Below are 285059 nucleotides of genomic sequence, written 5' to 3' on the forward strand. Positions count from 1 at the left end.
TTTTCCCTTTTTTCTTTTTTTTTGGTGAGGAAGATTGTCCCTGAGCTAACATCTGTGCCTATCTTCCTCTACTTTGCACATGGGACGCTGTCACAGCATGGCTTGATGAGTGGTAAATAAGTCCCTTCCTGGGACCCAAACTCGTGGACTCCAGGCTGCCGAAGCAGAGCGCACAAACCCAACCGCTATGCCACTGGGACTGCCCCATGATTTTCCTTTTTATTATCTATATTTAAAACATTTTCCACAAATGTGAACATAAATAGCAACTAATTGATTATTGAAATAGTTTAAAATCTTAAGGCCGGTTTTCAGTCTCTGCAAGACCTTACCACCTTTTCCTTCTACTTACTTCTAACTCTACGTACCTAATAAATAACTCTTCTTACTTTTGCACCCTTTAAGTCCATTCCTAGCTCCGTGCCTTTACTCACACTTTCCCAACACCTTCTATTAACTCTACCTGTTCCACAAGGCCTCCCCTGATTCACTCCAGCCCGTGATGCCGTTTTACGTCCATTTCTTCTATGTATCATTTAATTGACATTATCAGTTCTTCCCATACCCTACATCATTTCAAAGAGATACATGTAAAATACGACTTTGCTATGAGTCTCTCAACTTTCTAGGATATTTGGATCAGCAGTAGAACTGTTTTCAACACAAGAATGGTGTTAGACCAATTCAAGATGAAATTGTACCCCCCTCCAAATTATTTACAATAATATCTGAGCTGCATCTGCTGTTTCAATCTCTAACAAAGGGTCTTTTTTACAGGACAGCAGCAATGAGGAAAGAAAAGGAAAGAAACAGAAGCTGGCTCCGATGCACTCATACCACCATCCATAAATGATCTTTCCATGAGGACACAGCCGATAAGGAGAGAAGGAAAGACAAAAAGCATTCTTGACTTAGGAATGGAATAGCAGCTCCTCCTCTGGGTCTGATTCAGTTACTCAGAATGGCTTTCTTATGGCTGTGCCTCTTGTGAATTATGAGTCTCTCTCTCTCTCCCCCCACCAGGCTTCATATTAAAGACAAGACGCAGCTGCCAGGGCCTCCAGAGATTTCCCAGCAGTCTACTATGGTGAAATAAAATATCATGTTATGCTGGAAAACTAGCCAGTCCTTTCTTCACATGGGCTGTGCTATCTCATGGCCAGGATAAAGGATCCCAGGCCTGGACACTCACTGCTTCTCTTAAGATTTGTGGCGTGATCTTCTAGACTGTTATCAATCTTTTTGTGTTCCCGCTTCCCAGTATGCTATTGATAATTATCTTCTTAAAGAGATTTTATATGTTTGTATGATACATGTATACTCCGCCTTCTTGAAATAGCGTCCTGAAGGAGGGCATTCGGTTACCATTAGAGCAACTATTTCACTTCCAAAGAGAGAGAGGTTCTGTGGCCCTGTTGCCACAGATGATTTGAGACTTTGACAGGCCTGTGATCTTCCCTATTTGCATCTTTTGTGTCATTACTACCAGAAGGATTGCATTATATAAATGGGCTGAGGTTTATACATAATGATTGGTTGAACTGCTTCTGATGTTGCAATCTCAGCTTTATCTGCCCCAGAGGAAAGTGGAGCCAGCTAAAATAGGTCTGTAACCCTGTATGGAGATTTGGAGTATACTAGTGAAATGGTGGGAAGGTATCAAATTAGAGACTATCTCTAGTTAAAACAGTTTAAACCATATTAGAGACTGAGGCTGAAAGTAAACATGATGCCGCATCCTCACATCCTGATTTCAATCTTTATATAATAGGATAGGTTTCAAATCCCAACAAAGGCTTGGGTGAGCCTATAGCAAAGAAGAAGGAAGCATGTGAGAAATTACTGAGTTCTTGCTGATGACAGTAGCCCCCCAAGTGTCGACAGACAGCCATCTCTACACATTCCTTTCTCCCTCTCCCGTTTCACCCTAGTTATTAGCCAGCAAATAGGATAAATGAAGTTCCCCCTTCCTACTGGATATACTTTGTGTTCAGAAGTCTTTACTGGACTATAATCATCATATGCTAAGAAACGAATTTCTTTCTGACCTTTCTGTGGGGTGTACATGGGAGAATAGGTAAGGATCCAATTAGTGATAGGAATGTTAATTTATATATGCAATCAGAAAATAGGTCCATTTGGGAGTACACAAGTAAAATCTGAAAGTAGTTGATTTACCAACTGAGGGGCAAAGGTGGAGTCTTAGTTATTTTTCTATCTCTTTTGTGATAGGTGCTCAATAAGTATAGTTGGGTTAAATTATTAAATTGAAAACAATCATGCCCATTTTGAAGAATAATCTGAAAGGAAATTATCAAATGCAATGAATATATAAACTATACCTGGAAACACTTCTCTGCTTTTCAATTGTGAGGTTAAGACGCTTTCCAAGTGTAACTCATGAGTTTTTACAAGTTGTAACAGTCCCTGAAGGAATGAAAGTAACAATCACCGTCATTCCATTTTACAGACGTGAGAACTGAAGAACAAGGCACTGTCCAGCATGAGTCAATGAGTCAGAGTCAGAATAGAATGATGTGGGGGCCGGCCCCATGGCTTAGCCGTTAAGTGCGCGCTCTCAGCTATTGGCGGCCCGGGTTTGGATCCCGGGCACACACCGACGCACTGCTTGTCTGGCCATGCTGAGGCGGCATCCCACATACAGCAACTAAGAAAGATGTGCAACTATGCCATAAAACTACCTACTGGGGCTTTGGGGAGAAAAAGGGAAAAAAAGGTGGAGGATTGGCGATAGATGTTAGCTCAGGGCCAGTCTTCCTCAGCGAAAAAAAGAAAAGAAGAGGATTGGCATGGATGTTAGCTCAGGGCTGATCTTCACAAAAAAAAAAAAAAAAAGAATAGAATGATGTGAAACTGGGACAGAGGGAGCAGAAGTGCAGCCCAGAATCTCTTTTGGGGCTCCTTTTCCATCTCCTTGCCTCCTCGGACTATCTAACAATCTGGGAAGCCCTGGCATTGCACTCTGGTACAAGAGGAGAGACTTCCCTCTGCCCACCAGATGGGCAGAACAAGGCCACAATCCCTGGACTCAATTAGGGCAGGGACTCTGTTTAGTTCCCTACCGCATGCTCAGCTCCACCCTACACGCCCCAATGCCTACCTCACTCAGCCCTTGGCTTGGCCCTAGTGAACTCCGGTCAAATAAAAGAATGAATGAATGAATGCCTTGTGACTCCCATTTTGGCATTTGAACTAAACCAATATTTCTTTTTTTTTTTTTTTTGGTGAGGAAGATCGGCCCTGAGCTAACATCTGCCAATCCTCCTCTTTTTTTGCTGAGGAAGACTGGCCCTGGGCTAACACCCATGCCCATCTTCCTCCACTTTATATGGGACGCTGCCACAGCATGGCTTGACAAGCAATGCGTCGGTTCGCACCTGGGATCTGAACCGGCGAACCCCGGACCCCCGCAGCGGAGCACGCGCACTTAATCGCTTGTGCCACCGAGCCGGCCCCTAAATCAATATTTCTTAAAATGGTACAGTCAGCCCTTTTAGAAAAGAAAAAAAAGCCCCCTAGCATCACTTATCTGCAATTGTTCCTGCAAAAACAGCAATAAGAATCTCTCCAGATTGACAAGGGACCATAGGCATTTGGTTCTAGTGATGCTCCTTTCTAATAAAACAAATACCTAAGTAAGTAAATAAACACAAACACCATATATGAGGAAGGGTCTTCAGTATGTTATGAAATGAGAAAGTTATAAAACAGTACATCCACTGGGCTACGTGCTTTTAAATGCGTTATCTCACTTGATCCTCACAACAACCTTCTGAGGTGGCTGTTCTTTTTTCTTCCTTTGTATAAGAACTGAGGACTTAGAGAAGTCCCTCAAGGAAACCGAGACTTAAGGAAGTTAAGTAACTTGCCCAGAATCACACAGCTTGAAAATGAGGATTTACGACCAAGTCTGTTTGAACCTAGAGCCTGGCATCTTACTGCCTCTCTCTGGTTCTTGCTCTCACTCTGGCTTCCTGACTCCCCTCCTCCTTCTCTTCCTTCACTTGTCTCTCAATTTCTGTATCTCTCTGTTTCTCTCCTCTCTCTCTCCTACCAGTTATGTTCATCTTTGCATAGCTTTCTTCACATTCTCTAAGGGGTCCACGATTTAGAAAAGTTTCATTGCTAGAGAGCCTTGCCAGTCCCAGATTCAAAGGCCGAGCAGGGTGTCTGATATTCCAGCCACCAGGCCCCTGCCTAAGGTCACTGCCCAGCTGCTGAGCACTTCCCAGACTCGCAGACTCTGCTGGGGCCATCCTTGCATTTTGTCACTTGGATTTGAAAATGGCAATTATTAACTTTAAAAACAGTGTTTAGAAATTGCTGCCCCTTAGATTTTGTCGACTAGTTAGTATAAACATGTGCTATCAATATAAACAATTTGCATCAGAGATTTGCTTGGGTTCTTCTGTAGAAACACTCTTCATGCTCCAGAAATTGTGCGGATCAAAGGATTATCCAAGTAGCAGTTGCACCTCTGCCTTTGATTCATCACATATATACATACATCTAAGAGCTAGCATTCTGAGTAATGACTGTACAAAACACATGCTAAGTGGTTTACATTTACATACACTGTCTTATTTAACCAAGGCTTATGGGGTTAAACAATAGCTCAATTGTCACTAGTACATAGCAGAGCCAGCTCTCTAATACAAGTGGGCCTCACATCAGGGCCTTAGCTCTCAACTCTTCTGCTCTCAGTGAGAAGCACCGGGCCATCCTTGTGGAAGCAAAGATGAAAACAGCCCAGCAAGGAACTTAGAATCCAGTAGCAAAGACTTTTAAAAGTTTCACAAATATAATAATAAAGAGCAGAATACAACCTAATATTACCCTCTCTGTCCAACAGATAGGAGTGGTAATGATTTCTTAAAAAGAGCAAATCTTTAATTTATGTGTGATGCTTTTTAAAAGAGCTTGGAGAAAAGAGGAAAGCGCAGAGCATACTCTGAGATGGGCAGCATTCCAAACATCACAATTACTTCTGTGGAAAAGCAGAGCTAAGACTGAGAGGGTAAAAGTCCAGAAAGTCAGTGACCGGGGTAGGTTTAAAACTTGTTTTGTGCTTCTGGAGATAAAGGAGTCAGAAGGGCCAAGGAAAGATTCAAGTTAAAGACCCACATGGCAGTCACCTCCTGGTGCTGGTGGGGCAACTGAGAACCAAGAATTAACCACTAACACTGGAGGGCCCTTGAAGGCCAAGACCTTTCCCTGGTTTATTTAGTTTTGTGATAAATCATTTACTTAATACACTGTCGTTCTTAGGATAGTACACGCTGTATTAATTTACAACCATTATCGGGTTGAGAGAGAAAACACCAAGTTTGTATACAAAAGAAAAACTCTCCCAAATTGTTTTCTTTAGATACACGCCTGTGTGTGGGAAATCAGTGCCAGACTCATTTTTGAAGGGTTGTCTAAAGTCCAACAGTTTTTTTTTTTTTTTTTTGAGGAAGATCAGCCCTGAGCTAACATCCATGCTAATCCTCTTCTTTTTGCTGAGGAAGACCGGCTCTGAGCTAACATCTATTGCCAATCCTCCTCCCTTTTTTTCCCCAAAACCCCAGGAGATAGTTGTACATCATAGTTGCACATCCTGCTAGTTGCTGTATGTGGGACGTGGCCTCAGCATGGCCAGAGAAGTGGTGCGTCGGTGCGCGCCCGGGATCCGAACCACGGCCGCCAGTAGCAGAGTGCGCGCACTTAACCGCTAAGCCACGGGGCTGGCCCTCCAAGTTTTTAAATGACTCCAAACCTCAGTCAAATTGGCAATGTAGTGGTCTTCCCCACCGAAATTCTACTTTTCGTAAATGTCTATCCATTTTGACTTTAAAATATATTCAAAAGTTTCTTAAGAATGCAGAGCTAGCAAGTTCAGTAGCTTGGTGGGAGAGTTGTAAGAACTTGACCCTATTTAATATAAGTTCATCAAAAACTCTGTTCAATATGAAGACATTTACTCTGCTAATTCATTTTCTGCCTGCAATCATATCTCTTCATTGGGGTGCTGCATGGAATGGTAAAAAAGTTATAATGCAACAATTTCTCAGAAAAGAAGTTTGTTTGTACTACATTTGCCCTTTAAGGGTTATCTGATTGCAATTATCATTCTCCAAAAAATCTTGCTAGAACTTGTAAAGTTCTGACAGAAATTGGTATGAGCAGTCAGGCAATGGCAAGTACAAGAAGGAAAAAACAGCAAGTTCTGATTCTGAAAAGTATTTATATACATTCCAGCACATTCCAAACACATAAAGAATAAACTTAGCAGGGAAAGACATTCCATGCCCAAAACTGAATCTTCAAAACTGAGATCTGACTAAGAGAAACACTTCGTGTTACTACTACACATAGAGAAACAGCAGAAATTATAGGCCCAAATGAAGTGTTCATGGAAGATTCGTGAGAGAGAAGGGCAAACACACACCAAGTAGATACTTCTCATAAGGACATGCTTTGCAATTTGAGCATTTTTGAGCTTGCAATGGAATTTTAAAGCCATCCAGAAACAACAGATGTTTGAACCCAAATGATCCAACTTCTTGATGCCAAAATTAGGGCTCTGAAGAGGAACGTCAGGGTTGTAACATATGAAGAACAACTTCAGTGAGTCTTTTCCAGGCTAACAGTTGAGAGAGATTTATTCTGTAGCTTGCTGACCCGTCCTTTTATCTGTGCTCATTTATATTCTAAGCGATAAAAATTTCTGTCAAATGGAAATATTAATAACTAACGTTAAGTCTCTTTTCTAGGTCTGACTTCAATCTCCTCTCTCCCCTTTGAGCATTCTATCTCTAAATTGAATTATGTAACCAGGAGGAGGACCCTTCTGAACATTATTTATGCCCAAACTTTTACATATGAAAACAAATAACAGGTTATGATTGAACATACACAGCACAGAATTGTCTAGCTAATTCAATAGTTGTAAGCAGCAAGCCAGATATTTCAAGCAGGCAGACAAAAACCAGCCAACACCAACTCCTACCAACAATAAATAAGCAAACTCCACTTTGCAAGCTACTTTTGTTCCAGATTAAAGAGGTAACAGATAAATGCCAAATCTCTGCTTTACTTGGTTTAAAGGATATATCAAGGTTGTCGTTTAATTCTAAAACTAGGGTGTTGTTTTTTCATTAGTTTGTCAGATTAACTTCCCTCCCTCTGTCTCTGTGTTAAACAAATGAATGCAACTTAGGCAAAGATCACTTTATTCATTTTTTAAAGAAACTTCTTGTACACCTCATTTGGCAAATAAACTTCCCAGCAAGATAGCAAGTTTTATTGATTTCCAGGAGGATGTTAGCATAAAGATGTTTCTTATTTCAGCCGCACAAATACTGTAAAATAGCGCCTGTGAGGAGAAAGTGACAGTATGGTCATGTTCTAAAAGGGAGCAAAGAGCTCAAACTGTAACTGCAATTTAAAAATAGCATAGCAGCCATGGCGATAATTTAGCTCCACAGCATGCAAGCGTGGTATGAACAGGAAATGGGAGTACATCTTCTGAGCCTGATAAGATTTTCTAATGTAAGACATATGCTCTGTTTCTTAGCTGGAGAGCTAGGCCTAGCCAGAAAGAAGAAAAGCATATATGTTTATCTTTAACCCAAAGATCAAACTTATCGACCTTGGAAAATTTTTTGAATTACTATTGAATTAAGTGACGAAGTTGAAAAATGTGCAGCATAGATTCAAATGTGAAAAAATACCTTTACTAGAAAAATAAAAATGTGAAGTAACTTCCAGAGGAAAATTAACTAAGTGAGCTATGTATCTCAAGCCTGTGGGATCTCAGGGCAGCCTCTGCAGGGCAGAGCCACTCCTTAGAGAAATCAGTGCTAAACAAGGGGACATTCCTGACAAAAGAACCCATTGTCTGTAAAAGGTCAAAGTTAAATTCATTAAGGATTGTATGTTTTAAGAACATTCTACAATATCAGTAATCATTCATAATTCTACTTACGAAAAATAGAAATGTGACAAAATTCCCTTGAGATTCCTCTTATATTCCAGGAAGGAACTGATGGTTTATACATTTCCAGGTTAGCATTTTAGAGAAAGTATAAGATAGAGCAATATGGCTCAGCAGTGGACACATGACAATACATCAAAGTACAGACAGACTAATCATATCACCCAATTTCATAGTCCACATTAGGGACAATGAAAAGGAGCTGATGCCAGCGCCTATCATCAAAATACAAAATTGGATTTATTATCCTTTGACGTGGATCATAGTAAAGAAAACCTGTAATATCTGGAAAAGAAACCAAAAAAGTAGTTTAGTTTCTAGGCTCTATTCCTTTACAAACAGAGGGCTAGGGAGATTTCCCTGGTTATTCAGAATAAAAAAAAAATTCACTCATTCAACTCATATTTATTAAGTGCCTTTACGCATGAGGCACTCCTATAACTGCCAGGGATATAGCAGTGGGAAAGACAGACAAGGAGCCTGCATTCTAGTAGAAGTCAGTAAATAAATACATAAACAAGAGACCTTCAAGGGTAATTAGTGTTATTAAGGGAATGAAAGGGTGATGTGTAGACAAAAACAGAATAGATGGGGACCATTTTAAATAGGATGTCAAGGAAAGGCTTGCTTGAGCTGAGACCTGAATAATGAGAGGAAGCCAAATGGGTAAATATACAAGAGAATATTCTAGGGGTAGAGGCAAGAGCTAGTGCTAAAGGCCTTGAAGTTGGAACAAGCTTGACTTCTTCAAGGAAAAAAAAAATTCAGTGAGGTCAGAACATGATGATTGATGGGGAGAGGGGAAGAGATGAGGTTGGGGAGGTAGTGAGAGGCCAGATCATACGGGACCTGTTGTGCCTAGGTAAGAGTTTTGGGATTTCTTTTAAAGAACAATGAAAAGTCAGTGGAGAATTTTATGCGACTGATCTGATTTTTTTGTTATAAAATATTTCAGGCATCCAAGAACATACAGATAGCAATAAGATGAGTACTTTAAGAAATTAGATTCAGTTGAAATCCCCATGGTACCCTTCTTGATCCTATTCTGCTGCCTCTTTAAAGGTAACCTCTATTCTGAATTTTATGTTTATAATTCCCATGCGTGTTTTTGTGCTTTTACCACACACACATGCTCATATGTATTCATAAACGATATATACAACAATGCCTTGCGTGGTTTTCTTTATTGAGATATAATTGACATTGTGTGTTTTTAAACTTTATATGAGTGGTACCATACTGTACATATTCCTCGCAGCTTGCTTTTTCCCTCTCTATAATATTTTTTTGAGATTTATCCATGCTGATATAGGGAGTTCTTATTCATTAATTTTTAACAACTGCTTAGTATTCTTCTATATTAAAATACCACAATTTATTCATTCTTTGGTTGATGGGCGTTTATGTTGTGTTCAATGTTTTTGTTCATAGCTCCCTGGGTAGGCAATGGAATGTGGAGAGACAAGCATGGAAACACAAACACCAGTTGGAAGACTCTTCAGAGAGCCAGTGGTGGCTAGGACAAGGGTAACAGCACCTGAGGTGAAGAGCAATGGAGAAATTTAACATATATTTTGGAGATGCAGCTGCTTGGACTTGCAGATGGATTTGATAGGGAGGAGGGGTTGCTGAGAGAAGGTGAGAAATCAAGGATGACTCCTAACTTTTGGCCTTGAACTTTAAAAGGTACTATGTGATGTGATATTTTAATTTCTTAAAGTTACTAAGAATCTTATCTGTACTTTTGTCTCCTATAGTGCCTTACAATATACAATATTAGGTACTCCATAAAATTATGTTGAATGAATAAATGATTGAATGAATACTAGAATTTACAATTAGTTCTCTATGGTACATTGGGACTATATTGAGATTTAGTTACATAACAATCCCAAGTATTTTCAGATGAAATGAAATGATGCTAGTTTTCGTTAAAATAATTGAGGGGGGAATATATGTGTCTGGGGGTTATTAATAAGACAAAATTGGCTCTATGTTGAACATTTTTGAAGCTGAGTGATGGGCATATGGGGGTTGCATTTTTGGGAATGTTTGAAAATTACCATGATAAAAAGTTAAAAAAGACATAAGAGGGGCCGGCCCTATGGCCTAGTGGTTAAGTTCTGTGTGATCCACATTGGCAGCCCGGGTTTGGTTCCTGGGGGTGGACCTACACCACTCATTAGTGGCCATGCTGTGGCAGCGACCCACATACAAAATAGAGGAAGACTGGCACAGATGTTAGCTCAGGGCTTATCTTCCTCAAGCAAAAAGAGAAAGATTGGCAACGGATGTTAGCTCAGGGAGAGTCTTCCTCAGCAAAAAAAAATAAAAAGAGAGAGATAAGAAAAAAATTTAGCTATCTTCCCATCAAGATGAGAACTGCTCCAATATGGCTATTCAAATAAACATCCCAATAATAACCACTCCAAGTAACTAGGTTGTCAGAGAATTCAGGAAGTCCAGCCAAAGTTCTTAACCTCTTGGGGTTCACACACTCCTTAGAGAATTTGATGAAACATGTGGACATTTTTCCCAGGAAAAAAAATACACATATACACAATTTTGCATAATGTATCAGGGTGTTTTTTTATCCTTTTTGAAGCTAGTGTCATAGACCAGGTTAGGAAATCCAGATAGATTCAGTTAAAGACTTCCTTGAAGTTCTGACTACGAGTTCTCAGTAATTTGTTAATACGGAATTTTGTCACATTTGTTTTCTACTGTTCTCCTTTCCACAGTTAGTGCTTACATTCCTATCTAGAGTTTGCAGCCAGATGATTGAGGTTTGAGTCTTGTCTTTGTCACTGTTAAGCTATATGATCTTGGAAAGTCACTTAACCTTTCCAAGCCTCAGCTATTTTATCTGTAAGTTTGAAATAGTAATACACCAAGTGTAATTGATCATAAAAATGAGCTAATATAATTGAAAGTCCTTTGTAAGATTTAAAGAGCACTGTAAATTAGTGGTAAAATTTTATACTTATTATGTGCCAAGAACTCTTCTAAACACTTTACATGCTATTAACCTCATTTTTACACATGAAGAAACTGAGACACAGAGAACTTAAGTAACTTGCCTAATGTCACACAGCTAGGAAGCTAGAATTTGAGCCTAGCCAATCTAACTCTAAAGTGTATGCTGTTAATCTTTATGCTGTGAATTACCCACCTTAAATATAACACCCCTCCATGGTCCTATGATATAATGTTGTGATCATCTGATGAGTACCACCAACCTAGCACTGAGAGGAAAACTGTAATTGAAGCAGCAGCCAAATTAAAAAAAATAAAAAGAAAAAATTATGCCACTTTCATCTATGTTTAACGCTGTCTTATTATTTTTTAATTTTTTTAATTAAAGTTTTATTTTTAAATTAAAATTTTATGTTTTTAAAATTTTTTCTATGTTTAATATTTATACTGGAAGATTTTATTTTATTTTATTTAAGTCTTTTTTTGGAGAAGTGGTGGAGCATCTTGTGATGCCAAAAAAGTCAGGAAGCGCTCAAAAAACAATGGCAACATGTCAAAAAGGCGTTAGGGCCAACCAGAAAGAGCTCCCAGTGGCCAAAGCTGAAACAATCTGAGCAAGAAATAAACAACAATAGCATTGGACGATAATCCATAGAATAAAATAAATGTCCATGAACCATACTGATATTAACAAATAATTAATTAAAAAATAAATGAGGGAGAAGAGACAGTCTATCTGACATAAAAATTCCAATCAATAAATGTAGAAGAAATGAGGAAAATAGAAAACTGAAAACCGGAAACCACAGTAATATTTGTTGCAGGCAAGATCCATCACTAGATGCTAAAATCAGTGGAACAGACACAGGATATTTTCATAATCTCAAAGTGTCTCCCCTAAAATATTTTTTAATTATAAAGGTAAAAATAGCTGGCAAATAGCACCTTAACTCTTGGATTATGATGTCCTGAGAAGGGCACATCACTTCTGTGTATTCTGGTCAACAATGCATAAATTCAATTTAATCATGAGAAAACAGCAGATATAACAAAACTGAAGCACATTTTACGAAAACCGTACTCTTTAAAAGTGTCAGTCATGAAAGACAAGGAGAGACTGAGGAACGGTCCACATTGTTAGAGACTAAGGAGACCTGAGAATTAAATGCAATGTTAGATCCCGGACGGGATCATAGAACAGGACGTTAGGGATATACAGGGTAATCCAAAAAAAAGTCTGTAGATTACTTAATAATAGTATGATACCAATATTAATTTCTTAGTTTTGACCATTATACTAGGGTCGGGAGAAGCAGGGTGAAGGGTACACAGGTACTCTCTGTTCTATTTTTGTAACTTTTCTATAAGTCTAAAATTATTTCAAAATAAAAGTTGAAAACAAAACGTAAGCCCTGATCCTGCATTGTTGTAAACAATTGTTTAAACAAGCTATTCCAATATTTCTCCAAACTCAGTCGTTTGAATATCAGTTTCAGGATATTTGCCAATGTAATCAACGTTTACTGATTTCTCATACTATTTTACAGAGGAGGAAATTGAGGCACAATGAAGTAAGTAACTAACTCAAGCTCACAGAACTAACAGGCGAAAGAACCAGGATTCATCCTTAGGCAGTTTGATGCAGAGTCCGTCTTAACTTCTTCTCTATGCTTCCTCCCTCCTATACCCAATACAGCTGTCACCTGTATCATTAATTATTTACTAGCTTCTTTAAAATTGACCCTTTTATTTTAAACTTAAAAAACAATAATTAGACAAAATAATAAGCTATGTTATATGGTTCTCAGGAGAGGGATTTTTGTTTTATCCACAAATAAAGTGATTCATTGAATAGTGCCTAGCACATGGAACATACTCAATAAACGTTTATTGAATGAATTAAAACTTACATCACAACTGTAAATGGAAAGCCAGGATCATTTGCCATAAATAGAAGTAATCTTCAAAATAAATACAATGAAAATAATGTAGTATTATTGAATGCTGTTGCTTTCTGAATGCTCTGAACCTGAGGCCCAATATCTCTATATTTAAAAAGTAATGCAAGTTTTAGGAGACATAAAAAAGGATACCAGTTACAAACAGACTTTCTCTTTGATTTAATCAGAAGGATTCTTCAAAGAGAATAATTTTCTGAGTAAATCAATTTTGTTTAAAGTCATATCAGAATGCCACCTAAAATCATCATACAAATGATCAAGGTAAGGTGCCATTTTGGGGAGAAGATGGCCTTATTCTAAAGGACAAATTGAGTCAAGGCTCATGTAAGATTAGACAGCTCAGTCTCTCTCAATCTTCCTCACTCCCTAAAAGTCTTCTCCTCTCTTCTGTAATCTTCTACCTCCTCTTGCGTACCTCTCATTCCTGTCTCCAATCCCCTGTGGAATTATTTGCAGTCTCCATAGCACTTCTTTGTGCATACCTCTTTAACAGCACTTAAAACATAAATTCATAATTATTTTTTTCCAAGTCTGTCTCCCTCACTTAAATTATAATTATATAGGACCTCAGGGACTGTCACAGCATGTTTATATACCCCAGAGCTGTTGCCAGTATCTAAAAAGACAGTAGGCCCATAATAAATTGTTAAGTTATTAAATTAAGGAAATTATAGAAGTTAGAGGAAAAGAAAGAACTGTGCAATTTTCTCCCATCCTTGAAGTGGTAATTTTGTCATCACCTGTGTTTAAAAAGCTTACTCTTGAGATCATTCATAAGATCTTCCCAAACACACGTGAGGGTTCTCCATGAAGATGAAAAAAGTAGATAGCAATTCCTTCCTTCAAAATCTTAGAATTATTTTACTTCCTAGAGCAATTATAATATGTCACTCTTCCTTTGAAGAATAAATGCTAAAATCTAGATGGATGCCTCCGTTGTAGACATTACTGCCACATTTTTGTGGCTTGCTGGTAAAGTGGGAATAGTACTGAAGTCACTTTTCTATACCTGGGTCATGATCTCTGCTCTCCACAAAATGGAGGATGGACTAATACAGCTCCTAGCTGACAACAGGTAGAAAAGGTACTGGATGGCAAAGGAAACACGCTACAGAGCAACATTCTTGCTAGAAGCCAGAAATGTAACCTTCCTTGGACGTCTCTTGACATGGTTAATAGCAGTTTCTTAGGAATATGTAATTATGTCCAGATAGAAACCAACCTATTAACAACAATTGCATCGGAAAACAGGAGGTGCTTGGCAAGCATCCCTGAGATATTGAGCTGAAATAATCTCTACCTTATGAGATTATTATACCAAATTCAGTAGCTTTCATATACTACATGAAAAAAAATTCTTAGGCAATATAATGGAAGAAAAGAATCTGTTTAAAATAAGCAATAATATATATTAAATACTTCATCCTCATTCATAATAAATGTTATTAAAACTTGAAAAGCACACTGAGATACCAATTTTCTCCTATCAAACAGGCAAAAATCCAAAAGTTTTACATCACACTCCGTTGACAAAGCTCTCAGGAAATGGGCACTCTCACACATATGGTATGTGGAAGTCTTATGAAAGGCAATTTGGCAATAGTGTCAAAATTTATAAATGTATTTACCCTTTAACCTACCAATGCCATTTCTGGGAATTTATCCTTTGTACTGACAACATGTGAAGTAGCTGATTCACATTTAACTCATTGCAGCATTGTTTGTAATAGCAAACAACTGGGGGAAAAATTCAAGCATTCATCAAAAGAATTTTTTGTACAAAATATATTAGTGCAAAAATAAATTATATAAATCTCAATTGAGAGATGTTTTACAAAATATCTGACCAGTACTCCTCAAAACTATCAAGGTCAATAAACCAAGAAAAGTCTAGGAAACTGTCATAGCCAAGAGGAGCCTAAGGAGACATGATGACTAAGTGTAATATGATTTCCTGGAACAGAAAATAGTAAAACTAAGGAAATCTGAACAAAATATAGACTTTAGTTAATAATAATGTATCCATATTGGTTCAATAATTGTAACAAGTGTACCATGCTAAAGTCAAATGTTAATAATAGGGGAAAACTGTATATGGGAATTCATTGTGCCATCTTCACAATTTTTTTTGTAAATGTAAAATTTTTAAGAAATGAAAGTTATTAATAAAAATAAATTGTAGGATACCCATGTAATGGAATAATTTTATGCAACATTCAAGAAAGAATAAGGAAGCTCTCTCTGGACTGATAAGGAAAGATCTGCAAGGTGGTTAGGTGAAAAAAGCAGTTGCATAAGAACTTGTATTCACCTAAAAAAAACCCGGCACGCACACACAAGTACCTAATATAGTGGTCATCTGTCAGGGGTGGAGTAGGAAAATCAGGGTAAATGGATAATAGGATGGGAAGAAAAAAAAAAAAAAATATATATATATATATATATATACACTCACACACACACACAAACACACACATATAATAACTATGTGAATGGAATACCTATTTAACTAATTTTGTTAACTCCTGCCTATAGGACCCTCTATGAATAAGCAATGAGATGGGCCCCTGGGTAAAATGTGATTGTTTTTAAAAAACAATCCCCTTCCCCAAATAATGAATCTTTCTACCTTCTGCATCTCGATAGATTCATTAAAAAAATAAGTACAAATGAAAACCCAACTGATTTGAGCCTGCCAAACTTGTATGAACCAAAACTCCTAAATGACTTTGCCTAAAAGATCATGCTACCCTTTCATAGTATCCTCAGTTTCTCTTTCTATAAAGTGATGGTAGGCCTAAGCAAAATTTTATGTTTTGAAAAACTCTTATTTTTGATTGAAAGAGAGATAATTTATGGATAGGATAAAAGAGGGGTGAGTGGAGAATGGTAGATCCATAAAGAACTCTTTGAGATAAAGAGCAAGCTAGGAAAGTTTGTTATTTTCAAAAAAGAACAAAGTCAAGTTCTGTTCTACCCTTAGTAAGATATTCCCTCACTGACTATTTCAACAGTAGATATACAAGAGAGACAAAATAATTTGAAATTGGGAATTTTTCATGTTTTTAAAAACCTAGTGATTTGAAGAGTAAGATTTATTTTGCTTTTACTTCAAAGAACTGTTAGAAACACAATTCAAGTAGAAAGGCATTTAATTATATGAGCATCACAATGATATTATCTTCAAATTAGGCCCACTTCCTAACATATGAGGGCGCCCAGGTCAAAAGTACATATTGAGGTCAATATCCCATATATCTAAATATTTTAAAGTTATAAATCAAGCTAACAAATTGTTAAATAAATATTTAAATTCTTCTACCTTGACATCTTCACAACCTAAAAGATTAGGTTTGAATTTAGGTTTTTCAGACTCTTCAGAATTCTAAAAAAAAAATAGCAGAAAGGAGGAGAAAAGCTGGCCCCTAGCCCCCAGCCCATGACCTACCCATCCGTGTGAAGATAGAGGTAGGGAAGAAGCCATGGAAGTTGCTTGGACCCTGCGAGCTGGAAATTCGTCTGTCCAGATTACCCCAAATGTGGTCTGGTAGAGGCACATAGGCTCTGAGTGGGCATGTCCCCTTGGCAACACAGACACTTCATCCCATGGGGAGGGGCAGGGCCAAAGGAAATCAAGAGTAGGGCCCTGAAAAGTTTGGGGCCCAGTGTCAGGGACTTTTCTCATCCTGGTCTAAGGATGCTACTGCTTCAGAGACTTCTTAGCGATTAGTCAGCAGATGTCGGAACAGAGAGTACAGCTTGCATTCTTCTGGGTCCTTTGGAATATCACTTTGAAATAAAGATTTTTATTATGATGATATTAATTGACAGAAAAAAATCAAAACATGTAATTATTTGTCTTTGGGCATCATGCAACATTGGGATTTTCTGAAATTCATGGTCATATATAAAATGAAGTGAGTTGGTTGATTTTTATTATTATTTAGTTCAATCTTTACATAGTGTGTGATTCAAAAGATAATCTCTAGAGAGAAGGAATGGGGGTAAGGAGAATGGAGGACAATTTTACTCTTCATTTGGTTCTGTTCTTAACTGTTGGATTTTTTATTTATATCATGTAGATATTTTGCATTTACATGGAAACAGCAAAAAAACTTAAAGATCTTCTAATAGTTCCCTAAGCAAATATGGAAGTTTGAATGTTGAATTTAATTGTCAGGCATAGGTCTTTTGGTCCCCAGAAGAAGCATTGCCAACACAACATATTCGGTAATGTGATAAATACAGAAACTCTATTTTTTCTTAATGGCAACATTCACATTTGAAGCAAGCTGTCAGTAGCAAACAGCTTTGCTTGAGTTGCCTGGTTTAGCAGATGTCTTTGTTAGGAATGTGACAATTATCACCATTATTTATTTCACTGAATATCAAGTGGTACAGAGGGAAGCCAAGTCCTCATCAATAGTGCACATGGTTAATTACATCATGCTAGCTCCTCACATGCCTTATTCTTTGTTACTTGCTCTTGAAATTATCATAAAAAGATGTATCTGACTGACTTAAAACTAAATGCAGTTCAAAGTTAATATCAGCTGTCACACAAAACTATGTAGACTACATAAGAAAAAAGAAATTATTTTTTCCAGCTACTTTATTTGCTATACAATATTATTTACCAAACGCTTACTCTGTACCAGATAATGCATAAGCACTTTACACACACTATCTCTTTTAATTATAATCAGTAACTCTCCCTGATATTTGCATATATTCTGTCACCTGCACTGTGCCTTCCTTCTAACGTGTTATTATTTGCTATATTAGCCAATGACTTGTTTTGATATGATGAATATCATGAATTTTTGTCCATTGAATAATTCCTATTATCAAAGTTCTATTACGAATGAAAAATTTGTATTACAATAAAGACCAAATCATTGAGTAAAACAAGATAAAAATCTTGCTTCCCAAAATCAGCTAAATTTTATTCTTAATTGTATAAATTAAATCAAGGGAACTCTTGCTATAGAATTCAACAATTCAATAAACAATGAAGCACTTACTATGGCAGTGCTTCAATTCATTGGATACAAAAATGAATTACTGTCCCTCTCTTCTAAATATATGAAAAAGAGAAACAAATAATTGGATGGCAAGACAGATTCTGGTAAATTCTGTGTTCTAGATATCAACCAAGAATTTAATAACATGGAAAGGTTCTTGTTCTGACTTTGGTGTGGGGAGAGAGAATTTTGGGGGAGAATGATTTGAATTGGGCTTTGAAGATCAGATAAACTTGCAAAAGCTGATCTGGAAGGAAGGGCACCTGACAGAGACAATAGTTCAAGAAAAGGCAAGTGAGCACAAGGCCTATTTGGAGGACTTGCCATAGACCAGGCTGCAAGAGTTGAGTGGGAGATAAGGCTAGAGTGATGAATTTGGACCAAATCATGGAGGGCTTTGACTACAGAAGACAATGGGTAGGAAAGGAAGGTCTTTAAGCTCGAAGTGACATGCCCAGATCTGAACCTTTGGAAGATGACTCCAGCAGTAGTGTTAGAAAAGCTAAAATTTAAGGTACATATTGGTGAGGAAAGACAATTAAATCAGCCAAAGAATGAGATAGAGTTTTTTTAAATGCAAAAGCACGTAACATGTGAATAGCAGGGTTGACTTGCTATTATTCTACTATACGGAGGAAAAACAAACTGAAAGAAGGGAGACCATTTAGGTGGCTATGCAGGGGTCCAGGCAAGAGTTAATGAGTTTCTGAAGAAGGGTAGTGAACAGAAGAGACATTGATTTGAATGATAATGGTGGAAGGAGACCCCACTGGATTTTTTAGCCAAGATCAAAAACACAAGAGTGAAAAGTGATGAGTTTAATTTAGATTAGAGTTTAAGGTATCTGCAATACATCACCATATAGTTAGGAACAGGGTCTGATTAGGGGAAGACAGATGAGGGCTAAAGTATGGGGCTGGAAGTCATTCTCATAAAGGGGATAGCTAGATCGATCGAGCTCTAAAATAGGACGAGATTACCAAGGATTGTCAAGATTTAAAACAGAGAGGGCTGAACACTGAATCTTCAGAAAGCTTATATTTAAGGGCTTGTTTTAAGGGAGGGAAGTAAAGGAACCCGGGAAGGAAACCAAACAGAAGCAGTCCATGAGGCAGCAGAGCTAGAAGAATGTAACACAGGCTCCCGTGGAGATGAGAGTTCTAATAAGGAGAGAGCGGTCAATTCTGTTTTCAGCAGAATTTGAGCAGAAGGTCTATGAAGAGGTTTTTGGTTTTAGGACTTTCCGCAGGCTGATGGTGCTGAAGATCAAGAGGGAGAAGAAGCCAAGGTGGATGAAGTTTGTGGATGAAGAGGAAGGAGAGAGACAGAAACACCATGAACAGAAATTAGAATCAAGGAAGAGCATTAGGCCAGGAGAGAAGAGGTTTGTAGGTTTCAAGGGAGAGACGAAAAGGGAGGGAGGCCAAGAAAATGGAAGGGAAGTAGATGAAGGGGAGAAAATGGAAGGGGAGCAAAGTCAAGAAGGACACAGGCGGGGAGGAGAGAAAAGGATAGATGGAAACACTGGCTTTAGAAGGAAATCAGGAAGATTCTTCAAAAACTAGAAGGAAGATAAGGGAATGAGTGATAATTTGGACAAAATGAAATTTATATAGTATTCGTATCAGATGACCTCCAGCTTCTTGTAAAGTAGGTAGCAAAAGAGGGTGCAGGTAGGTGTAGAAATTTAATGGGAGTACAGAAGATTGGAAGAACAGCTATGTGTATTGTATTTCATTTATTATTATTTTTTTAAGGATGTTCTTTCTTTTTTTTTTTTTTTGAGGAAGATCAGCCCTGAGCTAACATTCACGCCAATCCTCCTCTTTTTGCTGAGGAAGACCCGCCCTGAGCTAACATCTATTGCCAATCCTTCTCCTTTTTTTTTCTCCCCTTTTTCTCCCCAAAGCCCCAGTAGATAGTTGTATGTCATAGTTGCACATCCTTCTAGTTGCTGTGTGTGGGATGCTGCCTCAGCATGGCCGGACAAGTGGTGCATCGGTGTGTGCCTGGGATCCGAACCCGGGCCGCCAGTAGCAGAGCACGCACTTAACCGCTAACCATGGGGCCAGCCCTATGTGTATTTTAAGAGTGAATTGATAAGAGGTGAGAAAAGGAATTCCCAGTGTTGTTATTCCCAGAAAAATTGGAAGGAATATATTTTAGGGCATCCAATCCACCTACTTATGCTACTTTCTCCAGAAATGTTCAGCCACCTAGAAAAGAGAGCAGAAGAGAGAGATAGCTGTCTTAACCAGGGCTGGAGATTGGCAGGTCAGGTGTGCCAGAAGATCAGTGAGTTAGGAGTCATTGGAATGCAAGTGTGAACACAGTGGGACAAAATGTCCCTGAGATTCGTGAGGTGCCTTGGGATCTCCTGAGAGGCCAGGAAGGCTGGCAGATGGAGAAAGGGCAAAGGGCGTGGGTCTGAAAGTGTGAAGAGTGGGTCAGAAGGAGTGAGGTAATAGGAGAGATAGACAGATAGGTAGTGGTCAGAGGCAATTTTTCATGTTTGAGAGTCTCAGATGTGGAGACATTGTAAATGTTGGTGAAAACTAAGGTGTGGCTACGCTGAAGAAGATCTGAGGTAGAATGGGTCACAGAGATCAAGGTAAGGACCTGATAAGGGGGAGAGTTAGAAAGATTATCAACACGGATTTTGAATTCTAAAGAATACACTGGTTATAACTGAGATTTTTTTATATGACAAAAACCACATTAATGTGGCTTTAAAACATATGAGCAGCTAGAAAAATATTTGGAAAGAAGACACTCAACGTTATTCTTTCAACAAATATGTATTGATCCGTGTGCTTAACGTGAAACTATATGCAATAAGCATGATATGGTGGATTTCTCTTAAAAAATGGCATAATTAATTTTAAGATTTTACTTCCCACTGTCAAAGAGTACAACTGAGCACCTGATAACCTTGTACTAAAAGTAGAAAATACAAACTAGTTACTTGAAAGGAAAAAAAAAAGGTAGGAGAGCTAAACCCAGTAACATCATCATATACTTAAATAAATGGTTGAACCAAGTTAATAACAGTGATGCCCAAGAAATGGCTCGTATTCAACGTGAAGCTGCTAATCACTCCTTAATGTTTTGCCTTAGAATATAAACTTTCACACTCAGAGACTTTCTACAGCCAATGAACCCAAACCTGCAGCCTGTCTCACCAAATCTCCCTCCGGATTGTCATAAGACTGGCTTGGCAGTGGCACATTTGGAGCCATTGAATGCAAGGACCACAGCAAACTGGGCTCACTGGTCCTTTGTACCCCAGATGGGGACACAACCACAATTTTCTAAGGTTCTAAAAATAAATAAGTTGTTTTTTTTAGAGACAAGTACAGTGACTCTATTATATATACTCATTAGGAGATTGTGCAGAGTTTGGGATGTTGTAATCATCCAACTCAAAGAGGAATTGTTAGCTAGATGTTGAAAAATATATGTAAATGGGCTCTGGGAGTACATGCTATCTCTAAATCTTCCCAAAGAATGTGGACCTAGTCCTACAACATGTATTTACACACTGGTTTCAAACAATCTTTAAAATAAACTCAGAAGCCCTATTTTGCATCACACGGGTTAGCCCAATATAGACAAAATGTTGATAATTGTTGAAGTTGTGTGATGGTTATGAGGATTTATTATACTCTTCTCCCTACTTTGAATATGTTTGAAATTTTCCATAATAAAAGGTAAAAAGAAAAAAAAAAGAGAGATGTCTCTTTATTGTGCTTGTATAGCTAGAAGTAATGAGACCTCTTTCTTGCTTCTTTCCTTCCTGCTGACACACACTGTAACCTTTGAGAAGTTGCTTACCCTGGTTTCCTTTTCTCCAGAACAAATTAGAGTGTACTGAGGCTAAGATTTGGATGGTATAACGTCATTATTATTTCCCATATTCCTTCCGCTTCGTAAAACTCTTCCATGTGCTGTCATTTCATTTACCTCCACGGAACTTCTGTACTTACAGGCGTACTCTCAAACAGTTGCCCTCCCAAAATCCATCCCCCCAAAAACAGGCTTTCATCACTCATAAACCAATCTTTATTGAACAACTAGTATGTGCCATTATTTTAATGTTATTTTTAATTTCCATGGCCAAATATCTTTCTAAGAAAAAAATAGCACCCAACAGAAAGCCTTCATTTGCTCAATAAATATTTATTAAGCACCCATTATCTGCAAAGTAGATGCCAAGACCTTGGTTACACAGCATACTGGAAACTTCTGCATGGAAGCAATAATGGGTGAAGACCAGTGAGGTGGCCCTTGCAGTGAGAGAAGAGGAGCTTTTAAAAAATGCAGCTCCCTGGGCTCTGCACACAGAGGGGTTTAGGTCTGGGGTGGTCCCAAGAAGGGTTGAGAACCACCGGGCTAAACCACCAGTCTAAGGGGGACCAGAGCAGGCCATCTAGTCTGGGTGGAGGTGGCACTGCCATGCCTGGAGCATAGTTGGTGGGTGTAAGACAGGCAGGATACGTGTTTGAAGCTGCATCCTGATGTGGAAAAGGCTGTGAAAGCAGGGTGCAAGCCTAGAGAAAGCATTCGGCAGGACTGGGGCAAGCAGTCAGGACTCAGAGCTGACTGGGCTTAGGTTCAAGGCTGGGCTGTGGTCCTGGTGGAGTTCTCAGCAGGGACCCAGAAAGGACTGATTGTATGCTGGGTCCCCTTTGTGTAGCAAGCACTGTGCAAAGCTCTTTACTTACATAATCTCATTTCATCCTCATGACAGCCCTGTGGGACAGGTTGATTTGCCCAAGGGCAGACGGCCAGCAAGTGGATGAGTTGTATTTGAACCTACTTCTACTCTCACTGCAAAGCCTATACTCTTTCCGTCCCTCCATGGTGCCTACAGGAACTGGGGCAAAGACTTTTCAGTTTCACCCAGGGGAGATAGCTAGGAAGACCATTTGAGTATAAGGGGCTCTGCTCACATGAGGCATCAGGCAGCTAACTATTTCCACACTCCACTCACTAGAGGGTAAAATAAACTCCCAGTGACTCCTGACTGACAGGGTTCTCATTACTCCCAACATTATGTCCCAGGCAACATAGTGAAATCGGCAAGTTTGTCTTTGTGCCCCCAGCCTCCCCAATCCTGTTTCTTCTCGAATCCTTGAGGAGGGGCCTACTGTCCTCACGCTCTTTCCCTCCATTCACACCAAGTACTACATGTCTGATGACAGATGAAAGCATTCTGCTTTTGGGACCTACTGCTTTGGAACAAAGAGCAGGCACTTAGAGGAATGAAGTTGATATCAGAGGCAGGAGCTAGGAAGGATTTGGAAGATACGCTGAATTCCCTGAAATCACACTCGTAGATGGGCTGTAGCACATTCGAATTGATCCTATTGCTATCTGAAGAGAAATGATAAATTTCAGGAGATGCGATGGTGAAGAGTCTTGCTGCTTCAGAGATTCTCTTGAAGTACTTTTCACGCCACTGTACCAGCCTATGTCTACAAAGTTCTCATTTTCACAGAAAACAATACGTATATGTGTGCTTCTCACAGAGACGGTAATCAGTGGGCATCATCCATCAAGGCTTCTTTCTTTTGATAACTGAAGTTACAGACCCAGACACTGCTTTATTAGTATTCCAAATACCAGTACTGCCCTACCCTACAATAAACAAGAGTGGCTCTCCTGGTACTCCCCCTCCTCCCCGCTCCCCAATCATCATTCAATGAGAGCCCAAGATCATAGAATTTTCTTTTACTTATCAAAATCACTTATAATTTCAAAATCGTTCAAGCAAATACTTCTGATTAGGGGATATGAAATGTGGATAGATAGATAGGTAGGTAGATAGATTTAGACTTAGATTTAGAGGTGGTAGTTTATTTGCTGAGAGACTACAGTAATGACCTGTGTATGTGATTCTAAGATAACATCAAGCTGGATGACAATTTTCTGCATCCTGTATACACAATAGAAGAAAGTAATTTTACAAGGCAGTATGATAAAGTAGACAAAAGTCTTGGCTTTGTTGCTAATCAACTGTGCAACTTTTGCAAACTACTTGACTTCTCTGAGCCTTGTTTTCTGCCATGATAAAATCAAAGTAGTAAAACTTGCCTTGAGAAGTTTTCTTGAGGATTGGGTGTAATATATGTGAATTGCCTAACAACGCCTGGGATATAGGGACTCAAAAATATTTGTTGGGGCCGGCCCCATGGCTTAGCGGTTAAGTGCGCGTGCTCTGCTGCTGGCGGCCCGGGTTCGGATCCCGGGCGTGCACCGACGCACTGCTTCTCTGGCCATGCTGGGCCCGCGTCCCACATACAGCAACTAGAAGGCTGTGCAACTATGACATACAACTATCTACTGGGGCTTTGGGGGAAAAAAATAAATAAATTAAAAAAAAAAATTTGTTGAATGAACAAGTAGTAGATGCTCAATAAAAGTAGTTTCTATTATTTATTACAGTGTTACAAACTTTATAGGCTTTAAACTTTTCCCCATGTACCTCAGGGAATACTTAAAAAATTAATGGTTTCATTTTTTATTACAAAAGCAAACACATCTGTTGCAAAAATTCCAGTTCCATAAGTGTTCAAATAAAAAGTGAAAAGCCCTACTCCAAAATTCACACCTTAGAGGTAACCGCTCTTACACTTCCATATATATCCTTTCGGACTTTTTCTAGGCTTATACAAATATATGATACAGTTTCTAAACATGAGTTTGTACTATACAGAGTGTTCTGTACTTTGAGTTTTTGACATAATATCTTGAACATCTTTCTAAGCCTAGTATTCTATTTGTATAGTTAGATTGTAATTTATAATACAAATCTTCTATGAACGGACAATTCGGTTATTTACTAAGTTTTGCTGTTTCAACCAGTGCTGCAATGGACAGCCTAGGTAAATATCATTTTGGCATATATGCTAGTTATTTTTCCAAGACAAATTTCTAGAAGAGGAATAGCCAAGTCAAAGGATACACATATTAACTAGACTCTGCCAACTTGCAAGGAGAGTGTTATGGGCTGAATTGTGTCCCCTCAAAATTCATATGTTGAAGCCCTAACCCCCAGTACCTCAGAATGTGACTGTATTTGGAGACAGGGCCTTTAAAGGGGGTGATTAAGTTAAAGTTAGGCCATTGAGGGGGGGCCTAATCCAATCTAACTGGTATCCTTAGAGGAAAAGGAAATTTGGACACACAAAGAGACATCAGGATGTGCATGCACAGAGGAAAGACCATGTGAAGACACAGAGATAAGGCAGCCATCTGCAAGCCAAGGAGAGAGATCTGAGGAGAAACCAAACTTGCTGACACCTTGGTCTTGGACTTTTAGCCTCAGAACCATGAGAAAATAAATTTCTATTGTTTAAGCCACCCAGGCTGTGGTATTTTGTTACGGCAGCCCTTGCAAACTAATACAGAGGAGTTATTCTTAAAGCCTTGTGGCCCTTCTGCTTTGAGCTGAGGTCCATGTGGCATGAGCAAGCTGTTCTAGCCACTTGGGCCCTATTTTCTTGATTCCATGCTCTCTCTGTCCCTTCCTTCATTGTCTTACTTTCCTTGCTTGTTGCAGTTTATTTAATAAGGGATGTTTATTACAAACCTTGGAGAATTTCAAAGATCTTTGGATGTTTGTGAACAATTTGTTTTTTGATGTACCTCCTTCTGGTGTGGCATTGAGATAACAGGAAGAAGTTATTAAAGTATTTTCCCAATGAATTATCCTCTATTTTCATTTTATAAACTATGAAACAACGAGAAGAAAATTTTTCCAGCATAATTTCTCTCACATTTCTTCCACTGACTGATAGGAGTAAATAGCTCACCTTTGTAGATTATTTTAAATTCATTAGATAAATCTTTAGATGAAGATAATTAAATCACACTAGATCAACCTAGCGGCTGGGTAGAGTTAACTTACCCCTTAAAACTGCGTTTTAACACATTCCCTCTCCCTGCCCACCCCTCCTCCCTCAGCCTTCATACACCTGATGAGTGTGCTTCTGTGAGAAAAACGTAGGAAGGAAACTTGAAATTACTTGAGGATCTACATTCTGCTCCACAGCCATCCTCAGTAACCTTCACATATTTGACATTCTTTGGATTTCCTGAAGAAGAGTGACTCACCCAGAATTATGAAGCCACAGTGGCTGGAATAATTGGTCTCAAGGTCTCCTAATATTTCTTCCTTCCTTCAGCAATTCCTTTTACTTGTAAAGTGAAAGACTGCTTTGCTGGAGACTGCTGTGCATTGGTGACAAAAGGAGAGGAAGAGGGAGAGTATCTGCCAGTGATTGAAACGAGAGTTTTACTGTTGTGATCTCTTCCTGCCCTTCTCTGGTTTCTCTTCAGAGTTCACTTTGGTTGCTTACGTACCATAGGTTTGGGAAGGCTTGTGCTTACATTTTCCCAACAAGTTAGTGTATCTTGGGAAGCTGCGAGTCAGGCCTACCTCTTATCTAGAAGTGATCAGGAGGGAGGGAGAAGGGCGAGAAGCAGCTAGGCTGAAACAAGAGAAGTAAGGGTGGACCTGCTCTCTTTGCTCAACCTTGCCAATGGCGGGATCAGCTGATTGACTGTCAAAGATGCCAAAAAAAAGAAAAAAACAACCCACAAACACAGAAGTCTCACAGTGATGCTAAAAAAACAGAGAAATCTCTGTTAATTGAAATCTGGGGCAAGTTGTATAGGAAAGGGTTTTTTCCCGGACCTTTTTCTTAATGTGTTTGCATGTGTGTGCAACAGAAGTTGGGGATAAATTAAGGAGGAAATATAAAGACAATATAATAAACTCTTCCTATTTGCAATACTCAAATTCCACTTTTTTTGCCCTTTTTGGTGTTGCTCTTTCTACTCTATTCAGTTTCCTAAGCCATGTATAAACCCTAAAAGGAGATGCAATTATTTCCAAAAAATATTTGGGTGCCTGCTATGTGCAAGGCATTATGCTAGGTTTGCACAAGATGAAAAAATAGCTAGGATTTAGTCTATCTTCAGGGTCTGCAGTCTCATGGCAAAAGTAATTCATGGCCATTTTTGCTCACAGATTTGCAAAAATAGCTAAACTTCACAAGAGAAAGCATCTTAATTGTCTAGTGCTCATTGATAGCATCTACATGTCACTGACATTTAGCTCAAACAAAAAACATATTTTGAAATAATAAGCAATTAAATGAAAACTTTTACCAGAAACAAAAATTTCAGAAGAGTTTGCTTGCTTGTGTGTCAAAAATCTTAAAAGGGAAAGCGAGAGTTACACCCATGCCATATGTGAATTATAGGGCTATAGAGTGATATAATATCATCTGCAACACTTCTGCTTCATTTAAATTCAAATTCTAACATTTATAGTTTCAATAGTTGGTACTGTAGCCTTATACCTGACATCAATAAAATAATATTTGAAGATGTTCTTGAATTTGGTAGGTAGCTGATAGAGAGTAATAAGGTCTCCTCCAACTCCTAAGATATTAGATTTTATTAGGACACAAATGTAGACTTTTGGAATAATAACTCCAGAAGAAAATATCTACAGTTCAATGCTAGTGTTTAATACCATATTGCTCCCATTTTGGATGACAAAGGTGGCCATTATTTTGGTTTCGTAAAATCTGTTTATAGCGGTTGATTGGCAAGATGTTATCATTTACTGCCAAATTTTTGGAAGCAAATCAAGGAAAAAAGAGTATCAACTGAAACCATAAATAAATCTCAATCATGGTTCCTTCCATGAAATGGATCACATCAAGGGTAAGAATCACAAACACCATCATTTGCTCTTTTATTTTTTATCAAACATTTAAGTATCTCCCTAAAATAGGATCTAATCAATGTCAAATAATTAGAGGTATAGTATAAGAAAGAGTCTATAAGTTGTTGAGAGCCTCACAAAGGAAGGGAGTAATGACATACTATTTTAACTATTACTAAGCATTTGTCCTTCACCAGTCAGTCTCCACGGTAATCCAATGCAATTGCTTCATGTAAAGCAAGCACATTAGTCTGGCACAGGCATTTGCTTCCTCTCTGAATTTCCTGTTTTACTGGATATGAGGTCTCTGAGGAGCACCTTCAGGAAATAGTCACTCACTCAGAGGTCTGCTAGGAAGAATGGTTTGGAGAGGGTATGTTCCTACTGCTTGCTAAAATGATAGCCTTGTTTTGATCTAACACGTTCCACCTACATAAACTTACTTAAGTTCAACTGAATTCACTTTCAGTAGCCTCTTATATAGCAGGAGGCATTCAATCATTGCCAAAGTCAATATATTAAGACCGGTTGTTGAAGGCAGCTGGTTTCCCATAAAACCATGTGTCCCTATTTCCTATTTCAGTCAGTTTATGATTCAGTGGTAGGAAACGCCAAAGGGAGTTGGCAACAATGGCCTCTTACACTTATAATAGATTTTCTTTTATGTACTTTGGATTTTTCTCCAGTATTGTGCTCAGTGGTATTTTTACTTTGTAATCAGATTGGATGGCTCTACAACAAGGTGCTGATTCGAAAGAAAACCTCGAGGTAAATGGCTTCCTCCCTTCACTCAGTCCCAGAGGCAACTGTGCTACAAGACTGTTACCAGAGACAAGGAGTCCTTAGAGGGAAGTGAGGCTGTCATCTGTATGAGAATTAAGTTTCCAGGAGAGGCCTGGAATTTGAAAATTCCTTGAGCCTCCAGTGATAAGTTGAGATAAACCGGGCCTCCCGGGGCAGTCTGGACTCCGACATCCTATTTCTGCACTGCTTTCTCCCCTATTCCCTCCTTGGCTGGTGGGAAAAGCAAAAACCCCTCCTTCTAAGGTAAAGAATTTAAGAACGAGAGTTATTTGCTGTCAAGTGACTTTTTGTTCATTTGTTGTATAACCTTGCAAGTGTCACTTGACTTCCTGTACTGTATAGATTCTTAATCCATAAAAGGGCATGTCAATATCTATTCCATTTCATTTGCAGAACATTAACACTGTCAATTATTTTAGTTAGATTTTTTGATCTCAACAAAACTTTCCTCTAATAACTATGCTATTTAATCATGAATTTAACACTAGAATGCACTATTAGCTTTCAACTATTTAAAAGTGAAATACAAAAATATTTAAACCATATTTACCTTGATTCCCTGTGTTTGTATTTCATGACACTTAAAAGAGATTGTGTGAATGGTAGAATATTTCTCTTGAGAAATATCTTGAATTATGAGGTTTCATATTCTAAATTTGATGAAAATATACTCACACATCAATTCATATGAAACTAAATTAGCTTCAGCTTTGTGAATAAGTTATGTATCTTTAATTTTCACAAGAAAACAAGTTTTAGCTTATTAGTGCCTCTTTATTTTTCACATCATTTCTCAGTCCTCTTCCACTGTCCTTCACAAGAGGACTAAAAAGTACTCAAGGGCTTTTTGGATATTTGGATCTTACTGTTAACAGGGAAACATTGCAGATTGCCTAACCCACTTCATAAAATACACATCTGAAATCTCAAGCTCCACTCCTACCACCCAACCTGACCATGTCTGCTAAGTTTTGGCAATGTAGAAAACAAGACAGACTTGTTCTATGAGAAGCGCCATCTCATTTATACTGTCACGTTCCGAGTTAGCCCTCAAGGAAAACCTTCACATAGACCTAATACCATTCACATGTCCTTCTTCTTACATTAAAGGTAAAAGTACTTGAAAATTGTAAAAACCATCTTACCCTCTTACCAGACCAAATGTCTAGCAAATGAGGATAGGATTCAGGGCAACAGAGGAACAAATCACTTCATCTGAAGTCTTGTGTATTGGAAAAGCATGAGGTCTTTAAACTTTGTCTCAGGTTCTTACAAATTCTGAGACCTCAAGTAAATCACTTTTTTGAACGTGGTTTCCTTATTTAAAAAATGAGGGCAATATCTATTTCGCAAAATTGTTATATGGGTTAGATATGAAATCTAATGAAATGGCTGACTATAAAAATTCTCATCTTCGAATCAGCCATCAGATTATTATAGGTAGTCTTAGTTCTGTACCAAAGCTAGAACATTGGTCCATAATTATCACAGACAATTAGCAAAACAACGGTATTTGTATAACACACCATAGTTTACAAAGCACATTCACCTAAAGAATACTTTCGCTTATGTATATTCAGATATTAAGCCTGGGTATTTTTTTTTGCCTATACAGATATTAATTCTGGGCATTTGTGGGGAAGCTTTGATTAAGAAACATTAAGCAGCTCTGTGCCAGAGTTTTGGCAAACTGACATTTATTAATTATTTAACACATACACATTGAACACATAATACGTGCTAGTGCAGCAATTCTCAAACGTTTGGGCTCAGGATCCGATCACATTCTTACAAATTATTGAGGACCCCAAAGAGTTTTTATGTGGAATCTATCTATTGATACTTACTGCATTAGAAGTTAAAACTGAGAAAATTAAAAATATTATTTATTCATTAAAAATAATAAATCCATTACAGTTATAAATATTTTTATGAAAATAACGGTATCTTCCAAAACAAAAACAAATTAATTTGAAGAGTGCCATTGTTTTACATTTTACTTTTTTTTTTTGTGAGGAAAATCAGCCCTGAGCTAACATCCATGCTAATCCTCCTCTCTCTCTCTCTCTCTTTTTTTTTTTTGCTGAAGAAGACTGGCCCTGGGCTAACATCTGTGCCCATCTTCCTCCACTTTATATAGGACGCTGCCACAGCATGGCCTGACAAGTGGTGCATCGGTGCTTGCCCGGGGTTCCGCACCCAGGCCACCAGCAGCAGAGCGTGCGCACTTAACCGCTACGCCACGGGGCTGGCCCCCATTGTTTTACATTTTAGCAAATCCCTTTAATGTCTGGCTTAAAATTAGATAGCTGGATTATTTATGTATTTTTGCATTCAATCTGTTGCAGTTATCACACTTCACGTAGTCTCTGGAAAACTCCACTACATGCTTGTAAGAGAATGAGAATGAAAAAGGTAAAAAAATTCTTGGTATTATAATTAAAATAATTTTGAGCTCATGGATCCCCTAGCATCTCGGACACCTCTGCCAAGGGTTCCCCATTCCACACATTAACCACTGTGTTAGTGCCTGTTACCCAGTTATGACTCAAGAAATATTTGCTGAATGAGATAATGAATACCATACCCTGTCCTAGGTGCTGGGGGTACACAGGTGAACAAGACAAGAGTCCATGCCCTTAAGAAGCTTAGACTCTATGGAAGAGACAAGTATTGACACAAGTGTATTATTAGTACCATCATAGGAGTAAATACAAGATACCATGGGGGGTAAGAGGGTACCTTGCCCAATTTTGGGAGATTAAGGAAGGCTTTTAGAGAAAATGATGGCTAAGCTGAGAGTTAAAGGAGAAAGCCAGGTAAGGGATGCAAGTGTAAAAAGGAGAGTGAAGTGTCCCAGACAGAGGGAGCAGCAAGGCTTGCTCGAGTTTAGCTAGAGAGCAAGGCATGGTAGATTGGTCAGAAATGAGGAAATGTATCATGTAAGTTTCCTGAGAGAAAGTTTGAAGACTTTAAACAAGGGACTGACATAGTTAAAATTGAGAAAGGTCAACCTGAGTACAATGTGAAGAATGAGTTGGAGTGAGTAGAACAAGGCACCAGACAGAGAGGCTATTGCAGACAGCTGAGGCAGGAGAGAATATTGGTCTAGCTAGAATACTAGGAGTGGAGATGGAGAGAAATGGAGAGATGAGAGATCTATGAGAAAGAAAAACCGACAGGACTTTCTGATGGCCGTAGGAGGTAAGAGAGGGGGAGGGGCTAAGTATAATACTCGTATTCCTGCCTTAGGCAACTGGGTTGGATGATGATACTATTTAGAGATTGGGAACATTAAAACAAGTATAACAAAAATGAGGAGTTTAATTTGGGATATATTGTCTTGAGATATCTTCGAACATCAGAACATATATTTTGAAGGCATCAAGTATGCAGATTTGTAGTAAGGAGAGAGAACTAGACTAGAAATTTATATTTAGGAGACATTAGTATATATATGGTCACTGAAGCCATGGAAGTGAATGAGGATCACCAAAGGAGGTATAAAAAGTGAGATACGAATAAACTGACTAGGACACAACTCTGAGGTAAATGGACATTTAAGTGACAGGCAGAAGATGAAGGTCCTGGAAGGTAAAATAAAGAAGCCAGAGATCTATGAGGAAAATTATGACAGTGTAGTTTCACAAATTAAGGGATGTAAATATAGCAGGCCATGGTCACTAGTATCAAATGCTGCAGAGAGGTCAAGTAAAATAAGAAAAAGGGTCCACTGGACTGAACAAAGAGGTTGTTAAGTGACTTTGTTGAGAATTTCAGTGGAGTGGTAGGGACAGAACCCAGAAGCTTACTGAATAAATAATCCACTGAATGAAGTTCCTAGAAAGGCAGGAGGAGACAGAAGCCAGAGAACAGGCACAAAGAGATAGAATACAGAGAACATGTAGAAATATGTATCCTAGATTGCGGGGGACACCTGATCCACTGTGATGTTTGAAAGGATGGGTGTGGATGCAGGTAGCCTAATGAATGTGGAGGCAGGAATCTGTTGGAGTTCCTCTCTGACGAGTTCTATTTTTTGCTGAGAATAAATGAGGGAGATGGTTTGAAAACAATGAACAAAATCAGAAGTGGCTGTTGTGGAAAAGAGAGCTAACAGAGAAACAAGCTTTGCTTGGTAAAGTTGAAGGCCCATTTGAGGTTGGACACTGTAAAGATGAAGTGGAAGCAATCTACATGGTCTATCCAGAATTTCAGATGTTTTTTTTTAAAAACCTGTTTCTGAATCAGAAGGTTAAGGTCTAGACTATATTTTATTAGCAAATATAATACTGCAGACAGTGCAGTAGAGATTATAAAATGAATACAATAATTCTCTCTCTCCACCTCCCCAACATATAATTTATAACATGCACGTGTGCGCGCACACACACATTATATAACACTGACTATTAGAACTCCTTATGGAGAAAGTTCCATAGTGTGTCATTATCTCATTGCCTGTAATCCTCCACGTAATTTTCAATGGGAAGTAGTGAGGCTTAGGCAAAGAACTTATTAATATTGTTTATATTAAGGATTTATTCATTTTCAGAGTGCAAAATAACAAAATTCACCTCTTTCATATCCATTAAGAGATCCCCGTCAAAGAAATATATCAGTAGAGATGGGAGATTTTCTTCTTTATAGACTATTAGATTATATTAAACAATAACAGTATTCAGGATAACTTCATATTTTAAAATGATCTGTATGTAGGTAACATTTATTGAGAATTTACTATGGACTGGGCACATTTAACTCAAAAAATTTCTGTTAGTTAAGTATTATTCCTATTTATAGATGAGGAAACTGGATCACAGAAAGGTTAAGTAACTTGTCCTTGGGCGTATAGCTAGTAAATAGTAGAGCTGGGATTTGAACCCAGGCAATCTGACTCGAGAGGCCATACGTTTAAACTCCCTGCTACATTGCCTTTTTCAAAGTAGAAATTTAATGAAATTTCCCAAAGTGCGTGCTCATTTGAAGATTCAGAAATTTAACACAGTGATTGGTTGGACAGATGAGTTGTAACAGACTTTATGAGCAGTTCAGCACAAATGGAGATTTAGGAAACTAGAGTAAGTATCAAGACAAAAAATAAGCTGTTTCCTTAGATAAAATTTCCTTCACTAAAAAACATTACTTGGATACATTTCAAGTATACCGAAGAGTATAGAAAATAATTACAATTTAACACCCTTCACCTAGCCTTAAGGTTTTGCCACATTTTCTGCAGATTATTTTTGGTGGAAAATAAAACATTACAGATACAAGGGAACCCTCCCTATTACATTCCCTTCTCTTCCTCTCTGGAGGTAACCACTATTCTGAATTTGGTATTTATCGTTTCCTTTATGATTTTCACAGTTTGATCTCACAGTTTCTTATTTTTAAACTTTCATTTATGGTATACCATACGCATCTTCTGCAACTTGTTTTTTTTTTCTTCTCAATATTATGTTAATGAATTCGATCTATATTAATATTAGTAGCTTTAGTTAATTTCCATTGTTCAGTATTCTGTGTATGTCAATTTGTCCAATAATGTTACTTATTCATCTATTCTCCTATACCTGGACATGTAAATTGTTTCACTAATATAAGCAATGCTGCTATGAACATTCTTGCGTGCGCTCATGATAATTATATATATTTATATATAAAATTCCTTAACGTCAAGTTTAACAGAAAAGATAATATAAGCGCAGGAACTATACAACGAAGACAGCCATTAGTTTTCAAGAAAGGTACAAAAGACCATAGGTTGTTCTGATCAAAGTGTAGCTACTTTCACCAGAAAGCATTTGGAGAAAGGCTCCAGTGACACAGTTCTAGCCCTTTATTACTTCTTTAACTGTTACCCAATAGTTTTACGTTGTGTCCATTCATTTCCTCAACTAGAGTATGAGCTCCACGGGGACTGAACTGGTCACCAACAAGGTGAGCCAATACAAGCGTGACCGTGGAGAGTTCGCAGTGGAAGCTGCAGCAGCCGACCCCTTGGCTGTGTCAGGCCACGAGAAAGTGACAGCGCGAGGGGAATGTTGGGGCAACCAGGGCCTATTCTCACTTTCCACCCCGAGAGTCAAGGAAGTTGAGGAAACGGGGATGGATGGGGCCACAGTCATCTGCCTCGAAGTGTCTCTTCACTTGCACTCACAATGCTGCCAGGTCAGAAGCTAGGAGCCGAGGCGTGGACGCGGCCCCCGCCCAGAGTGCATCCCAGTCTGGCGTTTTCCAGCGGCGCCTCTTTCCCTTACGCCAATTCCGTAAGGAGGCGCTAAGGCCACACGGGCGGCTCCCGCAGCTCCAAAACCTAACGTGAAATTGCGCGGGGCTGCACTGACGGCGGCCATCTTTAATTCGGGCAAACCCCACCCTCGTGCCCCACCGGCCACTCCCTCTCAGCGTCTCCAGGCTTTTCACCGACAAACGTAACGCGCTTTAACCTTAGAGGCAGTGTTGAAGAAACATGCACAGAGGCCTGACTATTCATGACCCCGGAGGTGCCAAATCCCGCCAAATTAAACATGGCGGCTAAACCCGAGCAGCAAAAGAGTGCTCACACCAATGAAGTCATGCTCGAAGAGGAGCAAGGCGGCGGGGCAGGGAGGGAGTAATCTCGCGAGATCGAAGCCAGCCTCTTCTCGGTCCGGAAGCCTCGTCTGAGGGGGCGGGGGGCGGAGGAGAGAGCGGGAGTCGGGAGAGAGCCAGTGGAGGAGTCTGCCTGCTGTCGCCTGCGTAAGCAGGGCAGCGACGCCGGGCGGCTACGCCGCGGAATTGGCGTAGGCGGCTTTGGAGAATCGGCGGGCTGCGCTGCGCCCAGGCTGGTCGCGGAGGGGGGAGGGGATGTCGGTCAGTGCGAGATCCGCTGCTGCTGAGGAGAGGAGCGTCAACAGCAGCACCATGGGTGAGTCTCAGCTTTGGGCCGCCGCGACTCGGGTCGGCGGGTCCGGACGCAGGGGGGCTCTGCGGCCGCCGGACCGAGCGGGAGGAACGCCTTGAGGCGAGGCGGGGGGCAGGGGCGAGGGGAGGTGGGGTGGGGGCGACGGCGGGCCCGGGGCGCGGCGGCGGGCCCGGGGGGAGGGGAGGCGGCGGCGGTGACAGTTTGAATTGAATGTGAGGAGAGCCGAGGCGGCGGCATTTCCTGTGCCGCGGCGGGCGGGCCCGAGGAGCGGAGAGACCTGAGCCGCGGCCTCCGCCGCCGCGCCGGAGCGGGGTCGTCTTTGCCCGGCCCCCGGCTCCCGCGGCCCTGCTTCCTCGGTCGGCGGCCGCAGCCCCCGCGGCAGAGCTCCCCTCGTGGGGGAGTGGGCCTGGCCGGGAGGGTGGGGATGTGTGTGCGCGCCCGGGTGAGGGTGCTGTGTGGGCCGGCCCCGGGAGGGCGGCGGCGGGGAGGGAGGAAGAAGGATGCACCAGGCTGAAGCTGCGGTGGAGGCGGCGGCGGCTGCAGCGGCTCCAGCCACCGCGTCGCCTCCTGGCTCCCCCTCCCCGCCTCTCGGAGTTTCCCTTCCCCAGCCGCGACCCCGAGGGCCGGTGGATGGTGGGCGAGGCTGCCGTACGGAGGATAAGGAGCCTGGTTTGGGCTTAATTTTTAGGAAAAAGGAGAAAGAGAACATCTGGGAAGGGCGCCCTCCCGAGGAGTGGAAAGGGTGGGAAGGGTCGCTGGAAAAGGGAGGGAGTTGGAGATACGGTCTGGTGATGTTTAAGGAAATTAATTTTTGAAAATATTTAAGTATTCTCAGTTATTCTCTTAAGAAGCCCTTTCATTTCCTTTCCTCCCCCACATATTGGAAAAAGAACAGGCCATTTCATTCACATTTTCCACTCCTGAGTTCCATTTCATACTGTGTGTATAGTAGAAAATAAGCGTCTGAGATTTTTCTAACACATTTCCATTTGCTAAGTTACATTTTGAGAGTACGCTGTTTCAAATCTGGGTTTTTGTAGTGTAGGGAAAGAATTTGTGACGTCTAAGTGTTTGCTTAGTTACTGAAAAAACTTATTCCTGCAAGTTTATTGTTCGAGTTCAACTTGAACTCTGATTTCTTTTGCTTTGTTATTTTGATGAAATGGAAAAACATCTTCCTGAGTGCCCTTGAGAATCTGAATGAGCAGATAACATAGAATCAGGAGCATTTGACTTGTTTCACATGTTTATGTACATACAGGTGATGAGTATATCAGTTCCCCCGCCCCCCGAGTTTATAAGCAATTTGAGGAGGGAACTTTTTAGGCATTAAGTGTACAGGTATGGGTGAAACTTATGGAATCCTGATAGACTGGAAGGATGGTCCCTTAGCACGATATAAACAATTATTAAGCCAGTTACTGATGCTTGGATCCCTTATTCCTTCAAATAGCAAGGGAAGGAGCAAGGGGGGAGGGCAGGAAACAATCTTTCATCCCACCCAGCTGTTCAGTGGGTGGGGCTAGAGGAGACAGGGTTGAGAGGAGCTTTGAAATAAATGTGGAAGCTGCATAGATGGTTTGTATGGTCATTCTGTGATGGGACAGCATGATGGAGCCAGGTTCTCTTAATACAGTTACTAAAAATGTCACGTGCACTCTTAGGCTTACAGAATTGAAGTTCATAACTGATAATAGAAATTTATTTTGTGTTTACATCAAGTAGATTTTAATTTACAGAAAGAATATTATATTTTTGTAATTTAGTTAAGAATTTTTGGTTTCAGTTTTGATTTGGAGATAAGGTATTCAATACATAACTACATGAAAGGTAGTGTTATCAATAGATTATGTTTCAGAAGTTTGTTAGAAAAATTAGTTGTTTGGATTTGTGCATTTTCCCTTAGAAATACTCTTAAATAAGTCCATGCCAGAACTTTTGAGCTAGTCTGAGACAAGGTAGGATTCCTGACAGACTTTAGAGCAATTGTAGAGGGTTAACAAGGACAACAACACAAACATCTCCCCCCCTCAAAAAAAACAGAAACAAAAACAAAAACGCTTGGAGAGGAGGAGGAGTTAGATTGTGGTTTCCAAGGTCTCAATAATGCGGGGTGGTCAGATGACCAGACCAGTCTGAGTGAAGATAGTGGTAGAGCAGGTTGGCTTCCAACTTCTTATAATTTGATGGTATACATATTCACTAAAGACTTTTCTGGGTTTTACCAATAGAGTGTTGTTACCTGACCAAATTATCAGCTGAGAACCATGTTTCATATTTTGAGCTAATAAGCTATCTTCAGTTTTTCGTTAGAGGTTGAAAATTTTTATTGTAACGTTTATGCATTTTACTAAATTTTGAGAAAGTTTTTTGTATGTTCTTTCTGTACTAAGTTTGGACTGTAAATAACAAAATTTATTGTGCAATGAAACTGATGTAGAAAAAATGTGTTTTTGAGAAGAATTTTAAGGTAGCATGATTATGGGTTAGGCTTGCCAGATGATAGCATACTGTTAAATGTAGACTGTTGATCTCTTCACCAGTGTTTTGCAGACTGCAAGTTGAGATCTATTAGTGGGTCTTGAAATAAATTTTGTGGATTTCTGCTAATACTTTTTAAAAAGTAGGAAAGAAATAGAAAATATTAATATATTGCATTTAGTATGAATTTTTTTGGGGGGAAATTTTGTTTTTAAAGTATTGTGTATTGGATTGGGATATAACATTTCTTTTTTATTAAGGATTATGGTTAAAAAAGTTTATAAAAACACTTGGGGGACATGTGATATGGATGGGTCAAGTCAAAGTTCTTTAAATCTTATGGTAGAGGTTGGAGGTCTTGGTGTGAGAAGGGAAGACTTTAAATGCTGTTAAGTCCATGTCGCTTTTTCTTGTTTTGAATTCATTTATTCTGTACTCCATATAGCTAGTCTGGTTAGAGAGGTCTGGGGCATACTTCTGCTTGGAGGAGATCATTTCCCAAAACCAGGTAGAAATCAGGGTGGGTCCCAAAAGAAGATAGTATCATTCAGTGACTCTGCTCTAGGCCTGGAGGAGAAATGTTTTTTTTTTTTTTTTTTGTCTTGTCCTTTTGCATCATCAGAGATCAAGAGAGCCAAGTTTTGAGCATGAACCTGGGGAAAAGGGGCCAAGGAGGCAGCTTGGTTTGCTTTCAGTGTTGAAGGCCTTAGGCTAGACACACAAAAAGTCCTTGTGATTCCTACGTGGTGCAGTCTACCCAGCTCTCCAGAGGTCGGGATTACACATAGGTGTTTAAGTTCAAAGTGTTAGTGATAACAGAGAAATATAGTATAATGATTAAGAATATGAGCTTTGGTGTCAGACAGACTTGGCTGTCTGACAAATCCTGGCTTTGCCATTTACTAGATGTGTCAGTCAAGATAGGTTAGGTTAGTGCTTCTCAAACTGATGAAGGACCCTTCCTTCTCCCTCCCTCCCTCTTCTTTCTTTCTCTTTCCAATCCACTGTTGACTGATACCATTGTAAAATACAAAGTACTGCAAAATTCTAAAAAATCAAGGTGAAATATGGCAAAATACATGCCCTAATTTTTTATTAGATCCAATAGACATAAAAGTAGTCTGCTATAAAAATTTCCATTTTTATGCTCTCAATTTCTGTACTTCTCTGATATAAACTGGTAAAGAGTTCAGACTGGCTCAATGGTCCACAGACCACACTTTGAATAGCACTGGGTTAGATCATGCTGCAGTAACAAATAGCCCTAAAAATTCTAGTAGAGGTAGTTAAAGATGAGGTCTTGCCTGTCAATCTAAAGTTTGTGTACTTTGCTTTAGGCAAGTGTTTCTTACCTTCAAAATACTTTGAAGGTTGAGGAGAGTAAGTAAGTACCCCTGAGGTTGAGGAGTAAAGTCTGAAGCTGTTCCTGCTTCCATTATTTTGAAATTTTTAAAAAAAATCTTAGGTACTCATGTGACATATGCATTTTATATTTGTTTGCTTTATATACAATATAAAGATGACCCACTCCTGCTTCCTCCCCAATCTGGAAGTAAAAATGGACTCTCCTGAAGATGTAACATGTTAACTCTGTTATTTTGTTTATTTCTGGGGCCACAACTGTACTTTTGGTAGCTTCATTTGAGAGATGAGGCTCCAAATCAGAGTGTCTCAAACTCGGCACTATTGCAATTTGGAATTTTTATAATTCTTTGAGGGGCTGTCCTGTGCGTTGTACGTTTACCAGCATCTTTGGCATCTAACCACTAGATGCCAGTAGCACTCCCCTTCCCCAGTTGTAATAATAAAAAAAAATGTCTGCAGACATTGCTAAGTGTCACCTGGCAGGGAGAATCACCCCAGATTGAGAACCACTGTACTAGGTGGTGGAGAGCCATTGAAGGATCATAGAAGATGGAGAAGAAAGATGTCTTTGTTAACCATCTGGTCCATAAGTCTTCCTCCTAGAACTCCTACCGTTTGATACTTAGCATTTCCCAAACTTGGGAATCAGAATCACCTAGGTAGCTTTTTTTTGTGTGTGAGTTTATCATTTAATTCATGAATTTTTGAAAAACGTGATCAGTAATTACTGGACATACAACATTATGCTAGGTCAGTGTTTTCCAAAGTATAAATGATAACCTCATGCATGAGAGTCAACCCAGGGCCCCTTGTTAAAAATGCAGGTTAACTGGTTCCCACCACAGACCCAGTGATTTGCAGACTCTGAGGGGGCCCAGGAATCTGCATTTCCAAATGTTTTCCAAATTATTGCAAAGTAACTTTATTGAGGTATAGTTTTCATACAATAAAATGCACGTATTTTAAGTGTTTAGTTCAATGAAGATTGACATACACCATGTAGCTTTTATTCCAATCAAGATACAGAACGTTTTCATCACCTCTGAGTTTCTTGTGCCCCTATGCAATTATCGCCCTACTGCTCCAGGTAACTGCTGATCTGATTTCTAATATCCATAGATTAGTTTTCTTTTTTTTTAAACAGCTTTATTGAGATATAATCCATATACAGTTGACTCATGTAAAGTGGTTTTTCTTAGTAGCTTTTTCAAGTTTTCCCCCCTTAACTTCTTTGTTGTGAAAGATTTGAAATGTGAGGGAAACATGAAACAATAGTAAAATGATCACCTTGCTACTTTTAGAAGGATAACAGATTCTAGTAGTCTTCCAGAGTTTGATAAACAGTAGGCTTGGGATTGAGCTCTGAATGTTTTTTGGAAAAATCAAAACCATTTTTTTCCAGTTTTACTTTCTTTGTAAAATATATTTGAAATACTCTCACAGTGGCAGTTGGAGATTATTGTAAACTTCATTAATGTAACGAATATTTGACTCCCAACAAGTGTTGGACACTGCAAAACAGTAGCAATCAAGAAAGCTATGGCCCCTGGCCTTATGGATGTTACATAGTGTTTGTATTATGATTTCTGAAAATACTTATTTATTTTGGGGGGAGTTAATATATTTGTGAAATAGGTAATACAGTCACTTGGTTCAAAATTCAAAAGGTTAAAAAGAGATGTGTGGTGAAATCTTCCTATTCCTATCCCCAAGTCACCCAGTTTCCTACTCCTTAGGCAATCTATTTAACAGTTTCTTATATGTGCTTTTGGAGATGATTTTTGCGTATACAAGCAAAAAATGTATATCCCTCCTGCCCCCACCCATAGTAGCATCACGCACACATTCTTCCTCACCTTTTAATTTTTCCCACTTAGTGTATCTTAGATTATTCCATATCAGTACATGAAGAGCATTCTTACTCTTTTATACAACTGCATAATTCCATCATATGGATAGGCTGTGATTTGTTTAACGTGTTCTGATAGACATTCATTTTCAGTATTTTGCTGTTATAAACCATGATATGATGAGTAACTTGGGACACTGATCATTTCTCATGTGTTAGTATCTCAGAGCTTTTGGACACTTCGATACAAGACATTATCAGTTAAAGTGGTAGTATTGATATTAAGTCATTACTAGCTTAGGACTTCAACACTCAGGTTTATTCATTTAACAGATATATGTCTTGTGCCTGCTATATGCTGGGCACTGGGGAAACTGAGTTAAAAGCTGTGACAGTAGAAATAGAAGACATAGTGATTAAGAGTTTAGGTTCTGGAGTCGGACCTGGATTCACATCCTTAAAGCTTAACTGAACCTTGGGCAAGTAACAAAACTTTTCCGTTTCCATCTCTGTAAAGTGAGAATCATAAAGTTATTGGAGAATTAAATGAGATAATACATGGCAAGTCCTTAGCCTGGCATATAACAAGCACTTAGATGTTAGTTTAAACAGAAGAGTTAGACTATATGGCAATTGACTATTTACTTTTCTGCCTCCGTTTATAAGTTTCTTAAAGTTAAGGACTGTGTTTTGTTCACTTTTGTATTCCCAACCTGGCATTTATGATTTAAAGGTATGTAGAGTATACAGTGAGAGTACAGAGCAGGATACCTTTTCCAAACTGGAAAAGGTGAATCTTTAAAGGTGGGTAGGAGTGATTAGCCAGAGGAAGAAGAGGAAGGATGCTTATTTTAGGCTGAGAAATCATGGTGATGTAGGTTCTGAGTCTAGAGAGGTAAGCAGAGATTTGATCTGCTGTGCTGAGAATTTTTAAAAAATCTTTATTGAAGGATTTTAAAAGGGAAGAATGGTAACCATGAGCACCTGGATGATTATTCCAGTAGAGTTAGATAGAGCACCAAGCTAGGGCCAGTGAATTGAGGGATGTTAATATAGCCAGTCCTAACTAAAAGAGGAAGGACAGAACTAGGGCAATGGCAAAGCGGGTGAAGTATAGGGGATGGTTGTGAGGTATTTGGTATGTGAGGGGATGTAGGTGGTAAGTAATGAATTCAGAATATCTGAACTTTTTGACTTGAGTGAATGGGTGATAAGTAGGTACCGTTTCTTGAGATAGGTAATTTAAAACATGAAATTGAGAGGCCTGGAGATATCTAAGTGAGCATGTCTGGTAAAGTCTCAATACTAGGAGAGACATCTAGGATGGAAAATAAACATTTTAATATTATTGTAAATTATTCATTTGTGCTTAGAATTTTTATGTTTAGTAATTGAATCTGCCATATTAAACAAAAGCTATACTCTAGTTTGGTCAGTAAATTTGTTAGTACTGTTTTTTAAGGCTTGGTATTTGTAGTTTGGTGAGCAGAATTAAAAGAAATTGGAATAAAGTGATTTGTGTGAAACTTCAAAGTTGGAGGGACTGAGGTCACCATTTTTTGAGTAGTACTGAAATGTTTACTTATTTAAAATTTCTACTGGTACATTTCACAACAGTAGCTGTTTCAAACTAAGGGTCACGCTAATGTTTCTTTACACAAATGACATTTTGTATTCTTATATATTCAAATTGTTCATTCAGATTGTAATCAGAGTTCTTTCTTTTTGAGGAAGATTTTGGTATATATTGTCAATCAATTTTAGAGAATACTGTAAATATTTTGAGTGAGATCATTATTTGTGTAAAAGGAGGCAAAGTCTTCATAGTAATTTTATCTTAGTGCTTTGTGTTTATACTGTTACTAAAATACCCAAGGTACCACCTCATTTGTGGTACCTTGACATCTGGGATGTGAGGTGATCTAAACAAGGAAAATTTTTTCAGTAACTAGTATACCTTCAAGCATCAACATTTTAAACCATTTTTAATTTTAAAAAGTTTAATAGATATACTTAGTTCCTTTTATGATTAATTTAAACAAATTAACCAGGAGGAAAAAAAACCATTAAATTATTTCAATCACTGAAGGTTAATTTGTGTTCTTTCTTAATTACATATATTTTTTTCATGGTTGTAATTAGTGGTCTATTAGTGGTTAGTGGTTCTTAACCCTGGTCAGGCATTAGAAACACTTCTAGTGCTTAACAAACTTGGAAACTCATTAATTCACTAGGTGTGAGATGAGGTTCAGAAATTTGCGTTTTAGGTATTTTAGGTAATTCTGATGAACAGCCAGGGTTGATAACCTCAGGTGTGAATTCTATATTTTGAGGTGCAGTATATGTAAAAGTACTCTGTAATACAGAACCAGTGTTGATATTCTAATTTACCTAGCCATTTTATTATTTTGAGACATTTCATAGTTTCCCTATTTTAGAATTATAAGTAGTATTTTAAAGAGTATCTTTAAACACACTTCTTCCCCAGTTATTTTCCTAGGGTATTTGTTAGTTTGGTATCTGAAACTTGTCTTAATTTACATTTCTTATATTACTGGAGAGAGATATTTATTATGTATAAACTGATTAGCTTCCCTGCTTTCAGTAGAATATCATGAATTTGTTAAAATCACCATCAGTGATTGGAGTGTTTGGTTTTGTGCTGTGACTTACAATATGGGACTATTAAGTAATGCAATATGAGAGTCATTTTTGTTTTTTAACTATACATAGCTTTTCACATTTTTCTGCTCTCATGGATGTACCTACTTTCTTCTTTCCTTGAATTTTGTAGCTATCCAGTTTGCTGTTATAAATTTTTGTATTTTATTGCTCAGTTTTTATTTCCTGGTTCATTTCTTTATTGAAGGCCTGCTATCTGTTAAGCACTGAGTTAAGATTTCCATTTCTGGTTCCCAGCTGTATTCTGTATAATTGATAAGCTGAGTGAAAGGGAAATAAATTTAAGTAGAAATCATTCTTGTTCTATGGATGTATAAAATAGTGTGCAAATAGAAAAGAACCTCAAAAACCAAAACATGTAATCATTGTATAATTTGCAAAGGCCATTGATGCTTAGAGGACAACTTGTAGTCTGTTGGTTTTTTCGTTGCTGAGAAGGGTGAATCGAGTAGTTAACATTTCTCTAGTTTGTTTGGAGACATGAGAACTTGGCACAAAAGGATGAAATTAGTGATCCTAGATAGAACTATAGTCAGGCCTGCCTTAGGTTTTGTATAGAAGATAAAAGTTGGTCTAATACAGAACAACTAGGAATTACTTTATGAGATGATTAATTCAGCTGTGAGCCAGAAAGATAAGTAGAATGACTTAGCTGGCAAGTGGACCCAGCAGATACTTAAGTTTGTGTTGGACCATGGTACTGTGCTGTTAGAAGGATAAATACATGGTTGTAGTTCCTTTTTTTTCTTTTTTGAAATTTTGGAATAATTTTAGACTTGCTGAAAAGTTGCAGCCCCTATCTTATTGAACGTTAAATATTTGGTCAACATGGAGGAAGTGCAGAAATAATAGCACAGACATGCAAATACAACATGTTATATGAAATAAATACACCATTGACATTAGTACTGGTCAGGAGAAAGCAAATAAGGGAGAAGTTTTATGCTTGATGGAAACATCTTTTAGTTGACTCTGTGTTGGAAGTTTTTGGGTAGGGCTGAGAGATTCCATTGTTTTTTAATTGAAGGATGGGTGTTCTAAGTATAGTCAGTCACTAGTGGATTCCGTTTAACAAATTAGAATCTAACCAAGATAAACAAAGGAGTTTCTTTCCTATCAAGTAGTTTCCTCATTGGTCTTATTGCTTCCAGTCTCTTCCCACTTTATTTAATTCTTTGTAAGATTATTGTACCAAAAACACTACTTTCATAAAATAATTGACCTATTGTAGAACTTTAAATATCTTTCTGTTATTTATGGTGTAGGCTTCTAAGGTTCTTGTTAAAAATACTGTTTTCGGGGCCTACCTCCAAGATTCTAATGCTGTACTTCTAGGCTGGGACCCCAGTATCTGTTTTCATCAAGCTGCCTGGATTCTTCTGATTACAGCCACATTTAGGAATCACTTATCTGCAAGATGAAAGCCCAGAGGCTTTAATAATAGCTGTTGTCTATTACACAACCGCTATAACTGTCATTTATTGAACTTATTGTACATGAAGTGCTAAATATTTCATATGTACCTTCCAATAACTTCATAAAGATGCTATCCCAATCTGAGGCTCAGAAAGATTATATAACTTACCCACCAGAGGGTAGCTCTAAGTTATAGCAAATATTGGAATTCAGAATTCTAGCTATTCATATACTGCTTTGTAATTCTTTCATATGTTCTTTCCTTAAAAACTTAGGCAGACATTTTAGGGCCTCCTTGGTTTGGCTTTTTCCTTATACTCAGATCAAATCATGTTTTGCATTCTTGCTTCTACTTATGCTGCTTTTACCTACCTTGAAGTCTCATCATCCATTAAGGAAAGCCTAGCTCAAAACTACTCACTATGGGAAACTTTTCCCAACTGTCTGAGTCTGATTCTTTTGAACTTTGAGTTCAAGTTCCCTTACCTAGAACTGTTAAGACTACTCTTTTAGTACGTAACAACACTGTCAATTTTTTATGTGTTATCAGTTAGTTATTGTTTATATTTAATATTATAAAAATTGTTGGTGGGATAGTATTGCAGTGGGTGGCATGCTTTTTGAGCTCCCCACTGATTTCTAGCTTCATTGTATATAGTACTGATCTTGAGTAAAATGTTGTCTTTATAATGAAATATAAGTTGAAGACCTTGGTTCTGGATAAAATTAGAATTTGCGGTTTTGAGGTATCAAATTATTTTGGTTATTTCAGTAGTTCACCAAGGCACGCTTTTCAAATCTTTGGTTGTAGAGTAAATTTATAAACATACAGAAACATTTATCATAATTTATTAATAATTTCAACAGTAATTTAATTCGGTTTGCAATACAATTTTTTAAAAGTACTTTCTTAGGACCTGTATTAGTCTGCTAGGGCTGCCATAACAGAATATCACAGATTGGGTGGTTTTAACCACAGATTATTTTCTCACAGTTCTGGAGGCTGGAAGTCCAAGATTAAGGGACCAGCAGGCTTGGTTTCTGGTGAGGGCTCTTCCTGGCTTGTGGACAGCTGCTTTCTCAATGTGTCCTCACATCGCCTTTCCTCTGTGCATGCGTGGAGGGAAAGATATCTCTAGTGTCTCTTCCTCTTCTTGAAAGGACACCAGTTCCATGTGATTGGGCCCCCACTCTTATGACCTTTTTTTTTTTTTTTTTGTGAGGAAGATCAGCCCTGAGCTAACATCCGTGCCAATCCTCCTCTTTTTGCTGAGGAAGGCTGGCCCTGAGCTAACATCCGTGCCCATTTTCCTCCACTTTGTGTGGGACACCACCACAGCATGGCCTGACAAGCGGTCAGGTGCGTGCCCGGGATCCGAACCCAAGCTGCCAGCAGTGGAGCGCGCGCACTTCTTAACGCTACACCATGGGGCCGGCCGTCTTATGACCTCCTTTACCCTTAATTACCTCCTTAAAGGCCCTGTCTTGAAATAACAGTGACATTAGGGGTTAAGGCTTCAACATGATTTTTTGGGGGACACAATTCAGTCCATAACAGGAATCAAATTTCTATTTTCCTATATGGTGTTGTAATGTAGGTAAGCTATAGAAAACTTTTTTAGAAACAGGTAATGAATACTTTATTTTTACTTATATTTCTTTTTATCAGACAATGCTAAGATTGAATATCAGTCAAACATTTTTTTTTTTTTTTTTTTTTTTTTTTTTTGTGAGGAGATCAGCCCTGAGCTAACATCCGCCAATCCTCCTCTTTTTTTGCTGAGGAAGACGGCCCTGGGCTAACATCGGTGCCTATCTTCCTCCACTTTACATGGGACGCCGCCACAGCATGGCTTACCAAGCAGTACTTCGGTGCGCGCCCGGGGTCCGAACCAGCGAACCCCGGGCCGCCGCAGCAGAGCGCGCGCACTTAACCGCTTGCGCCACCGGGCCGGCCCCCAGTCAAACATTTTGAGTCATGAGATTCGACATTCTGACAAATGGCTTTGATGTTGTTAAGAAGCAAATTTTTTTTTTGAGATACATATTACATACTGGAAATAACCTGAATTCTTTGACAGAACTGCTATGTTGTGTTCAGAATGAATGCTACAGTAAAATACGGAGTGATATGTAAGTCATGAGTGCACAAGGCATAGTAGTGACTGATTAAAATGGAATAAAGTTAATCATTTTACAATTTTAAGTATGTTCTTCATATTCTTTTCTAATTTTTCTGATATTTTTGCAAGATCTCAGGATCGGAAAATGTATTGTCATTTAATCTAATTATGCAAACGGTGCTCATGTTCCCCCTGCAGTGTACCTTTCAAGTGGCTGTCCAACCCTGCCCTGTCCAGTGCTGTAGCCACGAGCAAGTATGGCTGATGAGCACTTGAAACGTGGCTGGTTTGAGTTGAGATTTGGTATAAGGGTGAAATATGCAGAGAATTTTGAAAGGACTTACTTTGAAAAACAAAAAATAACTTACTAGTTTTTATATTGATTGCATGTTGAAATAATGTTTTGGGTATATTGAGTTGATGAAAATATATTATTATAATTAATTTTACTTGTTTCTTTTTGCTTTTTTAATGTGGCTACTAGAAAATTTAATATTACATATGTGGTTTGTATTATATTTCTGATGGACAGAGGTGGTCTAACCTGTGTTTGAAATTCACTGCCTTCTGAGGAAGCACATTTCATCTTTGAATAGCTCTCTCTCAATTTTTTTCTTCCTATTTTGGGATATATCTGAAGTCTGTCTTTGGTATTTGTATTCAGAAGTTCTCATTTACTCCTTGAGACCAAAAAGATGAGTCTAATTTTTCTTTTTAATGTTATTATATAATAGTTTGAAGACAACTCTGAGTCTTTTATAGAGACTTTTAGTCTTTCCATTTCTTTTACAAGGTTTATATGGCAGGGGGTTATATCCCTCCAGCCATCCAGTTACTGCCCTCTAAACTTTGTTCATTTGGTACATATCCCTGCTGACACCAGGAACTGGATATCTTGTGATCTTAAAATTACAGATCAGAATACATCAATCTGGGCCGGCCCCGTGGCTTAGCGGTTAAGTGTGAGCACTCCGCTACTGGCGGCCCGGGTTTGTATCCCGGGCGCGCTCCAATGCACCACTTCTCTGGCCATGCTGAGGCCGTGTCCCACATACAGCAACTAGAAGGATGTGCAACTATGACATACAACTATCTACTGGGGCTTTGGGGAAAAAAAGGAGGAGGATTGGCAATAGATGTTAGCTCAGAGCCGGTCTTCCTCAGCAAAAAGAGGAGGATTAGCATGGATGTTAGCTCAGGGCTGATCTTCCTCACAAAAAAAAAAAAAAAGCACTGGAAAAAAAATAAAAGAATACATCAGTCTTTTGTCTTGTTCTACATGCTATATAAGTCTGTTATTGAGGCCTAAAATTAAATTACCTTTTAGGGTAACTTTATTTACTTATTGTCCTACTGACTTTCGGAGTGTAATGTCAACTGAGATGTCTCTACCTTTTCCTCTTGTTCTGCTATTGTTTTATCTTCCTTTTTCAACACTTTTTTTTTATTAGAAGAATTTGTTGATTGGGTGAAATGTGTCCCACCACCTCCTCCTTATTTTTGCAGTGCTATTGTATATTTCGGATCTTAACTGAAACTTTGTCTTTCAGATTTTGGTTTGGAGGTGGGGAAAAAGGACATGGTTTGAATGCACATTTTTCCATATTAAATTTCGCTTGGATTCTGAGTGTGTCATATGAAGTTATTTGGTAACTTTCTCAGCTTTTATCATCTGCAGGTTTGACAGGCGTCTCTTTTATGTTTTCGTCAAAGTATTGACTAATGTTATCTGGGCTTAGTTAAGGATGGATCCTTGTGGTGTATAATTCTGAAGTTGACATACAACTAACCAGCTATTAATTCATCTTATTTTATTAGTATTCAGGCCTTTAATTCTCTACCTTGCCCATATTCACATCATGATTAAAATCTTGTCAGAATTATCTCCCATTATTTCTTCCTTTGCAATCTAATGAACTTGTCAGAAATGGGAAATAAGGAACATCTGACTTATTGATTAAAAAGAAAACCCTTACTGACTTGTGGTGAACAAGACTTCATTTTCTTTCTGTTATTCTTTTTTTTTTTTTTTAGTGGAAATGCTTCAGGTTCCTTATTAATAACTTGGAAAATAGAAAATAATATAAAACTGAATTACCTTCAAGTTCAGTTAGCAAAAGACAACCGGTGTTAAAATTTGGAAATATTTTCTTTTTGGCTTTTTTCTTGTAAACTTTTTAAAAAGCTGTAATGATGGTGCCACGTGATTACATTTCCCTTGGCTTAAATACTTAGGCTAGGTCATAGGTAGGTGTGTGTTTAACTTTTTAAGAAATTGCCAAACTATTTTCCACCATAGTTGTGACATTTTACATTTTCATCAACAGTGTATAAGAATTCTAATTGCTTCACATAATTACCAACACTTGGGATGGTCACTGTTATTAATTTTAGCCATTTTAGTAGAATTGTAGAATACCTCATCATGATTTTAATTTGCATTTTCCTAATGACTGATGATGTTGAGGATCTTATCATGGCTTATTTGCCATCCATATGTCTTTAGTTGTTTGTTGAAATCTTTGGTCCATTTTTGAGTTGGGATATTTGTCTTATTGAATTGTGTATTTTAGATACTAGTCCTTTGTTAAACTGTGCAAATAACTTAATCTCATCATACTTTTATTCACTGTCAATAATTCTCCCGTCACAATTATTACTATGCTGTTTGCCTTAATAGTGATTTTCTGTTTCCATTATTCTACATTTTTTAAAATTAAATTTAATTTTAGTGTTATTATATTCTTTGCTGAGGAAGATTCACCCTGAGCTAACATCTGTTGCCAGTCTTCCTCTATTTTGTGTGTGGGCTGCTGCTACAGCATGGCCACTGACAGTAGTGTAGGTCCATGCCTGGAAACTGAACCCAGGCTGTGGAAGCGGAGCGCACTGAACTTAACCACTAGGCCACTGGGGCTGGCCCTATTCTACATTTTTTATTTGTAATTCTTTTCTAAGGAAGAGCTGTTCTGTTTCATGTATTCATTCATTCAGGTATTTATTAATATTGGTATTGACACATGAATATTAATTTTATCATTGTTTTATTGCCCAGATTGTCCTGGATTTTACCATTGGGAGCTCTTTCAAGTTGGCTCCTATTCATCCTTTCAGCATGCCTCATCATTTTTTTGGAATACTTCCTTACTTTCTGGTTCATTTTGTATTTTTCCTCCCTAAGCCCTGGAATCAATCATTTCTCCAAGGAGACCTGGTTCCTTTTATTTGAGAATAGTATTTGGAAACCAAGATCTGAGCACTAGAAGTGCTTATTGCTGTGGGGTGTCATTTTTTCTAGGTGTTTTAAGCAGATAGATCTAGGAAACTAGACATTTATATACATTCACACATCTATATTTATTTCTGTATGTATCTACTTGTATGTAAATATATATGTATATGTATGTTAAAAACCATGAATTCATACTGATACACCAGTTCCATTCCACTAACACAAGCTTCAGTCTAGCCTTACTCTTTTTCTTGTTTGTAACTCCTTTCCCCAACAGTAAAAAACCTGGCTCATCCACAATTTATTTACATATTTGTTCCATTCTGGTGTACATGTAAATGTAGTTTCAGAATTGCTGTTATAAATATGTTTACTTACTAGAGTGCAGTATTTGTATATACTTCTTTTTGTCTTTATTTTTATACTATACAGTCAAAATACTGTTTTCTAAAGTTACTTATGTTCTTTTCTTCTCCACCATGTTTAGTGTGGTTATGTTACTCGTTTGAAATACAGTTAGTTTCTGGGGCCGGCCCCATGGCTTAGCGTTTAAGTGCGCACACTCCGTTGCTGGCGGCCTGGGTTTGGATCCTTGGCGTGCACCAACGCACCACTTGTCAGGCCATGCTGTGGGCGGCATCCCACATAAAGTGGAGGAAGATGGGCACGGGTGTTAGCTCAGGGCCAGTCTTTCTCAGCAAAAAGAGGAGGATTGGCATGGATATTAGCTCAGGGCTGATCTTCCTCACAAAAAAAAAAAAAGAAAGAAAAGAAAAGAAATACAGTTAGTTTCATTTGTTACTGTTTTTAATCCATTTTGAGTTCTTCTCCCGTCCTGGCTGATTTTGGTTATTTTTTTATTGGGATATGTGAAACATTTCTATGGTGTTAATAGTCAGTTCTATAAAACAGTATGTCCAGAAGTGTCCCTCCCACCTCTCATCTCTTTTTACCCTAGTCTCATTCCCCCTTTTTGCCACTTTCCTACTCATCCATATGGGTAACCATCTCATTAGTTTCTGGGTTAGCTTTTAGTTTCTTCCTTTCTTTTTGCACAAATGAGAAGATACATGTAAGAAAGGAGATACAAAAATTATATATGAAAGGTACTATATAATAGACACTACATACTTGATTTTATGACGGCTTTATTGAGATATAGTTGACATGCCATAAAATTCACCCCTTTAGAGTGTACAGTTCTGTCATTGTTAGTATGTTCACAGAGTTGTGCAACCATCCCCACTAAGTTTAGGACATTTTCATCAGCCCAGAAAGAAACCCTGTACCTATTAGCAATTACTCCCATTCCTTCCTCTTCCCAGGTCCTGGCAACCACTAATCTACTTTTCATTTCATAGATTTGCCTATTCTGGGCACTTCGTATGAATGAAATCATACAATATTTGGTCTTTTGCAACTAGCTTCTTTCACTTAGCATGATGTTTTCAAGGTTCATCCATGTTGTAGCATGTATCAGTACTTCATTCCTTTTTATTACTGAATAATATTCCATTGTGTAGATAATACCACGTTTTGTTTATCCATTCATCAGTTGATGGACATTTGCGTTGTTTCTATTTTTTGGCTTTTATGAATAATGCTACTGTGAACATTTAAGTACGAGTCTTTGTGTAGACTTGTACTTTCAGTTCTCTTGGATATTTACCTAGGAATGAAATTCTGAATCATAGAGTAACTTTATGTTTAATTTTCTGAGGAACTACTAAACTTTGACAAAGGAGCTGTAGCATTTTACATTCTCACCAGCAGTGTGTGAGGGTTCCAGTTTCTCCACATCGGTATCCACACTTGTTATTGTGTCTTTTTTGTTTTAACTATCCTAGTGAGTGAGGTGGTATCATTGTGGTTTTAATTTGCATTTCTCTAATGGCTAATGATGTTGAGTATCTTTTCATGTACTTTTGGCAACTTGTATATCTGCTTTGGAGGAATGTCTGTTAAAGTGCTTGGCCCAATTTTTTATCAGGTAGTCTTTTTATTGTTCAATTGTAGCAATTCTTTATGTATTCTGGATACAAGTCTTTTATGAGATAGATGATTTGCAAATATTTTCTACCGTTCCAAGGGTTGTCTTTTCACTTTCTTGACAGTGTTCTGTGAAGCACAGATTTTTAATTTTGATGAAGTCTAATTTATCTTTTTAATATATGCTTGTGCTTTTGGTGTCATATTTAAGAAATGATTCCTAATTCAAGGTCATGAAGATTTACACCTGTTTTCTTGTAAGAGTTTTTTAGTTTTAGATGTTAAAGTTAGGTTGTTGATCCATTTTGAGTTAATTTTTATATATGGTGTGAGGTAGGTATCTAATTTTATTCTCTTATATGTGAATATCCAGTTATCCCAGCACCTTTTGTTGAAAAGACTGTTCTTTCTCCATTAAGTTGTCTTGGCAACCTTCTAGAATAACAGTTGACCTTAAACACAGGGTTTATATCTGGATTGCGAGTTGTATTTCATTGATTTTTATGTCTATCCTTATGCCTGTACCACACTGTTTTAGTGACTATAACTTTGTAAGTAAATTTTGAAACTAGGAAGTGTGAGTCCTCCAACTTTGTTCTATTTCAAGGTTGTTTTGGCTATCCTGGGTCTCTTGAATTTCCAAATGAATTAGGGGGTTAGTTTGTCAGTTTCTGCAAAGAAGCCAACTAGGATTTTGATAGGCACGGCCTTTAATTTGTAGATTAATTTGGGGTGTATTGCCATCTGAACAAAATTGCCTTCCAATCCATGAACACAGGATAGCTTTTACTTAGGTCTTTAATTTCTTTGAACAGTGTTTTATAACTTTCAGTGTACAATATTTGTACTTCTTTTGTTAAATTTCTTCCTAAGTATTTTATTCTCTTTCATGCTATTACAAGGAATTTTCTTGATTTCATTTTGGATTGTTTTTGCTAGGGTATGGAAATGTAATTGGTTTTTGTATATTGATCTTGTTTTCTGCAGTTTTATTCTCATGGGTTGTTTTAGTGGATTTGCTAAGATATTGTGTTTATAAGATTATGTCATCTATGAATAGAGATAGTTTTACTTTTTCCTTTCTAATTTGGATGGCTTTTTTTTTTTTTCTTGCCAAATGGCTTGGCTAGAACCTCCAGAACAATGTTGAGTAGAAGTGGCAAGAGTAGACGTCCTTGTTTTGTTCCTGAAGAGTGAAAACATTCAGTCTTGCACTGCTAAGTATGATGTTAGCTGTGGGTTTTTCTTAGATGTGCTTTATGAGATTGAGGAAGTTCTCTTCTGTACCTAGTTTGTTCAGTGTTTTTATCATGAAGGGGTGTTGGATTTTTGTCAGGTGCTTTTTCTGTGTCTGTTGAGATGATCATATGGTGTTTTTGCTTTATTTAGTTAATATGGTGTACTATGTTGGTTAATTTTCATATATAGAACCAATGTATGCATTTCTGGGATAAATCCCACAGGTCCTGGTGTATAATCCTTTTTATATTGCTGGATTCAGTTTGCCAGTATTTTGTTGATGGTTTTTGCATCTGTGTAAAGGACATTGGTGTGTTGTTTTCTTTTTATGTGTTTGTCTGGTTTGGTATCAGTAAAACTGGTCTTATAAAATGAGTTGGACAGTGTTTCTTTCTCTTCTATGTCTTGGAATAGTTTGTGAAGGATTGGGCAGTCGTTAAACATTTGGTAGAATTCACCAGTGAGGCCATCTGGGCTTGGTCTTTTCTTTGTGGGAAGATTTTTGATTACTCACTTAATCTCTTCATTTGTTATAGGACTATTCAAATTTTCTGCTTCTTCTTGAGCCAGGTTAGGTAGTTTGTGTCTTTCTAGGAATTTTTGCACTTCCTTTAGGTTATCTAATTTGTTTGCATACAGTTGTTCATAGGTTTCCTTATAATCTTTTTTGTTTCTGTAAGGTTGGTAGTGATTTGCCCTCTTTCGTGTCTGATTTTAGTAATTTGAGTGTTCTCTGTTTTTTCCTTGGTTAGTCTAGCTAAGGTTTGTCAATGTTTTTGATTTTTTTCAATGAACCAACTTATGGTTTTGTTGTTTTTCTCTATTGTGTTTGTTACGTACCTCATTTATTTCTGCTTTAATCTTCATTATTTTGTTATTTCTGTTTGCTTTGTGTTTAGTTTGCTCTTTTTCTAGTTCTTGAGGTGGAAGTTAAGTAATTGATTTGAGATCTTTGTTCTCTTTTTAACATAGTCATTTACAACTATAACTTTTGCTCTAAGCACTGAGTTAGCTACATTCAATAAGTTTTGATATGTTGTGTTTTCTTTTTTGTTCACCTTAAAGTATCTTCCAGTTTCCTTTGTGATTTCTTCTTTGACCCATTAAGAGTGTAGAGTTTAACTTGCACAGATGTGTGAATTTTCCAAATTTCTTTCTGTTATTCATTTATAATTTCATTCTTTTGTAGATGAACATCCACGAAAGATTATTTCAGGCCTTTAAAATTGAGACTTGTTTTGTGGTCTAATGTATGGTTTGTCCTGGAGAACATTCCATATGTGCTTGAGAAGAGTACATTTTGCTGTTGTCAGGTGGAGTGTTACACAGATATGTTAGGTCTAATTGGTATATGTATTGTTCAGGTCTTCTATTTCCTTGTTTATCTTCTGTCTAGTTAGTTGTTTTACCCATTTTTAAAAGTGAGGTATTGAAGTCCAGCTATTATTGTTGAATTGTCTTACGTTTCCCTTCCATTCTGTCAGTCTTTGCAAATGTTTGGGCTCTGTTGTTAGGGGAAAATAGGTTTGTAATTGTTATTCTTTTTGATGTATTGATGTTTTCGTCAGTATAAAACATCCTTTTTTGTCTGTGGTAACAATTTTTGTCTTAAAGTCTGTGTTGTAGCCATTCCAACTCTCTTTTTGTTGCTTTTTCTGTCCTTTTTCTTTCAAGTTGGTTGTTGTGTCTGTGATTCTAAAAAGTATCTCTTGTGAACTCTGTATAGTTGGACCATGTTTTTTTTTAATCCATTCCTCCAGTTTTTGCCTTTTATTTTGGAATGTTTAATCCTGTTACGTTTAAACTAAGTACAGTCATGCACCGCATAAAATGGTTTAGACAACAATGGACTGCATATATGAGGGTGGTCCCATAAGATTAGTACCATATAGCCTAGGTGTGTGGTAGGCTATTCCACCTAGATTTGTGTAAGTACACTCTCATGTTCACATAGCGACGAAATTGCCTAGTGACGCATCTCTCAGAACATAGTCTCTTAGGTGACACATGACTGTACTGAAAAGTGAGATTTACATCTGTCATTCTGCTGTTTGTTTTCTATATATCCTATCTCAACAGAGTCTCTGGCTCTGTTCATTTTTTCTTTTTTCTTTTTTGTTCCTGTATTCCTGAATTACTTCCTTTTTTAATTGTTGCTAAATAGGTATTTTGTAACATACCATTTTAATTCCCTGGTTTTTTCCTGGGTTTTTTTGGAATTTTTTTCTATGTTCTTTTGAGATTGTGTGTGTGTGTGGGGGGAGGGGGTGTTGCCCTGGGGATTACAGTTCATATCTTAGTCTATAACATTGTAATTTGGTTTATTACCACTTAGTTTCATTCATTATAATACAATAATTTTGTTTCTGTGTACCTTCATTTTCTCTTATCTCCTTTGTGTTATTAGTGTCATACAAATTACATCTTTATACGTTATAAGCCTGTCAACACAATTTTATAATTACTGCTTCATGAAGTTGTCCTTTAAATCAAGTAGAAGAAGAAAAGAGTTGCAAACAAAAATTGTATTTATATTATCTTTTATTTTTACTTGTTATGTTTACCAGTGATATTCATATCTTCTTGTGGATTTGGATTACTGTCTAAGGTCCTTCCCTTTCAGCTTGAATGACTTCTTTTAGTATTTCTCGTAGGGCAGATATGCTTGTGAGGAATTCTCTCAGTTTTTGTTTATTGGAGAATGTCTGAAGTTCACCTTCATTTTTGAAATATGGCCTTTGATAGATGTTGAATTCTTGATTGACAGTCTTTTTCTTTTAACATCTTGAATATGTCATCCCTCTAGTTTCTGGCCTCTGTGATTTCTGATGGGATGTTAAGAGAGTCCCCTGTATGTGGTTATTTGACTCGCTTGCTGCTTTCATGATTCTTTGTCTCTGGTTTTTGGCAGTTTAATTATGATGTATCTAGGTGTGGATTTCTTTGATTTCATCTGGTTTAGAGTTTGCTGAGCTTTTGATGTGTAGACAAAGTTTTTCTTAAAATTTGCTATTGTTTCTTCAAACATACTTTTTGTGCCTTCCTCCCTCTATCCCCCTCTTCTGTCTCCTTTCCTCCCTGTCTCTTTCCCTCCACTACTTCAGGGACTCCCATTATGTATATGTTGGGATGCTTGATTTTATTCTGCAGTCTCTGGCTCTGTTTGTTTTTTCTCATGTTCTTTTTTGTTTCTTTTTCTTAGACTAGTTAATGTTATTTGACCTGTCTTCAAGTTTGCTGATTCTTTCTTCTATCAGCTCAGATCTGTTGAGCTTCTCTGGGTGAAGTTTCATTTTAGTTATTGTACTTTTCAACTTGAGAATTTTTGATTCTTTTTAATAACTTCTGTCTCTGTATTGATAGTCTCTATTTGATGAACATTGTTTTCATACTTTGCTTTATTTTTTAGGCATGATTTCCTTTAGTTCTTTGAACATACTTAAAGTAGCAGATTTAAAGTCTTTGCCTAATGTCTGGGTTTTCTCAGGGATAGTTTCTGTTGATTGCTTTTTTCCCCTGAATGTGGGACATACTTTCTTTTTTTTTTTCATGTCTCATAATTTTTTGTTGAAAACTGGACATTTTAAGTAATACAGCAAGTCTGGTCAGATTTTCCCCCACCCACACCACCAGGGTTTATTGTTGCTGTTTATTGTTTCTTTAGTGACTGTTTTGAGACTAATTAGGCAAAGTCTGTTTGCTTTGCCATGTGTCATCACTGAAGTCTCTGTTTGGTTATCTTAGTGGTTATTTGTGGGGTCTTCCAGGGAACCACCAGACAGGTCAAATAATGATAGTTCTTTGGAAATGGGTCTCTGAAGGAGCCTGTTCTTCCTCCTTCATTTGCTGACAGGCTGCTGATTTTTGTCATGATTGCGTGTTGTTGGTTTTCAAGGCTACTGTGGAGCTGGGGAGGGGCAGTGAGAATGGGCAAGTTAAAATGCAACAAGAGCTGCTGTTTTTACTGAGATTCAGCCCTTTTCTTGAATAAGTGCTCTTTGGATTGCTGCAGGCCTTTTGCTAATTTCCACATTCTGAGGAAGTTGATTTTGACAATTTTGCCAGTTTTCTCATTGCTTTTAAGGAAGGAGAGAATTTTCTGAGGTCTTGACTTTGCTAGTTTCTTTAATGTCACTCCAGTCTATATCCTTTTAGGGATGTAGACGCAGGAGATTATTTAAAGGTATATAATACTGTGCCAACTGTCTAATAATAGTTTTTGCATTCAATATATTGTTATCTGTCATGTCTGTTTTTCTAAAACTTTACTTTTAATGGCTGCATGATATTTTAACATATGGGAGTCCTATATTAAAATATTTGTTTTGCTGGTTTTTGGAACTTGAAAAACTTTTATAGTTTTTCACTATTATTAGCAATGCTTTGTTGAATGTTTTTTTATCTAAATCTTGTATATTACCAAGATTATAAATTTGTGGAAGTGGAATTTGTTGTCTGAGAGCATGAAAACTTAAGCTTTTGGTTTGCGTGGCCAAATTGCTTTTCAGGGAAGTGGATTAAGTTTCTATTCCACCAAGCATGTGGGAGAGTGCCTATTTTCCCACATCCTCACCCAGTACTGGATACTGCTATTCATTTCAATTTGCGGTCTCCAGTATATCTTTTGACAATGATGAAAATGTCCTAAATCTATGAAATGTTCCATATCTATAGCTAGTATGGTGCCACTAACCACTTGTTGCTCTTGAGCACTTGAAATGTGACTCGTCATAAATGTGCTATGTTTCAAAGATTATTGCTAAATAAAAGAATGCAGAATAACATAAAATGAATCATAATTTTTTATATTGATTGCATATTGAAATGATAATATTGTATATGCATTGGATTAAATAAAATGTACTATTGAAGTTAATTTTACCTGTTTACTCTTACTTCCTTAATGTTTTAGAATATTTACAATGACATATGTGATTCACCTTATATTATCAGACAGCACTGGTCTAGACCCTAGACCATTCTCCCTTTTAAAAAAAAACCTGCTTCTTTAAAGGTTATGCTATTTAACAACAGTATTTTCTCATCCTTCTTAAATTTGTCGGTTACCACATCCCTGTTTTCTCCTTATTCATTAAAGATGGCACTGAACACTCAGTTTTCCTTTCCTCCACAAGCTCTATCATCATTCTGGGGTGTTTTCAGTGTCCATGTGTATAATTCATTCAATAATTGAGCGTCACAGTTTCTGGATTGTGCTTGAGCCATCATTTTAATGGTCCCATGTGGTTATCATTTGGAAATTACGTTCCACCTCTAAAATCTTAATTGTATGGCCTGTTCTAACTACAACTTCACATTGTTTTAGCTGTCTCACTTCCTTACTTCCTATGTTTCATCCTTGACCCTCTCCATTTTTGTTCACTGAATCACTTCAACTGTACTTGTTAGCTCCCTTGATCCCTTGTACTTTTGTGCACCCTTTTTGCAAAATGACAGTTTCAAATGAATCCTACAGCCTGTTGGTTTATACTCAAGTTACGAATTGCTGCTGGAGAAAAAGATCCCATTGCTTCAGGGATACATTTACACAGATTTGTGGTCTTCAGCCTTAACTAGTGGACAGAATTACTTGGCTGCCTGCTGTGGATTCCTAGCTTTTCTCCCTGTTCTTGTGGTTGCTGATTCAAATCTTTACTTCTCAAAATTGTCTAGTTCTCTCCTCCCCTTTCTGGATTAACAGGTGATTTTATCTCTGGTGCTTAGAGAAAATTCCATTCTTCACTTCAGATCATTATCTATATCCTAACCTACCTTTCTTTCTTTAGCCATTTGTCTTCTTGATCTTTTCTGTTAGCATTTCAACAAGTGCCGCTATCTCCTTTATATTTAATTCTTAAAACCCTCCCTTGATCTTGTGTTATCCTCTAGCTTCTACCTTATTGCTCTTCTCTTCACAGATAAGCGTTAAGCGATCTGAAAGAATTGTTTACTCTCACTGCCTTCACTGCTTATTTACTTCCAATCTGTCTTCTTCGCCTTTTTCCCTGCTCTGACAATGGTCCCTGATAATAAATAGTTCCTTCTGTATCTTGATATTAACCACTCCAGAGCATTTGGTGCAATCGACCACTTCTTGAAGGAGGCCACTACAATTGACCTCCTTGAACTGCTTCTGTGAACTACTTTCTTCATTCTTCTTCACTCTCACCTTTTCCTAGGTTTGTGTAGGAGATGGTTGAGGTGGGATGTTGGTATTGGCTTGGCCTGCTTCCTACTTTGTATACCTTATTTGGATTTATACCCATGGACTTCATACCATTTAAATGCTGATGACTTAAATGTTAATATCTGTTTAACCTAGACATTTCTAGAACTTTTAACTTTTATATATGCAGCTGCCTACTAGACATTTGTCTCCCAAAAGTCCAGTTAGCACCCTAGACTCAGATGAGTCCTGCTTTTAATGATTGGTACCACCGTTAATCTGGTTGCTCAAACCTAAATTCAGAAATCTGAATCTTACCACCCGCAATACAAGTTAGAGACCTGTTAGTTCATTTCGTTAATATCTAAGCCAGTGCTGTCCAATAGAAATTAATACAAGCTGTATATGTAATTTAAACTTTTCTAGTAGCCACATTTAAAAAGTAAAAAAACGGGCTGGCCTGGTGGCATAGCGGTTGGGTTCGCACGCTCTGCTTCAGCGGCCCGGGATTCATGGATTTGGATCCTGGGCACAGACCTACTCACTGCTTATCAAGTCAAGCTGTGGTGGCATCCCATATAAAGTAGAGGAAGGTGGGCACAGATGTTAGCCCAGGGCCAGTCTTCCTCAGTAAAAAAAGAGAAAGATTGGCAACAGATGTTAGCTCAGGGCTAATCTGCCTCAAAAAAAAAAAAATGTAAAAAGAAATGTGAAATTAACTTTAATATTATATTTTATATAATCCAATATATCTAAAATTTTATTTCAACATGCAGTCAATATAAAAATTAAAATTTTTTTCCATTCCTTTTTTTTCCAACGAGTCTTCAAAATCTGGTGTGTATTTTACAATTATAGCACATATCAGTTCAGACTAGCTAAATTTCAAGTGCTCGATAGCCACGTACAGCTAGTGGCTACCTTAATGGACAATAGAGTTCTAACTTACATTTCTCTTCATCTCTACTTCTTCTGTCTTGGTTCAAGTCCTGATTTCTTCCCTGGGCTCCTGCAGCAGCTCTTGGGATTGCTACCGTTCTCTCCTCCAGTTTATCCTCAGTATTCTTGTTCGTAGTAATTTTCTAAAATATGGGTGTGACTCTGCATATGAATGAATGTGATTATGCATTGTTTTACTTTAAATCCTTTAATGTTCTCCATAAGCTTTCAAGATGAAGTCTAATCTAAGTTCCTTAGCCTAGCTAACAAAGTCCTTTATGATCTGGCTTTTGCTTAACCTTCCTATGCTGCCATAGCTCCTAGATCCTGAAAATGAGTTGTATTGAACGGTTTGTAGTTCCGGTAAAAAAAACATGCTCTCCTCTTGCTTTTGGGCCTTTGCAACTAGCCTGCCTGAGACCCATATTCTCTAGCACCTACCCACATTTCTCATCAGACTAAGGCCTACTAGTTCTTCAGGATCTGAAGGATCTGACACCAGGATAGGATGAAGCACCCTTCCTTTTTGTTCTCATAGCTATCCTTCTGTGCTTGTCTACATTATAGTATTTATTGCTGTTATTAAAATTGCCTTCTAAGTTACCTGACCTTAGATTCTTAGTTTCATAAGCAGGGACTTTGTTTTTATTAGCTTTTACATTCTTAATCAGTAGTACATACATTATAAGGGTCCAATAACTATGTTGAATGAATGAGAGAGTATGATCAGTAAGTCTATAAATAGATGTCTGAATTTCAGGTTCAGAACAAAGGGAAAAACCTATGTAAATTTTAAGTTATCTCCTTCTTACTTGTGTTAATAGAATTAAATATTAAAATCTTTTAAACAGATTAACCAAGAATCCAGAATAGGATTAAGAAAATAAAAGTTGGTTCCTTCAGTACACAATTGCTCATCTCAGTAAAAAGGAAGGAGCTAGGGGCATGTAAACTAAGACAGTGAATGTTTAAAAACATTTGGGGGAGGGGACATCAAAGATAACATTTAGGATATGCCTATGTAATCTTATAACATTTTAGTGTTCTTGTCATATTGAATCTAAAATCTAGATATTTTTATACCAGTTATATTTAAAACATTTAAATGGTGAAGTTCTTTAACTTTTCCCTTGGGTTATGTAAGAGATGGTAGAAATTTGACTAAGCAAGTGCTAGACAGTTAGATATTAGGCTTTTTGTTAAGAATACTGAAGAATAGACAAGGAAATTTATGTGTTAGTATTTTTTTCTTTTGGAGTGTGTAGTTGTTTTTTGTATTTAGAATTACCTAAACTTTAGGGGAAAGAAATTTAATTATTTTTATCGGCGCATAAAACAGTATACCTAAACAACATAAAACAGTATACCTAAAAAAACCAGTATACCTGTTTTAAAATCCAAAACAGATTGAACTTGAAGTTATTTAGGAAAGACCAAATGTTTTATCTTTGAAATTTAAAGTTATTGATGTAAACTTTGGATCCTTGTAACCTGATTTTTTTTTTAATTGCAGTTATTAAGGGGAGAAATAGAATTCTGGTCATATTAGGGTAATTTGGAGCTGAACATCTCATTTTGTAAAGAATGGGGGAGGTTGAAGGTTTGTAATAGATCCTGTCAGGAATATGTTTTAATTTTCCTCAAATTATGATTTTTTGTCAGGTTTCCAGTCTGTTACAACTCCCTTTGATCAATTTTGTTGTTGTTACTGAAAAGCTATTTAGCAGTTTTCAAAATAAGTTGTTGCTTTTCTCTTTGGGAAATTTATTAAAGCAAATATTAATATTCAAACCTTTAAAAATAATGGGATTTCAGATGCCAAGATTTGGGTAACTTTATTCTTTGGAATAGAAATAAATGGCAAGAGAATATAAAGAATTCTTAAGGGTTCCAATAATCTGTTGGAACCTGTTTGAAGCATCTTGTTCTTCGAATATAATTAATTTCTAGAAATAAAGTTAAATAAGTTAAACACTGAAATTACTGGATATTGTATTTAAGTTGACTTTTCACAGGCAGTGAAACAACAAGCAATGGATTGTAGTTTTTCTTAAATACGAATTTTGACGTAGAGATTTGGCATAGTAACTAAAAAATTTTGTAAATATATGTTTTAGAAAAGATTTAATAATGATTTCTTCTTGTATAACTGATATTTGAAATCAGGTAATACTCTTAGACCTAAAGGTATTTTGGTAGAAGCCTGGGTGAATATACTTTTATCTATAGTTACATGCTTCTAAATGTCACAGTTATATCACGCATATCTAAAAATAATATTTCTTTATCCAGAAAATGTATTTCACACTGGCACTGTGAACATTTTATTTGTGCAGAAAAAGAATCAGGGGGTGGTTAAGTCTTCTGGATTACAGACTGTGGTTGATTTTAGAATTTGGAGTAAGGAAAGATTCTTTGTGTGTGTGTGTGTGTGTGTGTGTGTGTGTGTGTGTGTGTGTGTGTGTGTGAGAGAGGAAGATCAGCCCTGAGCTAACATCTATGCCAATCCTCTTCTTTTTGCTGAGGAAGACCGGCCCTAAGCTAACATCTATTGCCAATCCTCCTCCTTTTTTTTACCTTTTTCTCCTCAAAGCCCCAGTAGATAGTTGTATGTCATAGTTGCACATCCTTCAAATTGCTGTGTGTGGGACACCGGCTCAGCATTGCCAGACAAGCGGTGTGCCGGTGCACGCCCGGGATCCGAACCTGGGCCGCCAGTTGCGGAGCGTGTGCACCCAACCGCTAAGCCACGGGGCCGGCCCCAGGAAAGATTCTTATGAAATGTGAAAGGTCTATGTGTTTTTAGTCAACCAATGTTACATTATTAGTATATTCTATAAGTCTGTCTTTTGTCTTTGGACACAGTTTCTTGCTCAGAAGAAATTTTCCTGAAAGTATGTTTTAGTCATTCAGCTTTTTAAAATAGCTCCTGTGTATTAGCACTTTGCTAGGAATATGGAGATGTGTATGATATGGTTCTCTCTCTCTGGGAAATCAGTCATATGGGAGAACTGACAAGTAACATGTTTAATTTTTAAATAATTTAATTTAAAAGGTAAAATTATTTAAAATTTTATCATAGTTATATGCAAAAAATTGTCTCCTCTCAACCTAGTCACTCTTCTTCCTCACTACTGAGGAAGTTACTGAGACTGCTCTTATCCAAAGTTACCGGTAACCTTATTTCCAAATTTTCTGGTCACCTCTTTGGTATTTCATTTGACCTTTCAGTAGCATTTAACACGGTTGAGTGACCTTGAACCAGTCCTCGTTTTCCTTCTTCACTGCCTAATCTTTCTCACTCTTTATCTGCTTAACATCTCAATGTTGGAATGCTCCAGGCAGGACTCTGTCTAGACCCCCTTTTATCTATAGTCTCTCCTTGGGAATCCAGTCCTCTCCCAATACTATATATATGCTTATGATTCCTAAATTTATATTTTCAGCACCCTCAACCCTGGAATTTCTGGATTCATGTATTTAACTGCCTGCTGGACATCTCCTCTTGAATATATAATAGACATCCTAAACTTAACATGTTCAAAGCTGGTTTTGATTTTGGTGATTTTGGCCTTCACTGCCCAATCTTTTCCTTCCCTATTGTTCCCTATTTCCCTAAGAGATATCACTAGCCATTGAGTTGTTCAAGCCAAAAACCTAGGAGTTATCTTTGATCTCTTTTTCCTTCACCAGTCACATCAAATTCATCAGCAATGTCCTGACAATTCTACCTTCAAAACATATTCTGCGTCCTTCTTATGTCTCCTTGCCTCCACACCATCTAAATTCAGTAGTATATCCTTGCTTTCTTGGACTATGGCAGTAGGCTCCTTTACTAGTTTTCTTATTTCCACTTCTTCTTTTAGCACTGAGAGCTATCTTTAAAACACAAATCAGGTCAGGTCAGTCGCCTGTGCAAAACCCTCCAGTGGCTTCCCATCATGCTTAAAATAACATCCAAATTTCTTACTTTGACTGGGTCCTGCATGACCTGCCCCTCCTTGCCTTCCTGACCTCGTTTTCTGTCACTTATCTCCTGGTCCACTACCTCACTTTATTGTAGTTCATGTACCTTCTTTTTGTGGGGAAAGTTCATCCCCACTTTAGTGCCCACTTCTTTGCCTAGAATACTTTTCTTCTTTTTCTTAATTCAAGCCCCAAATTGTACTATATGCCAAAAACTACTCTAGGAGTTGAGGATAAAGCAGTGAATAAGACACAGGGGCAGACTCAGGCATTTTTCTTATGCCGTTTGTCTGGTGGGTTCCTTGACTATGCGACCTAAAATATTTTCTCTGAAACTTCAAGTTTTTCAGAAGGCTTTTTCTTTTTTGATGCCACAATTTATGTAATTCACTTAATATCTGCCTTGATGGAGCTTACATTCTAGTTAGAGCTGGGATGGGGTGGAGATCACAGTAAACAAAATGAGTAAAATGTACGTTAGATGATGTTAAGTGCTAAGGAGAAAAGCATACATAAGGCAGCAAAGTGCTGAGGTGAGGAAGTGGGGTTGTAATTTTAGAAAGGGTCGTCAGGGCAGGCCTCTCTGTGAAGGTGACATTTGAATCATCATCATCATCATCATCATCATCATCTGTTCCAAGTTGTGATATAATTCATAGATTTGTATCAATGTAGAATAAAGATGTACACTTTTTACATTTTGTCCAAGGGTAGTCTGTTTTCTTCTCTCTGCTTCATTAGTTGCCTTTCAGTCTTCACAGCTCGCATTTACTTCATCTTTCGGTTTGTTACTGCTTGCCATCTTTAGCTTCCTTCCCTTTCCTGTATCCACAAGTGTGCATTTCTTCCAATTCTGAACTTTAGTTTAATTTAATAGAATTTGAAACACAGCACTGTATAAAGATTTTAGCTAAAACATTTGTTTTTATCTGATCTGGGCTATCTTAATCTAGTGACCAGCAAAGCAAAATTGTATGAAATTTCCTTTTTTTTCTTTTGGGGATTTAAACTTGGTCTCTGTGTACCTTCCTGAAACTTCATACTTTACAGCTTTTCCACCATTTCTTGTAAGACTTCAGATGCAGGGCATAGTAGTTGGCCTTTATGAAAAGATAGGAGATCTTTTGTTCTATATTTCATCAGGAGAGCTGCTGAAAATGGATTAAAACTCACTGGGCTTTATATCCCACAAAAAAGTATTCTTTTGATATGTAGGAAAAAAGCCCTAAATTTGTTTGTAATTTTGCTCTTATTTGTTGAGTTACATGTAAGTAACTTTCATTTTTCCCTCTATCTTTTTACTATGTTCCAATGAATTTGCCTCTCCTGTTTGGACTGAATGTCACGTACAATTCTTGGAATTCCTCGTTTACTGTTCCTCTGTGGATCTGTTCTCTTGGAATCTGGAACACTGGAATGATGGAAATGTGTTCTTTACAAAGTAGCTGTGAGTATACTAGATAATTTATACAGACTTTTTTTCAGTCTGTGTTAACTTAAATTTAACTTACAGTTGGATGAAATATGAGCCAAGGAAGCCTTGAATTGAATACGTATTTTTAGCTCTAGATGTAATAGGCTTTCAAGTATTTTATTTTAAAATACTATATTCTGATCAGTATCCTTATTAGTATATTTAAAATTAGCTTTTCAATTTAATTGGCTTACCTTCTCAACATTTGGCTTAAGAATTAGTTTATATGAATGAAAACACAGGGTAAAAGGTTATGGATGGAATATTTAGTTACTTATGTGATACTAGTGCGGAATGCAGATTGCTGTTCTTTGTTACATCCAGATGTATTGAATTAATGCTTTGATCTCATATGAATTTTTATTTAATGAGGATTTAAATGTGGCAAAAACTTTTAAGAGAAGTGTGTACCTCTTAGGAATATTTTGCCATTATAGTTTAGTGATGAATAAGACCTACCTCTAAGTAAAATAAACCAGTTAAGACTCTACTCACTCAGGTGGTCTAAACTATGGACAGTTTTTCTCACCAATGGGTAAGTTAAAAATGAGACTTATTTACTACACCGATTTAGCAGTAGGTTTCTTTGAATTACTTAGGAAACTATTGTTGAGGTCGTCAAAGAAACAAAAACCATACAGAAGACTGAATTATAATTTACGTTAAAATCTGAATAAATCTGATGTCCCTGATCATGGAGGCAGCAATATCATGTGAAACCTTAAGTGACATAATTAGACCTGGTATAACAGCATAAAAGATAACTGTTTACTCATTGACATTGATCATGAGAGCCTTCAAGAATTTATGAAAAACTTGCTTTTAAACTCAACATTTTGATTTCGTTTCATGAATAAGAAGACAGATTTCAAGAAACTCATACCTGTAGTAATTAATCAGTGTGAGCAAAAGGGATAATTAAAAGAGTTCTTAATATAATTTTAAGAGGATTTGAATTTTTTTGTTGTGTTGATTTTTTTAGTTGATTGGTCAGAATCTTATAGTTACTAACTTGCTATAAATTGAAGTCTTTGCTCTGAGGCAGGTTTCTTTTTATTTTATACTCTTGGGTTTTTATAATTGACTATTTATTGTCAGTCAACTCATGCTCAATTCATTTTGTCTGTTGCCACAGTTAACTAATACTTTTCCTTGGTAACACCATAAAATCAGTTTGATTTGCCACAAGTAATAGTTTGTGTAGTTTACTAAAATAGGGTAATGAAGGGAATTTGAAATATGTGACAGAAGAGTTTTGTTGATTATAAGTAACTTGGCCCTTTTTGCTTTCCTCAGCAACAGAAGAACCTTGAAGGCTATGTGGGGTTTGCAAATCTCCCAAATCAAGTATACCGAAAATCAGTGAAGAGAGGGTTTGAATTCACACTTATGGTTGTGGGTAAGACATGATTTCTCACTAAAATTGAATTTTGATCTAAGTTTTAAACTATTAATCAACTGAATGAATTTAAGAAATAATAGCCCAAATATCTGCAAAGATCATATATTTTCTCTTATTCTGCAAATAACATTTTTAAATTTAACTTGATGGCTTAATGGTATTTATGTATTTCCTTGCCTCTTTTTTTTTAAGATGGCACAATTTTGGACACTAAGTAAAAGTTGAGAAGCGGTGGGAGGTGGTGGTGGAATAGAATACTCTTCAATTGATAATGCTACAAAAAGAAACAGCATCTGGTGGTTACTTTGTACTCCAGGATAATTTTATTCTCTGGTTTATATACTACAGTGGAGTCATATCACATGAATCTTTAACTTAAGCATATGTGTTCTGAATTTGAAAAAGAAGGATAGGGTAGAGGATCAAAATTCATTCATTGAGTATAAGCCCTGGAGTGAGTGAAATGTGACTCTCCCTGTTCTCTAATTCAGTCTCATTTTTCCTATGTGTTTTATCCCATGAATGTCTTACCCTGCCTGTAGTCCATTTTAAGAGATTGTCAAGGGTTATTTTGACTGTAGGTTGGTAGCATCATCATTATATATGAAGAAACACTTTACCATATATGAGATTAGTATTCTCAAATGACAGTTTTAATCTTAAATGATTTTATAATATTTTCACTTCATGTAGGCTGACTTTAGAACCTAAATCCTAAGTATAATGTAACTTTGTTGTATTTCTTTATATTTTTAAAAAAAGGCAGGATAGTGGATTGACTGTCCTTGACAAAATTGAGTTGTGTCGACAAAGAAAGTTGAGTATGTATGTAGTGTGCATCAGATTTGCTAATTACATTCAACTCCTGGTATTTTTATTTTGGTGTTGAATTAGATTAATTGAATTAGCTGTGAAATACTCCTTCATTGAAGGGAAGAATATTTTATCAGTTGACCAGAATATTTTAGCTAATGGTTAGTTTGTGGCTTTTTGGAACTATCTGCATGTAATAGTTCACATAGTTAAAACATTGTACAAAGTCTGCAAACTTGATACTTAGTAGAGTTGGTTAACTTGCCTGTCTCTGGTTGAGTAGAAATACCTAGCTTGCATATTGCTGCCGTGGAGCAGAGGTGGACCTAGATAGATGGATTAAACATGCAGAACATACCTTTCTTCTTGGTAATATGTTTATTATATGTGAAGAAATACTACATCTTACCTTTACATATGTAATGTTAGTGATCTTAAATGACAAACTGTAGACAAATATAAGATCATTTTTTAATTTGTGAGAAAACTTCATAGGTCCATTAAGAAAACTATAACAATTTTCAAAAAATTTTTGATATTAAAATTTTAGTGTAAAGAATAACTTCTTGAACATATACTTAGTAGAATAATCTGGAGACCAAGGCCAGATACTTGGTTTAAAAATCTCTGTGACCTTTTTCCAGATGAAAAAAACTTTAATAGTCATCTGATCTTGATTTTTAGAGGAAGTATGCAATTTCTGAATGTATCTTATTTATCAGTTTTCCTGGTCAGTACTTTTGTGACTACAGCTTTTGTTTTTTTCTTTTCCTTGATAAGACTTCAGCTGTGGATAAGGAGAATGGGTGTTAATATCCTTGCTCTCTTTTTCCCCCCGGTAGATTGAACTTTATCGTTTAATTGGTTATCTTTATATAGGCTTATTGAGTGCAGGGACTAAATCTTTTCTTTTTTTTAATAATTTTATTTATTTATTTATTTTTCCACCAAAGCCCCAGTAGATAGTTGTATGTCATAGCTGCACATCCTTCTAGTTGCTGTATGTGGGACGCGGCCTCAGCATGGCCAGAGAAGCGGTGCGTGGGTGCGCGCCCGGGATCCGAACCTGGGCCGCCAGCAGCGGAGCATGTGCGCTTAACCGCTAAGCCATGGGGCCGGCCCAGGGACTAAATCTTTTCATCTGCATAGTTGCAGAGTCTAACACATAGTCACCTTTTAAGTAAGCGTCTAATATATTCATCTGTTTTTCAGACTATAGGCCAAATCTAAACAGCATCATTTGCAAATCATGGAAAGCTAAAACTAACGTTGCTTAAATATTCTTAACTTAGAGACAACAAGCTATTCCTTATGAGCTAAGTCCTCACTTTTGAGATTTAAACTCAGAGCAGTTTTGGCTCTTATAACAATTTTTGGATTAAGACTTACACATTAATATAAACTGAGAATCTATATTTAACAGTTGATTTTTTTTATGAAACTCTGTCCTTTGTTGGTAAACCTTTATTCAGTAACTTTGCCTCATCGGCAATATTTATTGAGTACTTTTTTGTATCAAAGAGGCGTAGTGTGTATTCCCATATTTTCTCTTTTATAGAAGCTTATAATTTATATCACAACATAAAGTACACATTGGGGCCGGCCCCGTGGCTTAGCGGTTAAGTGCGCGCACCCCGCTGCTGGCGGCCCGGGTTCGGATCCCAGGTGCGCACCGACGCACTGCTTCTCCCGCCATGCTGAGGCCGCGTCCCACATACAGCAACTAGAAGAATGTGCAACTATGACATACAACTGTCTACTGGGGCTTTGGGGAGAAAAAATAAATCAATAAAATACACATTAAAACATAAGTAACATTTCCAGGAAGTAAATACAGAATCAGTAGAATCATACAAAAATTAAGAGCTGTAGAAATTTAATAATGTAGGAGAGCTTGTCCCTGGTTGGTGATTATTATTGCCTTATTTGAGGAGGAGGTATAAGGGCAGAGTTTTGAAGACCAGAGTTGGAATAGACATTGAGGGGGCAGTCCAGTTGGGAAAATAATAGCCAACACCTGCATAACTTCTTATGTGCCAGGCAGTGTTGTAAGTACGTAAAGTACTCATACTTAACTTATACAATCCTTGACAACAACCCTATGAAGTAGGTCTTATTGTTACCCCCATGTTAGAGATGAAGGAACTGAGGCATGGAGAGATTGGGTTACTTGCCCATGGTCACACTGCTAGCAGATGGCAGAACCAAACCCAGTCTGTTTCTCAGTTAGTCTGGTGTGTTTTTAAGCACTATGTGGAGACTCATTTGGGAGTACTGGATATAGTGCAGAGTTCATGACTGCATCCAATATGCCTTGAACTTATATGATTTCAACTAGGTGGTGTTTTCCCTAAAAAAATGAAAGAAAGAGACAGAAGAAATGAATGAATGAGAATTAGAGAATTTAGTGTGAGCGGTTTTTTTCCTGCTATTCCACTGGAATGAGTGTCTGGCCTAGGGTGGGTGTGAAGTGGGAGAGGTGAATTTTCTATTTCTCCAGTACTTTCCAGCTTCCACATACCTTCAAAGTGTGAGCATCTCACGTTGCTGAATATATTTGTCCAGTGACAAATATGGCACCTTAATATAAACTAGTTACTGTTTATTTCTCAGAGATACAGGTGTTTATTTTAATGCAGGAAGAAAAACAGTTTGACAGTTTATATGTAATTCTGCTTTATGGATGATATAGGGGGTTTTCAAGATTAATTTGCACTATGCATTGACTTTAGGATCTCACCCCTAATATGTAACTTTATAATAGTTGGAAATAAGGCTGGATCCCAGGTAGGTTAGCCTAGACTTTGAACACCTTGATTACCGCTAGGATAAGGAGATTGGAATGCTTGATTTAAAATAAAAATAAAACTAAAAAAAAATTTAGTTTAAAACCCAATGTCAGGCGGCATATCAAATAACAAAGACAATTAGGTCTCTAATTCAGCAAAGTGGGAAACTTGTTTGGGCTTGGAACTTGACTATCCTTTGTGTGCTCTTTCATTAGACTTGACTATGCTCTGAGAATAAAATGTTAGTTGTAAAATCCTGATTTTACTAGAATCCTTCAAGGTGGTAGAGCTCAGAAAGATCGTAGATTGCTTTATCTAACCAGAAAATATTTTAAAAACAAGTGATGTTAGATCTATTGTTTTGAATTCTTTGAAACTAAAATCCACCATTCTATCATTTCTATAATCTTGAGCTTTGCAAAATTTTTGTGATAGAGATTTTCTTTATTTAGTGATTTGTAATAATGTGTTTGACCTATACAAAATGCCTTTAGTATCAGGTTGGCGTTTCGTTTTTTTTAGTGGAAGGGAGTTTAGAATGTGCTGGTTTAGCCATTTTTGGGATTCAAAGTTTATCATAGTGTTTTTTATATGACTTATTAGCAAAAGTTTAGGAGGTATTTAGCCAGTGATAGGATATACAACGACTGTCATAGTTATCATTTCTCCTAACCTTTTTGTTGGTGTTTGAATTCATGTAATAACATCCAGAATTATTTGAAGAAGTTGGTAGGTAATACTGGCTCATTTTGTACCTAAGGTATTGGGCATTTTAGTGGTATTATGTTTAATTCTGAGATTAAGATATGTTGGGGCCGGCCCCGTAGCTTAGTGGTTAAGTCGGGGCGCTCCGCTACTGGCGGCCCGGGTTCGGATCCCAGGCGCGCACCAACGCGCCGCTTCTCCGGCCATGCTGAGCCTGCGTCCCACATACAGCAGCTATGACCTACAACTATCTACTGGGGCTTTGGGGGAAAAAAAAGGAGGAGGATTGGCAATGGATGTTAGCTGAGAGCCGGTCTTCCTCAGGAAAAAGAGGAGGATTAGCATGGATGTTAGCTCAGGGCTGATCTTCCTCACACACACAAAAAAACAAACAAAACAAAACAAAACAAAGATGTGTTGGCTACTTGAAATGCTTTGAGTAATATTTTAAAAATTTCTTCCTTGAGCTCTGTATTTTTATTTTAACTTTAGTAATAAAAGTAATTTAACCAATGATGATTGCACAGCATAATGAGTATAGAAAAACCACTGAATTGTACGCTTAAAATGGTGAACTTATGTTATATGAATTCTTTCTGACTTAAAACAAGTAATTTAACCAAAGCAGAGAAAGATTAGGGGGAAAAAATCACATAATTCCACATATCCCCTATTTTAATTTTTTGTGTTCCTTCTAGGTTTTTATCTACATATTTTAAAAAGTGCTTTTGTAATAAAGTTAACGTGATGTTTCGTTGTTAGAAATTAGGAAATGCAAAAAAGCAAAATCAATGTAAATGTTACCAAAATCTGCTACCCAGATAACTCTTAAGCATCAAAACACGTAGTATTCTTGTTTGCGTGTATCTTTAATGTTCTGTGATTGCCTTTTAAAATTTAGCAGTAAATTGTGGTCATCTTTTGATGTTAGATATTTTTTGGTAACATACTATGGTTGAGTCATAGATTTTAATGGCTTGTGTGGATTGGATATATCATAGCTTGCCATGTTCAACATCAAGATAGTTACAAATGAACATAGTTATAGTTATCTGTGCTTGTATTCTTAATTATTTCCATAGGATAAAGCTTTGGAAGTTTGAATTGCTGTGTTTTTAAGGCTTATGCATTGTTTTAAGGATTTTAATACATAATACCAAATTGCCCTAAAATAGGTTGTGTATCATTTTGCACACTCACCAAATGTTAATAGTACCCTTTTTTCTGCCTACTGCCAATACCAGATATTATAGTCTGTCTTTGCCAGTTTAATGCCTAAAATTGGTATCTTATTTTCATCTGTATTTTCTTGTTACTCGTTAACTTATTTTTTTCATATTTATTTATCTTTGGTATTGGTTCTGTTATACATAGTATATTCTACTTTAATTTAAAAAACCTTTGTTCATTTTTTTCCTTAATAAATCATATATAGATACTCTAAGGGTATTATTATTTTGTTGTTGTTGGATATTGGCATTTTTTTCTGGAATTTTTTTCTGTGTGATGTTATGTATTAACTTGATTTTTATATTCTCCATGAAATCTTTTTTTTTATGGCTTTTGTCCTTGATACCCTCCTGCTTGATTCAAGGTTTTAGGGATTCCACTGTATTTAAATATATAGACTAAAGGTTTAATTTTTTATTTTGTAATCTTAAATCCATGTGGATTTTTTTTGATGTGAGAGATGAGGCAGTAATCTGTTTATTTTATTTTATTTCAAGTCTTCCCAAAACCATTTATTACACACTTGATTTTTTAAAATATATGTACTTGGTTCTCTTTCTCAACCTTTGGTTTGGTTCATCCTATAGTTCTTCCTGTATAAATACCACATTATCACAGCTATAAATTACAGTAATTATGTTGTTACTTGTGGAGGAAGATTACTGCAGTTTATGTTAATTTAGAGAGATAGGTACAAGCAGACAATATGTAAAATAATTACAGATTATGTTATTTCCTAGGAAGGAAATAAACATGATGGGATCTACTTAGAGTTATCAGGGAAGACATGCCCCTCTGAAAAGGAGACTTTTCCATAATAATACCTGAAATACATGAAAATTAAGGAATACTAAAAAAAAAAATAGAGAAAAATAAAAATGACCTACCAGCAAGAGAGGATTATCATTAACATTTTGCTATATTTTTCCTCAATATTTTCCTTTTGATAGCTGCATAATATTTCCAACTGTGGCTATCTCAAATTTTAGCCATTGCTTTCTCATTTGACATTTGAATGATTTGCTGTGTTTGATCTCATAATAATGCTGCAGTAAAAATTTTACGTAATGGAAATTTTGGTCAACATTTTAACTATGCTGTTTAATGGCTGCATGATATTCCAGTCTGTGATTGAATGTACCATAATTTTTGTAATTTATTTCTTTACTAATGGACATTAAATTTGTTTTTACCCCTACCCTTGTTACAAATAACACAGCAATGAAGATCTTTAAACACAGAGTTTGGGTATGTGTGTTGGGGAGCAGAGGGCAGTATCATTATTTATTTATTTATAATCCCTGAAGTAGGATTACTGTAGCAAAGTGTTTGAACATTTTGTGGCTCTTGACACATACTGGCAAATTGTTTTCCTAAAAGTTTGTGCTATTAAATATTATACTTTTAAAAAAGAGAAAATATTTTTTGCCTGAATTTGAGGAGATTTACGGTATATTTGAAGGTGAGATGTTTTAGATGCTTGAGGGAAGAATGCAAACGTAGATGAAGACACTATAAGGGATAGTGGAGGAAGACAAAAGTATGCAACTTAACTACGCTATGAATCATTATGTGATGTTGCATAAGAAATGTATAAACCAAATGGTATGGGAGTTTAGAGAAATAAGACTTCATAGCTAAAAAGCATACCACCATCTTAAATCATCTACTATAAATTCATGGAAAAATGGTGCATGATTTTTTCAGTAATTCGTATATTAATGTTTTATACACTTAGTTCTTTATCTGATTTAATTTCAGTGTCTTTATCATGGAACAGTATAATTCAGACAAACAGAACAGTTTTATAGACTGGGAGTCTTTTGGTTTTGTAACAGGGGCAATGCCTGGATTGACATATATAAGAAATGTAATCTGGATAATATCCCAGTTTCATTTAGTGAGCTGAAAAAAAAACCCAAGTCATTCAATGTGGTTTTAAAAATATATATAGGTTAATACTTGAATTATAATTCTTAATCTATTTTTGCTTCTCATACATGTTCTATCCTAATAGGATCTTTGAAAATACATCATTTAAGATACTCTAATGTTGGAAAACACAGCCACCCTTTTAACAGCCTTTTTGAGAGCTCTAAGATAAACTTCGTAGTATATGGGCTAAATTAAAGAAGTAAGGTGAGAATGCTGATGTTTTTCAGGCATAGAGGAATTGTTCTCTTGATGTTGAATATACTCAAGATTCATTGGCTAGGTGGACTGAAATAAAAATTGTGAAACATTTGTTGATTTTAATTAACTAGACTTTGGGACAGAAATGAGAAGGTCGCATAGTCTAATTGATGTTAAATTTTAGAAAGACAGAGCACTGTATTCAAAGAAAGGTGCTTAGGACTTGAAAGACAAGGGAGTGAAGGCACTTGTCAATGTAACTTCTTTACAGATGGAAAAAGAATTCTCACTCAGCAGATTAATTTAGTGTGCTTTTCCTCTTGGCGTGGTAGGCTGCTATTTCTTGATCCTTAAGGGACACTTTCTAAATCTTTCTTAATCTAGGACATGGAGATCAAATACTATTGGTCAAGTGGGTCCATCCTTTTCTTAGCTGCTTCATATGTCTCTGAAATAGTTTTAAATATGAAATAGTCTTTTTCCTAGCTATGACTACAGACAGCCCAGCACCACAGGAGGTCAGAATTTCCTCTTCATAGTCTTAATCCATCTTTCTCTCCAGTGCATTTGTAGATTGAGTGAAGTTTTCTATCATTACATTTTTTGGTACACAGCAGGTGGATTTTGTTGGAAAGATAGTTTTATGCCAATATATTATACTGATTTCACCACTGAACTAGAGAACCTCAGAATTATTTTAAAGATTGGAGAGAGAGAACCTGTCTCACATGAAAGACCTTACAAAGGTGGTTAAAGTTACCAACCTTTTTAATTTTACCCAAGTTTTATTTTTGAATAAACAGGAACACATTTTAAGTTTATAATTTTCATGCATTTACATTTGAGTCCTTTCAACATATTTTACTATATAGGAGTGATAATTGAAATTGAAAGTGATAATTGAAAGTGGCTAAGCTACTGAAGACCATGAAGCAGATTTTTTAGGGGAAAGGGGGCACTAAATGGATTCATTGACTAAACTTTCTGAAATATACTTGAGATTTTTATCATGTATTTTTTTTCTGAGGAGAGAGTGCATATTTAGATTCTCAAAGGAGTTGTTATTCACTTAAAAAATTGAGAACTGGGGCTGGCCCTGTGGCCTAGTGGTTAAGTTGGCACGCTGCGCTTCGGCAGCCTGGGTTCAGTTCCCAGGCATGGACCTTCACCATCATTGGCATCCATGCCGTGGTGGCAACCCACATACAAAATAGAGGAAGATTGGCAGAGATTTTAGCTCAGGATGAATCGTCCTCAGCAAAAAAAATAAATAAATAAAATAACAATATGGGTAGTATTTTATTAATTGGAAGCATGTGGCATTGGTTTATAGTGATTCTTGTGAAATAATGTTTTAATTAATTTTGAAACAATTCTCAACACATAAGTTACAAGTACAGTACACAGTTTGTTTTCTGAAACATTTGAGATGCATGATCCCCCATTGTCCCCTACATACTTGTGTGTTTCCCTTCCTCAAGGATATTCTCCTACGTAACTATAATATACCATCAGAATCAAAAAATAACAAATCTCTGTTTGTATACATACAGACACACATATATATGCATTTACATCTATATTACATTCTACTTTTCATCTTTTCTGTAGTTGGAATGTCTTTCTGATGGTGAGAAACCATTATTCTTAGTATGTTTATTTATTTGATCAATCTCTGTGTTTGTAACTAATCTGCCATATGCGCCAGGCTCCTCCTGTCCCCTTTCTGATGCTGTGGCCCTGCTCACCCCTCTCAAGTGCTATGACACCCTGTGCCACTCTTCTCATGCACATGCCCTCCTCATCCTGTTTGGGTTCAGCCTTCTCCTGGGCCCCCTTGGAAGCCTTCCTCATCTTCTTCCAACTCTGGTACTCTGCTCTAGACCATGGTGGCTCTCCCTCCAGCATGTTTATGTGTCTTCCTTAGCCCCAGATAATGATTTTTGGACTGAATTTTCAGGAAGGAAAGTGGAAGAGAAAGAGCTGAAATAATTTTGAAAGGTTTAAAAACTAAGATTTAACTGTATCATAAAATTAACTGTCTTATGAATAAAAGAAATAATTTGATTGTTTTGATGTTTAAAAGTGGAAAAATTGGGGGGCCGGTGCCGTGGCTTAGCTGTTGAGTGCACGCTCCCCTACTGGTGGCCTGGGTTTGGATCCTGGGTGCGCACCGACGCACCGCTTCTCCGGCCATGCTGAGGCTGCGTCCCACATACAGCAACTAGAAGGATGTGCAACTATGACATACAACTATCTACTGGGGCTTTGGGGAAAAAAAGGAGGAGGATTGGCAATAGATGTTAGCTCAGAGCTGGTCTTCCTCAGCGAAAAGAGGAGGATTGGCATAAATGTTAGCTCAGGGCTGATCTTCCTCAGGGGGAAAAAAAGTGGAAAAATTGGTAAAATTGTAATTTTGGGCTGCCATAGGGAAAAAAATGACTACTGGAGATAAAACTCGGGAAAAATTTAGCTTGGAAATAAAAGTTATTTGCAGGTATGTATAGTGTTGTAGAGGTACCATTGGTTATATTCATGTATATTTTGACAAACTGAGTTTGGAGAACTTTTGAATGGCCTCCAAATTTATTAACAACTGAGACAAATAGGTTAATATTTAGAGGGAAGAAAGCTTTTGACTTGGGGGCTTCTGTTCTTGCACTGCCTAGCACTCTCAAGCAAGCAAGTGATAAACGGCAAGTCATTAGGGGTGTCAAGGAATCAAATGTAAAGCAGGATTTGTGGTCATTCTTAACTAACTCAAGTTTTTATGATAGAAGACTATAACTTGTTTATTATGTTACAGTGGTAGTAATTATAGTAATAACATAATGATGAGATTTCCATAGCATTCTTGTCATGGTCCTGAGAACAGATTTTAATTGAATGATCAGTAATTCAGCTGACATACACTGATCAGCAGTGAAGTGCTAGGAATTATGGACCAAGGTGATGATATAAAAATGAAAACGACCACTTCAACCCTCAAAGTACTTTCCAGGGAAACACACACTACTAATTACAATTTAATTTAATAAATGCTTTAGTAGTCTACATTTAAAGTGTCATGTACAGAGTTGAGGGAGTTGTTATTTGGGCTTAATGGGGATAACATCTTTTTTGCCTGGTAGGACAGATTAGAGTCCTGAAACCAGTAACTCACTATTGTGCTTAAAAAATTTCAAATGAATAATTTATTTTGGCAATTTTGTAAAAGAGCTAGTTATACTTAATGATTTTTATTTAAAGTTTTAGCATACTGTGAAAATCAACCTTCTGTATTTAAACTAACTTAAACCTACCGTATAATACTAAGTTAGTACAGCAGCTGTTACGCTAAAAAAAATATTGTACTTAGCCTAGTTTTGAACTCCACTTTCTGCCACAAACAAGCTTTCTGACCTTGGACAGATCACTTTGAATCTCAATTTCCTTATCACAACAAACATTTACCTAGTCTTTCTAAAGCCGGGCACTGCACTGAGATTAAGAAATATAAAAATAGAGCCATACCCCCTAAGAACATGAGGGTGTGGGATGGTGGTAGGGTGGAGACGCTTGGACAATAATGCTGTCTGCTATGTGTAACTATCCCTACCTCACAAAGGGCTTGAGATAATTGTGTATATGAATGTGCCTTGTATATATACTGTACCTAGTAAATCTGTAAACTAAATAAAATGTTAATTTTGAGCATATATTTGTTAGGGCATTTTTATGACTTAGTTTTAAAATCCAAACACCAGGGATGAAGAGAGAGATCAGGGATGGCTGAGAATGATATGGCAGCTAATAGGTTAAATACTTGATTAATCCTTACTTTGAACTTCTGCTTTGGTTGAACTCCCTTGATTATAAACATTTAGGGCCCACATGTTGTGCTCTTAACCTTGCAATTCAGTATAGATTGCGGGCAAAGCTCTTTTCTGGTGGGTCAGATTTAGATAATTTGAAAGATGGTTGAGAATTTGTTCTTTTCTTTTCTCATTATAAACAAGGTTTAGCTAGGTAGCTTGCATCTTGTTAACAAATAATGATTTTTGTACTTGCTTATTCTGTGCATTTCAGTAAAGATAGGAAGTTTAAGTATTTTGCTCATGTTACTTATGTGACACCATTAGTTAGTCTTAAGGATGCACTTGCTTTATAGTTGCTACAATATTATGCTGTCCTTTGCAAATCTTTTGAGTATCTTATTTTCTCTTGAGCGTGTCAGATACTTAATGTCAGTGATGTAGAGAATCTTAGGGATTTTTTCATTAAAGGTTGACAGTAATATTTTAATTTTGAGTCTCAGAATTAAATTTTTCATATAGGTTGGTGTTTGCTTTTGTGGTTGCTGAATCATGTTTTAATAAAATCAGGTTTAATGTCATTCATCAGTGAGTTAGCTGTAGTATTTCTTGGTTCAGGCCATCAATATAGATAATTTTGCTCTAAGGAAGAACTTATAAAATTTTAGTCATCCAAAAGGCCAAATAAGTGAAGAAATAAATGAACATTTTGATTATTCTAAGTCTGTATTTCCTTGACCCCTTTAATCAAAATCATTTGAGCTGCCTATTCAAGATGCTCATTCCTGGGAATGTGGGAATCTGCATTTTGACAAGAGCTGCCACTTACTCCCCATTCTCAAGTGTAAAGAGCACTGCTCTTTAAAGAGCATTAAGAGAAAGGAATCAAATTATATATTTCTTTGAAATGTAGTTGTATTTTTTGATAACTCATGTTTTTTGATATAACACTGATATTAAGATATATAGTTTTAAAATATTCTTCCTATAGAAACTACTACTTGTTTGTTACAACATGGTTTTCCATTAGAAATGTAATACAGAGGAATAGATGGAATTTTTAAAAAGAGAGGAGATCACCGTTGTTAATTTTGGTGTATTTTCTGTGTCTTTTATGCATAGCTGTAATAGCATATTCATTTTTATATACTTTCTTCATCTAATGCTATGGCAAGCATTTTCCTATGTCAGATGGGTTTTTAAAAACTAATTTTTAGGGGCTGGCCCAGTGGCCTAATGGTTAAGTTTGCATGCTCTGCTTTGGCGGCGTGGAGTTCGCGAGTTTGGATCCCAGGCATGGACCTACACACTGCTCATAAAACCATGCTATGGCAGCGTCCCACATACAAAAAATAGAGGAAGAATGGTGCCGATGTTAGCTCAGGGACAATCTTCCTCAAGCGAAAGGAAGAAGATTGGCAACAGATGTTAGCCCAGGGCCAGTCTTCCTCACTAAAAAAAAAACAAACTAGGGGCTGGCCCTGTAGCGTAAGTTAAGTTCATGTGCTCTGCTTCTGGCGGCCCGGGGTTCGCAGGTTTGGATCTTGGGCGCGGACCTACACACTGCTCATGAAGCCACGTTGTGGCAGGCGTCTCACATAAAGTAGAGGAAGATGGGCACAGATGTTAGCCTAGGGCCAGTCTTCTTCAGCAAAAAAGAGGAGGATTGGCAACAGGTGTTAGCTCACGGCTAATCTTCCTCACCAAAAAAAAAGTAATTTTTAATGGCTGATTGATATTATTTTTATGGATGTATCATAGTGTACTTAGCCTGTCTCCGTTGTGGTACTTGAAAAGTCACCCTGCCAATACTTCTTTACTGTTATTAATATTTTTTCCCCTATGTGTTTGATTCCCAAAAGTAGATGACATGGTAAAGGATATGAACTGAAAATGTTATACCAGCCTATGCAGTTACCATGGGTGTGTGAATGCTCGTTTATCTCCTTGTCAGTATTGAGTAGAAATCTTTTTATAATGCCAAATAAAGCAAAATGATGTTGCTAATTTAGTATTAGACAAAGCTTCCGCATTTTAATTTGCATGCCTTTGATTATTGATTTGAAGTTTTTTTGTCTAGGTTTTTGTAAGCATATTTACACCACTAAAGACAATTTTCTTTATTTATTGTGAATGTTATAACTATGCATACTCATGTATTTTTTTTTAAGAAATATTGGTGAGACAGATTCATACAATCCACCACTGATCCTTAGGATATAAATTTTGGTATATGAGATTTATAAAACTTGAAAGAATCTGTGAGTCATCTGATTCAAACGACTGAAGTCTGCCTACTTCAGCTTTGAAAACCACTCCTTAGCACCACTTTGTAGAACATGCTCCCTGCTCAAGAATAAATCAACTCCTTGTTTCCCCTCTTCTATCCACTAGATACCCAAGTAAAATCTTTTCTTTGGTATGCTCCTACCTCTTTTCCTGATATCTCTCCTTTTACTTACCCTCTAGTGTGGCCATTGGCTTTAAGTTACCTTTAGTTTCATAGAGCCCTCCACTCTGATATTTCCATAAAATCTTTACTTTCTCTGACACATAAATTTTAAAACTAGCCCTATTTTTCTCTAAATTAAAACTCTTACTTCCTTTGTGAATGCTGGCCACAACTGGAAATTAGAGGAAAAATATGATTTCCCCCCCCCAAGATATGAAAGACTAACAGTATTCACAAGAATACTTGATTTTTGTTTTAAATTTTTTTTTTTTTTTTTTTTGCTTGAGGAAGATTAGCCCTGAGCTCACATCCGTGCCAGACCTCCTCTACTTTGTATGTGGGATGCCTCCACAGCATGGCTGACGAGTGGAGTAGGTCTGTACCTGGGTTCCGAGCCCGCGGACCCCGGCTGCTGAACCAAAGTATGCAGAACTTTAACCACTGGGCCACAGGGCTGGCCCCAAGAATACTTGATTTTTAAGAGGCAATATTTATTGAATGATCAGTTAGGATTTCAGGCAATAATGTGAAGAAATTAGAGAAACATAGAGGGAGAGCTAATAAATAGTATCTGACCATCGATTTCAGCTCTTTTTTCAGTTTAGCAGAAGTTAGAGAAACTTGGTGTACAACCTAGGAAAGGCTGCAGATCCTAGTCTAAGTAAGGCAGCACATTTTAACAAGAAAATTGTAGTAATAGATTTTTGGAATAATTAATCATGAAAACAATTTTCCAAATAGGTATTTATGTTTTTCTGGTAACATGAGGATTAAAAAAAAAGATAGTAATCCACTTGAACTGGGCTGTGTAAAGAATACTTTTATCTCTGAGAAAAGCAAGAAACATCATAAACATCCTCCTTAAGGCCTCCCAGCTTTAGACGCATAGCAAGTGAAAGCTTTTTGACTTGGTGAATGAGGTAATTATTGAGTGGCTGGTTGGAATGTTTGCTACTAGCTGTACAATAGAATTATTACTTAGCTCTTAGTGCTGGTGGTCAATTACTACAGTTAGAGTAAGTAAACCTTGTTTAGATAATTGCAGAGCCAGGTCATAGGGAGCCTGTTTAGCTTGCATTTTAGGATTAGCATGTACATCAGTTGGTATGTCAAAGGATACCCTAATAGATTTTGAGGAGATGAAATAGTTTTATAGCAAATCCCAGATCACATATGTATGGAATACGTTGGAAATAATCAGTATCTAATGTAGTCTGGACTGTTCCTGATATATTAAATCTTCAGAGATAAGGATATTAAAAAGCAAAACCAAGAATGGCACCCTCCCTTGATAACGTATTTTTATCTACCTCATTGGTGATATCTTCTCTTCATTTTACAACCAGAGATAAAGAATAAATCTGCACTTTGAAATTTTCCGTTCATTACTTCTCCCCATTTGGCTTCTCTGCTTAATACAAAACTGCTTTTATTAAAGCTCAGTAAAAGGCCTTCACGTTGTCCCTTGGTCACTTTTTCTTTAATCTCTTATTTGGTATCATTGACTACATTTTCCTTGCAATTCTTGCTCACTTTTTGGGATACTGTGTCCTGGTTTATCTGGTTGTTTAGGATCCTTTCCACTGGCCATCATTAAATGTTGGTGTAATTCAGCATTTTTGCCGTATGTCATCTTCTACTTACTAGAGTTTCTTAATTTCATCCACCTTTCAAATCATTTTGGAAAGCTTCTTCAAAATGTGTCTGGAAATACTTGCCTGAATATTCTGGGCTTTAGGTTTGGGGTGGAGTATAGTCATCTATTTTGAAATAGCTCCTTAAATGACGCTAATATGCATTCTGATTAAGAACTATAGTTTGACACAGTCTCATTTCTACCTCGGCTGAAATTTACACCCATATCTTAATAATAGGTAATATTAGAGATCTTTTTTTATGTCACTGTGCTAATAAAATGATTTTCTTGATCAAGGTCACATACTTGTATTGTGATTGATTTAGGATGTGAATTTGGATAAAACTGATTTCAAACCCCAGCAGAGCGAGAGTAGGAAGGCAAGGAACAAGATACAAAAGCTCCACAATGTGGTCTACAGCTCCTCTCAAGCACCAGGCTTTCCTCTTTAAACTCTAACATGGTTAGACATTCGGAAAGGACTTAAAGATCCTATTTTTAAAATCCCGTCTTTGCTTTCCCACACTATTGCTGCAAGATGGTAAAAGTGGCTTTTTATGCCTGCAAATATTGCAGGTAGTTGAAATGCTACTCCCATCTTTCAAAGTCTCAGTGAAATATGACCCCCTTTCTAGGCTGGTGTGCTCTCTCAGCTCTCTGAAATCCTGTTGCTTTTGGCTATCTCATTCATGGTCTTGATCAAATTCTGCCTTGTATTATCATTATTTATTTACATATCTTACCTCTCCTACCATAGTTAAGATTTTTGAGAGGAGAGACAATATCTTATCTTTGCATTCATTTATTCAGTATAATTTAATGACCACCTATAAAGTGCCAGGTATTGTTCTAGTCCCTGAGAATCTAGAGATGAACAAGACATGGTCCCTGCCATTAAGCTCCTAGTGACAGAGAAGGAATTAGGATCCATGTCTGCTTGTGTTTATTACACCATAATACAGCATAATAAATCCCTCTTATCTGATAGCAAGTGTAGTTGGTCAGTTAATGAAAACTGTCGGAGCAGGGAATCAAAATTATGATACCATAACCATTTTATTTTAACAAAACATTAGCCAATCCTTTAAGGGAATATAGGCCTTTTCTTTGATTATGTGTTTGCTCAGTGGCATTCCAAGTCTTCTTTCTTTCTTTTTTTTTTTTGGTGAGGAAGATTAGCCCTGAGCTAACATCTGTGGCCACTCCTCTTTTTGCTGAGGAAGATTGGCTCTGAGCTAACATCTGCCCATCTTCTTCTATTTTATATGGGGGACGCCTGCCACAACATGGCTTGATAAGCAGCACATAGGTCTGCCCCAGGGATCTGAACCCGAGAACCCTGGGCTGCCGAAGTGGAGGGCATGAACCTAACCAATACGCCACCAGGCCAGCCCCTTGTCTTCATTGTTTAATAAAGCTATACCTATAATTTATTGCCTGTGACTTCTAGTTTCATTTTTTCAAGAGAAGTGAAAAACTTTGATACTTACGAAACAGTGTGAGTAGACTCCTTGATTTTTTTTAAATAATTTTCACCCCAGTTAAAACTATATTCAGTTGCCTGTTAGCTCTTACTAGATGCCTTTTATTTCTCTAAAACTAATTATTTGATCCTCTTTACTTCTAAACTTATTTATCCTCCTATATTTTCCTTCCTTTTCATCCAAATGCTAAACTGCCTTTTTTTATTTTTTTATTTTTTGAGGAAGATTGGCTCTGAGCTAACATCTGTTGCCAATCTTCCTCTTTTTCCTTTCTCTCCCCAAAGCCCCAGTGCATAGTTGTATATCCTAGTTGTAGGTCCTTCTAGTTCCTCTGTGTGGGACGCTGCCTCAGCATGGCTTAGTGAGTGGTGAGTAGGTCCACATCTGGGATCCAAACCGGTGAATCCTAGGCCGCTGAAGTGGAACGTGCAAACTTAACTGCTATGCCACTGGGCTGGCCTTTTTTAAAAAAGCCATTCCACATCTAAGCATTACTTAGATGCTCACTGGTTTGCTTGATTAGTTCCTATGCATGTCTCAGTGAAATGTTGCTTGCCCTGTGAAGCCTTCCTTGATTTGTCAAGCTATACTTAGGTGTTCCTTATGTATTCCCACTGTACTTTCTGTTGAACTATGTAGCTTGTTTCTCAACAAAGTTAACCTTTTTGAGGGCGAAAATGTCCCCAGTTCTAGCATTTCATGATTATTATGAATAAATAATCATAAAACGAATTTATTTGTCTTTGTTTTCTGTCAATTGTATTAGTCCATTGGAGGATAGCTATTGGGATGGAGAAGTTATAGGATGTTGGGAGTGAGATTATTCATCTGAATGAAACCTTGATGCTCCTTGGCAGACTATTTTTCCAAACTGGATCATTAAATCAATTTAGTGTGTCATTTTAAAAAATGAAAAATAGAAATGATTAGAATATAGAGTGCATTTTACTTATGAAGAGTATTGTTTTATGAAACTTTTTCACTTATGCACACACACATTTATCCAATACAGGTAAATATATGTGTATGTATGTGTATACTGAGTGTTGATGCAAAATGTATGTGTGGAGGAGGCTTTTTTGTTTTTTTTACTGTTAATTGTGGTAAACTAAGTTTGAAAGCCGCTCCCAATGAGAGGGTCCCATGGAGATTCTCAGCGACTTCGTTCAGAAGCAAATTTACATGAATAACAGAATCCCAGGGCTGGCGGTTGGAACACTGGTGTTCTGGTTCTTGCTTTGTCACTTTTTTTTTTTTTTTTTTGGTGAGGAAGATTTGCTCTGAGCTAACATCTGTGCCAGTCTTCCTTCATTTTGTATGTGGGTCGCCTCCACAGCATAATTTGATGAGTGGTGTACATCTGCGCCCAGGCTCCAAATCCACAAGCCTGGGCCCACTGAAGCGGAGCACACTGGCCTAACCGTTATGCCACAAGGTTGGCCCCTTTACTCTGCCACTTTTGTGTGTATGTGTGTGAGAGGAAGATTAGCCCTGAGCTAACATCCGTTGCCAATCCTCCTCTTTTTTTGCTGAGGAAGATTGGCCCTGGGCTGACATCCATGTCCATCCTCCTCTACTTTATATGTGGGACGCCTGCCACAGCATGGCTTGATAAGCGCTGCGTAGGTCCGTGCCTGAGATCCGAACCTGTGAACCCTGGGCTGGTGAAGTGAAGCATGCAAACGTAACCACTACGCCACCAGGCCACCCCCTACTCTGCCACTTTTAACTAGCTGTGCTCTTGGCATCAGTCAGCTAACTTCTCTTTAGTTAGTTTTCTAATGTTTAAAGTGGTTTCATCTGTATCTCTAAGGACTGTTCCAGTTCTAATGTTCTGAGACTCTACATAATTGAGCAAAATGATGTTGATAATAAAACCACATTATGTGTGTTCATTACGCAGTTTGTGTAATGAAGTGGGGTTTTCCAAACCGCTAATGATAAAACTAAGGAGGAGCATCTGTGATTGTGTTTATGGTACAATATACAAATGAAAGATCCTCAAGGTTTAAGCTGTCTATGAATTTTCTATTTAACTAATGTAATACTATTATTTATATTAGTTGCTATAAGTATATATGCTTAAGGAAAAATAATTTGCCAAAGAATTATACAGTATAATGTCTCAAAGTGTGTTTCGTGTATTGGATGTTAATAGATATTTTAGGAGGTTGGGGGGAACAATCTAAGGCTGAAAAGCTGTGGAGACGCTGGATAAAACAAAGCTAAGCAGTATCTTTAATTGTAGGACTTCTCAGAGCCTTTAAATCTCAAGGACCTAAAGGAACCTGACCTTAACTGTTATAAGCAATTACTGATGTGACTTTCTTCAAAACCTTATGAGCAAATATTTCATGAATGTTTTATTCTTAGGCTTAAAATGTAATATTCTTGAATGATGGTGGAATATGCATGGCTTTCATGGGCTAGACCTCAAAGATAAAGAGGACGTGGATTATTTTAACCTGCTTATAATGTTAAAGTGTAGGTGTAGTATTACAGACTCTAGTTAGTTACTCTTACTTTATAATTTTCATAAAGTATTTAACGTCTTAAATTGTAAGTATTACAATATTTTAACGAGGACAAAAAAAAGTTTTTGTTTTGTTTTGTTTTGTTTTGTGAGGAAGATCAGCCCTGAGCTAACATCCATGCCAATCCTCCTCTTTTTGCTGAGGAAGACTGGCCCTGGGCTAACATCTGTGCCCATCTTCCGCCACTTTATATGGGACGCTGCCACAGCATGGCCTGACAAGCGGTGCATCAGTGTGCGCCGGGATCCGAACCTGGGCTGCCAGCAGTGGAGCGTGTGCACTTAACAGCGACACCACGGGGCTGGCCCCCACCCCCAAAAAAAGTTTTAATCCAGTTATTTCCCTGTAAGGTTCAGTAAAATGAGGGAATGATAATGACTTTGTTGCAGAACATATATAGTGCATTTCAAAGTCAAATAAATGTAAAATAGTCATTAATTTGGATCACTTAACAGATCTTAAAATATTAGTTATAAAGAAATATAAAATGTTACACGTAGGCATTCTGTTTATATGTTATTGAATAATTTTTTCTTAAGCTAGGATGTATAACTCTGAATTGTTATTCTTAAATGTTTACTAAATAATGCAGAGATAAACTTAATTGAGGTTGTTTCCACAAATTCTGTGTTTAAGTAGAGTTCCAGTTGATGGCACTAATTATAGCTATTATTTTGCACTGTCTGCTGGTTGTCATACTGTGGTGATTGCGTGTTGCTGTGATGCTGAAAGTTGTGCCACTAGTATTTCAAATACCAGCCGGATCACCCATGGTGGACAGGTTTCACTGGAACTTCCAGGCTAAGACAAACTAGGAAGAAGGAACTTCCAGGCTAAAACAGACTAGGATCAAGGACCTGACCACCCACTTCTGAGAAAATTGGCCATGAAAACCCTGTGAATAGCAGCAGAGCATTGTTTGATATAGTGTCAGAAGGTGAGAGGATGGCTCAAAAAGACCGGGCAGGGTTCCACTCTGCCATATACAGGGTCGCTGGGAGTCAGCTATTGCTTTCCCTTTAGTAAAGCCAGTGAGCAATAATTGATTGTAGTTATAGGTTACCTTGTGAGTACTAGGACAAGGCTGCTATATTTTGTCTTATGATTATAGGATATCTTACATTTTCATATGGAAATATTACTCCATTAGATATAAGTAGGAATTAATAATTTAATGTCCAAACTCAGACATAGCTTCACTGCATTCAGCATTCCTTTTTATTTATTTTGAGGCTAGTACCCTTTAGAGTCATTATGTTACCAACCTTACCCTTGTACTCCCTTTTTGTTTTTTCCCACATGTTTTTTCCCCCCTAAAATAGAAAAGTTTATACAAAATAAACATTTTTATTTTCTAAAAAATGTAAATTCTAAGGACATTTAGTAAAAAAGTGAAGTTCCTTTTTTGTCCCTCCTTCAGTCCCATTTCCTTTAGCAACAAGCATTATTAAGTAGTTACAAGTCTAATGGCATTTTTCTATAATTTTATATACTACACCGGTCATTCCCATGTAGATTTCTTTTTTCTATAAATGGTACTATGCTCTAAATACTGTTCTGTGAATATTTTTTCCCTGTCACTTAATATATTGTGCATATACACGTGTCAGTACATAAAGGCTACCTCATTCTTTGGAGTTATATGGTATTCCATGGTATATATTTATCATGATTTATATAGTCTGTTATTGATGGACATGGATGTTCACAGTTCCAAACAATGCTTAAGTTCCCTGTATTTTTAGGCACACATATAACTGTGTAATGTACATTTCTAAAAGTGAAATTGCTAGGTCAAAAGTCATGTGCATTTAAATTTTGATAGACTGCCGTATTGTTCCTTAGGAAAGCTGGATCAGTTTACAGTTTCACCAAGAGCCACTCTAAAGGTTGATCTCTTTTCTTTAGGCTTTTTTAAGCACAAGTTTTTCTCTGAACACCACTTTAGTCATATCTCTTAGGTTTTCGTATATAGTACTCATTTTGTTTGTATTTGAGTAGTTTTTCATGTAGGAGGAATTGAGAGGAAATACTGTTTTATCTACATGGGCAGATGGATTGTATTATTCTTTTGTTGTTAATTTCTAATTTCACTGCATTGTAGTCAGAGAATATGATTTGTAGATTTTTGTGTTTTCCAGTATTGATTGATTTTCTTTGCAGCCAAATATATGATCAGATTATATAAGTATTCCATAGGTATTTGAAAAATATGTTTATTCTGTAGGTAGAAATTTTGAATTTATTTTTGACAACCAAGCATATTAATTATGCAGATCATTTTCATTTTTTAACCACTTGGTTTATCAGTATCTGAGAGGCCTGTTAGTCTTTCGCTATGAATGTTCTCTTCTCATTTTTTCTAAGTTTTTGCCTTATGCATTTTTAAGAGTTTTGTTCCTATTGTTATTCTTGGCTCTGGCATGTGAAATTTGCAAATAAATAAAAGTTTGTAAGTGAGAGACAGAATTAGTAGAAGCTAAGGAAACACAGCAAAAACAACACTGAATTCCCAATTCTTTCCTTGGATCAATTCATATATTATGTATTTTGATGATGTTATTTGGTGCATTAATATTCATGACAAGCATATCTTTATTGTCTAGTTTGTGTTTTTAATTCTCCTTTGTCTTACTAAAATAAGACTTTTAGGTTTTTGTTGTTTACATTTGCTGTCTTGCTTATTTATATTTATGTTTGGATTATATTTGACTATAAGTAATGGAACCTTAAAATAACAGTGTCTAAACAAGAAATTTATTCTTCCTCTATTTTAAAATCCAGAGTTGAATAGTCTTGGATTGAAGTGATAGCTCTGCTTTAAGTTCTCAGTGTCCCAGGTGCTTCCTTTTTTATTGCTTAACTGGGCATGTTCTCTCTTCCCAAGGTGCTTCTTAGTCTAAGATGGCTAATTCAGCTCTGAGCATCGTCCTTACATTCCAGCCGGCAGGAGGGAGAAAAGAGCAAGAAGGAATGTTCTCCTCTTAGAGAACATTCCAAGAAGCTGCCACATGGCTCAGACTCTGGAGCCATGTTCAAAACTGTCTTAGATTCAAATCCTTCTCACTTTAGGGAAACTGCTACTGTGGTAGCTTTGAGCAACCAGAAGGTCAGCGTAAGGAGATGCAGTAGGTCTAGCTACCAACCTTGCCTATTTGGATACACTGCTCAGGGTCCTCATGGTAACAACCATTCACAACAGACACCTTGGTATGGTGATGTGCAGCTAAGAACTGCACATATGTTAGGGTCAGTGAAGCAAGGTGCTATATTTCTAATTTAAGAAAGTTGAAAATTGGCCAACTTTTTAGGTTAAAATTTGTTCTATATTGAAAATATTGGGAGTACTTCTGAACTCCTACTCATCTTTCAAAATTTAGCTTGCGTTTCATGGGGAAACTTGCCTTGATCCATAACAGTCTGTTTCTTGCCTCTCCTGTGTGCTCTTGTATTACCTTGTGCATATCTTCATTATAGCATGTTTGAATGAAATGGTAAATTTTAGGTTTCTCCCACCTAGATAGAGGGTATGTGTATGGATTTGTATGGGTATGTATGCACATGAGTATGTATGTGTATGTAGGGAGAGATAAGAATGGAATTACTTGTTTTTAAATCTTTGTATCTTAAACCTTTACTACAGTGCATTGTACATAGGAACAGATCATGTGCACTTGTATATAAATGTAAATCTGTTTTCGTTAATTCATCCATTCCTGTTTTAAGACTCATATCCATCTTTTAAAGTTAGCTTTTAAAACCAATAAGGTCTAGATTGAGGCTAAGTGATTTTTAATTCATCCCATTCTGTATTGATATAGAATCTTTGACTTAGTTTTGAAAGGGGCTTTAAATTCAAAACATCCTTACTCTAATTCATCCTATGCTGTCACATGTTTTCCCATATTTCTGATCTCATTAAATATATCAAAGAAATAATACATATATCCCTTATTGAGTACTTACTGTGTACCAGGCACTGTGCTTAGGGTTCATAAGTATTATCTGGTTTATTCCTCACAGTTCATGTATTATGCTAAGTTGATATGTGAGGAAACAGAAAAATTCAAGTATCTTGCTGCCTATAATCATACTGTAAAGGGTAAAATTCTCATCTAGAAAGCTAAATGAAGTTAAATGCTGCACTAATAATGACTATAATATGCTTCAGTCTAATTGTCCAAAACAAAATCCTGAAAGGCATCTTAAGATTTTTCCCTTTCACTTTTCCCTGTCCCCCCCCCCCCAGCTTTCCCCCAATTAAGCCCTAAATATGTCTTAATTCTTTTTTTTAAAGCCTTCCTTCTGTCACTATGCAAGTCAGTGGTTCTCCATCACTGGCTGCAAATCAGAATCACTTGTGGTTTCCAAGCCTTGGCCCTGGAGACTGATTTAGTAGCTGTGAGCCTCAAGCCCAGGAATATGTATTTTACCCAAATAAATTGCATTCATTCAAACCTCTGTTTTCTGTCTGTGAGTTCCTTCTTTTCTGTAACCTTTGTTTAGTTTGCTAGGTTTTATTTATCTTTCAAGATCCAGCTTTGTTGTTACCTCTTTCTGGAAACCTTCTTTAATTCCCATCTGATTTAGAAGTTATTCTTCTGTGTTTTCTACCATCATAAACGTATTTAAATATAGAGCTCATAGCATTTACTTACTTGTCTGTCTCCCTTATTAGTCTATAAGTTCCAGGAGAGTGGGAGTTCTGTCTTATTTTCCCTTTTAATCCCTGTGCCTGTTACATAGTAGGTGATTAATATTTACTGAATTATATTTCATACAAAGCAGTATGTAATTTTCACATTGCTCTCTGAGGATATTTTATAGTCAAAATTTGGCATTGTTTTTAGTTTTAAATATGTTCTTACAGTTTTTATCAGGGCACATAAAAGAAAAATTATTACTAGAGGAAATCCTTATTAGTCAAATGTTTAAGGATTTCTTCTTGACGTGGGAGCCTACTTTTGAATTATAGATTGTGATCTTGTGCATGATGAGGCTATTTAAACATCTGAGAGCAAAAATGTTAACTTACATAGTTTTTAGTTGACTGGAAATTAACTTGTTAGAACTTTATTTCTCTGTAATTTTACCTCTTTTGCAATATGCTTTTTGGTTACTTTGGTTATTCATAATGAGGAAAATACATGTTTGTTTTAGAAAGATGTGAAAATAGCAAATATTAGTATAAAGGAAGGAAAGCCTGGCTCCAAACACAGCTCTGGGGTTCCCTTCTAGGTCACCAATGAGAGCATTCCCTCTTTTCTTTAAGAAGTTGTAGAGATTAGGGCCTCCACACCTCACACTTAGTCTTCCTTTGTCCAGCATTGGGTTCTCTCCTATAGCCTTTAGGTTCTCATCCCTTTCTTGGCCACCCCACCAACCTTTCCGCTGCTTCCTCTGGATCTCCCATTCCACGTTCAACACATTCCTTTATACTGAATTCTTAACTGCTTCTTAGTACATTCCTTCTGCCTCCTTGCCGTGAATGAAACTTGGCCCTTGGAGGACCATTTGTCCTACAGCTTATAACTTACTCAAGTGGGAGCTTTGTTCTCTCACCTCATGAGCTAAGGTGAGAGGGAGCTGGTCTTGGTTACCTTCCTTATTGTTAAAACCATCGTTTTCCATTAGGGCCCTGCAAATTAGAAATAAAAATCATTTTAGTTCGGAGTAACTTATTCTAAAAATTAAATGTCAGATTCTAAACTATAGGAAAAAATAATTCTCCTTTGATTTGGCTCTTCTAATTTGAGTTTGAGGGAAGAAGTGTTTTGATCTTCCTGTTTCTTTGATTCCAAGGTATAATCTACTATGAAACATATCAAATTTGATTTGGGGGAGGTAAGAAATAGTACAGTAAATGTACATTTTGATTATAAGAGATGTATGTTTTTAGAAATGTTGATGGGGGAAATGTGTATCTCAGAATTATGGAAATTGTGCAGTTCTTCTAAAAAAAAAAGTTTTACTTTGCCCAAAATCAGCTTAGAAATAATTCTGAATAATGTAGAAATGACTACAAGCATAAATGTAGAGATGGGAACTAGAGAAACACCTGTTACACGTGAACAGTGTTGAATTGGATTCTGGAATTATCCTTTCCTTGGCCAAATAATGCCCTGTATTATTTGTAGTGTTTACTTTGATAGAGATCACCCAGTTAATAAAGTCGTGGTTCACGTTGTAAATTAGCCTAAAAGAATATAAAATATACAGAATAAGCTGGTGAAATAGAATACTTATTTCCCTGTAAATTGCAGGTTAGCTACTTCTTTCCGTACACTCACTATTAATTTATTTTGACATGTTTTTAATCTCCGCAAATGGTGGTAAAGTTTCTTGAAATTTTTTATCTTGATTTTAAAGCAAGATAATCTGTCTTTTGTTGCTATAACCAACCTTCAGGGATACCACATAAGAATTGAATCTTAAAGCTTTGGGCTGTAATTTCAGTGTGAGTTGTCTAGGAATGAATGGAAGTTAGTTTATTTAGATACCTCCTGACATGTCAAAAATTGACCATAGCTAAGCTTAGTTCAGAGTATACAAGCTACTACTTCATATATATAGTCAATGGCAAGAGTTTAAATCTAGAGAAAAAAATTTACTGGGGAAAAAGAAAAATCATAAGTGAAAGTATAGTTAGGTATTTTCTGATATTTAATGAGTATAAAAAAGCAGACAGCATTTAGAAGTTTTATAATAGTATGAGGTACATGCTATTTAGAATTAAGGGAGCAGTCTTGATCATTGTTCCCAAAGGAGAATTGCTGAAAAAAAAGCAAAGTCTTGTCTTTAAATAGGAAAATCCTGAGCCGAAGTTCCCCAGTTTCAGATATATACTAAACTTTATTATATATTTTCATTATATATTTTATTTACCAACTGTAAAATAACTTGTTTCAATTCCTGTGAGCAATTGTTGAAGGGTTGAAGGCAGGCCTGAAAACACAGAGATGTACAAATAGTCGCTATATCATTCTGTTTTTTCCCCATGATAGTAAAGGAGGAAAGAAACTTATAGGTTATTAAATCAGCAATGACAATGTAATTCCTAAGGATGAAACTTACACCCACCTCCTTTTTAAAGTTAACTGAGGAAACCGATCAGATTCCTTTCCAAGGTAATTAAGGCAATAAAGATCAAAGTAGGAAGTAAGCAGCCTAAAATAGAAATGCTAACAGTTCTAGGAGCTTAAAAGTTGCTTTCAATTGGTATTTATAAAACAGCTTCCAATTTTGATTTTTTTGGTGTGTGATTAAATATTAAATATTAAATAGCCCTTTTTGAGGGAGTCAGTTTTACTAACAAATCATATTTTCATGAGGAGAAGGGATAAAACTTCCTTAGTTTAGACTAATTGGACCACAAGTTTTCTGGCTTAGTGGTTAAGTGCGCACGTTCTGCTTCCGTGGCCCGGGGTTTGCAGGTTTGGATCCCGGGTGTGCACCGATGCACCACTTGTCAGGCCATGCTGTGGTGGTGTCCCATATAAAGTAGAGGACGATGGGCACAGGTGTTAGCCCAGGGCCAATCTTCCTCAGCAAAAAAAAAAAGAGGGAGGATTGGCATCGGATGTTAGCTCGGGTCTAATCTTCGTCACCACACACACACACACAAAAACCACACACACACAAAAACCTGAGTACCTACTATATGAAATACTGTGTACTAGATGCTAATTTTCATTTCTTTTAGTCCTCACTACTCAGTATTCTCTTCATTTTGCTCATTAGAAAACTGAAGCAAAAATGTTGCATAATGGTAAAGGTTGCATGTCTATTAAGTGGAAAAGCTAGGATTTTTGAACCTGTGTGTTTCTAAAATTTTTTGAAGTTTATCCTGATGTAAACTCGAGGGAACTTGCTGTATCTTAATGGGTACATAAAAATGTTTGGAATTCAATACCGCTTTTCTGTGAATACTTGTTTGTCAATTTCTTTCTCCAAATTCTTAAGCCGTCTTTATTACTGTGGAAGGAAAATTCTTGAATTTAGACGCAAGAGTTGTTGGGTGCACTTTAGTCTAAGTTGTAACCAAAATGCTGTATTACCTTGGGCAAGTCACTTAACATCCCTGAGTTTTTTTCCTCAGTGGTAAATAACTCTCTCAAAAGGTTGTTTTTGAAAAAGGCTGCCCTAAGCAAAGATATTGGAAACAGAATAGGGGGAAATTGGGATATTTACGGATTTTCTATACGTTCCAAGAAAAAGCACACTGTACTTTCTCTGGGAGAGGGCCAGAGCGATCATATTATTCTTATACTTTTCTAGGCTTTCACATTTTTGCACTTCGAGGTACTAGACCCAATGATGTTACCAGAATTCTTGGAGCCCTGCATTTGTGAATCCTATTTCCTCCTCATGTTTGTCCTGTATTCTTCTACTGAGTTTTTCTTTTTTTCTCTTTCTAAAATAGGTTCCATACCCCCACTCATCTCTTAAAAATTTTTTTAGGGGCCGGCCCTGTGACTTAGCAATTAAGTGCATGCGCTCTGCTGCTGGCGGCCCGGGTTCAGATCCCGGGCACGCACCGACGCACCGCTTCTCTGGCCATGCTGAGGCGGCATCCCACATACAGCAACTGGAAGGATGTGCAACTATGACATACAATTATCTACTGGGGCTTTGGGGAAAAAAAGGAGGAGGATTGGCAATCGATGTTGGCTCAGAGCCGATCTTCCTCAGCAAAAAGAGGAGGATTGGCATGGATGTTAGCTCAGGGCTGATCTTCCTCACACACAAAAAAATTTTTTTTGTTTCCTTTCCAATCCTTTTTATAATTTTTGTTCTGTGTTCTTAATTTAAATTCAGGCCACCTAAAGGATCTCATACATTATCATTCAGTTTCACATGAATCTTATGATAGGAGATTCTCATTATATACATTTTTCTTCAGAGTTAATTGTTACAGCTTTTTGGAGAAAGTATCTGACAGTGTTTATCAAAGTTGAAAATATACATATTCTTTGAATCCAAAATCTCATTTCTGGGTGTTTATGGGATGAATAGAAATAACAATATATACAAAGATATATACAAGATAACAGTACATAAAGATATATACATAGTTTTTATTATAGTATTATTTATAGGAGAAAAAAATTTAAAACATCTTGCCTGTGCATTAATAAGGAAGGGATGAATAAATTATGTCTATAATATGGAGTATTAGACACCTATTAAGAATAAAGTAGATCACGATGTTTTGATTTTCTGGGAGAGGCCATAACATGTTACACTTTTTAAAAAGGATGTTACAGTATAAAATACATGGAAGGAATCCATTTTTGTCTGTGTGCATATGTTTAGCCCATTCATATACAGTCATGTGTCACTTAACAACAAGGATATGTTCTGAGAAATGTGTCATTAGGCGATTTCATCATTGTGCGAACATCATAGAGTGTACTTACACAAACCTAGATGATATAGCCTAGTACACACCTAAGCTATATGGTACTAATCTTGTGTGATCACCGTTGTATATGCAGTCTGTTGTTCACTGAAATGTCATTGTGTGGTGCATGACTGTATATACATTTATATTTCTAGGCATAACATCAGAGATACTGCGGGTTTGGTTCCAGACCACCGCAATAAAGCGAAGATGGCAATGAAGCGAGTCATACGAATTTTTTGGTTTCCCAGTGCATGTAAAAGTTATGTTTACACTCTACTGTAGTCTATTAAGCGTGCAATTGCATTATGTCTAAAAAAACCATGTACATACCTTAATTAAAAATAACTTCATTCCTAAAAAACATAAATGCTATTGGAAAAATAGCACCAATAGACTTGCGTGATGCAGGGCCGCCACAAACTTTCAATTTGTAAAAGATGCAATATCTGGGAAGCACCATAAAGCAAAATGCAATAAAATGGAGTATGCCTGTGTGTATGTGAAAGAGAAAGCATGGAAAGATATACACCAAACTGGTAACTGAGGTTATTTTGTGAATTTAAGGAATTATTTAGAAGATAGTGAAGGAGAAAATTACTTTTACTTTTTATTGTTGAATTATACAAGCATCTGTAGCTTTTAAATGTTAATAGTTAAACTGTAAAATAGATTAGAAAGAATATATATACACATTACTTTTAATATTGAAAAATTTAAACATAGAAGTAGAGCTTCACTAATTATCAACTCATGACAATCCTCTTACCGACGCCCCTTACCGCCAGTTTTTGTATGTGTGGTAAAACGTACACAGCACTATATTTACCATTTTAACGTGTACAATTCAATGTCATTAAGTGCTTTCACATTGTTGTTCAACCATCACCACTATCTAGCTCCAGACCGTTTTTTTTAGTCCAAACTGGAAATCCATACCCATCAGACTGTAACTCCCCATTATCCGAGTCTCTAGTAATCGCTATTCTACTGTCTGCCTCTATGAATTTGACTATTCTAGATACCTCAATATAAGTAGAATCATACAATATTTATCCTTTTGTGTCTGGCTGATTTCACTTAGTATATTATATATGTTCAAGGTTCAAGGTACATCCATATTGTAGTGTGTATCAAAATTTTATTCTGTTTTAAGGCTGAATAATATTCCATTTGCATGTATATACCACATTTTGTTTATCCACTCATCTATTGATGGGCATTTGAGTTGTTTCTACCTTTTGATTATCCCATGCATATGTCATTGGGCATTTGGGTAGTTTCATCTCTTGTTTATTGTGAATAAAGCTACTGTGAACATAGATCTACAAATATTTGTTCGATTCCCTGCTTTCAGTTCTTTTGGGTATATACCAGAAGTGGAATTGCTGGATAACATGGTAATCCTATGTTTAAGTTTTTGAGGGACTGTCATACCATTTTCTACAGCAGTTGTACCATTTAACATTCCCACCAGCAATACACAGTGACTTTAATTTGTCTATCCTCACCAACAGCTGTTTTCTGTTTTTTTGATAATAGCCATCCTAATGAGTGTAAAGTGGTATCATTGTGGTTTTGATTTGCGTCCCAACGGCTAGTGATACCGAGCATCTTTTAAATGTCTAGTCAAGTCCTTTGCCCATTTTTAAATTGGGTTGTTTGGGTTTTTGTTTTTGAGTTGTAGGGTTCTCTATATATTGTGAATATTAATCCCTTATCACATTTATGATTTGTGAATATCTTATCTCCTATTCTTTAGGTTGTCTTTTTCACTCTGTTGATAGTGTCCTTTGATGCACAAAGGTTTTAATTTTGATGAAGTCCAATTTATTTATTTTTCTTTTGTTGCCTGTCTTTTGATTCAAGAAATGGTTCAAGAAATCATTGCCAAATTTAATATCATTAAGCTTTCCCTCTTTGTTTTCTTCTAAGAGTTTTATGCTTGTAACTTTGATCCAGTTTGGGTTAATTTTTGTTACGGTGTAAGGTGTGGATCCAACTTCATTGTTTTGCATGTGGATATCCACTTTTCCCAGCACCGCTTGTTGCAAAGACTGTACTTTCCCCATTGAATGGTTTTGGCACCCTTGTCAAAAATCATATGACCATTTATGTGAGAGTTTATTTCTGGATTCTCTATTCTGTTTCATTGTTTTATATGTCTGTCTTTATACCACCACCACACTGTTCTGATTACTCTAGCTTTTTAGTAAGTTTTGAAATCAAGAAGTGAGTCCTACAATTTTGTTTTTCTTTTTCAAGATTGTTTTGGCTATTTGGGGCCCCTTGAGGTTCTGTATGATCTTTAGGATGGGTTTTTTTCTATTTCTGCAAAAAAAAAAAAGAGTTGTTTAGATTTTGATAGGGAGTGAGTTGAATCTGTAGCTTGCTTTAGGTAATATTGACATTATAGCAGTATTAAGCCTTCCACTCCATGAACATGGGATATTTTTCCATTTATTTAGGTCTTCTTTAATTTCTTTCAGTGTACAGGTCTTTAGTCTTCTTGGTTAGTTTATTGCTAAGTACTTTATTCTTTTTCATGCTATTGTAAAGGGAATTGTTTTCTTAATTTCCTTTTTGGATTGTTCATTGTTAGTGTATAGAAACACAACTGATTTTTGTGTATTGATTTTGTATCCTACAACTCTGCTTAATTGGTTTATTAGCTCTAACAGGTTTTTTTTGGTGTGTGTGGAATCTTTAGGGTTTTCTAAATATAAGATCATATTGTTACCGCCCGAAAAGGGGGTTTGTCTGCTCACTGCAGGACATGCCAGTAGTAAAGAGGCAAGGTAGTAGGAAACAAAGGCGTTTCTATTACACCTTGCTAGCAAGAGGGAAGATGGCAGACTAATGTCCAAAAAAAAACCATCCTAAGGGGGCACAAAATCTTACAGCAGTTATATAGGCCGATGGGTTATAGGGGAGGGGGTTAGGAATGGTGACCTTCTGGTGTAACAGACTGGGAGTGCCACAACAGATCTTTCAGTTTTCATTGATGATGGCTATCAGCATAGACTCTCTGGTCAGGGGTCATCACATTCCTAAGGAACTCAAAAGAACCAAGTTATCATCTTATCGCAGCTGGGAGGTACATGCACAAGCAGGGGCCGTAAATTCTACAGAGCTGTTAGATCTCCTGGAGGGTGCATATCCAGCTCGGTTAGTTTGTCAGAGGTCATTCAAAGTTACAAAAGGGTTTTTCTTTTCTACAGTGTGGCTTCCCTTGTGTCAACCTTGTTTTGAGCCGGTATCAATTATCGTCTATGAACAGAGATAATTTGAATCTTCTTTCTTTTATTCTCCATCAATCTAGCTAACGGTTTGTCAGTTTCATTGATCTTTTCTAAACAGTAACCTTTGGTTTCTTTGAGTTTTCTGTATTGTTTTTCTGTTCTCTATTTTGTTTATCTGTCCTCTCTAATATTTCCTTTCTTTTGCTAGCTGTGGATTTAGTTTGCTCTTTGCTTTTTTAGTTCTTTAAGTTGTAAAGTTAGGTTGTTGATTTCAGATCTTCATTTTTGTGTAAGCATGCTTATGAATTCTTATTAATTTCCCTCTTATCACTGATTTTTCTGTATCCCATAAGTTTTGGTATATTGTATTTTCATTTTCCTTTGTTTCATGACATTTTCTAATTTCTCTTGTGATTTCTTTTTGACCCATTAGTTGTTTGAGTGTGTTGTTTAATTTCCACATATTTGTTAATTTTTTCATTTTCCTTCATGTTTTTGATTTCTAGTTTCATTCTATTGTGGTGGGAAAAGATACTTTGTATGATTTCAGTCTTTTTAAATTTATTAAGAACTGTTTGCTTTTATGATCGGTGTTGGAAAATGCTCCATGTGCACTTTAGAAAAATGTGTATCTAGTATTGTTGGATGGAGTGTTTTGTCTATGTTTGTTAGGTCTAATTGGTTTATAGTGTTGTTCAAGTCCTCTATTTCCTTATTTACCTTCTGTCTGGTTCTTCTATCTATTATTGAAAGTGGAGTGTTGAAGTCTCCAACTATTATTGTAAAACTGTCCATTTTCCCCTTCAATTCTGTCAGTGTTTGCTTTATATATTTTGGAGCTCTCATGTTTGGTGTATATTTGTTTATAATTCTAATATCCACTTCTTGAATTGACCCTTATATCGATATATAATGTCCTTCTTTGTATCTTGTAATGGTTTTTGACGTGTCTGTTTTACCTATATTACCTGACCTCTTTTGGTTACTGCTTGCATGGAATATCTTTTCTATCCTTTTACTTTCAACTTGTGTGTGTCCTTAGATCTGAGATGTGTCTCTTTCAGATAGCATATAGTTGGATCATTTTTTTTATTTTTTTTTTTAGCTATTCTGGCAGTCTATGCCTTTGATTGAAGACTTTAATCCATTTACATGTAAAGTAATTACTGATAATGAAGAATTTACTTTTGCATTTTGTTTTCTGTATGTCTTACAGCTTTTTTATACCTTGTTTTCTTTTTAGTGCCTTCTGTGTTTAGTTGATTTTTTTGTAGCATCAGATTTTGATATCCTTTCTTATTCCTTTTTTTGTATATTCTGTAGATAATTTCTTTGTGATTATCATAGAGATTACATATAACATTCTAAATCATAATGATCTAATTTGAATTTATACCAACTTCAATTATATACACAAACTACTCATATACAGCCCCCCCACACACTTTTTCTTATTGGTGTGACAAATTGTGTTTAAACATTATGTACTCATTAACATAGATTTATAATTATTTTTTATTCGTTCATCTTTTAAATTTTATAGAAAATATAAAGTGGAGTTACAAACCAACATTAAAATAATACTAGTTTTTATATTTTTCCATGTATTTGCCTTTACTAGCACTCATATTTTATATCTTCATATGGCTTTGAGTTACTGTTAGTCCTTTCGTTTTCAACCTGAAGAACTTCCTTCACCATTTCTTGAGATCATGTGTAGTGATAATAAATTCTCTCAGTTTTTGTTTATCTGGGAATATATTAATTTCTACCTCAGTTTTTAAGCACAATTTTGCCAGATATAAAAGTCTCATTTGACAGTTGTATCATCACACCACCTTCTGCCATCCAAGATTTCTGCTGAGAAATTGGCTGATAATCTTATTAAAGATTCCTTCTATGTGGTATGTTGCTTCTCTTTTGTTGCTTTCAAGGTTCTCTCTTTGTCTTTGTCTTTCATCAGTTTGATCGTGATGTGTCTTGGTGTGGGTCACCAGGGGTTTATTCTACTAGAAGTTCATTGAAATTCTTGAATTTGTAGATTCATGTCTTTCATCAAATTTGGAAACGTTTTTGGACATGTTTTTATTCAAATACAGGCACAACTCGTTTTATTGTGTTTCACTTTATTGTGCGTTGCACTTTTTACAAGACCCTCCACCAGCAAAAAGATTACATCTGAGCTGAAGGCTCAGATGATGATTAGCATTTTTTAGCAATAAAGTATTTTTTAATTAAGGTCTGTACATTCCTTTTTTAGACATAATGGTATTGCACACTTAATAGACTACAGTATAGTGTAAACATAACTTTTATAGGCACTGGGAAACCACAAAATTTTTGTGACTTGCTTTATTGCAATATTTGCTTTATTGCAGTGGTCTGGAACTGAACCCACAATATATCCAAGGTATGCCTGTAGTCTCTTTGACCCTTTCTCTTTCTTCTCGTTCTGAAACTCAGATAGTGTATATATTGGTCTGACTGGTGGTATCGCACAAGTCCTTTAAACTGTTTACTTTTCTTCATTCTTTTTCTTTCTGCTTCTTAGATTCATTAATTTTAATTGTGTTGTCTTCAAGTGTGCTGATTCTTTCTTCGGCCTGCTCAATTCTGCTGTTGAACCTCTCTAGTGAATTTTTCAGTTCAATTATTGTATTTTCAGCTCCAGAATTTTTGTTTGTTTGTTTTTACAGTTTCTGTCTCTTCGTTGATATTCTCGTTTAGTTCATATATCTTTCTCCTGATTTCCATTAGTTCTTTGTCCATTTTTTCCTTTAGCTCTTTGAACATATTTAAGACAGCTGTTTTAAAGTTCTTATCTAGTTAAGTCCGATATCTGTGCTGCTTCAGGGATGATTTCTGAGAATTTGTTAACGTTCCTTTCTGTAGGCTGTATTTTCCTGTTTCTTTGCATGCCTTGTGATTTTTTTGTTGAAAAATATGCATTTGAAAAAACAGTCACCCTTCTCAGTCTTTGCATTCCAGCTATATGTCAGAGCAGTTGTATGGTGATTAGCTGGGCATGCTTTGAGCCTAGAGATCAGTTGAAGTGAAAGTTTAAGGCCTTCTCAGGACTTGTCTGAGCTTGCATATTGCCTAGGCTGTATGTGGCTTTCTCAGTTTCCCCTTTATACATGCCTGCTTTTCAATGTCTTAATTCTCCAACAAATTAATTCTCACCCCAGCTTCTCCTCAGGACCTTAGGTGGTCTTTTGTATCTGTCTACCCATAATCTTTTGCTTCGGGTATCTGCGGGTTTGTAGTCTCCCTACATGTAGCTTTCACCAGTGGTACCCAGTGCTTTTCCCACCTGAAATCTCAGCTAGGCAAGACACGGACCAGTTCTTCTGGCAGCCCCTAGAGAGGTTGGAATGTTTTAAGTAAGGTCTCCTCTGTTCCTTCTGGTTTGAGGGAAGGATTAGGAACTGGGCTGCCACCTCCTCAAGACCCAGACATACCATAGAGGGAGTAGGGCAAGAGTAAATAAAAACGACATGAAACTTCCTACTGTTTTGTTTATAGCATTTTCTTGACTGGGCATTTGCTTGCTTGCTGTAGACCTTTGACTGTTTTTCCAGAGCTCCTATAGGGTTAATTTAGCCAGTTTCTAGTTGTTTTTGATGTTTCTGTGAGGGCTTGAAACTTCTTACTCTCACATTTTGCTGACATCACTCAAGAATACTTTTTAAATTATGAAAATAATACAAGCTTAGTGAAGGAAATTTAGAGCACAAGAAATGTAGAAAACTAAGAAGAAAATCTTACCTAAAATCTTACTACTCCATAGTAGCCTCTAAACATTTTGATATGTTGCCTTTGAGGCTTTTTTTTCTTTCATCTCTCCTTTTGTTTTGTGCTGCTTCCTCTTGTCTCCCCACTCCTCACCACCAAAAAAAAGGGGGAAATTAAATACATAAAATAAGGTATAAACATAATTTTAGTCAGTATAGTGTTTTTTGAATATAGTGTACATTGAACATCCAAAAATATTTTATAAGTACCCAAATTTTTCATTTATGCTTCTAAATGAAAATATTGTAGATATTTCTGATTATCCCCAAATACTTATGTTTTATTCTAGTCTTTCCTTCTTTATTCAAGGTATATGAGTTAAGAAAGAAGTAGGTATGGAGAACCTATAACTTATTTTCCAGAGACTTAGAAATTTCTGGAATTTTTACATCCAGCAAAAAGTGGCATCCCCTCATTCAAAGGGGGTAAGCCCAGACCACCTAGGATGGATCTTATGTTTCTTGAGAGCCAATATAAAAAGAACTCAACCTCAATATAAAAATAGTAAGGTTAATATTATGACATCAGCTATTTAGGCTAAAGATGCCTATTAAACTAATTGAAGCATTAACAATAATTGGATTCTTTAACCCTGTACCATGTTAATTGATAATTATAATATGATTTGTAATTTATTTTAATCTTGTTTGTATATATTGAAACTATATTTTGGTGAAAATTAACTGTGTAGTTGGTGCAGTGTACTGGACTTGACATGGAGGGTCAAAGAAGCGTATGTGATCTTAGTGGAAGTTATGTCCTACCTTCCTCCATTCCTACCTCCTACCTCAAGCAGAGGCACTATAAAAAGTAATTACCTACATTTTTTGGAGTCTGGTTTATGGAGAGAGGTACCCTTTATCCTTAAGCTGATTGGTATGTGGGTGAATAAATTGGAAGTATTTTGATTCACTTTTATACTGAGGTGCATTGTGATTAATTTTTTTTGTGTTTTTTTTGTTTTTTTGAGGAAGATTGGCCCTGAGCTAACATCTGTTGCCAATCTTCTTCTTTTTCTTTTTTCTCTCCAAAGCCCCACTATGTAGTTATATATATCCTAGTTGTAGGTCCTTCTAGTTCTTCTGTGTGGAACACCGCCTCAGCACAGCTTGATGAGCGGTGAGTACGTCTGCGCCCAGGATCCAAACTGGTGAACCCTGGGCCACTAAAGCGGAAGGCGCAAACTCAACCCCTACACCACCGCCCTGGCCCCTGATTAATTTTCTTTTTGTCAGCAGATTTCTACTTTTTATAGCTGCATAATTTCTTGCTTTGGTCATTCATTGATTATTGTCTATAATAAACATTTATACTTAACTTTTTTAATGTTTTGTTTCACTGAAGCAGCAATATATAATCCAACTGGGATGTTGGATGACTAACTTTGGTCTCTAGGAATAAGTTACTGTTAAAAATGGAGGCTATTGTATCAGATACATTACTTTTAAAGAACACATATTGTAGAATTATAAAGCTAAAAGGAATCCTTGGAAACATGAGTCTAATTTGATAGATAAGAAAATGAGGACAAAGAACTTATTCTATTAGGGAGTCTTTATAGTATATTATTTATTTATTTATTTTTATTTTTTTACTTTTATTTTTTGTGAGGAAGATCAGCCCTGAGCTAACATCCTTGCCAATCCTCCTCTTTTTTTTTTTCTGAGTAAAACCGGCCCTGGGCCGACATCTGTGCCCATCTCCCTCCACTTTATATGGGACGCTGCCACAGCATGGCCTGACAAGTGGTGCGTCGGTGCGCGCCTGGGATCCGAAGCCAGGCTCCCAGCAGTGGAGCGTGTGCACTTAATCGCTATGCTACGGGGCTGGCCCTATAGTATATTTTTTAATGTCACTTTCTTGTTCCACCAAGAAGTACTTGCATAACACAAGTTTGATTATAGCATTGGTTGAATATTTAAGGTTGATAAAGTGGCTGAGTTTAACAGATTTTTCCCCCATATTTCTTTTAGGTGAATCTGGACTGGGAAAGTCAACGTTAATCAACTCATTATTCCTCACAGATTTGTATTCTCCAGAGTATCCAGGTCCTTCCCATAGAATAAAAAAGACTGTACAGGTATGTGTATTAGTATTGTTAATAAGTTGGAGTAATGTTAACATGCACAAAACACATGCTGTAACTTATTATGCTTCCCTAGAGATAGGTTTCAAATTTGGCTTAGCCAATGTAAAGTGGTAAACGTGGTTGTTGATTTAATAAGAGAGAGAGAAGTGCAGTTAATTAGAGGAATTATCTTTATTAGAACCTTCTAAATTTGTCCTGAGGACCCTCCTACAGGATGTAGTAAGTAATACCCCTAGAGTTACTCTGTCCAATATAGTAACTACTTGCCATGTGTGGCTATTTAAGTTTGAATGAGTTAAAAGTTAATAAAATTAAAAATTCAGTTTCTCAGTTGCACCAATTCATATTTTAAGTGCTCAATAGCCGTATGTGGCAAGTGGCTACCATTTGGAGCTACCATTCCACCATTGCAGAAAGTTCTGTTGAACAGTGTGGAGAAAACATGATTTGCAGAAAAGCCATTATTATTTAAATACAATGTTCTCTATTAGTAGCATAATACCACTTGATAGTTGAATGGCAATAGCAATTTGTTAAGGCTCTCAAGCTGTGTATAGTCTAATGTAGTACTTTTCAGTCTTTAATGTGCATTCTGATCACCTGGGGAGCTTGTTAAATTAGGTTTCTCTTCTAGTAGGTCTGAGGTGGGTTGAAATTCTGCATTTCTAACGAAATTCCAGGTGATGCCAATTCTGCTGGCCCGTAGACCACACTTCATATAGCACAGATCTAGACTCTAGATCTACACTGTCCAGTACAGTAGCTGGTAGCCACATGTGGCTGTTGAGCTGTTAAAAAATGTGGGTAGTCCAAATTAAGATGTTATACATGTATAAAATACACCCTAGATTTTGAAGACTTAGTATGTAAAAAAGAATGTAAAGTATCTCGACTTAGTATGTAAAAAAGAATGTAAAGTATCTTGTTAATAACTTTTTATGTTAATTACATTTTTCAGTAATAATAGTTTGGTAATATTCGGTTAAATAAAATACATTAATTTCATCTGTTTTGTTACTACTTTTTAAAGTGGCTACTGAAAAATTTAAAATTAGTAATATGGCTCACATTTCATTTTTGTTGGGCAGCACTGCTCTAAGCTGTTGATTGAAAAAATTGGTGGATTGATGCAGCAATACACAGCACGTAAGCAGAGAGGGAGGGAGTGACTAGTTGTGGCTGGAGCAGGCTTTACTGAGGTAGTGATGCTAGAGCTGGATTTCAAGACTTGGTAGTGATAATCCCAGTGCACAAGATGGAAGGACAGTCTGGAAATTCTGGGAAGAAACTCATATATATCAAATTGCAAGATGCAGTTTAGTAATTGGACCCTTACGAAGTAATTCTGTGAAGTAAATCTTTTATTTCTCCTTCTTAAAGTTTTTCTCTATTTTAGGAATTTTTTTTTGTATCCCTCATAGATCTTGAGATTTCAAATTACCTGCGAAAATATGTTCTTGAAACTTGGTACATATTACATTGCTTATTTATTTTGTGATATTGGATATTTTAACCCTAAGCAAGAAGATAAACTTTTAACTTTCTTAATTTAGGTATTTAAATTCAAGATCAGTAAACTAGGTATGTGGAAATGTTAAAGGAACCCCACAGTGTAGATTCTTAAGTTCAGGAATATTTAGTGTAAAATATCTGTAAGAGCTTAATGATCATGTACCTACCAGTAGTATTCTTGATGATTAGTGCTGGTGAGGAGTCCCCTTTGTGGTTCTAGCACAAGCATAATGCCAGGCCTATGTTAATAATAACACAACGCTTAGTCATTAACATCTTCCAGGTACTATTACAAGCACTTTAGTTACATTAACTTATTTAATTCTTACAACAACTTTATGAGGTAAGTTGTATTATTATCCCCATTTTACAAATGTGGAAATTGAGGCATGGAGGTGGTGATATGCCTGAGATCATGTAGTTAGAGTGACAGAATTAGGATATGAATCTAAGCAGTCTGATTTAGTCTGTATTCTATCAAGCTATACTATCTCTACTGTAGATACGTAATAAACATTAGTTTAATAGATTAACCAGTTCTTAATAAGTGGATTAGCTTTTCTTTATTACATCTCCTCCTTTTTAACAATGTTTGGTCCAGCAAATGATCGGTTTTCTTTTGGTTTATTTCACCTTTTTCTTTAAAAATCTGACATAGGGAGATAGATTTCCCAATTAGGCACTTTAGACAAAATGATGACAAAACGATTTGATCAGTGAAGTCATCTCTTCATCATAGTTATGTAATATATGAAAGTAGTTAAAATAACAGAAAATGCCTCTATTGAGTCCATAAGGCTGGTCCATCTGATGCTAGCTAATAAGGGATACTTAAGAGAAGTGGTTTTTTGTTTCACTTTTTAAATTTCAGAAGGTACACACATGATGTTTGCTGTTGCTTATTAGGTTTAAATTTGCAAGCTGGACTCGGGATGGTATTGACTTCCCTTTAAATACTAGGCTTGAAATTACGGTAAACTACTGCTGGGTGGGTGATGAAAGCCAATTAACTCATGAAAGTTTTGTACCTTATTATGTTTTATTTTACTTTGTTTAATAAAGACGAAAGAACAATATTTCTAGCTGTCTTGATTCACCCATGCAGTGATTTTTGCTAGTGTCTGAACAGATGGACGTATCGGCACTTGCAGTCTCAGGAATTCAACACATAGAAATCTAGTTTGACATACGTACTTTGCAACAAAGTGTTTGCTCAGACAATGAGAGATTGCTTGTAATGTAGTTATAACTGTGCTTATTCTGTCATAGTACACATATTGCAAAAAGTATGTTAAATAGGATTTGTATCAAATTGTGGTCAGTGATTCTCTATATTGTGAGACTTAATATTTTGCCTTTTTATTTTATCTTCTTAATTCTATACAGTGAGCGTGCTTTTATAATTTTTAAAAATGCCTTTCAGAAAAGAAAATATAATACCAAAAGAGAAAAAGTAGCTATGGGGACTATGAATCATGTTAAGAATTAGTTCTAGGTTGGTTCAACAAAACCTATCCCCTTAAAGTCCTTATGCCAAAAATAAATTTGCCAAACAAATTTATCAAAAATATTGATAGACCATATGGTACTGTCTATCCTAAACCAGCTGCTCTCCCTGCAGGTTTCCCCATCTCTCTGAGTGACAACTCTACCTTTCTAGTTGCTCAGGCCAAAAAACTTGGAGTCACCCTTAACTCCTTTCTTCTTCTCTAATTCTACATGCAGTCCATCTACAAGTCCCATTACATCTATTTTCACAATATATCTGGAATCCTACCACTTCTTTCCAATTCCCTAGTGCCACTCATATGCTGGGTCCTGGGTTCCATCATCTCTCTTCCTGGATTATTACAGTAGCCTCCTAACTTGCCTGCCTGATTTGATCCTTGACCACCACTCCAGTATTTTTAACAAAGCAGTGAGAGTCTACTTTTACAGTGTAAATCAGACCATATTGCATCTCTGCTCACAACTCTTCAGTGGCTTCCTATCTCACTCAGAGCAAGGCCAGAGTTCCTATAATATCTAAGAGACCCTATGAGATTTGCCCTCAACCCCCCCTTCAACCGATTTTCTACGCTTTTCCACTTTTGGCTTATTCTGCTCTGGCCAAACCAACCTTGCCATTCTTTGAACAGGTTAATCTTACTTTCACCTCAGAACCCTTCCACTTCTTCTTTCTCTGCCTGCGATGTTTTTCTCTGGGATATCTTCACGGCTTCCTTCCTAATTTTCATCAGTACTCTGCTTAAAAGTTGCTGTCTCAATGAGGCCTTCCCTGACCACCCTGTAAACTCCTTCTGGTACCTACCCCTGGCTCCAAATGTGTAAGCTTTATGAGGATAGGGACTTCATTTTATTCACTGCTGTAAACTCAGTCCTAGAACTGGCTCTGTTATACATTAGCACCCAATACTTGTTGAATGATTGAAAAAACGATTTAAAAAATTTGTGAGGATTATGTGTTTAGTTGGGATATTTTTAAATTTGAGGATCTTTGAAGTTTTGTTAATCTTTTTCTTTTGGTTTGTGAAGTCCTGTAAATCACTATTGTAGATTAAGTGGAATAATTTTAAATTTGAGAATTGTTGAAGTTTTAAATTCGAGGATCTTTTTTGAAGTTGGTTGATTATTTTCATTTTTGTCTTGAGCAGCATTTTTTAAATTTAATTTTTAGGGGCTGGCCCGGTGGCGCAAGTGGTTAAGTGCGTGCGCCCTGCTGCGGCAGCCCGGGGTTCGCTGGTTCGGATCCCGGGCGCGTACTGACGCACTGCTTGTTGAGCCCTGCTGTGGTGGCGTCCCATATAAAGTAGAGGAAGGTGGGGACAGATGTTAGCCCAGGGCCAGTCTTCCTCAGCAAAAAAGAGGAGGATTGGCATCGGATGTTAGCTCAGGGCTGGTCTTCCTCACCAAAAAAAAAATAATAATAATAATTTTTAATTGATGTGTAGCTTGTATACTGAAAGGAACAAGTTTAAGCATAGAGCTTTATGAATTTTTGTAGATGTAGTTTTATATCCAGGTAACTACTACCTTGATTAAGATATAGTACATTTCTGTCACCCCAGAAGGCTTCCTTATGCATCGATGCTCTCACTCAGTATTACATCCACCCCCAAATATAAACACCTTTTGACTTCTATCGTCATAGATTAATTTTGCCTGTTTTTGAACTTCATTTAGATGTACTCTTTATGTCTGATTTCTTTCACCTAAGATTATGTCGGGGGTATTTGTTCGTATTGTGTAGCTGTAGTTCTTTTTCATTACTGTATAATATTCTGTTATATGAATATATCACAGCATAGCCCTTCTGTTGTAGATAAGCGTTTGGGTTTTTAGTTTTTGACTAATATGAATATTCTTATACATATCTCTTGGTGGACATAGGCACTCATTTCTGTTGTGTGTGTGTGAGCACACACGTGGGAATGTGTGCATAAAGGTATTTCATTGTTTTAGTTTAGTTTCTTTGATTTCTTGCAAGATTGAACATATCTTTTATATTCATTAACTGTTCAGATTTCATTGAAGTGCTTGACTACCTTAATATTTCTTATCTTTTCCTCCTTGATTTGGAGTTGTTGTTTATCTAGATAATAGTCCCTAACGTTTCAGACATTGCAGATAATTTCTCCCGGGCTAGCACCTGTTCAAGATGATGGGAGAGGTTCTCAATATGTTAGAATTCTTTTTACATTGGCTTATCTCTAAAATAATCCTGTATAAACTCCCTTTACCTTCTTTTGATCTAACACCTCAAAAGTGTCCTCTTCTATTGTGACTATCTTTCTGACTTTCCCTTTTTTGAAAACAAAGGAGTAATTAGGGCTGAGAATATCTTTAGTAAGATTTTTAAGACAAATGCCTGTGTAGCACTATTAAATCTCCCTTTTTTACCAAAAATAAGACCTATAACATCTGAGAACTGGATTGATCCTGAGTAGAATCCCAGAGAAGTCCTCTTTCCTGACTGTACCATGGGGGTATTCTTTGATATTACTGTAAACAAGTTGAGGATCATTTAAACTCTTTTCCCACTTACCCAAGAAAGACATGTTCTGAGTCATTCAATGTAGTTAGAGAATAGAATGTAATTTCCTTTTACAGTTGGCTGGCTCTTTACCAAGCCTGGTAATCTGGCAGATGATCTGCTCTTGGAAGCTCATGAATTCTCTCAGTGGAGAGTGGTCAGAAGTATTACATCTCAGCCCAGACATATTAGACCAGGAGAAACATACAATCCTCAGTTTCAAAAGGCAAATGTCTGTTAATTTCCCTGACCTGAAGGCTTTCTGGACCTTTCCAACTGCCAAAAAAAAGGAAGAAGAAAAGAAAAATCCTGTGATGTGGCCAGACAGGGAGTGAAATTTTAATAAACACCACGATTTCCTTATCTCCTCCCTGAGCATTATTTATTTACAAGAGACTTGTGTCTTAAAGAAGAAATTCCTTCACATTCACAGTCTTGGAAGGAAAGAGAAGCTGTCTATACTGAACAGAGACATAATTCTTAGCTTCCTGTATATCAGTGGTTCTGATTTGAGTGAAAATTTCAGTATTAGATAGAAGTCCTTTGAAATTAGTTCCTGACCTCCTGTCTGGGGCCTCGGGACCCTTAGCTGTGCAGTTCCAAATGTGAACTGAAACTCTAGTCTTGGAGTTCTTTATACCAGTGGTTCTCAAACTTGAGTGTGCATCACGCTTGGAAGTCTTGCTAAAACAGATTGCTGAGTCTCCCTCTGCAGAGTTTGCTATTTAGTAGGTTTGAGCCAGGGCCCAAAGAATTTGCATTTCTAGTAAGTTCTCAGACTATGCAGCTGCTAGTCTGTGTACTACACTTTGAGAACCATTGCTCTGTAGTGTTTCTGGCCTGCTGCAGACTGGTTTCATCCTGTCTTTGTGGGAAGAAGGTAAGAGAGGGAAGTGTTTTTCCTTAGTTCTTTGAGAATATTTCAAATTGAATGAAATAGCACGTTACTTCTGTTTTCTTTCATATATATTTTTTCCAATGACCAAAATGATAGAAAAAAATCGAACACTTCATGTTCCAATCTTAAATATAGATCCTCAGATTAACAAAATTTTTAAGAAAAATATTACATAGAATGTTGTATGTTAGCAAACTTTATAATTTTGTTATATTTGAAAAATTTTAAGTTATATATCGTGTCAGTGAAATTTTGCCAACCATCTCTTAGGGAAAGACTGAACTTTATTCTAAGTCCGTGTCAGTTTCTTTTGTGAAATGGCTGTTAGGTTTTTTTTTAAGTTCTTAGTTGGTAGCCTTATGCTGGTTCCTTTAAAACTTTTTTCTTGGACTGTGAAATCCTACAAATCACTATTGTAGATTAAACGGGTGCAAAAATTTTGGAGGTGAGAAAACGTGAAAGCAATGAATCCTATCCTTAGGATAACTTGTTATAGATTCCTTAAAACATTTTTATAGAGCCTGGTTAGGAAACTCTCCTCGTGATGTTGGTCCAATTTTGATAGTTTTTTGAACCAGTCCTTCACAGAACAGACATTTGAAAGCTTGTCTTATACCAGGTTTAGGGCTACAGTGATGATGGATACAGTCAAAATTCTCAAGGATCTCACAATCAAGTGAAGGCTATAGCAAACAATTATGATTTAGTGAGAAAGATACTGCTGTAAGGTGCTATAGAGGTGACATTGGCAAGGTAGACTTTAGTGAAGTAGTAAGAATGGAGGGCAAGCTGGCAGTGGGTTGAGAATTGAGTGCTAAGTGAGTCAGCGAAGATGGGATAGTTATGAAGGAAGGGATGAGAGGGAATACCCAGAGGTTGAGTGTTGGGGACTAAGAGCGTAGTTTGGTTTTTATTTCCAGAAAAGATCTGAGAATGTTTATATCCTATGGGAAATCAGTTTCTAAGAGATGAGAGGTTGAAGATAGAGGGGAAGTAGTCTAAATAGTTGTCAAGATGACTCTAAAATGGAAAGTGATCAGATCCATGGCATAGATTAAGAGATTAGCGTTAGGAAGAAAGGGATCTGTCTATTCCACTGAACAGAAGGGAAGACTCAGTGTTGCTTCAGACAAATTGAGGATGCTCTCGTCTTCAAGTAGAGATGAGGCACTTTGTTGAGCGTGGTGGCAGAGATAGTAGGGAGAGCTTGGGAAATGGGAGATGCGTGAGACTAAGGAGCACGTAAAAGGATTATCAGACAGCAGGGGAATTCCTGTTAAGATTGAAGTTTATGAATTTTATGGAACAGAAAGGTATCTGAGCTAGCAAGGAAAATAGAGGGATTTGGAGAAAATGAAAGGGAGAGGGGACTTAAGATCTCAGTGTAAGTAGACAGGGGATTGAGGTGTGGTGGTTCAGAGAGTAGAAGACAGAATTAGAACTTTTGGATCATCTTTCTTCTCAATAAACTATCTGGATATTGAGATAGTTACCTAGATATAAGAATACATTTACAAAAATATCAAATAAGTTTTCTGGGTCTTGATGAGAAGAAAGTAGTCTTTAGGCATAACTGTTCTGTTATTGGTCATTGCCTCTTTTAGTTTCTTGTGGAACATAATGAAGTATTTAAGATGGTGTTTGTCTTTTGAGCCATTAACTAATCAAAATAGATAGTTTTTGTGTTTGGGCTAAGTAGAGTATCTCAGGTTGTTCAAGTCTCTGCAGAGCTTTGGCTGTAATGTCACCTCCCTAGCAAGTGTCAGTAGAGATTAGCTCTTGACAGAAATTTTAACCCTCTCCTCAAAATTTAATATAGTTAAATAAGTAACACTTTTTATTTACTTTAACAAATAGCTCTTAAACATTAGGTTAGAAAAGTTAAGTGTATTTAACAGTCATTTGAAAATGAAAGAAATGAAGCTGTAGAAACATCGAAGGTTTGACTTTTTTCTCAGATTGAAAAACCGAACAATATTAGGAAAAAAGAGTGCCTTGGATTTCTATAATCTAGGAATCCAAAAGAGGCCTCAATAAATTAATTATACATAAACAGTATAATGGGCTTTAGTTTTATTTTTCAGAGAGAAGCAGAGTTGAAAATGCCCTTCATTCATTCCTTCAGTATTAAATTATGCATTTAATCTTGGAGAACTCTGAGTGATGCCATAAAATATGCTGATGTGACCTGCTTAAGTAAAGTGCATGGGAAAGTGGCCATTTGGAATACATTTGTTAAGAAAAGTTTGAAATTCCTGGACTTGAACTAATTTGTTTTCCATGGATCCCATGAGGATACTTGCAAAACCAAATGATAGGATACAGTTGGATCCTGTGAATGGCACTACTTTACGTTATGTTTTCTGGATCTCTTCCATATGTTGTTGTCGTCTTTGTATTTGACCATGTATGGATACATAGAATTTCATAGGCCGGAGAAGAAAAGAAGCTTTATAAACAGACTCTTTAAAGTATATAAGATACAGATCTTCATTTTTCTTATCATGTCAATAAACATTTAAGTTGTTAAACTGATTTAAAAAAAACAAGCAAACAAAGATCTTAAAATTTAAGCTGTTACGATGTGTGATTAGTATACAACTTGTTACTGAGGGTAGAAATGGGCTTTGTTTAGTAATACAAGAACCAGAAATGGTTTGGGAGTAAAATCGTGAGATACTTCATGTAGAAAAATTATATTTTTCCATCAGTTTCTGATATACAATACTACGTCCTTTAAGAGAATTACTCAGTAAAGGGATGGTATGATTACTTTGTATATATTTTCTGCTTCAAAAATATATGGCAGTTCCTGTAAATGAATGACCTGTTTTTATGAAAGAGATGGAGGCAAATTCAAGATATATTGAGGTTTTAGATTTGACCATATTGTCCTTTTTTTTCCCCTTATTGAGATATAATTGGTATATAACCAGACTGTACTTTGACTAGAGGACCATCGGATATATAAAATGTGAACTTCTTATGCCATATGAGATAATAGCACTTAAATTTTTTTAGTTTTGATAATCTAACACCAATGATTATTTCCTCAGTTATTTTGCCTCCCTAATATTATTAGAGTAACCTGCTATCTGACAAGCTGTTTTATCTTAGCTATGTGGTGTGAAACAGTGGTCTCCCAAGCACTGTGCATCCATTGTTGATACTGAAGATGAACAGAAAATATTAGAACCCTTAACTGATGTTTACTTTTTTAATCTACAGAGAAATTAATATTTAACTAATATTTAATTTTCAGATTGCCAATCATATATATTTGGTAGATCATATGTGCTTATATTTGGGATGTTCCAAATTTTCACTGATAGTTTACACCCAGATCAAAGCAGTCTGAAGACCATTGGACTAAAAGATAAGACCTTTGCCTCTTATTTGTCTAAAAGATTAGAAGCTCCTCCATGGACATGCATGTTCAAATCTCAGGCAGTGTTTTCAGTTTTTGTTTTTGTGTGAGGAAGATCAGCCCTGAGCTAACATCCATGTCAATCCTCCTCTTTTTGCTGAGGAAGCCTGGCCCTGGGCTAACATCTGTGCCTGTCTTCTTCCACTTTATATGGGACACCGCCAGAGCATGACCTGACAAGCGGTGCACTGGTGCGTGCCCAGGATCCAAACCCAGGCCTCCAGCAGTGGAGCGCGCACACTTAACTGCCACACCATGGGGCCGGCCCAGTGTTTTCAGTTTTAACAAGTTTCTTTTGTGATAATATTCTTTTAACAAAATAACTTTTGACTGCTATAGACTTGCACTGTCCAATTCAGTGGTCACTAAGGCAAATGTGTGTGTAAGTTCGCATTAATTCAAATGAAATGAAATTAAACCTTCAGCTCCTCAGTTGCGCTTGTCACATTTCAAGGGCTAGGTAGGCACGTTGGCAAGCAGCTACCATATTAGACAGTGCAGATACAGAACATTTCCATCATCCCAGAAAGTTCTATTGGTCAGTGCTTCTGCAGACTTTCTTGCTCAGCAATTTTGGTCTCAGCTCATCGGTCTCTTCATGCATCAGCTAGCATCTGTAAGAAAATGCCAAAAGGCAGTGGAAGGACATCATCATATCTGTAATCTCGAAAGGAACACCAAACTTTTTCTACCCAGAAATTGGTCACTTTTCCTTTCCAAACTGTTAATCAACATAAATAGTTGAAGTTGCTTTTCACATGTCTGTGGTTACATTTTCTCCTTAAGTCTGTTAGTACTTAATTTGTACCATTTTATGCCACTTAACACTCAAAATTTGAGTATAGTTCTTGCCTCTTAAATTACCTACTATCAGCGTACCTGGACCCTCTAGTCTTAGTAAGCACTTGATTTAAATGTACATTGAATGAAAGCCTGGGGGAATTATTCCTCTTTTCTCTTTAAATCAGTGTTTGCTTTATCTAGCAGCAGCATATGCCCAAGAATAGTGATTTTTTATGTTCTGATACAGAGCTTGGGGTTACAGAAAATCTTAGATGTAGGAGTCCTATTGTTTGAGTCCAATACCCTTTCTCAAATAGAACATTTTTACAAATTCTAAAGATACCTGAAGATTTTAATCCGAGTTAGTAGGGTTTTACCCTACCAGAATACATTTTTTTCAATGCCTGGACCTTTGCTGATTGCTTTGGCCTAAATTTGCAGTATCACATTTGAGAAGAGAATTGGATTTTAGCCATAACATAAACACAAGTGTAAATAATTACTGCCATGCTGAGAAAGATTTGGGAATAGTAGTAAGTTCATTTGAGTAATTAGTTTGGGCCAAACTAGATGGAGATAGTCCAGGAAAACATTTACTGTAAATGATAGATTATATGTACTTGTCTGATTAATCACATTTGATCTCTATGAATTACTGAATCATTCAAGCACATTGTTTATTTGTATTACTAGATGTGCATTTAGGTTATATAAGTATTATATGGCTTCAGTGATATTACTGTTTTATCAGTTTCCTTCTTTATACCAGCTATGAACCATAAACCCACTATTTACATATGTACTTTTCTTTCAAGTAACCAGGACTTCTAATTTCCACAATAATTGATTCTAAAGAAAATGTAGAGTGGGCAGATTTAGTTTGCAAAAAGCTTCCTGGTTGATTTTGATTAAAGCTCATCTCTCTACCTCTTACCTTGTAGGAAACCACAGGTGTAATGTATGGTATTAATATCTGCACCAATGACTCTTACAGGTGGAACAATCCAAAGTTTTAATCAAAGAAGGTGGTGTTCAGTTGCTGCTCACAATAGTTGATACCCCAGGATTTGGAGATGCAGTGGATAATAGTAATTGGTAAGAAGGGTTTGTCATCACTGCTTTCCTTTACATTTGGGGTACAGGGGTGGTTAGACTTTTTCTGCTTAACATTTTAAAACTTTTCATCTTAGCAAAGGTCACTGAATCTTAAGTGATATGACTTGGATTCATATACCAACTTTGCCACTTATTTGACAATGCTGCTTAACTTCTTTGAACTAATTTCCTTTACTGTAAAATGAAGATAATACCTATCGTAGAATTATTTTGAAGACAACTTCTAAAGCAACATAGATACCAGAATTCTCATTATTATAAGAAATTTAAAACTTTTCATTCTCTTCTATAATTTTATCCATTTATATACATTATTTTCTATCACATCCTAATTTAAACCTGATTTTAGACCTTGAGTTTTTCCATAAGACATAAGTGAAGAAGCTATCCATGACATTCTAGTTGGAAATAATATCTTAGTATCTTATAAACATATTTTAATTTTTCTTTGAGTACCACATTGTTTTGTTTTGTGAGGAAGGCCAGCCCTGAGCTAACATCCATGCCAATCCTCCTCTTTTTGCTGAGGAAGACTGGCCCTGAGCTAACATCCATGCCCGTTTTCCTCTACTTTATTTGGGACGCCGCCATAGCATGGCCTGACAAGCGGTGCGTCAGTGCGTGCCCGGGATGCGTACCCCAGGCAGCCAGCAGTGGAGCACACGCTCTTAACCGCTGTGCCATGGGGCTGGCCCCTCCACATTGTTTTTAAAGTAAATTTCTGTCAACTTTTAAAACACCTAAGTTCATCATGAGGTTTTTGTATTGTTTAATCTTTTCATTTGAAATGTAAAACTCTTTGGGTATAATTTTTCATATTGATATACTTTTCAATGCAAATACTATGATGATAATTTAGTTATGTTTTGACTCTAAATGATTTTCTTTCATTTGGAAAGTTGAGAAATAATGAATCAAGATTTATTCAACATAATTTATACCTGTTTTTGAATCAGTATATGTAGAATAATTTGAGATGTCTTCCACTGGTTAGATTGGTTTTGCCTATTTAAAAATATTAATTATTGTCCTTTAACAGAGTCATCAGTTGTACGTTCATATGTAGAATTACAACTTAATTGTTTTATTTATCTGCCTTTTATAGCTGGCAGCCTGTTATCGACTACATTGATAGTAAATTTGAGGACTACCTAAATGCAGAATCTCGAGTGAACAGACGTCAGATGCCTGATAACAGGGTGCAGTGTTGTTTGTACTTCATTGCACCTTCAGGACACGGGTCAGTACCTTGAAGCTTCTGATAACCTTTTTTGTTGTTTATTATTATTCAACTTTGGGTGCATATTTTAGTAATCCTGGTATCTATGGAGTACATTTAACTATACCAGCTGTAAAGTCCCAAATTCCATATAAAAATGGCTTATAGAAAATCTTTTTAAGTCCTAGATAAACTATGATTTTACTTAGTTTCTCGTGCATAAGGCTTTTACCTGCTTCATGGAAAGGAGCAGTGTTTCCATCATGGTTTGATGTCTCAGTGTGGCTAATTTAGCTTTCTTTTTGACTACTTTGCCACTACTTGAACCATCAGATAAGGAGAAACAGCCATAACAGTTAGCTTAGACATATTCTAAGAAACTCCAAAGATGTTATTTACTATAGATCTGATAGATAAGGTTACAAAAAAACTTAAGTACGCAAGTTCTCATGTACCATTTCCTTCTTCACTAAATCTATTTGGCTTCTGTTTCAACTTAGCTGTCACAGTCACATTGTTTAAGTATCATATCATGAATACTAACCTTCTACTTACTAGAAGTTAAGATCTAAGTATCTAGACATTTATCTGATCTGATTATTCTGTTAGTACAGCCAACCTGTACTCCCTTTTTTGTTGTTTGTACTTCTGTCATTTTGAGTAGATATATGTGTCATTGTCAACTGCAGATGTTTATAATTACTCTTCACTCTTTTTCTTTGAATAAATGACTCAGCATAACTCAGCTACCTGATGATTGTAACTCTACCATCTCTCCACCAAATGGACTTTTATATAGCATCAGAATGAATAACATTAAGTCTTCTAAAACTGAAATTACTAGTGTAAACTGGTTCCTTCCTAAGGATACCTTTCTCTTTTATTTTCTGCTTCTTTCTCCACCTTTTTCCTAGAGTCTAGTGCCCATTATCACTGTCTTAGTTGAGCAGAAAGCCTTAATTATGTAGTTTACCATTTTTGCACTGTCACGTTGTAGCAGTACAAATATTTCTTCTTTTATTTCTAATATTCTACATGTTCTCAGAAGTTTACATATTTAAAGCACAAAATTGGCTCATCTACTTAAAAGCCTCGAAAAAAGTAATCTCAAAACTACAACACACTGTATGTAGCCTTTTATGAGTACTTATTAGCTTCTCCCCTTAAATTTTTTTTTTTTTTTTTATTTCATCGTTCTGGTTTAACTTGTTAGGGCTTTTTTCCTAGAAGCCAACAGAGTAAAATCTTAATCTGCAGTTAAGTCAATAGAAATTTGTCAGTTTATATCCAGCTTTATTATTTTAGATATTTTGGACTCTCTCCAAGATTTGGTAATTCTCATGAAGTCACATTCTCCCTATCCCCCGAGGGAAAATCTATTTCCTAAAATTGCATGGGAAATAAGATTTTTTTTTTTTTTTTTTTAAGGACAAATTTTTGATGTGATTCAAATGATATGTAGTGGCTTTGGGCCATTTCTTGTTTGTCACAAGGGATGGGAGTTCAAAATTTTTATTTCCTTTGTATAAAAATGTACCTTTGAATAGTTTCTCAGCTTAACTATTTTTGGAAATGGAACAGTGTTTTTGCCCATTGGTATATTCTACTATGGATTAAGTGAAAGAATATGGCACTAAGTTTTACCTAGAGAGTTCCAAATCCCCTACTTACTGCAGGCTGAAATTCCAGGCAGTCTAATAGATGAATCAAGGCCTTTATGTCTTATCTGGGTAGTCCTTGAATTCCCTTTTTAGAGGGATCCTGTTTTTGGAGTAATTATAAATTGGTCCAACTGTATTTTCAGTGCTCCCCACCTCACCCCATTAAGTGTCATCACTGAACACAGGGCTGATTTATGATTTCAGCTACTGTTGCTCTATTTTCTTTGTTTAGTGGTTGGTAATTGCTATTAAAATTAAAAACTGACTTGAAACTTGAATTTTAAACTGGTGTTTTTACCCTTCTGAATATTGATTGCCACTTAAAAAAATCAATGTCACGGAGTGAGTTTTATATGGAAAGTTTTTTCTCTTAGAAATACATATGTATTATAAATATTTGTTATTTGCCCTTTAGTGATTTTATTTATTTTGCTATAGGCTTTGAGGATGAATAGCCTTTTCCCTCTAATGTGGGTTTATCTTCTAGAAATTCTATAAAGGACTTTCCATTGTTTAAAAACAACATTTAAAAGCTAAGTTTGTTGGAAAAGATGACCTGAAATAAAACTAAATGGACAGAGGAAAAATTTCAACCTGAATGTATTCTACCTGTGAACTAAATGTTTTCTCCTGTTGACGTTTTGTAAGCTTCTGAAATTTGTATTCTAATTTAAAAGGGCAGAAGGGTTTTATCGGGGCTTTCTATAAAGGTTTTACCTTTTTTCCTAAAGTTTACTTTTTAAACTGATTTAAGTGTTCTTCAGTCTTGTTTTATATTTAAGAAGTTGACTTTCTCAATTTCACTTTTAAAGTGTCTTTCTAAGTTGATATAATATAATAAATATTCAGCAAGTTATTGTTGAATTGTTGGGTTTTTATTTTAATATTTTATATTAAATGCTCTTAAGATTTATTAAAATTTTAGATTAACTGAATTCTTTTTTGTCTGGTTTAGTGAGGTGGTGGTGGTGCTAATTTAAATTTGTCATGACTATAATCTGGAAAGTGAACCATAAAAATTTACATATTTGAGATTGGTTGAATGAGCCGGCTTTTATATTTGGTGTTGTTTGTAATGATTGATGAAGCAAAACTTAAATTTTTTCAAAGATGGACAGGTTCTTTCAGTCAACACTAGTGAGGTAAGGGCTCTGTTTACAGATAATATAGAGTTATTCCAGCCACACAGGCTTTTCTGTAGTATTCTTTATTTTCTGAATACCAATATCAAATTCCAAAGGATTCAAGATAAGGAGAATTAGAAGAGGTAGCTATCTTAATTCTCCATATCCCTGCTCCTTACCCCTCCCTATCTTTCTGCCAGTGTCACTACCACAAAGAGGTATGGTATTACTTGTTAGTAAAAAGGAATATTTCATTAGTCTCTGGGCTCCAATCCCCTCAACTTTATATGTAAACTAGAGTACTTTAAGAGAACCCTAACAAGGGCTTTCTCTTTATTTTAAAATATTAGTCAATAAAATTCATAACAAAATTAGACCTTTATGCCATTTTTATCAGTTTTATAAAAGTTAAGTCTAGAATGATATTCCTATGCAAAATATTCCCATTATCTTCATTTATTTTTGTGGTATATTAATGTTTAGTCTACAGTATATTCTAGATGTGAGGAATTTCTTTGGTTTTCATTTAGAGTTATTCAAGGACATAAGGAAAATCACAGCAGCTTACTTTTTTGATCAACAGATATTTGGACACCTTCTCAGGTGTTGACATCGTCCTAGGTGTTGGAGATATAGATGAATGAAAGCCCTTGCTTTTGAGGATCTTCTAGTGAGAAGACGGGAAAAATACACAAGTAGGCAGTTTCTATACAGAAGATTGTGTTGTAACCTCTTAGAGAGATGCCTAGTCTTAGATTAGAAAAGGACTGCCAGAGGAAATGAGAATTGTAAGCCAAGTCCTAAAGGATAAAGAGGAATTAGGCAGGCCAAATTGAAGGAGGGTGGGAGTGGAGCATGTTCCAGGCAGAGGCAGTAACCTATGGCCAGAGGTCAAAGTATGGTGCTTTCAAGAAATTGTGAGAAATTCAAAAAGGCTGGAACTTCGGAAGTAGGAGGTGGCAAAAGATGCTAAGGGATGCTAAGAGATGACACCTGGAGAGGCTGTCGTCTTCACAGGCTTTGTAGGCCACACTAGCTAAGGAATCTGGCCTTTAGTAAGATTTTCAGTCAGGAAATGACTCAATCAGATTTGCGTTTTAGAAAGACCATTCTGACTGCAGTGTGCATGGTTTGGAGGGAAACCAAATAGGTTCTTATAATTATCCATAGCAAAGGTCTTGGTAGCCTGAACCAAAGTAATGGAAATGGAGATAAATATATAAGTAGATTTATTTGTTCAGCAGGTCCTGTTGAATCTTTGGAAGTGAGAATTAGAGGAGGGAGGAATCCTGGGTTTCAGCCTTGAATAATTGGGTGGATTGTAGTGCCATTCACTGAGATAGAAAGCACAGAATGGGAGGAAAAATTTGGGGGTTCAGATGAGCTTTTGATTTTGAGGAGCCAAAATGGGATGTCCAAGTAGGATTTCCACTGGATGAACACAAGTCTGGAATATAAGAGTGAGATCTGGGCCAGGTGTGAAGATTTGGGAGTCATTGACCCATAGAGGATAATAGAAGTCATTGTAGTTGATGATAAGCATACAAAATGTAGAGTAAGAAGAGAAGAAGGCCTAGTAGAGAATTCTGAGGAACATACGTCTTAAGGGACTAGCTTACAAAGAGGATCCTGAGAAGTACCCTAAGGGAACAGCTTGTGAGGGATTGAGGCCAAATGCTGCATAAGGGGCAAATTAAAAAGTAATGATAAACACCACAGTATTTATAAGTTAGCTGCTGCTAATTGTAATATAATTAGCAGCATGGAAGTATTTGGTGACCTTGAAGGTATAGTGGCAAAGTGGAGGCAGCAGCCAGGTTGTTGTAGGTAAAAGAGATGATGAAAAAAATTCTCTTTTGAGCCTCTTGTCTGAGAAATATAGTTGGTAGCAAGAACTGAGTGGTCAGCCCTGGTGGGCTAGTGGTTAAGATTTCGGGGCTCTCACCAGCGCAGCCTGGTTCGTTTCCTGGTCAGGGAACCACACCACACATCTGTCGGTTGTCATACTGTGGTAGCTGTGTGTTGCTGTGATGCTAAAAGCTATGCCACCAGTATTTCAAATACTAGCAGGATCACCCATGGTGGACAGGTTTTAGCAGAGCTTCCAGACTAAGACAGACTAGGAAGAAGGCCCTGGCCACCCACTTCTGAAAAAATTGGCCATGAAAACCCAGCAGAGCGTTGTCTTATATAGTGCCAGAAGGTGAGAGGATGGTGTAGAAAGACTGCACAGGGTTCCACTCTGCTGTACACAGGGTTGCTAGGAATCGGAATCCACTCAGTGGCACTAACAAAAGCAAGAACTGAATGTGGGGTTCAAAGGAGACTACCATTTTTTTTTTTTTTTTTTTTTGTGAGGGGATAAGCCCTGTGCTAACATCTGCCAGTCCTCCTCTTTTTTTTTGCTGAGGAAGACTGGCCCTGGGCTGACATCCGTGCCCATCTTCCTCCACTTTATACGGGATGCCGCCACAGCATGGCTTGCCAAGCAGTACGTCGGTGCGCGCCCGGGATCCGAACCAGCGAACCCTGGGCCGCCTCAGCGGAGCGCGCGCACCTAACCGCTTGTGCCCCCGGGCTGGCCCCAGGACTACCATTTTTCATTTAAAAACAAAACAAAGGTTTCCCAAATTTTGAGTAGTAAATGTAAGGAAGGCTATTCTAGGAAAGGCTTTTAGGAGCCTTTCTGATTTTTCTAATTCCTCTTTAGGGCAAAAACCTATGATCAGGGTGTTCAAGGGCAGGAGTCAAAGCCTTCTTAGCCAGTCCAATGCTTCTTGAAGTCCTGTTCTACCTAACTATTGCTGGCCCAATACATCTTATCTTCAGAGAGTGTTTCTGATAAGTGAAGTAGTTGCAGTGTGTTTAATTTAGCATTAGGGATATAAAGAATCTGTTCTCCCAAACTGATCAATTCAGTCATATTAAATATTATGTATTTCAGACTTAAACCATTGGATATTGAGTTTATGAAACGTTTGCATGAAAAAGTGAATATCATCCCACTTATTGCCAAAGCAGACACACTCACACCAGAGGAGTGCCAACAGTTTAAAAAACAGGTGAGGAGAAAGAGCTTGAACTCTTGGGTTTCTCTTACCATTCGTGTAATTTGCAGTTTTTCATATTTTCAGTATAATGTGTTACAATGCATTTCTCATCCTACTTTACTATATGGTCATTTATACTGTCTTGAAAATAATCTTCTGCCTAATATCTTGTCTTTTCTCCTCAAAGCTCTTATCCATTATCATAGAGCCCTTATCCTTTGTCAATGTAAATAAGGCTGTTTTAGATGTTTCTGTATAGCTTCTACCACCACCCCTCCCCATAACCTTTAAAATTATTTTCTTAGACTCAATTTCCAAGAAGAGGATTACCTTTTGAAAGGGTATGATTATGTTTTGGTTCTTTTTTTCCCTCCCATTTTGTCATGATGCTTTCCCAATAAAACCATCAAATTTCTTCTGTAATGGGTATATTTGTTTCAGTGCCTTGCCAGCGTTGTCATTTTTATTTTTAAAACTTTTTTTGGAATAAAGTGGTACCTGACCATTTCTTTAACTTTTAATTTAATTTTCCAGAAAGGCTGAACACTTTTTAAAGCAGGGATTTATTTTTTCCTCATTGTTCTGTTTGGTTTGTTATATATTACATTTAATGAAATGTAGGGTCAGTTTCTGGAACTATTCTCCTATTCCAGTAGCCTATTTTTTATTTTAGGCCAATGTTATGTTTTTTAAGCTGCAGCTACTTTGTATAATATTTAAAAATAGATCTTAAATTATCTCTTACTGTCCTTTGTAGTCCCCTTTGTAACAAGATACACCTTTTTCAATATGAATTTTAGGATACCTTAAACCTATTACTAAACAAAAACCTGTTGAAATTTGCTTTGAAATTGTGTTAAATCCATATAAGTTTTGAGAATGTTTTTTGTACATCATTTTTATTATATTTGATATTTCAGGAGTATATATTTCTCTATTTATTTTACATTTATTCACTCCCAAATGTGCTGTTCCTAAATTCAAATATGAATCATATAATACATGTCTCCCATTCTATCTTGATTTGTGTGTGTCTTGATTTGGAATTGTACTAAGAACTTAGAGATTAAAAAGATGAATAAGCAGTGATCTCTACTTCCATGTCAGTCTCATTGTAGTAGTTGTACAGTTTTCTTTTCTATATGCTTAAAAAAGTGGTTCTTAACGAGGGGTGCCTATCAGAATCATCTAGAGAACTTTTTCAAAATGAGTTACTGGACATTATCCCTACCAGTTGGTTCTGTAGATTATGATGGGGCTTTGGCATTGTTATTTTGAAGATGCTCACTAATGCCCTTTTAATATACAACCTCTGACTAAGAACCACTGCTCTTAGAGTTAGTTAGCCACTAGTGTTTCCTTTTTACTTCTATTCATTATGTGACACCTCATCGTTTATTCTCATGTTTTTTCTTATGTAATTACATACTCCAATTGTAAAAGATGTGTGGTCCTGTTTTTCTCAGTGGCAGTTTTACTTCTACCTAGTATAGTAACCATGTAACACATTTTGTTTAGGGTCCGTTTACTGCTGCTGGTGACCCCTGCAGTGAGAATAGTGGTGAAACCAGTACAGGCAGGGAACTAGTTCTAGGTATATTAGCAGTCAGTTTGTTGTGAGTTTGAATAGGGTAGGTAGTTGAAGGTTATTTGGATGTCTGTGTTCTGTTTAGAGTTTGGAGTGATTTTGGATACGATAATTTGAACTAGGTCACTTCTCATGTTTAATAAGCTGTCTTTCTTTTTTCTGCATTCTCCTTATTAACTCTTTAGTTTCTTAATTTCCAGGACATGTTTTCTCTCTGTGTGCTTGCCTGATCTTTAATCTTTGCTCCTTGATTTGTGAGTATGCACATATACATGCAAGGATATTTTCTGATCAGTGTGCACATTTTTCTCCTGGATCTGGATACTGTACTTAGTTTTATTTACCTTTGCCAAATTCTACGAAAAATTTTAGGTGAGTTTAAGCTCTGTTGATTCAGCTGAATAAAACAGTTGGTGAGAGTTATATCTAAAGAAAGAATCTCAGTAATTGTAAATAAATAACCTAAAGCCATTATAGTACAAATCAACTAGAGAAAGCCCTTTCTGGAATCTTTCATCATTTTTAGAACTCTTTTGGTATTATGACCATACGACTTGAACACTTCTGAGGTAATTCGATTTTGGGAATCGTATTTATGTATAAACTTGATAGTTTAAAAAAAAAAAAAACAAAAGACCAGCATAGTACTTTGGTTTTAGATTATAGTTTTGCATCATTGAAAAACAGTAAAGGACCTGGAGCTGAGGACCCATAGGAATTTAGGGAGAGTATAATAAAAATACAGCTAATGTACTAATTATGTGCGGTGTTTTTTTCCTTACTTCCTCTTTCATTTTAGATAATGAAAGAAATCCAAGAACATAAAATTAAAATATATGAATTTCCAGAGACAGACGATGAAGAAGAAAATAAGCTTGTTAAAAAGATAAAGGTTGGTTTATTCCTGTACATCTACTAAAACGTTTTGGGGCCTTAACACTATAATATCCACTGGAAAGACCAAAAATATCAGTGTTTTTAAATAGTTGGCTTACAAAACGAATAGGGAGATTATTCAGTGTTGAATTCAACTTTGCACTTAACTTTGTTGGTTGGCTATTATATGTAATAAGTCATTGTATGGAATAGAGAGATGAATAACATTATTCCTGTCTTCATATGGTTTTTAGTTAACTGCTTTCATATTATATAATTTTCCCCCTTAAAAAATGGGTAATGAGAAGGGAGAACATTTGTTCTTAAGCACTATTATGCTTAATCTTTCTTTTAAGAGCCAGAGAAAAATATTTTCTTTTGTCCTTTTATAAAAACTAGCCAAAAATCTATACCAACATAATTTTCTGTATTTTTAATTTATAGTCGTTTCCTTACCCTGGACCTAAAAATGGTGTATTGATTAATGGTATTATGTGAGCAAATAATTATCTTGGAATAATGAAATTTTTATATCAGACCGGTGAAGAATTTCTGAGGTTTTATAAAATAGCCATATATTTTATATATTCTTATTTCTGGGAGCTACAAGAATTTTGAAAGACTTACTCTTGAGTTACTCTGGATGAATACAAATCCAGTCCCCTAGATCTGGACTTGCAAAGGTAGAGTCTAGCAAGTATAACATTCTCTGCTTCCAGGGCTCTGAGGGTTGGTTTGTGATCAGGTAGGCAGGCTAGTCACAAGCCTCATTTTTTTCCTCTAACTGCTAATGTATTTTTTACCCTTTGAAATTTTTCCAGTATGGGACAGCTTATTCTTAGAATGATTTTTTAACAAATAATTTGATCAATATATGCCTTAGTATTCTTAAATTTTCAGAGAAAGTATAATTTTATTCATTGTTTACATTGGCGATAATGCCATGTAATGGCAGTTTACTAGAAAGTAATTGAATGGCCTGTAAAAGTGAATGCAGAAACTATGAAGGTAGTTTTTTTTGCTAATCTGTTGAGTAATGTAGCTTCTTTATTCTTGAATTTATGAGGACTCCAAAGATGTATTTGAACAAGAATACTTTATTTTATAGGACCGTTTACCTCTTGCTGTGGTAGGTAGTAATACTATCATTGAAGTTAACGGCAAAAGGGTCAGAGGAAGGCAGTATCCTTGGGGTGTTGCTGAAGGTAAGGTTTTCTTCAGTGAATGACTTTCTATGAGATCTCACAAATATAAAAAATTTGTATTTATATATAGTAAGTAGTATCTGCATACTACATTGATATAGTCTAGATTTGCAAAGATTGTTCTGAATTCAGTTTCATTTAGTCTCATTTGCTCATAAGTACATTCCAGTTTCTCAGACCTTGTGTCCCACTAAGTCAGGCAAGTAAGAGTTAAATTCTAACATTGTAGTACTTTAGAAGTCATTTGTCAGTGCCCCACCCTCCCACCTCTACCCCATCATTAAGTCTATTCTTGTTTTCTTATTTGAAAACATACTTATAATGCAAAGGTTCTTTACCAAAGATTGCTTCCAAGGGATCTAATAAGCCTCCTGAAATTGAAAATATTTTGGAGAAAAGGCCTCTCACTTTTATCTGAGTCTCACATGGGTCTGGGACCCTCAAGAATGATTGAGAACAGCTTTCATAAGCCCAATTAAAACATTCACTATTTCCTTTCCTCAAGGACAAAAGTCATCTTTTTTTTTTTTTCCCCATGAGGAGGATTGGCTCTGAGCTAACATCTTTTACCAATCCTCCTCTTTTTACTGGGGAAGATTAGCCCTGAGCTAACATCTGTGCCCATCTTCCTCTATTTTGTATGTGGGACGCCACCACACATGGCTTGATGAGTGGTGTGTAGGTCCGCAACAGGGATTTGAACCTGTGAACCCCTGGCCACCAAAGCAGAGCGCACGAACTTAACCACTACGCCACTGGGCCGGCCCCAAAAGTCACCTTTCTTGACCTCACATCTTTAGAGTAAAAAAAATTTCATTATTGAGAGATCCTTTTCTAATTTTGTAAGGAGTTTTAAATACCAATAAAATCTTAGTTATAGCATCAAACCTTAGAAGCCCTCTTGGCAATAGATGTGTTTCCCCAAATTTGTGTTTATTAGTTTAACCTAATATTTAATCTTCTGTGTTGTAGTAACTTGGAACCAAGATTGAGTCATGATTGTTTTATCTGTTAGTATTACTTTGAAAAATTCTGTAATTTTTAGGATATTGTTCCAAGTTACTGTCCTTATCAGTGACTTTCCCCTCCAATGACACTATGCTAGTCCCCAGCGCTCTGTCATCCCCAGGTAAGCTTCAGTTGCTGAGCTGAGGCTTTAGAACTTGTACAGCCCTTTGAAATATGCGCTGAGGAAATTGCTTTGTATCTCTAGTTTTAGTCCCCTCCCCAAAAAAGAGTGTTCCTATTAGTGATACATTTTTTAAGAAATAAAGAATTTTAAAATTCTAAGCTCACATTTTCATTTTGGTTACCGTAAGGAGGTTTTTCTAAAGTGATTCTGCCCTCACCCTTAACACTAAACTTTTAAAATGCATTTTATTGTTAAATAAATATATTCTTTACCAATAAGGAGACATACATGATCTCCCCTTTCAAAATTTCCAAATTGTTTGCTTTGGATAGCTCATTTGTTAGGTTTATATATTCTATCACTGAGGATTAAACTACACTAAAGTAATATTATAGCACACTGGTCTGGCATGCACTTAAATTAAATACTATGTTACAGTGTTAAAACTTAGTGAAAATTGATCTAAGCTGTTTGCATATTCTCTCGTTGTTACCCTCACTTTCCTGTGAAATTTCCTTTGAAAAGACTGGGTTTAGTGGAAATAATGTATGTGGTCTTCTTTTTTATAGTTGAAAATGGTGAACATTGTGATTTTACAATTCTAAGAAATATGTTGATAAGGTAAGTGTGAGCAATGATGAAAATAATGTTTTTTCTTTCCCTAAATAAAGTTAAGAGTTGGACAGATTTATTTTTGCATTCTATAAATGTAGCTAATTTAAATTGGTACCTTCATTCTAGCACTGACGTAAGCACTACATGGAGACAACATGGATTATTTCACCGAGGGTTTAAATTTATTAGAAAAAATACAAAATAAGCTATGTGGCTAGAGATATATAGGAAAATGAGTTTTTTTATCATTGTACTTTGTGTTGAGGTTTAATAATGAAAGGTATGGGAAGTGGAAAAGAAAAAGCTTTTGCTCTTCTTTAATGTGAAAAGCTTGAGAAAACTGGAAGGGAAGGCTAAGTTTTGAGCCAAAAGCTAGACTTTGAAGGTTAAAAGATGCCAGCCTAGTAGCTGGTGAGTGGAGCATTTTTTGTACTGGAACACAATGAAGAAAACCTATCTTCCTCCCAGGCAAGGAAACGTTACTCCTAAATTCTGTCTTGTACAGTACCTGATGAAAGAGAAGGAAAGCCTGTGAGAACAGGACATTGAAGTAATCCTAGTTAGAGGACCAGAACTTGAATTAGAAAAGCAACAGCAGAGAGGAAATCATGAAGAAGTAGTTTAATAGAACCAGAGACATTAGTGAGCAAGGAACAGAAAGAGGATCAAAATGAACCTCATTGTCTTCATGTTGAGACAGATTCCTTCCTCTTTGCTACCACACACTTTTTTCCCACTTCTCTCCTCTCTCATTTTGTTGCTTCTCCAGGCCCTCACTACATATTCTTTTCAACCTCCAGTTTTGGATGGCCATCCTAAGTTGATATCTATTCATTTTCATACTACTATCCACTTTCCCAGTACACAGGCGTCTCTTTAGCCACGTGGAAGTAGTAACGTGCGTATTGAAAGTCATGGAACAACAACAAGGTCATTCTTACGAGTGAGGGGGCAGGTTTAAGTGAGTCAGACCGCTACCTCAAGAGATAATGCTAATGATGAGAGTGAATTTTGAAATCAGAGAGATTGCCATAAAATTGGTTTTTCTCAAGGGAGCTCATGACCAGGTGTTTCTGGTAAGAAGTAAATGATAGGGTTGATTCAGCAGTTGGGGTTGCCAGGCCTCACAGAGTGGGAGAAGAACAAATGCACATGAAAGGGTGGTTATCTGTCTGGGTTTTGAGAATACAACACTTCAGGTTCTATTATGAACTGTTCCTTTCTTAAGGTATGACTCCAAAAGAACTAATATAATCTCTTATGACAGTATATATGTAGAGAATGTTGCATAAATATTAATTGCCAGTGCAATCTCTCTGATTTTATTCTTTTTCTCAATTTTAAATCTCCTATGCTGCTTGCCCAGTGCTTGACACAATGCTATTCTATAACTTAGTTTTATATATTTTTTAAATATGCAATCAGTAATTGCTTACATACCTAAAATACTACCGAAGGGAAGGCTAGTTACTGATCCAGAAGCTGGACTTGGAACGTTTGAAGGTTCTCAGCCTGGCAGCTGGTGAGTGGGACTCACTAGTATAAAAGCTTTGTAGAGCAAATGGACCCTTCCTGCGGGAAGATTTAGTACAGGAAAGCAGCAAGACAGTCATGCATGTATGAAAATATAAAAAATTCTAAAGTTAGGTAATATACAAGCAGATATGTGCTATGATATGGATGCTTAGATATATTAAAGGAATTCAGAGTAAGTGGCACATATCACTGAGTGGGTCAGTTAGGAAAGGATTCATGGAAATAGATCTTAACATGGATTAGGATAAATACAGCCATTGAATGATGTTTATTTGTGAGATTGGGAGTGATCCTGTTTAACATTTTTATCAATGAGTAGGATGAAGACATTGGCTTTACCTCCTTGAGGTAGATGGTTAGGTGATTTTACTTAATGAAAAATTCATTTATTTGTTAAATTTGCTGTACACATTTGTTTTTTTTCCCTAAAGCATAAATCTTCACTTATGCTAGATGGTTTTACTTTTGCTTCTGATCACAATTTTTCATTTATAGTTTTTACATTTAAATGTGTAAAACACTTTTGAAAAGTATTGAAGTTTGAAAATGAAAAGCTTAGGAACATTTTAATTTATTGCTTTTCCTTTTAAATTTGGAGAGGAGAAAGATTTACATTTAATATAGCTCCTGTCTTTAAGATAAAAGCACCTAGTGGATATTTAATATTTAAAGGAAGGAAATATTAATACCAATATTCCAGATGTCTCTAAATTCCAGGTAATTGAAATCTTGCAGGTTGAAGTTAGGCATAGTGGTTGCTTCTAAAACCCAAGTTCAAAGAAGTGTCATTTTGCTAATTAAGAGAACTGGCTGTTGTAGGCAAACCAAGGAAGACAATGGAAAGGAGGAAAACTTGATACAGATATTTTCAGGGTATGGCGATGGACAGTGCAGAAATCAAATACAGAAGGAAAACAAAAGGAGAGAAAGGAGGGGCCGGCCCAGTGGCGTAGTGGTTAAGTTGTGCGCTCCGCTTCAGCGGCCCCGGGGTTCATGGGTTCAGATCTCAGGCGTGGACCTGTGCACCGCTTATCAAGCCATGCTGTGGCAGGTGTCCCACATATAAGGTAGGGCAAGATGGGCACAGATGTTAGCCCTCAGCAAAAAGTGGAGGATTGGCAACAGATGTTAACTCAGGGCTAATCTTCCTCACCAAAAAAAAAAAGGAGAGAAAGGAGTGCTATTATATCAGCAATGGTAAATGGAAAAGATGAATAAATTCCTCAAACTGTGGAGAAAACGGTATTTCTAATTATCTAATTACTTTAAGAGTGGAGGAATGGGTTGAATCTTAAAAGGATAAAGTAAAACGTATTTGATTAAGTGGAAATAGAGACTTTTGTATCCTGAAAAAAATCAGAACTAGGTAATCATAAAGAAGGATATTTTAGTGAAAGGGAAAATTTTTTCATTATCTAAAATGTTAGATGTCATTAACAAAAATAGCTTAACAATTAATTAATGACCACCTTATTTTTATTTTACACATCTTGTATTTCAACTACTAAGTACTCTACCTCAGGTCCCTTAATGATTTTTTAATAATGCGGTGATGAGGTAATATATAATATTTAAAATTAAAAAGATTGCTTTATTTTGGCATAGTTATTTGTTCTTATTATTCTCTACTTCGAGAAACTGGAATAGTGATTTATTCCAGAAAATCAAGTGTTTATTATCTCTCACCTTCAATATTTGGTTATCGGTGTTTTTTAATGGGCCCCTTATGTACTATCTGTAGCGAGCATACAAAAGGTGACAGCATGTTTCTCGTAAAGGTGAGCTTCTAGATAGTTGAAGAGGTTATATGATGTCACCTATAACACATACTGGGACCAAAAAATGAGTGCTCTCCAAGGAGAAAATTATCATGGATTAGAGTGGCTTGACTTCAAGGCTGGGAAGAGTGCTCCCAAAACAGTAGAACTCTTAAGTTTAGAGAGTCAGTGACAAATTAGCATGAGCTATTCCATCTCAGCCACTGGATATGCTAGGAATAAGGAGCTGCCTGACTTGGACTGAAGTGGAGAGAGGTAGAGCTTTAGGTGTAACTTTAGTAGCCATAGAGAGGATAAATTTATCAAGGAATGGAGTATAAAGGGAGATGAGACTTCTGGAAAACCCAGACTTAGAATTAGGAGAAGTAAACTATCAGAACTGCATGAAAGTGTCAGATAGTAGGAGATGAATCAGATTAATTGAACATCACATTCTGTTCACAAAGGGGAAAGTAATAGTAAATGTCTTTTGGATATCAGAAAGGATTAAAACAGAGTATACCTTTATGTTTGTCTCCCAGAAGGGAGTTTTGGTAAAGTGGTGAAGGTGAAAGATGGCAGATGGCAGATGCAGGAATGATGATGAGAAAAGGGAGGATCAGATGCCACGCTATGTATATTCAAGAAAACTGCATTGGTAAAGGATATCATAGAGAACCTCAGGGTGATTCAGGCATCTTGAATCATTAAGGAATGATGAAACTGTTTCATGTATCATATAGTTTATCTCACATGTATTGATTTTATATATGATAGAAATACTATGAGCAAAAATTCTTTTAACTAAAATACCACATTCATTGGACAGTTTGAATAAACAGAAATTTACTCTAAATTAAAATTCCCCAGTTTGAATCCAACTTGATGTGTGATCTAAAGTGTCCCTGTGTATTACCTTAGTAAAAACTCAAATGTTAAATATTCCTAAAAGAAAAGCAATTTCTTTTAGGTTTTATGAGCTTCAGTAGGAGTTAATCTACTTTCTCTTCTCTAGTAAATAAAATATGTACTATAAAGGTAAATACTCTTCTGTAGAAATGGTGTCCTTTAGTAACTGCTTTGAGGGGATTTATGGCCTTAAATTCTCATTTGGAACCTAAATTTCCATTGGTCTCAAGTTACCACATTGTATCTTGCTCTACTTTGAGTGTAAATGAAGACAGATGAGTGTCATCTTCCTTAAAAATAGTCTTTTGCTCGTTTTAAGTCTGAAATTTTGGTTTAGTAAAATTTTGAATTTACATCAAAGCTTTTTTAATAGAAGCAAATTCTTGATATGTTATTTATTTATGACAGAACACACATGCAGGACTTGAAAGATGTCACTAATAATGTACACTATGAGAACTACCGAAGCAGAAAACTGGCAGCTGTGACTTATAATGGAGTTGATAATAACAAGAATAAAGGGCAGCTTACTAAGTAAGTATACATCGTTTCCTCCAGAAAAGGTATTCATTTTCATCAAATTCCTCCTGGCTACTCAATCGAAAATTGGGATAATTTTCTTCATGCACAATAGTAGAAATTTATATTGTTAAATTCTCTTTTGGCAGTTTTATATTTTACTTGTCAGTTGTTGGGGGAAGTGTTGTTTTATTAGCTTGAAGGAACTGTGCATTCTCTCCAGTCATTTGCCATCATCTTTATAATCTATACACCACACGTTTAATAGATTCCCAATTGAAATCAGACAGCTCCGGGCCGGCCCCGTGGCTTAGTGGTTAAGTGCATGCGCTCCGCTGCTGGCGGCCCCGGTTCGGATCCCGGGCGTGCACCGATGCACCGCTTCTCCGGCCATGCTGAGGCCGCGTCCCACATACAGCAACTAGAAGGATGTGCAGCTATGACATACAACTATCTACTGGGGCTTTGGGGGGAAAAATAAATAAATAAACATAAAAAAAAAGAAATCAGACAGCTCCTCTAGCAAATGTTTGTTTTTTTTTTTTTTAAGAGAAGAGAAGAGTTACTACCAATATCTCTTAACTTATTTTACTTTTAAGATAAATATCCCATAGTCTCTTTAAGGAGACTAAACATAGACCTTCTACCTTTTATTATGTCTTTTTAAAATAAACCATTTTGATAGCAGAGTTTTCACTAACAGATTGTGTATAGAAACAAAGGACAAGACCAAACAAAAGGAATATTTAGTTGAAGGTAGTCTTGGTTACCTTTTCTGTTCCTCTTGTGTATTTCCAGGGAGCAGTTTAGTGGGAGTTTGGATTTCTTCCGTTGTTAGAGTGGTATGAGTGACTGCCCAGTGTGTAGCTTCACCATTCTGAGCTAGTGTCTCAAGCTGTGATGGTTTTATAATGGGTAGGGAAAAGAGATGTGTGAGGAGGCTGGTGAGTTAGCTGGTGTAGTTCTTGGTAGCAATGGCTATGCCCTATTTTTCCTTTTGGGGGGATAGTTGAAGATCATAAGTATCACGAAAACCATTTTAAGAATGGATGTACATTTGTAGCCAGGTGTTATCTACCATTAGAGGATAATCCTAAAGGATCATCTGTATAAATAATGAGAAAGGCAAGTTCTCAGAGTAGCAATACTGTGTTTTATAGTGGTCAATGTTCCTTATAATGGGAAAGAACAATGTTCCTTTTTTCTTTTTTAGTATGTCTCTACAGTAGCCCTAAATTCCAGAAGAAAGCACACAAAGCATTAACAGTCATTGGCAAAGTTGCAAGCAGTTCTCTTTTAAAACTGATCCTAGGCCTGACTGTATGTTTATTTTCTTTTATATTTTCCTAGTGATGTTTGGGTCAGAGTTTATAATCTCTTTCTTAACTTTCAGTTTCTTCTTATGCTATTAGCTTGCTTATTTGAGGAACTTTATTGATCAATTCATAGGTTTTCTGGTTTCAAGGATCTCCTGAGAGGGATTGTTAAAAACGTAAATTTCCAGGTTCAATCATTAGCAAGAGATTATGATTCAGTAGATATGGAATGGGCCTGAGGGTTTGTATTTTTAATAATCACTGTAGATGGTTCTGATACAGGTAATTAGTAATGCATACTTTGCAAAACACTGACTTCTAGGAATTTACTACTGCTGTTTTAAAATTTGATTTGGTTAATATTTCAACAATTTTTTTATGTTTAAAATACAAGATTTTATTTGAGGTAAGGTTCAGTACATGAGAAAAAGGCAAGACTTTTTATCTTTTTAGCAAAATTTGTATGAAACAACTGTATTTAGCACCAAAATATAAGGCTCCATCATAGTAAATATTGTTCATAAAATCCTAATCCATTTAAATGCATTTCAATAGCTTATGGAGTTTTTAACTGTTTAAAAGAAAAGCATACACAATTATAAAGCCACGGATAATTTTATAGTATGTTAAAGGGAAATGTACTATCAATACATATTTTTCACTAAATGTATGTACTTAATGTTTGATTATTTTTCTTTTAAACATTTGTTCTTGTCTTAGAAATAAGGAATTGTTTGTTTGCATATTTCCAATATCAGGCTTTTAAAATAATGCTGTTGGGATATTTCTACTGTGGGATGCAGATAAGATAATTCAGAGAAAAATTCTTCTGCATACGCAGAATATAGTGAGGATTACTTGAGTTAAACTGTAACCCGAGTGAAAACATAAAAAGTAGAATTCTATTGGAAATGTATTTCTTAATGAGATGAATCTTGTCCACACTTTGCCTTTGAAAATAGTAAAGAAGTTTTGTATTGCTAAAAAGCAGGTTGCCCCGGGAGTTAGTATATTATTTTATTTTATGTTAATAGTAAGTAGAAAAAGAAATATTTTTAAAGATTGAACCAACTGGGGAATGGCTCTAATTAGAAGAGATATTGATATAATTTGTTAAATTAGGTTTTTACTACTTTATTGAATAACATACACTGAATCTGAAAGAAGTCACATGGAAGTTTTATCCATTGGTTGTATCTTATATTGTCTTGAAAATGTTAGCAATTTCAGAAAACTTTCCAGTTGAATTTTTTTTAAAAGATCAGTTATCAGTAACTTATGGTGCTTTAGCTGATGTAGGGGTGTTCTTCTTTATAGCTAAGGACCCGTCCATGAATAACTGAAAAGAATGGCTAATATTTAAATATGTGAAGTAAGCAAATATGAGTTGAGGCTTCTTATTGATTTGTATTGCTCTCATGGGACTCTTCCCTCCATAGCAATGCATCCTTTGATAATGGTGGCAGGGAGAGGTTGAGGTTGCAGGAAGCTTGGAGTGAAAGAGGCAGAGTGATTAAACAAAAATTCCGGTTCTCCAATCACCTCCCTCTACTATATATCTGAACTCAGAGCATCCCAACGTGGACCCAAATACCATGTTTTGAGACCTAACAATCACACTTTGCCCTTAAAAGAAACATGTTTAATACTGGGAGATACAGATATTCTATGGGTTTATGTTATAGTGCTTTGATTAATCATTGAGGGAGACTTCTCTTTTGTTACCTGGAGGTTTGAAAACTGTACACCAGTGACAGTGTAATTCAGCTAAGGGATAGGTACGAAGAATTGGTCTTCTGTAAAGTGAGAGATGGGCTATCTGTAACTTGGAAATTTTCAGACAGATCACTTTAGGTAAGACTTTATATGGAAGTTAAGGACCTGGAAATTGATTCTCTTAAAACTGCGCAGGCTCAAGTAACTCTTGGGAAGACTTCATATAGAGACCCCAGTTCGAAGAATACCATTGAACTAGACAGTCTCTTTGGTTTTTTAAAAAAAATGTGGACATTTTATTACTTTCTTTATTACTTCGTAGGTCTCTAAATAGCATCTGCAGGCAATTTGAGAAAGAAATAAAATTGATAATAAGGTCATTTATTCATCCGTTGGTTGCTGATGGACCTGTGTTTTTTCATTGCCCTTAACAATATATATACATACATATATGAGTCTATTCAAAATTTATAGTTATGTTAACCTTCAGCAATGTACACTCAACAAAGTGCTAATCACACTTTGGTTTTAGAACATAAGCTAATTTTTTTAATGTTAGTCATTGAGTTGTAAAGTAGATTAGTTTGTCAGATTAGTTCATCTTATATTTAATTTTCTGAGTCAGTTTTGGACAGACTGTAGAGTGTATTAAACCATGAGTTAAAAATAAAAATATTTGGTTTGTATGTCTGAAAATGTGCCTTTCTGTTATGTTAATGGTCCTAGAAAGTTATATTTTGGAGGAACTTAAGATTTAGACATCACATTGTACACCTTAAATGTATACAATGTTATATGTCAATTATATCTCAATAAAGCTGGGGAAAAAACCCAAGATTTAGGTTATGTAGTTAAAATCTAAAAAATAGTTGAGCTTGTCTCATCAAATACTAATTTGTCTCAAGGCCAGAGTCTGGAAAAGTGGGCACTATTCTTAGCAGCTATTTAGGTATTACTTGCATCTGGAAAAGAAAATATCGAGTCACCTATTTTAAGTATTTCTTAAATCCTCAGAGAGAGTGTATCTTGCCCACCTCTGTCTGGAGAGTAAAGAGTGGTTGGAAGTGAAGAGAAAGGGAGGTCAGGTTCCAGATCAAAGAAGATTCAACTAGAGGTTTTAAAGGAAAGGGGAGAAGAATTAGCCATATCCAGATTGTAGATCTCTTAAAGAAAAGCAAGTGATCCTCAATAAGGGCAAGGGCTGTCCTTTGCTAATCCTGCTTCTTAAAGTTTTACCTGCTTCTTCCTTCCTTGCACCTTTTACTTAAAATCACATTCAATTGGCAACTCTTTTTTTGAACTGTTGTCTATCATTGGCACCAGTTATGACAACTGATATCTTGTTCCAAGTTGGGGCACAACTTGTTACCTCTTTCCCATATGTTAATTTATTTCTCTGATTTCTGTAGCCTTCTCCATCTATAGTCTTGCGACAACTTTATGGATAACTGATTTAGAAATGACTAAAAATACAGGTTTCCAAACACTAAACCTCAGAATTCTTTTGGTACATGGCAGAGTTTTCATTGATTGAAAGAGAAGAAGACAGTTTTCCAAAGTTTTTCCAAAAAATTAAATTTATTCAGTTATCTCTTTTATTCTTTGTTCAAATGTCCTTTCATGAAAATGTAATGATGGTAGAGTATGTTTTGTTTATGTTTGGTTTTAGTGCTCTAACTTGGCAAAATAAAATGTTGGCAACTATTGTTTCCCAAAATTTTTGGCAATTTTTATTGCATTTTGAAATCCAATTAAACGAAATTCCTTTGGAAAATTTTGTATGAAAATTGCTACGTGTCCATATGCATAGTGGCCTACCAACCATTGGAGCAAAAGTATGTAAATGTACTTGCTTAATGTGTTCTTCAGGAAAGACCACACATAATTTAAATGAAATGTGGACATCTTTCATTACACTCAAAATGTGGGTCATATAACACAACCACAATAGAACCTTACTAGGTCAACCTTGTGTGGTCCTTTCTGTGATTCTGTTATTGGTCATGTGAATGGGTCAGTCATCTGGTGGCTTTCAGGAACTGTAACTATAACCCCTTAAAGAGGATCCCTAGAAGGAGCTAAGTTACGTCTTTGAGGGTTTAGTGTGATATTCAGGTTATGCTATAGCCTTTTTTATTTTTATTTTTTCAAAATGTTTTACCAGGCCTTTTCATTTCTTTGGCTGAGTTGCTTTAAATTTCTCTGACATGTTTTAAGTTTATAAGCTTTAACATATCTGTGTATGTGAAGATGTTTCCCATTAAAAAGCAGACAGGCAGTGATATAATTTAAATGATTTTTCCAGCCATCTAATAAAGTTTTCTAAAAAAAAAATATGACAAAAAATGATCTTTTTTCCTGTGTTTTCTATATTATAGGCACAATTTTATATTACAGTTTTCTAAATGTCACTTTAATAAAGATGACTAGAAGAGGGTTGCTAATTAATTTAAACATAAAAGAGATTTGAAAGTTGTCGACGCAAAATAACCAATAACCATTCTATAGATAAGAAAAATAAGGTGAGTTTACTTGAGCCAGAGTGAGGATTATAATCCAGGAAGGCCTTAGAAAGCATTCTGGAGAAGCAAGGTTTTCAGTACAGTCTTATATCTTTTTAGAACAAAGAACATACATTAAACACACCCAGGATACATTTTTATCAAAATTTCAGAGAGGTATTCAATTGCAAATTAGCAAGTCAGTGTGACTGCGATGTCAAGAAAGGGACTAATCTGAGCATTACCAATAGGGTTTAGGAGGGGAAGTATGCATTCTTATCTTAAGAGTGTATTCTTTACTTGAATGCTTAAAGCAGATGTACAATATATGTTTGATAGGCCATAAGTCAGGCTTTTTTAGTTCAAGCCAAATCAGTTTTGAACCCAAATAGTTACCCCATATACCTCAATATGTGAAAATCTCTTGTCATTCATTTTCATAATGATTTGGTATAGTGATTACTAACAGAATTTTGGAAAAGAAGCTAACTAGTTTTAACAAACTTTGCTGTAAACTTTTGTTTTAGGGCACACACCTTAATTATTTAATTGTGAAATCTATGAATTTGCCCTTAATTGCTGCTTTTAGTGTGGTTTACTTTGTGTGCAAAGTCTCTGTATTTTTTGTTTTTTTAGGTATGACCCAGTTGAAAGCATGTAAGTGGTTGTTTTTCCAAACACATAGGCAGTTTTATTATGTAGAGATTTTTAAATTTAAAATTTGAAATTAAAGGCAAATCTCACAGTTTCTCTACAGACTGTTTCTCTGCAGTCTTCTGTTTTCCCCCAAGAGTTATTTAAATAATAATCTAGATGACAGTGTTTGCTCTTGGTAAACTGGTATCCTTTTCATGTGCAAATTATACTATGAATTCTTTAAATTTACATGCATTGTCCTTTTCCTCCCAAGGATAAAATTAAATGAGCATTTTATAGATAGGTTATTATAAGTAGGAATATATATTTAACTTTAAAACCAGGAGTATATATTTAACTTTAAAACCACAATTCTGTCTGGATTCTAATTTATTTAATACATTTACAATCTTGAATTAATTGTTTTTAAATAACAACAATATTGTTGGATAATCTAAGTTACTTCAACGTATATATTCAGTTATTTAAGACTGTCACTTCAAAAACAGTTACTAGATTATTAGATTAGATGGTTATTAGATTATTAGACTTTTCTAGAGTCTAAAAAGATTTTGGGGGGTGGGAGAAGTGAGGTTATAGATCCTTTAAAAGTCTAACAAAAGCTTTGGACCCTCTCACCAGAAAAATGTTCGCATACTCACGCAAAAACACACTCACACACGTATTTGTTATGTCATTTCAGGGCATACACTGACACTCTGCATAAGAGATCTGAGGCCCCTGTGTTAAAAACACCTGCCATAAAGATGAGAAATATATTATTAAGAAGGACCTCATCAGCTTTTAATGAAATAATGATATTTACACTGAAATATTTATTTCAGTTGACCTCACTTTTTGGATGTAGGTTCTTGTTCTAAGTTAATGTTTGGTTTAGTTTCATTTTCAGAACTTCTGATTACTTGCTTACTGTAAGTTTGTAAGTTTTCTTTTGGTGAAGAAATATCCTTTAGTTAAGTAACATTTTATTCTAATTTACACTAATTGCAAAAGCAGATCATCTTGATCACAGCAGTACCTCACATCTTTGTCCTTCCTTTTTCCTAAGAAAAATCAGTAGTCAGTGTTCTGTGCTGTTGCTCTTGTTTAATATTTTCCATCTAGCTCTCTTGTCCTCTTGGTTGATAGGGAAGAAGAGTGCTGTAATGGTCAGAAATACTCAACCTCATAGGAGAGAAGTCACTATAATCAAGAGTGTGGCAAATCGACATTAAAGTGACTAGCCTCTAAAGTTATGGGTGATATCTAGGGCCTGATTTTGTTTTTGTTTTTAAGCCATGATTTAATTTTTTAACCACTTTATTGAGGTAAAATTCACCAATCTAAAATGTACAATTCAATTGTCAAAGCCTGTTTCCGTGGAGGCAAAATAAACATGTTTTATCAACAAAATCAGAAAAGGGCCTGCCTCTTTTAAGTTGTCCCAGTGTATTAAATAGTTTTCAGAGATCCTCAGAGCCACAGAGCCCACTTTTCTTTCCTCGATGGGGCTGTGGTAGGTTACTTGATACTTTGGCATTCTCTTGTGTCTATGAGTATACTAGCCTTAGCATAAAGCTCATTTGTAATACTTTTCAACATGAAAATTTTGACCAAAATTGTGCAAAGAGAAGCCTGTGGACTTCAGTGTCAATGGAGTGAACTACTTTTATTTAACTATGCTTGTGTCTGTTTTCTGGCATTTCAAAAATAATTATCAAGAGAGTTATTTTCTTCTGATTCTTTCTTCTCGTGCGCACGTGTGTGTTTTATTATGGAGCATTTTTAACCATTAAGACAAAGAAATATTTGAGTTAGGTAGAATGAATTTTCAAGAGCATTGAAGTTACTGTAAGTGACCTAGAAATATTCTGCATACCTAAATGAAGAGTGTTCTAGATATTGACTGGTGTCATTTCCAGCATATCAACTCAGTTACCAAAATAAATTTGAATTATTGTTAATTGTATAATTGTGATGTCAAAGTTGTCTTAGAAGAAGAGATTATAACACTTGGAAATTTGTAGAATTAAAAATATTTTACATATATTAACTTCATTAACTCAGTTTCTTTTTTCACATTAAAATTTTGTTCAAAGTACAAAATGAAATAATTTTCTTTGTTTTTCATTCTGTAGATGTATTTTGGGAATGTTTTCTTTCCATTTTCCTTCTGCAGTTTATGTGTCATCTTTAGATTTGATATGCACTGGGTTTAGAGAAACATCCCGCTAACAGTTGCTGTTATTATTGAGATCTATTTTCATAATAATTATTCACTAGAGATTCAGGTTTAGATATGAAACTTCATGGAAGGAAGTTCGAGATTTTAAATATTTATAAATTTTAAAGTTTCTGAAGAATTTTTAATGCATTTAGACATAAAACTTCAAATCTGTGTTCAGTGTCATTTAAGATGGTGTCGGAATAATTGAAAAATTATTTTGAAACTTATTTTCAGAAAAACAGAAAGCAGAGAATTTAGTAATAGTTTACAGCATCTTATTTGTTTTCATCACTGTTTCAGAGTTTTGTATTACACTTTTCGTTTTAGACGTTTAATTTTTATCCTTAATGTTCATAACAGGAGCCCTCTCGCCCAAATGGAAGAAGAAAGAAGGGAGCATGTAGCTAAGATGAAGAAGATGGAGATGGAGATGGAGCAGGTGTTTGAGATGAAGGTCAAAGAAAAAGTTCAAAAACTGAAGGACTCTGAAGCTGAGGTAATCAGTCTAATATTTCTACCTCTTATAGACAAAATACTCCTTTTTAAAATAATAAATATCTTTAATAAAATTCATAGATAATATAACTTTTCTATACATTTTTTTCAAATTAAATATAATAACCTAATGTAATAAGGTGAAGAAATAAAAGCAAGCACCATGTTTATAATAAAATAATGTATTCTTCAATGTGTGTTTGGATACAAGTATACTTTGTAGGAAGATATAATAGTCAGAATACTTATAATGAATTATTAGTTATAGTGAGCAGATTATGAGAAATGAAATTATAAGCCATTCCATAAATTCAGTGTTAAGAAAAGTAAAGATCAGAGTTTTGGGTGGATGTAAGACTAAAAACTAATGTTAGGATAATAGTAATAGACCAGACTTATCTGCGTATGAATGAGAAAGAAAAACCTTAATTGAACTAAGGGCATGCCAGGATAGATTACAGGCAGTCAAAGAGGAGAAAATGAAAGAATGTGATATTTTTGTAAATGAGTGGGGCCTTATTTGTAATATAGTGCCAAAGTAATTCCCAATGTTAGAAAATTGGGTAGTGACAAAGCATCCCAGCAAGCTTATCTATACTACCTTGGAATCCCTCTAGATATTGAGATATACGTTTAGTTTCTATTACTCAAAAAGACTTTGAAGACATTTCCTTCAATAAGTGACAAGAAATAAGAGATGGAGGAAAAAACACTAAGACAAGAATCTATTGAGTAAGTAGTTGATATCTGAGAATGATAAAAGAAACTATGGGTAGACACAAAATAAATCAGTGATTTCAGTATGAGATTTTCTCAGCATAGATTTGTTGTTGTGCTAAAAATTATTTTTAAATATTTGGGATTACATTAATATGGACGACATTAAAATGACCTTTAATGATAAAATTCAACAAGATCCCTGTGTTATATGTAGCTAATAATATTTGTATCAAAATATATTAAAAGGAGATTCAGATCTGTTTTGTTACATCCTGACATTTGGTTTCACTGCTTTTGTAATTACCACATAAAATACTGAAGCCCTCTTTGACTAAATACATAACCAAAAGTATTCTAAATCCATTGAGTAGACAGAATGTGTGGAGTAAAGTATTTAATAATTTTCAGGAAATTTTTTTATTCCACATTATATTTCTCTTAAATTACTGGGCTCTCTATGTAATCTCTTATTTAAAAAACTTTTGACTATTGTTATATTTGTCATAGGCTTAATTCAGTGGTGATATGGAATAATTCCTCTTGGTTTGAGACTGCCAAGCACTACGGGACTAGCATGCCTGGCACCCATTATTAAGATGACATTTTGGAGATTAAGTTTTGTCTTTTTATTTATCAGTCTGTTACTAAATCTATGCATTTGAGTCTCTACCCCTTCACTAATTAATAAATAATCTGGAAAATCCATATTAGAAGGGGAATAAAAACAGGAATAATCAGGAGTCTGCATTATCCTCCACGCTTAGATTCCATTGAAAATCTGAAAGTAGTTGAATTTACATTTGGTATAGACATATTTTAGGACCAGCTCCTAAGAGTAAATGTTATAAGCAAATAATTATGAAACTGTAGCCAGAGAACCCATCAAGAGTTTTTATGATGACTGAGTTTTAAGAAACTTAACTGCGCTTTGAAGGATGCAGTCTTTCTTAGCATTGAATTAACCTGTAAAGAGATTTGGGCCAAGTGTCTGTCCCCTAATACGTAAGCCATGTGAGTATAAAAATATATAGGTGAAGAAACCTACTTAACCTTGTTTAATGCAGTTTTTTCTCAAGTTCATTTGTGCTAGAAATATTTGGGGCACAGCTGCTAATATCTAGCAGCACAATGCATCAGGCCCAGTACTAAGCATCTTTCATGTATTATGTCATTTAATCCACACGATAGCCCTATGAGGTAGATATTATTGTCCATCTCCTTTTTTTACATAAGAGGACAGATAAATTAACTTGGTCAGTGCTGCATAGTTGTAAGCCATTATTTGAACCCACTTAACTCTTGAAGCTTGCTGTTAATCACTAGATAAGTCCACAATTGTGTATCCACAATTTCAAATCCTAAAAAGCTCTGAAAACTGCAAAACCAGATATAGAACTAAAAGTTTTATCCCACTTGATGAGACTATTTATATATTTTACTGTAAAAAAATAGTAAATGTGTTTGATTATAGGTATACCGTAAGCGAGTTCCAGAGGTTTTAAGTAAGTATAGTATATACATACCTTTCTAAATAGTATTGCCTTTCTAAAATCTGAAAAACTCTGAACTTTGAAACACATCTAACCCCCAGGGTTTCTTGAGAGTGAGGAATTGTGACCTGTACCTTCTACCTACATACAGTTAGCACAAAAGATACTTATATGTAACAGAAATGTACAGGTAAAGAGTGATGAACACCTACTGCCCAGCTTAAAAAATAAGACATCATGGGGCTGGCCCGGTGGCGTAGTGGTTAAGTTTGCGCGCTCCACTTTGGCAGCCTGGGGTTCGCAGGTTCAGATCCCACGTGCTTATACACACCGCTTATCAAGCCATGCTGTGGCAGGCGTCCCACGTATAAAGTAGAGGAAGATGGGAACGGTGTTAGCCCAGGGCCGATCTTCCTCAGCAAAAAGAAGAGGATTGGCAAAATGTTAGCTCATGGCTACTCTTCCTCACCAAAAATCAAAGACATCATCAGTCCGTTCGAGGCCCCTGTGTGCATCTCCCCTGTTGTATCCCTCTCTCTCCTTCCCAGAGGTAACTATTCTGAATTGTGTGTATGATTTCCTTGCATTTTTTTTTTAAATCTATAACTAGAGGCATTTTCCTGTGTCCTGTTTTCTGATGTGTTCTTAGTAACTTGTTTGCTGTCATCAGCAAGATATTACCTCAAATTTGGCTGACCTCAAATTTGACTCATGTTTGCTTAAATTTATTTTAGATAGTTTTGTAGGAATTGCATGAAATATTTGCAGTAGGAATGAAAGTGAAGTCATTTTTTGTGGGTTTACAGAATAATTAAGAAAACAAATTGTATGCAGAATTATATTGTAATCCAAATTCAAGATGTTAACTCACTGATATAAGTAAGATGATCTTTTAATAGAAATAATTCCTGGACATCTGAAGATTTTGAATAGTTCTTAGATATTCAGTATAGTTAGATTTAATCTGATTTTTTTTATTTGTATGACTGTTTTCTTCAGAAGTAGATTGACTAGTGCCTAACTGAAACCATTAGATAAGCTCTTTGTTTCTGTAGTTACTTTGCGTGAGTGTTTCCCATCTCACAGAATTCTTTATAGCGTTAATTCTCGATGTAGGAAGAACCACCTGTGTTAGAATCACTGGGGCTTGTTGAAAATGCAGATTTCTAGACTTTACACCCAGAGATTCTAATTCTGTGTGTCTAGGTGTGGTCCAGGATTCTATATTTTTAACAAGTACTCCAGGAGATTTATATGAAGACTAACATTTGAGAACCACTGCTTTATAAGAATCAGGGAACCTTACTGTGACCCTGAATCTCTTAGGTTCTTATCTACCTGCTTTCTTTCCACTTGTCTCAGCTTTCTGAACTTGGAATTAGGAGACAGGTTCAAATCCTGGTTCTGCCACTTTCTGACTCATGATCTTGGGCAAGGGACTTAAACTCTGCAACTGTTTGCTCATCTGTACAGTGGGGGCAGTGGTGTCTTCCCTGCTCAGCTTCATACATGCTTGTGGGTAACGAAAAATGAGATAGGATATGTTCATTAGAGAGTGCTACACAACTATAAGCTTGTTACACTTTTTTTTCACTATTTCCCAAGATTATTCTCTTGGGTCACAGGCCTTTTGGGTGGCAAGTCCTATAGGAAGAGGAATCCTAGACAGTGCTTTCCAGGTAGTACTCTGAATTTATTTAACACAAGGACTCAGTGCTCATATTTTTAATATTAGGATGCCTATATGAAATGTACTTCTGCTCCTGATTTCTTAAATAGTTTTATTTTATATATTGTGCTGTGATTTAGCTCCAACGGCGCCATGAGCAAATGAAAAAGAATTTGGAAGCACAGCACAAAGAATTAGAGGAGAAACGTCGTCAGTTTGAAGACGAAAAAGCAAACTGGGAAGCCCAACAACGTATTTTAGAACAACAGAACTCTTCAAGGTAACTAATATCAGATTCTCAAGAAATATGTGTATTAATGTTTTAAAGAATTATTTTCCTATTTATTTTAAAAACATTAACATTTTAAAAGACATCACCCATTATCATGTATCCCAAGCACAATTATTTTCATAGATCAATGTAATCTGTCTACTCTAACAGTATTTTTTTCACTACATTTTCCGTGACTTAACAATCTTCATAATTATAATTTACTAGCTTCATAACATTCTCCCCAGTTGACTCACCATAATCAGTTTCTTACCTCCTCCCCTCAATTGTTAATGGACGTAATGGTTATGTTCAATTTTTGGCAAGCATAGAGAACATTGCTACAAAGATCTTTTATACATTTAGGGGTATATTTTAATTGTGTTGAATTATTTCTTTAGGATAAAATCCTTAAGATAATAGTTTGGGTATTTAATTCCTAATACGGTTAATCAGTTACTTGCTTTTAATTTACACAAAATTCATAATAGTTATACCTTGGTTTTCCTTTTTTCCTCATAAGTCCCATTTAAAACTGAAAAGTTGCATCCCTATAAGGATTCCACAGTTAACCCTCAGTATGAATAAACATTTTCAAGATTAGACATTTGTTCTGTAACACTATTCTTCTATTAACTTTTTCCCCAAGGAAGAGGAAAATATATTTTTAAAAGCAAATGCATTTCAGAATGCAAATGGCAGTAGGAAAAAAGGATTCTGTATTTGACGTCAGTTAATCTTTTTCAATTTGCACTATTTCATTTGGGAAGAATTGTTCTTGTATATTAAAAATGATTTTTTGTCATATTTTTTACTGTTTATCTTGGAATTTTGTCAAATATTGGATTATCTAAGAAAATACTATTATAGGCTAGCATTATCCTCATTGTTCACTTCTAAATCTTGTGATTTTTTAAATGGAAAAGTAGTGTTGGAAAATCCAACACAGTTGTAGTTGGGTTAGCTGTTGCCACCATATGTTGTCTATGATGTTTATAATGTGGTCACTCATTTTGATTACTTTCCTTTAATCATTTAGAACCTTGGAAAAGAACAAGAAGAAAGGGAAGATCTTTTAAACCCTCTGTTGACCACCAGTTACACATTAGTTGCCAATATGCCAGCTTGGACATCAGTGTTTGTTGGATCCGTTTGACCAATTTGCACCAGTTTTATCCTTAATGATGGATTTAACAGCATGACAAAAAAATTTTTTTTTGTTGTTCTTGATGAAGATTAAGATGCCTTGAATTGTCTAGGGTGTTGTGTACTTAGAAACTAACAGCTCTAAGTACCTTTCCTACATTTTCTTTTCTTTTTTTTATTAAACAGATGTCTTCAATTTAATGCAAGAAAACGTTTTACTATTGTACAATCATGTTCTGCTGGTTTGATTGTTTACAGGATATTCCAAAATAAAAGGACTCTGGAAGGTTTTCATTGAGGATAAATTGCCATAAGATGATGCAAACTATGCTTCTCTATGATAATTATAATACAAAGGTTCCATTCAATGCAGCGTATACAATAATGTAATTTAGTCTAACACAGTTGACCCTATTTTTTGACACTTCCATTGTTTAAAAAGACACATGGAAAAAAAAACCTATATGCTTACAATGCACCTAGAGCTTTTTTATAACAACCTTTTTTTTGTTTGTTTATTTGTTTTGGATTCTTTAAATATATATTATTCTCATTTAGTCCCCTCTTTAGCCAGAATCTCATTACTGCTTCATTTTTGTAATAACATTTAATTTAGGTATTTTCCATATATTGGCCCTGCTAAAATAGAATATAGCATCTTTCATATGGTAGGAACCAACAAGGAAACTTTCCTTTAATTCCTTTTTTACACTTTATGGTAAGTAGCAGGGGGAAAAATGCATTTATAGATCATTTCTAGGCAAAATTGTGAAGCTAACGACCAACCTATTTCTACCTGTGTGCAGTCTCTTTATTTTACTAGAAATGGGAATCATGGCCTCTTGAAAGAAAGAAAAGTCACCATTCTGCATTTAGCTGTATTCATATATTGCATTTCTGTATTTTTTTTTTGTTTGTATTGTAAAAAATTCACATAATAAACAATGTTGTGATGTAATAGAGTGTGGGGTCTTAAATATTTTACAGTTGATATATACAAGACTAAAATATCTTTGGAAGAAACTTTTTACCTTGAATTTGCTTCCTCCAGGATTATAACTCTTATCTTTTCTCTTGTATGTTTGTTTCATTTAGAATGTGTATATGCTGATTTTATTTATGAGATACAGTATCTCTCTACTCATTACTATCTCGCATTAATATGTTATTTCTCTGAGAACAAATCCCAACTCATTCACTTAGATCAACTCTCAAGTCCCTGAGAACTGAGATTTTTTAACTGGAAAGAGGGTGATATAATTTCTTTTCACTGAGGTCAAAAGATGTAGATTTTAATATGATCCTCCTGATATTTTAAGTATAATTAATGCAACCCAATCCATTACCTTAAAAAGTTTAACCATGCCTATTACTTTTTAAAATCAATGATCCAAGCAAAGGAAGTAACTGATAATTCTGATTAGCCAGTATTTTTATTTACTTCAGAGGCTGAAGGATTTAAATAAATCAGTATGCTTGAAAGATATCCTGATTGCTTTTCAAAGATATATAGATCTAAAATTGTAAAACATACAATAGGACAATTATTCACATTATAGAATCTTGACTTTAATAAGTTCACCCCAGGGTACTATTTTTAAAGCAAATCTCATGGGACATTAAAAACATGATTTAGGAATACTGCAGTAAACATTTATCTTTATTTGATGGCCATCACTAGTTTAGAATCATCTTGGAAAAGTTTTGTTAATGGATTACTAAAATGCCTTCTGCTATTGGAGAACACACTTTTTAAAATAAATTGGCTGTTAGTCCAAGACCAGAATCAGATGTTCAGGTTTAACTATAAGTGACTATGCAGGGGTTTTGTTTGTTTCTTTTGGTTGTGTGTTAAGAGAGATTGGGTTAACACCTCTAACCGGAAAGGTTTGGTTTTAGGGGGTTAAGAACAACCTACTGAATTTGGAAAATGCAAAATGAAAGAGTTTATATAGACCACCTGCCCAGCTGGTGAAGTACTACTTCTAGAAACAGGTTCTCATAGTTACCATTTAAAAATTCTGTGGTAAGTTTGTAAATCACCTTTATTCTACCACCTTAGTGAAGTCACAGGTCTTTATCCATGTCGTGCCGAAGGTTTTACTTGAATCTGATATAGGACTTCTAAGATAGGGTCTTTTTACTGTTGACTCCAGGCTTTTCGAGCATATGGATGGCTATTTTTATGGGCTGTGGATTTCTGAGAACTGATATCTGATCATTCACAATACATAGATGTAATGTTCAGGAAGGCATAAGGAAAGCCCAGCTTGTAAACAGCAAAACAAGCAGTACCTAGTCGCCATTGTCAGAGGCATTATCTAAGTGAAGTAACCCGTTAACCACTGTCTTTCTAATTAAGCAGGATTGGCCAAGTAAACCCTAATCCCAATGAACAAGTTTGGGTACCTCAGGGTAGAGTTTTACTGCCACCTAGTGGAATAAAATCTAACTTTTAAAAATCAAGTTCACAAGTAATGGGAAGTTGATCGGACATATGGCTTATCTCTCTGTAGCTCAGGTTGTAATCTTGAAAGCTGAGGAGATACAGACTCCTGCCGCTTAGACTCATTAGCTTGGTGTTACACTACCACTTGCACATTCTGACTTCCCGCACCTTTCTTGTCTTTAACTTCTTGGAAAAACTGACCTAGGCATGTGGAGGTGAGAAAGAGGCAAGAGGATAAGGTGGCCTGATAATGCAGCAAGAGCAAAGTGTTGACTTAGCAAGTCATCTAGATCACTGTCCCCAAACCCGATCCTATTTTCTTATTAAAATATTTTTGAGCATGTATCCGTAATTATAACTGTATAATAAATTGTATAAATGTGCTGCTATGTTAATGTGAACATTATGAAACAAAATTTTAAAGAATGAAAAAAAAGTTTAGCTCTCAAGCCCCAGTGAATTATCTAGCACACTTCACTTTGGAAGCCATTGATCTAAGTAGTATGTAGATCGTTAATATTCAATTGTTGATGAATCCCCAAGAAAGTCTTAAAAGACTACTGTAGTATCCTACTTGATGTGAGAGGAAAAATTATTGTCTGCGGCACCATTAAATTGAAATCCTTTGTAATAAAAAGCTTGCAAATGGAAACACAAGTTCATGTACTTCATTCAGGATATTTTCCCTGCCCGTTTTGTGATAATAACAACTGACTATGTATTGAACACTTACTGTGTTCCGGACAGTAAGCTACATAGTTTATGTGCGTTATCTTCATGTAATCCTTTATAAATACCAGTGTCATCCTTTACAGATGTGGAAACAGGTTTGGAGATGTTAGTGACTTATCCAATAGACAGGTGGTAACTGGCAGAGCTGGGGTTTAAACCAGTCTTGGTGACACCAGGGCCTGTGTGCTTCACTCTTGTGCTGTATGACCACCTGGTGTGTGCTAGCAAACACTGAACACGCTGCTCACCTACGTTCAAATCCCAGCTCTGTGATCTGGGTGTGTTACTTTTCCTTACTGAACATTTGTTTCTTCAGCTATAAAACAGGGCCCGTATCTCCCTTGCTGGTTCGAAGTGAAGGTTGCCTTCTGACTGCACATGTGAAAGTATCCAGACCTCAAGAGATTGTCCTTGAATGTTGATGGGAGTGGTGATGCCCAGGCCATGACAGACGAAGAATATTGTTTTTTTCCAGTTTTAGGTGATGATTCATTTTCAGTAAGTTTGCATGGTGCCATAATAGGTCTCTAGACCTGCTGCTTTGTACACAGACGCAGCCTTTTGGAGTTATAAATGAAGTATGTTTCAACAATAGGGCACTGCATGGAAATAAGGTAATTTTGGTGAAGAGTGGGTTTTTTCTGGTCCTAGTACAGGAGTTGTAAAATGTCATTCTTTGCAAGTAATGCTGAGGTTTATCAGAGTATTTCCTCTTTGATGAAGACATTGCTGTTTTTCAAGCAAACTTGCTTCCCATGATTTGGGATTAATCCACAGAATGTTCAAAGTTTAGCCTCAGCCGTTTTCAGCAGAAAATATGGGCTGACAATTTCCTGTGTTCTTTAGTAGCTTTTCAAAGCTTCACAGGAAGAATGAAGACTATTCTTGGCCTGAACACTTGCCCCATGGGGTGCTGGGCCCAGCCAAACAGACTTGTGTTAGCAAAGGAGGGTCGAGTGAAAGAAGACCTTGTTCTGTGCCGGGCTCTCAGAGGGTAGTCTGTAACCCCTCTGGCCACACAGAACTACTGTTTTAGATGCAGTGTTTGTGGACCTGCCGAAATATAATGCCACTCCTTTCTGAAATCCTTTGGGATGGGGAGAGGGAGTAGTTGACACCTCTGAGAACAGAGATCCGTGAAGACATGGCACAAGATGGGGGGCTAGTGGGGGAGGCGGTCAGACGCTGCCAACAAATGTCTGTTTTTCCTCTCCCTCTTCACAGTGGGCCCTGCTTAGCCTCCTAGCTTCCAGGCGTGTTGCATGGAGCAGCGTTTCACCCTGGGTATTTACAAGGAAACAGCAGACCAGAATCCCCATTGGTGAGGGGCTGACTCGCACCCAAGTGTAGAATACTGAACTAACTTGGTCTAGCAGGGGCTCAAAGCTTCTTTTTTCTCATTTAATTCCGTTGTCTTTGAATTTCACTGGTCTCTTTCATATTTAAATATATGCTCCACTCATCTGTAGGCACAGAAAAGTTCCCTTTGTCTTGGATAAGCCAGTAATTGAAGCAACTTGGCAAATGGTGGGTGAAGGGATGGGTGCCCTGGCACGCACGCTGGTGATCCTCCTGCTTTTCAAAAGTCAAGGAATATGTATTTTGTCTGCTTGGGAATGGGAGTGTTGTCAATTTTTTCCCTAGGGATAAGTCTCACGTGATTATACAAATCTATGGCTTAGTTGTGGTTTACTTTTCAAAAAAATTGTTGTAATTAACATTTCAGGAAAACCGTTCTTTCACTCAGACGCCAAAATAAAATCCTTAGACCTTCGGGTCGCTGGGTAGAGGTGCCAGGAACTCAAGTTGGCATTTTGTCTCCCAAACGTCCACTTCGTTAGTGCCTAATTAGACCCCATTCCTTAGGTGTTTAGAAGGTGGAGTGAGAGGCCACTGAGGCAAGCTCACCTTGTGTGATCTCTCCGTTCAGGTGGGATTGGCCCGGTTATAGCTCATGTCCTGAAGAGGAGATGGGCCTTCTCTCCAACTTGTACTGTGAGAACTGATGGCCTCATCCTACCAAATGTGAACATTGTGACGCTATTGTAAACCGGGAAGAAAACCTGTATATCAAGGGAGAGAAAATTCACTTGGAAATCTGAGGGAAGGGAACAAATCAGAGAAAAGTGAGCAACAAGCATCTGCTGAGTACCTGCTGTGTGCCAAATTCAGAGAGTTCACATAGATTCTCAGTTAAAGCTCAGTAGAATTCTATGACGTGGCCATTTTAACGCCTTTTTAAAAACAAGCAGACTATAATTTCACTGATTATATAACATTTGTATTAGTTACCTATTGCTGCATGCAAAGCAACAAATGCCCCCTAACCTTAGTAACAATAACATTTAAACTGCAATAATAACATTTATTATCTTAGTTTCTGCAGGTCAGGAATTAGCGGAGTGGTTCTGGCTGGGGGGCAGCATTAAAGATAGATGCCTGAGCGACAGTCACCTGAGGGACCTGACTGGGGCTGAAAGGCTTGCTTCCAAGATGGCTCACTCAGATCACTGGCAAGTTGATGTCAGGAGACCTCGGTCCCTTGCTGCATGGACTCTCCATAGGGCTGATTGAGTGTCCTCGTGGCATGGTGGCTGGCTTTCTCTCAGAACAAGTGATTAAGAGAGCAAGGTGCAAGCCACAATGTCTTTTATGACCTAGCCTTGAAAGTCACGTAATGTCATTTCTGCAATAAGCTATCTGTTGCTTATGCAGCTCAGCTGTGTTCAGTGTGGGAGGCTGCTGTACAAGAGCTAAGAGTACCAGGAGGCTGTTACCACAACATTTTATCCATTTTCTGGTTAGTAGACAGTTTTCCATTTTCACAAATAATTCTGCAGTGAACATTTCTGTACTCATCTTCTTCCCAAATACACAAGAGTTTCTATAGGCTTGTGTATCGATGTGAACAAAGCCTGCAAGTCTATGGTTTTTAGGTTCATAAGCCACTGTCAAGGTTTCTGGGAGGCATCGTGCCGAATGTTTTAATCCCCACCTCCTCGCAACTCAGCTCAGATGTTTCCACAGGCCCAACCCACAGCCTTAGTTAACTCCAGGCTTCCATCTTTACAGTCTCTTCCCCAGAGAAGAGAGCAGATCTCCCTCCTTGCCTTAGAGATTGAAAAATCTCAAGGGAAGAACTGCAACAGGCCCAGTATGATGGATGGCACAGCCGTGGTCATTGAGAAAACCACTGTGAGCCCCACAGCACCACTGCTCCCCTGCAAACATGTCTCCTCGTAGGGTTTATGGGTAAATGAGATGCCAATTCTGCAGCCAACCTGGGCCTTTGAATCAGCTCAACTCACCCGCACCCCTCACTCCAGCTCTGGGCATAACGGGTGGGCCATCCTGGGGCTTTGCCTGTTGGCTGTTGTGGAGTTCCACCGGCCTACAACTTCTCCCCCACACCCAGGCGGCTCCTGAACGTTGGCCCTCATGAGACTGCACCTCTCTCCCTCCTTCTTTGCTGCCTACCCTGGATGTAGGTTTACACTGATCCCTATTCCATGGGTCATGGATGCACACAAAGCCCACATCCCAGTACCCGCTCCCCATGGCTGGCGTCCTGCTGGTATCCCCAACAGATTGTCAAATACCCCCTCCCCATTTATGGATTTTTAATGAACTTTTTTCTAATTTTCAATTTTGGCAAAAAGTACTTTTTTTGAACCATTTTTGAGTCATTTGAAGCCCCATGTGCCTTATACTAAATATGTATGTATATTAAATACGTATTTCCTAGAAACAAGGCAATTCTCATATAATAACAGTACAATAATCAAAATTTGATGAAATTTAATGAGCTTTTAATAAAACTTAAAGACGTTTATAGATCCTCCGGTACCTTTTCTTCATATATTTACATATTCATATTCATATACATTGCATTTCGCATTATGGCCCATAGCCCCAAATTCTGGCAGTTGTGTTTGCATTTTCCTTCAAATACGTTTAAAGGGGATCATCTCAGCATCTCTGGGCCTGGACCCCCTGCGCCAATAAACCTTGTGGGTTGATTGGATAGAATTAGTGGCAAAGTTGACACAAGAGTCTAGGGTCCAGGTCCCCAGTTCCCTTCTCTCCGCCATGTGGGGCAGATTATTTTCTCCCATTCATTCATTCAGTCAGTCATTCCATCCGACCTTCTCTGAGCACTGAGACCTACACAGAGGACAGCTGGAGGGGGCTGGGGGGGGAGTGTGATGGGTGAATGTGCTCACTGTGCGCGGGACACACGGGTGCCTGATGCTCCTGCCCTGCTGGAGCCCACAGCCTCTGAGAGAAACGGGCATGAAGCACGCTGAGGGGACACTGTTAGCGCCAGGCCACAGTCCCAGAAAATTGGGTGTGGTCAACATTTGTTCCCGTCTGAGGGCCGAGAGATGGCCAAGACCCTCAGGCTCCCGTCCCCCACCTCCTAGGCGGCGATGGACCCAGCCTGGCCCTAGGTGTCCCCCGCCCCGCGCTGAGACTTCTGCCTGCGGCAGAGTGAGACCGCAATCCCACCGCCACCTCCCCAGCGGCAAGGTTGCGGGGGGTCGTGGTCTGAGGATTAAAGGAGCTGAACGTGGTGGCGCAGCCTGGCCCCGCCGTACTGGTGAAGGCGGGCTCCTCCGCGCCCTCTGGCGGCCGTGGACAGTCGCGCAGGGCCCGCTCCTCACGCCGGGAGCCCGCGCGGCCGCCGCCTCGCGTCTGTCCAGCCGCTTTCTTGTCGGGCCTCCCATCTCTTGGGGTCAAGCGGGCGCTAGGATCTGGGGGACAGCCCCTGCCTAGTACTCCCACGAGCCTCCATTCGAGCGTCAGCGGCCTTTGGGACAGAAGGTGGCAGAATCCCGGCGCAGGCTGCGACCCCTGCGACCCCTCAGAGGTGGCTTTCCTGGGGTTTCCCCAAGCACCAGCTGCCGCTGGATTCCATGCCACTCAACAAGTCGGATTTTATTTTGTTTCAGAGATACTTTAGGACCTTCTGTTATTTTTATTTACTTAGGGAAGAGTTTTAAGAATGTTACAAAAGTAACTTAGACTCTTTTAAAACGGAACATTATAACCAAACATAAAGAAAACATTAACAGTTTGGCAGTTCCTCAAAAAGTTAAACAGAATTACCATATGACCCAGCAATTCCCTTCTGGGCGTATGCCCAAAAGAAGTGAAAACAGGGTTCCAGCAGAGATTCGCACATCCGAGTTCACAGCAGCGTTATTCACGATAGCCAAAGGTGGAAGCAATCCAAATGTCCATGCACAGATGAATGGATAAACAAAATGTGGTTTATACATGCAGTGAAATAGCACTCAGTCTTAAAAGAAGAAAATTCTGACCAGTGCTACAACATGGATGAACCTTGAGGACATTAAGCTAAGTGAAAAGAGCCAGACACCAGACACAAAAGGACAAATGTTATATCATTCCACTTGTATGAAATATCTAGAATAGGAACATTTATAGGAACAGAAAGTAGACCAGATGTTACCAGGTCTGGGGGGACAGGAAATAGGGTGTTATTGCTTAATGGGTACAGAGTTTCTGTTTGGGGTGTTGAAAATTTTTGAAAATGGACAGCAGTGATGGCCGAACAACATTGTGACTATAATTAATGTCACTGAATTGTACACTTAAAAATGGTTAAAATGGCTACTTTAATGTTATATATATTTTACCATAAGTTTTTAAATAGTAAAAAAAGAAAAGGAAACGTTGAGTTTACCTCTCTGCCTACCATTCGACCTCCCTGAGGCCACGGGCAGTTGAGTCACTTAACTGGAGTTTGGAGTCATGTAAATGGAAGGGGTAGGATTTGAGCTAATTGCAAACCCACACAAGATCACTGTGGGCAGCCTCCCTCTAGCAGCCAGCAACCACAAACTGCCTCCTCGACCCTGGCATCTCCTGGGAGCACCATCTGGTGAGTCATCACTGCTTCATTTTCCCTTTGCTTTCCCGTGGGGATGTGACCCGGGCCTGCACCTGGTCTGGGCTTCCCCAAGCTTCCCCAAGTCAGAGAGTGACAGTAACTGTTCAAGAACCTAGTGCAGCCAGTTCAAAGCCCAGGTCAGCACAACAGGAGAGAGGCTCTGGAGGCTTCCTGGAGTCCCCTCTCTCTTCCTTAGGTCTAGCTCAGGCCCCATGGCCGCCTCATCTCCAGAGACCTCCCTCTCCACTGCAGCCCCTCCCCGTGGCCTGCCCAGCTGAGAGCTCAGGCACCCTCTCCCTTTCCCATCACTGTCTCCCTCACTCCTGTTTTTACCTCAGAGGAGCCCCACACTCTGCCTCAGCTCCCCCTCTCCCCAACCCTGTGAGCACTGCCCAACAGGTACATCAAACTTCTGCTTATGTCGCCAAAAATTTGGGAGGGGAAAAGTTTCAAGTTTGATATTTTAAAAAAAGACATCAAATTACTAATTGTGGGAAACCAGGATTTTGTTGGGATCCTGGATTTTGTTGCACCTGTTTACAGTTTTAAATTGTTTTTATTTTGAATTGGATGGATGGGGGTGTGTGGCACTAGGCTTTAAGAGTTTGAAGGCTCTGTGCATCCAGCTTCTCTCTTCCTCTCATGGGGGCCTGAGCACCACAGGGAGGCCAGGCCCGAGAAGAGCCGAGACAGCAGGAGGTGGAGGGAACCTTCAGTCTGCGCCAGGGGAGTTTGCTCTCTGTGGAAATGCTTAGGAGGGCTGGGACTGGGTCAGGGAGAAGCGGGGGTTGGGGTTGGCATACAGGGGAAGATGATCACCCTGTCGGTACTCATCGATCACCCTGTTGGTGATCAAGGACAATAGGGCATCAGCTCCCTGGTGGCTGGGGAGGGAGAGACGCCGACCTTTGTGGAATATTAGCCTGGCCAGGTGGAAGTGAGGCACTGGGATTAGGAGAGTCCCCAGTGACCTCACCATGTCCTAGTGGATGGGGGGCGCCTCTCTGGAAAAAGTGTGTGACAGACACTCATGTGTTCCTTCTGGAGTTGTGACAGCACACAGTGGACGCTCATAGGGTTATCTGGGCCACTTGAAAAGCCAGCTGATACTACTGGAAGGTGGTCTGGTTACGGGAATGGCGGGTAGGTGGAGGCCTGTCTGCCCCCACCGGGCGCCCTGCCCACTTCTCTGAAGAAGACGAGGGTGGGGAGGGCAAGTGGGTGCCAGGAACCCCCTTGGGAGAGCTAGGAACACAACTCCCAGTGGGCACCAGGGGGCAGCGCTGCCCCAACGTCAGGCTCGTTCCACTGAGTAACCCTTCCCGGCCTCAGCAGCTGCAGCGGCACTGCTTCCTGGGGCTATATGAACGTTTTTGGATTTTAAGAAGTAAAAGGCATTTTGAGGGCTGTGAACTGGGTGCAGAGCCTTACAGCAGCAGGTGGAAAAACTTGGTCTGGTGGAAAAAGGCATGAGACCCGGTTCTGCTCTCCAGCTCTCTGATGAGAAACAAATCTTTCAACCTCTCTTTGCCTCGGTTTCTCCATCTGTCAGACTGGAACAATCTCTTCCCCACCTACGGCTTAAGGAGCTCTTGTGCTAAAACGGGCAGTAAAAGGCAGCTGGCCCACAGTCACTGGCAATCCTACGGTGAAGAAACGTGCCAATGTCGCACTTGTACAAATGGATCCACAAGTCCCTCCTTTGGAATTAATTTTCCATGGATGGAAACATGTGGCAGATGAGTGATGGTTCCTCCTTCTGCAAGTTAACACAGCTGAGGGGCCGTGGATGGGCTGGCAGAGCAACAGACTAGCTTGGCCTCAAAAGAAGTGAGAACCCACAGAGTCAATATCTCCCACCTGGCCGGTGGGAGACTGCACAGCATCTGGGGGTCTCTCTTGGGTGTGTGTAGGGGGAGGAGCAGTTTCTGGTACCCACTGTTGGAAGTCCAATTCCAGGGCCTTCTCTTTGCTAGCCCTTTCTATCACCAAAGAGAAAGAACCTCCTGAAAGTAAGGGAGGGAGAAGGAGATGGATTTCCTTGTGGCTGAACTTCTTGTCAACCTTTTCTGAAAGAACATGGCCCTGCTCATCCCCAGGAAGACAGTGAGGCCAGTGCAGCACAAGACACAACAGGATGAATTTCCGGAGCTTTGGCAGAGCCAGGTTTTGAACACGTCCCCTGGGATGGGCAGGCAGAATGTGCTAGAATAATCCAGCAAGGCCAAGCTTGCTTAGTGAGTTGTCCTCAGCTTTAACCAAAGGAAGGCTTTGCAGATGGCATGCAGTTTTTTAAAAGGCATTGGGTTAAGAAAGTCCGTTCAGCCCAGAGTATTTATACAAATCTCAACCACATGCATCAGATAGGTGCCAGTTCTGGTTCCACTACTTGACCCTGAGTGAGTTCCCTGACTTTTTTTTCAAGTCTCACATTCCTCATTTGGAGAATGAAGACTATTATTTCTACCTCGCAGCATCACTGTAAAGATAAAATGAGATTGCCTCTATCAAGTGCCCAGCAGAGCATCTAGAACACAATGAGTGCACAGTAAACATCAGTGTAGCAGGATGCTGGGTGAGAGATTGAGAAATTGTGGTTGTTTAGCTGTGTGGATGTTTCGTTTAAGTAATTCTGTCCATCCTTGTGGGGTGGGGGCAGAGTGGGCTTATGGCTGGTGAGGAAAAAATGAAAGGTATTTTTCTCCTTCTAGGAAGAGAACTAGACTTTACTCTTAAGATCTTGACCTGCCCCCACCCTTACATCCAGAAAACCTTTGTGGTTTTTTTTTTTTTTTTTTTTTTTTTGGTGAGGAAGACCAGCCCTGAGCTAACATCCAATGCCAATCCTCCTCTTTTTTGCTGAGGAAGACTGGCCCTGGGCTAACATCCGTGCCTGTCTTCCTCTACTTTATATGGGACGCCGCCACAGCATGGCTTAACAAGCGGTGCGTCGGTGCACGCCCGGGATCCCAACCAGCGAACCCCGGGCCACTGCAGCAGAGCACGCACACTTAACCGCTTGTGCCACTGGTCTGGCCCCAAAACCTTTGTGGTTTTAAGGCTGATGTCCTGTCATGGCAGAATGAATTTGTTGTGTTTGGGAGGCTTGAAAAGGGGACAGTGGCCTGAGCCTGCCGTCTATCTCCCAGGGACTGGGAAGAGTGAGCCTTGAGCTCACCTGTGACAAGGGAGACGACTGCAGGCACCACGGGGCCTGTGTGGAGGGCTCTGGGCAGGCCCAGTGAGGAGGATGTGGTGTTGCCTGGAGGCCCTAGGGCAACAACATAGGCTAGGGAGGGCGGGGGGTGGGGGGTGGGGCTGTGAGTAAGAAATAGAATAGGGTCAAAAGCCCAATACCATTCATGTTAATTGAGGAACATGTGAACACACAATGACACTGCGTGTTTATAAGGACACTCATGCATTCAAGTATACGTTTCACGCTGGTGAGGGAGATGGGTGTGGGGACACAAAGGAATCCATAACTAAAGAAAATAAACCAACAGAGGGCCACCTGCCCTGGCAGTGATGCCTGTGGGTCTGAGGCTGGGAGGACCACTATGGCAGCTTTCCACAGAGGCCATCCAAAGAGGTGAGAGACAGGCAAAAATGATGGGCATTAACCATGGAGGTTTTGTCACAGAAGCCACCAGGCCTACAGGCAGTGCCATGAGGCTTCAGGGAATTCACTGGCTGTAGAGACAGCTTTCTGGGCCTGCGTCTGCCCTTCTGCTCCTTCTGAGCATCCAGTGTTGACTCCTTCAGACCCTGGCACCTGGGTGGATCCAATGTGGGCTCACCTGGTGATTTCTCAGGTTCCCATGAACACAAACAGCAGGTGTCTGACAGGAATTTCCTCTTGGATTTCTTTCAGGATTGACATTAAAAGCAAATTGTTCTACTTAAAATGTTGAATCCTCACACACCCCCTTGGGAAACTCCCTTCTCTGTGGCCCAAAGACGATGAGGCTTCGTGGCTTTTACAGAAGAACCAGCACTGAGGGCCAGGCCACGCCCTGGACAGTCCCGGCCGCGCCCTGGCCGCTGACCCGTAAGTGACGGGAATGGTCTGTAGACTGCCCTTGTTGGAGACATTTGGTGTGACTGGAGTGCTGGTCACCAATGCTGGTGACGCACAGCTTTATCCAAAGAGATACATTGGGAACTTAGTGCTGGTGTCCCCCAAAGAGATCCCAGTCTCTTTGTGGAGGAAAGGGTTAAGTCAATTACGATATAATCAGACAAGGTAATATTTTGCACCTATGAAAAATCCTACTTTTGAAGCATTGTTATTGACATGGGGAAATGTTAATGTCACATCCATTCAAATAATACTTAGCCAGTGCCTCTGCAGCAGAACGCCAGCTGATCAGAGAGGGGAGCAGAAGCACGAGGAAGCCACATAGCAATCTACTGGAAATAACTCTCTTTGGCAGAAAAACCTGTTTTCCATCCCGTAGCCAGTTGGCCGGCTTTTCAGACTTTGGGAGCCAGAAGAGCTCACCCCAGGGTCATGAACTTCGCAACTGCTGGGGCTCAGGGTGTCCGGAGGGCAGCGGGAGAGCCCGGGTGGTCGCCTGGAGTGGGGTGCAGGGTGGCATCCGGGGTGCGGGGTTGGGACCACGGCGATTCCTGGGCAGTCTTCCAGTGGGGGCTGCGCCTTCCTGCCTCCTCACGCCTCCGTCCTAAGGTCATGCCGGAAGCACAGTGTCTGGACCCTCCTCTATGGATTAAAGAGTACCAGAAAAACTAGGCATTTGGGGTGTTTGGACATTTGAAAAAGCTCACGAAATGCAGGCTGCCCCCGCGACCCCCACTGCCATCCGCGCGGGCCTCCTTAGGTCCATGGGCTCCTCTGCTTTCCTCTCAGCACGATTAAGGTTTGAGCCGGTTGTGATCTCAGCAACTGGGAACTCCAAGTTGGAGGTATTGCAACAGCTCACCTGAAAGAGGCGTTGCCGGTGACATTACTGACCGAGAGGAAGGAAGAAGCTCTCTAAGCTCCTTGAAGGACTCATCTAGGGAGATTTTGTGGCCGGCTAACACCAAGTGTCCTGTGGAAATAGTAAAGGAATTTGGTAACAAAAGAAGGAGAGACAGAGACAGAGAGAGACACTGTGGTACTGGCATAAGGATAGTCATATAGATCAATGAAATAGAACTGAGAATCCAGAAATAAACCCTCACATTTACAGTCAATTGAATTTCCACAAGAGTGGCAAAACAATTCAATGGGGAAAGAATAGTCTTTTCAACAAATGGTGCTGGAAAAACTGGATATCCACATGCAAAAGAATGAACTTGGGCCTCTAATTAACTCAAAATGGATCAAAGACCAAAACGGAAGAGCTAAAACCAGAAAACTCTTAGAAGAAAACACAGGAATAAATCTTCATGCCCTTGGATTTGGCAATGGTTTCTTAGCTATGGCACCAAAAGCATGAACAGCAAAAGAAAAAATAAATTAGCCTTCACCAAAATTAAAAACTTTTGTACTTCAAAGGACACTATCCAGAAAGTGAAAAGATAACCCACGTAATGGGAGAAAATATTTGCAAACCATGTATCTGAAAAGGGATTTGAATCTGGAATGTGTAAAGAACTCTAATAACTTAGTAAAAAGACCAATAACCCAATTAAAAAATGGGCAAAGGATCTTAATAGACATTTGTCCAAAGAAGATATACAAATATAGAAGCACAGGAAGAAAATGCTTACCGTCACTAGCCATCAGGGAAATGAAAATCAAAACCACAACCAATTCACACCCCATAGGATGGCTATTATTAAAAAGCCAGATAATAACAAGTGTTGGTGAGGATGTGGAAAAAGCAAAACCCTTGTTCACTGTTGGTGAGAGTGTAAACTGATGCAGCCACTGTAAAAAATAGAGTGACAGTTTCTAAAAATATTAAACTTAGAATTACCATTGACCCAGCAATTCCACTCCTAGGTATATACCCAAGGAACTGAAAACATATGTCCACACACAAACTTGACCATGAATGTTCATAGCAGCGTAATTCACAATAGCCAGAGACACAAAGAACTCAAATGTTCATCAACTGATGGTTAAAAAATGTGCTATATTCAAACAATGAAATGCTATTTGTTATAAAAAGGAACGAAGTACTGATACATGCTTACAACATGGGTGAACCTTGAAAACATTAAGTAAATGAAAGAAGCCAGTCGCAAAAGTCCACATATTGTATGATTCTATTTATATGAAATGTCCAAAAGAGGCAAATCCATAGAAACAGAAAGTAGATCGGTGGTTACCTGGGACTGGGAGGTGAGTGGGAGTTAGGGGGTGGCAGATGAGGAGGGGAGTGATAGCAAAATTGTGCAGATTTCTTTCTGAAGTCATGAAAATGTTCTAAAATTAATTGTAGTGGTGGTAGCACAACTCTGTGAATATTCTAAAACCCATTGAATTGTCCATTTTAAATGAGTGAATTGTGATGTATGTGAATTATATCTCAATAAAGTTGTTACAAGAAAACTTATGGGCTAACTACTTAAGATTGAGTCCTTACTTTAAAAACAATTCACTGCAGAATTCTCTTAACTATCAAACTGAATAGGTGCATTTTAAAATATGGTTCAATCCACACACGTTGAAGGCGTGGATTGCTGTGAGAAGAGCAGGAAACGTGTAGACTAAATTCGCTTCTGCTATCCAGAGCACCTGTGAAAAAGGTGTCGATTCTGGAATTCAGTCAACTCCCATCTGTGAAAACAAAATAAAACAAAAAAGGTGTAGTCATACACTCTTTCATAAATGCCAGCTCCTAAGAAGAATGCCACATCCTCTAAGAAAAGAATTTCAGGAGTTAGTGCGTGTGTAAAGAAACTATTTCTAGCGATCTTTTCAATGCAGCTCCTCAAGTTGGATCCATACTCTTGAGCTGGTGACAGGGGCCTGGCTGAGCCCAAGGCCACTGAGCATGAGCTGAGACCCCAATCCTGGGGACAAGTGTAATCAGACAAAGGACGTGGCCTGACGGTTTCCCGAACATTCGTTCCACTCCTGGGCCACCCGATGCCTCCCCTGAGACATTGACTGAAAGTTGCCAAGTCTAAGTAAACAATGAACCGAGTATATTTGTACAGAAATGTAGGGAAGAGGTGAACTACAGGGCTGGGCCTGCCTTGGGAGTCCAACACAACAAATTCATGGCCCAGGAGTGTTTTGTAAGGAAGAAACAGATCAGATATTCTGTGTGATGGTCATGAGGGGCAGGGTTGGGGGCAAGCCATTCAGACTCGTAAGTAAGTACTCTTCCCTGGCTTATCAGCATATCTGCTCGGGAACACAGGCCTCCTCACAGATGTAGTTTTAGTTCCAAATAACATGGGTCAAAGGGCACACGTTTACAATAGGGAGACATCTATTCCTCATCCACAGGACCTGAATGGGTTTTGCTCGTCTGTTTGTATTTTTAGAAAAAGAAGCAAAATTGTTCATTTCTCCTTAAATTTAACTTTAAATCTCTTCTTTAATGCTGGCTTGGTGGTGGATGCTTTTTCATGAGTCTGTTTTATACATTCACATAGAGCACACATATCTGATATTCCATCCACAGGGTGACACTTCCATCAGTGCCTCTCCGGGGCACTGGTGTATTCAGAATTGCACTTTAGAGCGTAGATGAAATTCTGATCCCAGATTGATCTGAATTCAGATTAAGGCAGCCATGACAAGTCCATCAGCATAATCAATGTTTTCTGCACCTAAGAGGATTCAGGAGACATGGATTGTTAGACCCAATCCCCCACGACCATTTACTGGCATCCCAAGACTCATTTCCTCATCTGTAAAATGGGGATGATCATACCTGCTCAGCCATTTCCACAGATTTTGGGAGGAAAAAGTCATAGACATGGAAGTGCTTTGTGAGTTGCACAGGGTTTAAAGTTTGTTTCCACCATTTATTGAAGATGGGACCTTGGAAAACTTACTTAACCTCACTGAGGCTTCGATATCTTATCTGTAAAAAAGGACACTAGTACCTGCCCACGAACGAGCCGTAAGGATTAAATGGGATTCAGTGTATTTAAAGGACACTTAGTAAGTGCCAAATAAGTGGTAGCTGCTGTCATTGCTGTTACTGCTATTACACCTAAGTTTAGAGCAATTGCATCAACACTATCATGTTTCATCAGCATCATCCACAGGCTTGAAGCAAAGAAAGGATATTTTTGGAGCAGAGGACAGGAAAAGAAAGTTTGGAGAATGTGCAGAAGGAGGAAGGTGCATGATGGGTACAGGGGAAATTTAGGAGGAAATTGTCTTTCTGGATTGAAGGGCTGTGGTGGAGAGTGTGGAGATCAGTCCAGGAAGCCAGGAGGAGTCAGACAGTGAAGGCCTCTCAAGGCTGGAATAAGACCTTTGATTTTGGTCCTCAGAGTGTCAGCCTCTGGAACTCTGTTTTTAGTCCTGGCCAGAATGACTGGATTCCTCCCCTGTGACCCACTCCCAGGGCCTCACAGCAGCAGAACTTCTAAGCAAATAGGGCAGTAGATGGGGTCACAGCAGAGAGGGCCCCTGCATGCGTCACTTTGCTGACAGCTCCTGTGGTCAGCCCAGGGGTCATTGGCTCCCTGGCCGTGGTGCCAGCTGGGCTCACTCCCCTATTTGTTCATCAGTGCCCCCGCCTCCTGTGGAGGGCTGATGCTGCTCTGGGCAGCGGGTCCTCAGGCACAGTCTAATACCTTGACTATGTATTTATTTTGAAATCAGTTTTCTAAAAACATATAGATGATTATTATTGTGGAATATTCCCCAAACTACAAAGAAGAAAATAAAAACAGTAATTTCATTTTTCAGACCTAATTACTGTCCCTTTACATCTATATAGATTTTTTTTTAATTAAGACTATTTTTTTAGAACAGTTTAAAGTCCGCAGGAAAATCGAGAGGAAGGTACAGATTTCTCATATACCCCCACCCCCACACATGCACAGCTTCCCCCATTATCAACATCTCCCACCAGAGTGGGGCATTTGTTATAACTGATGCACCCACACTGACACATCAGGATCACCCCGCGTCCATATTTACCTTATAGTTCACTCTTGGTGTTGTACATTCTATGAATTTGGACAAATGTATAGTGACATGTATCCACCATTATGACATCATTTAGAGTATTTTCACTGCCCTAAAATCCTCTGTGCTCCACCTAGTCATCCCTTTCCCCCAAAGCCCCCAACGCCTTGTAACCACTGATCTTTTTACTGTTTTCATAGTTTTGCCTTTCCCAGAAGGTCATATGCTTGGAATCATACAGTATGTAGCCTTTTCAGATTGCTCCTTTCACTTAGTAATGTGCATTTAAGTTTCCTCCATGTCTTTTCATGGCTTGATAGCTCATTTCTTTTTAATGCTGAATAATATTCCATTATCTGAATGTACCACACTGTTTTTTGTTTTTTGTTGTTGTTGTTGAGGAAGATTAGCCCTGAGCTAACATCTGTTGCCAATCCTCTTTTTGCTGAGGAAGATTGACCCCGGGCTAACATCGATGCACATCTTCCTCTACTTTATATGTGGGAATGCCGCCATAGCGTGGCTTGTTAAGTGGTGCGTAGGTCTGCTCCCGAGATCGGAACCTGCGAACCCTGGGCCGCCGCAGCAGAGTGCACGAACTCAACCACTATGCCAGCGGGCCAGCCCCTGTACCAGTTTTTTTCATCCATTCACCTACTGAAGGACATCTTGGTTGTATCCAAGTTTTGGCAATTATGAATAAAGCTGCTAAAAACATATAGTTTTTAAACATAATTTGTATTATGCTTCTTTCATTTAACAATAGATCATGAACATTTTCTCAAGTCATAAATATTCCTATGTAATCTTATTTTAAGAATCACACTGTAATTCATCACATGGATTGAGTTAACACAAATAAAGCCCTTAAAACAATGAGTGGCACATGGTAAGCACTCAATATATCTTAGCAGTTATTATAATATGGATATGTGTGTAAACTATACGTATAATTTAATCAGCCCTTTATTGTTGGACATGAGAGTGGTTTTCCCTTTTTCACTAATATAAATAATGCTCCCTTGGGGCCAGCCCGGTGGCGCAAGTGGTTAAGTGCGTGCACTCCGCTGCGGCGGCCCGGGGTTCTCCGGTTCGGATCCCAGGCGCGCACCGATGCACCGCTTGTCAAGCCATGCTGTGGCGGCGTCCCATATAAAGTGGAGGGAGATGGGCATGGATGTTAGCCCAGGGCCAGTCTTCCTCTGCAATAAGAGGAGGATTGCCAGATGTTAGCTCAGGGCTGATCTTCCTCACACACACACACAAATAATAATAATGCTCCACTGTGCATCCTTGCGGACAAGTGTGTACTCACGGCTCTGATGATGTCCTCAGGATATAATCCTACTTGTAGAATGGCTGGGCCACAGAATATGTAACTTCCCTGTTTATCAGTACAGGATCCTAAGTACCTTTACCAGTTTATGTTTGCTCTAGGCTGCTAAAACAAATTTCTTTTTCTCTCCCAATGAGTCTGGGTTTGGAGCTGGTTTCTCCCCTGAGAGTGAGGGGTGGTGCAGCTGATAAAAACAAGGCTACCCCATTTTATGACAGGAGCTGGAAGGTATGACCCCAGAGGATTAAAGAAGAGCCCAGAACAGCTCTACCACATAACTGGTAATGAGGCCTTGAGGAAGGTATTGACTTCTTTTTTTTTTTTTTTTGTGAGGAAGATCAGCCCTGAGCTAACATTTGATGCTAATCCTCCTCTTTTGCTGAGGAAGACTGGCCCTGGGCTAACATCCGTGCCCATCTTCCTGTAGTTTGTATGGGACGCTGCCACAGCATGGCTTGACAAGCAGTGCGTCGGTGGGTGCCCGGGATCCGAACCTGCAAACCCCGGGCCACTGAAGCAGAGTGCACTTTAATCACTGCACCACCGGGCTGGCCCCGGTACTGACTTCTTTGCATCTCAGTTTCTTGACTCATGAAATGGTTTTAACAACACTTGCAACTCTCAAATTTGATGAGAGGATTAAATGAGAATGCAGGTCTCTTCCTATTGTGATCAGCACGTAGGAAGGGCTCACAACACGGCAGCAGTCATCAGGAGAAGCAGCAATACAATCAGTAGGGGCACCGCAGCAACTATCCCCATGTTGAGGATCCACCAAAGTTTTTGGTCCAAGGACCAACGTGCCCAAGACAGGGTTGTAGGGACTGGACCCAGTGGGCTGAGGAGTGGGCTGGGGCAGCAGCGCCTGGAGGCAGAGACCAGTCAAGAGGTCACTGGAGCTGTCCAGAGGGGACAATTTAGATCAAGAATTTTTGCCTTATGAATATTAAAAACAAATATTTCCAGCATTTGTTTTGTGAAAAGGAGCGATGACAAGCTCTAAAGCCCCACATTTCTGTGTTGTTCTTATTTAAAATCTATTAATCAATTAAGAATAGTGTGTGCTCTTGCACAATAATGTGATGTACTTAATACCACTGAACCGTACCCTCAAAGTGGTTAAGATGGTAAATTTTATGTTATGTATATTTTACCACAAGAATAATTTTTAAAAATAGGTTAAAAAAAGACTCAGAGAGGAATTCATAGTTAGAAAAAAGGGTCAGGGTAGCAGGAAAAAAAAAAAGAGACACTATCTAATGGGGCCCATTTAGCCCCCTTTTGGGACGATAGCAAATGATGAAGGACCATAGAAATGACATTGGCCTTGCAGTTACAAGACTTGGATTTAAATCTTGGTTCTGAATTTAGTCTGAACTTGAACTAATGCCTGTAACCTTTGGAAGCCTCAGTAACCTCCTCTGCAGAATAGGAATAACAGTACCAGATCTGCCTGCTTTACAGGAGGATGCAAAGATCAAACCAGAGAGTAAAGTCAAATAACCAGTAAGCTCTGAGTTTTCCCCATTTTGTAAACTTTCGGTTCTACACTCCAGGCAGGTTCAAGGTGCTGCTAAGTTAAGTTTCTGCTATGAACTTGAAAACATTGAGTCCCAGCTGGGATCCTACCAGTGTCCTGGGAGTTCATCTCAGGGCATGGACATTTTATGTCAAACCACGGGGGGAGGAGATGGAGACACGGAAGGAAACAGCATCTGTCTAACACGTGTCCTTTTCCCTCCAACTTCCAGGTATTCAGTGAGGGAATCTGAATGTTCCATAAGGTCACACTCCTCCTCGTTCTATTATAGTGCGGCATGTCAGCAGTGGCTGGTCCATGCTGCAGTTGATAAATTGATATTTAATAGTTTTTCATTTCTTTTAAGAGTCTTATAATGGAAACATATATAAATGTAGCCTATAGAAGTCTATATACAAGAAATAAATAAAAGAATAGCGTGTGCCTCTTTTGGGTGTGGGGTTTAAGAACATGAGCTTCATGACTGCTGGGTCTGATATCAACAATGTCCTGCTTAGATCAAGGCATGCTGCTTAGAAATAAGCACAAAGGATCTTGATATGACACAGGATGGATGGCTCTTGGCTACTTGGCAGCTGGTCATCCTGTTTGCGGATGATTATTTTTCTGTCCTCCTTCTATCTTCTTTTCTCAGCCAGTTCTCTCAGTTAACATATCCATCAAAGCACAGGAAGGGAGAAAAGGTGAGAAATCATGTAAATGTTACAAACACTACCTCCAGCAAGACTTAGATAGGATAAGGGGATTGAAATCATTGGATGCTGTCTACGAATGTAAATTATTTATATTACTCTGATCCCTCGTTATGGCAGAAAATGCTGAGATAGCCTCAGTCTTTAATGTTGGCAATCTAGAAGGATGATGTTTCTCACAGCAGGCACCAGGGATGGCTAATCGTCCATGTGAATGAGCCAGGAGTTAGTCTATTGCAGTATTAATGATTATGACTTAGCTTTGTTTTTGGCTTGAACCAATAATTCACTCATCATTGCTTGACTCTTTGAACACGGCCAGTCCTCCAATGCTCAGCTCACATGCAAGTATCTGTTCCAGGGGGTTCTCAGGCCTGCTTCGGCACTGTCAGTGCTTCCCAGGAGGCTCAAAGACCCCTGGATCCATACTCTGCCTTCATTTATCTGGTTTGGGGCCTCATTTTGGGACTGGTTTGGACTTGCTGTGACTAATGAACTTAACCTTTGGTTCCTCAGGCTCTGTGGATTTTGGTGGCTTCTACGACAGGAGTTGTGAGATTTTCTCCATCAGCCCTGGTTCCATGGTTTCCTTATAGACTCAGCTAACTTTCCACTTTTCCCATCAGCCGCTGGAAGGGGGCCCCACACATGACGTGTTAATGAGAAAGCAGATGGCATCTCAGTAGTGCCTCATGAAAAGCTGTGCCAGGCAGCTCCTCAGGGGGAAGATGTGGTGTGTTTAATTCATATAGTATAACTCAGATCTCACTGGGGTCTCAGGGCCTCTTGGGATCTACATAAGCTTGATTCTACTCTTTTCCCATTGATTGCAGAAGTCCAAAGCCTTGGCAAGATTCCTCTGAATCCCTAAGGTTTTTTTCTTTGCCAAGTTTTGTTCTCCTCTCTGCATCTTGTGGCTATTTTTCATTTCCACAGTTCCTTTCACCCAAACCACGGGCTCAATGCTTTCTCCTGCTGTCTCTGTCCCTCTAACACAATGGTGAAAACAACTGGTTGCATGTAGCAGAACTTTTGCTGCCACCCTTTGAAATTCATATTTGCACTGACAAATCCTCCTGACTGCAGCACCCACAGCACCCTCCCTGCCCCCGCTCTTCCCTTCTTGCTGACTCCTTTCTCTCCTCTCTTTTTTTGCTTTTCTCTTCATTTTGGGGAACAAATAACCATCATTTACAATAGCTTCACTCACTTTTTTTTTTTAAAGCTTTCTTCATGTGTCTTTAGATTCTCACTTTCCGACTCCAAAGACAGCTTTTCTGTGGGGAAGCAGAGCACTAAAGGGAGCCAAATGGCTTGGCTTCCAATCCCTGTGCTACTTCATCCTACGTGTGTGACTCTGGGCAAGTTGCTTCACTTCTCATGCCTCAGTTTCTTGTTCTGTAAAAAACAAACAAAAAGTCCTAATAGGATTGTAGAGAGGATTAAATGAGTTAATAATATATGTGCCATCAATGGACAAATAGATAAACAAATTATGGTATAGCCATATGATGGAATATTATTCAGCCACGAAAAAGGAATGCAGTACTAATATCTGCTATGACTTGAATCACCCTCAAAAGCATGGCACTAAGTGAAAAAGAAGCCAGACAAAGAGGTTACATACTATATGATTTTTTTTATAAGATATATCCAGAATAGGCAAATTCATAGAGACAGAAAACAGATTAATGGTTACCAGGAGACAGAGGGAGGGACAATGGGGAGTGACTGCTTAATGGTATGGGATGTTTTTCTGGGGTGATGAAAAGTTTTGAAACTAGAGAGAGGTGGTGGTTGTACATTTGTGAATGCACTAAATGCCACTGAATTGTACATTTTAAAACGGCTAATTGTATGCTATGGGAATTTCACCTTTAAAAATAAATAAATGTAAAGTATTTTGTGTATTTTCTGGCATAGAGTAAACAATCAAAATATTATTACTGCCCTTCACCCCCTCCAGCCAGCATAGAAGACTGTTAATCTCAGCTGTTTTCAAAATAAGGAAAAAAATCATTAAATTGCAGGCAGTATGAGGGAACCTCAGGCCCCAGGGAGAGGGTTTTCCTGAGGCCTGGCCATTATACAACTGCTAAGACAATAAGATTTTCATCTTGTTGCAAGGAGAAAAAATGGGAACCTGGATCATGGAGTAAAATCCATAGTTCTTGGAGAGTCTCTAATCTCACTAATGTGGTTCTGGGAATTGTGTTTTAGAAACACCAATCGGGGCCGGCCCCGTTGCTTAGCGGTTAAGTGCGCGTGCTCTGCTACTGGCGGCCCGGGTTCGGATCCCGGGCGCACACCGACACACCGCTTCTCTGGCCATGCTGAGGCCACGTCCCACATACAGCGACTAGAAGGATGTGCAACTATGACATACAACTATCTACTGGGGCTTTGGGGGACAAAAAGGAGGAGGATTGGCAATAGATGTTAGCTCAGAGCCGGTCTTCCTCAGCAAAAAGAGGAGGATTAGCACGGATGTTAGCTCAGGGCTCATCTTCCTCACAAAAAAAAAAAAAAAGAAACACCAATTGGAAAGTTGGAAAACTATTCCATTGTTGAAATATCTCTGGCATCTACACCCTTCTTTCCACCCTCATTATTACTGTCTTCGTGTAGGCCCTCATTATCTTTTTTTATTGTTATGTAATTCACATGCCATAAATTCACCACTTTAAAGTATACAATCCAGTGGTTTTTAGTATATTCACACACTCGTCTTTTGCTTGGACAGTTGCAGTAGCCTCGTAACTGGCCTTCCTGGTGTTCTCTTCCAGGTTCTGTTTCCACCTTCAGCTGATCTTTCCAAAAAAAGATCTGGTCTGATCTTTCTAAAACACAAATCTGATCATGTTCCCTTCCTTCTTTACCTACCCTATTTAAAATATCTCACAAGCTCTCCACCCCACAGTATAATGTCTGAATTCCTGGATGCCCACTACTGCCTCCTTCCCAGCCTGCCCTCTCCCACTGCCCCACAGTGCCCTGGGCTCTGGCCATAGTGAACCCCTTGCAGTTACTCAAACACCCTCTGTGCCTTTGCACAGATGCACACATGCTGTGTCTTTCCCTCAAATGTGGTTTTCCTCTTTCTCCACAGGACAAACTTTCATTCTACCTTTAAGATTCCAGTGAAACCTCTCTCCCCTTCTGAAGGCTTCATCCATCAACTCAGGCAGAGGGAACATCCTCACCCCCACCCTCCTCCATGCTTCTTATGGATTAACAGGCATCTCATGGGATTGAAGTTTATTCCTGATATGTCAGCATTGCTCTCTCCTGAAAGCTTTTGAGCAGCAGACTCATGGGATGCAATCACAAAGCAACTTGATTTTGTTCTCCCCACCCCTTTAACTTTTCTCAGTGCCTGGATGAATAGTCAAGCGGACCCAGGCCTTCTGGGCGTTGACAATACCTAGTTCTACCATCATGTTCGGTTGCCAAACACTGGCTCAATTCGGTACTTAGAAAGGTCCTCTTCCATGTAATATCAACACTTCCAGCATCTGTCAAAGTTGAGACTCCCCCTGATTTCCCCACTAGGGCCTGCTGACAACCTGAGTTGCGGCCAGGGCTGTGCCCAGCCTCTCTCACCAGCTCCCTGCATTTTGAACCCTGGGGTGGGGAGGGGAGCTCAGGGAGGAAGGAGGGACACGGGAGCGGGAGGGTTCTTCCTTGGCTGAGACACTCTTGGTTTGGTTCCCCGCTTTCTGGGCCTCACCGAGGTTTACAGCTGACTCTTCCTCTCCTCCAGCCATGTCCTTAATCTTTGACAATCTCTGTCAGTAGAGGCCCCTCAATTGCAGCTCCCTTGACACGAGTGATGCCTTAGATTGTGGCCTGCATGTCTCTGTTCCCCCAAATTCACATGTTGAAACTCTAGCCCCCAGTGGGATGGTATTTGGAGATGAGGCTTTTGGGGGTAATTAGGGTTAGATGAGGTCGTGAGGGTGGAGGCCCCATGATGGGATTAGTGTCCTTATCTGAAGAAAAAGAGACTAGAGCTCTCTCTCCACCACGTAAGGATACAGCAGAAAGCAGCCATCTGGCTACCAGGTGGAGGGTCCTCACTAGAATCCGACCACGCTGGCACCCTGATCTCCGACTTCCAGCCTCCAGAACTGGGAGAAAGACATGTTTGTTGTTTAAGCGACCCAGTCTGTGGTATTTTTGTTATAGCAGCCAGAACAGACAGGGAAAACTTACCTCTGGCTGGTTGTTACTTCTCTGCAGCACTGAAGGGCCTTCTACTTCTCTTCTCCAGGCTGCCCTTCAGACAGGACTTGACAAAGACCCGCAGAGGCCCTTGCATGTGCCCACATTTGGTGGTGTCCTTTGTCCAGGAGAGCTCTGGAAGGGCAGCCACCTTGCCTTGCTCCTGGGCAGAAGGCACACAGTCCCCGAGTGCCATTTACTGCAGGAGAGACAGAGTGAGCTCTCTGAGCTGCCCCATCAAAGCCCTTCTCCCAAAGCCTGGAGATGAGGAGCAGGCTCCCCAGCTCCCAGGAGGAGAGGTGGCGCTCAGCACACTGAGAGCTCTGCTGACATCCTCTTTAAAAATCCTTCCCCTTCATAGCCATCAACCTGGCCCTTTTCACTTGACATTGATGAGGAGTTTAGGGGTCACTGAACCAGTGTTTGGGTGTTTCCTTTGCATAGTTGCCTCTTGGACTGGCACCCCCACTTTGGAATTTCATAACCTTTGTGTCCTGTTCAGATAAGGGCAGTTTTAGGGCCCCCAGCAGACAGTCATCACTGTGTCCCAAGTCCTGGCTTGAACCTCAAGTTGATCTTCATCTCTGCTTCAAACCAGCTGGATGACTGCAGTTTGGGAGATGGGACTTGCCTGAGGGAAAAAGAAGATTAATTAAGGGCTAAAAAACAACCTGGTTAATGAACATTAGTTTGTTGAATTCCAAACCATTCAGCAAAGAAAAATCTCACTTTTTCAAAAATTTACTTTCATTGTTTTGAAATAAATTACTTAATTGATTGCAGTATTGCATTTTTAAAAAAGTCTTAATTAATAATTATTTATTATTTTGAACTGAAAATATTATTGTCAAAAAGAACTTCATCCCACTTAAGAGGGAATGCCCAGTTTCCCAAGCATTGCACAGAGGTACCAGTGGGTATTAATAACTCATGGTTATTTACATCTTTATTATTATTTATTATTGGAACTGTAATTCCTGCTTCCAAACATTTCGAACATGCAGAACTGAATTACATAGAATATGAAAATCTTCTTTATGAGGAAGATTAGCCCTGAGCTAACATCTGTTGCCAATCCTCCTCCTTTTGCTGAGGAAGATTGGCCCTAGGCTAACATCCATGCCCATCTTCCTCTATTTTATATGCGGGACACTGCCACAGCATGGCTTGACAAGTAGTGCATTGGTCCGCTTCGGATCGCAGGATCCGAACCTGCGAACCCGGGGCTGCCGAAGCTGAGCATGGGAACTTAACCGCTATGCCACTGGGTCAGCCCCAGAAATGGTCTTTTTGATTACTTCCTATGTGTATATTATTTTTAAATGTTATCAATTTAATATTGTCCACAAAAATGGGGGGCATACTGTACATATTCTTCCGTAATTTTTTTTTAACTTAACAATGCATCTTGGCCATTTTTCAATGTCAGTTTACAAATCATTCATCATTCCATTTTGTGTATTAATTTATAATAATACTCATAATTTATTGATTGACTTTTAAATTATTTCTGGGTTTTCCCTATTATAAACTGCTTCAGTAAAAAATCCTTTTGCATATATCTTGATTAACTTGTCAGAAAAATTTTGAAGTATACCCTTCCTAGAAGCAAGACTTCTGCATCAAAGAATAGGCGCATTTTAGGAAATTGCCAAGTTGCCCACCAGTGGTCTATGAGTGAACACACTTGCCCACATCCTCATCAACACCAGGCGTTAGTCGTTTAAAACATCTTGACAATTCTTATAGATGAAAATAATGCCATTGTTTTCATTTGAATTTCTTAATTAATGAGGTTGTACGTATTGTATACTAAATTTCCTGTTCCATGAAATACCTGTTTATGTTATTTTCAGTCTTGGGTTGTCCATTTCCTTTCTCATTGATATGTGAGAACTTTTTATTTATTGAGGATACTAGGACTTTGTCTGTAATATGTGATGTAAGTGTGTTTTCTCAGGGTGTGGTTAATTCCTTGCCTTTGTTTATGTTATTCTATTGTTGACAGAGAAGTTTTAAACTTTTTTGTAGCCAAAGTTATCAATCTTTTCCTTGGTGGTTTCTAGCTTTCATGTCATGCTTGCAAGCCCTTTCCCACTGGAAGATTATAAAAATATTCACCCATGTTTTCCTTTGAAACTTAAATGATTTAACTTCCTAGATTAAAACACTCTCTCCTTTGGGCATTTACACTGATGTGAGGGTGGGAGATGAGGTTCCAGCCATATTTTACAACAGCAACTAAGAGCCTGGCTTTAGGGATCCAAGAACAACTGAGTGTGAATACAAACTGGATGACTTCGCGCAGGTTAACTCTCTGTGTCCTGGTTTCCCCTTCTGTAAAATGGGCATAACCACAGAAAGTATTTGTAAGTGCACGATGAGAAGTCAGTGCGTAATGTGCACGTTACGCAATGTGTGTAAAGCGAAGAACACAGCGACCCTCAGTCTGGTTAGCTATTTTCTCTGTCATCCTTCAGAGCTAGCCTGTCGTCCTGGCACCAATGCTGGAAGGCTCTACCTTCTTTCCACAGTTGTGAGGTGCCACCTGTTAAAGGGAGCTGTACCCTAGGTTCCCAGGTGCGCCGCATTTGTTTCCAGACTCACGATTCTGTCAGTCTGTTCTGGGCTGGTTTCTCATCATGCACCTGAGGTTTGCTCACTTCTGGCCTGGGGAGTCTCTCTGCGCCTTCGATGCCTGCAGCCGTCTGGCATCAGAAACTCCCTGCTCCACCTCTGACATCCCCTCCAGCACGGGCAGCCACAGCCAGCCCTGTCCACCTTCTGTCTGCATTTACTCATAAGTTTTCTTTGAACTTACCAAGAAGGGTGGGACCTTTTGTTATATCTACTTTGCAGATAAAAAAAAAAAAAAAACAAACAGCGTTGGCGAGAGTTCAGTTAGAACTTTGAAGTAAGACTGACTTCAGTCTTATCTCAACTGCGCCATTTCGTACCCGCCAATTTACTTACCCTCTCTGAGCCCCAGTTGCCGTCTGTAAAACAGAGACAGTAACACTCACCTTTTGGGGTTACGAGGATCCAGTGGAGATGTGAACACTCTGGCATAGTGCCTACACATGGGAGCTCCTAAATTAATACCCGCTCTGGCTTCCACGTGACGAGCCTTGCCTGTCAGAACAAGCAATCTAGAATCTAGATCTAGAGCCACACAGGCTTGCTCTACCATGCAGCCTCTTCCAAACCAGGCTTGTTAGAAAGACTGGGCTAAGCCATGGCGAGGCCTTCAGACAGCACCAAAATCTCATCCAGCCCTTCTCTGGGGACTGCACCTTCCTCAGGATGCTCACACCAGCAGTAACGTGCCCCCACTGAATGCAGCTGCGGCCTTTCTAATTGCTGCTGCTACATGTATAGGACACCCCGGACGATACAAGTAGCATGTCTTCATCACTATGGTGATTGGGCAACTTCAGTCTCCAAACAAATTCTTTGGCAGCATGTGTCTAGCAGGGACAGAGGGGAGCCAGGGAAGCTGAGTCTGGCAAAGGAGGGGAGTCCCATCTCTCAGTCCCTGTTGTTAGAATTGAGTGGCCTGTCCTCTGCCCTTTGCATGAAGGCAATTTTTGGAAACCTTCTTTGTCAACACTAAACTCATGAATTTCCATCACCTAAAACTGATTGAGGAAAAAAGCACCCAAGAGAGGGAGACTCTAAAGACGACAGCTGTGACTCTGGCATAAATCAGAGGATGCGGGTTTCACTGGGGTCATCCAGGTCATTTAGGAGGTGTCATCCCAAATCCCAGAGGCACCTGCAGAAATCTTCTTTTTGGGAGATTTTCTAAAGGATGGAGCTAAAAAAAAAAATGTAAGTGCCTCAAGAGAGCCTCCTGCTCCTAAGGAAGTTGTGAGAGAAGCAATCCCCACTAAAGTTCCCTTAATGTAGGGGCCTGTTGGAACGAGGGACAGAAAGCAGGTGGGCATGGGCTGCTGGCAGCAGCTTTCCCACTTGTGATGAGTGTAGCTGGCTCTCCCTGGACTCATTCACGTGGCCTTCCCTGCCATCATGAGCCGTGCTAGGGCTCCCCTGGTTTTCATTTGAGTACCTCTGGGTCCCCTCCTAACGGGAAGCACTGGGCTTTTAATAACACTGCTCCCTCCCGGTCTTTCTGGGGCACCCGTCAGCAGCGGCTCTCAGCCCATGGTGAAGATTCATCACCTCAGCTTCACGCTCTTGAGTATGGAGCTGCCTTCAGAGTTTCCGTGTTGCTGACTAGGAACCCAGCTCGTGGATTGGAGCCATTCTCCCCAGGTCGCCCCTTGGGTCCCACTACTCACAGAACCAGAGGTTTCTTGTGACTTTGAGTGGTGTTCTTCAACTCCTCTTGGGGCATTGGGGGCCTGCGATGGTGGACGAAGGGGATTCGACAGGGCGTCCCCTACTCAATTCAAGTGCAGACTTCAATTTTATCTGTTTTACAGGTTAAAAAATCCATGTAAGATTTCCTTTGAAGAAAAGTTTCAGAGGCTAAAAAGATGAGGAAAATTACCAATTTGGGCACACGATCTTTTTAAAAAACAGCTACATGGAGGTATAATATAAACAGAGTATAATTCATCCTTTTTAGTGTACGGTGTTGAGTTTTGATGATCACACATAGTCACGGAACCACCACCACAATCAAGATCTAGAATATTTCTGTCACCCCAAAAAATTTCCTCCTGCCCTTTTGTAGTCACCTACAAGTCAACCCCACCCTCAGCTCCTGCAAGACAGATTTTTTTCTGTGCCTATTTTGCCTTTTCCACACTGCCATATAAGTGAAACTGTAACATATGTGGCCCCTTTTTAAAATAAAGTTTTTACTTTGAAATAACTGTAGATTCACATGCAATTGTAAGAAATAATATATATAGAGAAAAATAATACATAGAGATCCCCTGTACCTTTTACTCAGTTTCCCCAATGGTAACATCTACTAAACTACAGTACATATCACAGCCAGGATGCTGACATGGATGCCGTCAGGTTACAAGACACTGCCATCGCCAAAGGGATCCCTCATGCTGCTCTTTATAGCCTCCTCGTCCTTAACCAAACACTAATCTTTTCTCCTTTTCTATAATTTCAAGAATTATATAAATGTTATTTCAAGAATGTTATATAAGTGGAATCATACAGTATGTAACCTCTAGGGATTGGCTTTTTTCACTTAGCACAATTCTTTGGAGATTCATCCAGGTTGTGGGCCAAAGATTTTTCCGTGGTGTTTTGCTGGAGTAGAGCAGTTATTGTCTAAAAGTTCTCTGTATTGTGGGTACCCCTTTCCTGGCCCTTTGGCTGGAGAAAGCAGGCTTTTCTTGGGGCTTTTTTTGTCTGCGCTTGTTGACGTTGCAGATTGCTGCTTTCTTTAGCTCCAAAACTGGGATACATGAGACAAAAGGAAAACCCGGGGAACTTACCACCATGTCATTCGTCGGGTCCCAAGGTGCATAGCTGGCCTGCCACCTTCTCTCCACCTTTCAGAATCTTATGTTTATTTTATGTAAAATGTCCAGGGTTTTTATTTGTACTTAATGGGGAGAATAGGGAAAAGCACATCCACTCCATCTTCCCAGAAGCAGAAGTCCCGCTGTGTGGCTTTTTGAGTTTGACTTCTTTTACTCGGCATAATGTATTTAAGATTCATAATTCGATGAGTTGTGACAAAGTATACAGCTGTGTAACCTCTATCAAAATCACGATATAGAATATTTCTATCACCCCAGAAAACTCCTTTTTGGATACATGATTTAAAAAAAAAATGCAAATCTGATCGTGCTTCCTGTGAGGCCTGCTTATAAGATAACCCCAAATGGTCCCCACTTCTTGGTATTCTCACTCTTGTTACTGAAGCAGGTTCGTTTAGCCCGCTGCATAATTATGCCAATTATCGAGATGATGAGTTTACAAACAGAAAGGATTTAATCGCAGGGCAGCCAAGCGAGGAGGTGGGATAATTAATCTCAGATCCGTCTCCCTGAAAATGGGGACTCAGGGATACTTATGGGTTAGGGGGCAAGGTGGTCTGAAGTGTGGGAATAGGTGATTGGAGGTAAGGAGAAGTGAGGTAATTGATGATCTGCCCAAGCGTAGTCCAGTTCCTGGTTCTTCCTAGGATGAACGTTTACAAAATGGCGGCATTCCCATGACCTGAGGGTGGGGTTTTTAGCTCCCTGATGTCAAAGGGTCATTTATCAGTCATCCGTGCAGGACCAGTTGATGAGTTGGTGGTCTCAACTGGCCTGAACTGGACAAGGAGTCGACTCTCAGTTCCTGAAAAACTTGAACACCCCACCCGTTACCAAAGTGACCTAAACGTCAGAGATGTTATCTATCAGGTGGGCTTTAGTAACACATTATATAACTACTTCAGCAAACAGACAACTAACTAAGTATAGTTAAAGCAAGCTGGGCCCTGGTTTCACTCTTATTAACACCCTCCCTTGAGTGTGGCCTGGATTCAGTGACTTCTGGCCAGTGAAATAGGGCAGAAATGATGGCTTGTCACTTTTGAGATAGGTCATAAAAGACTGCAGCTTCCATCTTGGGGGCCCTCTCTCTCGGATTACTCACTCGGGAAGAAGCTAGCTGCCACTTCATGGGGACACTTGGGGAGCTTAGTGGAGAGGCCCATAAGGCAAAGACCTGAAGACTTGAGGCAACAGCCAAGTGTGTGAGTTTTCTTGGAAGCAGAACCGTCAGAGCCATCAGGAGCTGCAGTCTTAGCTGACAGCTTGACTGCAACCTCGAGAGAGACTCTGAGCCAGACCCACTCAGCTAAGGTGCTCTGGATTGATGACCCTCAGAAACTGTGTGACATAATAACATTTGTTGTTTTAAGCTGCTAAGTTTTGGGGTAACTTATTACACAGCAATAGATATCTGATACACTCTCTAGTCCTTCTCTCCCCCAGTTCTGATCTCTGCCTGCCTCCCTAGCCCCATCCTGAGCTTCTCTCTCTCTCTCCATGCTCCAGCCATGTTGGTTTTTTGGTTTCTCCTCCTTCAAGAATTCCATGCCTAGAATGTTCTTCCACCCCCACCTCCCCACCCAACCTCACCCTGAGTTAATCCTCTTTGTCCTGTTGATGAGCTCCAGCATGGCTTCTCCACAGAAGGCCCTTCCTGATTAGGGTGAGTTGCCCAGTTACACCCTCCGTTTACAGTTTTTTCCTTCAATTTGAAGCACTTACATAATTGCAATGTAATAAATAACTGAGTAATACCTTGTTTAACGTGTCTGCCCCATGAGGATGGAAGCTGCCTGAGGGCAGGACTGTGTCTTGTTCACAGCTGTATCCCCAGAGGCCTGGCCCCTTGTGTGTGTGATGAATAGATGGAGAGATGCGTGAATTTCTTCTCAAGAAACAATGTACAGAGGAAAGTTTGGGGACAGAGCATTTCCTGGAGGTCTCCAAGAAATTTTCCCATTTCTGAACAAAAAGTGTGAGAGTTCTTAATGAAAAAAGACAAAATAGGTTAAAAAAAATAATAAAAGTGCTAACTGCAGACAATAGTGGCGACCTTTCACCTAGGAGGTTGTCTTGGCGGTCCTCAACACAGAATGCACAGCAGAACCAGGGAAGCTTTAACAGATTATGGCTCCTGGAGTCAGAGCCAAATTATGGCTCCTGGAATCAGAATCTTGCAGGTGGCAGTGGCCATCGGTGTTTTTTCCAGGTGAGGGTCGAGAGCTCTGACAGGATCTCCAAGTGAGGCTCTGAGGATTGTTACATGCTTGAGGGAAGCTGCCAGAATTAGGAGTGTTCTTCAAGGGCCAGCAAGGGGGCCCGGACCTTGAGCCCGGTAGGATCATTTGTGAACGTGCTCCTGGTATTAAGGAAGACTGCAGGGCCAGAGTTCCTGCAAATGAGAGAGGAGTCAGGATTTGGGGGTGGGGGTAAATTTCTGGTAAGAATGGCCATTGGTCCTGGGCAGTCGTGGCCCCTGCCTTGGGCTTTGTGCTTTGGGAGACCCTGCTCTGGCCATCTCCAGGCACCCCTTCCTAGGAGTCCTCAGAACTTAGGGGACCTACTTACCCAGAGCCTGTGCATACCTGTTGAGACCACGCCCCAGTTACCCGGGATTCCAGAATACCTGCCCAAATGCCCTGAGCCTGCTTCCAGGACTGTGAGGCCTCCTCCCTGGGTCCATTTTCTCCAGGGAAGACTGTGCAGCCAGCCGTTCACCCTAGACCCTAGAGATGCCACCAAGGGGTGGCCAAGGGATGGCTCACTGCAAGCTGGTGTGGAGGGACTGGGCTGAGTTGTACACACACACAGACACACACACACACATGCACGCTCATGGGGCCATTTGTGGTAACAGATGGGAGGTGGGGGTTGGGGTGGGCCAGGGGCTGGGGACTTGCATTTGTGATCTTGCTCCAATTCCCATAGTTACTGAGGGCACATTCCGGCATATGCCCCTAATTTTGGTTCTCCCACTCAGCTCCTCCCTTGAATGCATTAACTATGTTCTTCAAATCACCCCTCATTGTAGGTCTCTCAGCCTGTATACCCCGTTCTCTCTACCAGCCATGCCCACTCCTTGTCTGCCTCCTGTCCTTCTGCCCAGCCTTCCGGGATCAGCACATGTGGGTTCTCCTCAGCAAAGCATCCCTGGCCTCCCCAGGTGGAGTCCTCCCCTCTCTCCTCTGTGCCTCCCAGACTGTGGCTTGTCTGTTGCCTCCAGTCTGGGACCAGTCACTCGAAGCTGCACATCTGGGCAGAAAGCTTCGTCTCTCCCATACATGGCACCTTATTCTCCTCTGGGTCCCCAGCCCTGCCACTGCACCTGGCACAGGAACTAGCTCGTGAACTGGATTGAATCATTTTGGTAATTAGAGGAGGAAGGCTTTGGAGGCCTCCTCCGTTATTTACTCCAAAACTCTGGTTTCTTTTGGAAAATACAGTGCTTGTTCTGAAGGGTCAGTTTCTTCAGTTGAAGTGAGGGCTGGGTGCAGGACTGATCTGGTCTAGCATTTCTACCCTCTGAGCTGTCCCAGTGTGTGGAGACTCCCACTCCCCCTTCCTTCACCCCCTGCATGGAGAAGCCTGGACGAGCATGTACGTGCACTGAGTGTCTGCACTGCCTGCTGCCAAGAAGACTTCCAGGGAGCTCAGCTGCCTGCGGAGGAGGTGACCACGTGTCCCGGTTTGCCTGGGACAAGCTGTGTGTATGTCTGCTGTCCTGGAATGACTATTAATAGGGCTCCTTTTGCTCTCAGAAGTCCTGTCACTTGATAAGATGAATAATATGGTCCTCCACGCAGCAGAATCTTCAACCCCACTGCTGAACTCATCTGCCGGAACATTTGCACTGTTTTCCTTAAGTTCTGGGAATTCTCAGATCTACTGTATTCTTAGAAAAGTTGGCAGAAAGCAGGGGGATTTTCATGGCCTCATTACAAATCCTAACTGATTCTCTTTAAAATCCAAGAAAGTGGTTACAAATATTCTGTCCAATCCAGAGGCTCTCAGACTCTGCTTCCAAAGGACACTTATGGAGGAGTCCCAAAGGAGTAGTTCCCCGACTTACTACGTCGAAGAGTGATGGCTGTGTCCCATGTCACAAGGAAATTATGAGTCAGTGGTTAGAACGGACTCAAATTCAGTTTCTTTTCCATCTTTTGGTAGCTGATCCTGCTTGTCAGCTGGCAGATAAACAAATACAGACTTGCTAAGTGACTATGAATTTTTAAAAATTCAAGAAAGTGTTTGATAACGTATTTTTATTGACATGAGAATTCCTGCATACCTGGAACATGGTCGTATTTTCATTCGGTAAAATTATTTTTAGTTTAGGTGATGGAATTTAACATATGAACATGTCATAGTGCTTCAGTATTCAACTAATATCTAACATCTGTTGAGTCCTAATACGTGCCAGACAAGTGCTAAGTGAGTCGCGTACATAATCTATTTCATCCTCTCAGAGACCCCATGAGACAGGTACTATGGCCACCCCGTTATACAGAAAAGGAAACTGGGGCTTAGGGAAGGGAGAAAACTTACTCCAAGTCTCATGACTTGCAGGTGCTCTGCCACCTGAACTCATTTGAAATCCTCTTTGAAATGTCCTAAATAGTCATTGCAGTCAAAAAAGTATCTATCATTTGACCTGTGCCCTTAGGCCATGATTCCATAGCAATTAGAGATGGCTCTGGAAGCTACAGTGAAATCTTCTGAATTTCCTTTTGACTCCGAAAAGACCTCTTCTTTTGCTATAGTTTTTTTTCTTTTAAGGGACGAAGTTAATGAATCTGGAAACACTGAAGCCATTTCATGTTAAATATGATGCTGCTGGTTTGCCTGGGGACCTCTCCAAGCCATGGGCTCAGCACACTTTTTGCTGTAATGCTTCTTAGGTAGAGCTCCATGTCTTCCAGACCCCACTTCAGTCAGCCTCTCTCCATTTCTTAGCTCGCCTGAGGAGGGCACTTTGGGATGGCTGTAATCTGGTACAAAATAGGTGTTCAATAAACGTTGGTTTTAAGAATGAACAAAGCAATGACTCAACATCACTTTCACCAAGACTGTGAAATGGAATCCAGCAGAAACTGCTGCATTTTGCCAAATGCCCTTGCTATGAGTTTCTGGACGACTGCCAGGAAATTGAATCTCTGTGTTTTCTGGTTAATTAAACATAGGAGATTGACTGGTTGTGTAAAACTTTCCCCTTGGTCCTATGACCTCATCAAGACCTTTGGATGGTGGGGAACATTACCTGTCTGTGCTTTGCCAACAAAGCTCACCCTTCACAGTCTGATTCTAAACTCACTGAGGAGACTTGCACTGCTGTGTGAGAGCAGACGTGCTTCTTACATTTGCCACACTGTTCCACCCTGTAGTACTTACCTCTATTATGGGACCTTGCCTGTCACTGTCCCCAGTAGGCAGAGTGCCATCTTGCCCCGCCCACCACCCACCTCCGCATTTGCCCTGTTCACACCGGGCATCCAGACCACGCTTCTGCTGTTTCCGTTTCAGTGATTGGCAACAGGTCACCAGAGCCTGAAGACCCATCCCGCCTCCTGACTGTGGTGGGAGGACCCGCAGAGGTGGCTGACCCAGCTGAGTCGCTTTCCCTGCTCAGGCAGGGGGTGCACTGACTGCCAAAAGGTCTGAAGGCCTTTGTGTCCCCCTGTGGTGTCAGAGCCTGAACACTATTTGCATTCCAATGCTCCGCTTTCCTGGAAAGCTCTGCCCTCGCTCCAGTGCCGCATCTACTCTCCTTCTCAGTGCCAGACAGGATTACAGTGGGTGCCATCTTCCCGCCTCAAGGCCTTCTCCGATCCCAAACCAGTGCAGAGGTCACTTTTTCCCAAGTAATTTTAAAAATAATGTTTACTTTTTAAAACAACTATTACAAAATGAATATATATTTATTCACGGGAGGAAATTGAGAAATACAGGAAATAAAAATAAAATCATCTATCATTGCTTTGTGCTGGCATCCATTAGCATTTTGCTATGATATGTTTAGTCTTTTTTGTTTTAATTGCTTTATTGATTATTAGAGGGAAAAAACCTCCAAAGATCGTTGTATCAACTTGAATATTTGCTTCACTATTGATTCATTTTTACGCATTTCTCTCATTAAATTTTTTTAAAAAATATACAGTAATTTTAGATTTTCAGAAAAGTAGCAAAGATAGTAGAGAGAGTTCCTGTATGTCCTTCATCCAGCCTCCTGTAATGTTAACATCTTACATAACTGTGGTACATTGGTCAAAACTAAGAAATTCACACTGGTGCAATACTATTAACCAAACTACAGATTTCATTTGGATTTTACCAGTTTGTCCATTAATGTTCTTTTTCTGTTCCAGGAGCACTTCCAGGATGCCATGTTGCATTCAGTCTTCATGTTTCCTTAATCTTCAATCTGTGCAAGTTTTTCAGTCTTTCCTTACTTTTCATGACCTTTGGTATTTTGATCAGGTATTTTGTAGGATGTCCCTCGATTTGGGTTTGTCTGATATTTTTCTCAAGATTAGATTTGGGTTATGGATTTTGGAGAAAAATACCACAGAGGTGAAGTGCCCTTCTTATTGCATCGTATATCAAGGGATCTTTTTGTCTTTGTTAATGTGTATATTCATATAATTTTATTTGACAAAAATAGAACATCTTTCCATATCATTATGGGTCCTTCTATGGAGATGGAAAGTAACCCATCAATTATGACAGTGCTCCAACCCAGAAGAGACCTCTCAGAATCCTTCTTGACACAGCCCTCTTTGAAACATTTTGCCGGCTCAGTTCTACATCATTTTTAAAGGCTGTAAAGTAATTTATAGAATGGTTGTTCCCTGATGTGTTTTACTAATCGCCTATTTGGGTCTCTATAGTTTTTTTCGCTTTGCTTTCCTTTTTCCATTTTTTAAAGGAAAAATTTCTAGTACTATTATTGCTGGATCAAAATGAATAATATTTTTAAAGCTCTTGATGTATATTTTCAAATTGACCCTGGAACATTTTCATGGGTTTATATCCCCAATAGCAATGAAGATGTTGTTTTCCTAAAACTGTCAAAATTTACTATTATGATGAAGAACAACAAATAGAAAACTGTCATTTGATAGTTGAGTTCGTACCTTTTTATTGTTTTTATTTGTACTTCCTCAATTACTACAGAGATTGAACTTTCTTTTATAGGTTTATTGGCTATTTGTATTTAATATTTTTTAGACTATGTGTGTCCTTTGCCCGTTGGAAGATGTTAGCGGTTTCCTTGGTGATTTGTAAGAGCCCATTATAATCAAAACTATCAATCGTGTGTCATATTTGTTGTAAAATTCTCCCAATCTGAAGTTTGCCTTTAAATTTTGTTTATAGCGTTTTTAGTATACAGAAGTTTTAAAGTTTTATTTAGTGAGGACTTAAGTTCAATTTTTCCCCAAATAATTAACCAATCATCTCAGCCTCATTTATTAAGCAAGCTGCTCTTTCTTCACTGATTTAAATGCCGTGTTTGTCAGATATTTAATTCTCCTATAACTTGAGTTTTCTTTCATTTGGATTTTTCTGCAGAGATATGTATCAAATTCTGCACTTCTACTTTCTTTTGTCTTTAGCATAGCTCTGTAATATTGTTTAATATTATGTAGAAAAAATGGGTTGTTCTCTCAATTTAAAAAAAAATTGCAATCAGGTAACACTGGCTTCTTTTATTGATTCCCCAGAAAGCTTTCTCTTGAAAATCAATGCATTTTCATCTTCAGGTTCAGTTTTCCTGAGGGCAAAGCTAGTGCCAAATTAAGTCCTATTTTTGTGTCTGGTTATCTTTAACACTTTCCAAAAGTATTTGCCAGTTGCCTTGAAAAAGGGATTACTTGTTCCCCTGCTGGTTCTTCTGGCTTTATTGGAAGACAGTTTTTTCCTTTTCACTGGTGTCAAGGGGAGATGGAAGCATTGAAGGCTCTTACCTCCTCCCTCCTCTGCTAGGCAAGATGGAACAAGTTAAGGCAGGAGTCTCTTGAGCAGCCTGTAAGATGGTCACCCCCCTGTGAGGCCCTCATGAATCTGTGGTGCTTCCCCCACACTTTTCTGTACTTCCCAGGGCTGTGAGGATGAGGCTGACAGAAGGACAACCAGCAGTGCTAGGTACTGTGGCTCAAGACACCAATGTCATTGCCTTGGTCAAGATTACTTTGGTTGCAGGTAAGAGAAAGCCATCTCAAAGTAGCTTTGGCCAAAATGGACATTTATTGGAACCAATTTCAGAGAACCTTGGGTACACAGGCCTCTTTATTGCTCCCTCTTTCGTCTCTCCATTCTTTCCTTCTCTCTCTACAGACAGGTTTCCACTGCTTGGTCTCAGCTAACCAGCCCAGGCTGAAACCAATGTGTTAGTCCCAGTTCCAAGCTCCAAGAAGAGAGAATCTGATTGTCTTTGTTTAGATGAACTGTGGCTGGGGAGGTCACTGTCATTTAATAGAAATACAGCTTCCAGGGGATTATTTAAGGCTGAAAATATACCCCTAAACTTACTTATTGTCAAATTGAGTATGTCCCTCCAAATTTCTACACCTTTCTACAACAGCTCCCTTTGTTATGGCATCCCTGTGGCTGTGATGATGGAATGGCTCAGACAACAAGAAATGGCGTTAAAGTATTTTCCCCAACCACCAGTGTTCAGGCAGTCATTCCAACCACCAGTCAAAATACCTGGTATGTGTCAGATATCGTCCTAGGCTCTGAAGATGTGGGTGTGGGAGATCAAAATTGGCCACCCTGAAATATGTCTCTTTACCTTTATTATTTTCTCTGATGGACATTTGACCTCCCCCAAACTGCCTAAAGAATTTAACATAGAAGGCCTGTTTCGGGAAGGAGCCATTACCATATGATGGCTATAGTAGAATGTAAAATAGATGCTGCAATAGGAAAGGCACCAACAAGCCCCTCTTATCAAAAATTCTGTCTCTCCCAGGCCACATTCTCTACGTGGCCCTGAAAAGAGTTGTCAGACGAACATTTGCATTTCCATCTCTGTGTGAATTGTCTTCTTCCCCTCTGAAATCCCAAACCACTACCCCCCCAACACCTTCAACACCTTTAGCTAAAAATACTTAAGTAAGCAGCTCAGTCAGAATGACAAGTTGCTCAGTTCTCAATCTGAGTTTCTCCCATGTATACATGTTATTAAACTTTCTTTGATTTTCTCCTGCTAACCTGTCTTTTCATTATTTGGCCAGCCATAAAAACCTTAAGGGAAAGGCAGAGGGGGATTCTCCCTCTTCCCCAACATGGGTATAACCCAGATACATTTGGGGGCTATATATATGGTTCAGTTTATGTACTGAAAGACATTTAAAAGCACACAGTCCAAAATTAATTAAACTTAACTAAAACGAAATCATAATTGTTTGCTTGCAAAAAGAATTAAGGACAATTAATGAGGACTAGATTTATGATTCCTAAAACCCTTCCAGATTCTCCTTTGTTTCTTTTCCAGCAGATAGTAGATGCCCTAGAACATCTCGCTTGCCAGGTTCCCTCTGAACTCTTCCTGATTCCCAGTTTCCTCCTACAGATCAGGGCCTGTTTTTCTCTACCCATGTTTCCAGTGTTATCACAGACATTTTATAACTTGGCCAGTAGAGACTACACTCTTTCTTAGAGGGTAGGAAAGAGGGAAAATCTGAGTAGGTAAAAACAAAATTATCTCTAGTTAGTCAGAGGTGGGAGGAGAGAGACATATCTCCATCATACAGAGATGAATGAGACCAGGAACTTCCCTGCTTGGTAAAGGAGCCGACGGGAATGCAGATCAGAGGCCAGTACCCCTCTTTTTGGGATTAGGGGGCGTGTCAGGGAAAGCCAAACAAATGTTTGAGGGGTAGGTCAAGAAGAATAGGAGTTTCAAGAGGGATAGAATCCACCACATGGCCAAAGCAGAATGACTCTGAGAGATAGTTTCATTGTTTCTGATTCCCAGATGAGAAAAATTAGCTCAAAGATGGACTGCAACTTGCATATCCATGATCACCCAATTGGTAAGTGGCAGAAGTAGGACTAGAATCCTCCTCTATTTGACTTTAAAGACCACATTTTTAACCACTGAACCCCACTACTGCTCTTAACTGAAACATCAATTTCCGCAAATTGTACCAGCTACATCCACATCTTGGGTCTCAGACCACAGAACCCATGGGACCTCACCATGATCATGGTGAAATATGACTGGACTCTAACTTGAATGTATTGTTACTTTCCATCTTACACGTCTGAAAGTGACAACATAGAAGAGAAGTCTATCTTTCTCTCAAAAAACTAAACTAGAATTAGAAAGAGATTTATAGTGACTTGACAAGGAAGCCCAGCTCTCTCCTCACAAGACATCCTCTTCCTTGCTGCATGGGAGCAGCTCTGCCCAGTGACTGTTAGCAGACCTCTTGCCCTCCATTACTGACCACAGAGAGCTCCTCTCTGAACCGAGCTGCAGAACATTCCAGACTTCTTCTGGGAGAAGTGTATTCTGATGAGTGGAGAAAGAGTAGGACAAACCGAATTTGAAGTGTAGCTGTCAGAAGGCCGTCCATTCATCCATATGTTTATTTGTGATCTTTTTGGATTCTCAGATTTTCTGATCGACCACTTGGCAGCTTGCATGTCAATGCTGCAGTGGAGATTCTGCTCATCTCTGGCCTATAAATAAAGGCAGAGCTCCATTCCCTGTCAGTGCACTGCCTGGGACACCAGCCAGGTGCCTGGGCGTAAGAATGTTATTAGATGCTTGATAAATATTTGTTGAATCTTGAATAAATTTACCTCCTAAAACTTGCTCAGAGATGGTGAATGAACAGAGGGAAGTGAGAAAAAGTGCCCTTCTCTTCTCCTGGGAGATTGACTATTATATTAGAAATAGACATGCAAATGAGCATGTGGTCAGAGCTGGATGGAAATCCATCCATTAACCCAAATAAAATTTAACATATTCCATAACTCTTCTTGCTATTTTTGGGTTGGGTTTTTACAGATTTTAAAATAATGTATCTATAAAACGGAAAGCTAGAAAATCTCCAAAGTGTTCTAAGATCGATCTGAATAAGGAGAAAATATGGTCTTGACCCTCAAGGTGTGCATGTGAGAAATGCCAAATCAGCCCCATATGTACTGTCATAAAGGAAACAAGTCTTATGGGAGTTCAGGGGAATTAGATCATTTTGGCCAGAGATGGTGAGGAAAATATTTATGCAGGGGGTGGACATTCATTCATTCTTTTTTTTTTTTTAATTTTTTGTTTATTGCAGTAACATTGGTTTATAACATTGTAAAAATTTCAAGTGTACATCATTGTACTTCTATTTCTGCATAGATTACATCATGTTCACCACCAAAATACTAATTACAACCCATCACCACACACATGTACCGAATTATCCCTTTCACCCTCCTCCCTCCCCCCTTCCCCTCTGGTAACCACCAATCCAATCTCTGTCCCTATGTGTTTGTTTATTGTTGTTATTATCTACTACTTAATGAAGGAAATCATACGGTATTTGACCTTCTCCCTCTGACTTATTTCACTTTGCATTATACTCTCAATGTCCATCCATGTTGTCACAAATGGCTGGAAACCATCAACAAAACGAAAAGACAACCTAACAATTGGGAGAAGATATTTGCAAACCATACATCTGATAAGGGCTTAATCTCCAAAATATATAAAGAACTCATGCATCTCAACAACAAAAAAAACTAACAACCCAATTAAAAAATGGGCAAAAGACCTGAACAGACATTTCTCCAAAGAAGATATAAAGATGGCCAACAGACACATGAAAAGATGTTCAAAATCACTATCAGGGAAATGCAAATCAAAACTACAATGAGATATCACCTCACGCCCATCAGAATGGCTATAATTAACAAGACAGGAAACAACATGTGTTGGAGAGGATGTGGAGAGAAGGGAACTCTCATACACTGCTGGTGGGAGTGCAAACTGGTGCAGCCACTATGGAAAACAGTATGGAGATTCCTCAAAAAATCAAGGATAGAACTACCATATGATCCAGCTACTCCACTGTTGGGTATTTATCCAAAGAACTTGAAAACACAAATTTGCAAAGGTACATGCACCCCTGTGTTCATTGCAGCGTTATTCACAATAGCCAAGACTTGGAAGCAACCTAAGTGCCCATCAAGGGACGAATGGATAAAGAAGCTGTGGTATATACACACAATGGAATACTACTCAGCCATAAGAAACGATGAAATCCAGCCATTCATTCTTTTTTTAAGAAATATTTCTGGGCACCACCCCAGCTAAGCACCGATACTGGGATGAGCAAGCTACAGTTCTGGCCTCCAAGTTGCTCACGGTACTGGAAAAGCAGACATGTCAGCCAGCACTTATGGTGCTGGTCGATGCTGTTCTGTGTGACATGCAAGGGGCACATAGTAGCGGGGAGGGACCCAACTGAGCTAGCTAGACCAGAGGGGAGGCTTTCTGAAGGAAATGTCTCTGCAACTGAATATTGAAGAATAAGTCTCAAAGACAGTGAAGGATAATTCCAGGCAGAAGGAACAGCATAAAAGGGCTTTGGGAAGAGAAAGAGGTTTGGTTTTGCTGCAGTGAGAGAGCTCAGAGATGAGGCCATAGCAGCTAGAAGAGTACATGACAGAGACTTTGCTGCAGGAACCACCAACCAGAGGCTGGAGGCAGGGAGTCCTGTGAAGATGCCTGATGTGACTGAAAAGCAATGAGGTGCTATTTGGCTTTGACAGTGGCAAGAAATGAGGCAGATGGAGAGACCTATGGATATTCTGCGTGTCAGTAAGAGTCTGAAGTAGGAATTTTCCATGTGTTTGTGGGCGCAGTGAGTAGGCTGCGGTAGCTGGAAGTGGTAGTGACTAATGCTAGAGGCCAAGGGCTGTGAAGGGGTTGAGATTTTCCCTATTTGCAAGCTAATGAGTTCACCTGCCACAGTTGCATGGGTGCTGACAGAAGATATGAGACTCCTGAGTCAGGGACCAAAGACTTTCTTACTCATAGCAATAGCAGGGTCCAGAGTGTCAGCATGGCCACACCAGTTCCCTGAGCCCCAACGCTCACAGGGACCATGCAGGTGGGTCTAAATAGATGCCCCCACAAACAGTGGGTTACACACAGGAAGGGAACGCTGGACTGGGGAACCCACCACCCTCTAGCAGCCTGCTCTTTGTCTGGGAGAAAGATGTTATCTCATTCCTCAAGGCGCTTGCTGCAGACACAACCACGAGAAACAGCCTGGGACCAGCTAAAGAGAGGTCAAGGCTTTGGCAAGATGTGTAGGAGTACCAGAGGCCCTTGGAGAAGTGTCTCCCAACATTGGAAAGGATGTTTTGTGTCAAAGGTTGAAGGGCCTTGAATCCAAGATAAGCAATTTGGAATTTATCCTGCAGGCAAAAGGAAACCACTGAAACTTTTTTGGAGTAAGAAAGGGCTATTAAATTGGGAAGTTTAATCTGGAAAAGGGTGTGAGGCTGGGGCAGATTAAAGATGTCCACACATTCCTGGGTGTTCCTTGCGCAAGGAGGTAAGATCTGTCTCCTCTACCCTTGAAACTGAGCAGGCTCTGTGACTGATGGGCTGGGAGTAACTCCCGGGCTTGGAAACTGGCAGCTTCCACTTGCTCCATCTTGGGATTCTCTCTGGGAGCCCTGAGCCATGCAAGAAGATGGACTACTCAGATTGCCATGCTGGAAAGGCCACATCTAGGCACTCCAGCTTCCAGCCAACCCTCCCGCAATGCCAGACCTGTGGGCGAAGCTGTCTTAGACCCTCCAGACCAGCCCATCTGCCAGCTGTGAACCCCTGAGTGACCTAAGTCGACACCACATGGAGCAGAAGAATCCCCTAGCCGAGCCCTGTTCAAATGCACACAAAATCTTAATACATAATAAAATGGCTGTTGTCTGAAACCACTGAGTTTTACGGTCGTTGTTATGCTGCAGGTGACATTGGAGGCAAGGGGCCCGATGAAGAAGCTACACTCGCTTGGGGAGGAGATAAGCAGGGCTTGCCTTAGAGAGCCAAATGGAAGTGAGAGTCCTTAACAGGGCACAGCCAGAAGTGGTTAGCTGAATAAATGTCAAAACCTTCAAGTGAGCCCCCTCAGAGTGGCTGCTCCTGCAGCAGTGTGGGTGCGCCACGCATGTTTACGGCCTTTGTTATGCCGCGTCCTCTCTTCAGCTTCACCTTTTAAGACTCAGGTCAAACCCGTCAAGTCTTTTTGTGAAATCTTTTCCTGAAAGAGCACTACTTACTTCCTCTTCTTTTTCCAAATTCCCGAGGCTGTGCCTCTGGTGTGGGACTTGCCGGCTGCTGGATGCAGGCATCTCCCCTATGGACTGGGAGTTCATTCAGATCAGAGTCTGTGTCCATTCATTTCCACGTCCTTAGGCACCAGCTCCCAGTCTCAAGGCCCAGGTGTTCGAGGAGATAGTAGCTGATCAATAAATGGTTTGCAAATGGAATGTTGGTTGAGTTTCCAGAACAGAATACAAGGTTGGGTGGTTCTCCTGTTTCTTGGTCAAATTGAAATTTTTGTTTCTGGGTACTATTTTCTTGTGAAAAATACTGATGTCTGGATCTCCCTCCCAGACATCTGATATGATGGTCTGGGTTGCAGCTTGGGCCCTGAGAGTTTTAAAAGCTGCACAGATGATTCCAACATGCAGTTAGGGCTGAGACATGATTGTGATCCAATCTCTACTCCCAAGATTTCTCTTCCATTTCTTACTTCACCTCTCCTCTCACCAGGATGAACCATGTGCTCTTCATGAAACCAGTTGGAGTACAGCCTGCCCCAGTGACAAGAGCTCAAAGAGAAGTACACTCAAGAACTTAAGGATAAAGTCACTGAGAGAGCGTGTGTGTTTGTGTGTGTGTGTACATGCTACATGAGTATAGGGCACCCTCGTGGTAACAGTTGTAGTCATGCATATATTTTAGAGTCTTGTTCTTCTCATCTGGAAAATCAGACCTTTGTCTTAATTTCTAAGGTTCCCTTTAGTTCTAAAATGGTCAGATTTCAACAGGCAAATGTCTGGGGAGAGGCCACAGGACAGTGAGGGCAGAGCAAGAGCAGCCAGCCCATGGTGGCAAGAGCCTGGGAGCAGCGTCAGCAAAGGGAGATCATGGATCCATCTGCAGTGGAGGTGAGGCTGGAGCTGCTTCTGGGACCACATGCTGGAGGCCTGGGATGCCAGGGCCAGGTGAGCGAGCTCATCGCAGCAGGTGACGGGGGTGTAGTGAAAGGCCTCATCAGGGAGGTGACATGTTGGAGGTGGGTTTTCAGGAGATGAGTTTGGTGAGGCTGTGCACATGGCAGTGAGGGAGAGAGATGAAACAGTAGGAGAGACCCCGTGGGAGGGGCCAGTCCAGCTCTGGGTGGAGGGGAAGGGGGCTTGAGCTGCTGGGGACACGGGGCAGAAAGAAGGGACAGATGATCTTAAGGCTGCTGGGGATCCTGGGGCAGGACTTGGCCACTGATGGCTGGGAGGAGGGAGGGAGCAGGGAGAGTCAAAGGAGTGACTCTGGCTTTAGAACCTGGGAAGATTGCTCGAGGCCTCCATTCAAGTGCAAGAATCACCGTCCCACAGCTGACTCTGAGGCAGCGTCCTGTGCTCAGGCTCTGAGCGGCCTTCTGATTCAGGGACGTTGGACCAGAGGCAGGTCTGTGAGAGTTCCCACAGCCTGGCACTGACTTTTCCTTCCAGCTTCGGTCCCACCCATCTCTGGCACTGAACGTCTTCTGTTTCCCACATACAGCCTGTGCTTGCACATTCCTGCCATCAGACTCAGCTCCTGCTGAGCTCCTGGATTTGACTCTGCCACAACCATCTCTAGCTGAATAAACCCTGAGTTACCCTCAAGACCCGTTTTGAGTGCTGCCTGTCCAAGCAGGCTTGGCAGCCCTACCAGGCAGTGTGTCATGAGTTAAGAGCTTGAGTCCAGAGTAATGCGGATCTGAGTTCAATTCCTGGCTCTGGCCGTTTCTACCTGTGTGACCTTGGGCAACTGACCTAACCTCTCTGAGCCGTGGTTTCCTCATATACAAAATGAATACTTTAGTAGAGCTTTTGAGAGGATTAAATGAGGTCATATTTATAAAATTTATATTTATAAAAGACTTGACACAAGAACTAGTATACAATGAGAGCTCAGTAAACATCATTAGCTGCTAGAGTTATTATCCTGTCTCTTTCTCTGTCTCTCACTCTCTCACACACACACACACACACATTCCAGCATTTCAGGACCTTTCTTCTTTTACGATTCTAATACCTTCTATGTCCAGTTTCCATGTGGCTGCCTGCACCAGGTTCTGCTCCTGCCTAGCCTCCTTGGGCTGAAACCTCCACTGGACAGTGCAGCAGGCCAGTGCACTTGTCTTCCAGGAGCTGTGGGTGAGGGCTGCTGAGGCCTCAGAGCTGTCCCTTTCCTTCCAGGGTTGTCCTTAGCCCAGCAGGAACCACCTCACCCAGAGGTACCCACCCTCCCACCCCCCCGTCCAAAACCCAGGTAATGGCTGACTGGCACAGGGTACGAAAGCCCAGCTGTTTGTCTCACTGTGGATTCAGCTCTGTGCTGCAGTTCTTCCTCCAGAGCTCCCCACGGGAAGGCTGAAGCAGATACCAGTCGAGATGACATCCTCTGCCTTACCCCTCTTCCTCCCTCCCCTTGTCTTGAGAGCTTGCCTTTAACAAATCAAGTGTACCGAGTCCCTGACTCAGGCTCTTGGCAGCTTCTTGGGAGCATGGCCCAGGACTGACAGTCTGCCTAGTTCTCGATTTGGGCTTCCCTTCAGACATTGTTTGTCAAGCCTCGGCTCCATGCTGTGGAGCCCAATGGGGCAACTCTTGCTCCCAACCCAGGCCCTGAGATCTCGGGCATGGGAAGGGGAACCAGATTCCTGCTGGAACAAGAAAGGAGTTTAGATAATACTCAAATCATGAAGCATCCCAATCCTTCATTCTTCTCCAGGCCGTGTTTGTCCCTCGCCTATAACCCATTCTGCCCTGTGAAGCTGCTGCTCTGTGCTTGACTTATTTCTCTGTCCTCTTGTTCAGCTATGAGCACCCAGGAGGCAGGAGTTGCAGCTGAGTGGTTTCTGCATCCCCAGCACTCGACACGGGCCTGCACACAGTAGGTGTTCAAGAAACATTTGAGAAATTGCATTTACTTGGAATGAAAAACAGTTCTAGGTGGGATCACCAAATAAAGCAGACTGCAAATGGCCAGAGTGAACGGTCCTACAGGGACCCCTAAGAGATGGGCCTGCCTGGGAAGATGGAAGATCCCAAAGAGAAGCAACTGCCAATTACTGGGCGTAGTGGGTGCCAGACATGATGCCATGTACGCTCTATGAGTTCTTATTTAATCCCTAAAAGCTTCCTTGGTACATATTGTCTCCATTTTACTGATGAAGTCATTGAAGCTCAGGGAAACTAAGTAACTTGAGCAATATAAACTGTGAGAAAGTAGCAGCCTCGGATTTCAAGCCCTTGTCTGACTGTTCTCTTTCCACTATCCCAGGGCTTAAATAATACCCCGAAGAGTTCAGAATTGCTCCTCCAGGAATCTGGACCATTACTGATGCTTGAGCTAGACAGGGCTGGTAGGCAGCAGATTGCCTGGGCAGCTGGATGCAGGTGGACGAGGAGTTTGGAAATGAATCTACTCTTTTCCTGGGGGAGGACGGGGTCAGGAGCATCGCAGTGCTGCTCTGAGGAGCTGGCGGCAGAGCAGGGCTGATGCAGTGGTTCGTCCAGCAAACAGAGATGCCAGGCTGGATGCCCGATGTGCTCAGAGCCTCTGTCTCTGGGCAGGCAGGAACCCTGGGCGCAGAGCTGTGTGACTCTCGCTGGGCTCTGTTTCTCATCAATCACGAGAGCGGGGTGGCTGTGAGGGTTTCTTCCAGCTCTGGGGCCCTGATTCTCAATCAGTGAAAGGTCAGGTGTTTCCCATCCCTCTTTGCTCCTCTCTGTGTAAATCCTGGGCTGATGACCAGTGATCCAAGGCCCTCGGCCCAGCCAAGGCGACAGAAAGCCTGACTTTCTCAGCCCTGAAAAAAGCTGGCAGGCTGTTTCCCCGGGCTCTCACTGCAGGGAGCATTGACGAGAGCTGGAAGAGGGAGACTTTGGCACAGGAGTCTCCTCGAGTTGTTCCACAAAGGGCCTCTTCTCTTTCCCAGGCATGATGACAAATACTGCCTCTCCCTCTGGCTGTAGGGCCAGGGGGGCGTGGACAAGGTTCCCATGCCGGGGCTCTTTTAGGAAAATTGAAAGCAAAGAAAAAAATGCTCATGGGCTTTTCGCTGTGTTTCTTGACTTGATGCCAAATGGCCACTGGGTTCAAAATTACATCACTATTGACTATCTGAGTAATTTCTCTGTTTGACTGTCTTGGAAGAATAGCTACCTTGGCAACAGACTGTTATCAGTTCCTTAATGATTTGTGCAGAGGAGCAGTTTCCTTTATGCTGAAAACTAGTGGCCTGAAAGCTGGATCTGGCCAGCCTCCCCTCTCCCAGGTCTCTGAGTGGATTGTACAGGATTGTGAAAAGGAGCTGGGTTTCACAGCCAACTTTGTCTGCTAAGCAGCAAGGGCTAGGCCAGTGGTGCTGGAATTCCCAGTGTCGCCTGCACCCCAGCAGTGGACTCAGCTGAGCCTCTGGATGCTCAGTCCCTACCCACTGAAGGCGGCTCAGCGCTGCGGGAGAATCTGATGTAGCCCATCCAGCACTGGCCCCAAGTGCAATTGCCCATGGGTCCTGCAGAGGCTGCTGGAGGTTCTGCTCCCGACCCTTCCACTCTCCCCTGCTTCTTGCTGCATCCTTCTCTCAACTCACCTGATGCCACGTATTGCCCTCTGTGCTTCAGATGAATTGAAAAAGCAGGATGGATTGTCTAGGAAGTATCTAAAAAGATCTCCCAGGAGATTCAAAACAAGATAGTAGGTAGAGGAAGGGACAGCATGTGGAGCTGTAGAAAGTGGGAGGGGAGTTGAAGGTGAGGAAATGGAGCTCAGAAAGTTGAAGTGACTTGCCTGAAACAACACAGCTGCTAAGTGATGAGGCCGGAATTTGAACCTAAGTCTGTGCCGACTGCCCCTGGAGGAGGTAAAATACTGGGCTACATCAGTGAGAGCTAGAAGAGCCCAGAATGTACCTTTAAAAAAGCCATCTCTCTATATAGCAAGTGTCCCCATGCCTTTGATCACACGAGGGACCACAATGTCATTGAATGAATGAGTGACGACGTTCCTGTATGTATTGTGGGTCCGAGGCCCTTTTACTGCCCATAAGCTCAGAGGAACAGAGCTGCCCTACCTTCTGCTCCTGACTTTTGATCTTGGGCTTCAGGGAGAGAAAAGCTTCCCAGTTTTGGCAGACCTTCCTCAAGCAGGTAGCAGAAAGGCTTCCCAGGCTGGCTTCCCCATCATCTATCTTTGGCTGACAAAAGGAGGTTACATTCAGTACTCTAAGTTCAGGGAAGAGAAGGCAAAAGGGACCAGAATCATGGCAGACTAGCAATTTTGGGGGGTTACACTTTACATATGCGATCTCATTTCTAATTTGCCACGCTCCTACAGGTAGTTATTATTGTACCCCATTTTACAGATCAGAACGCTAAGTTCAGAAAGGACAAAGAATGTAGAATTGAATTGTTTATAGCAGACACTGAGTTTTCTTAGACAGGGAATGGCCTTTATTTGCTAAAATGCCTTTATAAACGTCATGGGTTGAGAATAAGGCCAGAAGAGCAGGAGCACCATCTAGGACAGCAAAGGAGAGGCCCAGCTGCCTTCCATGGGGTCGAGGGCAGGTGAACAGAGAGGAGAAGAGGATGGGGAAAAGAGGTCAGCAAGATGTGGAGAGACCCTGGGGCTAAATGACTCGAAGTGCCCAGGGGAAATTTCCAGTGGTGAGTAGCCACATGCTCCCTACACCTACTTGAAACTTTAATAAAGATTTGTTTTTTTTTTTGTTTTTTTTTTGTGTGTGTGAGGAGATCAGCCCTGTGCTAACATCTGCCAATCCTCCTCTTTTTTTTTTTGCTGAGGAAGACGGCCCTGGGCTAACATCTGTGCCCATCTTCCTCCACTTTATATGGGACGCCGCCACAGCATGGCTTGCCAAGCAGTGCGTCGGTGCGCGCCCGGGATCCGAACCAGCGAACCCCGGGGCCGCCGCAGCAGAGTGCGCGCACTTAACCTCTTGCGCCACCAGGCCGGCGCCAAGACTTGTTTTTATGAGTGTGATTTGTTTACAGAAACTGCAGAAAGGGATGTTTCGTTGTCTACTTCCATGTGGTGAGGAGCAGATTTAGCACGTGTGGAATGAGGACCCTAGAGCCTAAGGTGGCCCTGAGAATGGGAGATTCAGACTCCCTCCACATGCAATACTGGTGTCTGCAGGAATCCTGGAAAGCGCTTCTACCTTCTATAAAGGATGGAGGGGATCCTAACAGACCTCAGGGCAGTGGTGTGCGGGAGCTGGCTTCACTGGCAGAGCCAATGCCACAGGTCTCTTCCCAATGCCCCATTCAGTGGCATGGCCTTGGTTGCTTCAAATCTGCCACAGTGGGAGTATTTACACCATGGAAATTGGCAAATGCTACAAATCAGGGCTTTTTTTTTTTTTTTTTTGATAGCTGGTCATTGAACATTTACTAGCACACCTCTGTTCAGGGGGTCAGGAGATCTTTCTACAACCATTTACACTCCTTTGCCAAGCTGTTAGCAAATGTTGAAGGAATGTCAAAGGTTACAGGTTCTGAAGGCAACGTTTGTGAACTGTTTCCAAGTCTGGTTGAGTTATGAGGTGGCACTGGCCAGAGTGGGGAAATAGAGTGAGGGCTAGTATGCTTAAAAAAGAAGAGGAAGAGGAAAAACACTCCAAATAACTGCCTTTTGCATGTGTGACTGGGAATGGAGTGTGGGGAGGGAGACTGAAAAATGAGCATCCTCAACATGGCCTTGGGCCAGTGAATGGCCTTGGAGCAGTGGTGTCCTGACGTACCCACAGAGGGTTGACGCGTGTTCCTTGGTACTTATCATCTTCATGGTCTGGTCTAACTGAGACAGAATGAGGTATGCAAGAAGCCAAGTTCTGGAGCTAAAACCTGGGCAAGTACTGTGGTTTTGACAAAGCAAAAATGTCCACCTCCTACCTCCCCTCAGATTGCTGTAACTCAAACCAATGATTTCAAAGCTCTCTCCACTCAGACCATGAATGAAGGTGTTGCTCCGAGACTGTCACCTTATGTCTCTGCCTTTTAGACAGTTTTATTTTGAAATAATTATATACTTACAGAAACGCTGCAAAAAAAAATACAGAAAGCTTATGTATACCCTTCCCCCCAAGCAATTTCGATAACAATATTACAATGATCAAAAGCAAAAAATTAACATTTTTAGTACAATGCTATTAACTAAACAACAAAGTTTATTTTAATTTCACAAGTTTTCTCCTAATATCCTTTTTCTGTTCCAGGATCCAGTTTACTATTCCACATTGCATTTGGTTGTTGTGTCTTTAGTCTCCTTCAATCTGTGCTAATTTCTCAGTCTTTCTTTGTCTTTAAAACCTTGACACCTTTAAAGTACACTGGTCAGTTATTTTATAGAATGTCTCTCAATTTGGATTTGTCTGATGCTTTCACGTGATTAGATTGTGGCTATGTATTTTTGGCAAGAATTCCACAGAAGCCATGCATTCTTCTCAGCGCATCATATCAGGGGTATGTGATGTCAACATGTCTCTAATGGATGTGTTAATCTTTATCCCATGATTAAGGTTGTGTTGGCTGGGCTTCTCCACTCTAAAATTATTATTTCCCCTTTGTAACTGATAAATATCTTGAGGGAGCTACTGTGAAACTGCGCAAACTTTCACCTTCTGATTTTGAGATCTATCAATGGACGTCGCCTGCAACAATCATTACAGTGGTGTTTGCCAAATAGTGATTTGTATTTCCCTCGTTTCTTCATTTATTAACTGGCACGCTTCTGTAATAAGGAGATGTCCCTTCTGCCCCTATTTATTTATTCAATTATTTATTTATATCAATGTGGAAACATGGACATTTATGTTATTCTATGGTGTATTAATCAGGGTTCTCCAGAGAAGCAGAACCAATGGGAGGTGTGTGTGTGTATATATATATAGAGAGAGAGAGAGAGAGAAAGAGAGAGAGAGAGAGAGAGAGAGAGAGAGATTTATTTTAAGAAATTGGCTCATGTGGTTATGGAGGCTGGCAAGTCCAAAATCTACAGGGTGGGCTGACAGGCTGGAGACCCAGGTGTCTTTTTTTTGTGTGTGAGGAAGATCAGCCCTGAGCTAACATCCATGCCAATCCTCCTCTTTTTGCTGAGGAAGACTGGCCCTGGGCTGACATCTGTGCCCATCCTCCTCCACTTTATATGGGACACCGCCACAGCATGGCCTGATAAGCAGTGCCTCCATGTGCGCCGGGGATCCAAACCCGGGCCGCCAGCAGCAGAGCGCGCCCACTTAACCGCTATGCCACGGGGCTGGCCCCCGGGGTGTCTTAACTAGTTCAGCCTGATATAACAAAAATACCATAGACTGAGTGGCTTAAACAACAGACATTTATCTCTCACAGTTCTGGAAGCTGGGATGTTCAAGATCAAGGTGCGGGCGGATGGTGTCTGCGGAGAGCTTGCTTCCTGGCTTAGTGGACAGCTGCCTTCCCACTGTATCCTCATGTGGCCGAGACAGTGAGCTCTAGTGTCTTTCTCTCCTTATACACTAATCTCATCACAGGGGCTCCACCCTCATGACCTCATCTAAACCTAAGTGCCTCCCAAAGGTCCCATCGGCTAACGCTACCCATTGGGGGTTAGAGGTTCAACATGAATTTTGGGGGGACACAAACATATAGTCCATAACACTAGAGAAAAGCCAATGTTGCAGTTCAAGTCTAAAGGCCCTCTGCTGGCAGAATTCCCTCTTGCTCAGGGGAGGTAAGCGTTTTCATCTATTCAGGCCTTCATCTTATTGGATGTGGTTCATTCACATTATGGAGAGCAATCTGCTTTACTTAAGGTTCACCAATTTAAATGTTAGTCATATCCAAAAACACCATCACAGAAACATCTAGAATACTGTTTGATCCCATATCTGGGCACCACAGCCCAGCCAAGTTGACACACAAAATTGGCTATCACAGATGGGTTGTAAACCAACATAATCAGTATTTACTTTGTTGATCAAATTGCTCTATCTTTGGCCATTGGGTGCTCCTTTAGGGTGGTTACTAAGTCTTTTTTGACACGTTCTAATCTTTTTTCAAGTACTTCCTTATTTCATGGTACCACACTCATCTTGTATTTTTCCTGACCCAGCCCAGGAATCAACTACTTCTCCAAAGAGCCCTGTTTCCTTTTAATGGAGAATGATTTTTTAAAACCAATTTCTAGGAGCTAGATTCACTCATTGCCACTGGTGTATTATTGCTTCTAGCCCCTCTTAGAGGACAGGCTAGGAAAGATTTGTACGTATACTAACACACATATATAAACATTATAAACATCTATATTTATTTCTATATCTATCTGTTATATCTATTTAAGCCATGAGTTTGACCATCACATATGTGGACATTTGATTTTCAGCAAAGGTGGAAAGGCAATTCAACGGAAAAGGAATAATCTTTTCAACAAAAGATACTAGAGCAATTAGATATCCATATGCCAAAAAACCCCAAAACCGAAAAAACCCTTCAATGTGTATCTTGCACCATACAAAAAATCAAGTCAAGGTAGAATATAGACATAAATGTAAAATCTAAAGCTATAAAATATTCAGAAGAAAATGTAGGAGAAAATCTTTTTGAACTTGGGTTAGACAAAAATTTCTTTCATATGACATCAAAAGCGTAATCTATAAAAAACAAACTGATAAATTAGTCTTTACCAAAATTCAAAGTTTCTGCTCTTTGAAAGATACTGCTAAGAGAATGAAAACACAAGCCACAGACTGGGAGAATATATTTGCAAACCATATATCTGATAAAGGACTAATAACCAGGATATATAAAGAAATCTTAAAACTCAACACTAAAACAACAAAACTAAATTTTTAGGGGCCAGCCCTGTGGCGTAGTGGTTAAGTCTGGCATGCTCCACTTTGGTGGCCTGGGTTCACAGGTTTGGATCCCAGGCACAGACCTACAGCACTTGTCAAGCCATGTTGTGGCGGCGACCCACATACAATATAGAGGATGATTGACACAGCTGTTAGCTCAGGGCTAATCTTCAATTGAAGAAGAGGAAGATTGGCAACGGATGTTAGCTCAGAGTCACTCTCCCTCACCAAAAAAAAAAAATTTTTAATGCATAAAATATTTTAACAGACACTTCACTGAAGAGGATATATAGAAAGCATATATGCACATGAAAAAACGATCAACATCATCAGTCATTAGGGAAATGCTAATTAAAACCACAGTGAGACCACTACACATCTATTACAATGGCTAAAATTAAAAAGATTGACCCTATTGTATTAGCGAGAATGTGGAGAAACCGGAACTCTCATACACTGCTGCTATGAATGTAAAATGGCACAACCACTTTGGAAAGCAGTGTCATAGTTTCTTAAAAAGTTAAACATATATCTACCATGTGATCCAGCCATTCTACTCCAAGATATTTATCCAAGAGAAATGAAAACATATATCCATACAAAGACGTGTACATGAAAGCTCACAACAGATTTATTTGTAATAGCTAAAAACTAAAGACAACTCAAATGTGCATCAATAGGAATGGATAAACAAACTGTGTTGTATCCATACAATGGAATACTACTCAGCAATAAAAAGGAGTGAACTGTTGATACATGCTATACTTATGCTGAGCAGAAGAAACCATACAGAATACGATTCCATTTATGTGAAATTCTGGAAAATGTAAACAAATCTATAGTGACAGAAAACAGATCAGTGGTTGCTTATGGATGGAGGAATGGCCATGTAGTAGGTGTAGGGAGAAGTGGCAGGGAGGGATTACAAAAGGGCATGAAGAAACTTGGGGAAGTAATGGATATAGTCCCTATCTTGCTTGTGGTTATTGTTTCGTGGATATATACATGCCAAACTTACCAAATTGTACACTTTAAACATATATGGTTTCTTGTATGTCAATTAACACTTCAATAAAGCTGTTTTATTTAAAGTATGATTTCATACTGATACTGCCAAATCTAATCCAACACCCTCAGCTTCATTATACCTTTCCACCTATATTATTTGTAATATTTTTCTCCGACAGTGAGAAGTCTGGCTCTAATTACTCACAATATAGTGATGATCCTAGTATACACATAAAGTAGTTTCAGAATTGCTAACCCATGCCCCTGTGGGAAACACTTTTATTAACTAGGCTACTACATTTATGTGAAGTTCTTTTTGTCTTCAGCCTTACCACCATGTTCATCAAAATACTGATTTCTGAAGTTACTTAGGTTAGTTCTTTCCTTCCCCATCACCTTCAATGTGGTTATAATATTCATTTGAAATATAGTTAAGTTCAATATAGTTAGGTTCATCATGTTCCTGGGGTGGAAGCAATGCAATATGGTGGCAGGATAGAGCCAAGAAGAGAAATAGCCAATTGAGGGCCCCTTGTGGCCGGACATGGCTGCGGGTCTCCAGGGGCACTGGGTGGAAACTGACAGTCAAGTTTTTAAGTTTTCCTGTTCTGTATTGTAATCCTTTTATGTCACTCTAAAGCTTCAGTAAAGTTTGCTGAACACAACTGTCTTGTGTCAATTATGTTTGAGAGGATAAAGGAAGGGACCTATGCCCACACTTCGGGGTGGAGCTGACCTGAAAGATGGGCCCAGCGTGGAAAAGCCTGGATCAACAGAGAAGCCTAGAGAGAGAAGATGAGAACCTGAAGCAGTGGTCCAGAGAGAGAAGTGACAAGCAAACCTCGACCTCAGACATTCTCATTTTCCCTTTTGGCTTTTCACTCCCTCTCTCCATCACTCACATCCTCCCTGTCTCCCTTTAAATTTACACTCTGTTTTGTTCTCTCCTTTAAGAATGAAGGCACTAGACATTAGACCTGAAAGTAACTGTGACAATATCTAGAAGCAACTCTGTTTCCCCATTTCTCCCCCTCTATTCATTCATTGTGCTACATGGTCTTGGTGTTGCCTTCCCACTGAAATAGTCCAAGAGTCTATGCTGATTTTGCAAGAATAAATAGTCGTGGTTCAAATAAATCTCTTGCTCAATTTTTCAGATCTGGAGATTTTGCCACATAACTGTTCCAACGCCAAGAATTTGTACCCCTAAGGCCTTCCTCTCACCATTTAAGATTTCCAAGAAGATAATTTAGCTTCAGTACTGGTTGCCAGATTGACAACCTTAAAAACAAGAGGTGAAATCCAGCCTGGACGGAGCCCGTGCCTACTGTCTATTTTTAGGGAAAAGATTATTCACCCATATGGCCAGCTGCGAATAGTGCGTTGCTGAGGGTGGGGGTGGGGTAGAGATTTAAAACAGCCTTGACCCTAGATCTCCTGCTCTCAGTAGGGGGCAGGGGGTGGAAGAAACAAGAATGTTCTGGGTTTGGGAGGGGTGCAACACAGAGTTTCCCAAAAACAATTGGATATTTGCAGAGTGATAAAAATAATCCTTCCTTCTAAAAATAGCCCTCATAGAAACCAGAGGCCTGCATTTAATTATAGTTGCTATATATTGAGCATATACCAAGGTACCAAGGTAGCAAGGCCTAAGCTGGTTCTTTGCAGATATTATCTGCTGTAACCTTGCTCCAACCCCAGGAAGCAGGTATTTCTATTTCCAGTTGACAAATGAGCATGTTGAGGGTCTGAGAAGGAACTCAAAGCCAGAGCATCACTTAACCTCAAATGTTTCCATTTTCCTCAAATCTCCTGGGCCAGAAGTTCCCAAACCTGGCTGCACATCAGAATAAATGGAGGAGCTTTTTAAAAAGTAGAAATTCCTTGGATTCACCCCAGTCCTGCTAAATCACAATACTGGGCAGCAGCAGAAATCTTTTTCTAAGTTCCTGAGATGATTTGGATGCACAGCTCAGTCTGAGAACTGCTGTCTGAGATACAGATGGGGACAGGGTGATTCCAGAAGCACCTGGGGAATACCACCTCCATGTTCCTTCAGCCTTGAGCCTTAAGTCCTCCAGCTACCTTGAACTCCGAGTTCCTTGACTGAGCCAAATTCTCTCTGACCTCAGAGCTTTCCCCTCTGCTTGGAAGGCTTCCTACCCATCCTCACATCTCACTCGAATGTCACCTCCTCATGGTGACATTCTGTCCATCTGGACAGGATGACATGTCTCTGCACTTTTCTCTTAGAACATATCATGGTTTGTAATAATATATCATGTGAATTTAAAAAATTAAGGTTGGTCTCATCTGTTAGATGGTAAGCACCAAAAAGGCGGAGACTAAGTCTGTTTCACTCACAACTGTATCTCCCGGGCCTTGTATGTTTGAGGGAGGGAGTGAATGAGTGAGGAACCTGGGATGAGGGGGGAAGCAGGGATAGGAGAACGAGGCTCTAGTTCTGGTTTTGTGCCAATTTGCTGCACAAAAATTTGGCGACTTACCTCTCCTCTCTCAGATGCTATTTCCTCACCTGATAAAAAGGCGGGGGCTGGATTAGACCAATGAGTGTCGAACTTCAGTAAGTGTCAGAGTCGCTGAGGGAGGTTGTGAAAAGTTGAGTCCACCCTGACTTCAGCAGGTCTGGAGTGGGGCCAGGTCCACATCCTAAATGAGCCCCCAGAGATGCTGATGCAGGGGGGTCTTGAGAGGGGGCACATTTTAAGAAATACTGGACTGGGTGAATTCTGAGGCCCTTTCTAGCTATGATATTTTGTAATTTTTCAGTTAGCAAACAGTTCTTGAGATCTGAGCATGAGGAAGATAAAGAAGACTGAGAAGAAGTGTTGACTTCTTGGAACCTGCATTCCTCACACAACTACCAGGCAATGCCATCCATGAGAGGTGGTGTAGAGACCTCGACTGCCATTTCCTCTGTAACTCCCCATGCTTGGAATTACGCTTTGTAGTATACAGACATGCAATATGATGCACTCCATGTTAAAAATAATCTAGAAATATTAAAATATTCTTAGAAGACTCTGGATAACATTCAGGACTCCCAAATGCCTGAGACCATCATTGCAATGAATGGAAGTTCTGGTGGAAAAAAAGACTATATAATTCTCTCTCTCTCCTGTCCCTCCCAACTTTAAAAATTATAAAACAGGAGACATATAGAAAACCACATAAAACAAATGTATAGCTTCATGAGTCAAAAGGTGAACACCCCTTAATCACTGCCCATGTCATGAAACAGAGCTGTGCTAGTCACCCCAGAAGCCCTCCCACATCCTCTCAACTCCTTCCCTTCCCCTAAAAGTAAACACTCTCTTGACTTTTAGAGTTGTCACTTACTGGTGTTTCTTTATAGTTCTGTCACCTGATCCTGCATTCCTAGTCTCTATAGTTTCATCTTGCATTTAAAAACATTTGTTATGTCTTTTAAGTCTCATTAGATTTACAGGTTCCCCCTCCATCCTTTAAAATAGAAGCGCGTTTAACCTGTAGAGCTTCTCGCGGTTTGGATTTTGCTGATTGCATACTCATGGTGCAGTTCAACGTGTTCCTCTGTGCTCTGCATTTCCTGAAAGTTGGCAGCTGAAATCAGAGGTTTCGTCAGTCTCTTTTCCAATCCCTTTGGCAAGACGATAGGTGGTGGTGTGTTCTTTCATCAGGAGGCACATAACGTCTGGTTTTCTCTCCCTTCCCATCCCTTCCCCTCCTCCTCCTCCTCCTCCTTCTTCTCTCTCTCTCCCTTTCTGTCTCCCTGTCTCTCTCTTTCTCTCCCCCCGCTTCCTCTCTCCCTTTCATGCTGTTGGCCACTGTTGACATTGGTGATCAGTATCTGGATCTATTCATTCATTGGGGACTGAAAAATGGTGCCAGTCTAATTCTGTAATTTCTTTTTTATTTGATTGTTGAAATATTTTAGGAAGAGATGTTTTCCCTCATCTACAATTTGTTTACCCGGTGGTACTCTTCACACAGGGAAGGCACGATAAAGCTTTATTCTTCCCCTTATTTATCACTTTTCAAAATAATGAATTACTTCTCTATCATACTCTCAAGGTGACCACCTACTTATAGAAATATAATTATGAACTCATGTATTCAAATATATTAGATGGGTTCCAATCTATTTCAATTATTCTTGTTGAAGCTCAAATTGCCTCTTTGGCCAAAGGGAACCTCTTCAAGTTGGCCAGCAAGGGTCCTTCTGCCTGGTGGGGCTCCCTTCTCCTCCTTCTCCAATCTGAATATAAATCCTATTCTCCCCTCCTTTTGCTCCTGGGACTCTTGAGTGCTTATTTGAAGATATCCCTTCCCTTTAGCACTGTTTCTATCTCTGGCTGTGAATTTCTCACAATGAAACATGTCAATATATCTCTAGAATGCATCTTCCTATTGCCAGAAGTGTGTCTGGACTCACTTCCTAAAAAGTGGGAGTCAACTGTCACAGCCAAGAGGAGCCTAAGAAGACACGATGACTAAATGTGACGTGGGATCTTGGCTGGGATCCTGAAACAGAAAAAGGATATTAGGTAAAAGCTAAGGATATAGGAACAAAGTAATAGTAATGTATCAATATTGGTTCATTAATTAGTTAATGTTAATTGGTTCATTTACATTAACAAATGTGCCATACTATAAGATGTTAGATGTTAATAATAAAGAAAATTGAGTGTGGGGTATATAGGAACTCTCTGTATTATCTTTGCAATTTCTCTATAAATCTAAAACTGTTCTAAAATCAAAATTTTTTTTTCCCCAAAGCCTCAGTAGATAGTTGTATGTCATAGTTGCACATCCTTCTAGTTGCTGTATGTGGGACGTGGCCTCAGCATCACCGGAGAAGCGGTGCGTCAGTGCGCCCCAGGGATCCGAACCCGGGCTGCCAGCAGCAGAGCGCGTGCACTTAACCGCTAAGCCACGGGGCTGGACCCAAAAGTTTATTTTTAAAAAAATAGAAGAAATGGGAGTCTAGGTAGCTTTGTCGGCACAAATCCATTGTGCAGAGCCAGGTAAACTCACCAACAGATTGAACACTCCTATCTTGAAGAGATGCCGAGGAAAGAGGCAATTAGATCTGGTCAGATTAGCAGGAGAATCTCCTAAAGAACATGAATTATGAACCAAGTTTCAACTTGGGGAGTTAAGAAGGTAGGGTATGAATTAAACAAGGCAAACTGAGCACACACATTTATCTCTTCTCCTTTGGAACCCCTTTAAAATGACAGTAAAGAATTTTTTAAGGGTAAACCCAAAGAACAAAAAGAACAGGAGGATAGAGGAACAGCAGATAAAAGAGATCAACCAAGTTTTGGGAGCTGACTGGTAGTCCACGGGATGAGGGGAAATTGCTTCAACAGAGCAGAGAAATCCAAACTTCAGTGTTGCTGGAGGGGGCGCCAATGAAGGGTCAGGGAGGAAACCAAGAAAGAGTTAAGACACGGGCTCCAGAAAACAGAGGCACCAACGTAGGATAGCAGACGAAAGGAGTCCCCAGGGAGAGGGCTCTGCAGCAGGCATGGGAAGGGACCACCACTGTGGACCAGAACAGGAGGCAGAGGGCTCAGGAAGAATGCCTGCAATTAAAAAAAAGCAGCAGCAGCAGCACTTATTAACTCCAGGAAATTAAAAAAAAAAAAAAGTACAAGAAATGACTATATTGTTCTACTAGGCTCAGTTGTGAAGAATATTTGCAATCATGGAATAGAAATGCCGAATATTGATTTAATTTTTAAATTGTGCTATAATTTATCAGGGGATTGGGGGAGGGTAAAAGTATATGAAGACAGTATAAGAGAATTCAACTTTCACCTTGTAGAGTAGAAAGTCAATAGAGGATACATAAAAGTGAAGAATAGGGCTGGCCCCGTGGCTTAGTGGTTAAGTGCGCGCGCTCCGCTGCTGGTGGCCCAGGCCCGATCCCGGGCGTACACCGACGCACCGCTTCTCTGGCCAAGCTGAGGCCGCGTCCCACATACAGCAACTAGAAGGATGTGCAACTATGACATACAACTATCTACTGGGGCTTTGGGGGGAAAAATAAATAAATAAAATCTTTAAAAAAAAAAGTGAAGAATAATTTTCACTTTAAAAAATAATGATTGTTGAAGAAAAAGACAGTAGGAAGAAGTAGAAAGTCAAAGGTTTATTACTCCAGTGTTATGGGCTGAATTGTGTCCCCCTCAAAATTCATATGTTGAAGTCCTAACTCCCAGTCCCTCAGAAGTGACTGTATTTGGAGAGAGGGCCTTTAAAGGAATAATCAAGTTAAAATGAGGCCCTTAGGGTGGGCTCTAATCCAATGTGACTGGTGTCTTTATAAGAAATTAGGACACAGACACACATAAGGGAAAAACCATATGAAGACACAGGGAGAAGCAGCCCATCTACAAGCCAAGTAATGATGCCAAGTAATGATCCCAAGCATCATTCATATGTGTGGGGTCTTTCAGGAGGACGGAGTCAGAAGAAACCAATCCTGCCAACCTTGATTTTGGACTTCTAGCCTCCAGAATTGCAAGACAATAAATTTGTCGTGTAAGCCACCCAGTCTGCGGTACTTCGTTAGGGCAACCCCAGCAGACCAACACACCCAGGCTCCAGATGTGGAAGTGGACGGGAGCGGAGGTGGATGTGGATGATCTTGACACGCGTGGTCTGTCAAGGCTTGTACAGTCATGACCTTGGGTGCAGAAGCTCAGCTGAGCCCCGGTTCTTCATTTTTAAGGGGTTCTTCACCTTGCTATGGCCTTGGGTCAGCTAAGTCTGACTGCAAAGAGTGATATTTTCCACTCAGCACAGCCGAGGGCCCCTTGGAGTGTGGCTCCCTGACTTGTTGGTGTGTTGCGGGTGGGCTCCTCAGCACAGACTTCCTATGTTGTCACTCCGTACAACAGACCATTCCTCAGCCCCTTTGCAGAAATTATTTGCCTTTTGGGCTTTACTCTCGGAAGCCATGGAGACACAGTGTCCAAGAGGATTCATGGAAAGCAAGTTGCCTTTTTTTGTTTTCGTTTTTGACAGACGCTGAGGTTATCTTGCTGTTTTTACTACAGACACACTATAAATGTTTTTCTGAGTGAACCTCTGCATGTTCCTGTGAAATTTCATGATCCTCCAAGTAAACAACCCAACAATATAAACACTGATACTGAAGCAAAGAACTTCTGAAAAGTCTCATGTAAGGTCAATTACATGGACGTTATGTGACATTATGGAACTATGACCACTTTCATGAGTCCCTACTTTGGAAACTAAAATAATAAGGAAACGTCTCCAACTCAAGTAATAAAGTCATTTTTTCTTCTTTGTAATTTTTTTGCAGTCTGCTAACAAGGACTTACAGACTGCCTAGTTGGTCCAGTTCAATTTTCCTTCTCTGTGTGAATTTGGGTGTGAGTGTGTATTTGTGTGTTTTTAACCTTAATCCTCATTGTAGTGTTTCCAGATAATAGTGGAAATGGAGTTACTCTTCCAAACTGCTTGCTCTCATTTTAAGCACTGTAGATGTTATCCTGGGAATCCTGTCAGGGCTGAAAATTCACTAGAAGAGACAGAATAGGTTCCATTTTTTCTTCTGTCAATCCAAGCTCACGTATTGTGAGCATTAAGAGAAAAGTAGACAGAGGAAGTTAAGTTGGACATATCAGTGTCCTTTGGTTTTGTGGTTTTGTTGAAACTTGCTGCTATGGCCAGTAGTTATTTTTTACTTTATTATCCTGGATTTGAGAGTTTTACCTTTTCTAATAAAGTAGTGTGTGTGTCTGTTTGCACTAATGGCCTGAGTTCCCGTGCTGTGGGCCAGCCTTCCTAGTTGCCAATAGTCCCACACCCACCCAGCCTGTCATAGAGCTGTGTTCACAGTGGCACCGAGTGCATGTAAGGGGACAGCTGTCTTGGTTCTGTTTTGCAACTGCTATCTTTGTGTTTCTTGATACCTCTCCTGTGTTATAATAACTGGGACCCAGTGATTGTGCAAGGCAGAATCCTTTTATTTGCAGAACACAGAATTGTAGTGAACGGTAGGAGGGGGTCATTCACATGCATTGGGTCTTTTAGGAGGATGGAGGACCCAGCAGCTGTAACTCACCATTGTATAAGAAAGAGGCCATTTCTGGCAAGGTTCTGTTAAAAAAAAATAATAAATGTTTCAGAGCCTTATCTGCACAACAGTAACAAAGTTAAGCTCTTTAAATATCTAAAATGTGTTTTCTATATACATGTTTCTTCATTTTCACAATGAAATACTTTGCCATCTTCATTTCACCACAATTCCAGCCAGTTCCTGCCCACAGCCCATTTAAAGGATTAACTTGCTTTACATATTTCAAGAAATTCAGCTGATGAAATAATTCGAACTAACCAAGAAGTAAAATGCCGTGTTCTAAATATGTGCTTTTACCTCTTTGTTAAACACTGTACTATATTATGAAAATATATTTGAGAAATCATCAAAGTAAATAATAGTATTTCGTATGGTGACATGTTAAAATAAGCTGGCTGTAATAGGTATGGTCTATGTTTTTGAGTTTTTTGGAATACTGAAAATTAGCATCACAGAAAAACAGTTTAATTTAAGCATGTTCATGCAAATCTGATGAGGCTTAAAAAGAAATTAATCTTTGAGACAAGATATCTGGTTTGCTTATTCCACATATATCCTTGCAGAAACTTTCACACCATTGGATGGCTGGTGACATAAATCCGTGACAACTCATGACAAGTCATATATTACACAGTTAAAAGTATTATATTGCTGTAAATTTGGTTTGATAAAGCTTTGTTTAATTTAGAGGTTAAAAAGCAACATTCACTTTCAATTAAGTAATTTCCATGGTGAAATGGTTTAAACTGAAGTGACATCAAACAATTATTTTCATCTAAAAATGTGTTATATTGCAGCTATAATTCAAGTCAGCTTTAGAAAATGCTGTATTTTTGTCCAGTTAGCAATTAGTGTAGAGAGTTAATGATTTCCCTGAGAGAGTGGTTCTAATACTCAGGACAGAAGGTCACTTTTCAGACATCTGTCTGCCACATACACAAACACATGCCTTCCGCCTCACACACCTTTGCCTCCTGTGTTACTTGCCCTTTAAAGCCGATTTCCAGGCCTTTCCACTAGGGCAGAATGGACCTCCTCTTCCCTGAGCACCAGCAGCCTTTAAGTCCATGTCTTCAGAAAAGGAAACTGAAGGCTCCACTTTACACATCCTGACAATCGCCAGTCTCGGCTGACCATTCACCCCCAGGGAGATGGAGCCAAGAGACTGATGTCACACATTTGTTTGAAATTGCCAAGTCAAGCAACCCCCTAGTCCCCAAATAAAGAGGAACAGTTACATGATAGAGGTACAGAACATCAAATACCAATCATTTATTTCTCAGGACAGCAGCGGCATTGAGCCATCTCTGCGTCTGTTGGCCCAGGAAGCCCAAATATATAGGTTAGGTCCCCAGATGCCCCTCAGGGGCCGGGCCAACCTCTCCGCTACTATTCCAGATGCTCCATATCTTGTATGTTTGATGCCTGTGGCCTAAACATATCTGAAATGTCTAACTAATGCAGAAGAACCTGAAGAGCCATTGCCACAGAAGCCAGCACACAGGGCCAGGCTATCCGAGTGTCATTTTTCATGACCTCTAGTGTTCGGCTCTCCTCGTGCCTGAAATTCTGCAATTATAGATTCAGCCTTTGTTTCCTGGTAAAAAGTTGTCCTTGCTGACAGAGGAAAACAATACATTGGATCATTCCTTTATTTCAGAGCCTCACCACTGAGCTGAGGAATGATATTCATAGTTTCATACACGTCCTTGTCTTGCCATCTATCAATCTGTCTTCAAACTATATCTCCAAATTCTCTCATTCTTTTGAGTAATTCCGGTCCCAAGACTTAGAAGACAGCTCAACTAAGAGAAAAATTCCCAACCATAAAAAATTAAAAAAAAAAAAAAAAGGAAACCCAAAGCAATTAAAGCTTTAATTTTTCATGACCCATGTTTCTATAAATGTAAATGACTAATAGACGTCATGAAATATTAACCTAATCAGTAATCCAGTAGTATGTATGATGCCAAATTGCTCTCTATTGTCAATGAAAAAGCTATCAGGCAGCAGTTTCTGAAAACAAACATGAGCTTCCAAATGTCCCAGCAGGGGAGTGAGAGCTCACTCATGGCCTCTTTTTTCATAAAGGCCAGTCTTGAATGGATTGGAAGGCTGCACTGGACTCCAGGGCAGGAGAGAAAAGAGAACTACATGGGAGGATGCGGGACAGACCTTCAGGAAATCTACCGGGGGTTGTGATCTGATGTAGCAGGTGCCCTGGCAGGGGGGCTCCTCTCACCAGGATGAAAGTCCGAGGCCACGTGTGTTTATTTATCAGGGGATTGCATCAGAGGGCAGGCCCTGCTAGAGATTAAACTTGTTGTATTACTTTCTTTTCTTCAGCAAAATAAGTTATGGGCCATGTCACAGTGTAGCTAATGCTTTGCGTGGTCTTGGAGGCATGAGAGTGGCCTCCGGAAAGGGTGTTTTGGGGCCCCTGGAAGTCACAGCACATGGCCTCCTGTAGCAGGCAGGCTATTCTGGGAGAAAGGAGAGCTCACCTAGAGTAAGAGGACCAGAGGCTCTGGGTTCCAACCAGAGCTCTGAGACCGGCTTGAGCCCTGGGAAGAGGTCAAGCACTTGGAGCTGACATTTCAGGAGCAGAGGCTGGAGCATCCTTGGTTGGCTCTGTGCTCAGTGTGTGTGGTTGTCTTCCCTAGAAGAACCACTGCATCCTGGACAGGCTTGCCAGCCAGCAAAGGGTCTTCTCAGCGGGGGTAGACAGTGTTGCTGTTGCGGGACCAGTCTTCAACAGCAACACCACTTGTCAGGAAGAACGACCCCCAGAACTGAACTGATGGGCTCTAGTTCTCTCTCTTGTTGGTGCGTGAAAGCTGGGCCAACACACTTTGGGTGGCATAAGGACGATTAGGGATGGAGTGGAGGGAGAGGCCTCAATAGGGGAATACTGATTTTCTGATAATAGGGTATGCAATATGAACAATTATTTTGTGGCAGAAACTGTTGTCTGTTGACCCAATAATCTTTTCTTTTTAGAAGAGCCCTTTCTGGAAGAAACCATCTCCCATGACAGAGACTTAAAATACCAAATACTCACTCTCCCAGACTGTCTCCGCATGTGGTCCAGATTTGGTCAACGAGACTATAAGTTTCCTAGGAGCTTGAGGGAAGATTTTTCTCCTCCTGATAAAAAGAGAGGGATAGGCAAGGAAGACTTGCCTCTTTCTTTCTTGTCTTAAACACAGTTTGAGTGTGGACATCACATTTGGAGCTGTGGCAGCAATATTGAGGTCTGACACCGTATAGCCGCCAAACCAACCTTGGAACCACCTATTTCAGGACTTCCTGTTAGGTGAGAAAATATCCCCTCCCTTTATAAGTTTCTTTTAGTTGGGTATTCTATTAGTTTCAATGGACAACATTTCCATTGATTAGTAATGTCTTTGGTGGTAAATGACAGAAAACCCAGCTAACCCTGGCTAAAGTCATAGCCACATATACTATTTACTTAGTAGGCAGTTTAAAGGTAGATGGCCCTAAAGCTGGTTCGTTGGCTTAGCCACATCATCAAGAACTCAGACTCTTTCCATATGTTTTCAATAGACTTTGACCTCTGGTCCTTGCTTCATGGTTGCAAAATGGCTGCAGCTCCAAACATTCTGGCATAAGATGGGAAGGGAAGAGGAGAGCAGAAGGAGATCCTTCTCCCCAGCTAACTCTCTATTATCAGGCAAGAACATCTTTCCCAGGATCACATACTATCCATAGACCAATCACTGGCAAAAAGGAATGAGACAGCCTTTATTGACTTAAATCAGGTACTATTGACACCTGCTCTTTTCTTCTTCCTCTGCTCTTCACCTTTCTCAGCATGTCCACTGCCCTTGCTTATAGCCCTCAAAGTGGTCTCTTGGTGATACTATATTCTTTGGGTTTCTGTTAAAGAACAGAGAATTTATTCACTCTTTGAGCTTCACTCTACCAATTGGGCCCAAAACAGATTGTGTTCCCCAATGCTACTGTTTGCTGACGTTTTTAGGGAAAACAAAAATAAAAAACCATCTTCAGTTGTTGGTTTCACTGCCTCTCTTCCTGGAACCAGACCCTAGAGCAGTGGTTCTTAACAAGGAGTGATTTTGCACACATACCCCAGTGGACATTTGGTCATGTCTAGAGACATTCTTCGTTTTCACAATTAGGGAGGTGGTAGTGTTACTGGCATCTGGTGGGTAAAGGCCAGAGATCCTTCAATGCACAGGACAGACCCCACAGTAAAGAATTATCAAGACCAAAATGTCAGTGGTGCCAAGGTTGAGAAACTTGGCCCTAGAGAATGGGACCAGGCCAGAAAGCCATCTTTCCTCCTTTTCTTAATGCCTTCTTGCTTTGCCTCAGGCCCTTATAAATAAGAAGAATGTCCATATTCTATGCCTCACTCCAAGAACACTAACTTGCCCCTGGGCAGTAGCAGTTACCAAGTAAACACCACAAAGGAGGCACCAAGTATTTGTGTCAATTCACTGATCAAATAAACTAATCTCTTCTGAGTCTATTTCCACCTTTGGAAAAATTGCAGCAATCACTGCCTGACTTTTGTACAAAATTACCAAGTGTTGCAGCATCAGCGACAGTGTCTCCAACAGCCATTGCCTCAGAGACAGGCCCTGTGGCGGGCACGTGGCCCGGTCATTCTGTTTCTGTTGATGAGCTGTGGAAGTGAGCGAAAGGGCAGTGCGGACGCTTTCTAAAATAAAGACTTGTGAACAATTTTGATCTGGAGCATGGTCTACTCATTCCTGCTCACTCTCATTTTATTTCCACCAGGCTCAAGTGATAATTTAAAGTCACCTCTTTAGAGTTGTCATTTCTTAGTTTTCTCTCCTGTAATATACCTTCCTCTTTTCACCCCATTTTTACGCAAAAAGAGAGACAGTTCTCTCCTAAAGTAATTGTTTCAGTGGGAGACTATGGAAGTTAAGACGCTGGTTTGGTTGCCTTTATAGAGAGGTCCCCACCCCAACACATTGTCTTCAATAAGTTAGAAATTTCTGTCTTACGTTACTGGCTGAGTAGGCTGTCTCAGGCCCGCGGGGTGGCTCTGCGGTGTCCCAGGCCTCAGGCCCCTTTGCTCCACCTTGCTCAACAAGCAACTTCTACCTTATTGTCAAGGCTGGCTGCCCACTTCCCACTGTTACACCCGCATTCCAGCCAACAGGAGCAGAACACTCCCCTTCCCTTTAAAGGGCATTACCTGCAAGCTACACTCATCACTTCTGCTCAAACCCAATTGCCCAGAAGTTAGTCACACGGCTGCGTCAAGCTGCAAGGGACAGGGACTGGAAAATGCAGCCTTTTTCTTGGGAGGCCCAGCGCACTGGCTACAATGTGCACGTTCTACTACTGAAGTGCTTGCTAAGCGTCCTGCTCTGCGTTGGGTCTTACAAATATTACTTGATTTAATCCTCATAATAAAACTAGATACTCTTCTAGTCTCCATCACACAAACAAGGAAGCAGAGGCACACAAAGGCCCTCCCAGAAGCAGATCCCAATTTGTTAAGGGCACTTTTGTTAAGCGAGTGCCCGCAGAGGGGACAGAGGGAGGGGTACAAGACGGGGAAGAGGGAGGAAGCCAGCAAGGGCTCCATTTCAGGCAAAGTCCAGGCCCCAACCTGATCCTGATCCCACAGGAAGCTCTAGAACAGGAGTTGCATCTTGGAATTTGCCCTTGAGGCGAGGAAGCTGAGTGTTCACACTCCCACACCAGTCAGGTGCTAGCAGTCACCCCGAGCGAGACACCTGGGTACTCTCAGCCCTCTGCACCTACTGCCCAACCAGCACCAGGAGCCCAGGGGCAGTTCTCTGGAAAGGATCCCAGGGATGCGCCCTGGGAAAAATGCTCAGCAGCAGTGGGTGGGCACACAGAACTGGGGGAAGGGGCTGAGGAGATCTTGGTGGGGCACCACAGTGTCCACTACACCATCTGCTCAAAAGCGGCTCCCCACACAGCCCCCCAGCACCTAGTTAAGGAAGCCCAGGAACAAGGCCACTTAGCAGAGTTCTGCAGATCAGCAGGCCTGCCTCCCCCGCCCACACACATACCATTTTAACTGGTCACACTTAGAAGCTATTTGCTCTAAAAAATCCTTCATTCAGTCACTCAATGAACATTGATTGAGCACCTTCTGTATGCCAGTCCTGATTAGGGGCTAGGTATACAAAGACCAATAAGACACAGTGATCCATTCCTTTGAGTCCACAGGCTAAAGGACTATAAAGAAAGGAAAATGAATTGATTTTAGATTCAGAATAATCAACATAACAGACACTTGCTGTGCTCAGGGCATTCAGAGGGGAGAGGGACAGGGAAGAAACAAAATATTTGACAGAGCGAGTGACATTCGATTCTGGGTTTTAAAAGAGGAACAAGAGCCCTTTCAAGCAGCACGTGCAAAGCCATGGAAGTACAAAAGAGCCAGGGCTGCCCTGTGGGCCTAGGAGAAGTTGCTGAATGAATGAGGGAGTAAAGGAATTGGTGAATGAATGGGCCCAATGCTTGATAATTCTCAGGAGGAGAGAGAATCATCTCAAAATCATTATTATAAGAAGGTTTTCCCCTAAATTACACAACCCTCTCCCTCTCATCCTCTTGACCCCCTTCCAGGGCTGGAGCCTCTGAATGAGAACACCTGTTACCCTCAGGGGTGAGGGGCAGAATGAAAGGTGGAGAATCAGCACTGTTGGTCTGTAAGAATGTTCTTTTCCCTCCGTCATTTCCCAACCTGTAACTCGGCTGCAGCATTACCTCATGAAGTTAGACAAGTTTCAGGAAGTCTCACCTCCCCCATTTGAAATCAGGGGCATAAGAGTAGTTTGTCCTGGTCCAAAAATTACTTCAAGACTTGTGGGCAGCAGATATCCCTCGGGACAAAATAGAACTATAATCTCCCCTCTCCCAGACCAAACGTCCTCAAGGTCAGGTTCACAAATCCCATATGAAGTATGAAGCCCAGTGGGCATGGGGCAGGGGTGGGTAGCAGGAGCCTTGGTGTGGGGGGCTCTAACCACCTGCACCTCCCTCCAGCCCTGGCACAATTAAAGACCCCAAATGCGTTTTATTGATTAGCTAGTTGAGGCCATTGCTTTAATGACAATAATATGAATCAAGGACAATACCCTACATTTTTAGATAAAATCAAAGGAGGCTAGCTGAATAAAAGAAAACGTGCATTCTAGAATGCTTTTGCTCCATCCAGCATCATTTCCTGGCCTCTCTCTGTGTCAGGAGAGTGGCTCCTGTGACATCTCATCTGCAAATCCCCAGGGTCTTTTAATTTCACACTCCCTGCCCAATGTCCTACAGAAACTGCTTCCTCTAGAGTCCCCTGGGGACTCAAATGTGGCAATAGGACATTTAAAAACAGCTCCTTTAATAGCTAAAGGGAGCAGTTAGTTGCGAGCCTTGGGGTGGCCTTGGCTGCCCTTGGTCCCTGTCCTCAGATGTGCCGAGTGAGTTTGGCAGAGCCCTGACAGTCCTGGGATGATTCACTGGGAGGCATTTGGCAAAGGCAAAGCATGATTATGACACTGTCAGAATAATCTCTTGGTTCCAGGGACCAAGTATCCGTTGCTAAGAATTGGAAAGAATATTATTTTCTTTCTGAGAATTTGTAGTTTGGCCAGCTTTGGGGGAGGAATTTCATTAAGGAGTGTGGGGGGGAATTCTATTTATGGAGTCACTGTGCTTCTCCCTGTCCATGCTTATTAATATTCACACCCCCACGGTCCTGGACGGTAGGTGATTGCTCCCGTTTCATGGATGTTTTACAGGTGTTAGTGCTCAGCTGCAAGAGAGTCATGAACCTTTTTTTTTTTGTAATCTGAATTTGTTCTTTTTTTTTTTAATGTAATTTTTATTTTTTTTCCCCAAAGCCCCAGTAGATAGTTGTATGTCATAGTTGTACATCCTTCTAGTTGCTGTATGTGGGACGCGGCCTCAGCATGGCTGGAGAAGCGGTGTGTCAGTGTGCGCCCAGGATCCGAACCCGGGCCGCCAGCAGCCGAGCGCAAGCACTTAACTGCTAAGCCATGGCCCTCATGAAGCTTTTAAACTCAGATTGGCACCCAGGTCTCTCTAACTTGAAAAATTCCACTTTTCTACCTCAATGCTACCTTAAACTCAAATAAACTTTTTTTCAAGAATTAAGCATCTTGACACACACACACCCACCCCTGGAAGTGAGAGACTGGGTTGCTGTCTGTCCCCCACACGTCTAATCCTTCCCAGGTGGAGGTCAGGCTTAGAGAAATAGAAGAGGACCCCAATCTCTAACCCTAAATTCTTGGGCCAGATGTGTTTTAAAATCAGAAATTAAAATTCAGAGTTTTTCAGATTTTATAAAGGAATTATAGTGCCTATGTCATGTCTTACATAATACATGTTAGGGCCTGGGGCAGTATCCTGAAATGAATCATGATAATATTTTTGCAGTGAAATATTCACACCAAGTGAGATGGATCAAGATTATAAAAAGCCACACATGAATTTAGGTCAGGGTTTTGCTACAAAATTAGGCATGCCAAGCTTTGGGTTTTCAGAAATTTTGGGATTTGGGAACCAGTGTAAGGAATGGTGGACCTGTAGGTTGTGTTTAAGGGCCCTTCTGCTCATATAAATCCTCTCCAGATGACCTGGCGGGGAAGAGCAGGGAACAGGCACATGCCGGAGAAGGCCCTGTGGTCTGGAGTCCTCTCAGCTGTGCCTGAGGGGGAAACCCCACTCCCTGGGCATTTCTAGGACACAAGGAAAGGAGCTAGACTTGCTGAGCTCTCTTGCTGACTGCCATACAGAGCTGTGTGTCCTTAGGGAAAGTGCTGCACCTCCCTGGTCTACTAAGTGAGGAAGGGGCAGAGGGGAAGCCCTGGATGCTCTTGGTGGCTGTTCATCCCGTGTAGCTCTGAGGCCGCTGTGAGGCTGGACCTCCAGATCAGGGCTGAGCCTCCATGTCCTCTGTGCCCCTGGGCAGGGATTCCTTCTCCCCAGACTCATCACCGTCTGGGGGTGTGGGGTGTGGGGTTTGACTGCCTGGGTCAGAGGCTGCCCCTCCAGGCAACAGGGCCTGGGGACCTGGCCCTGTTGGACCTGATGACTTATCTATGCGTCAGTTTTCTCACCTGAATAATGAGCATCATCACAATGGAACCCATCTCACAGAACGAGTGAGAGGCTCCCCGGAGCTGGTGCATGTTCAGCTCAGTGCCTGGAACGTACACAATACACACGGCATAGGAAACAGCTTGTACTACTCTTCCTATCAGGAGATCAGGTCTGTATCAGAGTCCCGGGGCTGCCATAACAAATTACTACAACCTGGGTGGCTTAAAACAACAGGAATTGATTCTCTCACAGTTCTAGAGGCTACAAGTCTGAAGTCAAGGTGCCTGCAGGGTTGGTTCCTTCTGGAGGCTCTGAGGAAGAATCTGTTCCATGCCTTTCTTCACCTGCCCATAGCTGCTGGCAATCCTTGGCATTCCTTGGCCTGTAGTCATATCGCTCCGATCTCTGACTCTGGCTTCCTGTGGCCTTCTCCCTATGTCTCTCTCTCCTTTCTGCTACAAGGACACCAGTCACTGGATTTAGGGCCCACCCTAAATCCAGAATGATCTCATCTTGAGATCCTTAACTTAACTACCTCCGCAAAGACCCTATTTCCAAATAAGGTCACATTCACAGGTACCAGGGGTTAGGACTTGGACTTTCGGGGGGACACAATTGAACCCACTACAGGGCTAGACACAAAGTTCGCAGGACTGGAAGAGGGGTACACCACATCACACGGTGGATTGTTAGTTGACTCCTGTAGGAGTCCCCTGATGCAGACCATTAGTACAGGAGCCACTGTGATGTAGAGCAAAGGGCAGGGGTTTTAGAGTCTGGCAGATCTGGCTGCAATCCCTGCCTTCGAGCCCTGAGACACTGGGCAAGTTGACTTTATCAGAGTAAGGCTCAGTTTCTTTATCTCTGAAATGGATACAATAAGCCCTACCTCGAGGCCTTCTTGTGAGGAATAAAGACAACAGGTTTACAGCATCTAGTTCATAAAGTGCTCCACAAATGGGGTTCCCGTCCCTTCCCCCACTTCCTTTTGTCTGATGACATGAATGTAGTTGGGGCCCGGACTCCTCTCTGAAATCTGGAAGCTAAGGCTGCAATAAGGCCCCTCCATCGTTGGAGCACTTCAGTGCCAGCCACAGCAGAAGCTCTGTCCAAAGGGTCTTCTCCAATGCCAAGCAGTCTCCAAGGCCCAGGTCTGCGGCTCAAATGAAAAGTGCGTGATTACTGGGAGTGGATTCTGTGGAACCACCTAGTGGTGGAGATTCTCACTTAACAAGAAACACTGTTAACTCCACCCCACCCCACACCCCCTAGCCTCCCCAAGGCTCAGAGAGGACTTCAAACCCTGAAGAGCATTCCAAAATCAATGTAAAACAAAATAGTGGGGCGGGTTTCAAGGCAGCAGCCCAGGTTCCCTGAAACCCAGTGCGGGCTGAAGACTCAGCTCACACGGTAAAGGTGTGCCGTTCTGACCTGGCCAAGCTTAAGGCCAGAGGAGTTTCTCTCTTCCTTCTGAGACGAGAGACGCATGGCGGCAAAGCCCCATACCGGGGTGTGTGGGAACCCCGCGCCCTGTCCCGCGTGGGACGGTTGTCTTCCATCACTAGTCATGCTCCTGGCGCCTGCTTTGTTTCCTTGGAACACACTGAGCCTGTCTTTTCCCGATCAGTTTTTATAACACAGGGTAGGATTTCAATTTCTGTAGGAGGTGGTGGAATACCTGGTCTGTGCACCAGGCGCAGCATTTTAATTCTTGAGCTAATAATTTTTCACTAATAATACTGCCAAGCAGTAAGATTTTTTTTTCTTGTCTCTTTAAATTTTTGTCATGAGACCTCACACAACATACACAGACACTAATTTCTGCGCCTGAGGTGGGGCTTGGAGGGGCTGGCTGGACGGTCCTCAGCCCCAGCACCCGGGGAACCCCGTGTCCACTACGCGGTGGAAGGGAGTTCCGCCGGCGGGCATTCGCCTTTGCTCCTGGCCTCTTGTTCTGGAGCCTGCTTTTTCTTGGATCCTCTCCAAACCAGTTTTTCCAAAGGCAAAGGGCACGACCCGGGAAGGTCCAGACGTCGTTGCCCTCCACCCATCCTCCCGGCTCCCCTGGCTCAGGCCTCCGACACGAGCTCTTCATGAAGTCGGGCAGGTTCCCATCGCCCTTCCTGTCCTTCCCGCGCCTGCGCCGGGAGGGCGGGGTGGGAATAACAGCCGCAAGAGCTCCAGGCTTGGCTATTTGATGTTTCATCTGCACTAAGCAAAGTGCCTTCAATGTATTACGCCAGGGACACGTACCCCATTTTACAGATGAGGAAAATGAGACTCGGAGAGGTCAAAGTGGGTTCTCTGGGCTCCAAGGTGGTGGAATTCCAGTGGAGTCGCTTAGAGGGAAAGGGGTACTGGGGACTGAAGACGGATTTTGTTTATAGACTTGAATTATTGAGGGGGGTGGTCAACAGGAAGATGGGAAAAGGTGGGACAGAAAAGTATGGTCCTGCAGGGACCCACATGGCCATGGGGGTAGGGTGCCAGCTGCCAGGGCTAGGCAGGGGAATGAGGAGTTTGTCTGTCTGGCCTCAGCTGGTATGGATGAATGGGGCCAGGTCACCACAAAACATACTCCCCCAATCACTGCTCACCAAGCACATGCCCTTCCTCCCTAGTCTTACCAGATTCTCCCTGGTCACAGCAACAAGGAGCTACAACAAGACAGAAAGACCCTGGCCAATACAGGATTGGCTAGTATTGGAAAAGATCCAATATAGGATTATGCCATGAGAGCCTAAAAGCCACCTAGGGTGGCCGCCCACCTCCCATGCTCCTTTCCCTCCTCTGGCACCTTAATGTCCCCAGGATGGTCACCTGACTCTCCTGGTTGGAGACGCTCATCTTTTCAGCGGTTTCATAGGACTGGGGCTTACGGGGAAACCTGGCCATCCATTATTCTGCAAAATTACTGCATCTATCTTCTAATTCCCAGAGCTTTGCAATACTATCTTATTACTTCAATTATTTCCCTCCCTTCTGCCGGCTCCCTCTTTATCTGTGTAATAACAGACGGAGTGTGTGGATTTGACCCATGGTCAGTGCTGCACCACCCCTGAGCTCTCCACCAGCTCCACAGTCTCAGTTTTCTTAGATGCAGGACTCCGGGGTTGAAATGGGCCAGAGTGCCCATTCATTGAACGAACTTCCCTTGATCAGTGGGATTCCAAGATGAAAAACACAGTCCCTGCTTTCAAGGGGAGAAAGACACACAAAAGAGGGCTAAGGGAAAAGAGCCAGGTCTCTCCCTTTCCCCAGGGAATTTTGGGGCAACTTAATGACAGTGGAAATTTTTAGGGAGGGAACAGCAATAAATGTTAGTAATTATTATTAATATTAATTATGAATGAGTCATGGGAATATCAGAATGACTTGGTGGTATTTCCTCCATGGCAATAGAAATGCCTTTAATGGAAATGCATTTCTAGTTCACTCTCAAATTTTCAGACTCAAAACTAACTCAGGAAAAGAAACGCCTAATGGCATCCATCTGGGCAATCTGATGGGCAAAAATACCAGCAGTACCATGAACTGACCCGAGGTCACTTGGGGGTTAAGACTGAGTTCTTAACAATGTATAAATTTCCAGTGATTGTGGAAGCTCAGAGAAAGTACACTGGTCATTTGACATAAATTAATATTCTAGCCTTCTCAGTTGGACTACACTTCCCAGAACAGAAAATCCCCAATTCTGTGGTAGTTACTGCTACTTTGGGATACATTTTTTTTTTTTGGCCAAAATGAAGACAGAAGCAGTGGTCATGGGGTTTTCTTCATTCCAATGATGAGTGATGTTCCAGCCTTCTGCAGGGAGTGGGTGGCCTGGCCACCCTGTGAGCTCCCACATTCACTTCCCACCTGACAGCCAGCATCACCTGCATGGCTCACACCTGTCACCAGAGTGACTGAGTCACGGGGAGGAGGCTGGCCCAGGAAGTGGCTGGACTGGCCAGGGGGAGAGAAGAGATCCCAGCAGATGTGAGATCAGCATTCAGAGGGAGGATGGTGGAATCGCAGACAGCGTGTGAGACTGTGGGCAATCTCCTGGCTCCAGGTCTGGAGTTACGATCTGTCCACAGGGCACTGAGTGGTCCCATACCTATTGACTGATGGATGGACATCGCCATGTCGGTTTGCCAGGGCCCCAGGGGAGAGCACCATGGGCCATTCCTAAGGAACTTACGTCAAGGTGTAGAGAAAAAACCACATGGAGGAGAAGACCTCTTCAGCACAGTGTCAGCACCAACAGGCTCCATGAGAGCACCATGACAGACCTTTACCTGGTCTTGCTAACCCCCCACCCACTGTCCCACCTCAATCCATCCTTCTAGCAGCCATCAGGGAGACCTACCTAGACTGGCACTTTTCAGACTTCAAGGAGCATACGAATCTCCTGGGGACCAAATAAAAATACAGATTCCCTGCGATTCTGCGTGTCTACCAAGCTCCCAGGAGAGGCCAAGGCTGCTGGTCAGTTGAAAAGCAAGGACCTGAAGCCCAGCGGAAGAGTTAAAAGTGTGCTCTCGGGAGTACCAGCAGAGTGATCTTCGGAAAGTCCCTTCATCTCACTTGGCTGTTTCCTTCTCTGTAAAGCGTGTCTGCTGTGAAGACTACAGGGCTCGATAGATGAAACATGCCCAGGCCAGTGCCTGGTTCGTGCTGCAAGCACTGGAGTCAGCCCTTATCACCGCTCATCCTTCCTCTGTTGCAACCCGGCAGTGCACCATCGCCTGCACGATACCACCCTTGTGCCCTGCCCTCCTCCACGCCTTTGCTTTTCCCTTGGTCTTGAATGCCCTCCTCTCCCTGATCCACCCAGCAAAGGCCTCTTCATTCTTCCAGGCTCCGAAACCGGAAAGCCTACCTCCCACGAGGCTGTTTACATGTCTAAGTAGCCCCTTTATCTGTGAGCTCCAGGAGGACAGGAAGTGTTTTACCTTTTGCATCCCAGTCTTATACATCACCTGACACATAGTAGGTTTTAATAAATGATGAGTGAATGGATGAGATGACAATACTTCAGCTCCTTCCTCTATAACTTCTACAACTCTGTGCTCTACCTAGAGGGGCTAAACCAGTATTTCTGAACCTTGATTGCACAACACCATCTGCTAGAGCACTTTTTAAGAATTGGAAATGCCTGGGCCCCACTCCAGACCTATCAATGCAGCATTTCAGGGGGTAAATCTCTGGTGTGGGATTTTTTTTTTTAGCAAGAGCTTTCACTTATTTATTTACTTATTTGTTTAGTTATATGAGTATGGACTAGTGGATTTTTATTTTATTCATTGGCTTATATCCATTACTATTACTATTTATTTTGATGCTCAAATTTTCCCAGATTTAGCCTTCAGTCTGGCTCCTGTGTCCTTTTGACATGTCCCCATCACTCTTTGAGTAATTTCTTGTTTTCTTATGCAACAGGATGTTCCAGATTCATTTTTTGATGATTTTCTTACAAAGCACAACAGGTGATTCGGATGCACACCTGGGTTTGGAAGCCATCATGTCAATCAGTAGCCTCAAATCACCAACAGGGTTAGCTCTGATTTCAGAGCCAGAACATGTAGCAAAAGTCAGAGGAAGATTCTTAGGCAGGAGCTGGTGAACAGAGCTCAATGTTCCCTACGCTTCCCAGGAAGCATCCCTGAGGAGAACTGGCTCACAAGTCACCAGGGCTGGCAGCCCCGAAGAGGCACAGATGACTCAGGCATGCTATCTGGCAAAGGTTCCCAGGTACCACCTGCCCAGCCAGTTACCGGTGGCAAATGCCTAGAAGTGCCCAAGGCAACAATTGAGGGAAGCAGGAAGGAGGTGATAGAGAAGGACTTTCTGCAGTGAATATGTTTCCCAACAGGTAGAGAGAAGTATTAACTTCACTTGTCTGCATGGGGCAATAGTGGTCATGAGGTCTGGGTCCTGCTCCTGAGGAATCAGCCCCAGGGATGGAAGTGGCTGGCAACTCCCGTCAAGGAACGCTGCCCGGTTTTCTTCAAACGCCTCACACTGAACAGCACCTTCCTTCCAAAGAATGCAAAGCACTGCCACAGATGGCTCATTTGTTTTAAAATAATTTTTTTTGTGTGTGTGAGGAAGATCAGCCCTGAGCTAACATCCATGCCAATCCTCCTCTTTTTGCTGAGGAAGACCAGCCCTGAGCTAACAACTATTGCCAAATCCTCCTCCTCCTTTTTTTTTTTTCCTTTTTCTCTGCAAAGCCCCAGTAGATAGTTGTATGTCATAGCTGCACGTCCTTCTAGTTGCTGTATGTGGGACACCGCCTCATCATGGCCGGACAAGCGGTGTGTTGTTGCACGCCCAGGATCCGAACCTGGGCCGCCAGCAGTGGAGTATGTGCACTTAACCACTAAGCCACAGGGCCAGCCCCCTGTTTTCAAATAATTTTTAATGCAAAAACATTTGTACAACCTGAACAGAGATGAAAAAATGTTTTAAAAGGACACAATTCTGTACTACCTTTATAACTTCTCTGTAAATCTAAAATCATTCCAAAATAAGTTTGTTTTTTTTAAAAGATGCCATTTACAACATCATGGTAGACAGAATAATGCCCCTCCCCACAGACATTTATATCCTCATCCCCTGAACCTGTGAACATCTACCTTACATGGACAAGGGATTTGGCAGATCTGAGGAGGTAAGCATCTTGAGGTGGAGAGATTATCTTGGATTTTCTGGATAGGCCCTTTGTAATCCTAAGAGTCGTTATAAGGGAGAGGCTGAGATGTGATGATGGAAGCAGAGGTGAAGGTGAGAGAGAGAAAGAGAGAGACTTCTAGATGCTACCCTGCTGGTTTTGAAGATGGAGGAAAGGGCCACAAGTCCATCTCTAGACACTGGAGAAGGTAGGGAAACAAATTCTCCCCGAGAGATGCCAGAAGGAACCAGCCCTGCTGACACCTTGATTTTAAGCATTTCAGACTTCTGACCTCCAAAAACTGTAAGATAATAAATTTGTGTTGCTTTAAGCTACTGCATTTGTGATAATTTGTTATAGCAGCAATGGGAAACTAATACAAACACTAATTGTGAAATTCTTTTGTAAAATTCTCCACATTGTTGTTCTATTGATCAGTTTGCTTTTCAATCATACCTATTCACTTTTCCATATCATGTTTCATAAACTGTTCACATGAAAATGCAGCTATAACCAAAAATATTCTATTTCTTCCCCACCGTCTGAGCCCCTACCACCCATATTTTTGTGGTTGCTACTGTTGTTGTTCTGCACTAATAAGGCTCATTAGCGTGAGATTTCCTACTCAACATGAGCCTAGCTCTTTCTAACACCCCTGGGGTTTAACTGAGCATCTATTACTATCCTTTTCTTGAACGCATATACAAATGGGCATTCATTTGTGCAGGTGCTGTAAACATTCCCAAATGCAGACTGTCAGCCATCTGCAAGATATTCCTCTACAGATGGAGCACAGATCCCCCTCCCCAGCAACAAGCCACCCTCCTCTGCTGTGGACAGATGTTCCCAGACATGAAATTACTGGCACCCCAAAGTTTACCTGGAAAATTATTTGTAGTTAAAATCCACTTCTCCCTTTCACACCTGGCCATCCAAAAGCTGCAATGACAGTGGTAGTTCCTAGCTGCCTATTGGCTCTAGAGCAATACCCAGGTGAAGCCAACAGGTAGGCACTCAGTGTTCATCTTGCCTGCATTGTCATGTCACCCAAAGATTACCCAATTCCCACTTCCCCATCACAGGCCCAGAAAATTCCCTCCCCAGGGAAGAAATGGGCTTTCAAATTAGGCAAATCTGTATGCAGAATAGCCCTGATTAAATTACACTCCTGTGGCCAATCCCATGCTCTAGAATAAATCAAATCATTAACTTCAGCATGAATGCATCAAGGACAAATAAATATAGAGTTTGTCTCCCATGTTTGCTTCCAAGCTACACTAATGGCTGGTGAAACCTTAGCCAGATATGGCTGTGGGAAATGTTTCAGCCCCTTCCTGTTGACAGTGTCTTCTTTCATTCTCTATTGATCTTCTGTGCCCACACACTTCTTTGTTGCCCTCCAGTCAGCCCTGGATGGCTCACCTCTTCTGCTAGGACTTCAAATCTAAAAGGAAAGGGGGATCCTTCTCTCTGGCTACAATTGTTCAAAGTCCATGCTTTCCAGCCCGTGTTCAGGAGCCCTAGCTCTCCTGGTTGATACATACTACTGCACAGGTCTGGGCAGATGTAGATGCTGAGATGTGGGCTCTGCAATGCTCACCTACCCTGACCTCTCCATCTGTCTCAGTTGTGCTTTGTCTCTGGGAGGCATTTTTTGTCTTTCAATTTGTGTCAGTAAAAAATTCCAGGATAAGTACAATTTCCCTTTGGAGAAGAAATCATGGATTTTATGCTGCCTCTTGTCTTTTGACATCAAGCCTGCCCTGGCTGCAGCAATGTGCGATGTCCCTGTTTAACTGTTCAATGCCTAGACCTAGATGGACCACACAGAGACTTTATAAAGTTTCAGTTAAATGAACCACACTGATCTGCTTCTCTTTACCCCTGTTTAGGAAATCGACCTTAGGTTGCAGATTAACCTGAAAGCCCTTTGTTATCAAGAGAAGGTTTTTAATACAGGCAGTACTGAAGGAAAAGAAAACAGGGTTTTCCAAAACAGAAGAACTCTGAGGGATTTTCAAGCAGGTAAAATCTATTTGGGGGAGCCTTTCTTCCATTTTGATTTATTCTAAAGAAATTAGTACTTCTTAGGGTGGAGAGGGAAGGGGGAAGGATTAGAAAAATTCACCCACTGAAGTTTAACCCCATACCACACCTAGTTCAAGGTCTGTGCAGTCCGTCCTCACCAGCTCGGGGCTGCCCCAGGGAAGCTGGGTGGGGGGTGGGGGTGCAGGCCTGGGCCGGGTCCGGTCAGCCAGACCAGACAGGGAGGCAGGAGAGTGGTTGGAGTTGTTGGTAATGTCCAGTGCATCCAGAAACTTCTATTTGCCTTTGATGAACCCAGGAGTCCCCTCCTCAGGACTGTTGACTGCGTCTGACATCAAGTAGGGGCCCTCGCTAGATGGAACAAGGCCCAGGAATTCTGCATTCCCTGGAAAGTTGGCCATAGAGGATAGTCTTCCATTTAAGGGCAGGAGTTGCTCCTCGGTGAGCTTGCTCTGAGGGAGCTCACAGCCGACTGCCCATGATAGTGACCCCAAGCCACCTGATCTGGCTGGAGGCTCAGCACCCACAAGCCAGATGAGCCACATTCTCTGCGGGCTTTAATTTGACCGTCTCCCAAAACCTATTCTTGTAAATCAGAGTACCTGGGAGAGGAAACGCTCTCAGGAAATGCTCTGGATCTTTCCCTGACCACAACAGAGGCGGGGCAGCATGGAACTACATGGACGCTTAGTTACCATGGCATCACAGCTGGGGAGGAATGGGGTGCAGAGGGAGCTGCTGCTCTGGTGGGGAGACCCAGGCCAATCGTCTGCCCACTACCAGAACACCCCTCGGTCCGTCGGGGCCTGCTGAGAGCACTGGATGCAATCCACGGAGGCTTCTGGGGCCCCATTAAGGCAACCTCTTCCACGACCACCCCACCTGTACCAACCACCTGAGCCAGGTGAATGAGCATCCGTGTACAATCACCCAAGCTTTTGTCACCAGCTTGCCCCCTTCCCACATCATGACACCATTCAGGTGGTAGTAAACATCCCTCAACAAAGACACACTCTACCCCCCACCCCTAACCCCACTATTGTAGCTGCCATGGCCACTGTATTTATCAGTAAAATCCTTTCTTAGATGCTTTGTTAACAGTCTCTGCCCAGATTGGCCTGTTGGTGTTGGAGGACATTGTCCAAAGCCCTCCAGATCTGTCTATGCTGCCATTCTACCCACAGGCCACTAGCCCAACCAGGATTGTCAGGGCAGGTCCAGAGAAACCTCGATAGGGTTCCAGACATAGCTGTGATATGATCGGTCTACTTGCCACATAAAAGACTTCTTGCTGCTCTTCAACCCAGAACACTCCTTTTCACAGAATTGTTGTTTCTCCACTGCTGCTCCCATTCCCTCCCCAGGGCCCCAGCCATATGGGGGGGAACCACGGCTAGCAGAAAGAACTGAGACGCCCACTGGTCTTCCAGGGCCAGCAGAAGGAGCTGGGCCCCAGGGGAGGAAACTCTCTGGCCCTCACCTGGCCACGTGTGCACCAACAGCCAGCCCTCAGCTGGGGGACTGAGAAGTGAGGCCCTTCAAGAGAGAGACTTGAGAACCCTGTGGCCTTCTGACTCGAACCCCTGCCCTCTGTGCCTAACTGACTCCTCTTCCATTGTTCCCTGCCACATCCTGAAGCCCCCAGACCCATCAGATAACTAAGGACAGAAACCAGGAGACGTGGGGGGAGGGGCTGGGCCCTCCGTGATACCTCAGTCAGCTTTAATCTTGACCTTTGAGGTTGGAGGAACCTGGGAGCCTCCCATATCCAAAATTCACCTGATTATATCCTGGCCCACCACAGGCAAACCAAGGGGGCCCCAACCCCGCCTCTCCAGGCTGTCTCTGTGCTGGCTGCACATTAGCATCACCTGGAGAACGCTAACAAGAATACCAATGCCGGGCCCCACCCCAGACCAGGTGAATCTGAATCTCTGGGGTCAGGGCAGGCAGTGGCACTTTAAAAAGCTCCCCATGTGATTTTAAGAGCAGCTAGCACTGGGAAGCACTGATGCGGGGCGAGGTCTGGGAGGTGGACGGTGTCCCACAGTAGCTGAGGGGCAGGGGCTCTAGAAAAGCACTCAGGCAGAGCCCCCTCCTCACACAGTTCGGCTCTCCCAGGCTTCACCCTAACTCTGCTTTGAACCCCGGATCCCGGCAGGAGGCCCCGGTTCCCGCCTCTGTGCCTCCTGTCCCGCCCCTTCACATCTGCGACATGGCTGAAGGGTCTGCCTGCTTATGTCCCCTCCTTTTCTGGACCCAGCACGTTTGCACACCCAGCCCGTGCCTGACCACCCTACACCACAGCCCCCAGCCCAGCTTAGGCTCCCAGGCTTCTGCGCTGCAGCTGCTCTGGGCACCTACCTGCTCACCGGGAGATTATGGGCAGTTTCCCAGGACCTCAAGGACATCTTGATGACCCTGCAAGTCCTAGAAGATAGGAAGAGAGCGAGAGATGCTTGTTTGTTGAATGAAAAAAACGAATGTAAATTCAAAGCCTCACCTTACTCATTGTTTTCATCTTTCTCCTTGAGCCCAACTCCTACCAAATGTGCTATCAAGGAGCTGAAACAATTGAACTGCGCCTCTCAGAGATGTGTAGCCGAGGAGGAAAGAAGAAATGAGGCAGGGCTGGCAGCACACAGTAGCGGGGGGCCAACTGGCTGGGCTGTAATTCTGCTGGATTAAAAGCCCAAAGACGGAAAATACAGGTTGGGAGGTGGGGGACCATGGCATTAGCTGTAGGTTTCCGTCATGGTTGTAGCTTTTGTTGTCAGTGATGGTTTTTCAGTCCTTATTACATTCAAGAATAGAACAAAAAGCCTAAGGAAGTAACAGGAGGCCAGAGGTGGACCAACGACAACAGCACGTCATGAACAAAGGATGGTGTTTAAGCCATAATCCAATTCTGTGTACCTGAGGTCCAGGAAATAGAAGGCAAGAATAACTCACAGTATGTCAGTGTCTTAAGTGGCTGCAACAGGGTCTTTGTTGAGGGGAGAGGAGGGGCTCTAACTCTTCATGGCACCCAGAGGGGAACGGGCAGGGGATTTGAGCCAAGTGGAGCTGGCTGAGTCTAGTAAGAGGCTGCAAACTGCACTTGTGTGGGTCAAGAGGTTCCTGTTCCTGACACTCCCAGGAAAGGGTGGGTCAGTCTCTGTCTGAGAGAACCTGGACACAGACCAGGGACCTGAGTGGCTGGGCCCTTCGGAAGTTTGCAGGGCCAGTCAGCGGAGGCTGGGGGCCAGCAAGATTCTCGTCACAAGGGCTTCCATTCCTAGAGCACTCTAGACCCAGCATTTACAGAGACCTTCTCATTTTCCCCTCACAACACCAACCAGGAGCCAGGTTTTGAGGAGCCCAAAAATGAACACAAATTTACCAACAGGAAATTGGGTACAAAAGCAGATATTTATTTAGGAGTGAGACCTACCTAGCTATTTAGCTTCATTAGCCTCACAGTGAATTTGCTCTGGGTGTAACTATCACCGCTGCCATTTTAAAGGTCATGAAATTGAGGCTCAGATTGGTGAAGTGACTTGCCCAAGGTCAAACAGTTGGCAATTAGTTAACTAGGATTATAACCCAGATCAGTTCATTGTGACCCAAATTGGCAGTAACATCCAATAACCTCTGATGGTGGTGCCACTGTCCTAGAAAGACTGGTGATCTAATTTGCATCATAAAATGACTTATTCCATCAGCCAATTAGGTCGTGTTTATCCAGGGCATACTTTGTGCCAGGTGCAGTGTAGAGTCCTGGGAAGATATCAGTAACGAAGACCAACACAGGCCCTGCTCTCCTGGAGGTGCATAGGGTATTAACGCCACTGCTACCCTCACCTCTGGCCATTGAACACTGGTGCAGGAAAGAACGTCAGAGAGAAAAACAGATACGTTGTACTTTACCGGCTGGTCCAAAAGGCCTCAGGCAAGGATCACGCATGTTTAGGAAAACAACTCCATGAGCCTTTGGAAGGGGAAGATGACAGCCAACAGCCTTGAGCTGGAAGCAGACTACAAAGATGGGGCTGAAGCACTTTTGGTTAGAAACAAGTACACTAGCAGGGCCCAGAAAGGAGGAAGGAGAGAAGAGAAGAGGGAGAAAGGAGAGCAAAAACAAGGCAGGACGAATACCGTTACCAGCACCAGTCAGCTCAGTGCAGTGGGCTCCCAGGTTCTTGGTCCACAGACACAAAAGAATTTGAAAGCGGACACACAGCAGAAGTTTTAACAGAGGAGGATTTATTAGCAAAGTGAAAGTACACCCCCAAGGGGAGGCGTGGGCAAGCTTAAGGGGGAGCAACTGCACCAAAGTTGTAGAGGTCAGTGGCTTTGGAAGGTCAGGTCCTGGGTATGAGTGAGGGTCTTGGAACATGTGCCAATCGGGGCATTGTCTCCACCCTCACGTCGGGAGGGGGAGATTTTTTCCTTACATAGGCATCTCCGGAACTATCATGGCAGTGATCCCCCAGGGGGGTGAGGGGTCAAAACCCCAATGCAAATGAGGGTATAATGAGGCTTGGGGCTACTCTCAGTCAGAGTTGTGGGGGGGGAGTGCTGCACCTCTGAAGAGCCGCTGCCCCGTAGTTGGGATGCTGCACCTGGTGGAGTGACTTTGCTCCCAGCTCATATCTAGCTTCCTGCCTGTCTCAATATGGCAGGAAGTGGAGCCAGAATGGGCAGAAATGTCTGAAAGGCTAAAAGAAACTAACCAACCAGGTTGTCTGTACTCGGTTTTGTGCTACTGTGTTTTTGCAATGTAAATCTCCTCCGTGACCCCAAGGTTTCAGTAAAGCTGGACCATACACATGACCCTGAGTGGATGGTGAGTGTGAGTGAGTGTGTGAGAGTATGACAGAGTGTGTGAATGGGTTAGAGTAACTATGTGTTGTGAAAGAGTTGTGAGTGTGTGAGAGATTGAATGTGTGTGTGTGTGAGAGTGAGGGTGTGCGTGTGTGTGAGAGTGTGACTGAATATGTGAGTGAGTGTGTGCGTGTCTGAAGCTGAGTTCCACATCTTGATTTGATAAAAAGCCTAATGGAGGAAAGTATAATGGAGTGGAAGCAAGAAATTTGATGCCTGCAGCTTCACCAGAAATCTTACGTTGGCGCTGGGCAGGGTAGAGATTTGAGATCATCTCCCCTAGATCTTGGAGGGTAGATCAGTCCCATCTGACATCTGTGTTGTAAAAGGAAAGTAGCACTATTGAGATTCCCTGTGTACCAAGTCCCCATGGCTGTGCCACACACATTATCTCATTTAATCTTCCCCCCAATCATAAGAGATGGGTATTTTTATCCCCACCTTGTAGATAAAGAACTCAAGGCTCAGACAGGTTAAATAACTTGCCAGGAGCAGTAACTAAGAACAGATTCATCTGATGTCACCGCCCTTGCTGATTCCACGGCTCTACCGGCCTGGCTGTGCTATTCCTCCCACTTCAGTCCATTTCTAGATCCATTTGGCCCAGGTTTCATGGTGAGGACTGACAGAATTGTTAGTGGACAAGTCCAGAACTGGATGTGGACAAGTCCAAGGCACTTGCCAACAGTCCCCAAGTCCCCATAATGGTTGTTCAGCTCTGTTCCCTCCCACACTTTCCTCTTCCTTCCCTCCTGCTCCTTTCCCTCTTAGGTTTCTCATGGAAGCCAGTGGACTATTACTGACCCAGTTACTGGCTCCTGCTTCTTAAGTGGGGACATTACTCCTCCCTGCTGCCCACATTGTCCCTGAACTGTTGACCAAACTCACGGAAGCTGCTTTTAAGTGTGACCTCACACATTAAGTGAAAATGCCAGAGGCAAATACATATTACCTGGTTTTTTTTTGCCTCTTCGCAGAAATCGAGAGAAAAACATTTTAATGAAATTGTTTGAATAGATGAGGTCTTTAAAAACTTGACGGTAGGTAAAGTACTGGGTCGTGCCGACTAATTTTAATGTGTTGGCCATCTGACTGCCACCAAGACGCAGCTGCTTGTTTTTCTCTTGGTAAAGCGTTAAATAGCTGTCACGTCAGATCTTGGGTGATAACAAGCATCCAATTATCACTAAAAATGGAGTCTGGTCTCAGGGACCTGCCAGTCCTCGGAGATTCAAGAAGAACTCTATGAGCTGGTGCAGCTAGGCCCACACATCTAGGAGAAATGAATAAAAACAGTTATTTACTGAGTGCCTGCTGTGTGCCAGCCACCAGGCAAAGCACGCTGCATCCATAATCTTGTCTTAGCTGCACGACAAAGTGGGTACCATTGTTATCCCCATCTTACGGAAGAGGGAATTGATGCCCACGGTCACCAGCTTATAGGTGTCTAGGCTCATCTTTAGGACTGTTCACAAATAATCCCAATCTAGTTCTTCTTCCCCAAGTAGGGTAGGATTGCACTTCCCTGCCCCCTTGATGTTGGTAACATGTGTCCCTTCCAGGTGGAAGTGGTTTCCTTATTTGCAAACGAGGAGAAATAGTACTTATCCCATAATCTGCCGGGAGTATTAAATGTAGTAACCTATATGCAATAATGTGTGTAAAAATATACAGCATAGTTTATGGCACATAGTTAAGTGCTTAATAAATGTTAGCTGTTATTATTTCCATGATAATGATTATATGATGTTGCTCCTCGAGAATCCTGAAAGCTTCCTATTACTTCTTAAGTCATGGCCAAACATCTCAGCCAGGCATCCAGGTGTCACTTCCTCCCTGATGCTTCTGTCACGGCTCAGGAAGCTCTGAAGGCGGGCCACCTTACTTGGCACCTGGACTGTTCAAGGGAGGACAGGAAGGTGAAGACCTCAAGGAGCCCAGCCTCAGGAGTGTGCCCTGAGGACCGCGCCTGCCTCAGCCAACCCCTGATGTGGCCAGAGGCCCAATCCCGTAGGAAGAACAGAGCTATTGGAGGCCACGTGAAAGCGATCCAGGCAATTAGTGTTGGGCATTGTGCCTGTCGTTGAAGGCAAGGTTTCTTTACTGTTTATAGCATTGAATTAAAAAATATATATTGGGGTTCTTGTTCTGGGCAAGATGGAGTCAGGACACTGAACACGTCTCTCCCACTGAGCCCAACACTAAATCCCAGACAGAGTGCGAGGAACAGCCATCTGAGGACCGTGAACAGTAAACAGGAGCAGGGGGATTGGGAGAGGAGACCAAAATTTGAAGCACCACCAAACCCATGGTGAGTCTCCCATTTTCCCCCATCTAGGATCATCTGGCCTGGATTCATAGGTAGTCTGAAAGCTGGAAGTGCACAGCAAATGAAAAAAGAAAGAATTGCAAAAAGAACCCTTGCTTTCCAGTTTGAGGAGTGGGAAAAGGGACTGCTAAGGGTCAGAGAACATGGGGAAGGTCCCTGGGCGGGTTTTCTTTTCCATTCTCCCACCTGGATCCCAGGTAATCCCATGGTGGCAGCAGTGATAGCAACGGCAGCATCAGCCGGGAAGCTGCCTAAAGCTCTGAAGGAGGAAAACTTTTCCTGTGGTCTCAAGAGGATAGGGCCAAATCCCACTGCTTTTTCTCTCTCTGTCCTTCCACTGCTTGGCCCCATCCTCAGATGCATCATGGGACGTGGGTAGCAGAGTAGGGAAACTAGAGCCTCAGCTCTCTGACCAGAGGCCCACAGGGAACTGAAAGTGTCAGAATGACCTCAGAAACGAAGGAGTTCAGGAGGGAGTCCCATATGAACTCCTGGGCTTTTTCTAAGCTGTGTGGCTTTGAGAGTGGAACTGTGGGAGACACACAGAGAACAGATCCCAATAGCCCTGGAAAGTCTTTGAAAACTGAACTGATACTGGAACCACAGCCGTCAGAAGGCAGGTCAGGACTTGAGGCTGGAGCCTAAACAGATGGATTGCCTGCTAAAACAAAACAAAACAAATTCAACATTCTCTTTAGGATTTAGCAAGACAGGCAGGGTTGGGTTCCTTTCTGGAGGCTCTAAGGGAGAATCCATTTCCTTGTCTTTTCCAGCTTCTGGAAGCCACCCACATTTCTTGGCTGGTGGCCCCTTTCTCCATCTTCAAAGCCAGCAAGAGCAGGTCGAGTCCCTCCCACATTGCCTCACCCCCACGTCCTCTTCCCTTTTTCTTTTTTATTGAAGTGAAATTCACGACATAAAATTAACCTTTTTACTGTTCATTTTAAAGTGAACAATTCAGTGGCATTTAGTACATTAACAATGTTGTGCAACCACCACCTCTATCTAGTTCCAAAACATTTTCATCACCCCAAAAGAAAACCCCATACTCATTAAGCAGTCACTCCTTATTTTCCTCTCCGCCAGCCCCTGGCAGCCACCAATCTGCTTTCTGTCTTTCTGGATAAATGGAATAATATAATATGTGGCCTTTTGTGACTGGCTTCTTTCACTTAGCATGTTTTTGAAGTTCATCTACATTGTAGCATGTACAAGTACTTCATTCATTTTTGTGACTGAATAATATTCCATTGTATGGTTATACCACATTTTGCTTATCCATTCATCCTGTGTATTGATTTTATTTTTTTTTATTTATTATTTTTTGTGAGGAAGATCAGCCCTGAGCTAACATCCATGCTAATCCTCCTCTTTTTGCTGAGGAAGACCGGCTCTGAGCTAACGTCTATTGCCAATCCTCCTCCTTTTTTCTTTTTTTTTCCCCAAAGCTCCAGTAGAAAGTTGTATGTCGTAGTTGTACATCCTTCTAGTTGCTGTATGTGGGACGTGGCCTCAGCATGGCTGGAGAAGCGGTGCGTCGGTGCACGCCCAGGATCCGAACCTGGGCCGCCAGTAGCGGAGCGCGCACACTTAACTGCCAAGCCATGGGGCTGGTCCATGGGTATTGATTTCAAAAATAAAAATTTAAGCTATATATATATACTATATATATATATACTATATAAAAAGTATATATACTTACATATATATATAGTATATATACTTACATATATATATATAGTATATATACTATATATATAGTGTATATATATATATGTAAAATGATGTCTCACCAAAACCAATCGAATCAGAGTCTCTGAAGGGTTAGGACCCTGGGTAATGGTACTTTTAGATTTGCAGATGGTTGTGATGTGCAGCCAAGATTGAGGATCTTTGCTTTTAGATAATGTTTTGGTTATCAATTGCTGCATAACAAACCACTCAAAAGTTAGTGGCTTAAAGCAGCAACCATTTTATTTTACCATGATTCTACAGTCTAGGCCCAGCTCAACTGTGTGGTTCTTCTGCTAGCTGGCCAGTGGTCCCTCATGTGACTACACTGAGCCAATGGGTTGACTGGACGCTGGGTTCAACTTGGACACGGGAGAGTTGGGCTTTTCTCTCCATGTCTCAGGGCTTCTCCCTCTCCATGTGACCACTCCACCCAGTCTCCCCAGTAGAGTAGCTGGACTTCTTAGATGGTGGCCCAGAGCTCCCAAAGCACGAAAGCAGAAGCTGCCCGGACTTTTTACAGCTTAGTCTCAGAACTGGCACGGCATCACTGCCCCACATTCTATCGGTTAGATAAGTCACAGACCTAGTCCACATTCAAGGGAGGGGACCACACAAAGGCGTGAATATTGGGGGAGGAGGGAAGGGAGGGGCAGGGTTCACTGGGGCCACCAATGTAACAGACCACCACAGGCAAGCTCTTGTGCAATGTTAACATATTTTCAATAAAACTAAGGAATTCTTCACACACATAAAAGCAAACAGATTTCACATACAAATAATGAAGACAAAGTGAATAAAGAAAGGCAGCACCTGCTTATTCTCCTCAGCATAATAAGTGAGACATTAACATTTTGAAAATGTGAGCTATATTGCCAGTGACCCTGGATGAGTTCTGAGCTCTTCCTTCATTCAGGTGGACTGCCACATTCTGGAATTTTCTGAACACCGAATGGTGAATAATGTTTAAAACTGATTTTACCCACACATCTTGCTGCTTCTTACCAGCTAATCACATCTTGGAAGCAGAATGTTCTTACTTTCCCTTTAAAAAGGAACAAACCAGCATGTCAGTGAGCTCTAGGCCCTCTCTCCGTCTCAGTTGGGGCCCTTCACCGTCCCCTTCACAGGACAGGCCACGCGAGGGGAGGAGAGCAGGGCAGCCTCTGCGGATCTTCTCTAGGAAGGAGAATGACGGTGAGGCGCTGAATGGGGTTATGCCCTGGTTATGGGGGGGGTGGGGGTCCCCATCCTGACTGGCACCGCAGGAACCTGGAAAAAGAACTGGGGTGGGGTTGGGGGAGACAACAGAAGAGTAAGCTGCAGCTTCCCCTCATCTCCACAAACTCTCATTCAAAACTCTCCACAGAAGATCTGAAAACACCTCGGCCTCCCATGAGAATCTTGCCATTGTGTCCCCTGTATTCCTGTGAATTAGGCTCCTCCTTTTCCTATTGCAGGAAACGAGCCCAGAACCTAAGTAAGCAACGCAGTCCTCCTCATTCATTCGTTTATTCAAAAACTAGTTCTGGAGCAGCTACTACGTGTCAAGTAGCTCGGCGTACAGACATGAACAGAGAGGTCAGGTCCCTATCCTATGACACTAAAGTCTAACAGGAAGAAAATAAAGACGTTAGACAATCAGATGGTGGTGGGGCTAAGCAGAGATTAAAACAGAGTGATGTTCCCGCACTTACTAGGGGGTTACTGGGGGTGAGGCCTTAACCACCCTGTGCCTCAGTTACCTCATCTGTAAGGAGAGGGTCACAATAGTACCTATCTCATGAGGTTGTGATAATTTTGCAAAATAATGTCTATTCCGTGAGATTACCGTAGCACTCAAACATTGTATGTGATCAGTAAATATTAACTACTCTAACTTTCTGTAGTAGTTTCGGAAGAACAGTATCCAGAATTGTTTCAAGCTTCAGGGGAGTCCCCTGAGCATGTATGGATTCCTCCCCCCACCATCCTATCAGCCCCATGGTGTTTTCCCATGTGTCAAAGAATTGGAGATTTCCTGAACTCTTAGGCTCCTCCACGTCTGCTGGCACTCCTGCAAGGCAGCCTCTTCATTAAAGGAATATAACTCTTTAAAAACAACCACTCTCCTCTCAGTGGGAGTGTAGAAAGCTCTTGGGACCAGAAAAACCTGGATGTTGAAGCTGGCTCTGCCAGTATTTGCTGTGTGACCACGGGCAAATGGCTTAACCTCTCTGAGCCTCATTTTTCCAATCCATAAAATGTAACTAATCACACATGATATTCAGAGTTGATATGAGGTCAGCAAAGTGCCTTCCAATAGGGTAGCTATTTTTGTTGTTATTATTAGATCATGTAATTCAGAATCTAGGCAATGGTTTATTCTGGGAACTGAATTAAGCAAGCCATTTGAGTGAGCAGGATGCACAACCCTGAAGGGGAGAAAATCGATGGGAAGACAACCCCACCTCCATCTTGTCATTGTGCGAGACCGTGGGATCCCCAACCGTGGGGTCACTGAGGGGTCACAGCAGAAAGGATCATGAGACATCAGTGGCCTGGTCACCTCATTTTCAGACAGGAAGGTGGACAGCGTGACTTGCCCTGGGCCACAGCGCCCCTTGAAAGCTCAGTTGGGTCCCCTGAGTTTGGGGGTGTCACTGGGCTTCTGTAAACACACATGAATCCCCCACAAACAGTTACCATGACTAAGGAAGCGGCCAACAGCCGCCTCAGCGATGGGTGGGCAGACTGGGGGCAAGTGGGCACGGGTGGCCTGGACACGGCTGAGAACAAAGCCAAAGCATACCGCGAGGATGCTCCCGCCCAGCAACGGGTTTATTGTGCTGTTCGTCATTTTATCATCACTGTGTGCGAGCTTGCTACGTGTTCTAGACACGAGTCCTTTGCCAGATATGTGTTTGCTTATATGTACACACATGTCTATGTGCATACATACATGTACTTGGTACATATATCATACATGTACTCAGCATACATGCATGCACATATATACATACATATATTTTATATACACATATAAAATATTTTCCTCCAGTCTAAGGCTTGTTTTTCACTTTCCTGAGAGTGCTTCTTGATGAGAAGTTTTTAATTTTGATAGAATACAATTTACTGATTGTTTCTTTTACATTTAATGCACTTTTTGTCCTGTCTTAAGAAACTTTGCCTCCCCCCCGCAGAGAGTATATTCTGCTATGTTCTCTTTTAGAAGCTTTCTAGTTTTAGCTTTTACATTAAGATCTGTCACGCGTCTTGAGTTCCTTTTTTGTGTATGGTGTGAAGTAGGGCAAGGTTAATTTTTTCCACGCACATGTCCAGTTGCTCCAGCACTGTCTGTTGAAAAGACGTTTCTTTCCCCAGGTGGGGGCATTGACTGCACCTGGGGGTCTATTTCAGAACTCCCTATCTCTTCCATTCACGCACTCGGCTGTTTACACAATACTACACTGCCCTGGGTCGGCCCCGTGGCTTAGCGGTTAAGTGCGCGCGCTCCGCTACTGGCAGCCCAGGTTCGGATTCCGGGCGCGCACCGATGCACTGCTTCTCCGGCCATGCTGAGGCCGCGTCCCACATACAGCAACTAGAAGGATGTGCAACTATGACATTCAACTATCTACTGGGGCTTTAGGGGAAAAAAAAAAGGAGGAGGATTGGCAATAGATGTTAGCTCAGAGCCAATCTTCCTCAGCAAAAAGAGGAGGATTAGCATGGATGTTAGCTCAGGGCTGATCTTCCTCACAAAAAAAAAAATACTACACTGCCCTGGTGACTGTAGCTTTATTGTAAATCTGGGAATCAGGGAGTGTTAAGGCCTCCAAATTTGATTTTCTTTATGAATGTCTTGGAAATCTAGGTTCTTTGTATTTCCACATACATTTTAGAATCAACACATCAGTTTCTACAAAAAGCGTGCTAGGATTTTTCTTTAATACTAGACATATTTTAGAGTAGTTTCAGGTTTACATGGAAATTGAACAGAAAGTACAGGGTTCCCGTATACCTTTTCCTCATACACGCCAACCCCCTGCCTCCACGAGTTTCCCCTATTATTAATATGTTGCAATAGTGTGGTATGTCTGGTAAAACTGATGAGCTGGTATTGATATACTATAGTTAACTAAAGTCTGTAACTTACATAGGGTTCACTCTTTGTGTTCTGCAGTCCATGGGTCTTGACAAATGCATAATGTCATGTGTCCACCATTAGAGTATCATGCAGAATTCTTTCACTGCCCTAAAAATCCTCTGTGGTCTACCTATTCATCCCTCCCCAGCCCAAACCCTGGCAATCACTGATCTTTTTACTGCCTCTATAGTTTTGTCTTTTCCAGAATGTCATATAATTGGAATCATATAACATGTAGCCTTTTCAGACTGGTTTCTTTCACTTAGCAGTATGCATTTAAGGTTCCTCCAGGTTTTTAGTGGCTCAATACCTCATATCTTTTTATTGCTGAATAAAATTGCATTGTCTGGATGTATCACAGTGTGTTCATTCACCTACTGTAGGACATCTTGGCTGCTTCCAAGTTTTGGAAATTATGAATAAAGCTGCTGTAACAGCACCACTTCAGGGCTGTGCATCCTGCTTGCTCAAATGGCTTGCTTAATTCAGTTCCCAGAATAAACCTTTGCCTAGATTCTGAATTACATGATCTAATAATAACAAAATAGCTACCCTAATGAAAGCATGAAACCCAAAGACTTACATGTGAATGTTTATAAGAGCTCCATTTGTTATAGCCGAAAAAACAGAAACAATCCAAATCCATCAACAGAAGAAGGGATAAATAAACTGTGGTATATCCAAACAATGGAATACTACTCAGCAATAAAGACAAACTATTAATACATACAATATTGAAGAATCTCAAAATCATACTGAATGAAAGATGCCAGGCAAAAAAAAGAAAGAAAAAAAAAGAGAGAGAGAGAACATATTATATGATTCTGTTTATACAAAAGTCTAGGAAATACAAGCTAAACTATATATAGAGAAAGCAGCTGAGTGGTTGCTTGGGGATGGGATGGAGGGAAGAATGGATTAAAAAGGACACAAGGAAACTTTAGGGGGTGATGGAAATGTTGTTTGGGAGTGCTGGCTTCATGGGTGTATACAAATGTCAAAACTGATCAAAATGTACACGTTAAATATGTGCAGTTTCGTGTACTTCTATTATACCTTAATAAAGTTGGAGAACTTTCTAAAAAATAAAAAGGAATCTCTTAAAGAGCATTAAAAAAATGATTTGGGGAGGAGTTGAGGAGGTGAGCCAGGGTGGAGAGGAGGAGGTTGAGGGGGAGTGAAGGGGTTCAAGAAAAAGTCAAGTCTGGAGCTAACAGAAGAGAAGACCGGTGAACATTCCCCAGGGAGGGTGGGGGCCCCAGGAGACTTTAAGGTTTTAAGACTTACGATATCTGACACTCTGTGTTATCTGCTGTGCTATTCTCTGATGTAACCCCTACATTTATTCCCTGAATCTTTAATAAGAAAGGTAATGGTCCTGGATGAGTGTTGCTTAAGGAACGTAAAAAAGCTGAGTCTCTCTGGGTAGATTCAGGAGAGTGAGAAGGGGACAGCTACAACATACAAGGTGGGAGAAAGATCCAAGATTCAGTGGAAGCAGAAAATCAGAGTCTGAGATGACCCGGTGAAATATCTGACTTTTAAGAATCTCCATTGAGACTGGAAGTTGGCTGGGGGTCCCCTTACGCAGGGAGTGGGTGGTTGAGCCATTTTCATTTGCCTCTCAAATGACAGGAAGTTAGGGCCCAGCTGACGTCTGAGTTACATGAGTATGTCAAAAGGCAAGGGGGCCGGCCCGGTGGCACAAGTGGTTAAGTGCACACGCTCTGCTGCGGCGGCCCGGGGTTCGCCAGTTTGGATCCTGGGCACGCACCAACACACTGCTTGGCAAGCCGTGCTGTGGCGGCGTCCCATATAAAGTGGAGGAAGATGGGCACAGATATTAGCCCAGGGCCAGTCTTCCTCAGCTAAAAAAGAGGAGGATTGGCAGATGTTAGCACAGGGCTGATCTCCTCTCAAAAAATAAAAAAAAGGCAAGGGTCATATCATTCCAGCTATTTCCGCATTCTGGGGCCAGTGCTCCTTGCAACAGAGTTCTCACCTGGGGCCTTGGTCAGAGAGACTGAGGTCACTGGTCTTCTGCCACTTAATCAGCAGTTTCAAAGGTAAATGGTGATTCAGGGGAAGGGAGAGGTGGCGGAAGATAAGAAGAGAAAGCAGTTTTTAATTTTCAATTTCAACATCCATGGTGTTGACACTGTGGATTCAATGATGAGTGTGATGGTCCTTGTCAATGGCCTTGAGGATCTGGTAGTTTCCAGTATGGGCCTCCTCCTCAGCAGAAATCGTCAAGAGCCCCTGCAGCCTGTTGCGCTTACTGTTAACGATACTAACTTGCTAAAGAAAAAAAGAAAATGAAGAAAGGAAAAAAAAAAATGAGAAAAACAAAAAGGAAAATAAAGAAAAAATGAGAAAAAGAAAAAAGTGAGAAAAATAAAAAGAAAAGTTGGGAAAAGACTAAAAGAATAAAGAAAGAAAACTTTTTAAAAACTAAAATAAAGAAAAAATTTAAAACCAGGAAAATAAAAATGAAAGAAGAAAAAGAGAAATAAGAAAAAGGAAAATAAAAAACTAGAGGAAGAAGAAGAAAAAATAACAAGAAAGATAGACTGTGATATTGTGATATAAGAAGAAATATATATTTGATTTTCATCCCCAGTTCCTGGCACAGAGCTTCTAAAACCCCTGATTTCCAGAGTGGTGGGAGTGAAAGGAGCATCTATTATCTTTCATAATAAGCCACTTTCAACCAGACCTGAGTTTGTATTAATTAGACGACTGGTGGCTGAGCCCCAGGTAGCTTTAGGATACACGCTGGTTGTCAGAGGAACCAACCATGTGACTAAAGGGTTGGAACTTTCGGCCTCACCTTACCTCCCAACTTCCAGGGAGGGTCAAGGGGCTGGGGATTGAATTAATCAACAATGACCAATTTAATCAATCATGCCTAATAATGGAACCTCCATAAAAACCCTAAACCAAGGAGTTAGGCTAGCTTCTGGGTTGCTGAATGTATCCAGGTGCCAGGAGGGTGGCACACCCCAAACTCCACAGGGACAGAAGCTCTCAAGCTTGGGATCTCACTGTACGTGGCTCTTCAGCTGGCTGTTAATTTGCATCTTTTATAACATCCTTTATAATAAACCAGCAACACTAAGTAAAGTGTTTTCCTGAGTTCTGTGAGCCATTATAGCAAACTACTGACACTGAGCGGGGGTTGTGGGAATCCCCAATTTGTAGCCAAATCAGACAGGGGTGTGGGTAACCTGGGGACTCACTACTTGGCAACCGGCATCTGAAACGGTGGCAGTCTTGTGGGACTGAGCCCTCAACCTGTGAGGTCTGTGCTAACTCTAAGTAGTGTCAGAAGTGAATTCAATTGTAGGACCTCCAGCTGGTGCCGACAGAAAACTGGAGAATTGCTTCGTGTAAAAAAACTCACACATTCGGGTCAAAAGTGTTGAGAGCAGAGAAACAGTTTTCTTTTATAGACAAAAAATTCAAAAAGGGAAAAAAGTTAACCTTGGTGAAAGTCTCTCAGCTGACTGAAAGCCAGCTCCTGAGATAAAGGACCAAAAACCTAGGCCCAGCCAGGAATTTATATAGATGCTTGAAATCCCATAACAAGGACCCTTTATGAGGTCATAGCAAGAAGTGGACCTATCATGACTAGGGATAATCCACAGTAGTTTTCTTACTTTTTGATCTCAAGAATCCTTTGCTCTTAAAACAATGGGGGGAACCCAAAGAGGTTTTTGTTTATGTGGATTGCAGTGACTGATACTTATCTTACTAGAAATTAGGACCTATGGCTAATTTCAGCGGTCTTTTTATTTCTAATTTGAAAAGCTGTAGTAATTTTTGGCGTTTAAAGAGCTCATCATGTTTACACCTAAAATAATTCAATTCTCTTTTCTTTAAACTCTCAACAATCGGTCTCAAAATGATGCCACAACTTAACTGGCATCATGATACTATATGAAATGTTCCATGTGTAAGACACAATACGGTACATTATCTCTAGGTACAATATCTATTGTATTGGGAAGGGAAGTCTATTGTATTGTAACATATTATAGCTTTCATCATATTTTCATTCCTTATTTAAGTTTTGCCTGGTTTCCTTGGGGCAGATTCTTCCCTTCTACGAGCCAGAGAACTCCCTATGTTCATTTGGGTATCTTTAAATGTAGAGGTCGCATCTGTGGGTTGAAAAAGCAAGAATTCCACTTTATTTCTTTCTTTGAGTACTTAATAGACATTTTAAGAGAAGTTTTAGGTTCACAACTGTGAGATAGTAGAAAATATATATTGGTCTCTACCCCCTGGTTCCTGGTACAGAGTTCCTGAAACCCTTGTAATTTCCTGGGTGATAGGAGTGTCTTTTGTCCTATTGAGGAAACCCTGGTGGGCTTCTGGGTGGGGGCTGGTCAACAGAAAGACCAAGCCATGATTAGAAGCTTGGAATTTTCAGTCCCAATCCTCATTGTCTTGAGAAGAGAGAGGGCTGGAAACGGAGTTAATGATCCATCATGCTTACCTAATGATGCCTCCATAAAATCCCAATAGTATGGAGTTCAGAGAGCTTCCAGGTTGGTGAACATATCCACATACTAGGAGGTGACGCACCTCAACTCCACAGAGACAGAAGCTCCTGCACTCAGGACTCTTCCAGACGTCGCCCTATGTCTCTCTTCATCTGTGTTTCCCTGAGTTCTGTGAGCTGCTGTAGCAAATTAATTGAACCTGAGGAGGGGGTCATGGGGACCTCTGAATTACAGCCGATTGGTCAGAACCACAGGTGGCAACCTGGACTTGGGATTGGCATCTGAAGTTGAGGACAGCCTTGCAAGATTGAGCCCTTAACTTGTGAGATCTGACACTATCTCCAGGTAGAAAGTGTCAGAATTGAGTTACATTGTAGGACACCCAGCTGGTGTTGCAGAAAATTGCTTGGTGGGGGAAAAGCTCCCACACATTTGGTGACCAGAAGTTTCAGAAGCGAAGTATTCTGTGTGAGTAGTAAAGGCGACTCACAGGAGTTTTTTCCTAACGTAACAGCAAAATTTAGTGGCAAGTACAGAGATTTCTCATATACTCCCTGCCCCCACACATGCATAGCCTCCCCCACTATCAACATCCAGCACCAGAGTGGTACATTAGTTACAATCAACGAACCTATATTGATATATCATCACCCAATGTCTACAGTTTCCATTAGGGTTCACTCTTGGTATTGTACATTCTATGGGTTTTGACAAATGTATAATGACATATATCCACCATTATAGTACCACACAGAGTAGTTTCACTGCCCTAAAAATCCTCTGTGCTCCAATTATTCATCCTTCCTTCCCCTCAACCCCTGGCAATCACTGATCTCTTTACTGCCTCCATGGTTTTGCATTTTCCAGAATGTCGTATAGTTGGAATCATATAGTATGTAGCCTTTCCAGATTGGCTTCTTTCACTTAGTAATATGCATTTAAATTTCCTCCATCTCTTTTCATGGCTCAATAGCTCATTTCTTCTTAGTGCTGAATAATATTCCATTGTATGAATATACCACAGTTTATTTAGCCATTCACCTACTGAAGGACATCTTGGTTTGCTTCCAGGTTCTGGCAATTATGAATAAAGCTGCTATAAACATCCATGTGCAGGTTTTTGAGGGGACCTAAGTTTTCAACTCCTTTGGATAAATATCCAGGAGCATGATTGCTGGATTATATGTAAGAAATTGCCAAACTGTCTTCCAAAGTGACTGTACCGTTTTGCATTCTCACCAGCAATGAATGATTGTTCCTGTTCCACATCCTCGCCAGCATTTGGCGTTTTGGATTTTAGCCATTTTAATAGATGTGTAGTGCTATGTCCTGATCGTTTTAGTTTGCATATTGTTTAGCATCTTTTTGTATCCTTATTTGCCATCTGTATATCTTCTTTGATGAAGTGTCTGTTCAGATATTTTGCCCATTTCTTAATTGGGTTGTGTGCTTTTGTATTGTTGGATTTTAAGTGTCCTTTGTATGTTTTGCTTAACAATATTTTATCAGATACGTTTTGCAAATAGTTTCTTCCAGTCTATTGCTTGTCCTCTCAATCTCTTAATTGAGTGTCTTTTGCAGAGCAGAAGTTTTGAATTCTGCTTGGATTTTGATTGGGATTGCATTGAACCTGTAGGTCAATTTGTGTTGACACTAGATTACTGAGGAGAAATCCCCAGGCATCAGTGGAGGACACGCTGAGGGACAGCCTGGCATCAGAAGGGAGTGGCAAAGGCTGGCATCCTCCTGGCCCAAAGGGAGGGCTGATTTTCACATTAATATGTACTGTCTCCTCTCCCACCCACCCTTAGGCCTGAGTCATAGCATCAAGTTTGTTCCTTTCCCTGTACACCCTTGGGACCGCTCTGAACACAACTTTCTGCACAGACACACACACACTGGGGCATACAACTACAAACACCCAGTGAGGCTTCTTGGGACACACCCTTTTATGGCCTAAAGAGTGTCATTCCAAGGGAAATGTAGTCAGGGTTTCTGCCCAGATCAATCAGACTAATTCGTCCTTTCTGCTCTAAAGGCAGAGACCTCATTTTATGGCTGTAAACCCAGGCAGGACAAAAATAAGATAGACATTCCAGAGACTTGTGTCACTCTCCCCAGAGCTGGGTAAATACAGTAGTTGGGCGGGGGCATAAAATGCTGTCACTCAGACACAGGAGAGCCTTGCGTGGGCTCTGCCCCATGAAATCCTCCCCCACAGTCGCTCCTTTTACCCCGTGTGCTCTCCAGGGGCTGGAGTTACTGGTTTCCTCAGCCTCCTTCTCCCAAGCAAGGCTGCTGCACATATTCTTCTAAATCCTAACTACTCGGGGATAAAATTAGATCATAGATCTGGGGTTGCCAGGAAGCTGCCTAGGGAGGCTGTAGGCCATTGACAGTAAGGATAAGTTAAAACAACACTAATAAAAATGACGTTGATGCGGGAAACAGAACCCTCTCACCAATTCTCTCGAGAACCGGTTATGTCTGGCCCAGGTTGATTGTCTTTCTGTTTTTCTAGTTGATTCTGGCCTCAAAGTTACAACCATATTTAAACCAAAGTCTCGATTTTCCCACCTGGATAAATGTTGCTCTTCTGCTGCTGCTCCTGACAAATGATTCCTGGTCCTTAGCTCCTGTCACAGCCTCTGCGGAACCTTCCCTGGTGCCCCCAAGTACAATCAGCCCCTCACACCTTCGTGCTCTCACTCTGCCCAGCGCAGGCTTCTCTGCAGCTGTCGGACTGCAATTTGTCACTGGGTCTCCTGCCCCACTAGACAGCGATCTCTGCCTCAGCAGCCACTGGACACATTCATCTCTGCAGTTCACATAATTGCACCCAATAAATATTTATTGAGTCAGAGTTGTGAGTTGGTGCTTTAAGCAAAATCGAAGGCTACTAATACACATGTGCCATCCTGTAAAAACCCTACTGCCAGCAAGGAAATCCGGAGGACGTGACCACTTGATGCTCTGTGAGTGTGTGTGTGTGCGTGTGTGTGTGTGTGTGTGTGTGTGTGTTCATGGGGGCGGAGGGGGCAGTGAGACCCCGTGTGACGAGGCTGTAACTCAGTAAGCAAAGACAACGTCCCACTTTTCCCCACCTCCCCACCCAAGAAAGCCTGGCCAAGAGCAGAGGTTTGAGGCGGCGGTTGGCCTAGGTGACAGTTTTCATTGGGGTCACCAGCCTCAGACTAGAAGAATCAAATGTCAGGCGGTTGCCCACCCCGTGCCCCCATTCCTTGGAAAATGTGACCTGATACCTAATCAACACCCGGGCTCTGTGAGAGCTGGGCCCTCCCTGTGATTCCTCTGGGGATTTCTCCTTATCCCCGCCCCACATGACCTACCGCAGTTCTGTTCACCCTTCACCATTCTCCATTAAGAAATCTCCCCACACTCAAGCATTTCATGAATTGAAGAGATGTGCTGAAGTTTCTGGGGTCTCAGGAGGGATCATGTTGAGGCCCATGTGTGGCTGCCTGTCAGCTCTCTGGCTCCACCCTCCCGCCCCCAAAACAACAAATTATGCATCTTGTCTAACACTGAATGGTTCACCTCACATTTGGGCCCCCTTGAGGTCTTACCTTCTAGCCCAAGACCCATTAAGAAAAAGATGTTCAAGTTTTTTTACTAAGAAAAGTTTCAGGGGCCGGCCCCGTGGCTTAGCGGTTAAGTGCATGCGCTCCGCTGCTGGCGGCCCGGGTTTGGATCCCGGGCACGCACCGACGCACCGCTTCTCCGGCCATGCTGAGGCCGCGTCCCACATACAGCAACTAGAAGGATGTGCAACTACGGCATGCAGCTATCTACTGGGGCTTTGGGGGGGGAAAAAAAAGGAGGATTATTGGCAATAGATGTTAGCTCAGAGCCAGTCTTCCTCAGCAAAAAAAAAAAAAAGTTTCAGGGGAAAAAATTTTCATTTGAATTAAAAGTGACAGCATGCATGGGGGGAGGGGAGCAAGATTTTAGAATTAGGAAAGTTTTGTGTTCTCCCGCCACCAAGAATAATTTGGGGAAGTTATTCTGAGCCTCCATTTCCTCATCTGTAAAATGGGGTCAATGATCCCCATCTTCCCAGGTCATTGGAGACTCACAGCACATAACCGTTCCTCAGAAATGTTTGCTCCTTTCCCTTCCGTGATTAGTAAAAACACCCCTGTGTTGACAGGAAAAGCTGGGGTTTGGTTCTGGCAAGGTCATTAACAGTTTGTGACCTTGAGGAAACTGCTTTACCTACCGGGGTGTCGGGTTTCTCTCTTGTAATGAGAGGTGCAGACTGACTGGTCTCTAGGCTAGGTTTTATTTTAATCAAAATTTTGAAAAGAAGTGTTTCCTGCCTGGGAATTTCAGTTTTAGGGTTGAAGAGTCTCGAGAGAAGGGCATCAGCTTTTCAGGGATGGATTTGGGGGTGGGGGTGGGGCTGAGGCCTCTGTCATTGTCCTGCTGGATCTGCCGGAGAGTCACTCAGCATTTTAAGAGTCAACCCCTCCATCAGTGGAACACACAGAGGCGAGGCTGGTCAAGTACTGGAGTATTCTGAAGCTGGATTCAGGGGGGAATGGGCCAAGAAGGAGAGTGTGGAGAGAAAATTAGGCAGGTATTTTCCAATGGCCAAGTTACTTTTATTTTTTAAATTTTTTAAAACTTGAGGTAACACTGGTTTATAACATTACATAGATTTCAGGTGTACATCATTATAATTTGACTTCTTTATACACTACATATGTTCACCCCAAAAAGTCTAGTTTCCATCCATAGAGATGACCTCCTTTATCCATTTCCCCCTCCCTCCACACCCCTTCCTCTGGGGTAACCACCAGTCTGTTCTCTGTATCTATGTGTTTGTTGTCTTGTTTTATTTTATTTTTCTCTTCCACATGTGAGGGAAATCATATGGTATTTGTCTTTCTCTAGCTGACTTATTTCACTTAGCTTAATACCCCCAAGGTCCATCCATGGTGTCAAAGATTGCAAGATTTCAACTTATTTTATGGTGGAGTAGTATTCCATTGTATAAGTACCACATGTTCTTTATCCATTCATCCGTTGATAGGCACTTAGGTTGTTTCAACCTGTTAATTTTAGGATCTCCAAATGGCGGAGCTAGAAATGACCGTTTGACACCTGTTGGTCTAATCCTCCCCCGTCACAGATGAAGAGATGGCAGCTCAGAGGGCCTAAGGGATTCACCCAGGTCTCCCTACCTGGAGCTCGGTGATGCTTGTCACACCCTGTCCTCCCCACAGAAGCCACTTCTATTTCAGTTGGTTGTGACTCCAAGAAGGGAATCTTTGGTGTGTATTTTGGCCCCAACAAATGACAGGACTAGTTTTCTTTAAAAGGCTTTCTTCAGGGGCACTGTTAGTCTCATGAAGTTTTAATAGAGGATCGTGTTTCTATTTCCCAGCACTGTTAGTTGCCATGAGTACAAACTTTCATTTTTAATGCAGCATGATTCACAGCAATGCTTGGTTTAAAAACGAGAGAGTCTCTTTCCTGGAAAAAATTATAAGACAAAACTAAATGGGGGTAGGAAATAATCATTTCTAAAAAATAAATAAAAAGAAATATTGATTAGACTTTCATTTACTTAAAAGTGTAGCCCATCAGACCAATTGTCATTGCGATTCAATTTCTCCACATTGTGCTGAATATTTGTGACACTTCCCCCTCTTTCTGCCCTCTAAATAACCACTAGCACTTCCAAAGCAATTAGGGAACTGTGTGTATGGCAAAGGAGCTAGAAAAGATGGGAGAAGAGAAGCCAAAAGGCAGTTGTCAGTACAAGCCATAGAATCTCTTTGGGCCCTTTCTTCTTTGGAAAACACTTTGAGATAAGAGGCCTACCCCCTATTCACTCCCCACCCCCAGCTCCTTTTCACATTTAGTGGATTCACACCTGATTCACTCCTCAGGTGTGGGAATCCTCCTCCCCAGGCATCTAGCACAGACACAAGTACCACCTGGCACCCTATCCAAGGGGACCCTGGCTATGGGCAATGAAAGATGCTGAAGGGGAGGAACTTTCCAGGGACTCCTAAAGACCACTATGAAGGCCTCCTGGTGTCCACTTGGAATAACCACAAGAATCAACATTTATGGAGTGGTAACCATGCGACAGGCACTGTGATAAGTGCACAACAATCCTAAGAGGATGAGACAACTGTTATTATTCCCATTTAAGAGATGAGAAAGCTGAGGCACAGAGTGGTTCAGGAAGTTGGCCAAAGTCACACAGCTAGTAAAAGGGTAGAGTCAGGATAAGAACCTAGGCTCCAGAGTCCACACTCTTAAACACCACCCAGACCGCCTCAAAATGACACATCGAAAGTGCCTGGTGCAATTATACCAGGTATTGGCAAGGATATGGAGAAACTGGAACACCCATACATTGCAGGTGGGAGTGGAAATTGGTACATCCATGTTGGAAAGCTATTTGGTAGTTTCTTATAAAGTTAAATGTACATAACTCATATATGACACAGCAATTCCACTTCTAATTATATACCCAAGAAAAATGAGTGCATACAGGTGCTAAAAGACACATACGAGAATGTCCACAGTTCATAGCACTATTCACAATAGCCAAACACTGGAAACCACCAACAGAGAATGGTAAATGAATCATGGGATATTCATACAGTGGAGTACTATACAGCAATGAGAATGAACAAACAATAAGGATGAACAGCAATAAGGATGAATTGAGAGAGAAAGAAGACTGACACCAAGAAGTACATATTGTATGTTCATATATATAACCTTCAAAACACTCAAAGCCAATCCATGCTGATGGAGGTCAGAGTAGTGGTCACCTTTAGGGGTGGTGCCTAGAAGGGGGCACAAGGGAGACTTCTAGGGGTGCTGGTAATATCCTGCTTCTTGATCTAGGTGCTGGTTACAACAGTGTGTTGTCTTTGTGAAAATTCATCAAGCTATACATTTATGATCTGTACACTTTTCTGCATGTATGTTTTAACTTGAATAAAAAGTTTACTTTTAAAATAAAATGTCTAGTATGGTATCTGCCAATACAGAGGCTTCAGCAATGTGAGTTCCTTGCTCCTCTCCCTTCTCTTTCCCTGCCTGTGGGTGTCTGGATGCATCTTGCTGGTTCCTCTTGTCCAGGCACTGGCCTTCCAATGATGTCACAGGTTCTGGGGTCAGGGGGTTGCTGAGTCACTATGGGATGCCCAAAGACTGAGACCTGGGGGGTCTAGGAGATTTGCTGTCTGGGCCAAGGCCAAGAGAACATCCATTTCCTCACTGGGGGCTGCTCAGTGCGTTCACAGGGGATTGTGTCCTCCCTGTCTCTGCGGGTGTCAGAGCTGGCTGTGGTATAGTGGAAAGAGTTTGCAAGCCAGGAGAGCATGGTTCAAATTTAGGCTCTGCTGGAAACTTGCTCTGCCACTAAGCAAGTCACTTAGCCCCAACTTGCTCATCACAAAGTTCGTAATGATCCAATGTAGGATGAAGTATAATGTATGCTGCAAGTGTGATATAAACTCGGGGCCTCATTAATAATGATGAGGCGTTAGAGCACAGAGAAGGAAACCCAGCATAGCTAGAAGGGGGCACAGCCATACGAAGATCCAGCATCATTCACTTTCCCTTGTCTCAGAATTTCATGCTTCCTGCACGTGCTTGGCTCTGCTTAATTAAGGGTTAGGCTTAACTTCTGGCGGTTTACGCCATGGTTTCTGCAGTATCCTAATAGGCGAGGCAGCCGCCTGCAGAAGCTTCAGGATTTGGGCTTATTGCAAGCCCCCATGTAAACTACCGCTTCCTAGAATTCACTGGGTCTAAAAGCAGCACCAGCTGGTGGGTTTTATCCACAGTAATGGCCTCTGTGTTTGTAAGCAGTCAGAGCTTTCATAAGAGAGGGATCTCAGCGAACGTGGAGGTCTTTTCTGTTGCCAAATCCCCTCCACGGCACCCCAACAAGCTCTCGTCCTGCCTCTGTTTCAAAATCTCCAGTGATAGTGAACTTGCTAATTTCCACATAGCGCCTTCCATGGAGAGATTTTGAAAGGAGACCTTGGCTTCATCAGTGGAGTAAGATTCATAAACATGATGTTGTGCCATGATGTTCAGAGGGAGAGGCCCTGGAAGGAAAGGGTTTGATAAGAACAGAGTGTGGAGCTCAGCCCCTGATGGAAAAGGACATCTGTGGCCCATCCAGCAGAGCCAGGTCCCCCTCAGCCTCCCTGCCATGTGGAGGCAAGATGCCCCAGATGGCACCACTGCTGAGGATGCCTGACCTAGAACGGGGGTGAGACGAGGCCTGGTGGAGGGGCCCACGTGGCTGGTAAGCTCTTGTTTCACCACATCCATGGCAGAAGAAGGCTGGGCTCCAGTGGGCACAGCACCCAACCACATCAGGAAGGTGACACTGCCTGGTACAGCTCTTCTCAAACCTTCTGGTCCTAGGACTCTGATACCATTAACAAGTACTGACAACCCTAAAAAGCTTTCCTGGTTTGTATCTATCAAGATTAAAAATTAAAACTAAAAATGTTCTTAAATATTTATTTGGTAATTTATTTTATAGTGTCAGATTGCCTGGATTTGAATCCCATTTCTGCCACCTAGTCAGTGTCAGTAAACGTCAGCTGCTGTTATTATTATCACAGGATGTACTCAACATATATTTGGTTGATTTTTATTTTTAAAGCACAGGATCTGGAACTTTCCACAGTAGGATTCAAACCAGTGCCTCAATTTCAGTAATAAGCACTACAGGTTAATATTATTGCCGGATAAATACGTGCCATTGTTGTTTCACTTTGCAAATAGGATTAGAATAGTACAAATTCTGATAACAGAATGGACCTTTGCTATAGAGATATCGACTTCCTGGCCAGAGGACAAATGCCCCTCATCGCTCAGAGATCTTGGCCAGTTTTTTAAGCTCTCTGAGTTTAATTTTGCCTGTTCTGTAAAATTAGGTTAATAATAATAATTCCTGCCTCCTAAGTTTGCTGTGAGAATTAACTAAGATAAAGGCCTTGGCCCAGCACCTGGCCCACAGTTGGCACTGGATAAACGCTACTTATTATTACTTTTAACCAAAGGTTTTCGATAGCAGGTCTGAGTCACACCCTTGGGACTCAACCTTCTAGAAATACCACAAGGGTATTGGCTGTTGACACAAAAATAACTCCCTAGATGAGCCAATTTGTGGGATTTTAGGTCAGAAGTTATTGCATTATATTTCTAGTATTTTCTTTACGTGCCTGGGTCATCAGAGGCAAAGCACACAACTGGTCAGTGTTCACAGAACCCATGAGTGTGCCTGCTCCTGGGACGCTGGCTGCACCTACGGGTTCCCCGCCAGCTGAGTCACACACCCAGCAGTTCCGTCTCCTCTGCCAACATGAGCATTATGATGGGCTCTGGCCGTACCTAAAAGTGTAGAAGGCTCTGGAGCCTCACAGAGCCCAGCACACAGCCCTTCTAGCTGTGGGGAGTCATGGCTTCTGGAACTAAGACTGATGAAATTAACAGCAAAGACATAAAATTCCATTTTTAGCAATGCTCCAAATCACTCCCACTTTTTTCCCCCCGGATTTTACAATCTAAATCTTTTCTGATAGTTACTGTATATGTTTGGGTTTGTTTTTTTTTTTCCCTGAGCATCATTTACAGATAATCCAAAAATTAAAAGACACTTTTCCTCGGTTCCGGGAATTCTTTTTCCCATCACAGCACTGCAAACCTCTATCCTATGACTTGCCACTATCTGCTTTGTAGTCAAGTCATTGTTATTCAACAATGCCACAAGCATTTATTGAACTCCACCTGTTTGCCAAACATTGTGAATAGAGACAAGGGTGAAAGGGTAGGCCACATATGGGCCTGGCTAAAGGAGCTGGGTCTTGGGTGACATGGAGACAGCTGCACAAACAGATGACCACAGTGCAGAGGGCGGGTGGGAGAGGGGAGGGCAGCCGGCAAGGCTGCGGAGGAGGGGATGGAGCGGGCGCTTAGGTCCACCTCCTCCCCTGTGACCCCTGCCGTGGCTGGCTCCTCTTGTCATGAGGTTTCATTTAAATGTCACCTCTGCAGAAAGGTGCTCCTGTCCATCAGATTTGCAGCAACCGCCTCATCCCAGCACTCGGTCACATCAGCACATTTTATTTTTCTCACAACATTCATCATTATATAAGCATCTCATTTATTTGTTTACTTGGACATCATGTGTTTCCCTCCCTGACAGATACCCAGGGAACATTTGTTGAATGACTGGCAGATCCTCTAAACAAAAATGAATGAATGAACTATACGCTCATAGATGTTACATTAAATCGTTAGTTTGAATTACATAGACAATTTGGGAAAGGTTAGAAATAGCTAATGTGATAGATGTAATTACTGTCTTCAACATACCAGAATTTTTTCATGAGAATATTGGTCAGGTGTCTTCTATGAATAAAGTGGACTAAAATTAACATGAAAGAAATTTTGTAACAAGCCCCGACAAATTAAAAACATACATCTGAGTAAAGACTTCAGTTCTAGAGACTTTGGGAAAAAGCAACTATTAGTTTTGATAGTTTGTCACTCACCTGCTTGAATGCAGGAGGCCTGACCACATGTGGGAGGCTAATAGGGTAGCCAGCCAGCCATGCCCCAGGGAACATTTCCAGGCTCTTCAATCACATGGAGATACATGTGTATATAACATATTTATATGTAAATGTATGTGTATACACACATATATTTTTATATATTTACATAAACACACACAGGAATGTTAAAAATATGGGCAGACTGTTTAGCCAGTCCAGTTTGAGCTCCACAGGTGTCCCTGACAGATCAACTGTTTCCTCTGTCCTAGTTTTTAGGCACACTTGCAATGATGCATTCTGGAACATTCTTGGCATTATTGAAGGGTGAGTTCATTAGCCAGCAAAACTGTCATGGACGTATGAACCATTATGGCAGATTTGGACCACGTTTTCACATTTCTGGAGACTTATTCATCCAGGAAACATATACAGAGCCCCAGTTGAGTGCTAGGCCTGATATGAGGAACCAGGCATGCAGAGAACTTGGACTGTTGATGGAGACAGACAAACCAACAACTGGCCTCTGTTCAGAGAGCTGCTGAAGTACACTCAGGGAATTAGGGAGCAATGGAAGGCGTTATAGATGTGATTGGGGTTCTTAGAAGACTTTCTGAAGGTGGTTCCATCAGCTAGAATTTGAAAGCTAAATAGAGACTTGCTCGATGTAGAGTCGGAGGGGGTGGGGTTCAGGGTGTGAGGATGCTGTGCCAGGCAGAGGGAACAGCATGTGAAAAGGCAGGAGAGAAAAAACAGCCTACAGAGTTGAAGACACACGGAGGTGGGCAGGGGCCAGAGATGTGGCTGCAGAAGCAGGCAGGGACCCCATCGGCAGGGACCTTGTGTTTGAAGCCAGGGAGTTTGAATAGTGCCCTGAAAGTTAAAGGGTGTCACAGAAGGATTGCTGCAGATCTGCCTCTTAGAAAGAAGCCTTTGGCAGCTGGGGAGATGCATCAGATGGGAGGAGGCCCCAGGCTTTTAGCAGTAGTTCCAGAGAGTGGAGACCAAGTAGAAGAGATGGATATAACAGTAAAATGGGAGATGCCTCAGGACATGGGAGACTGATAGGATGTGACAAAGAGGCCGAGAGGGAGTGAGGAGTTTCGGAGGAAGAGGACCACTATGCACCAGGCCCTGTTCTTGGCTCCTGGGCTCCACAGAGAACAGAGCAGACTGACAGCCCTGCCTCCTGGCTCTGGTATCTAGTGGGAAGAGTCAGACAGAAATAAACAAGCAAGTCAGCAGGTAGTATAACCAGAGCTAAGTCCTCAGAAGAAAAATAAAAATAGCAGTGCTAGCAAAGGGGGCAAGAGGTTTGAGATTTTAGACAGAGTGGCCTGTGAAGACCTACAGGGCATTAGGAAGCCAGCCCAGTGGCTCTCTGTGGGAAGAGCATTCCTAGAGGAGCAAATAGCCATGCAAAGGCCCTGGGGCAGAGTGGGCCTGCATGTTCCAGGAACTTCAAGGGGCCCATGTGGCTGGAAGGACCAGAGAGGCAAATAGCAGATGAGATGAGAGAGCCCAGGGTGAAGTAGGGGCAACAAGGATTGTGAGGGACCTTATAGGTCATTGTAAGAACTTCAGCTTTTACTCTGAGTGAGATGGGAGCCAGTGGAGGGTTGTGAGCAGAGGATGATGTGATCTCACTTCTGTTTTTATAGGGCAGCTCTGGCTTAGGGATGAGAACAGACTGGAAGGGGCAAGGGCAGAAGCAGAGAGACTTGTTATTGTGGTGTCAGCGGAACGGGTGCAAGTGGTCCGATCTTGGATTTATTTTAAAGGTCAAGCTAGCAGGCATTGCTGATAGATTAGATGTGTCTGAGAGAAGTCAGGGTGACTTCAAGAGCTTTGGCCTGAGCAGCTGGATGGTTGGAATTGCCATCTTCCAAGGTTGGTAGATCAGAGGTGGAGCTGATTTCGAGTGAGGATGGGGATGATTATGGGTTTAGCTTGGGAGAGGCAAAATTTGAGATGCCAGGTGGCGATGTCCAATTAGCAGTGACTAATAGAGGTCTGGGTCTCACTGGGCCTTCAGATGGAGCTGAGGGAAAGGCAGGTAGGAAGGCCAAGTAGGCAGCACCTACAAAGGGGAGGGACCATCCTCCCATCTCTTAGGGTGTCTGAAATTCTATCTTTCATGTCATGGTTCCAAATGGAGCTGCCCATCATAATCACTAGGGAGGCTTTTGTTGTTGTTGTTGTTGTTGTTGTTGAGGAAGAGTGGCCCTGAGCTAACATCTGTTGCCAATTTTCCTCTTGTTGCTTGAGGAAGATTAGCCCTGAGCTAACATCTGTGCCAATTTTCCTCTATTTTTGTATGTGGGTCATCACCACAGCATGGCTGACGAGTGGTATAGGTCCATGCCTGGAATCCGAACCCGTGAACCTGGGCTACCGAAGCAGGGCATGCCAAACCCAACCACTAGACCAGAGGGCCAGCCCCTAGGGTGGCTTTTTAAAGGTACAGATTCCCAGGTCTCATGTCAAACCTATAGAATAGGGATCTCACAGATGGGACCCAAATGTAGAAAATTTTTCAAAACCCTCCTCAAGTGATTGTGATGGGCACTGGATAAGATTCTCCACATATAAGGGCTTTCTGTTGGTTTTATTGCTGTTTTAAAACTAAAAGGGTCAAGAGAATGAGAAGACAAGCCACAGACTGGGAGAACCTATTTGCAAAAGACACATTTGATAAAGCACTATTTGGATATACTTTGTATATCCAAAATATACAAAGAAGTCTTAAAATTCAACAAACAGAAAACAAACAATCCAATTTAAAAATGAGCAAAGACCTCACAGATACCTCACCAAAGAACATATACAGATGGCAAACAAACGTATGAAAAGATGCTCCACATCATATGTCATTAGGATATTGCAAATTAAAACAACAAGGAGATACCACTACACATCTATTAGAATGGCCAAAATCCAGAACACTGACCCACCAAATACTGGTGAGGATGTGGAGCAACAGGAACTCTCATTCATTGCTGGTGGGAAAGCAAAATGGTACAGCCACTTTGGAAAATAGTTTCGCAGTTTCTTACCAAACTAGGTATACTTCTACCATACAATCAAGCTATCATGCTCCTTGGTAGTTATCCAAATAAAGTGAAAACTTATGTCCACACAAGAAGCTGCACAGGGATGTTTATAGCAGCTTTATTTATAATTGCCAAAACTTGGAAGCAACTAAGATGTCCTTCAGTAGGTGAATGGCTAAATAAACTATGGTACGTTCATAAAATGCAATATTATTCAGTGCTAAAAAGAAATGAGCTATCAAGCCATGAAAAGACATAGAGGAAGCTTAAGTGCATATTATTAAGTGAAAGAAGCCAGTCTGAAAAGGCTACATAACGTATGATTCCAACTATATGACATTCTGGAAAAGACAAAACTATGGAGATAGTAAAAAGATCAGTGATTGCCAGGGGTTATGGGAGGGAAGGATGAATAGGACAGAGGACTTTTAGGGCAGTAAACTACTCTGTACGATACTATAATGGTAGACAGACATAATTATACCTTTGTCAAAACCCACAGAATGAACAATACCAAGATGTAAACTATAGACTTTGGGTGATAAAAAACAAAAAACTAAGTGGGTGAAAGTTTATGGGGGAGGATAGAATAAAGAACATAATGATTTAACTTACTTTAAAGTGTTAATGACTTATTAAATGTCATTTGATCACCATGTGCTTTTAGTGCCAGGCACTCAGCAGGTGCTAGAAATGGGTGAGTGAACAGAACAGGGCAATCATTGCCCTCATAAAGCTTCCATTCTAAGAAAGCCTGTTTGAAAAGCATGGAGAAGGGAGGAGAAAGCGAGAGGGCCTGGAAATTGTGCCTCAGGCTGATTTGTCTTAGCCTGGAGAGAGGCTCCCTGTGGTACAGGCCAGGAGAGGAGCAAGCCCAAAGCTATAAACCAGGATAAAACCTCAAAGAAGGGCTCTCGTCACCCTACCGTCTCGGACCTCAGTTGAGTACACACCATCTCAGCCCTAGGCAGCTTCCTGTTTCTTATCCCGCCAGCAGGTGTCTTGACACCCCCAAAGAACTGAAAACAGGATCTCAAAGAGATATTTGTACACCTATGTTCATAGTGGCATTATTCAAATAGCCAAAAAGTGGAAGCAAGCCAAGTGTCCACCAAAGGATGAATGCATAAGCAAAACATGATATGCACAATGGAATATTATATAACCTTAAAAGGGAAGTTCTGACACATGGTGCAACATGGATGAACCTTGAGAACATTGTGCTGAATGGAATAAGCCAGTCATTAAAGGACAGATACTGTATGATTTCTCTTATATGTGTTACCTAGAGTAGTCAAATTCATTGAGACAAAAAGTAGAACGGAGATTGCCAGGGGGTAGGAGGAGGGGAGGGAATGGGGAGTTACTGTTTAATGGGTACAGAGTTTCAGTTTTGGAAGATAAAAAAGTTCTAGAGACGAATAGTGGTGATGATTGTACAACAATGTGAATGTACTTAATGCCACTGAACTATACACTTAAAACGGTTAAAATGGTCAATTTTGTGTTACGTGTATTTTAGCACAATTTTAAAAAAGGAGTTAGGCACTTTTACTAATCAAGACTAGAGCCCCTCTCAGGCTGGCTCAGGCAGGGTGGGTGGGGGTACCAACAAAGATGGAGCCTCTCAGAAATGCAGCAGCAGGAGCTGTGACGGAGCCAGGCCTCCCAGAAACCAGGAACGGGGTGGCTGTGGATCGGAGGCTGCTGCCTGCTGGCCACCTCTTTCTCCTTCTCTGCTGCGCTCTGCTCCCTCTGCCTCACAGCTTCTGCTCTCACATGCTGCTTGCTCCCTCACTTCCCTGCCTTGCCCATGACCCTTCAGAGCACTCCCTACCTCACGGCCTCTCCTCAGATGTTCTTTCATCTTGAGCTTCCCTGCCTGCTGCCTCTTCCCTGTAGCCCCCAGGTCAAATTGTGAAGAAATCAGATTGGTCATCCCGTTGGAAGGGCACAGGCTCATTTCAAGTGTCTCGAAGGCTGTGAGCTGGTACTCTTGGCCCTCAGCTTTACCAGGTTAGTGGGCAGCCTCCTGGGCAGCCTGGCCGGCAGGGCTCTGGCCTCCAGCTCTCCAGGAGAGGCTGTGGGTGGCAGCGACGGTGGGTCCTGATGATGGGACTTACTAGAACAGCAGTAACCTAGTCTGAAACCTCAAAACTGATGGGTTCGATATTATCCCAAAGTCAGCTGTGCTCTCCCTCCCTTCCTTATCCCTATAACCATTCCATTATTTGTTATTTTGTTGCTTGTTCACTCTGGAAATAGTAAATTACATGCAAGGCAAGGCCTATCTTATTCGTTTTTATATTCCTGCATCACCACATGGTAGCACTCAAATGTTTATTAATAGACTAATAAATGGGAAAGTGAAAACATAGAAAAAGCACTGGATTTGGAATCGGAAGACCCCAGTGGAGTCACCAAGGTCACTTCCCGTTTATGTGACCTTTGGAAAAGCATCTACTTTCTCTGGGCCTCAGCCTCAAATTCTGAAAAATGAATGGGCTAGAATACATCAGTGGTCCAGAGTATGTTCCCCCGCATCCCCTAAAGGAGTTGAATGGGTGTCTTTCCAGCAGAATTTCTCAAAGTCTTTAATATGCTAACGGGCCTTATGAACTTTCCAGAGAGAGATTCAAGTACAGAACACTTCCGAAAATCGCTAGTCCCTGCAGTCCTCTAAACATGGACCATCCAGTGGGGCTTGGGCTGGGAAAGATGAAAGACCTGTTCAGGGTGCACATGACTTCTAACAGCTGATTTAGCCTCAGAATCTCGGACTACACACGAGTCTGTTTGCTGCTACTTGTTTACTTATCCAGAATAAATTGCTTCGGATTTTATATTTTCAGTGATCTTGGCTATCTTTGGTCATTTCCTTTCTGTGTCATACGCATGGCTGTCTGAGGTTCGTTTCCCTCTGTTTATCCGTGACCTGCAGGTAACCAAGGCCACTGAGTCAGATTCTATGAAGTTGCTTCTCCTTATCTCAGGATGACATGGTACCTCCTGTTACCAAGAAAGATAACGGGTGCTGACACACCATGCCGCTGCACTGCCACTGCTGCACCCTGTGAAGGCAGTGGGGCAGCGTTATCTAGAAAGACCCCTGAGTTGTCATTTCACTGCCAGATCATTATCTCTGCCTGTGATAAGTGGGAGGCACAATCTAACTTGTGGGTTTATTGTAGGAAGTTAAATATCTTTCATGACTTGGATTAGTGGCCAGATATTATAACTGACTGGGGAGCAAGGAGCACTGTCGAATCAAAATGCGGGGTGCTCAGGGCAGCAAGAGGCCCTGGGGAGTGCCTTTCTATAGCAGTTTCCTGGGGCTGTTGTAACCAAGTACCACAAACCGGGCGGCTTAAAACAACAGAAATATATTCTTGCACCATTCTGGAGGCTGCCAGTCTGAAATCAAGGTGTCGGCAGGGCCGTGTTCCTACAAAGCCTCTAGGGGAGGATCATTCCTTGGCTCTTCCAGCTTCTGGTGGCCCCAGACATTTCCTGGCCTGCGGCAGCATAACTCCAGTCTCTGCCTCCATCTTCACAGGACTGTCTTCCCTCTGTGTCTGTGTCCAAACCTTCCTCCTCTTATTAGGACACCAGTCATATTGGATTGGGGGCCCACCCTAATGAGTTCATCTTAGCTTGATTATATTGGCAATGACCTTGTTTCCAAATGAGGTCACATTCACAAGTACCAGGGGCCAGGACTTCAATATATCTTTTGGGGGACATGACTCAAACCATAACACCCCTTATGTCAAGAAAAAGCATGTTTGGGTGTCAGTTGCGTGCAGTATGCTGCATTGGCCCTCTGAGCCCTGTCTGTGAACAATGACTAACTAATCTCTCCTTTGGGGCCTAGTGGTTTTCAGCAAGGAGAGTCCAGAGTCCAGGCACCTTCAGCACAAAAGAAAGAACTGATGGCCAGGGACGGCAAAGGTGTTTGAGGCTGTGTTTGCAGATGAGAGTACATTCTCGAGTCACTGTAATGGAGGATTGAGGAGCCAGCTGGGCTCGTCTGAATCCTGCCTCCACTACTTGGTAGCCATGTGACTCTGAGCAAAGCTCTTGACCACTCTGGACTGTGGCTTCCTCACAGGCAGATGGGAATGACACCAATCTCATCCTGGTGGTTCTTACAGGGGAGATTTTGCCCCCTAGGAGATGTGTGGCAATGTCTGCAGATATTTTTGATTGTCACAATTGGGGGTGCTACTGGCATCTGGTGGGTAGAGGCCAGGGATGCTGCTAAATATCCTACAATGCACAAGACAGCCCCACACAAACAAGAATGATCTGGCCCCAAATGTCAACAGTGCCAAGGTTGAGAAACCCTTCCCATCCTTATGGGGTTGATAATTAGCTTTGGAAATGAAGCATGCAGGGCGCCCAGCAGTGCCTGGCATTGAGTCAGCCCAATAAATGGCAGTTCTACACATTGAAAAGTAGGGAGTTTATGACAATCCCATAAAAATATTTGGACTCACTAGAATTTTCAGAGTATGAAGAGGAAAAAGGCTCTCAAACTCAGTGTAGTCCCCAAATTATGAATGCCTGAGAAACATAAAGAATTTAAAAATATAATTGGCTAATGCAGATAGTGAGGTATGTAAAAGGGATAAAAATATTAATGGAGTGTTGGTAATGTCACATGCGGGCCACTTTTACCTACATCACCTTGTTTAATCCTTTTAGCAACATTATGAGGTAAGAATTTTTATTCCCATTTTATAGGTGAAGAAACTGAGGCTCAGGAGAGTTAGTATCTTGTCCCTGGGTTATGTATCTAAAGTGGTAGAGCTGGTATTTGAGCCCAGGTCTCTCTGTCACCAAGCCCAAGACTCTCTGTTACCCCACCCTGATTCAAACTTAATCACTGCAACTGAAAACATTAGTCATGAATCCAATGGCGTGGATGCTGAGGGATGCAGCCAAGGAGACCCTCAGGAGAATCAGGAAGCTGGCGAAGGTGCCTCTGGGATTCCTAAGGATCTCTACCATTCTAAGATCTCCTCTCGTCTTCCCTGCATTTGAGTCCAGGCCCCTCCTGATGTTCTCTCTGGTGATCCTGACAGCTGGACCAGGCCTCCAAGAACAATTCAAAATGTTGAAAAATTAACCCATTTACTTTCCTTCCTCTAGCTTCCCATGATAAGTCCTATTCCCTCTGGGTAACAGAGCACCAGTATACCACAAAGAGGAGAGCATCTAACTTAACCAGAGATGCGACAACAAGAGCACAAAAGCCAGGAGTGGAGAAATGGAAGTGTACTTTTGTAAGGCTCTTGAATATACACGAAGTGGCAGAATATCACATGAAAGTAGACAGTGATGAGTTAAGGATGTATAATATAAATCTAAAACAACCACTAAAATAACGATACAAAGATTTACAGCTAATGAGACACAGAGAAGATAAAATGGAATGATAAACAGGAATCAGTCCACCAAAGAAGACATACAAATGGCCAATAAGCACATGAAAAGATGCTCAACATTATTAGTTATCAGGGAAATGCAGATCAAAACCACAGTGAGATACCACTTCATACTCACCAGGATGGCTATGGGCAACAAGACCAGCAAGTGTTGGAGAGAATGTGGAGAAATCAGAACACTCGTACACTGCTAGTGGGAATGTAAAATGGGGCAGCCACTTTGGAACAGTCTAGCAGCAACTCAAAAAGTTAAACATAGAGTTACCATATGACCCAGCGATTCCACTCCTAGGTGTATACCCAGGAGAAATGAAACATACTTCCACACAAAAACATGAATCTTTATAGCAGCATTATTCATAATAACCAAAAGGTAGAAACAACCCAAATGTCCATCAATTGAACAGATAAACAAATGTGATATATCCATGCAGTGGAATTCATCTATGAGAATAAATAAAGGATTGATACATGTTACAACATGGATGAACCTTGCAAATATTATGCTAAGAAGCAGTCACAAAGGCCCATATTACATGATTCCACTTACATGAAATGTCCAGAATAGGCAAACTCATAGAGACAGAAAGTAGATTAGTGATTGCTTTGGTCTAGGGGAGGGGTAGGAATGGGAGGATTTGAGGGTGATAGCTAAAAGGTACAAAGTTTCTTTTGGAGATGATCAAAATGTTCTATAATCGATGGTGATGGTTACACCATTCTGTATATATACTAGAAATCATTGAATTATACACTTTAAATGAGTGAAGTGCATAGCATGTGAATTAAATCTCAAAAAAACTGTTACAAAAAACAACTAATCAGTCAAGAAGTAGGCAGAAAAAGAGGAAAAAGAGAAAAAGGAATGAATGGAACAAATAGAAAACAAACAGCAAGATGGTCAATTTAAACCTAACCATATCAATAATCACATTAAATTTAAATGGTGTAAATGCTTCAATTTGAAGGTAGAGATTGACAGATTGGAAACCCACTTTAACTAGAAAGACACAAATAGGTTAAAAGCAGAAAGATGGAACAGGATGTACCATGATAACACTAAGTAACCACTAAAAAAAAAAGCTGGGGTGAATATATTAATATTAGACAAAGTAGATTTCAGGGCAGAGAATATTACCAAGGACAAAGAAGGTCACTTTATAATGATAAAATGGTTAATTCATCAAGAGGATATGACAATCTTAAATATTTATGGGCCTGATAACAAACTACATGAAGCAAAAAGTGATAGAACTCCAAGGAGAAATAGAAAAATCCCCAATTATAGCATACATTTTAATTTAACCACTTGTCATAGAACAATCGAGAAGGGCATTTGGAGATTGTCTAATCCAGTCCACTCATTTTACTGCATGAGGAAAATGGGGCCCAGAGAAGTCAACCAATTTACCCAAAGTCACAGAGTACATTACTGCCAGAGCCTGGCCATTAGCCCAAGTGTCACCAGGGCTACTTAGTTCTGTGAGGTATCTGCAGCACACAGACTCCCAAATTCAGCCTCAAGTTGTGGTGAGAGACTTACAGTCATGAATGGGAGTAGTCCCACCGGATAACTAGTCATGGTTACTTGTGTTTTAAGAGACGATCTGTTCAGTCCTTTTCACAAATATTTACTAAGGCCTAGGCACTGTTGTAGGTGATTGGGATACAGCAGAGAAGTCAAAGTCCCTCCCCTCAGAACTTATATTTTAGTGAGGAAGAGACAGGCAATTATCAAATATATGTGATAAATGCTATTAAGAAAAATAAAGCAGGGTAAGAGGGATAGAGAGTGGGCCAGAGATTTAGGAAATTGTGTCAACCTCGTATTTCCCCAAGAAAGGCTAGTCCTGTGAAATATTCCACTAAAAGGGCAAATATGTCGGGCCGGCCCCATGGCTTGGTGGTTAAGTGCGCGCACTCCGATGCCGGTGGCCCGGGTTCGGATCCCGGGTGCGCACCGAGGCACCATTTCTCCGTCCATCCTGAGGCCGAGTCCCACATACAGCAACTAGAAGGATGTGCAGCTATGACACACAACTATCTACTGGGGCTTTGGGGGGAAAAGTAAATAAATAAAATCTTTAAAAAAAAAAAAGGGCAAATATGTGCTGCCTGTACTGACTCCTTCTGGAAATTCCTTATGCATGTTAGTAAGTGGAAGGCCCTGAGAAGTCCTGCAATGATAAAACGCTTTTCAATTTCTTTAATCTAGCACTTTCCAACTGCGATACAGACTTTGAGGACTGTCCATGGTGCCTCTTGGGCTCCCTACAGCATCTTTCCTACCCAGTTTCTGGAAACCAAACTTTCAACTTTTTGTGTCTTTAGCTAATTCCTCAAAGACTGTAGTTTCTTCCATATCAATTCGCAGATGAGGCAAGTGCATCCACCAGAGCTGCAGCATGATGCTGGGGAAGGAGCCCTGCGCTGGGCTCCTAGGAAGTGATTCCCAGCACGTTTCTCGGACTTTCTAGGGCTCAAAAATAAAATGAGGATCTAGACTCAGTGCTCTCAGATCCCCTCCAGCTCTAAAATTCTATAATTCTTTGGACTGAGATTTTAAGACAGTGATTGACCTTGGCCATTAGAATATTCATGTTTCAGATGCTGATCCTGCTGCTTTGGTGTGGAGAAAATGTTCGGTCTCATTTGTGCTCGGACTGAAGATCAGTTTAAAGCATTGGTTCTCAAGATAAGCACTGGGGTCATCAAGAGGTTTAACAAACACCCCTGCTTAGATCCTACCCCCAGAGTTTCTGATGGAATTGTTCTGGGGAAGGGCCTGGGCACTGGGATTTTGACAAGTGTTCCTGGGGTTCCTGTGTGCTGCTAAGGATAAGAACCACTGCCTGTAAAACACAGTCCACACTGCAGCCTTTCTTGAACAACTCCCTGGTTTATTGCCATATCTGAGCATCATCTGGGCATGGGAATGTATGAATGTATGAACAGCTGTATCTTTTGCCATAGATAGAAGATAGCCAAAAAACATACCCCCCCCCCCAATGGAAAACAATATAATTAAATTCTAGCTAGATACTGGTGCCTGCCAAGATTCTGAGCCTGAGGCCAGCATTTTCCCTATGGAAAGAGATCAACAAATGTGAGAACATGTTGTGGTCACGGTGGCTCTGAACTGAGAGCTCCTCCTTGACACAATCAGAGTGATAGGCGGAGAAATGAAAAGGGAGAGATTCTCCATTGAGGGGTTCCATCATATTTAATCTGCGTCTGGGGCCTCCTAAATTCCTCTTCCTCGCCACCATTGGATCACACTTCGGGGGATGCTCTTTAAGGCCTTTGAGGTTATTTCTCAAGGGAGTCATTCCTGGAAGTGGGGCTGTGAGGTCAGGGACAAGACTAACAGGTCTTACTTTTCCAATATTTAGGAGAAATGTGGCTAAAAAAGAACACCAATGACAATAGTGAAAGGGAAGAGAAGGTGAGAACGAGAAAGGTGCATCATGAGGTTGAACCTGGCAAGGTGTCGACAGCGGGGACCCGGCTGCTGCCAGGTAAGCCTAAAGGGGAAGGCAGGAGAGGGCAGGGCAGTTTGTACGTCAAACTAGAAATGAAAAGTCCATGGAAGCATCCTGCAGGTTTTAATTTCTAATAAGGTAAGTATCGTTCCCTATAATCTGCATAAACAAAAAGCTCCTTATTTTTTTAAACAGTAAGGGATTCTTAAGACAAAAAAGTGAGAAAATCACTATGGATTATCCCTAGCTGTGATAGGTCCATTTCTTGCTATGACCTCATAAGGGGTCATTGTTATGGGATTCCTAGCACCTATATAAGTCCCTGGCTGGGCCTAGATTTTTGGTCCTTCCAGCTCAGGATGGTGGCTTTCAGTCACTTGAGGGATTATCACCAAAGTTAAGTTCTTTCCTCTTTAGTTTTTTATCTATTTTGCTTACTATTTTTTCCTTTAGTCTTTTTTTTTTCTTTTTCTTATTTTTTCTTTCTTCTTTTTTCTCTGGTCCTTTATTTTTTCTAATTTTTTCATTCTTATTTTCCCTTTGCTTTATTTTTTCTGTTTTCTAATTTTTCCTTAATTCTTTTTCTCGTTTTCTTTATTTTTGTTTTTCTCATTTTTCTTTTTTATTGATTTTATTTTTCTCACTTTTTCCTTCATTTTTTTCAATTTTTATCATTTTTCTTTCTTTGTTCTTTTTTCTTTTCCTCAATTTTTTCTATTTTGTGGGAGCAGATACTGTGAAAATTAATAAAAAGAAACCTCATTTAAAATGGAGTTGGGAGGCCAGAAGAGAGAATTCTCATGCACATGCCATAGGAGGTGACATATCTTGCATCTCCAACAAGAAGCGATACTACTTACTACCCCAGCAGAAGGAAGGAAGAAATTCCTCCTTGCCCAGCAACAGCTCAGCCAATGACAGACTGACATAATTCAGCCAATGAAAAGCCACTACACTTTTGAATGCCCAGGTTCTTCCCATAGACTCTTCATTTACAACAGCCCCTCCTAACTTCAGAAAAGAATGTTTCTCTCCTGTGTTTCTCCGGATTTGCATGTGGTTCATCATAGACCGCATGTCCCAAATTGCAATTCTTTGCCATTCTTAAATAAACCCATTCTGCTGGTAAAATCACTGGCTGTTTATTTGTTTTAGGTCAACATTATTTGATGGCCCACATGAGGATCCAGAGAAGACCCCTGACAACTCCAAGACTGGTGGATAAACAGGTGCGCTACCCACAGAGCCCATTGAACTCACTGCTTTCTCACCAACCCTGGAGTTTGAGGTTAAGTTTTCTCCTGGATCTCGAGCTCCACTCTCTTTGTGTTTTTAAACTCTCCAGGCCTTATTTGGGACCTGTCCTTTATGTTAAAGGCTTTTCCCTTTTTTCAAGTACTTGTTTAGCCTTTGATTCGATTCCTTTTGGAACAAGGCTGTTCCTACTGGAACTGTGCTATTCAGCCTTTGCCCTAACTTCTTTGGAATCAGGCTGTTCTATTGGAACTGTACTGTTCAGCCTTTGGTTTGATTCCTCTTGGAACCAGGCTATTCTATCGGAACTGTGCTGGTATTTGGCCTGCAGGCTGTTTACTTTTTATTTTTTTTTAAAGATTTTATTTATTTATTTATTTCCCCCCCAAAGCCCCAGTAGATAGCTGCATGTCGTAGTTGCACATCCTTCTAGTTGCTGTATGTGGGACGTGGCCTCAGCATGGCCATAGAAGCGGTGCGTCGGTGCGCGCCCGGGATCCGAACCTGGGCTGCCAGCAGCGGAGCGTGCGCACCCAACTGCTAAGCCACGGGGCCGGCCCTGCAGGCTGTTTAGACATTTTCTTTTTTTTTTGCTCTAGAGAAAAACCTCTGAGAAATGGGATCCCAGTTGTCTAAATGTTTTAAGCAGCACCCCCCCACCAAGACTTCAGCTGATTTTGTGTTTAAAAACTGCAGTCCCTCCTCATGTGCATTTCTGATTAAATGTACCGATTTAACCAAAAGTAATTTAGAACACCAATGACCATTATGGTGAACTTTTGACCTCTCCAGACTTACTTTTCTTAAAGCCAAATTGGACAGCCATAGCTCTGAAATTGCCAAAACTGAATGGAACGCCTGTTATTCTTGGTATTTTGAGGCTTCCAAATGTTATCAGGAGTCTAAAATTGCCTCTCTGCAAAATAAAATTTTAAGATTAACTGAGGCAAACAAACAATTAAAGAAAGACAAAATGGCTTCCAAAGCCTCTCTTTCCCCTCCTCCATCTCCTTTGTCTCCAGACACAAGGCAGCCACCTTGTGCTCAGGCCCTGCCTCTGGCACCATCTTCCTCCTTCCGTTCTATACTGCCTACACCTCCTCTCTACCCTCAATTTCCCCGTTCAACTCTCTCACTGAACTTTCCTTTTTCCCTAAACGTCTCCTGGCTCCCTCCTCCTCTGTACCTATCAGAATCTGCCCCCTTAAAGTTAAGTCATCTGAGGATGCAAACAAACCTCATATCTCTTATGTTTCCTGGACTAAGGCTGAATTACAAGCCATAGTTAAAGAGTTTCCTAAGTAACTGAGAACCCCCATAGGTTTGCTGAAGAATTTAACATAGTTATTCAAACTTACCAACCTGGTTTTTCAGACCTATGTCAGTCCACATGCTGGTTGGTGAGGGTCAAGCCAAACATTGGATGAAACTTCCCCGAAGGGAAAATCCTGAAAGGGAATTAGGAAAACAAACCCCTAACTTTTGGCAAGAGGCTATAACACTTGCTGGGAAACTCCAATAAGCAATTACAGTAGCTTTTCCTAAGCCTATTGATTGGAACAAGATTCAGGCTTGTACCTAAAAGTCTGATGAACCTGTTCATGACTATTATAATTGACTTCAGATTGTTTTCGAAGAAAATTCTGGTCTTCCTTCATATGTTAAATCCACTCGGGTAGCTTTTAACTCTATGTTTATTAATGGGCTGAACTGGGACCTTTCTATTTTAGTTAAAAAGACCAGGGTGGAACTATATCCACTCCAGATTTAGTTAATTTGGCAAATCAGGTTGTTCACATCCTAGATGAGTCACCAAAAAGAAAGATCACCAAAATTTTTAATCTTCAACTCTGGCAAATGAATGCCCCTACACAAAACCAAAAACCTCCTAGTTTCTGCTATTATTGCAAAGAGCCAGGACATTGGAAAAGAGACTGTTACAAATTTAAGCACTGCAGGCAACTGCGGCCTTCTAACCAGTCTTTCCAGTGTCCTCCAAATTCTCAGTGATGGGGCTCCAAGGAACTACAGCGGCTCTTCCCAACCCTCCCTCTTAATCAGCTTGGAGAAAAAAACTCTCCAGGTTGAGAATGAATCTCTCTCTATCCTTATTGACACTGGAGCCACATTCCCAGGGCTCAACCCCACTTCTATAAAGCAGCCTGCCTTGGAGTACTAAAACAGTTCAAATAGTGAGGGGTTTCTAATAAACCTCAAGAGATTTCTTTCTTTCCTTTTTTTTTTTTTTAGGAAGATTGGCCCTGAGCTAACATCTGTTGCCAATCTTCCTCCTTTTTTCCCCCTTTTTTCTTCCCAAAGCCCCAGTAGATAGTTGTATATCATAGTTGTACATCCCTCTAGCTGCTCTATGTGGGATGCCGCCTCAGCATGGCTTGATGAGCGGTGCGTAGGTCTGTGCCCATGATCTGAACTGGCGAACCCTGGGCCACTAAAGCGGAGCATGCGAGGTTAACTGCTACACCACTGGGCCGGCCCCTAAAAGGTTTCCGTCTCTGAAACTCTTCCCTTTTATTTAGGACTTTTGAAAGATACCCACCCTTTTCTCCTTAGCTCCTCTACCCCTATTCATTTATTAGGTCAAGACTTCTTAGAAAAGTACCATACTGCTATCTCTTTCTCCCAAAGGAGGGAAATAGTTCTAGAATTTGACAGTAACAATCAAAATAGCCAACCAAGTAAATTAAATGACCCTTCAGCATATTCTTTTTTTTTTTTTTTTGAGTAAGATTAGCCCTGAGCTAACATCCGTTGCCAATCCTCTTCTTTTTGCTGAGGAAGACTGGCCTTGGGCTAACATCCGCACCCATCTTCCTCTACTTTATGTGGGACGCTGCCACAACATGGCTTGATAAGTGGAGCGTAGGTCCACGCCTGGGATCCAAACCTGCAAATCCTGGGCCACTGAAGTGGAGTGCGCAAGCTTAACTGCTACGCCCCTGGGCCGGCCCCCTTTAGCGTCTTTTGTTTGCTCTATCCCTGAGGGCACTAGAGCTGATTCTGGAGACACTGATCATTTGTCCCTATTGAATCACTTACCACCTTCCTTATGGGCAAAATTCACAGCGCACCTCCCATCAAGATTCCAACAGATCCCTCAAAACCTCTCCCCAGAATTAATCAATACCCCATAAGCAAAGAAGCCCTTCAAGGTATAAAACTCATAATAAAGGATTACAAGGCTCAAGTGCTCATTATCCCTTGCACAAGTCCCTTCAATACTCCATTTTACCTGTGAGAAAACCTAAGGGCTGAGGGTGGAGGTTTTTCCAGGACCTCTGAGCAATAAACAACATGATTATCACTTGATACCCTATTGTTTCTAACCCTGAGATGCTACTAACATCTGTCCCAACTGAAAGCAAATTCTTTATGTAACTGATCTATGCAGTGCATTCTTTAGTATTCCAATTGAGGAAGCTAGCCAATACATTTTGCCTTCACTTGGGGAGTAAAACAATTCATCTGGACTGTAATGCCTCAGGGTTTTACTGAGCCCTTCTTATTTCTCACAAATCCTGAATGCTGGTCTGGATGATATAAAGTTCCCTAGGGGCTCCACTTTGTTGTGATATGTGGACCATCTGCTTCTTTGTTCTCGCTCCCAAGCCTCCTCACAGGAAGAGTGCACCCACTTGCTACAGCTTTTAGCTTTAAAGGGACACAGGGTTACCAAGGAAAAATTGGTTTGTCCAAACACAGGTTCAATATTTAGGGCATCTGATATCAGAACAAGAGCTACACCTAGATACAGATAGGCTTCATGGTGTCCTAAGTTTCCCCAAACCCAAAACTAAGAGTCAACTGCGAGGTTTTCTCGGGCTAGCTGGTTATTGTTGAAATTGGATTCCAAATTTCTCTCTTATGGCCCAACCTCTGTATGTTTTACTAAAGAACAATAACCCTCACCCAATTTTATGGGAAGAATAGGACAACAAAGCCTTTAAAGCCTTAAAGGAGAGTTTAATGAACTCACCTGCCCGTGGGCATCCCAATGATCAGATTCTCTTTTTCCTTTTTGTATACGAAAAGGAAGGGAATTCTTTGGGGTACTCACCCAAAAACAAAGGGACCACCATCAACACAGAGGGTATTATAGCCAGCAACTGTCCCTGTGCCACAGGGAAACACCCCTTGCCTTAGAGCCACTACTGCAACCGCCCTTTTAGTTAAGGCCACCGAGGAAATAGTTGTGGGATCTCCTTTAACCATCTTTATACCTCATGCATTAGAAGCCCTCCTGAATTCTCATCACACTCAACATTTTTCAGTCAGCCACCTCACCTCCTATGAAGTCCTCTTGCTAACTGCTCCTCACATAACTCTTTCAAATGGTAATAACCTTAACCCTGCTACTCTTCTCCCCTCTCTTACTGACAAAGTCTCTCATGACTGCTTAACACTGATGGATCACCTCCTGACCCTTTGTGATGATCTGTAGGAAACTCCTTTGAGTAATGCCAACTTCTCATGGTTCAATGATAGTTCTTACTTAAAGGGTGACAATGGCGAATGTGGTGCTGGATTTGAAATATCAACACCCTTTGATGTAATTGAAGCAGCACTTTTGCCTTTGGCTACTACAGCCCAACAAGCCGAATTATATGCACTCACAGGGGCCTACACTCTAGCCAAAGGCACAGTTCCCAACATTTATACTGATAGTAGACGTGCTTTCAGAGTGGCTCATGATTTAGAACGTTGTGACAGTAATATAGCTTCCTTACTTCCAGTGGAGATAAGAGTAAAAATGGCCCTTATGATCAGGAATTATTAGATGCCATACTTTCACCTGCTACTTTAGCTATTATTAAGATCCTGGGGCATTCTAAACTTGACTCTCTGAAAGCTAAAGGGAATCACCTTGCTGATACTTCTGCAAGGAATGCTGCTTTTAAAAGAATCAGGAGCAGCCAAGCCTCTGTCACAATCCAAAGGGATATTTCCCCAAATGATAACTTAGAAAAATTGGCTAGAGAAGCCCAACAATTGGCCTCAGAAAAGGAAAAACAAGATCGGAAACTCAAAAATTGTTGGTTTGATAAAAAGAGAAAGCTCTGGTTTGGGTCAAATAAAAACGCAGTCCTACCAGAGATGCTAAAATTCCCACAGCTAAATCACTGTACCTGTGTTAAATCATTGGTCCACTGACAAAATGATAGCATTCATGAGTCAATATCAGTGGGAAAATATTAATAAGGCTGCAAAAAGTGTCTACCTCATATGTCCCACCTGTCCAAAATACAATCCAGGGAAGCCTGTTCACACTGCTCCAAGACATTTTAAATTGCCTAATGGGCCATTTGAGGTTTGGCAAATGAATTTCATACAGTTGGTCCCATGTCATGGATATAAACATGTTTTAGTCATGGTCTGTATGTTTTCTTACCGGACTGAAGCCTTCCCTTGTAGACAGGCTACTGCCTCTTCTGTGGCTAAAGTCCTTTTGGAAAAGATTATCCCTACCTGGGAAACCCCTCTCAAACTTCATAGTGACCTAGGAACCCATTTTACTGGTCAGGTGCTCCAATAAGTCTGTGGTCTTTGGCCAGTTTTATAACACTTTCACTGCACTTACCACCCTCAATCCTCTGGTTCAGTCAAATGTACTAATGGCATTATTAAGATTCAATTGGCAAAATTTGAGAGACACTCCAAATACATGGGCCAAAAGCATCGCCATTGGTCCTTCTAAATCTCAGATGCACTCACTCTGGAACTTAGATATTCTCACTCTTTGAGATAGTCACAGGACACCCAATGCACCCGGCCCTGCCTTTTTGATCCACAGCTGATAAAAGGAGATATACTTCAATATTGTAAAGGCTTAATTGCTTCTATCAAAAATAACCACGTTCTGGTAGAGCAGTCTTCTTACAGTGTGCTCCAGGAGGATGAAGACCTTAAGCATCATACCTTACAACCTGGAGATTTTTATCTATTGGAAAAGAGACCTCCAGAAAGACTCCTTTCAACCTCTCTGGAAAGGACCCTATCAGGTCTGCTAACTAACTTTTGTACCACCAAACTCCAGGGAATAGACTCTTGGATTCATGTGACACATCTAAAGAAAGCACCAAATTCTGACTGTACCTGCACACCATCTGGTAACCTGAAGGTAAAGATTTCCTGGAATTGAAGCAGATGACATCAGATGAGCTTTCCCAAGATGTCCAGACCAGGCCTATTAGAAGGATACAGACTTAGATGGGAGATGCCTGAGAGATCTCCCTCCTACCCCTCCTGGTTACTCAAATGTGACCTCAATAGGTTTCCAATTTGTTCACTTTCCCTCTAATGTGGGACACAACACCCAGAAAAGTTCCTTCCTGGCATCAAGGGACAAAAGACCACTGAATCCAGGAAAACCTGACTCTTGATCAGCAATGCTTTCAGAGAAAGACCTTGATCAAAAGGGGAAAATATGAAAATTGGTAAACAGAAACCTTATTTAAAATAGAGATAGGAGTTCAGAAGAGAGAACTCTCATGCATGTGTCACTCAATGCACACTGCAGTCTCCAACAGGAAGAGACATATCTTGCATCCCCAACAAGAAGAGATGCTACTTACCACCCCAGCAGAAGGAAGGAAGAAATTCCTCCTTTCCCAGACACAGCTCAGCCAATGAAAAACTGCCACAATTCAGCCAATGAAAAGCCACTATACTTTGAATTCCCAGTCTCCTCCAATGGACTCTTCCTTTACAACAGCCCTTCCCAACTTCATAAAAGAATCTTTCTCTCCTTTGTTTCTCTGGACTTGCATGTGGTTCACTATAGACCACACATCCTGAATTGTAATTCTTTGCCATTCCCAAATAAACCCATTCTGCTGGTAAAATAACTAGCTGTTTATTTGTTTTAGGTCAACAGTACTGAGCAGAATATGCAACATTCCCTTCCACATGTCCATGGAGTATGAAAACCTACTCAAGAAATTCCTCATCTTCAGCTCCATCAAGGGAGGCCCTTTAGAGAAAATCATGAAGTATCCATAGACGAACATGGGCCAGGGCGAGAAACTAATGCCTTGCATAGAACCACTCCCTGACTACAAGGATCCTGGCAGACGAAGTTGATGGTGTCCATAGGCTACACATGGGAAAGGATCCAGGACTCATAGATGAACCAGAAGTATGATGAAGTGATGGTCACCTATATGCTCCTGGCCTACAAGAAATCTGATCTGGAGAGCTACACCAGCATCCAGAAGTCCCTTCCTTCAGCTGATCCTACCAACAGCTGTCCTCCTTACCCATCCTGCAAGGTACAACATGGGGTCTCTGCCAACCCAAAGCAGCGAGATTTGTGTCAGCATATCAGCAAGCCCACTATTACCACCTTTAATTCCTACTCTGGGAACAGTCAGAGCAGCAGCACAGAAAATCAGTGGTCTGAGAAGGACCAGGAATTAGGACAGAAGGCCAGCAGTACAGCCAAAGTGCCTGCCAGTCCCCTACCTGGCCTGGACAGGAAGACCACCCCAGCACGGCTTCCCAGTGTGTCCCTATGGCCTTCCCCTGTACCCACACAGCAGCAGCAGTGGTGGATCCCCAGCTGGAACCAAGTTCCCCAGGGTGTTTTCTCCAAAGGAAACTCCCACCACACTGGGCAGCTTAGACAGGAGCCTGACCACCAGAATTTGCCTGAGAGGGTGACCCTAGCCTCTCCCACTGGGAGTAGCCAGGGACAGCAGGAGCCACTCACCTTTATCTTCACCTGCCCTTATGTTTCAGGTCAGCCAGAAAGTGGAGAAGAGGACACCTCAGGTAGACAAGGCAATGATATAAATAAGAAAGCACGTCAGGAGGTCAAGCACGCTCCCTGCACTTTACATGGAGCACGAAGATCATGAGCTCCATGGAGCCCAAGGAGACGGTGTGGATCAGCCAGGTGCTGGACACAAACAGCTGCAGGTGGGAGCTGAGCAAGAAGTGCACGTTGCTGTGCATGCAAAGCCCGCCGGCAAGAGGACTTTGTGCAGTGGAGGACGGAGGTATGCAATGTACCTTTGCCTTTGCTCATGGGGTTCAGATAAGAGGATATCTGGCACCTCCATGGCCTTTAAAAGCATAGTCTCCAAGGTAACTGTTGAGCTTAAAGGACTTCAATGGGGCCACTGGGAGACGAGAGGAGAGGCCCCTGGCTCTAGATGCAGGCTGGCCTCTCCATCCCACCTGGGTGAACTTCAGAGACTGGACAGTTGACCCTGGGGCACTTCTCCTCTTCCCTGCTCTTCTCCATCTTGTCATCCGTATTTGTGGGGGAGGGGAAATGGCTCGGTAGAAAGAAACAATAAAAAATATATATATGCTAATTTATTGTGTTTAACTACAACAGTTCAAAAAATAACACCTGCTTGATTGCTAGAGCTATCACAAGACACTCATCTACCACTTTGCAAGAGGAGGGCCCTGAAAATTCTCTTGTGACCCAACTGGTAAAAGAAGACCACGTTTTGCTTTGAGGGGCAAAATTATGCTCAGAGACCGAGACTGTCTTTGCCAATAGTTCAACACATGTTCATTGTAGGATTTATAATAGTTTCACAAGCCAATAGCATAAAGTATAGTGTCTCGTAATAAGCCAATAAAGAAATAACATAACGTACTCCCAACCAATGATAGATTAATCACACTACTGTTACAAGCAAGGGGAGATAAAGGGAATAAAGTCCAAATTTAATCAAGGTGTACCTTTTTATACAAGTAGGCACTTGGGAGAGGCAGCTTGACCAACCGAGAGCTGACGTCCAGCTGCCAGTGCAAAAGGAAAGTGAAAAATCCCTGTTGCTAGAGCACGTTGCTAGGTAACAAGAGTGTCAGTGTTGGTGGGCAGGCTGATCTCCTTCATGGGACCACTGCATGGTTTGTCACCACTACTGATGAAGGAGTTGCCCTTACTACTGTAGGAGAGAATGCAGAAGGTCTTCAGAGAGTTTATTTAGGTCAGCAAGGTGTCATCTTGCTCAGACTGAAACTCTCAAATATTCCTCAAAGACCCTGGGTATTTATAGTCTAAACGCCCCTCCCCATAGTCGCTTCTCCACATGTTCTTACTGATCAGCCCCCAGCAGCACCCATCATCAGCTGACCTACTGAGTGCTTATCAATGACAACAGATGAGAAGCTGACATCCTGACACAACTTACTTCTTTCTTATGTCAAAACAACAACTTTTTTTCTGTGTAATAAACAAGTGAATTAAAACAACTTCACTAAGTCATAAACAAGTGGATTTCAAATTATATCAAACCAATACACAACAAACCAAAACCACTTTCCTTGAGGGAAATTGAAGCCTGATCAGACCTTCCTAAGGATGGGACAAATATCAATGAACTGTAAAGGGGACTACATTTGAAGCTGTGGCATTGGCTTTTCTTGCTGTGCAAACAAGGTCTGAGGGTCACATCTATATGATAAATATTGCTGTGAGGCAACCACTTCAGTATTTATAAGCCCAAAACAATGCCAATGTATTCTCTCTTTGTACTCCCTCTCCTGGGGCCCACACCTTAACTGGGGAACATTCACTGGTCTTCTCTTCTGTTAGCTCCAGACTCAACTTCTTCTTGTGCCCCTTTGCTCCCCTTCAACTTCCTCTTTTCCACCCTGCAGCACCTACCCCTCCTCCTCAAAATAGTCCTTTTTTTCTTTTTATGTTCAATGAGCATTCCTTTTTATTTTTCGAAGATTATTTTCCACCTTTACTGAGGTAAAATAAACTACACATATTTAAAGTTTTGACATACATACACCCATGAAGCCATGACCTCTCAAACATTTCCATTACCCCCAAAGTTTCCTTGTGGCCTTTTTAATCCATTCCTCCCTCCATTGCATCCCCAAGCAACTGCTAATCTGCTTTCTCTCTGTATAAATTAGCTTGTCTTTTCTAGACTTTTGTATAAATGGAATCATACAATTTGTTCTCTGTTTTTTTTGCCTGGCTTCTTTCATTCAGTATAATGATTTTGAGATTCTTCACTATTGTGTGTATTAATAGGCTTGTCTTTATTGTTGAGTAGTATTCTACTGTATGGATATACCATAATTGGTTTATCCATTCTCTATTGGTGGATTTGGGTTGTTTCTGGTTTTTGGCTATAACAAATAAAGCTCCTATGAACATTCACATACAAGTCTTTGGGTTTCATGCTTTCATTTTTCTTTAGTAAATACTTAGGAATGGAATGATTAGGTCGAATGGAAGATGTATGTTTAACTTTTTAAGAAACTGCCAAACTGATTTTCAAAGCGGTTGTACCGTCTTACACTCCCACCAGCATTCTATGAGAATTTCAGTTGCTCCACATCCTCACCAACATTTGGTATGGTCAGTCATTTTAAATTGAGTCATCTCATTGTGGTTTTATTTCTTTGAATGCACTGTGGTTGAGCTACGTCTTGGCTTCATTTCTACCAAGGGTGAACATATGCTTAGGTTTACAAGGAATAAAATCAGATTATGCCTGTTGTGCTAGTGAAGTTAAGTGTCCCTTTTACCCTCCAAAATGTCCTGGTTTGGGGGCCGGCCCCGTGGCGTTGCAGTTAAGTGCATGTGCTCCGCTGCTGGCGGCCCAGGTTCGGATCCCAGGCGTGCACCGACACACCTCTTGTCAGGCCATGCTGTGGCGGCATCCCATGTAAAGTGGAGGAAGATGCGCACGGATGTTAGCCCAGGGCCAGTCTTCCTCAGCAAAAAGAGGAGGATTGACATGGATGTTAGCTCAGGGCTGGTCTTCCTCACAAAAAAAAAAAAAAAGATTAAAAACAAACAAACAAAAAACAAAATGTCCTGGTTTGGATAATAAAACATGCAGTGTCTCGACTTTCAATCCACCTGACAATGCCCCCAGGTTGTCCATCCGTAGCCACAAAGGCCCATCAAGTCATTCTGCTCAACAAAGACTTTCTCCTCCTCTAAACGGGATTTTCCTGCTTTTCTTGAATAATTTTTCTTCCTTACCACGACAAGTTTACAGGAGGCAAGGCGTGGCATAATGTAACCTAGTAGGCAGTAGGAGGGGCAAGTGGAGGGGATACATGGAGGGGGTCACAACAGGTCCTGACAACATCATTTGAGCTGGATGTAGCCATGCTTGAGGTAAGTCTATTCCTTAACTTTTGCACAAAAACCCGGAAATCTCCCTTTTTTGTCTAAGCCAGTTTGACTTAGATTTCTGTCACTTGCAATTAAGAGCCCTGACTAGTATACACAGTAGGGGAATGTGCCCAGAAAGGCAACAGTATTTTGCCAAGCCTTGGCTGCCTCTTATTTCACATCTAAGTAACTTCTGCCTTCCCTGAGAGTTACTGTTTTTGTGACCTAGCCCTGGGGAATTTAAAGCAGAAGCATTGGTCACACTGGTTGGGGACGAAACTTCAGAGAACATTAAATGCTCAGGGTCAAAGTATTCAACGGTATCACCATACGGTTTGTTTAATCGAATACTCTAGCTCTGTGTATGCACTGTAATGCAAAAGGCTCTTTAATCTTTAACTAAACTGTCATTTAGTGGTATGATCCAAAAACTGTTCTGAATTTTGGAAAGCAGCCTGCATTCCCAACTAGCATTTCCTTCCTTCTTAATGACTAGATTTAATACTTACAGAAGCATACCCATATTTACTCAGAGCGCTAAATGTGCAAATGAGCAACTCTGTAAGTGACCTATGTGAGCACACCTCTAAATGACTGGTGGTGCGTGCCCTCTCCTAGCAGCACAATGAGTTACCAGCGTTGTTTGAGGACATCTCTCGGTGAGCAGTGCAAAGGTAATACTCCAGTGGAAGAAAAGAGGAGGCCGAAAGCGGGGGGCAGAAGTTAAAAAGATCCCATTCAGTCCCCTCTCGAACGTTCTCAGATTTGCCGGCAGAACTGAGCGAGACCCCTGACCCGCAGGGGTGCCTCCCCAACAAGGAGTGCCCTAGACCCAAAGACGGACTAAACTCGGGCTGGCGGCCTGGTAGTGTCCGGGTCCCTGGGCGTCCCTCTCCTCTGTGGCGCTCCATCCGCCGAAAAGCAGCCGGAGGTGAGACCAAACGGCCTCCACTCCACACAGCTAGCCCACGGCCGGGGTAGCAACCCGCATTCAGGAGCTGCAGACGCGACGACAGGCCCCCTGCGACCCTCCGCAGCAGCCGCGGCGTCGGCCCCG

General features: G+C 40.4%; 1 protein-coding gene across 1 annotated transcript; it reads left to right on the forward strand.

Moving 5' to 3' along the window:
* The first annotated feature begins 35039 nt into the window (after positions 1-35039).
* SEPTIN7 (septin 7) lies at positions 35040-149943 on the forward strand. The gene is made up of 14 exons (XM_058534525.1): positions 35040-35106; positions 35259-35419; positions 67634-67736; positions 105723-105829; positions 117486-117586; positions 118713-118847; positions 124556-124673; positions 127049-127141; positions 128234-128330; positions 130032-130083; positions 134688-134813; positions 143555-143690; positions 147709-147848; positions 148879-149943. Exons 1-14 carry the CDS (start codon positions 35040-35042, stop codon positions 148916-148918), a joined length of 1476 nt encoding a protein of 491 aa, XP_058390508.1. The 3' UTR covers positions 148919-149943.
* Positions 149944-285059: the final 135116 nt, after the last annotated feature.

This window comes from Diceros bicornis, chromosome 3 (genome assembly GCF_020826845.1).
Source record: "Diceros bicornis minor isolate mBicDic1 chromosome 3, mDicBic1.mat.cur, whole genome shotgun sequence".
Lineage (NCBI taxonomy): Eukaryota > Metazoa > Chordata > Mammalia > Perissodactyla > Rhinocerotidae > Diceros > Diceros bicornis.

Bases quoted from the DNA above. Each gene is read 5' to 3' on its own strand.
- SEPTIN7 (XM_058534525.1), top strand. From the start codon at position 35,040: ATGGCGGCTAAACCCGAGCAGCAAAAGAGTGCTCACACCAATGAAGTC. The intron at 67,737-105,722 runs GTAAGACATGAT...TATTTCTTTTAG, and splicing joins ATTCACACTTATGGTTGTGG to GTGAATCTGGACTGGGAAAG. The intron at 130,084-134,687 runs GTAAGTGTGAGC...TATTTATGACAG, and splicing joins CTAAGAAATATGTTGATAAG to AACACACATGCAGGACTTGA.